General features: G+C 49.4%; 2 protein-coding genes across 8 annotated transcripts; both read left to right on the plus strand.

Annotated features, from left to right (window-relative positions):
• Positions 1 to 85,622: 85,622 nt before the first annotated feature.
• On the plus strand, positions 85,623 to 221,578 carry Chst8 (carbohydrate sulfotransferase 8). Of its 7 annotated transcripts, none has more exons than XM_075984525.1 (4): positions 85,623 to 86,202; positions 151,048 to 151,263; positions 219,557 to 219,585; positions 220,110 to 221,578. In XM_075984525.1, the coding sequence occupies exons 2-4, from the start codon at positions 151,134 to 151,136 to the stop codon at positions 221,199 to 221,201; spliced, it is 1,251 nt and encodes a 416-aa protein (XP_075840640.1). In that variant the 5' UTR covers positions 85,623 to 86,202; positions 151,048 to 151,133; the 3' UTR covers positions 221,202 to 221,578. The 7 variants fall into 7 exon arrangements, with proteins under 7 accessions (XP_075840640.1, XP_075840637.1, XP_075840645.1 ...); XM_075984522.1 differs by lacking the exon at positions 85,623 to 86,202 and adding an exon at positions 88,704 to 88,743; XM_075984530.1 differs by lacking the exon at positions 85,623 to 86,202 and adding an exon at positions 145,444 to 146,311.
• A 20,239-nt stretch (positions 221,579 to 241,817) lies between these two features.
• On the plus strand, positions 241,818 to 256,242 carry Kctd15 (potassium channel tetramerization domain containing 15). The gene is made up of 7 exons (XM_075984554.1): positions 241,818 to 241,906; positions 243,431 to 243,521; positions 245,072 to 245,170; positions 245,788 to 245,963; positions 250,549 to 250,693; positions 253,399 to 253,704; positions 254,827 to 256,242. Exons 3-7 carry the CDS (start codon positions 245,099 to 245,101, stop codon positions 254,983 to 254,985), a joined length of 858 nt encoding a protein of 285 aa, XP_075840669.1. The 5' UTR covers positions 241,818 to 241,906; positions 243,431 to 243,521; positions 245,072 to 245,098; the 3' UTR covers positions 254,986 to 256,242.
• The last annotated feature ends 32,116 nt before the right edge of the window (positions 256,243 to 288,358 follow it).

Consider the following 288,358-nt stretch of genomic DNA (forward strand, 5'->3'; position numbering starts at 1 on the left):
TTCTGTGGTTGCTGTTGAGGATTGAGGCCCTGCTGCCTACCCCAGCAATCCTGGGCACCTGGGTACTTAACCAGCACTATAGCTACCTGTGGCTTATGACCAGATTCTGGATGTGTTGTCTTGGCAGCTTCCCAAGGAAACTGTCCCTTCTTGTGCTTTGAGTCTATGTGGACACTATTATGCTGACTGTAAGTTCCTTCTCATTGGGAGAAGCATGGGCAATGGGCATCAATTCCAAGTTCATTGCTCCTTCTAATTAATTACTGATCTAGAAAGAACCCTTCAACACTACTCCTGTGCCCTACCAATAGCTCAGATAAGAAGGCCAGCCAGGACTGAGGGCGGGGAGATGGCTCAGTGGTTAAGAGCACTTGCTGTTCTTACAGTGGACCTGGGTTCAGTTCCCAGCACCTACATGATGGCTCACAACTGCCTGTACCTCCAGCTCCAGGGGATCCATCATCGTCTTCTGGCTTCCCAGGGCTCACATATGCACTCTGCGCACATAAACACACACATAAAATAAAATTAATTAATTAAAAAAAAGAAGGCCCTATCAAGACTATCTGGAGTATTTACATACGGCCTAGCCCCTGCTCAGTCTGGTGAGCTCACTAGACTGTCATTTCTACCCCAAGACCGGTACCAATTAGAAGCTCACTGAGATTGAATGTTGTGTCATGCCGTGGGGAAATCAGCGAGAGCAGCCACTTTGGATGAAGGGCATTTTGGAAATATGTATTGAAAGCAAAGTGGGTGTGGGGAAAGGAAGGAAGGGAGAGAGGGAGTAAGGAGGAAGGGACTAAGTCTTCTAACCTTGTGATTTCAGTTCTCAGTACACGGAGTAAAGAAATGCCTCTTCATGCAAGGAGATGGAAAGTACCAGCTTGGGGTTGTGGTGGAGGAAAATTAGAGGCCATGTGTGTCCCTGATAAGTGAACTCCTGTCTGCCACATGGGAGAGTGTGAGACCTGTTCAGAGGTCTGTCCTAGCTCTGCGGGTGCCCGAAGGGAGCTGTCCACATAGTGATGATGAGAGGCAGGAGCCCTTGAGAGAGAGAGAGAGTGTGTGTGTGTGTGTGTGTGTGTGTGTGTGTGTGCCAGGTCTTCAGAGCAAGAGGCGGGGCTGTGGATCCTCTAAAGACACAGGTTTATGTGCTTAAAGCACTTAAAGTCTAGGAGAAAATAAACAGAAAGGATTGTTTTCAGGGAGATGGGAGGGTACTGTGAAGGAGTCCGTGGGGTCCAGAATCTATGGGCGCTATTTCCAAACACCCCTATCCTACCCCCACACCAACCTGTCCTTTCTCAGTTCCTGGCTCAACAGTTATAGGTCCAAGTCTGTCCTGGGTGAGGAGGTCAGATTTGTATGTTGAAGACTTTTTATAGGGACCATAGACAAGGCTCTCTTGCCTGATGCCAAAGGGATGGTTTAAGTCCTGAGGAAGAGACCTCCCTTGTCTGATGGGCACTCACACCTTGTGTGCCCACGCCGACCTTCCACCTCTGTCCTCTACACCCCAGTCTTCCACACTCCTAGCTCCGTCTATTGAATTCTAACCAGCCTTCCCTACAGACCCTACCCAGGCCCAGAGCCCCTCCTCTAACTCCAGCTCTAATCTTCAAGCCTGACCTCTAATCTCTGACCTCTGACCCCCCACCTCCACTCTACTAACCATTACCTCTGACCCTCTGGTCTCTCAAGGGGTACCCTTCACACACACACTCCCGACCTTGCTATCCAACCAGGGCCTGCTAACAACCCAGGAGAGAAGCCAGCCTTTCGTGGGGTAACTGCCAACAGAAGAGAAAATGGTATTTTTGCCCTTTCTTCATGAGAAGGGAATATCCTCTCTGTCTTGCCCATTTGCAAGACAGCTCTCAATCCCTCCCCCTTCCTGGTTTCCTGCCTTCTCTTGGTTTCCATGGATTCAGATATTTGCTCCCAGCACCTGAGTCCCAAGAGAGGGGGAGGGGATGAGAGAGGGAGTAGCCCAGTGGCTGGAGGAGGGGAAGGAAGAGGCTTTGAATCAGTTCTGCATACATCCACTGACCCTGCCTCTGGAAACCCTCCCAGGAGGTGTTGGGGACTTGCTGGTACCCAACACTTCTCAATTTCCTTTTTTTGTAGGGGAGGGGTGTGAAGGAGCTCAAAAAAAAAAATCACTCCGTGTTAATACCCAGCATCAAAGAAACTCGCTGAGGGAATTCCATGACAGGCAGGGTATGCTGACTGTGACCACCACAAGAGGGGATACTGTCTAAACTGTATGTTGAGTGTCCTACAGTTGGCCGAAGGAGCTGCCTCAAATCCTGCCCATTGTCTTTAGTCTCTGACCCCATTATATCCAAATCCTAAGACCTGCGTCCAGACAGCTCTGTGTTCTGACATGCAGTAGACTGGAAGGCCTGGCAGTAGTGGTGTGGGCCTTTAGTCTCAGCACTCAGGAGGCGGGGCAGGTGTATCTCTATGAGTTCAAGGCCAGCCTGATCTACAGAGTGAGTTCTAAGAGAGCCAGAACACAGAGAAATCCTGGGGTGGGGGGTGTACAGAGAACATCAAGGACATCATTGGATCCTTCTCCATCCTGTCTGAAAACATGATGGGTCCTCTGTTTCTGAGGCTCTCGTGCTACCTGCAAAATTAACTGGTCTGCTGAAGAGAAGGAGGGAAGCAGATTATTGTCTACTTGGGAGCATCCAGCCTACACAAAGCAGCCCCAGTCCGAGTGTCTGCGAAGTATTACTGACTGCCCCACCTCACCAGAACCCATAGGATATGCATAGTGGCAAGAGAAAGGGTGGGTACTGTCACTATGGCTCTCTCTTTCACTGACAGGTGTTTGTGAGTATGATGCGCATAAATTAGTATGTGGGTATGTGGTGCTGTATGTGTGGGTGTACACGGACATGCCTGTGGGTGCACATGTAAATGCGTGTGGGCGCATGTTAGGGGTCTTCCACAGTTGCCCTCCATTATGGGATATTTGTACACCGTGTGAAGATGTATTGGTGTAATAAAGAGCTGAATGGCCAATACCTAGGCAGGATGTATAGGCAGGATTTCCAGTGAAAGAAAGGAAGAGGAGGTAGAATCTAGGATGGAGAAGGTGCCAGGAGACACAGAGAGGAAATAGGAGGTGCAAAATGGAAGAAAGGTACACATGATAGAATGTAGCTTAATATAAATGGGCTAATTTAAGTTATAAGAGCTAGTTAGTGTTGTGGCATAGATAGAATACTTGTTTAATTCTTTTTTCTGGGGGGTGGTTTTTCAAGACAGGGTTTCTCTGTGTATCTCTGCCTGTGCTGGAACTCATTCTGTAGACCAGGCTATCCTCGAAATCAGAGATCCTGCCTCTGCCTCCCTGAGTGCTGGGATTAAAGGTTTGCACCATCATCGCCCAGCATTTGCTTAACTATGTAAAGATGTGTTGCTTTAGTTTATGCTGCGTTATGTAATTATGTAAAGATGTGTTGCTGTTTTACCTTGCCTGCCTGATTGGTCTAATAAAAAGCTGAGTGGTCAATAGCTAGGCAGAGGAGGAAGAGGAGGAGTTGGCAGGCAGAGAGAATAAGTAGGAGGAGGAATCTAGTCTTCGGTGAGAAAGGAGAAAGAAAAAGGGAGACAGAGGGAGAGATGGAGATGCCAGGGACCAGACAGACAGACATGAAGGAAGCAGGAAAGCAGGACATACAGAATGAAAGCAAAAAGCCCCAAGGCAAAATGTAGATGAATAGAAACAGGTTAAATTAAGGTATGAGAGCTAAAGGTGTAGCTTTCATAATTAATAAAAAGTCTCTGTGTCATTATTTGGAAGTTGGCTGGAAAAACAGAGAAAGACTCCTTACATATAGCATCCAACATGGGAACACATATTTTCACATAGGACCTAAGAAAGCTTTAAAAACAATTCCAACATGCAAACATGAAGCCAAAGAGGCTTCCTAGTCCCACATTCCATCAGGCTGGCCACAGCATATAGAGACAAGGCTCCCCACTGCTCCCTGTAGGCTTAGTGGTCCAGACTGTGAAAACCTGTAAACAGATACAGTGAAAAATCAGCATAGACAATCATAAAAAAAAAGTTTAAAAAGAATAAAGTCTTTAAAGAGCAAGTAAAGTAATATAAAATAAAAAAGCCCACAAAGATGAGAAATATACAGGATATCTGGTTCCTGTATGGTGCTTTGTTGACTTTAAATTTTTTAAATGCTAATGAACAAAAACTAATAGCTGCTTGGAGACATGTTGTTACTGGTCATGGTCAGGAAAAAAATGAACAAAGAAGATGAGATTCAGGGATCTCTTTCTGAATGGAAAAAGGGGGGACATAGTATAGAAATGATGGGATAAAAGGGTAGATTGTTGAGTCTACTTTTGAATAACCAATAGTTTCAAATATCGTACATTGGTGTGGATTTTTTTACATTGATACAAATTTAAGATTATTTTCATTATGCTGTATATATGTTTCTACTCTTGTTTAAGGTATTATACCTATGCAGCTCATTTAAAAATGTAAAGTTTTAGTCCTTGAAAGCTATTTAGAATAATAAAAAAAGTCGGGTTTTTAGTTAGTCATCTATAACAATCAAATTTATAGTCAAGTTAGGTATGTTTTCAAGGTCAAACAGAGATATTTTAAATAGATAGATGGTCTTCAAACATTTCAAAGATCTGCAGAATATGGCATTTAAAAAGTTTTGATAATATAAGGCTTTTCATGACAGTGAGACACGTTTACTCCTGGCAGCACCAATTTACTTCAAAAACAGATGATGGACACCAAAGAACTTCCATATGGAGTTTGCTTTCAGTGTGGCAAAGCTAACTATTTGGGCAATAAATTGTCCTTTCCTCAACTGCTGACAGTATGCTGTCCAAACAGGACAAGCAGAATACAAAAAAAGTGATTGCTGCACTTTACCAAGACAAGGTAGGACAGTTCTTCAAAACTCCTGCTTCACAGAAAAGTCTGTCATATATTCTAGGCTGGTAGGTCGTAGATGGGCACGTGTCTTCTCTGCGCCCTCCACCTTCCGTATTAATGTGGACTCTCTTTCCTCCTCATCTGTCTCCTTTGAAGCTTCTCTGTTGCGTTGTCTTTTTATTATTTTCAAGAGAAACCAGAGGGAAGCTGCTTTAGAAGGAAAGGAGGTGGATTCAGCCCAAAGTTTTGGATGCTGAAGCTCAACCAACAGTGCGGGTTGTAGCAAGGCACTCCCCAGCTGCATTCTGTCATGGCAGTAATGCATCTGCCTGTGTGGCCCCTCTTCCTCTCTGTGGAAAGTCACCAGAATTCAGCCGCAAAAGCTTCACCCTAAAGATCTGAGTCACTTTTCAGAGGGGCCACCTCCGAACGCCATTAAGTAGCATGAGACACCGGCTAACACTAACGTCAGCCTTCATGCTTGTGAAGCTGTATAGGGAGACTAGGGGCATTAACAGCACACAGGAAGGGAAAGGACCCCTCAACCTCTGTCATTTGATTTGTATTTCTTACTGGCTCGGAATCATAATTTCCACATCACCGACAAAAATCAAAACCAATCGGAAGATCACCCACATAGAGACAACGCTCCCTTTTTCCAAGAAAGAACCCAAACAAGCCTGAGGTTTACAGCCAAAATGCAAGTGACCTTTGACCCCACGAGCCCTCCCCTTCTCATCCATAAACCTGAACGGTGAGTCTCATAAGCCACCGTACTGTTGCAGTTATGAAAAGAAATTCTTAACAGAAATATGGAAACCAGCTCATGTTGTTTTTACTTCATTTTAAACTCCTGACTGGAGTTCCATCCTTTGAGTAGTATAACTTCAAAAGCCACAAAACCATATCTACAGCTCTCATTGAGATTTTTGCACTTCTTTCTCACCCTCCACCCCCACTCCTCACACAGCAGTATGGGGAGAAAACGCAGGACCTGGAGGGAGGCAAGTGCTCTGCCCCTGGGCCAACCCACAGGCCTTTTTCCACTTAGTGGGATTTGGAGGACCCTGGACATTGCAGAGTCATGTTCTGGGATGGCTGTCAATGTGGCATTCAGAGACACCAGGGACCGAGTGATGCACAACACGGGGTGTGTCTGTGAGTGCGTTTCCAGAGACGGCGGATCCCAGGCTCTGGCCTCTGGAACAGATTAATGCCCTGAAAGTTTCAAAACATGATACTCTTACTGGGGAAAGGTGGGAGGTAGGCAGTGGAACCTAGCAGAAGGAAGGGGTCACTGGGGGGGGTGTGGCTTTGGGGGCTCCATCTTACCTAGACCTCTTCCTATATTCTTTCCCTTGGCTAACTGTCAGCCATGAAGTGTAGAAGAGTTGTCCTCTGCCAAAGTCTCCAGCAGCCATGATTTCCTACCCAAGTACATAGGGTGGAAAGAGTGTGGATAAGTCCTCTCAAACTATAAGCCAAGTGAAGCCTTCCTCCCTCCTTTCCCTCCCTCTCTTTGTTTCTCCCTCCCTCCCTTCCTTCCTAAGGCGCTTTGGTCACAGCAACAACAAGACTAATAAGCAAATGCCTCTGTGGATGAATGCAGATCTCTTCTATCAGCAGTAGGGTCCCTGGAGACAACGGGCAGCAAGTGTCACTAGACACCTTCAAATGCCAATCTGGTGAGTGACATCAGGAGGAGAGGGTCCAGGTGAAACCGGGAGGCTCATTCCCAAGATGCTTGCATTGGTCCCACATCCATCCTATGGGACACTGGGAGAGCACACAAGTGTCATTCTTCCCACTGAGCCCCATGGCCTTCCCTGCTTCCTCATTAACGGTCCACGGTTGAGACACCCATGGCTTGTGGCTGGAGGGGCATGAGATCAGTCAGGGTCAGGATCTACGTCTGTCACTGTTTAAATAAAATGTCCCTCATAAGTGCGTGGGGTTTTTTTGTTGTTGTTTGTTTGGGTTTTTCTGTCTTTTGTTTTTTTTCGAGACAGGATTTCTCTGTAGCTTTGGAGCCTGTCCTGGAACTAGCTCTTGTAGACCAGGCTGGCCTCGAACTCACAGAGATCCGCCTGTCTCTGCCTCCCAAGTGTTAGGACTAAAGGCATGCTCCACCACCGCCCAGCGAAGTGCATGTATTTGAATGGCTGGTGGCTCTGTTTTGGGAGGCTGAGAGAATTTGGAGCTTAGCTGATGGGGCGGGACACTGGGGCCAGGACTTGAAGACAGTATCTACTTCTCGCTGTGGCTGGGCGGTCTGCTTCCTGTCTAGCACTGTGATGTGAACAGTCAATACAGTCTTCCATGGCCCCAGGACGACCTGCTTCCCTGCCATGACAGACCATACCCTCTAAACTGTGAGCCAAGACAAAACTCTGCTAAGCCCCAGTCGCTGTGACCTTTTCAGTCTTGTCCCTTGCTGAGGATACAGGAGACATCTCCATCTTATAGCTGGAGAAGACAGGCTCAGAGAGGCCAAGCAACTTGCCCAAGATCACACAGTCCTTAAAAGAACGGGACGCTGATTTCCCTTGAGCACCTTTTCCTCACTTGTGAGGCCAGATCCGTGGTGAGCCAAGAACAGAGCAATGAGAACTTCACACAGGTCATCGTATAGAGACGGGAAAATTGTGTCTTTCAACAATGCTTATACAAGGTTCTGGGGATACAAGGGATGTTTTTTTCTCTTTTTTCCAAACATTTGTTAATGTGCTTTTGTTGTCTGCATTAGTATTTAAAAAAAAAAAAATTCAAACATTTAAAACATTTCTCTCCGGAATTGCTTCTGTCAAGAGCCGGGCTTGGATAATTGTCATTCAGGGGAGTATGCGCAGGGGACAAACCAGCCACTCACAGCCACACCAAGCACTGCATCTCCTGTTTCCACGCAGACTGCCAGGAAGGCATGCGCCTCTCAGCTTTCATGCAGAACCTGCTTTAAAAAAAAAAAAAAAAAAACAAAAAAAAAAAACAAGCCCCATCTTCTTCTCCCTCCCAGTTTGTGCCAAAGATCAATAGACAAAATGTTCAAATGAAGACTCTCTCTGCCTTTTTTCATAAAACTGCACTGGCAGACACCATCTGCTGTGTTCCTCACATCCCTTGCAAAGATCCAATTGACAAACTCCTGCTGGATTCGTAGCTGGGGTAGGGCGTTGCTCTCTTGATCAACCTGTGGGCTCCACCTGTGTTTAGCCACATCTGTCCCCCTCATGTTGTTTTCACAGGGTCCAGTAAATTCCCCAGCATTTAACAAGCACTCAAAAGATCGTTTGTTGAGTGAGAAGAGGGTTTATTGACTTGCACAACTGAGGAGTCCAAATGGGTTCCTGCTTCAGGAACAGACAGATCCGGGTCTGAACGGCACGCCACCAGGTTCCAAATGGCGCACCAGCAGGAGGACTCCTTTGGTTTCTGTTTTTGTGTATTTTTGGCTCCATTTTTAGGAAGACTGACTCTTGTGGTAGCAACAGTCACAGTCGTTCCCAAAGTCACTGTCCACCTAGCACCTCCTCAATCCAGATAAAAGACAGCTCAGCACCCCAGGCTCAGGCCCATCACACAACCAATCAAGTTGGCTACAGGAATGAGTTCGTCTCATTGGTCAGATATAGGTCAAGACCCACCCCAGAACTGAGGCTGGTATGAATGATTGGGGGGAGGGGGTCGTCCCTCAACATTTTGCCCATGCCAACCCCAGCAGTACCTGACTCTCAGCTGCTGAGATGCTGTCCCCCCTACCAGGCATGCCTGGTGGTGTTGTCCTTTATCTTCCAGGTGGAGCAATAAGTGGCTGTCTGAGACAGTGACCTGAAGGGTAACTATATCCACGCTGGTCTGGACTAAAACAGCCAGAACTACCATGTCTATCTATCCTCTCTCTCCATCTCTTTCCCCCCCTATCATCCCTCCCTCTCTCAGACAGGGGATTACTTTGTAACCCAGGGTTGTTCTTCAATTCATGATCCTCCTGCCTCAGCCTCTGGTGTACTGAGATTACAGACATCACACTTCGGTCTTCAGGACTATCGCAGAACTCTTATGCATCAAGAAGCCTATTGGATGTAGCAGCTCTAATTTGAACAGGGGTTCATAAAAACAAAAAACAAACAAAACATGACATTTCCATGTGTTCCCTTCTGTCATGGACAGGGTGTCCCTCCTCATTTCCACACTGCTTGGACCCCCCTGCCTTTGTTTCTTCAAGACAAGCTCAAGGGGTGACTTGGTGGCTGGGATTTCAACAACCTCTTCCTAACGGTCAGTCCTGTTATTTCCCAGGGAAAAAGATTCCGGTTTAGGTCTTAAGACTGAAGAGCCAGGGGTGATGGTACCAGCACCCAGGAGGCTATGACAGGAAGAGTGAACCAAAGATCAGTCAGAACTCAGTTGCAAGATCCCGCTAGAAAACAAGACACCCGGAGGAGCTGGAGGAGTTGGAGGAGCTGGAGGAGCTGGAGGAGCACAAATGCGTCCTACAAATAGAAAGTGAAAGGAGCCAAGGGCAGGCAGCTGACTCACCTGGGAAAGACGCTCTCCACTTGCCGGCAAGCTTGAAGGTCTGAGTGCAGCCTCCTGGGCAAACACAATGGTGAGAGAGAACTGACTCCCTCAGATTGCCCTTTGACCTCCATGTGTACGCATGTCTGCAGTGGCACGACTGTCCCCCTCCCTCCCTGTCCCTCTATTTCTCTCTCTCCCTCTCCATCTCTCTCAAACACAACAATTAATTAGTTAGTTAATTAATTAATTAATTAAAGTTTTGGGGTTTTTTTGAAGCCAATGTATCTGACAGGCCTGACTTACCAGCCCTGGCTGATTTTAGTGCCCTCCCTCTCTCTTGCCATTGCACCTTTCAGTTCTCAGAGATGGGTGCCAGTTTCTCTGCCTCTGTCCCCTCCCTTGTCCCATAGAATGCACCACTGATCCCTATACTTAACATAGAGCAGCCAGACAGCTCAGGGTCCCCGGCACCTCTGGGTAGCTTGCCTGCTAGGACTCAGTTATTATCTGTGTGGCCTCTCTCCACCAGAGAGCTGTAGTAATGGTTTCCATTTCCTCGTCTCCCCACCCCTATTCCCCAGCACTCACAAGGAGAACAGCCCAGCATCGCTGAGTCTCAACCTTGGCTGTATACTTTTTTATACATCATTTTAAATTTATTCTTTGAGGGGGCTGGAGAGATAGCTCAGCGGATAAGAGTACCAGAGACCCGAGCTCAATTCCCAGCACCCACATGGAGGCTCACAACTGTCTGTAACTACACTTCTAAGAATCCAACACCCTCACCCAAACATATATGCAGGCAAAACACCAATGTATATAATTTTTTTTAAAAAATTAAGGATTATTCTTTAAGAATTTCATACATGCATACAATGTATTTCAATTATATTTATCCCCTTCCCCCCAACTCTTCCCAGATTCTCCCTTCCAACTTCACATTCTACTTTTTAAAAATAACCTACTAACCTACTGAATTCAATTAGTGATATATATATATATATATATATATATATATATATATATATATATATTCTTGTATCAGTGTGGAATTACCCATTGGAGCATGGTCAAACTACCAGGGACCACACCCCTAAAGAAAGCAGGTTCTATCTCTCCTAGCAATGACGCATGCTTAAGCAAATTATAATGCCATAAACTCATTCTCAAGATTTGTGTGGCGTGGGCCTAGACATTGGGATTATTTTTTAAAGTCAGGGTCCCACTATGGGGCTCTGGCTAGCCTAGAACTCAGAGCGGGTTGGTCTCAAAGTTGTAGCCATCTTCCTACTTCTGCCTCGTGAGTGCCGGGATGGCGGCTGTGTGCCAGCTTTTCTTGGATAAGCAGATGCTTTAGGGCGACAACTTAACTGGGAACCTATGGAAGAGCAGCCCTCCAGTACATCAGCCTCTCTGAATTATGCTCACTTTCCCCTCGGGCCACATCGCCAGCACCTTGGCCATCTTCTGTCTCCACTGGTCCCTCTGCAATAGGAGCCTTGTGCCTGCTATTTCCTTCGTGTGGACCAAACTTTTCCAAACTGCCTCTGGTGGCTTATTCTGCGATCACCTCCAATGGCCCCTCTCAGAGTGGCCTCCTGATTTCCCTGCTTGAGCAGTCTATGGGATCAGCCATCCCCAAGGTTCCTGTGCTGCCTTCCACACCTCTCCTGTTGAAGGGACCCTTTCTGTTGATTCCATCATGGCCACTCTGCCTCTCCAAACTCCCTGCTGAGCAGCCTGCAGGGAGAGCACTTTCTGTCGTCTTAGGAGTGCCCACAGCAGAGCTTGCCATGGTTGGATCCAATCACTAGCCGGTGAAGAGCAAGCGTAGGTCAAATTTAACATATGGGTTGGGATTATGCCTATGGGATGACTTCCACGTATCCAGGTCCAAACCCGTGGGACGGGCCACAGTGGGATACAGTTGCAGAACTCATGTCACCTTCTCCACTGCAGCCTTGCATGCCGGTGTTCAAGGGGAACTTCAGATGCTGCAGAGTGAATGACTGGGAGGAGGTGAGGCGCCGGATCCGCTCAATTAGCACCCCAAAACCTATCATCACTCATAATCTGCCTGAGATAAATCACAGGTGGGTAATTATGATGTCAGGCCAGGTACCAGAGAGAAGTTTTAAAATAGCCATCAAAAAACTTCCTGGTTAATTCAAATACATCCTCGTCTCCCCCCGCCGCCCCCCCCCCCCCCTGCTCCGGTGGACCAAAGCTCTTGGGCTGGAGAGCTGACCAGGCGGAGAGAAATGTGATTGCTCCATGCAGAATGGGGACTACTGGATCTAATGTTTCTCTTTGTCAGGTTCCAGAATAGCACACCTGTCAGAAATGGAATCATTGGCCATCCATCTGCAGTAAATCATTTTGTATCCCCCTCTGTGGCACTAGAGATTGAACTCAGGGTCTTGCATTTGAAAGGCAAGCTTTATACAGCAGAGTCACACTGCCAGCCTCTCACCAGGGGGTCCTAGGCCAATGTCCTAGCCCTCAGCTATACCCTAAAGCCCTCACTGGTGGATTCTAGGCAAGAACTCGCCCACTGAGCTATATTACTGGCCCTCTTTTTACTTGCTGAGATAGGGCCTCCCTAAGTTTCCTCGGTTGGCTTTGAACTTGAAATCTTCCTGTCTCGGCCTTCAGAGTAGCTGGACTTATAGGGCTATGCTGCTAGGTTCCACTCCAAAGTAAATCTTATGGCAGGGATGTTCTACATCCTAGAGATCTAGTCCAAACTGCCCGGGCTGCTCGCAGGCTGTACCCCCTTCTACTCCAGGGTGTGACTAAGGATCTAAGTCTATCCTGCCTGGGTCCTTTGTTTTTCTATACCAGTATGTGACCTCTCATCCAAATGCCACCAAGACCCAATGCAAGCCACTTAGCCTTCCAGGTTTGTCCCAGAGTCCCCTTCAGGAAATACCCCTCCTGTCCCTTTCCTCAAAAGGCTAATGCCAGCCAGGCTTATCTCTTCCTGAACTTCCGGAACCTTCGGGTATGGCCAGCCCCAGATTGTGTCGAAGAGCTTTTCTCAACCTCTGGAACCTGTCATGCTCCTGTCTCAGACTTTCAAGTGACTGGGATTATAGACTATGTACCGCCAGGCTGCCTCATCTGCCAGGAAACGCAAACCACTTTGGACTGAGTCAGAGGAGGGGTCAGCATGTTGGGAAAATGATGTCCACAGGATAGTCTCCTTGGATGGCAGAGGCAGGAATGTTCAGGCCACCTTCCAATGATGGAGTGCCCCACACAGACTTGTGTGCCTCAATATTTGATCCCCAGTTGGATGCACTGGAAGATTGTGGGATTTCCAGGACACAGGGCCTGGCTGGCAGGAGCAGGCCACTGGGAGCATGCTTTTGAAGGTTAGATTCACTTATCATCGTCACCACTTACTCTATGTCTTGTCCACCTTGTTAAAATGATATAAGGAACCTCCATTGTCCCTACTAGGCCTCCTCCTTCTACATGGACAGAACTCTCTGAAACCATGAGCCAAAGCCACCCTTCCCCATCTCACATTGTGTCTGTTAGATATTTGGCCATGGAGAGACCAAGCCAATGCTGACTCTGAGCCAAGCAGATTCCACCCAGGGAAGCTTAGGCAATGGCTGGGCTAGGTGCAGCCACGATCTCCAGGTTCAGGCTGACTCTCACGGTGAGATACACCAAGTTATATACAATAGTGAGTTCATTGCAAACTGTCCAGTGCAGAATCTTTAGTATCTGTGGGCCCAGCTTTCAAGTTTCTCAGACAATGGCCCCAGGGCTAGTTCCAACAGGGTCTGATTATTTTTTTTTTTTTTCTTGCTTTTCGAGACAGGGTTTCTCTGTGGCTTTGGAGCCTGTCCTGGAACTCCCTTTGTAGACCAGGCTGGCCTCGAACAATTTTTTTTTAAATATTTATTTATTTATTCATTCATTCATTTATTTATTTATTATGTATACAATATTCTGTCTGTATGCCTGAAGGCCAGAAGAGGGCGCCAGACCTCTTTACAGGTGGTTGTGAGCCACCATGTGGTTGCTGGGAATTGAACTCAGGACCTTTGGAAGAGCAGGCAATGCTCTTAACCACTGAGCCATCTCTCCAGCCCCAGGGTCTGATTATTTAAGCAGAGCCACATAGCCCAAGTCTAATCACCATGGCCACAGGAGAGCCATGTTGTGATGGACATGGACCCTAGGTCATATGCCGCCCCTTCTAGGGTACAGCTCCATCTACAACATGGGGGTGGAGATACTCACCAGTGAGTCAGAACCTTAAGAATGAGGGATGAGTGCTGGGCATCCCCAAACCAACCCAAAGTGTGTTCTAATAAAGAGAACACTAACAATCTGGGTAGTTAAGAAGGCCTCGGGGATGGAGTTCTTCTCTTCCTCTCTCTGGCTCTGAGCATGAACAGGGCTCCCGGCCACCATCAGCTGTCATCCCTGAGACAATCCATCTGGCAGGGTCTCCACCCCAAGCATGGCAGCCAGGGCCTGGCCCTGGGTAAAGGACTTCCAAAACAGGCATGGTATTGGAAGCTGCTAGAATATAAACACTGGGGCAGTGAGATGGCTCAGTTGGTAAAGGTGCTTGCCACCAAGCATGGTGATCTAAGGTTGACCCTGGGTCCCACATGCTGGAAAGAGAGAACTCACCCCCACCAGTTATCTTCTGACCTATCGTGTGCTCTGTGGCACATACCCACCCCCCCCCAAAAAAAGTAACTAAGAGTTTTTAAGACGTGAATATTGTCCCTGCTATAAATCAGGCTTACTGTGTAGCCCAGGCTGGCTTCAACTTCCTGATCTTCAGTCTCCTGAGTGCTAGGATGACAGATATGTCCCACCACGCCATGCCAGAAGTGACCTTTCTTCCCTTTACTCTCAGCGTGAGAGCCTCCCTTTGGACTCTCTGATTCGAACCTTCCCTTCCTGCCCATTCTCCCAATGGCCACCACCATCGTAGCCCCTCCTTCTCAACCTTGAGCGTTCTCCCTCCGCTCAGATGCTCTCCTTTGAGCATTCTCTCTCCGCTCAGATGCTCTCCTTTGAGCGTTCTCCCTCCGCTCAGATGCTCTCCTTTGAGCGTTCTCCCTCCGCTCAGATGCTCTCCTTTGAGCGTTCTCCCTCCGCTCAGATGCTCTCCTTTGAGCGTTCTCCCTCCGCTCAGATGCTCTCCTTTGAGCGTTCTCCCTCCGCTCAGATGCTCTCCTTTGAGCGTTCTCCCTCCGCTCAGATGCTCTCCTTTGAGCGTTCTCCCTCCGCTCAGATGCTCTCCTTTGAGCGTTCTCCCTCCGCTCAGATGCTCTCCTTTGAGCGTTCTCCCTCCGCTCAGATGCTCTCCTTTGAGCGTTCTCCCTCCGCTCAGATGCTCTCCTTTGAGCATTCTCTCTCCGCTCAGATGCTCTCCTTTGAGAGTTCTCCCTCCGCTCAGATGCTCTCCTTTGAGAGTTCTCCCTCCGCTCAGATGCTCTCCTTTGAGCATTCTCTCTCCGCTCAGATGCTCTCCTTTGAGCATTCTCTCTCCGCTCAGATGCTCTCCTTTGAGCATTCTCCCTCCGCTCAGATGCTCTCCTTTGGCTCAGCGGCTGCACTGGGAGTGGCAGATGGTGAGCTCGTGATGAACGGAAGGCAAATGGAATCCACTGGAAAAGAGAACCACGGTGCCCCTCAGCCCTTGTTAGGCTCTTGCAACGGGTCCACGACTAACAATCAAGACACCCTCCCTCGACATACTCACAGACCAGTCTGATCAAAATGATCCTCCCTCAGACCATCTTCCTCAGTGATTCTAGGCTGTATCAACAGTTAAAACAATGTGAATGACAGGTTTCGTTTTGTTTTCATTATATCTAGAAACCAGCACTTCCATGGCACACGGGAAGCCATGAATCTTTCTGGGTTGTTTATTTATATTTGTTCATTTATTTTTAGGTATTTATTTCAAGCTGGCTTGAAATCCTCACACCTTGGTCTTCCTAAGTGCGGGTGTGAAGGCATGAGCTACCCCCCCCCCCCAGCCTATGGCTCCTTCTCTACCTGATCATTTTGCAATTAATCCTCTTGGATTTTCAAGATAAACATGAGCATATTATCTGCCAAGAATGATAATCTTGTCCTTTCCTTTTAAATCTTTGCACTGTGGTTTTTCTGTTTAATTTATCCTGTCTTGCTGGACCAGCCCCTTGCTCTGGGATGTGACAATCATCGGCAACTTCTCAGTGAGGCCTCAGAGAGGAGCCCCGAGGGCTCTGGACTGTCTTGCCCAAGACTTCCACTGTGGCAATCCTGAAGACGCCAGACGCTTCTGTCTGAAGCATGTGCACGATTCTAGAAGATATCTCAGGACTGTCTTCCATCTTGAGAAAATCCTCCAGGGCTTGGATCTTATTCAAGCTCAAGCTGGGCGGGCTGCGCTGCCAACTTGTGTTAAGTGACTCCTAGAACAGGTGTGGGGGGGGGGACGGCGGGGGAGGGCAGGTGCTGAGGGAGGTTTTCTTGGCTTTGTTCGCACTTTCTCCAGGTGCTGCACTTTTTTGTTTTGATCTTGTTTGTTCAGCACAGACACTGTGTAGCCGAAGCCGACCTTGAACCCCTCGGGTATGTTCCACCATGCTTAGCTCCCTCTTAAGGACTTCCATACAGTGGGTGATGCAGGGCTCGGGAGGCAGAGGCAGGCGGATCTCTGTGAGTTCGAGACCAGCCTGGTCTACAGAGCTAGTTCCAGGACAGGCTCCAAAGCCACAGAGAAACCCTGCCTCAAAAAAAAGATGATTCTATTTCCTGATGCAAGAGCCCAACAAGGGCCGAGAGGCATCATGGAATGGGCAAACAGGCATTGTGTCTCTCTGCTCTTGACAGTGACCCATGTGACCAGCCTGTCTCATGCTCCTGTCTCTGTGAATTCCCTGCCTTAGAACTAAAACCTGAAACCATAATCCACATAAACACTCTGACCCCTGGATTGCAGCTGGTTGGGGTGTTCTGTCACAGCATTGGAGAAGAAACCAGAACAAAGTTGTAAATGATACAGATGTAACAAAACCCACATAGAAAACAAACCAACAAAAACCATTTTCAAAGGACCAAAAGACAAGTCTCATGAAAGAGATCGTCCTTCCCAGATGGAAACGACTCCCTCTTAAAAAGATTCCAGTTTTTTTCTAAATTTATCTGTTGTCTATTTTTTTTAAATTGTCATTGCTAATTTTTTAAAGTCCAAAAAATATTTCTATGAGAGATTGATGGGAAACGCTAAAGTTCATCAGACAGAGCAGACTCCACTGGGCTGAGGGGTGTGTTCTGATGTGTGGGCCTCAGCCAGGGAATGAGAGTTCCACTCCAGAAGGATCCTGCCTCTGGAAGAACATGGAAGGCGTGCTTCCCTTCCAATCCTGGGGTTCTTTATTTGTCATCAGATGCTTGGCTAGTGGCCCCTACCATCTTGGAAGAGGGAACCTAGAGGCCCAGTTTCTCAGGAGGACTGTGTGGATCAGACCAGACACTGACAGCCCAAAAGGAAATAAAAAGTTCTGTTCCATATGGGTCTTTTCTATGTCCTGAGGGTGTCCAGCCACTGATTCCAACAGAAAAGCAAGGACACACAAATCCAAGTCCACACAACAAATGACTCAGTGAAATGTGCCCTCCTCGCTCCTCCCGCCCGCGGCTGCCTCCATGCCACTGGATCTGGATCCATTTTGCCCCAGAATTCATGGCAGGACCAGCAGGGAGCTGCAGGCTTTACCGCCTTGGTGCTGAGGTTACTCACAGATTCATGGGAGCCATAAACCCGCGCCCTATTTCTGCTCTAATTGAGGCTATTTGTATTGTGACTAAAATAATCAGAGACAATTTTATGGGTATATTTTTAAAAATAATTATGTCCCATATATTTAAGTTATATAACAGCGGTGGCAAATTTAGTTGGGCTCCCCAGGGTCCCTAGCTTAAAGGGCCTATGCTGGGGGACCCTCCTCTGGTCTCCTGTATCCTGCACCTCCCCAAATATCTCAAGCAGAAGTAATGTTGATTGATTCATTGGTACAGAGCCTTAAGACCTGAGGCCCAGTCACAGTCCTTCCCAGAAACACATAGGAAAAAAAGAAAGTGGGGGCAGCTACATCTGCTCATTGATCCTACCATGCTATAGAGTAGTGGACAAGAGGAGGCTTTGGGGGACATTCTTGGACCTCTGTCTGGCCTTTATGGTGGGCATGTATACTTTGCCACTCAACACGGAACCTTTTATTTTCTCTTCACCCCACGCACCGTCCCTCATTCTTTGGACTTTCTGCTTCTGCAGCTGCAGAAGGGCCTCAACACTGGAATAAGAGCATTGAATTCTCCACTTAAGGTGATTGGGTCAAGGCTAGCATGTGACTCAAGCCGAGCCAATGAAACATCGGTGTTCTCTCCATCCCTTTGACTTCTGAGTAGACGGCTGGTCTGGAACCGCTGGCGGCCATCTTTGTGCTCACGTGGAGCTGACGGGGAGAAGAGCTGGGCAGAGCGATGCCGCTCAGAAAAGCATCAGATTTCTCTCGCTGTAACTTGTGCCATCGTCCATTTCTCCAGCACTGCAGGGAGAGAGGATGAGCTCCTATGTGAAAGAGCTGGGGAAGGGGACCTCGCGAGGGCGGGTGCAGACCAGGCTCTCCTAGTGGCCTGACAGAAGTCTAAGCCTTAGTTTCGGTTCACTAAAATGGGACAGAGCTAAACAGACAGACCTCAGAAAAACCACAGCCTTGCGCTGGCTCAGCAGGCCCCGAAAGTCCCTTTGCTGGCTCAGCAGACGCGCCCCCTCCCCCCAGTCTCTTGATAACTAAAGATAGCTTTCCCTACCCTGCCGTTGGGAGGTCCCTAACCACTAGGACCTTCTACCAATCAGCCCCAGATTAATCCCTCCTCTCTGGAATTCCCGTAACTCTACTTAAAAGGAGTTTGTGACCATCTTTGGGAGTCTCCAGGTGCCACCCCAACGTTGGAATTAATAAAGCGCTTATGTGGCTGTTGGTCTTCTCTGGGAGCTTCTCTCGGCTCCTAACACTATGGAGGTTTGTAATGGCTACGCATGGGCTACCCGTGCACACCACCAAGGCCAGCATTGACCAGAGGAACCGTGCAATAAAGAGCGGCCCTGGCTTCCAGTAGAGGCTGGATGCTTGTCGAGAAATTATCACGTGGAAAGAGACACGAGGCGATATCACAGTCCAGGAAGAGGGCCTGCCCGCCAGACTCACAGTGTGCAGGAGCACTTTCCCTTCTGCTAGGAAGCACCCCTTGTCTTCTCCACAGGCCAAATCCTATTGATTGCGCTAGCCAGGGCCCCTTACCGTGCCCGCGTCAATTCTGCATTGATCCTCTGTACAAAGCACGGGCTAAAAGGAATGACTGGTGCGGTGGGGAGCGGGGTGTAGCACCGTGCGGTGAACCACACCCCACGGCATTGGACTCTCTGGGGCTTCGGTCACAGGGCGGAGGTGCTGCCTTACCTCCTGCGCCTCTTCAGCATTTACGCACTCTGTGCTCTGCTAGATGCCCTTGGATACCCGCAAGTCAAGCGGCAAACGCCCTGTGCTCCTGCACTCAGAGCCCAGTGGTGTCCAGCTCGTGTGCCCATCAGTCTCCCAGGACCACTGGGCACAGCAGGCCAGAAGGAAATCCAAATTCCCAGCTCTGAGCAGATGCCCTCTACCACGGCAGCCTTCACTGTGGAAGCCACAGCAGTCAAAACCACTAATGGGGCTGCCCCAAGAAAGCTTCCGTGCTGGTTTCAAATCCTTTTCTCAGCAATGAGGATGCAGAGACAGCCACCCCTGCCCACCTATGGGAATGACACCTCTATTCCCATTAGTTTTTCTCACACATCTCCTCTCTGGGCTGACACTGTAATTTGAGTCAACTCAGCATCCTAAGCCCTCCTGAATGCCTGGTTTAGTGGAGACACAGAAGCTTGTATACAAATATGCTACCACATAGGCATACATAGGACACACATATGCTTTTGCATGTACACATGAATAATTATGTATGCACACTAACATAGGTATATACATGTACACGCTCGTATGCATATATGCTTACTTGCATGCACATTCTTACAGATGCATACATAGCATGCATGCTCACACATACACTTGTATGTTCACTCACATTCTCACACATGTACATACATGTATGCATGTACAGCCTCGTGTTCACATATCAGCATGCTTGCATATCCAGGCACATTCATATAAATGCACATCCTCTCATGGCCACACATAGACACGCCATCACATAGGTACACTTCCGTACATGTATGTGTACCACATATATGCAGTTATGTGTATGCACACATGCATGAGCACATACAGAGGCACTCGTGCACACATACACTGATCACACATCCATACATGTCCACGCTCATCAATATACACACTTTCACATATATACCATCACACATGCACAAACACTCTCAATACACATGTGCACATGCATGCATACTGTTATATATGCACACAAGCAAGTGTACACACTTACACATACACACGAACATGCTCACATCTATATACACTTTCACACACCCATACACATGCACATACCAATACATATGTACCCATGCACATTCTCACTGGCACACATGTACACTCTCACGTGTGCACACTAGCACACTCATACGCATGCCAAAATGCTTGCTTTTCCTGCTGATAGCAGAAGCCTCTTCGTGGCATTCCACAGGATCCACACGCCCTGAGCACTGTTTGCTGTCAGCCTGGGAAACCATCTGTGGCTTGTGACTGTCCTCTTCACTCACCAAGGTCCCCAGCTACACGGATAGGTCATCTCCTGTATCCATTGATCCTTATAAATATTGACCCTCACCTATCCTACAGGAGAACAGTCTCCTGCCTCATTGCCCAGGAGCTTGATGAGAAGACCTCTCTCTGGTTTCCAGCATGCTGTCATCAGATCACAGATGGCCCAGCCACCCTCGCTGGCCTAGGCAAGATGACTTAGAGGACAGCAGACCCAGCAGGCCATAAAACTCTGTCACAGGAAGAAAACAGACCAAGGAGAGCCTCTGGTACAGCCTTGGGATGTGTGGTGATGGTGTGTGACAGACACACTGTGTGCCCTGGGTTTGGGTTACATATTTTCCCTATTGGAGTGGGGTCCTAAAGGGCACTGCCTGGCTGTGGGTACCCCCTACTCTCTTCTAGCAATGACCTGATTACCTCTTCCCCAGCAATGATGACCTCAGAGGTACCAGGCATAGCCCCCTCCCTCTGGGATGCTGCACTCTCAGCCTCCCTCAGAGCCAAACACTTGAGCACAGAGTGACTTACAGGCTCGTGTGTTTGAACACCTGTTCCTCACCTAGTGGAGCTGTTCGGGAGGTTGTGGAACCTTTAAAACAGCCTCTCTGCAGGAGTGGGGCCACGAGGTGAGGGCTACCTAAAAGGCTATCGCCAAGCCCCGAGTGTCTCCTGAGCGTACTCTCTCCTGATCCACCAAGATGCAAGGATTCCCAGCCCCAGGTTTGTGTCACTGTGAACTGCACCAGGCTTTCTCCACCGGGGTGGTCGTCAGTCAAAACAAATCCTTCCTGCCTCAAGTTTCTTCTGCTGGGGATTTTGCCACAGTGATGTGTGAAGCAAGGGACACGCCCACCGTCTGCACACCCAGGTCAGTCAGTGTCCCCTGTGGTGTTTCACAGGGTGCCCTCTCTTGTCACTGTGGATACATGGCATGTAGCTATCAGACCTCAGGACTACTTATAGTCAACACAAACCAGAACAAGACCTCTCCTTGCCACTCTGTTGACACTGAGCCAACACAGCCTCACTGCGGGGCCCCTGGGTCTGCCAACCTTAGCTGGGCTGGCCAGGTCTATTGTGCCCTTTCTGACAGGGTTCCAAAACAGGCAAGATATCTGGCGGGCTCAAACAAGTCAAGAAGCTTCCCAATAGGCCACTGCCCTGACCCTCAACGCGGCAGGAGACCTGAGTCAGGACAGAAGGTCCTCTAAGGGGATATTCTTGCATCATGGCCCTGAGAGCAGACACAGAGCCAGGCCTGCAGGAATGTAGAGCCCAAGGTATTACTTCTCATGATATGGGGCTTTGGGATACCTTGTCCTTGCCCCCTGCTGACGCTACTGGGCTGGTCCAGAGAGCCTAGAAAAGTCCAGATGAAAGAAGAAGGGAGGGGTTCCTGGGAGGTATGTGGCTAAGTTTTCTGCAGTCTGTGGCTGGGGATACAGGAGGGGAACCCAGCCAGCAGAGGCTGATAGACAAACAGGCAGCAAACAGTCAGGCATGTGGCCCACAGTCATGAATGGGTCAAGGCTGCCCCAGGACCTCTGGTTTGGCACTCCTAAAGACTCCCCTCCCGTACCCCTTTTTTGGAAGAGGCACTGAAGCCCAGAGGTCCGCTTGAGGTTCCACCATGGGAGTTCAGAACCCAGGCCTCTGGACATGCTAGCCTCTTGCTCACCATAGCTCCAAACCACTTCCTTCTTCAGCCCTCAGTTTTCCTCATTAGCAAAATAAGCCCTTGGGTCATGTGATGCTTGATGTTTATTGTCTGCTTGACAGGATCCAGAATCATCCAGAAGTCAAGCCTAAAGGCAACCCTGTGAGAGGTTACCTGGTTGATTGAGGTGGAATGAGTCGCCTTAATTGTAGGTAATACCTCTCTCCGGGCTGCCATCTTTGACTGAATAGAGAGAGTGAGCGAACCCAGGCTGTCATCACTTTTCCTGACTGTAGCTGCCTCAGGCTGCTGCTGCCATGACTCCTCACCCATGATGGACTGTACTCTCAAACTATGAACCAAAATAAACTGTTCCACCCTTCCTTTGCTTCTTGTTAGGCCTTTTGTCCCAGCAATGAGAAAGCTAACTAGATATGGGGCACAGGACCTCTGGGGCACACATATGCACATGGCTGGGGTATGCATGTTTAAGACCCTGCCCTCCAAACCCTGGAGTGAGCAGTACCTCCCCCTCCTCTCCTCGGCTCCTGCTGTTCAGTATGCAAACATTTAAAACAGTGGTTCTCAGTCTTCCTAATGCTGCGACCCTCATGTGCTGGTGACCCTCAACCAGACATTTATTTGCGCAGCCATTTTACAACTGCAATTTTGTTACTGTTATAAATCATTATGCAAATATCTGATACCCACTCCTGTGAAAGGGCCATTCGACCCCCCAAGGGGTTGTGACCCACAGGTTGAGAACCACGGTTTTAAAACATTAGCTCTGGGGTGGGTCAGTAAAAGGGCTCAACAGGTAAAGGTGCTTCCTGCCAAGCCTGAGGACCTGAGTTCAATCCCTGGGTCCCACATGATGGAAGGAGAGAACTGACACCTGCAAAACTGTCCTCTGGGCTCCACGCGTGCACCGTGGTGCATGTACCCTGCTCCACACAAATCCACACACACACAAATGTAAAAAAAAATGATGTTTAATTTAGTTCTATCGAGGTCTGGGGTATAGCTCCATAGCGGAGTGCTTGCCTAGCATATGCAAGGCTTTGAGTTCAGTCCCCAACATTGATTTTTAAAATAAATAATTAAGTCTTCTGAATTATAGAGGGAATGCCTACTTGCTTGTTAACACAATTCAACCAGGAAAAAAAGAAAAAAACAAGTAGAAGCCGGAAGTGTCCCCCAACCCATCCTCCCCGGCCTACCTCTCCCCATCCCACGTGGCCTCCAGGATGTGTGTTCCGACTGGAACAAACCCCTCTCTGCTCCCATCTCCCACTACACATTACCAGCTATTCTTCTACAGGATTAAGGAGGGGGCACAGATGAGGCAGGGACAGCCCTGAGCCCAGGCCTGGGAGTCCCTCACCTTGTCAGCCCCCACCCCCGCCAGCCTCTTCGAAGCACCATTTCCCCAGCCATGCCAGCCCCCGACCGCCGAGCCCATCGATACAGGCTCATTATTCCGTCCTGCCTGCCTAGGATGCCGCAGAGTGACAGCTGTTCCGTGTTTAATTACTGATGGGCTGAGGCGATGCCAACCCATGAATAAAATTACAGTTTTTCTGCAATGCAAATGCCGCAGCTCCTTGGTGGAGGGTCTGTGAGGTGCCTCTTGTGATTGGCTGGCTGTGTTTAATGAGAAAAGTTGTATTACATTTTAAAGACCATTAGTAATGATGCAATTCACACACCTAAAGATTTATATAGCGCCACAAACGAAGAGCAGGGAGGGCGCGAGTTATTTATAATCCAACTCCCTCCTGCTCTTTGATTACATTGTCTTAGGGAGCCAAGAACTCTTAGCTGATAATTGCTCTAATGATAAATGCGGAAACTTAGGCCCAAAAATACCTGAACTGTCCTTAAAAGGCAAACGTCTCAGGTTTGGATTGGAACGAGCGGACATGGTTGGGAGTAGGAAGGAAGGTTTGTTCTTTAAGGCTCCAGAGATGAGAACGAATGGCAGGCGGTTCATGTTGGCAGAGAGTTTGTCATGGGTGGGTGTCCCCTGAGCACCAGTTCAGCTTCTGGGGACCGACTCAGGGCTGTGACTCCACCCATGGGAACGCATCCTCTCCTGTTACCAGGCATTTATTTCCATGCCCCTGCAGCTGGAAGTCACAGCCAGGCCACAGCTGGACGATAACACAGTTTCGATTTGGCTCTCTGAGTTCCTCAGACTTGACAACAGACACCTGATTTGATTTCCCCCTTCGCTTAGAGGTGGAGCGTCCTGCTGAGGCACCTTGTGAGGAACAGGGGTGGGAGGTGCTTCTCCATTGCTGGGATCTCTAAGCAGATCCTGCTCCTGGGACATGGCTGAATTTGGAGAATGGTATAGCTGGCCCAGGTCCTCGTCTCCAAACAGAACAGAACTGACTTCAACTTAACACCGCTGGTGGATGTGTTTGCACCTTGGTTCTGCCAGCAAATATTCATAGAGGGCTTACTCCTGAAAGACCATACAGACCCCCTCCTCAAAACCCGCAGCTAGCATGCTCCCGGGGGAACGTCCTGTTTGCTTAAAAAAAATTCTCTGGATCAACAGCCAGCCTGCTCTCATAAGAACATCCCATGTGCTTGAGAGAGCAGGATGTCTATGAGATAGGAAGACTGCAAGGCAGGATATCGATAAGACAGGACATCAACAAAGCAGGTTGACTGCAAAACAGGATATCTATAAGATAGGAACAGGATGACTGTTGCCAGACATCCATGCTGAGAGAGGAAACCATTCATGCCCCCCCCCCCGCCTCATTCCGATAACCACGCTTTTGCTTCTGTAAACTTGCCTTTTGCTCTTCCTTTTAAAAAAAGCCCGCCCTCCAGTTGGCAGGCGCGCAAGTCTTCCAAGAGATCTTGCCACCCGCAGGTACCTGTGTCTACTCAATAAACCTCTTGCTAATTGCATCCTGTGGTTTGGTCTCAGAGTGTCCTGGTTCTGGGGTCTTCATCATCGGAGAAAAGGTCCTCTCTGAGGGTCTTTCATTCCGAGCCGGGTTCCCTGCACGTTCACGTGAAGAGGAAAGAGTCAAGACACTGGAGAAGCAATTGAGTCTCACTGATCTTCAGCGTGACAAAGACAGAATTATGGTTTAATCTGAAATGTCCCCCACTGGCTCCTGTTCTGAACACTTGACTCCCCAGCTTGTGGCGATCCTGAACTATACGGGAAAGGGGAAAGCTAGATGTTAGAACGTTGGCGGGAGGAGAGCAACTCTGGGTGCACGGAATACAAGCTGTGGATGCCTCTCAAGTCAGGATGCTTTCGGTTTGCAGGCTGGGGAGAGACGGGGTCAGACTGGGGTCACCTGTCTTCTTATTGAGGTACTTCTCCCAGCTCAGAGCACTGTGGGATGGTGGGGACAGGAAGAAGTCTGGAAGAAGGAGTGGCCAGCGGGAACCTGGAAGGTCGATTCTCACATCTGCTCCCCTTTCCTTGGGGGGGGGGCGTCTCTTGTCTGTTCAGCGAAAGGTCTGCACTGGCTAGTTTTGTGATGTCAGCTTGTCATGGCTGAAAACCATTTGGGAACTGATCCTGAATGAGGAATTGCCTAGCTCAGGTTGGCCTGTGGGCATGTCTGTGGGGGACTAACTTGACTGTTAATTAGTATACGGAGATCCATCCCACCATGGGTGGCACCATTCCCTATGGGGGGTGGGAGTGGGAGGAGGTATCCTGAGCTATATAGAAAGAGAAGCTAAAAGCAAGCAAGCAGGCCACATGGTTGCATTTGTTTCTCTCCGGTTTGACTGTGGATGTATGGTGTCCAGCTGTGTCAAACTCCCGCTGCAGTGACTTCTCTGCAACTATGGCCTGTAGTCTGGAATTGTAAGCCAAATAAATCATTTTCTTCCCTAAGTAGCTTTTGGTCGGGGTATTTAATCACAGCCACAGAAAGGAAATTATACCCAGTCTTTTCCTGCAGCAGGGGCTCAGAAGTAGATGGGATAGAAGGATTTTCAGTAAGCAGTGGGATGCTGGCAACATCTTTACCCCACTGTAGTATGGGTATACATGCATGATGGTTTTGCGGCAGGTGTATTACTCTGTATGTAAATAAGTGCACATGCACTTACTTTGTGTGCAAATGCCTGCCCACATGTATTTGTACTGTATTAGCATTCGTGGAAATGGGTATAGCATGGTTGTATTGTGAGCCTGTGGATATGTGTCTGTGTGTGGATCTTTCACACTTAAGCATGCATGCTGGGGTAGATATGTATGGCTCGAATTTAAGGACATGTGACTTTGCAGGTTTGTGTGTGTGCTCAGGCACCTGCATTTATCTGAGAGGCTATGCCAGACCAGACACTGTGGTCTTTTTTTTTTTGTTTTTCATTTTTTAATAAAGTCTGACACTCTGGAATTGACGCAGTCTGACACTACCGCTGGAGATTCTGAAATGAATCCCATGCAGCTCCACGCACAGCTCATGCCCTTAGGCGGCTCAGGTTTCCAGGTCTCCTTGGTGAAGGGAAGAAAATGGGAAATTAAACAGCAGCGTCTGCCTCATGGAACAGCAGAGGCCAGGCCAGGGGCACTGGGACATGCAGACATCTAATGATATCTAGCCTGCTGGGGCCATCTGGGCCCACCAGAGTCAGGGGGAGGGGTGCTAACCTGGCCAGGGGGTGACTTCAGGATGAGAAACGTATTTGAATGCTTATGGCATTTAAGGGGAGGTGCACACGGGTGTGTGTACAGGGTGCGTATATGCAATATGTGTCATCATGCAGGTATACATGTCTGGGTAAATGTGTATCGATGTGTGCAATGTATCCTATTTCCTTCTCCAGAGACAACTCTCTTCTTAACCAGTGTCACCCAAAAGAGCATTGAAGTTGGTTGGCACAGGGCAAGGGTCTGGGCATCTTGCTCTTGATATTCCTCATGCTGGCCCAGATCTTCCAGGGCTGGCACCATCAGGGTATAGACTGTGCTAATGGCTCCAGAGAATGCCCAGTTGTCATAGAATATACCCCAGGGCTCACTGCACTGTACCACAGTGGGGTAGGCATTTACTGTCAGCACGGTACCTGTTGTTCCCTTCTTAATGGCTTGCTTGGGGTCCGGCTGACAGTGGGCCTGAAGTACAGGCCTGCAGTTACACAGGTCATTATTGGTCATTCCAGAATATTCTCTGGCTTCTAAATGTACTGGAGCTCTGCTTCTGCTTCCCTCCTCCGGGCTGACGGGGTGGGGGTGGAGGAGGCTGGGACCCGGGTGGCAGCAGAGGGATGTAGTGATTAACTAAGGTGGAAACTGTCAGCTGTGATCAAACCACTGGGCTAGAATAGGCCTAGTGGAGAAGCCTGTCTGCACTGAACAGGGGCGTCTAGGATGACGGGTAAGTAAAGACATGCGATTTGACAGCTAGGCAAGCCACCGGGCAACAGGAAACGGGCAGGTAGTAAGTGGATTCTGAATGATGCCTTTCCCTACAGATACCCCCATTTTTCAGGCCCACAAACCGCAGCTCAGAGAACTTGAGAAGCTTCCTAGCCCATACTGAGGTCACCTGAGTCCACAGTGTTGACTCCTCAATGCAGCCTGCCTCTTCTACACCCCCCCCCCCAAAAAAAAACAAGGGCAGAAGTGCAGTGCAGTAGAGGATAGTCCCTGGCCAAGTTAAATGGTGTGACCTGTGGGCACCAGGCACACACATGGTGCGCACACATATACACAGGCAAACACCCATATGTCCTTAGAGAGTGAAGATGTGGGTATCAGACACACATGTGCTACATATACACACACATAGGCAAACACCCATATGTCCATAGAGAGGGAATGTGGGTACCAGGCACACACATGGTGCGCATACTACACGCATATAAACACCCATACATGCCTAGAGAGTGGGGATGTGGGTGTCAGGCACACATGTGGTGCACATACATATATGCAAGAAATCACCCATACACACACTGAGAGGGAATTGACAGGGACCACCTGCAGTGGGGCAGTAGCATCCTCAACACAGACACTGGACCCCCATGATGCTGTAGAACACATAAGGTCTCTTTTCCTATCATCTGCGGGATACAGAGCCACACTGGCAAAGTAGTGCCCTCTTGCCAATTGTCCTTGGAGGAGAAAAACTCCCTTCCTCTAAACTTTTGGAAAGAGCACCTATACATGGGTTGTGAGGCTATAATCCGGGGACTCAGGGGTCTGAGCAAGAGAAGAACCTCATTCTGACTCCCAAAAGAGCATCCTTTCTTGTTGGATGTTGTGAAAGTTACAGGTGAGCATTAACTCGGGGTACCACTATGAAGGCGACGGGAAGAGGCGGAGACTAGTTCTACAGGCATTCCTTCACGTGTGTGTGTGTCACAGACAGGCATCCTTTGAAGTCAGGGTCACATTCTGAGAAGCGTGTCCCTTGGTGACTTTGTGATACAAACACCGAGCCTACATGGTCTAGGTTCACCACTTGACAGTCCTCATTGTCCCAAGAGATGTGTGAACTGCTTCCGGCTTAGCCTGGCAGTGTACAATGTTTTCTAGTGCATACTTTGGGTTTGTTTGTTTTTTTTAATGAGTAGGATAGTATATTCTAAAATATAATACAAAAGAAGGGGCAGGAGAGATGGCTCAACAGTTAACACTGGCTGTTCTTGCACAGAACCTGGGGGGTTCCATCCCGAGTGAGTGAGACTCACAACTGTCTGTAACACCAGTGCTGGGGGATCTGACACCCTCTTCTGGCTTCCATGGGCACCAGACATGCATGGTGTGCATACACACATGTAGGCAAACACCCCGTGGATAGAATATAAATAAATAAACTTTAACGGTGCAGTTTGAAAACCACTGAGTAAACTGCAACCCCCCCCTCCCATTCAGAACACCAGGGGGCTGTGAAGGCAATCATCTCAAGATCCACTTACTAAGAAAGACTGAGATCCTATTGGTCATTGGAAAACGTGGCTTGCATAAATCCTCCTTTGATATACTACTCTTTCCTGTCAATAGGTATGTGCGAAAAACAGTATTTTCCCAATGTGGGCTTTCCAGAATGAACGGTTCTGAAAGTCTACAGCTCTGGGGGTTGATGCCAGGGCAGAGTAACATCTGGATTGAGCCATTTAAGAAGCAGGGTTTGGGGCTGCTGTTTGTTTATTTTATCCTGCCTCTGAGTTGCTTTTTGTTGTATCCAGGGCCTCATGCCTGGCGAGGTGTGTCTTTATCCCCCCCGCTGTGATTTCCCGTTTCTTAAAATGCCTTTGAGGGTTCCTGTTCGTGTTTCATTTTCTTGCTTCACCCCATCTCTCTCATTTGTTTTCCATTTTCCTAGTAAGTATTACTATTTCTGAGTGCTTTAAATGCTGATTTTTTTTAATGCAGTTGGTTTATGTTAAGCTTTTAACACTTGGGGTTGGACTTTCTTTTATAGAAATGCTTGTAATTTCCATTTTCCCCTAATGTATTTAAACTTCACTCTTATTTACTATAAATTGTTATAATTATTTGTGCTTGCAAAAAATAATCTTTAAAAAATAAGTATAAAATAAGCCAGGTGTGGAGGTGCACACCTGTAGTCTCAGAACTCTGGATGTGGCCCGAAGGTTGGTCTGGACCACACAGCAAGTGTCTCCGAAAGCAATAGCCAATTGCAATGGAGGATTGCGAGCAGTCAAGCGCAGTGGGGCCTGTGGGCTCAGCTACTGAAGACGCTGAGGCAGAAGGATAGCTGGAATTCAGGAGTTCATGGCCAGCCTAAACAACATAATGAGCCCCCTCCCCCGTCTCAGAGAAAAAGGGACAGCACCTCATGCGCATGTATGGGAATATCATGAAGGAACCCAATATTTTCACACTAATTAAAAATAACAAAGGACAGAATGGGGCTGGAGAGATGACTCAGCAGTTAAGAGCGCTAGCTGTTCTTCCAGAGAAGCCAGCTTTGAGTCCCAGCGCCCACATGGTAACTAATAACAGTCTGTGGGTCCCGGGCCCTCTGGCCTCCAGAAGCACTGTATGCAATGATACACAGAAGCAAACACAGGCAAAACACGCGTGCATGTAAGAATATTTTTTAAACTGGGCAGTGGTGGCACATGCCTTTAATCCCAGCACTCAGAGAGGCAGAGGCAGGTGAATCTCTGAGTTCGAGGCCAGCTTGGTCTACAGAGCGAGTTCCAGGACAACCAGGGCTGTTACATAGAGAAACTCTGTCTCGAAAAACAAAATAACAACATCAGAAAGTGTTCACACGGATGACCACAGATGACAGGGGCCCAGTGCATCTTGTTGTGGTGTGACAGTTACACCATCACTAGGTGGCAGAACAATCCCAGCTCCATTAAAATTTCCAGAGACCATTGTCACATTGTGGGAGGTCACCTGGGCGGAAGTATCGCTGTACAACACATTCACGAACATGTACGTTTTCTTTATTATTCTTAAAAGCGCCGGGGACAAGATTCATTCACTAGGATAAACCAAAATAGCTCGGCAGTCCCCTTTTCCCTTCAGCAGCGGCGTGCTTACCCACCTATGGTCTGTAGTCAAAGTTCTTTGGGCTTTGAACGGGAGGCAAGAGGGTAATCCCAACATTAGGTCCCCTCTGTATTTTAGAGATTTGCTGTGTGTGTGTCGCCGTAAACACAGAATGCAATTATACCATAGCATAGCAATTCAACCTGAGAGAGGTGTAACCAGAAGAGAAGCAACCTTTTTTTTTTTTTGAAGTCAATAACACACCCAAGAAGTGCTTACCCCTCCCCCCTGTGCAGGGCACAGAACTAAACTTTGCAGGCACGGGCTCTCCTAATGACTTTCAGCCAGAGAACCTAAAGTATGTCCTATTATTTCCCCATCTTCAGATCAAGCCGAGCTTTCTCCTCTCCGCAAACATGTCATCGGCCTTTTATCACACACACACAATATTTTTGTCTCTTCCGAAAGTCTCAGTGGGGAAAAATGACTCACTGGGGTTCTTAGCCGTGACTGACAGAGTGTGTCAATTACCAAGCGTGAGGGGTGTAAACGAAGACGGTGGGTGTCAGGAAAAGGCCTCGGCGCTCCTCTCTGAAATGAGAATAATTGGGGGAAAAAAAACAAAGTTAGAAGCTTAGCAGAAGCTCCAGCACCAACTCCAGTTCGCATACATATTACTTTTGTGAGAATTTGACCAAAATATCTGACGCAAACAACTTAAAAGAGGAGAAACTGGGACCTGGGGTGGGGGTGGGGACAGGGAAGATGTGTTTTTCTCCTAGAGACTCCCGTCTGTCACTGCTGACCATCATGCATTTGGACAGAACATTCTGGTGCTGGGAGTATGACAGAGAACCCTTGTTTTGTTTTCATTGGTTACTCTGTGCAGCCCTGGCTCTCCCGAAACTTGCTGTGTAGATGAGGCTAGATGCAACCTTACAAAGATCCACCTGCCTCTGGCGCCTGAGTGCTGGGAACAGAAGCAGATGTCCGGTAAGAGGAACATCTGTACCTCCTGACAAACAGGAACTGGAGCAGGAGAGCAAAGATACAGACAGAGATAAAAGATACAACTAAGTCCCGCCTCCTTCAGCAGGCCCAACTTTGCAAGATTTCAGGACCACCTCAGGCCAGTGCTATGAGCTGGGGACCTGAGCCTTTTGGGGGCACACTTCATTCAAACTGTAACAATAGAGTTTCAGTAGGTACTAGGCAGCAGACACCAGGGTGAAGTTGGTTAGTTGATGCTGTCTTACATCCCTCTCTGCGAAATGTCAGGGACAGGCAGACAGAAAATGCTGGAACTTGCACACATCCTCTCTTTTCTCGATGAGGCAGTGACCATGGTCATAGGGAGTATGTGGCCTCAAACTGCCATGTTTCAAGGACTTCAGAGGCTAATACCCCAGGATTATGGATGTAGTCTTGGCTAAACCAAGAAGACGTTGAGCATGTAGCATTTCCATGACCTGGCTATTTCCTTGGGTTGAGTAATTTGTGGGTAAGCCCTTCCTACCCTGGAGAGGCGGTCTGGATATAAAAAGTAATCTATAGTGGTGCCTAATGGGGAAGACTTGTATTTTCATGTTCTCAAGAGGCTGAGGCAGAATCACAAGTTCAACTCTATATAGGTTACATATTGAGCTCATGTCTAGGCAATTTAGTAAGCCCTGTATTTTATTAAAAAGAACTGGGTGGTTCAGTGAGAGAGCACTTGGCTAAAACCCCAAATGAGGGGCTGGGAGTGTGGCTTGGTGTTAGAGCACCTGCCTAGAATCCCCCAGCGAGGACTGGGGTGCTACTTAGCTTGCAAGAGCCTGGGTTCCATTCCCAGAAGACAGAGAGAGAGAGAGAGAGAGAGAGAGAGAGAGGAACCTGGGCATAATAAGAACTTCTTGCCCCAAGGAAACTGCCATCCTGAAAGACCTAGCATCCTCAGGCTGACTTCTTTGTGGCCAGGTTCTTCTTGGACTCCCCTCATCACCATGTTGAGCTTAGCCCGCCCTCAGGGACCCTTCCTGACAAAGAGGGCTTCTCCTTCACAAATGGCATAGACAAGTATTCACTTGGGCAGGCAGAAACCTGAGAGCAAGAGTGAACCCAGCCACCCAGCATCTGGAGAGAAGGCAGATGGAGCAGGAAACTGTGTTGTAATAATATTAAGAAAGGAGAAAGAACAGAATTCCAAAAATATTTACTCCACAAAACAGATTTTGTCGTTGTTGTTTTGAGACAACATTTCACTGGGTAGTTAAGGAATTCATCATCCTCCTGCCTCGGCCTGCTGTGTGCTGCCATTACAGGTGTGTTTCACCACACCTGGAAGGATGCAGAGTTTTCTTTGCTGTGTTGTAGACAGTATTCGACTCTGAAAACCAGAAAATAGGGAGGAGATGAAAGCAAGCTGTGACCAAAATGAAGCTGGAAGCCAGGTAAATAATCTGAAGAAAAAGAGCAGAATTTTGTTATGTTTGCTTTGATTTCTACTGTTTATGCTGAGAATCAAACTCAGGAACTTGAATGTACTAGATATGTGCTCTACTACTGAGCCACAGCCCAGCTCCTCACTGGGGGATTCTAGGCAGGGGCTCTACCACTGAATCACACCCCAGCCCCTCACTGGGGGATTCTAGGCAGGGGCTCTACCACTGAACCACACCCCAGCTCCTCAGTGGGGGATTCTAGGCAGGGGCTCTACCATTTAGCTAACCTCCCTCCACCCTAGCCACCCTGGGGGGATTCTATGCAAATGCTGTACTACTAAGTTATACTTGATCCTAAATGACAGAATTTTTAAACGACCACTGACGGAGAGTGAGCCTGTAGAGAAGCCCTCTGGACACTGACTTTTCAGAATCTCCAAGAAGATGAGAGAAGTGAAAAGTAAAGACAAGGCAGCACATCTGAAAGAAAGACATTGGAACCCAACTAAGAAAGGAGTTTTCATAATAATACAAGGGAAAAGTAAACACCAAAAGGAAAGAGAAGAAAACTTCGTTCAAATGAAGATAGAACCACATCTGTAGGCTGTCTCTGGATAACAGGCAGAATTAAACACACACACACACACACACACACACACACACACACACACACACACGAGTTTGGAGCTGCCATGAGTACTCTGCCTTATCATGTGATAGCCAGTGTAATGTTAAGATATAGACGCTGTTTCGGACAAGCAGTGCCAACACAGGGGTCTTGAACCTTCTGCAGCTCCAAAACCATAAGCCAAATGAACTTCTATTCTTTGTAAATTACCAAGCCTTAAGGAAACGGTGGGGCGTGCCTGTAATCCCAGTACTTAGGAAATTGAGGCAGGAGGACAGTGAATTTGTGGCCAGCATGGTCACAAATCCTGAAATCCTGAGAGACTCTGTCAGTGGGAGGAAGAGGAGGAAATGGGGAACAAGGAGGAGGAAGGGAGTAGGAGAAAGAAGAAGAGGAGAAGAGGAGGATGAAATAGCAACCCGGTCTCCACTAAGACAACCCACAAATGTTGAGAGATGGGTGATTAAGCAGTCAGACCTCTTAGACTAATGAGCAAAGAGCAGCTATGAAGGGATTAAGACAGGCTGGCTTTGGTTCCTCCTCCGCAGCTCTGTAAAACTGTTTGTCTTGGCATGGCCTCTCCTTTCCATTTCAGCAACTTCCTCTCTTTCTTGGTCTCTGTTCACAGCATTTGTTCCGCGTCTGTCATCAGGAAATCCAGGTCCATCTATCTGCCTCGGGGAGTGTGTCCTAGGGAACACAGCTGGCTGTACCTTTCCCGTAGAGGGTCCCTCTGTTGCAGGTGAGATGGGACAGAAAAGAGAGACCTGTCCTGCAGATTCAGATCAATGACGGGACAAGCCTCGAATAGCAGAAACCACACTGCTTCGGGGGCACATTCAGACTAAGTGGATGCCACACTCCCCTGAGCCAGATGGCACACTGAGAGCTCATCCAGGCTAAGCCAGATGCCACATGGTGGGGGTGAACTCCCTGACACAGGAAGGAGACAGCCCACTAACCAATCTCTTCTGCAGAAACATAATTAAAATCTCCAATGCCTTTTCCCAAGGGTCACTGCAGCTGAAGTGCCTAAATGTCATAAGGGGATGAATGTGTTGCATTTATTATCCTCACCATGGAGACGTCCAAGAAAGCTGACCTTTTCTGCCTCAATAAAAGCGGATTTTGCTGTAGGTCCTTTGACAGTGGCTGAGATCATAAGCTGGGCTGAAACACAATATTAAACACTACAGGACAGAAGAAGATGATGCCTTCCCCGGGTCTGGGAGAGTGATTGGCACCCGTTGGCAATCAGATAGAGACTCGGCCACTTTTGGACTCTTATTAAGGTTCAGGCTCCCCCTGCCCCACTCCACTCCCATCCATGGGACAGGACAGTCACATACATGGTTCAAGATCTTTTCTTGGAGAAAACACCCAGAAACAGACTGCTCTGGAGTTGTGTGTGACAGACAGCATTCCTGAAATACACCTGGGAGCCCAGGCCACCCCATCTTGACACAGTTTCCACACATGCAGCTCATAGCTGACCCTCCTCCTGCAATGACTTGGCTACAATGATGGGCAAAACCCTTCCAAACTCAGAACTCCACCCCTTCTGACTGCCAGAGCCAGTGTACAGAGGGACAAAATGACAGTCCACGATGACGGCTGCCACACATAAACATGAGACGGTCAGAAAACCCAGGTGGTCCTGCTAAAACAAGTGGGTAGATCTCAGATAGCTCGATCTTGTCACCGTGAAAGCGAAGTCATTTAGAAAAGCCTGAGCTAACAGGGACAGGACCAGTTGAGGCGGTAATGGCCATGAGAGACTCTGGTGGATTTGGAAGGTAGACAAAGAGGGAGGACGGCAGTCTGACTAAGTAGAGCAGAGAAAGTGTCAGTGGTGTGGCTCAGAGGAACCAAAGGCGTGAGCATATTGATCATAGATTCCTAGGCAGTGACGGCGGGCGAGGCAGCTGGAACTGGGAATAATGGTTAGAAGGATTATAAACAGAGAAAGGGAGTGGTGTTACAAAAGGTGACAGACAGGAGAAATGTGTGATGTCATAGATAATGACAATGTCAGAAGTCAGAGGAATCTTTCTCCACCCAAACATCTGTAGAGCTGGCAACAGCTGTCTGAAGCAACTGCATAGAACTCTGTCACCTTGTTGAACACTTGCAGGGTTCAGGTGTGATGTGTGACAAAGACGTTGATTTTTATTGGTTATTTTTCTCATGCCATGAGAACATAGCATAAACACCTTAATAAAAAAAAGATTCACTTATGCCTAGGTGTGTGTGTGTGTGTGTGTACACTCCATGTGTCCAGGTGCTCTCGGGGGCCAGAAGAGGGCATTAGATCCCTTGGAGATGAAGTTACAGGTGATGGTGAGCTGCCATGTAGGTCCTGGGAATTGAACCCAGGTCCTCTGGGTGACCAGCCGGTGCTCTTAGCCACTGAGCCATGTCTCAACAACTCTTGGTGCGATGTCAATCAATCAAAACCTCTTGTGTATCCCTAGGAGGAATATAAACTGGAAGGCAGTAGCATGAAGCCCAGGGGAGCCAGCCTGCAGCATCCTCAAAATTAACACAGGGTTGGGTTGGTTGAAGAGACTCTGTTTGGCATTCATGTGTCATTCATAACTGCTTTGAAGTCGCTGTGGAATACTTATTACAGGCTTTAAAGTGTCCTAGGTTATACTGTAAAATTGTGTTTCTTTAGTGATGTCATGAATCCTGCTAATACATACTCTTTTAAAATAGCTATTATTGTTGTTGCTGTTAGTAGTAGTAGTAGTAGTAGTGGGGGGATGCACATGGAGGGCAGAGGACAACTTTGTGGATTCCCTTTTTTTCTTCTACCTTTACTGGGGTTCTGGGAAGTGTATGAGGTAGCCAGGCTTGCATGGTCAGACAGTGAGCACCTTCACCCGCAGAGTTGTCTCACGGCAAACTCCACCGCCTTCTAAATAGAATGTAGCAATGTATCCTAGGCTGGCCTTGAACCTATAACTCTCCAGCCTGGACTTCTGTAGTACTATGGTTCCAGACATCCACCACCATGCCCAGATTTATTTCTATATTTTTTAAATTTGATTTTTTTCCTCTTCAAATTAAAATAAAACCAGAACTTTTTATCTTTCTCAAAAGAAAGTAGACAGGCTGTAGCGATGGTTCAGTGTGGTTAAGAGCACTGCCAGCTCTCACAGAGGACCTGGGTTCAATTCCCAGCACCCACATAGCATCTCACAACCATCTGTAACTCCCATCCCATGGGTTCCAACACCTCTTCCAGCAACCACATACACATGGTACACAGACATAGATGCAGAATAAACATTCATACACACAAATGACAAAAGCTTTTAAGTTCAACACAGAGTTGCCATGTCTTTAGCAACAATTCTGCTCTTGGGTATGTATCTAAAATATCTGAAAGTAGAGAAAAAAGTGAAAATTTTTGTATTAATTATTTGACAACAACCAAAATGGTAGAAGCAACCCAAGTCTCCATCAGTAGATGGATGGATAAAGAAAATGTAACCAGTGGTGTAACAAACTGAATTGAGAGGCATACTAAAGACAGGGACAAACCTCAGAAACACTGCACTGAGTGGAAGGAGCCAGGCCTGGAAGGGACAGTACTGAATGATGCTACTTACACAAAACATCTAGAGCAGGCAGATTTGCAGGACGGCAGAGGGTATTGGGGTAGGAGCAGATGCTGAAGGTGCACCCTCAGAGTGCTCAGGGGGTGCAGAGTTGCTGTGCGAGAGAACAGCATCCTCTGGAAATGGAAAGCAGTGGTGGCTATGGCCACTGTAAGCACGCCTAAGGCCACTATTGTATTGTTAAAATAGAAAATGAGCTGGACAGCGGTGGAGGACACCTTTCATTCCCACACTCAGGAAGCAGAGGCAGGTGGATCTCTGAGTTCGAGGTCAGCCTGGTCTACAGAGGGAGTTCCAAGACAGCTAGGTGTCAGGTCAAAACCAAAATGGGGACAAATGGCTATCTGTGGTGTCTATTAGCACACCAAAGTGCATGCTGGCCTCCAGCCTCCTTCAGCTTAGCAAGTACCTGCCATCTTGGCTCCTTAGCTCTTCTCACCTTGACCCCTATCCTAAACTCCAGGTCCTGGGCTTCCCTCCCCAGCTTCTCATTCCTACATAACCCTGCCATTCTGACCTTGTGTGCACTTAGCTCCTCTCTTACTCTCTTGCCTGCCCTGCCCCTCTCATGACCCGGTTCTGTCTACTGCCCATGTTCAGACCACTGTTTTCTCTCCCTGCTCTGGACTCTTCCAGATGCCTCCGGCTGCACTCTCCCTCATATCTACAACAAAAGCCTTCTCCTCAACCATACCTTGGAGCAGCCATGTTCTCACTTTATACATTTATGCCGAAACGCCCACTTTATACACTGAGGTTACACAGAGAAACCCTAGCTGGAAAAATCAAAATCAAAATGAGAAGGAGAAGAAGGAAGAAAGGAGAAGGAAGGAAGGAAAGAAGGAAGGAAAGAGAAAGAAAACAGTGAATTTTATGTTGGCATGCATTTAACCAAAATTTTAAAAAAAAAAAACAAATAGAAGAAGTTAAGAAACAAGAACTGACCAAGGCTGCAGCTAACGTGCTTAGGAAACCATCTCCCCTGGCACCAGAGACAGGAAACGGGACTTGGAGATTCACTTTGTGAAGAAGCTGAACCAAGGAGTTGAACTAACTTCCTGGTATCAGGCAGAGCAGAGGACTGTGGGTAGTGAGGATGCTCAGACTTCCACTGGCCAGAGACAGGATGTCTTCTGTCACACAGCCTCATACCCACCCACAAACATACACATGCCAGTCCGCTATGTCCATCTATACACCGTCCTGGCTAGTTTTATGTCAGCTTGACACAAGCTGTAGTCAAATGAGAGGAGGAAACCTCAGGTGAGAAAATGCCTCCATGAGATCAGACTGTAGACAAACCTGTAGGGCATTTTCTTAACTAATGGTTGATATAGGAAGGCCCAACCCAACCCATTGTGGATGGTGCCACTCCTGGGCCTGTGGTCCTAGATTCTATAAGAAAGCAGACAGAGCAAGCCAGTAAGCAGCACTCTGCCACAGCCTCCGCATCAGCTCCTGTCTCCAGGTTCCCACGCTCTCTCAGTTCCTGCCTTCACTGCTTTTGGTGATGAACTGTTATCTGGAACTGTCGGGGAAATAAACCCTTTCTTCAAGATGCTTTTAGTCATTAATTATCACAGTAATAACAACCCTAACTAAGACAATATATATATATATATATATATATATGTGTGTGTGTGTGTGTGTGTGTGTGTATATATATACACACACTGAATCCACATATGTACTGCACTGAATATACACTACACCCATATCCACATACTATATTTATACAAACACAATACATATGATCCATGCATGCCACCCCATGTCACATCAATACATACACACATGTAAATACACACTCCACTCCTCCACATGTATATACACATCATAGTCACATATACATACCACACATGTCCACACACAATACATCCGTACAAACACATCACACACGCCTATACACTGAACTCATACACACACATATACTTACTGAATCCATACACACATACTGCACTTGTACACATACACACACCCCACATGTACACACATGTTACGGGAGGTCCTCCCACTCCTCCAGCCTATTGCCGCTGAGATACCAGCCCCTTGGGGCGTGGTCTCTCTCCCTTTAAAAAAGCGGCCACTTCCCTCTCCTCTCTCTCTTCACTTCCTGCTCCGCCGGTGACTTGACTTCCTTCCTGGTTACGCAGAGGGCTGACAGTGATCTGTAAGTTTTTTCCCCTTTAAATAAATACCACCCTATTAATCATAATTCCAAACTGGTGTGGCATTGTTTGTGACTTACGCCTTCATTTGGCGCCCAACGTTTGGTTTTAGAACCTCTCCTGGCTCGCAGCCGCGAGTTCGGCTTGGCGGCCGGAAGTTCGGCTTGGCGGCCGGAAGTTCAGCTTGGCGGGCGCTTGTTCAGCTTGGCGGGCGCTTGTTCAGCTTGGCGGGAGCCCTTGCTTCCTCAGCCGCTGCCTGTGGATTTAAACTCCACAGGCCCGCGTAGTCTCTGCCCGCCTGGTTTGCTCTTTTCTGAGTCGTTTTTAAATCTCCCTTGCAAGCACAGCTCTTAAGTGACGCGAACCAGAGCACGCGGTTGCTGAAAGCTGCAACCCCTCAGGGTGACTCTGTCACGTGGAGGCATAAGCGGCTTCCAGGTTGCTCTTCTCTACCCCTGGATTCTGGTTTCTGGTTCCATCTCTGGAATTGATTTAATTACATTTACTTTGTTGAGCAACTTACATTTTCCAGTTTTTAACAAATACTAGGCGGACTCTGAAACAGGACCGTGTTTTCGTCGAGACTTGGCAACAGCGCCACCTGCTGGATAATAGGTAATATGGCAGTTCCCGTTTCCAACGCGAATTTTACTGTTCTGGTTACCAATACAATGGGTTATATCATGCAAGGTTTATATGACTATGGGGATAACTTAATTTACTGGTTACTAGGTTTTAGTATTTTTTTGCATATTCTATCATTTAGGAAGATCATGGCACTCCTAAGAACCATACAATCTTTACTAGAAACTCATGCAGGTCAGGAGATTAAGGATTCAAAAGAGACAATAATAAAAAGACTTGAAATGATTGAAGAAATGATTGGAGCTGGTGAACAGAGTAATAAGGCACAAGGACAGGATACAATGCCAACACCAGCTATTAGAACTGGCTTACCAAAGGTTTTAGCAGCATACCCTATACTTAATTCTGACAAAGCGTCAACTTCTAAAGGCTCAAAGGGAGTCAGAGAAGCTAGATGGACGCCAATAGCAATGAATGATCTAAAAGAAATTAAGCAAGCTATTGTTAATTTTGGCTTGCACTCTGCATACGTAAAGGAAATGATAAGGACTTGGGCTTCTAATGCTAGAGCTACCCCCCATGATTTCCATCAGTTAGTGTCTGCAGTTTTAGATAATGGACCTTCCTTGATGTTTGGAATTTATTTCAGAGAAGAATCCAAACATATGGAACAGCAAGGAAGAGCAAAAGGTATTGAGGTTTCCCAAGACCAAATTCTTGGTGCAGGAGAATATGCTGATCCACAGGTCCAAGCTCTTTATGATGATGAAGTACTGTGTCTATGTCACCAAGCAGCTTTAAATGCTTGGAATAGGATACAAGATCCAGCAAAAAGGGTTGAATCATATACCAGAATTAGGCAGGGACAGAGAGAACCCTTTATTGACTTTTTGCAAAGATTAATTAAGGCTCTGGACATAGGGGTAACAGACCCAGAAGCTAGACGAATACTTCTTGAATCTCTAGCTTTTGAGAATGCAAACATAGAATGCAAAAAGATAATTGGGCCTTTAAAGTCTAGATCAGCACCTATGGATGAATGGATTCAGCATACGATGAATGTTGAGACGTTTAGCTATAACGATGAATCTTGGGTAGGAGAAGCGATTTCCACAGCAATGAGGAGACATCAAACTGCCAGGTGTTTTAATTGTGGTAAATTAGGACATCTGAAAAGGGATTGCAGGCACAGAATTTCTAGGAATATTATCTCCTCTGGGAATGACAAAGATAGGAGACCTAGGCCTTCAGGTATATGTAGGAGATGCGGTAAAGGCCGACATTGGTCCAATGAATGCAGGTCAACAACAGACAAACAAGGCAACCCGATACCGTCGGGAAACTCCTTGAGGGGCCTCTCGCAGGCCCCCAAGCCAACAGTGGCCCAGTCATTCCCAGTCACAGTGGAGAACGTGCCTCACCAAGAAAATTAAAAGCTCCAATTTCTGCTGTAAAAAGTAATACTGGTCTAAATGATGAAATCCATGTGGAGGATGAGTCAAAAAACCCAGTTGGACAGAGTAAACGTATATTTTGGCAGACTTCTATTAATGATCAAAGACCAAAGCTAAGAGTCTGTATAAATGGCACTTTTATTGAAGGCTTATTAGACACAGGTGCGGATGTAAGTATCATTACCCCACAATCTTGGCATCCGAATTGGCCTCTTAAAGAGGTAGATGTTCAGTTCCTGGGAATTGGAACCCTATCTCGTGTAAAACAAAGCACAAGATGGGTTGAATGCATAGGGCCCGAAGGGCAAATAGGAAGACTAAGGCCATATATAGCCAATATTGCCATAAATTTATGGGGCCGTGACCTGCTACAGCAATGGAATACCCAGATTAACATTCCTGTAGTTCCAGGAACTCATAATTCTGGGAAGTATATGATGAGGTATTATGGAAAAAGGTCACTAGCCATTCAGGCTGTACAAGAACATACAGCAAATACCAAACCTTTAGAGGTACCAACAGCCCTACCTTTAAAATGGCTAACTGAGAAGCCAATATGGATCAAACAGTGGCCTCTAGCTGAAGATAAACTACAGGCATTGGAACAGCTGGTGCAGGAGCAACTAGATGCTCACCACATTGAAGAATCAACCAGCCCTTGGAATTCTCCTGTGTTTGTTGTAAAAAAGAAATCTGGTAAATGGAGAATGGTGACAGATCTAAGAGCTGTCAACAAAGTAATTCAACCTATGGGCTCACTACAATCTGGAATTCCTTTGCCTTCTCTGTTACCAAAAGGATGGCCTCTTATAGTTATTGATTTGAAAGATTGTTTTTTCACTATACCGTTACAAGAAAAGGATAGAGAAAAATTTGCCTTCACAGTGCCTACTTATAATAATTCTCAGCCCAATAGGAGATATCAATGGACTGTCCTCCCACAGGGTATGCTCAATAGTCCTACACTGTGCCAATATTTTGTAAGTAAGCCATTGGAAATAATTCGTAAACAATTCCCCAAGTCCATTATTTATCATTACATGGATGACATCTTGTTATCTGATTCAAATAAAGATACTTTAGAAAGGATGTTTGAAGAAGTAAAGAAAGTCTTGCCTAGGTGGGGATTACAAATTGCCCCTGAAAAGATTCAAAGAGGAAATTCTATTAATTACCTAGGTTACAGAATAGGGTTAGAGAAAATTAAAACGCAAAAGGCACAAATTAGGAGAGACCGGTTAAAGACTCTTAATGACTTCCAAAGATTGTTAGGAGACATTTCCAGTCTACGACCAGCTGTTGGGATAACACCTGATCTAATAGTTCATTTAAACAAAACCTTAGATGGTGATAAAGATTTGAATAGTCCAAGAAAACTGACAGCTGAAGCAGAAAAGGAACTGACAATGATTGAGGAAAAATTACAGGAGGCACATGTGGATAGGGTGAACCCAAATCTTAGCTGCATCCTAGTCATATTGCCTTCCAGAATTTCTCCTACAGGGATTCTAATGCAGAGGGAAGATATTATTTTAGAGTGGATATTTATACCTAATAAACCAAGTAAAAAATTAAAAACTTATGTGGAAAAAGTCTCTGAATTAATTATAAAAGGTAAGCTGAGACTTCGTCAACTAGCAGGTATAGACCCAGCAGAAATTATAGTGCCTTTTACTACTGAAGAAATAAGAAAGTTATGGGAAGACAATGAACCGTGGCAAAGAGCTTGTGCTAATTTTTTGGGAGAAATTAATAGCAACTATCCCAAAAGTGGTAGACTTAACCTCATAAAAAGAACTTCTTGGATTCTTCCTAGAATTGTACGTGATGCTCCAATAACTGGAGCCCGTACGTTCTATACTGATGCAAATAAATCAGGGAAAGCAGGTTACAAGTCAGATGAATTGAGTAAGGTGGAACAAAGCCCTTATAATTCTGTCCAGAAGGCAGAATTATATGCCATTCTTATGGTGCTAAGGGATTTTAAAGAACCTCTTAATATAGTTACAGATTCACAATATGCAGAAAGAGTTATCTTGCATATTGAGACAGCTGAATTTATACCAGATGACACAGAGTTGACTTCATTGTTTATCCAGGTACAAGACATAATCAGGAACAGGCTTTGTCCGATGTACATAACACACATCCGGTCCCATACAGGTCTGCCTGGTCCTCTAGCCCAAGGCAACGCTGAGATTGATCAATTATTGATTGGAAGTGTGTTGCAGGCCTCAGAATTTCATAAGAAGCATCATGTCAATAGTAAAGGCCTAAAGAAAGAATTTTCCATTACTTGGCAACAAGCTAAGGACATTATAAAGAGATGTCCTACTTGTTCTTTCTATAATCAAACACCGTTGCCTGCAGGGAGTAACCCAAAGGGCACTAAGAGAAATGAAATCTGGCAGATGGATGTGTTCCACTTTATAGAATTTGGTAAATTAAAATATGTACACCACACCATAGACACGTATTCAGGTTTTCAATGGGCTACTGCCCTGAGCTCAGAAAAGGCTGATTCAGTAATCACACATTTATTGGAAGTTATGGCCATCATGGGTATACCTGCGCAAATAAAGACAGATAATGGTCCAGCATATGTATCTAAGAAAATGAAACGCTTTTTTGATTATTATAATATAAAACACATTACAGGTATACCAAATAATCCTACAGGTCAGGCAGTTATAGAAAGATCAAATCGTACTATAAAGGATATGCTGAACAAACAGAAAGGGACCGAAAATACCCCCAGAAATAGATTACATAATGCTTTATTAACCTTGAATTTTCTTAACGCTAATGAGAAAGGAACGACAGCAGCAGAGAGACATTGGATAATGGAAAAGTCTGCTGAACTAAATCAACCGATTTATTTCAAAGATGTGCTGACCTCTCAGTGGAAGCCAGGAGATGTGCTACGTTGGGGAAGGGGTTTTGCTCTTGTTTCCACAGGAGAAGAAAAATTGTGGATACCATCAAAATTAATAAAGTTTCGATTTGAAGAAGAGAAACCTCTTGGAAAGGAGAAATGACAACTCATCCATAATGATGATATTCATACAGGTGGTAAGAAAAACATATAGAATGGGGGCAGGGTTCTGTTCTTATCTCCACAGGAAAACACTCATCTTTGAGAAATTCAAGGGACCCTGGATGTTTGGATACTGACAGATGGAAAAATACCTGCCCGATAGGAAATATCAAGAAAACTGAATGGGTTGTGTAAGTAATATTAAACCATATTTCTAAATTTATAAAGCTGGTTTTGAAGTTGGACTCTGGCTCAGTCCCTCTCCAATTCCAAGCCTGTTAGTAAGAGAAAAACCCAGAGTTTCTGGAGTTTCTGTCTCATGTCAAGAGCCATGATGTGGGACAGAAAGAAATATGAGTTTAGAAAACATCTTTGCTTTTCTTCATATCTATCATACTTTTCATTGAATATATCTATCATGTCTTTCATTGAATATATATATATATATGTCTATATGATTAATGCTTAAGTTTCTCATAATGAACAATGAGTTTTTCCTGAAGTGACATTTGAAGTTTCCAGGAAGAAGATGGGGCCCCATAACAACAACTCCACCTGGTTGATATGACGTCATGATACTGATAGCGCTACTACAAGACCTGCTTTGGGTACCAGCTGCACAAGACAGTTCCAACTTGGTTAGCTGAAATGGTGCACATCTTATACAACATTTTGGCCAGACCTGCACAAAATACTCAGAGACTATTGGCAATTTTAAAAGACATTGATCTTGAAATTTAACCATCATTTTACTTTCACAGGATCCCCCAGAAAGAACGTCGCCCCCATGACAGCTGGAAGTAATTCTAGAGGACGACGTCCCCTCTCCCAGTAAAGTTTGCCCTTGGGTTTAGGGACATCATTTAGGGGTTGATTATAATTAGTATACGATTGAGGGTTGGGGGAGGAATTTTATAAGCTCAGGGATCATTTTGAAAAAAAAAAAAAAAAAGAGGGATGATGGGATAATAGATTTGTAATTGTGAGTTACTGTTTTTAGACAAATATATTGGTATAGATTCTTGTATATTGATACAAAGTTAAATTATATTGACTATTGGATGCATGCATGTTTCTACCTTGTTTAAAACATTTTTATGTATTGACATATATTGTATTGTATATATTTACCATATTGCTGTGTACATTTCTACCTCTGATTAAGATACTTATATAATGTTTGTGTATTGATATATATTTACCTACTGCAATGTATATTTGTACATTGTTTATATTTGGAGGTCATTGTCCTCATTTGTTTCACAGTTGTTTATTGTCTTAATCTTTAAGTTAGATAGATATTGAGAATTATATAGACTAATAGTCATCTAAGTTTGTCATTTATAATTAGACTAATCAGGTTCTTTAGATATATAGAGATTATACTCAGTATAGATAGATAATCTTCAACTTCTTCAAAGAGCTGTAGAAAATGGCCTTTAATCTAACTCAGAGTTTTGTGGTAGTGAGACACAATTGCTCCTGGCAACACCACTCTATTCCCGAGAGAATGTTGAGCACCAAAGACACTCCACCTGGAGCCTTTCCTTTTGGCAGAACTGGCCTTGGGGCAAAGAAATGCCCATACCTCAACCACTGACAAAGATACAGAGCGTGCATCAATGGATAAAACAGGGCTGTCTTATCCTGCCAAGACAGGGTAAGATAGTTTTGAAAAGTTGCTTGCCTTTGAAAATGGTGTGTCAGTTATGTTAGGCCTTAGCCAAAGTTGGTTGCTTCAACGCTGCTAATGTGACTTTGGGTGATTGCCTAGGTAGCTAGTTGTCTCTGTGATTTGTTGCATGTTTTGGAAGTTGTTTTATTGAACTTCCTAATTAACCAAGTAACATTATTTCCCTTCTCAGATCTTTGATGGGGTTGAAGACTATATAGATGTAGTTACCTTTGTCTCATGACTTGGCCAAGTTATTTATTATACAAGACCTAAGCTAGTTAGAATAGGATATTTGTACTTATTGTATATAATTTCATAGTAGGTTTAGAACTCTCTTATTTAAACAAAAGGGGGAGGTGTTACGGGAGGTCCTCCCACTCCTCCAGCCTATTGCCGCTGAGATACCAGCCCCTTGGGGCGTGGTCTCTCTCCCTTTAAAAAAGCGGCCACTTCCCTCTCCTCTCTCTCTTCACTTCCTGCTCCGCCGGTGACTTGACTTCCTTCCTGGTTACGCAGAGGGCTGACAGTGATCTGTAAGTTTTTTCCCCTTTAAATAAATACCACCCTATTAATCATAATTCCAAACTGGTGTGGCATTGTTTGTGACTTACGCCTTCACACACATATACATCCATCCATACCCACTACACTCAAACACGCATACAACAGCCCTACACTCATGTGCATCTCTACAGACTTAGAACACCCAAACACCTACCATGTCCACATACTTACATCACACCATACACACACATGAATACACAGCACACTCAAAGACATAACACAATACTGAAAACATTCACTATACTATATGTACACCATATAGACACTGCACGCAATATACATGTGTCTGCATATACACGCATCATGCAGCATACTTATGTACTATATATCACACACACACACATGGAAATCACACACACTCTGGGCTAGAATCCTAGCTGGTTCTTCTGGTGTAAAAGAAAAGCCATGGAACCAGTTTCTGACTCAGACCCTCACTGGGCCAGAAAGATAAGAAATTTGGAAATCTCAGTCCAGCGTACCAACAGGAGTCCAGAAAAGAGTTGTCAGGAAGGAAGACTGGGGCCTACTCCTGTCCCCCATGGTCAGTCTTTTGCTCTTAGAGCTATGTGTATGCACGGCTTTGATAACGATATTAAAAGTCAGGCACTATCAAACCTCACAGCTATAACCCAGGTGGCCCTCGCAATCTAGATACTATTTCACATGCATGTGAAAGTCTAATAACTCACTTGAGAGTCCTGCAGAGCTGAAGCCGACAGAGGGCAATGAATTATTCTCTCCTGGCCCTTCTGGCCTGGCCACTGGCTCTGCTGAATTCCCATCCTCTTCGCTGTCTCACACCTCTGTGATTTATTTGGCATACCTTGCCCAGCCTCTCAAATCAACTAGGAAAAGAGGGTGCTATTGGTCTCTGCAGGGAGCTGTTTGCTGGGCACCTCTCTCCTCTACATTTGAGATGCCCCCCACCTGATGCCCGGGCCCCCTGAGTCCCTCCCCCATGTGGTGAAAGATGCCCCCAGGAGTGCACAGATCACACATGGTTGGCATACATCCATATGCATAAGGGTCAGTGAGGGCAAGAACAGAAAGGAGGTTTGTTGGGTGAGTGGGGCATGCTGGAGCCTCAGCACGGAAAGGGCTGAGGCATGCAGAGTTCGAGGCCAGACAGGACTACAGAGTGAGTTTCAGGCCAGCCAGATCTACACAGAGATTGTTTTGTTTCAAAAACAAAACGAAACAAACAAAAAACCAAAAACACTAGGCTGCAACTCAAATCAGCACTTCACCCAGTCCGCTTTAGAGAAGATTCCTGCAGTAGATGAGAATTAGCACGGGAATACAACTGGACCGTGTGCCGACCGTGAGGGACTTTGGAACTCTCAGCCACAAACCGGATGTGTTCATCCAAGTCCTCAGGAATGCATGTGGAGACTGCAAGAGTCAGGCGGATGGACGGCTCCAAGGAGAACAGCATCTTCCAGACGCAACAGGACTGTTGCCCACATGAACTCACGAGACTGTGGCAGCATGCACATGATCCACGCAGGTTCAAACCAGATAAAACCAGCACTGAGCAGGGGAGATGCACACAAAGTCCTGCTCCTAGCCAAGAAGCTCTTTGCAATTGACACCCGTGGAGAGGGAGGGAAATCAGTTTGATTTTTTTCCAATGGAGTGTCACCACGTGTACCAACCACACTTTGGGACAGGCCTGTATCCAGGCATAGTTGGCAAACACAAAATGTTCTCCATGGTTTTTTGGTGTGTACACAAAAACTTTTGCTTTGTTTGTGTATTTTCTTTTGTCTTTTGGGAGTTTTGTATGTTGTTTTGCTTGTTTCGGTTTCTTTTTGAGAGAGAGACAGAGAGGGAGAGAGAAAGAAAGAGAGAGAACATGAAGTTGGGTAGGTAGGGAGGTGTGGAGAATCTGGAAGGAACTGGGGAAGTGGGGTGAATATGATCAAATATGCTGTATGAAAAAAATTAAATTAAAAGCCTTTTCCTGTGTAAATGCAGCTGGTGTAGCAGAAACAAAAACCCAGTTGGCTCTCTGGGAACATCACACGAAAGTCCTTTTTTCACCAGGCTCCACCCCTCAGAAAGAGTGACCGTTAAGTCACGGTCCTTCCTTCCACTGCTCATTATTCTCTCCACACACTGATGACCACGAGAGCCACAGAGATGGGTCGTGGTGACAACCAGCCAGCAGTCTGCGCTTTGGCGACCAGAAATCTCTTCCCATAACTGACAGCGCCTGCCTCTATCTACTCAGAGAGCTGTGCGGTGTGCCGGACACCACACATCTCAGCGGGATGAAAGTGAAGCCCGGATGAGCTGCCTTGAGCTCCAGCGACCCCAAAGGACTCTGGGAAAGCTCCTGGCAGGAGCCCATGGCTAAAGGTTTTTAGGTGTGGAGCACCAATTCCCCTATCGGGATCTATCTGCAGCCCCTGAGGTCGGTTCTCGGAGTAGCTGGTTAATGCCATGACCACGATGTCTGAGAGAAGAGAGTAAAGATTCGTTTGGGCTCCTGGTTTTGGTTCATCTTGGTGCAGGAGGCATGGCAGAGCCCACGGTGCTGGGAACATGTAGCTTAGATTCCTCACTTCACGAATGACAGGGAAGGAGAGAGAGACCTGAACACGTAGTGAAGGGCAACAGTGTGGTATCACCTTCTGCAGGAGCCACAGCCTCCAGAGTGGCATCACCTCTGGGCAGCAAGGACTGAAACAAGAGCCTGGGAAGGGGCCGATTTTGGATTCACACTCCAAGCCCCTTCTCCATGGCAGTCCAAGGAGTCTAGTTTGCAGAAGCCTGTCTGGTCATGGCTGCATTAACCAAAGCAATAGTTAATTTTCTCATCACTGGAAAATACTGACAGAAACAATGTAGGGGACAGTGCCACGGTGGCCACAGAACTCCCAGCTGTGACAGCTTCTTCAAATCTCCATGGCCAACCCAAGAAGTAGGAACCTTGGGCCAGAAGAGGGTCAAAGTTGTCACCTATAAGTCTCCCACCCATGGTCCTATGTCATCCAGCTAGATCCCACATTCAAAAGCTTATACAATAAGGGCTGGAGAGGTGGCTCAGTGCCTCAGTGCCTGCTGCTCTTGCAGAGGTCCTTGGTTCAGTTCCTAGTATCCACATGGTGACCGACAACTGCCTGTAGCTCCAGTTCCAGGATCGCCAGCACCCTCTGCTGAGTTCCTCAGGCTCCTGCACTTACACGGTGCACATCAGCTCAAGCAGGTGCACACACATACAAATAAATAAATGGATATATTTTTGAAAACGGGGTTCACATGCATGTGGAGGACACTACACCCGCATGGCACACCACCTCAGGACTTCGGAGAAGAGCTTAGCCGAGCAGAAGCCAAGCATTCTGCATGGCGAGGACTCCTTCGCCTGGCCAGGAGAAACTGTTCTGTCGGTGCTCGGCCTACTTCTACACTCCTTACCATATTGGCCAGCCCCTGAAGGCCTCGGCTCAGGGCTGCTTACTTCTTTCTCCAGAGCTTGCCCTACCTGCTGCCTAGGCAAACATAACCTTCCCCACCTGCCTGGGTTTCTCGACAAACCCCTAAAAGTCATGGAAATATTAGGACGACCCTAACCCCCATTCCCAACAACCCACTTGATCAGGACTCCCTCTAGAAACCTTGCTACAAGTCATGGGCAGGGAAGGCACTGAGGGTGGACATGCCAAACGCCAATTGCATCTCTACTTTGAATGCCCTGGGGCACAGTAGGTTTGCATCCAGTATTAGGAACCAGGGGCATGTGGCTGGTGTCACATTCCCTGGTCCTCCCACCATCCAGTAGGACAGAACCCAGGATGTACCCACGCTGGCCAACAGGTCCTCTCCTAAACTGTAAATAATGGGTTGTTTTCTCCCAAGATCCTGAGTCCTTAGTGGAACCCCTTTGTCCTTGCAGGGCTGGACTTGAGCTCCAAGTGTATCATCTGTGGCTTTCTGAGCAGGGTGGAGCAATGGGGGCGCCGCGCCACCCTTGGGAAATGTTCCGTGTTTATTGAATTCGTTCCCAGCCCGCCAGTCAGGAAACTCTCACCTCCCGCCAGCACTTCTGGTTCTCTCTGGCCTCTAAGTCACTGCCAGGTCCGATCGATACCGTGTAAACAGCTTTGTCCTGAGTTGTAGGCTGTCCTTCCTGGTTTGGGACATAATCCATAATTCAGCTCCTGTTCTTTGGTTCCACAGGAGTGAAGGGCAGTGCTGGGAAGAGGGGCGTATGGTCAGGATCCAGTGCATGGTGTTCTAGGGATGGTTCTGGAAAAAAAAAAATAACAAGGACCTGTCCTGCTGGATGGCGGCTGCCCTGATCTTGACAGACGCACAGCTTCTTTCCCTGAGCCTCAGGTAGCTAAACCTTGCTGATCTCACAAGGCTCAGCTGCCCTCACGTCCCTGTCTGTCAAGCTTGCTGAAGACGATTTGTTAAGAACCATCAGCTCAGCCCATAATGAGGCTCGGCCCTTCCATTCCAATTCTGGTTGGGGGTGTTATAAGAAAGCTGGCTTTCCAGGGATGTTCAGGCAGGGCCGTGCTGTATCCTGGCAACCAGATCCAAAGCCAAGTCCTCCTGAGATCCCGGCTCGGGTCCAGCACTGGGCAGGGTAGGGGGAACCACACAGGTTGTTTTCATTGTTCTGTCTCTTCCTTGACTGGTTTGATTCTGCCAGACCCCGAGCTGTGGCTGTTCTTGGCATATGGAGGTGCCAGCTTCCCTGTTGTCTCCTTGGGGGGGGCGGGTCCCAGGACACTCCTCAGCTGTAGCCTTAGTTTCTCCGCTTGTAAAACGTGCACGGGATACTGTACCACGAGCATCTCCTGTGGATGTTCTCTGTAACAGGGACCTTACCTATCTTAAGGCAAACAAGCACTCTACCAGCGAGCTACATCCCCAGCCCCACCCCCCTTTTTGAAGTACACTCGTACTAGGTCAGGCTGACCTTGAACTTACAATCCTTCTCCCTCAGCCTTCCAAGTATCCATGATTACAGGCATGTGCTACCAGGCCTGGCTGCCTATAAAGTTATTTAAAAGCAATAGCTGTTGAGATGACAGATAGGGCTGGGGTATCATACAATGAACCTCCTTAGCCCCTCACCATATTTCCGGGCCCCTTTCTCTGCTCTTCTGATATAGGAGCTGGAAGAAATTCACAGCGCACTCCAAGCCAGGCCCTTCTGCCCCAAGTGGGTCCCTTCTGAGACAGACACGCGATCCAGGGTCTTCCTTTGCCAAGGAGTTCCAATGAAGAAATTCGCCAGCTCCCCACTTTACAGTCATGCTCCCAACAGACCAGCCCCAGGCGGCAGTCCTCAAGTACAGGCCCACAGTCTTCTTGTAGGAATCTTCTTGCCGTCTTCACCGGGAATTACCTTATCATACAGGGCGGGGTTTCAGGGTTACAACCTCTTTGAGGATGATCCCGGTTCCAAAGACTGCCCGAGGTGAGAATACAAAAGTCCTGCCTCTTGTCCCGATTTGGGGTAACTCCGAAGGGGGAATTCCAGTCTAGAGATACTTCCCCACCCCATCCCCCGCGCGTGCACAGGTACTGGCTGAAATCAAGCTCATGGTGGGGGAATCTCTTTTCCTAGTCTTGAGAGCAGACCTGCTCAGACCGAGCTGGAATGCAGGAAGCTAAGCCTCTGCTGCCTTTGGGCCCTGGGGTGAACTGTCTGGTTTTAGGTGTGAGGGACTTGCTGCGCTTGCTGGCTCAGGATTTCGCCTGTGAGCCCGGGCGCCTTTGTGAAGGAGTCCATCTCCAGTGAGCTCTATTTGGCGATTCCTTCTGTTAAACCTGAAAATTCCAAGGAGAAAACTCAAGTTCACGATTATTTGATTAAAGTAAGTTATATTTGGGGGGCTCACCGGGACTGGCCAGCCCTGTTGCATCTCTCTAAGGCGGGGTTTTAGAGAGCAGGTCCCTTTTATAGGAGAGATAAAGTTTACAGGGGCAAGAGAATAGGCTGTTATTCTAGGAAAAATACAACGAAAGGGGAGGAACAAGAATAAGGATATTCATCATGGGAATGGTGCCACAAGTTCAGTGCAAGCTGAAAAACAACGTGTTTTGCACTTTACATCAGATCTAAGGAACAAGAACTTATTCTTAATTAGATACAGAGGCTTTAACTTCCAGGATTTAACAGAGGACAAGCAGGAATTTATTCTTTAACCCCAAGCAGAAACTTGAACCTGAACAGATACATGGCTCCTGTGTAAGGGCTTACACTTCCTCCAATCCCACCCTCTGTTTTGAGATGGCGTCTTATTATGGAACCCAGACCGGTGGCCTCAAACTCTAATTCCTCCCACCTCTGACTCCCAGGCACTGGGGTTTCAGAAATAAGCCACCACCAGTGGTCACTGTGGCTTCTAGAATCCCTCTGATTCCCTGTGCCATGTAAAACTCTTTGCTCATCTTCTATTCTTGGGAGGACCACCCTGGAAAGGAAGTTGCCCTCCTCACTGGGCACAGGGAGTGAGCTTAGGAGCTCAGGTCCCCCTGGATACTTTTGGGGAAAACTTGATCAGTCCAGTGGGATGACAGCCGAATCCTTTGCCTTGTGGGGGCAGTGACAGCTTTGCATGGTCTCACTCTAGCTTGGCTCCTTGCCCTTTCCTGCCCAGCACACCCCTCCCCTGGCACATTTCCTGAGCATCTTCTTCCTAGTCACCTGTCTGTGGCTGCTCTGTCTGAGGCGCTGCCCCACTTAAGACCCCTCTCTCAATAGGAAAACAAACAAAAACCCAAGAGTCCAGAGAGCCCTGAGACGCACACACTCACACCTGTGAGTCTGGGGAGCTTTTAATTTGTTAGCCCAGAAGACATCCTCCCACCCGTGTGTGTGGCATGAGGATTGCACACCCACACGTCCCTGCGTTATTTCTCAGGTCTCCATTTGTTATCACGAGATCTTTAATCCACTACTTGAAATTCATTTTGGTACATAATATAAGGGAGAAAATCTATTTAATATTTTTTCATAAACAGTTAATTATCACAGCACCATTTATTTATCTGTGTGGTTTTTAAATTAAAAATAAATTAGTACATGAAATAATCCCCAAGATATTATTAAGTAAAGGGGAAACTAAAAGGGCAGAACAGTGGGCTTAATGAGCTGTTGTTTTTGTTTGTTTTCTTTTGGTTTGCTTGTTTAGCTGCTTGGTGTTTTGAGTCAGGATCCCACTCTTCAACCTAGGCTAGCCTGGAGCTCATTACAATTCCCAGGCTGACCTTGAACCTGTAATCCTCCTGCCTCAGCTTCCCAAGTGCTGAAATTATAGATGTGAGCCACCATGCCTGGTTCTTGTTTGTTTTCAAGAACTACATACAGAATAACCGGGGAGGTAGTTCAGGGGGAAAAGGCACCTGCCGCCCAGTCTGAGGACCCGGGTTCCAGCCCCACCGCCCAATCTCAGGACCTGAGCTCCATCCTAGGGATTTCCTTCCACGGTATGGAAGAGAGCCAAGTCCCATGAGTTTTCCTCTGACCTTCACACACGCACATACGGACACACACTGCATACATGCATGCATTCATGCATACAGAGATTCTAGGTACATGGGCAGTTTCTCAAAGGCTTTATAGAAGTTGTCAGCAGTGTCTTCTGCTGGATCATAGCTCAGGGGTCTGGTGTAGAGGGAAGGCCTACTTTTCATATAGAATCCTTAATTCATTATAGTGTTCAGTTATTACCTTTTAGTGAAAATAATTTAAAAATTCAAGACTCAGCTGGGCGTTATAGTACACACCTTTATCCCCAGCACTCTGGAGGCAGAGGCGGGTAGCTCTCTGAGTTCAAGACCAGCCTGGTTTACAAAGTGAGTTCCAGGGCAGCTGGGGTACGCAGAGAAAGACAAGGGTCTTTGATGGAGGAAGGTCATTGGTTAAAAAAATAAAGAAACTGCTTGGCTGGCCCTCATAGGTTAAAACATAGGTGGGAGGAGTAAACAGAACAGACTGCTGGGAGGAAGAGGAAGTGAGCTCAGACTCGACAGCTCTCCTCTGGGGGGGGGGGGGCAGACGCCTCAGAGAGAAGCCATGCTCCCGGCTCCTGGGCAGACAGACGCAATTCAGCTCCGACCCAGGATGGACGTAGGCTAGAATCTTCCTGGTAAGCGCACCTTGGGGTGCAACACAGATGATTAGAAATGGGCTAAATTAATACGTGAGAATTAGCCTAGAAGAGGCTAGATAGAAATGGGCCAAGCAGTGTTTAAAAGAATACAGTTTGTGTGTTGTTATTTCGGGCATAAACTAGCCGGTGGCAGGAGCTGGGTGGCAGAATGCAGCCCCACAGCTCCCACTTCAGGTCTTGAAAAACAAACAAACAAACAAAAAAACCAATGAACAAATCAAGACTCTGTAAGTTGCAAGGAACAATGGGTGGAGGTAGCTGACTTCAATATTAAGCATGCTGTTGTGTTGTGTGACCTTTGAATTTTCTATCCTCCTGCCTAAATCTCCAGAGTCCTGGGTAGGTGCCACCATGCCTAATTGGGGTGCTCTTTGGAAGGATTCTGAAGGCCACCCTGGAGCCCATGTCTAGAAGGACAGTCAGTGTTGGAATTCTAAGGACCAGAGATATAAAGTTCCCAGGATGCCCCCTCTGACCTAACCAACTGTTTTGGTTTGATGTCAGTGAAAAGTGCCTGAAACATGACATCCCTGACCACCCTACCGGGCAGTGACTAAACAAAGCTCATTACCTTCTTGGAGGGAAGAACACTCCCGCACCTCCTCTGAGCCTGGTCTCCATGGTGCCACAAGCAGGCTGAGTTCTAATGAAATCTTCCCGGCATACCCCATGAATGTATTGAATTTTATTATAAGAAAGGTCATGTTGGGCAGGAGAGATGACTCAGCGCTTAAGAGTGTGTAGTGCTCTTCCAGAGGACCTGACTTTGGTTTTTAACAGCCAGGGGGGGCCACCCACAACCTCCTGTTACTCTAGCTCTCAGGAATTCTAATGCTTTGGCTTCCACAGGCACCTCTACTTACATGCACGTAATTAAAAATGATAAAAGTACATCTTCAGAAAGAAAGACCATGTTAAGAGCCTTCTCGGATGGAGGTATAATTTGGTGGTAGCATGCTTTCCTAGAAATCTCACAGGTCTGTGTTTGATCCCCAGTACAGAGGAGAGAAAGGAGGAGGAAAGGAAGAGGAGGCATCTTCCAGCGCAGCCTGAGAAATAACTCGGTGGCCCAGCACTTGATTGACATGCTCAAGGCCCTGGGCTCAATCTCAAGCATCACAAGAATCTTCCCGAACAGAATTCCAGTCTGCTCTTCTCCCGAAGCTGGTGACATGGCTTCCTGCCCACAGAGAGTGAAGCAGTTTGAGAACAAACTGGCTTTTGCCTCCCCTGGTTCTTTTCTGGTGACCTGTTGACCATGGTGTTTTCTGCTGGACAGGGGAGCAAGAAAGAGTCCTGTGGGATCCCCCAGCAAAGGAGCTCTGGGGAGGGTTCCTGGAGGAAGCTGGATGTCCTGGGGACTCAGAATCACCAGTTCCTCTTGGCCAGATTTCTTTCTTTCTTTTTTTTTTCTGGCAACACATCTCTAATGAAAATCTGAGTCATCCAATTGTGAGGGCTTTCTCCAGCCTCATTCTCTCTTGGTTCCTACTCTTCGAGCCAAGAGCCAACAGGCATCATGGATTGCTTCTCTAATATGTCAAGCCAGTGGAGAGGTTTCTCGGTGTGGGCTGGGAAATCCTCATTACCAGCTTCTCACCCTCATACTTTCTCTGTCAGTCCATTGTCCTTCAGAGAGAGACTGCTCGCCTACAATCCCACTTCCGGTACCAAGTTTGATGCCTGTTAACATGCTTCTGATGACATCATGCAGCCAGGACAGGCTTAATCAGCTTGTTTATGTATTTGTTCATTCTCTTGCTTGCTTTCAGATGGTTGTATCTGTCATTATTACAGAACACCTCAGAGAGCCAACTTAAAGGTGAAAAAGATTTCTTTTAGCCTGTGGTTTTCAGAGGCCTCAGTGTGGAAGCAAGTGACTTTGTTGTTTCTGGGTTGTGGTAAGGCAGAACCATGGAGGAAGGGTGTGGATGTATAACCTTCCTTGCTCACCTTACAGTGACCAGGAAGTAGAGAGAGGGAGAGGATGCCACAGCTTCCCCCCCCCTCCCCGCTTTGTTCCCATGGGCACCAAACTTTATTGGACAGTTCTGCCTACATCCAGGTGGGTCTTGCTTGCTTGTTTAATCCTCCCTGGAAACGCCATCATCGACATACTGAGAAAAGCATGCCTTCTCATTTCCTGATGACTCTCAATCCAACTAGATGGACAGTCAAGGTTCCCTCGTGAAGTTGGTTTCAAACAGAAGAATTTGAACTGTCCTCCCACCTCCTCCTCACTGCTGGGGCTACTGGTTAAAAAGTGGGTGGGTTTTTCTTTGGTTTGTTTGTTGGCTGCTGTTTTCTAAGTTTGCAGAATCCAGGGAGAGAAACCCAGCCAGATTTCAGCCCAGCTCACTTCTCAGACCCTTCACACCACACAGCTGCGAGCAAATACTCCTCACCAGTTTGTCAGTGGGCATGACTGACAGCTTGATTCCAAACTTGTGGGTCTCTGTCTGTTCTCCCCATTACTGTTAACCCCTTACTCAGCTCTCTTGCTCCCTCCTTCCTCAGCTTCACTCTTGGAGGGGTGCCCTTCCAGCCACTTCCCCCTCTGTATTTACAATGAAGCTTATATTTCCCAGGTAGTGGAATATGTACGTCCAGCCTACTTAATAGAGACTCCCAAGTATTTGATTTTTCCTGCCCTCCCTGTTGCATCAGGAAGACAGAATGCAGAGCTCTTACATTCCCTCCTGGGAAGGTTTGCATTAGCAAGCCCTTCCCGCCCTTGAGGAAAGAAAGGGTAACCAGGTTTTTGGTTGCTAAACGATGGGCTTTAATGGTTCATCAAATCAGGCCTATTGTGAACGAACAAGAGAAGATGAGGGGTTTGTTGGCATTGAAGGTGTGCGATAAACAATGCCCTTTCTCTCCACCATGCTTTGAAATATAAAATACAGTAATCAGACAGATGGAGGGGAAATCAGCCTTGGGTTTGATGAAGCTGATGTGCACGGCTGGATCCTCAGCCCCTGGTGCCTGGTGGGATATCCTGATGCTATAGTCCACCCCGCGCCTTGCCAGATGAGGCATAACTATCTGTCAAAATGGATCCTATCAGAGCCATTATGCACTGAAACTTGCTTTAGTGTCTTTCTAATACCCATTACTTTATGAACCTACATTAATTGGCATCGGTGTTGTTTTAACAAGGGATGATCATGAAGAGAGCAACAGTGAACATCCTAAACCCATATCTTGTTCAGTAGCTGTTTGGTGTTTCCATTTTACAGATTTATTTTGTTTTAAATTATGTGTGTGTCTATATACAAGTATGTGCACATAGTGTAGTACCTTCAGAGGCCAGAAGAGGGTGCTAGACACAGAGATGCGGCAATGAGAGTACTAATAACTCTCCTAATAAACCCCACACCTCCAGCAACAGTACATCTCAGTGTCTCTCTTGCACCCCTATCTAAGAACTTTCACTTTCCCGGCAGTTTTGATGCACCCCAGGATAGGGACCACGGGCTAAAAGGGTCTTATGTAACTGTGACTTAGCTTAGTTTTAAAGTTTCTATAGTTAGATTTATCTTATTTCTGCATTGGGGGCAAAGGACCCCGGGAAGCCTAAATGTATCCGCTGCCTATTTCTACCCAACAGTTCTCTCTGGAAAGCACTGCAACTCACAATAATGACCACGCACTGTTTTTAGGATAATTATCTGGACGTCGGTTGGACCTAGTTCAGGTGGATGGTTTTTCTGTTGGTCTCACCTGACTGAGACTGGCAGGTGGTTGTGGGTCCCTCAACCTGCAAGACACCACACTGGCCTCTGCTAAGGACCAAAGTGGGTGGGCCTAGGGATCCAGGTTAGCAAAGCGAAAGTTGCAATTTTGCTTTTCATTCGTTTGTTTAAATGTTTCCTGCTTTGTTTTGAGAGGAGGGGCTTGGCTGTCGCTTAATCCTCTTGCCTCAGCCTCCTGAGATTACAGGCATGCCCTGAAGTGTGTGTCTTCTGCAGTGCCTGTTAAGGCTGAAGGTGCTACTTCCCTTAAGGTGGGAGACTTGAATCCTGTGGATTCTTTGCTCTTCATTAGTCAAGGCAAGTATGGAAGCAGTGTCGTTCGAGATGGAGGGATGCCCTCCACTCCGTGATGGAAGGGATAGCAAAGCCACACTGCAGACAGACACAGGGACAAGGAAGTGTGATTCATCGGATGCCACTGCTCCAATGACCAACTGCAGTAAAGTATTAGAATCAGTCGTTTACGGTGCCACCCAGTATTTCTCTTTTAGGTAAAATTTACATCACAAATTTACTTCAAGCATTCACTCTGTAAATGGTACAGCTCTGAGGGGAAAGGTTTCCCCAGTGCAAGGGTTGCAGCTCTGAGGGGAAAGGTATCCTGGCAGTTGAGACAAAGATTACCACAGTCATCCCACAAAACAAACCCCACACAAGAGATATACTGGGAAAGACACAAGAGGGTGCCTGTCTCTGCTCAGATGAGAAGCAGCAAATTACCAGAAGGCAGGTTTTACATAGGGTTTGCGGTTGGGCTCCAGGGTGTGTTCTGGGATTGGTGGGATTTTGGGGGCAAACTCTGGGATTGATGGGATCAACAGGATTATAGGCTCAGGGACTGGTAGACTTCTGTGCTTTATCTCGGACTTTCTTTTTTCTCTGTGGGGTGGAGCTTGGCTGCCTGGAAAGAGCCATTTTGACCTTTGGAGTAGTCTGGGGAGCAGGGCCTGGCTACTACTGTGGCTTGAGGGGCTTACACACACATGAATACATGCAGTGGCCTTTAGAATATTCATATCTTCTTTACCTACTTCTAAGACATTCTTATCAGTCCCAAAGGAAAACCTGGGCCTCTAAGGCAACCACTCTCCATTTTCCACCACAGCCTTTGCAGTTTGCATTGTGTCTTTGGAGAGTTACCTCTCAGGGAGGTTCGTGCAAATGGGATCATAAGACATATGCTTTCTTTGGCCTGGCTTTTTTCAGTTAACCTTTTCTTTTCTTTTCTTTTCTTTTTTTTTTTTTGAGACAGGGTTTCTCTGTGTAGCCCTCAATGTCCTGGAACTCACTTTCTAGACCAGGCTGACCTCGAACTCAGAGATCCGCCTGCCTCTGCCTCCTGAGTGCCAGGATTGAAGGTCTGTACCACCACAGTCCCCCATAATGTGCTGTTTTCAAGATCTGCTGTGTTGAAGCACAGATCAGAACTTCATTCCTTTTTCCGGGCTGAAAAAGATTCCCTGGTGTGGTTACACCACACTCGGGTCATTTACCAGGGGATGGTTATTTGCCCCGTGTCTGTGTTTGACTATTCTTAATAGAACTGCTATGAATACCTACTGCTTTTGGTTGAGGGAGGAGCTAGGGGATGCGGTACCAGGGACTGAACCCGGAGTCTCGCACATGCTAAGCAAGCACTCCACTATTGAGCCTTGGCTTTCCATTCGTTATTTTAAAACAAGATCTAACAAGGTAGCTCAGGCTAACTTTGAACTCTCAATCCTCCTGCCTCAAACTCCTGAGTATCAGGGATTGCAGGTATATGCCACCATGCCTGGCCTGGCTTCTTCTACCATGAAATGCTTCCCACATTTGGGGTTCAATTTTGTACACTGTGTGAGATTAGAAGCCTCCGAATGTCACACTCACCTCTACATAACGTCATCTCCCCTCTAATTCTGTAATGCTCTGTGTCTTTGGGCAAGTGAACTGATATCTTTGTGCCTTGGTTTCCTTGTTTGGGATCATAATATGGGTTACTGTCAAGATTTAAATGCAGTAATATGTAAAGTCCATAGCAGCAGGCCTGGCAGGTGGAAATCCTAGGCCAACTTCCATCATGACTGTTGGCAACGCCAGTTCCACACCAGAGAAGGGATCATCTTAGCTCTCCTTGGTTGTTTCTCCTCCTGTTCCAGTCTAGTGGCCACTAACACACGTCTATTTCACTATTCTTTTTTAAGTTAAAAAAAAGTTTTATGTGCATGTGTGTGTGTGTGTCTGGATATATGTCTGTGCACCAGGTGCATGCAGGAGTCCATGGAGGCTGGATGTGGGTGCTGGGCCCCAGGAAAACAGATTTACAGAAAGCTGTGATCCACCATGTGGGTGCTAAGAACCAAAGTCAGGTCCTCTGCAAGAACGATCAGTGCTCTTAACCACAGAGCCATCTCTCCAGCCCCTCATTATCCTTTGTTTTTAATTCTGAGCTCATCTTAGTCATTTGGCATCCTTCCCGTTGAATTTCACTATCTTCTTCCTTCTGAGTCCTGCTAGGATCTTTACTGAAATTACAGTTATAGATTGGTTGGGGGGGGTTGATATATTTTTATTATCGAGTCTCTGTAGGCTGTAACATGTCTCTCCATTTATGAAGCTCATATTTTGTATCCCACAGTCATTTTATAGATTTTTTTTAAAAAAAAATTCAGACGCTATAAATTTCTTTTGCTTAATCATTCCTAGATAGTTTGTATTTTTGTTGCTATGGTGAATGGGATATCCCTGCCCCCGTTATGTTTAATTGGTTATCATTTGCATTAGATAATGGTGGATCTTGGTTCTATTTCTGGTCTTGATACTCCGCTTTTTTATTTGGTGAGTGCTTTGAAATCCTTTCCCTCTTTTGCTCTTCCCTCTTCTTGTCGATACTTCTTTTCTTGACATATTGCACAGGCTAAAATGCATGGAAGGATACCAGACAAGAGATGCCAGCTGGGAGGCGAGGGAATGTGAGAGTAAGCGGTGGGGGACGTGTTTCAGAGAACCCCTGTGAGTGGGTGCTGTAGGAAGAAGGGTCACACTCAGAGAGGAGGAAGAGGCTGGCCTCAGATCCACAGTGAGGACTGTGTGCTTTATTTGGTGAGCTCTAGGTAGTTATCAGACTGCATAACATCAGACTTGTGTGGTCTGCTGTATCTCAGCAGCATTGATCAGACAGAGATGGAGGGCCCCCCGGGGGGGGGGGATTCAGTCAGGATGACCAAATAAATCCTCATGAATCACCAAGTGCAAGGTTGTGGGGACAGGAATGGTGTGGGGTGTGATGAGGACAGACTTATGTGCAATTTACCACCAGGGCCAGAGCAGCTCGGAGTGAAGTGAGTGTTTTCACTGAAGGGTTCATGTGAGCCAGGGACTAAGTTGTTCCCTGCCCAGATTGTTTTGGAAAAATTAAAAATGGTACAAGATCCCTGGTGGCAGTAGGCAGCAGAAATGCTGTAGGTCCCAGGCAGGGAGACATGTGGCAGGAGGGCAAGAGACAGAGACATGGATAGGCACGCCATGCAGAGTGAGGTTGGATATTTATTTAGGGGGTTATGGAGGGGGAAGGGAGAAGGGGAGAAGAGCAGAGAGAGAGAAAGAGAGAGAGAGGAGAGAGAGACAGAGAGACAGAAGGGAAGGGGAGAAGTGGGGAGAGAGGCAGAAGCTGCCTCTCCAAGAGAAAGATGGAAAAGAAAGCGAGCTCAGGCAGGAAGCTGAAGATCAGCCTGCCTCAGCGGATGGGGGAGGGAGTGGGCGTGGCTTGTCTCTTAAAGAGACGGAACAATCATTACACAGATGGCTGAGACCTTTCTGTTTCACCCTATAGAAGACATCCACACTCCACGTACTTCCCAGAAGCACATGGCCTTTTGCGTTCACTCTAGCTATTCTTTGTTCCTTGTAACAAAAATAATGATTCAGGGAAACCCAACTTTCACCAAACTCAAGGGACTGTGGCTTTGGCCTCCAGTATAATTTACCTCCCAGGTCAATGGTAGTAGCTCAGCCGTCTCCTTGGTGGTCAAGAGTCTCCCATCCGATGACCTCCACTGACTTAGATCCCTGTGGACTTGGGACAACAGTGTTTGTCCACAGGTTGGAGAGGGCTAGGTTTCCAGATCATGGTGTGAGTGTGGGAGGGCAGGGGAGGCAGTGAGTTCCACCTCTTATGCTGCCAAGGCAGACTCTCCCCCACTCTCCCCATTGCACCCCCAGAACAGCTACCAACACCTCTCTCCTGCCCATCACATCCACTCCACACAGAAGCAGAAGGGCAAGATCAGCAAGAGCCTGAGCCTCCACTTGGAGGAGAGAGAAGCTACCCAGGGAACATCCATTGCCCCCAGCGGGAGCCATGGATTACATTGGCAGTGAGCAAGCAGCTGGATCTGAGGGGCAGGACTGGGCCCTGGTGGATGAGAGCTACAGAGATTCTATGAGGGATCTGGGCAGAGGGGTGCATGTTTAATAGCAAAAATGTTCCTAGAATCTTAGTGAAAATCAACATCCTGGGATATGGCAATCCTTAATATAGACCCCTTTGTCCTCCTCATCCCCCACCCCAGACCCCAAGCTCTAAGAAGAAACCCAAGTTCAGGTAATGGATTCTCTCTGTGCCCTATTCCACGCCCCACACAGGTTCTGGCTTTCTGAGGGGTCTCACTCCCTCTTATATACGGACAGAGGCAATTCTGGGACATCAGGATCCATGAATGATGCTGTACAGAGCACAATTTCCTATACAAATCCAGCCCTGAGTTCCTGACTGAGGACTTGGACTCCGTGGATAACAAAAGGGAGATATGATAGAAGCAGCGGCCTGCCGGATGGCCTGGGCAGCTACCTGGTGATGGGCTCCGCCTTGCCTGGGGGTACACAGAGTTTCACCTACATAGTTCAGAAATTCCCATCTACCCCTAGAAAGAGAAGAGGTGGGCCCCAAATAAGGTGGAAGCTCAGAGCAGCAAGCTATTCCTTTTATTTGAATTGTAAAATGAGATATTTAAATTTTAAAAAAAGGAAGAATCAAGTTGGGTGTGGTGGCGAACACCTTTAATCCTATCACATGGGAGGCAGACAGGCAGGAGCTCAATGAATTCGAGGCCAGCGTGGTCTACAAAACAAGTTCCAGGATAGCCAGGGCTGTTACACAGAGAAACTCAGACTTGGGGAAAAAACAAGTTAGATCTATTTCAAAGTCCGTACAAACCGTGGTTGATGCAGCCTCACTCTGAGAAGTGAGCCTTCATTCCTCCACTTTCTCCCTGCATCGCACAGGTCCACGGGACCTTGTGTTATGTGATATCCATCACACCCCCACCCCGGTCCTATCGTCAGCTTCTCCCACTTGGCAACTTGTAAGAACTGACCTGACCATTCCGTCTGAGTTTCACATGACGTATTGGCATCCCCTGCCCTCTTCAGAGCCCAGCCTTTTGCCTGGCACTCATACTCAATAAACGTATTAACCCTATGGGATCTATACAGGAAAAACTCATTTCCCCTCAGAAGGCCACAACCGAACATTGTCCTCATTATAAAATTACACACACACACACACACACACACACACACACACACACACACACCTTTTCCTGTTACTGTGTCAAACTATCCAGACAAAAGCAGCTCATACCTCAGGAGGCAGAGGCAGTCAGATCTCTGAGTTCGAGGCTAGTCTGGTGCTAACTTCAGGACAGCTAGAGCTGTTACACAAAGAAATCCTGTCTCAAAAAACCAAAACCCAAACAAACAAACAAAAAGTGACTCGCAGGAGAAAAGATTTGGGCTCACAGCTCAAGGATGCAGTCAATCAGGCTGGGCAGGTCACGGCAGCAGGGGACTGGGACTAGGGGACATGTTGCATCTGCAGCTAGGGAACAGGGGCAATGAATCCCTCAAGTTTCTCGTTCTTTGTTTTTTCCAAAGATTTTATAATTATTTCTAATTATGAGTATTGGGGGGCAGAGTATACACACATGAGTGCAGTGCTCCTAGAGGCCAGAAGGGGGCGTCGAATCCACTGGAATTACAGGCAATTGTGAACCAGGGGCCACGCTCTTAACTACTGAACGACCAATCCTGCCCTATGCTGCTCATTTTTATTTTGATGTTATGAGCCGGCCTCCAAGGCAGAGCTTACATTTCCTCTTTCTATAATGTACCAGTGGGATGATGGAGTTGCGGGATCTTCAACTTGTCAGAACGGGGTAAATCGTGATGCTGGGGTTTGTGTGTGGTTATAGGACACTCAGTTCCCAGTGTGGTGATGTTGTGAGGAGCTGAGCCTTTAAGAGGCGGAGCCCCATGGGAGTTAGTTAGGCTACTGGGGACACCACCTTCGGATGCCTTTGAAAGTGACTGAGGTCGTTCTATGTGACCCTGCAGGTTCTCTGGTAGGCAGGGCTCCCACTCCGTCTCTGCTTGCCTTGTTCAGGGTTGCCCTGAAATTCGATTTTGGCTTGATGTTTGTGTGCTCCCATTTGCTGAGAGTCAAGCCCTGGGAAGCTAGCATGGGGGGATGGGAGGGCATTTTAATTAACGGAGATGCTCCGTACATTAGGCGGTCACAAGTTTGCTCAATGCTGAGGATGATTGTAGTTTAACATCAGGGGAAGAAAGCAATGAAGGAGATAGATCAGATGAAGCAATATTGGGAGCTTATGAAGTCTGTGCGTTTTCTTGAGGCCTCGCAGGGATCGCTTTTAAACTGGCTGTCACCCATGCATGAATTATCCCCTCCACCTGGGAGGACAGAGACCGACAAGACACACACCCACACTCGGGCCACGGGGCCCTCCGCAGCCTCATCGTTCTTTCTTAGGCTGCTAAAGTGGAGAGTGCTGTGATGGCAGAGAGAGACGTGACCCTGGTGATGTCTTCAGAATAAAAAAAAACAACCCTGGGGACAGAGGAGGAAAGAGGAGAGGCGAGAAATAAATAACAAGCTGGGATGCTATTTACATACAGAGGGGAGGCCTCTGAGACTCAGCTCGGGGCCTTCCATGTCAGTAATAACTCGGTGATGGAAATAAAGAGACTCTTCTGTAAGCCCACATCGCCAGAGATGCTATCAGCGCTGCTTCTCCTTTGTTTCCTCCCGGATGCTAACCCAGCCGAGGGAAGGCAGGGCTGTCAAACGCTACTGTGTGGTGGGGTGTAGGGGTGAGGCCGGTGGTCCCCGTGATGACTCAATTATGTTGGCTGTGAAGAGATTAATTAGAATTGAATGTTCTATTGATGTAAAACCGCCTTTTGCACCTGCTGTTGGCACCCTCATTACTGGTTTCCCATTATAGGGGATTATATGGTGCAATGAAATGAAGTTTATGCTTCCTGGGGGACACTCTTAAATAGGTTTACTGTACTTAACTGGCGGTGAAGGGGTTACTGGAGAGAAACATGACTCTCTCTCTCATAAAGGAACCTCCATCCCCTTCCATAAACTACAAAAATAGATATTCCCATGCCCATTGGCCAGGCTACGAGCCCTGAGGTAGGTCCCATCAAATCTCGCTCACTTTGTGACTGGTACTGTAGGAGTCAAAGGAATCCTTGTCAAGTCCCTGGACCAATCGCATTGCTTGGGTTTTCACACAGCTTCTCCTCACGTATCAGAAGCTTGGTCCCAGTGGGGGGCTTTTGGAAAGTGGGCACCTGATGCGACTTGGTTGGCTCACTGGGAGGTCTGCCCTCGGAAGAGGCTAAGGTAGCTTATGCGGGGCTGTCAGTCTCTCAAGCAGATCACCGTGTGAGAACAAGCTGGCTCCTTCCTGCCTGCTCTCTGGCTTCCTGTCTCATGGCACGTTCTGCCCATCTGCATGGTCCTCTTCCATGATGCCATCCGCCAGGATGTGGTGGAGACAAGGAAGCCCTCACCAGAGGCCAAACAGACCAATCTGCTCAATCGCAGACTTCCCCAAACTGTTTGGATTTAAAAAGAAAATATCAAGTATCTAGCCTGGGAGAGGGGGTCATGCTATAGCAAGATGAAACAGGCTAATATACACAGGGAACGGCTCTGGAAGAAGAGGGGTACAGAACTGGCATCCTTGGGATTTGTGGAGCTTGTCTTTGGGAAAAGGGGAGAGAGAAGCGTTATTTCCAGGGGTGAGCAGCGTCTGTGGACTTGGAAGAAAATTGTCAAACAAATGCCAGGTGAAAGAAACTGCTTCCAGGTCCAGTAACTCTCCTCTCTTAACCTCAGGTCAAGATCAGCACCACCCCAACCCTAATGGACTCAGCCAATGTTTGTTAAATGGGAAACAGAGACAAGACTCCATTAATGCTCTCCAGTTGGAATAATGACTCAGGCTTTGGTGCTCAGGTGTCCCACCTACTGACCAGTTTCAGGCAGGAAGGAGGGGGCATCACGAACCAATGAAATCTCAGCAACTGGACTTCCTCTAATTCAGTCCAGATGCTGCCTTTCCTATGTGTCCTGGGTCTGGATTCCCTAGGATGAAGGTGGTACCATATATTTGTTTGAAGGCATACCTAAAATCCCCATAGTGTTGGGGTCTGTCCTGGTCAGTTTGGTCAAGTTGACACAGCCTAGAGTCCTCTGAGAGGGAAGCCCCAGTTGAGGAATCGCCTAGATCGGAAGGACCTGGGAACATGTGTGGGGAGCAATGTTTGATCACTAATTGATGCAGGAAGGCAGAGCCCACTAAGGGCGGCACCATCCCTAAGTGGGTAGTCCTGGGCTTAAGCCAATGAGCAAGTGAGCCAGCCAGCAGCATCCTCCCCCACAGTTCCCATTTCCAGGTTCCTCCCTGTGTTCCTGCTCTGGATTCTCTCAATAACAGGCTACAAGTCAAATAAGGCCCTCCCTCCCCTACTTGCTTTTGGTCAGAGTGTTTTATTACAGCAAACAGAAAAACTAGGGTAGGATCCAAGGACCTAGAGTTGGGAGCCTGGAGATGGGAGGCAGAAATGGAAGACACCAATCATGCGCCCCCACACTAGACACAGCCGGCATGACTGACATCTTTCCCTGGTTGTGTTTGCAGGACTCCACCCAGGGCACGAAAGCTCACAGGTGTCCCTGGTTTCCTTGACTGTCTACAAAGGAAACACATCCCAGCATGCCACGTACCCTGCTTCATGGAAATGTCAACAGACTCTGGGTCAAATGACAGGTTGGTCCCACCTCTCCCCCGGGTCAACCAGTTCCTGTGTGGCCTCCTTTGTAGACTTCATAGTCTTTATAGATGGGACGGTGAACAACAGAGACGTTCTTGGGACTCTTCTGTCACCTGGCTCAGATGACGGGAGGCACGGTGGCCAAAGGAGACATGAAATGACCTTAGCTATAAATGTCATTGAGTCACAGACAACAGGGAGACAGAGCATCATGGTGGGGACAAACTGGCTTTCATAGTGTTGACACTACATGTTTCACAGAGTACAGGGAGTCCCGAGTCTGTTCTCTGCTGTATATCCACTCAGCTGACATTTACTGAGCTGCTAGGTTCATCTGGGAATACAGCAGTGAGCATGCAAGAGTGTTCTGTGGCCTCTAGACCTTCTGTTCTGGTGGAAGCTCCATGTCTCAAGTGGCCCAGTCCGGCTGGGACTTCAGTCATGACTACTACTGTCGCCTCTGGGGTGCAGAACAAGGCACAAGCTGTGAACTGAAGAACAAACGCTAAGAAGCACAGAAGGCTGCAGAGGTGGCTCACTGGGTAAGCATCTTGCAGAGAGTCCTGTTGCCAGCACCCATGTGGTGCCTTGCAACCATCTGTAACTCCAGTTCCAGGGGGTCTGACGTCCTCTCTGGCCTGCATGGGTACACAGTGTGCACAGACATACACACACAGGCAAACACTCATACACATAAAATAAAACTAAATCCTTCGATAATTTTACAGAAGAAATACATTTATCAGAAAGTCATCAGGAGTCATGACTTACCGCTATTCCCATAGGCCAGGGCTTCTCTCAGCTCTCAGCAAGCTTCCTTCTGTGCTAGATGGTGATTAACACAGAAACCCACACTTGGTCAAGGTGCCCACAGTAAGAGACTTGGGAAAGTTTAGCCCTTCATTAGGCATTGGTATCACACTGCCTCCTCCCAAGGCTCAAGGACCACTGCAGAAGACGGCAGGGAAGAGAGCCAGAGGCGACAGATGACGACAAGGAAAAATGATCAGCAGACACTGCAGGGCAGCTACACATAAGAATTCACAGCAGGGCCAGGAGTAGTGGCGCACGCCTTTAATCCCAGCACTGGGGAGGCAGAGGCAGGAGGATCACAGTAGGTTTGAAGCCAGGCCAGTCTACACAATGAGTTATCAGACAGCCAGCACTACATAGTGAGACCTTGTCTCAGAAACAACAAGCAAACATTCCCCAAAACAAACAGACAAAATTAATCATTCACAGAAGTTATAACAGCCTACAGTGAACAAGCTCAATCCAGACAAAAGTTCTGGCACAGGGAAGGAAGGTGGGCACCATGACCCATCTGTAGTCGGGGAGCTATTGGCCAACTGGCGGCTGGTGAGAGTCAGTTCTCTTTGAGAGTGGCACCCTTCATAATGACGGCCCCACACCCAAGAGTATAAGGGTAGCACAAACTGAACTTGATGGGTAAAAAAACAAAAACAAAATCAACCTTCAAGGACACAAAGTTTGGTGACTAAGGAAGGGGATGGGCAGGCCTGGGGGTTGTTGAAGGAGGACAATGGTATATGACCAAAATACACTGACTGGAATTCTCAACTAGGAAAACTGAGCGAAAAAGATGTACATCTATCATAGGATAGGACAGAAAAGCCAAGCAGAGGTATAACTTAAGCAATTATTATAATAACCATGTAGGTCAGGGATGAAACATCTCCCCCGTCCCCAGAAGTCCTCCTGTGACTGACTATTTCCAACCTCAACAGCCCCTCTCCTGGCCGAAGCAACCCTCTCCTGCTCTCCTGACTTTTTTGTTTTTGCTTCTGAGCCCAAGATGGCCTCAAACTCACACATGTCTTGGCTCTGCTGCCCAGGGACTGGGATGGTAGACGCACACCACCATTCTGGGCCCTCACCTGACTGTTCTGGGTGTCCGCTCTCTTCTGTTTTGATGGTTCTCTCTTTCCCACACACCTGAGCATGCCTCCGTAGACACAGTATGATGTCTCCTCCTTTTCAAGCATTCTCCATCTTTTGAGTCTCCTTTAGTTTGCAGGAATACCCTCACGCCTTTCTTATCTCACGGTTTGCAATGCTGAAGAATCTGAGCCGTGGACACCGCGTTTCTACTGTCTCCATTTCTCTGATTGACACCGTTGGGGGTGGTTCAAGATACACACCCGAATTTCCTGGCAAGTGGCAGCTGGATCCGGGGGTTGGATTAGAACCAGGGTCTCTCTTTTTGTCAAGTCCGTACAGGTGTGGGCTGTTCTTACAGGGAGGCAGGTGGATCTTGTAACCTCTCAGTGTGAGATGTATGTCCCTGTCGCCATATGATGCATTAATCCCCTGATGCACTGAGGAGATCTAAACGGTGATTTTCTACACACTCTCACGTGGTCACTTGAATACTCTGTTAAGAGATATTTCCACTCGGCTGTCTGCTGTGTGACCTGGCGGTAGAGTTTACATGTTAAAGGCAGTATAACCCCTTGCTGCTTTTCCTTTACAAACCAGTTTTGTTTTAGAGACAAGATCTCACTAGAAAGCACAGACTGGCCTTAAACTCATAATCTTCTGTCTCCGCATCCAGCATGCTGGGATTATAGGTATAGGTTGCTAAGCCTACCTATTTGTTTTTGAGAGAATGAGTTTGTTCGTCATCCTCTAAAAGGTGACAGTGATTTTGTTTTATTTTTGGTTTTTCTAGACAAAGTTTCTCTGTGTAGTCCTGGTGTCCTGAAACTCACTGTGTAGACCAGGCTGCTGCCCTGAATTCACAGAGATCTGCCTGTCTCTGCCTCCCGGGTGCTGGGATTAAAGGCATGCGTCATCACTGCCCAGCTGACAGTGTTTCTAAGAACTAAAGTCTCAACTACATCTGATGGGGCTTAATCCACTATGATTAAAATCTTTGCTGATGTACGATGGCTCTCAGGTTGGCCAGTGGGAACCTCCTACAAATGATTCTCACGTCCTTTGGACTCCGCCTTTTAGCCTCAGCTAGCACGTCTTCCAAACCTGAAGCAGCCCATCTCTGTAAGATGTCCTGCCTTGCACTGTTGCAGAATCTTCCAATGGTTTGTCTCTCCATCATCTTTTCGTCACAAATTGCTAAATGTCCAAATAATGAGAAGACAGCCACAGCCTGTGGGAAAATATCGACAAATCTGATAATAGATCGTTATCCAGAATATCTAATAACATACAAGTAAATAAGTCATCGAGCCGCAGAAAGTCTTGGAAGAAATCAAAATGCATATTGCAGATTGCAAAGAGGCCTTTTGGAGATTCAAGAAGGCAGCGGCCACCAGCACTTGAGGGACAACACTGAGGAGCCCGATAAACCCTCAGAGTCTTTTCAGGGAGATGCAGCAGCAGAGGATGAACCCGTAGGGTGAGCAGTATCTACAGACCAACTACAGCATAAGGCAGTTCTTATGGGAGGATGCTTTAAAAAAATGGTTTCATGGGATTGGAAAAAAAAAGATGGTGATACGGAACATCATGCTTGTGGTGAGAGGTGTGGAAATGTGGCTGTGGTAAACAAAGGAAAGGAGCAAGGCATTACCTAGTGGGGCCAGTCCTCAGAATACCGGGAGGCTCGGGCCACCATCTGACTCCCCTAGCTTCGTTGCTCCCCGCTCAGGTCGGTGTCACTGCTCAGCCCACAGGCCAAGTCTGAGACGTGGAACCATCACCACTACTACCTACCACACTGCTTGCCCTGCTGTGGGTAGGAGAGCATGGGGCTTGGCACTGCCCTCAGGCTGAAGCACGATGGTCATCCCCGAGGTGCCAGCAGGGCAGGGAGGTGTGCAGTCTCCTCAAGCCCTTGCAGGTCCTGCTGCATGATCCCCCTGATTCTGGGCAGCAGTGGGGATATCTGAGCCTAGTCTCAGAGATATTCCAGTATTGATGGTGCTTCGGAAACCTTGAAGCAGATCAACGATTCCTTGCAATAAGTATTTTCATGTAAAGCTGTTTGGGCAAAAGAATATACTGTGTGACATCCGGCAGTTGGCAACACCGCCTTAATAAATGAGTGTGCGTAGAGAGATGGGAAAGATGGCAGGGTGGAGCTGCGTGTGTGATGAGGAGAGGCAGAACTGGAGTCAGGGTGGCGGCTGCGGCGGCGGTGGCGGCGGGTATGGAACCACTGTGGGAATGGACAAAGGAGCAAGTCGTTACTGAGTGGGGCTAGTCTGTGCACTGCCGGGGCACTTCACCTGGGTGCCATGGGCCCTGCCCACAGCATGGAGCCGCTGCTGCCGCCGCTGCTGCTGCTGCTGTCGCTTGGGCTGTCTGCCCTTCTGAGGGGAGGAGAGCATGGGCTGAGGTGTCACAACCAATGGTTGTGCCCAGGGTACAGGCAGGGCAACTAGCGCCAAGGGAAGGGTGGTGTGCAGCAGCCCGGAGCCTGCACGGGTCCTGCCCTCAGATACACTGTTCAGCCCAATGATTGCCCTGACTGTGAGCGGCAGCAGGATGCTGCAGAGGAAGAACGGTTCATTGTCTGCACAGAGTCTCCTAGAGGGGTTCCGTAGTCTGTGCGGCCACCGGAGGTCATGTTTAAGTCTGTGGTCTGTGCTCTGGACAGAAACCATGTTAATGCCCTGATCCATGCTGCTACCGGGGACCAGATTGATGTCCACAATCCGTGTTGCTTCTAGAAACCACATGGAAGTCCATGATCCATGCTGCCGCTGCTATGGACAGGGAAGGTTCTTCTGTAGTAGTGTTGATGGCTGCAGACTCATAACTGAGAATGAGAGACACCAAAGGCTGCTGGGACAAACTCTTCCCCCCACCCCACCCCCATCCTTGAAAAAGAAGAAAAGAAAAAAGAGAAAGAAACAGTCCAGACAGGAAGCTCCTAAAGAGAGTCCTTTAAAACTGTGATACAGATGCTCAAGTGTAGCTCTTCACAGTTGATGGCTTCTAGCGGACGGGTGGGAAAGCATTCGGTTTTAAGGGACTGACCACTGGGAGTTTGGCCATGCTCCAATGAGTATATGGAAGACAAAAATTGGATTTGGTAGGGTTTTTTGGGGGGGGAGGGGGCATAAGGGTGGAAAGGGAGACCTGGAAGAAATGGGAAGCGGCTGTGATCAGGATGCATTGTACAAAATTCCCAAATCATTAGTAAGAATAGCATGTTGTGTGGGGGGGGGGGCGGGGAAGAAGAAGAAGAAAGAAAGAAAAGGAAAAGGGTATATACTCTAGGGTCCCCAGCTATATGATGTTCCAAACAGGCAGATGGGGGTTGCCAGTGTCTCTGGTGGTGGAGCGGATGAACAGGCAGACGGGGGTTGCCAGGGTCTCTGGTGGTGGAGCGGATGAACAGGCAGAGCAGGCAGGGATGGAAAACAGAACAACCCCTCTGAACAACACTATAAGAGCGAATACACATTCTTGTCTATGTTTCATAATCCACAAATACACAATCAGGTGTGACTCTCACTGTAAACCACAGGGTTTGGTTGATGGAAGTCAACGCTAGCACACTGGCTACAGCAAGCATTGATGGTGAGAGGGGCTGTGTGTATCTGTGGGAAAAGGCCCATGGAAACGATACTTCATTTCATTCAGACCCTAAGGCTGCTCTAAAAGCTCAATGCAATACAGTAAAAAACAAAATGTCTACTGCAAGGCTGGAGAGGTGGTTCAGGGTTAAGACCAGTGATTGCTCTTCAAGGCCTGAGTTTCTGATTCCCAGCCCCTTCGTGGTGACTCACAACCCCCTGAACCTGGAGTGTGGCTCCTTCTTCTGGCCTCCACAGGCACTGCGTGCAGGTGGTACATAGAACATACATGTAGACAAAATACCTATATATATATAATGAAGTTTAAATGACAGACAAACAAATGTCCAATAAAGGGCTAGAGAGATGGACCAGCAGTTAAGAGCTTTTGCCCTTCTTTCAGAGAACCTGAGTTTGATTCCCGGGGTCCATATCAGGCAGCTCACAACCACCTGTAATTCCAACTCCAGGGAATCTGACCCTTTCTTCTGGCTTCTGTGGAGGTCAGAGGACAACTTTTGGGAATCAGTTCTTCCCTTTCACCATGCGGATGCAGGGATTCGAACTTGGGTTATAAGTTTTGGTAGCAAGCACCTTTATCTGCTGAGCCATCTTGCTGGTCCCTTAGTCCTCATTTACTCTTAATTCTTTAACTATATATTTAATATTTATCTTCATATGTTGGTAACTGTTCTAATCATTTTTGGCTCTCTGAAATTCATTTTCTAGTAAATTCCTCAGGAAAGCCTCGTGGGAACACTCTTTTCAAAGTTCTTCCTTACATGCTGGTAAGAATTTATTTGTACCCTGGTGTTTAAAAATCAGTTTCCCGCTGGGCAGTGGTGGCACATGCCTTTAATCCCAGCACTTGGGAGGCAGAGGCAGGTGGATCTCTGTGAGTTCAGGCCAACCTGGTCTACAAGAGCTAGTTCCAGGACAGGCTTGAAAGCTACAGAGACCCCCCCACACACACACCAAATAAACAAAAAAAAATCAGTTTCCCCAGATATAAGATACTAGCTTGTGTGTTTTGATTCCTTGGGCTTCAGGAATATGTTCCTCTATTTTCTTCTGCTTTGCAACACAAAATCTCAGGGGGATTTTTCAGCTTCTAAGCCCTCCCCAGTTCATGCACTAGGTTTTTCGTTTTGTTTTGTTTTTTGCTTACTGAAAAGATTTTTCATTTTCCTTAAAGTTCCATCATTTTGCAAAATTATGCCCTGGTCTGGGCCACTCTTGGCCCGTGTTCTTGGGGCTAATGTAATGTAACCTTTCCACGTGTAGTTAGCTTCAAGCCTTCTTTTCTTGTTGTTTCTGGAAGGCTTTCTTGAGCTGCAGCCTTCAGGGTGCTCTCTCGGCTGCTGTGGTTTTTCATTTTCTTTCTTCCTAGCTTTCTCTCGTCTCTGTCTTGAATCCCTTTGACCTCCTTCAAGGTTTGCTGCTCCTCTCTTTCATCTCAGAGTCCTGTTTGTTTCTTTGATTTTTTGCACATTTCCATTTTTCTTTGTTTTCTTTTTTTAATTTCTTCCAAGGCATTATCTGCCGTGTTTATTCGTCTTTGTGTTCTCCCCAGGTTCATTTCTGAAAATACTTCTTTCATGCGGGCTGATCCCTCCCTGAATTTGTGATTCTGAATTCTTCTGTGTGTGGACTTGCTGTGTCTCCATCACTTCTGTCGCTGCCTCAGTCCCTTTGTGTTTGCTCTTGACACGGGAGGCGCTAGCCTTTGTTCGGCATGCGTGTTTCCTCGTGCAGATTTTCCGTGTCTCTGGGGGTATTACTTCACTCTTTATTATATCTCCTTTATTAAAATCACCTTGCATGGGAGGGAACCCGAGTTCTTTACTGTTATTCACTTCTGTAAAGGTGAAATTAATTTTTCTGAACTTCTACAAAGAGGGTGAACTCAATAGAGCTTTCTTAATTTCACAAAGAACCTGCTTGTTTATTTTTTGGTTTTTTTTTTTCCTTCTCTGGCAGTGTTGAAAAAAATATGGCAGCCTGTTTTCTGAGATTTGAGATCCCTGGCTGTTATAAAAAAAAAAAAATGTCTCCTGAACCTTCTTTCTCCCCCTCGGTTATTTTATTCACTTATCCATTTATTGCCTTGCCCAGGGGCAAGCTAGCTATGTCCTACCATTGGGTTACACCCGAAGCTCCCTTGATCTAGGTTAGATTCTTCATTTGGTGGTTTTGTCTTGCATCCGCAGAGGAAAACCCAGATGGCTTCCCGAGTGCTCATGAGTAGGGATGTTCCCGCCTCTTTCCATTTTCCCGCTGAAGACCCACCACACACAAATGCAGTGCTATGCTGAGCAGAGCCCCCCAGTGATTAGCCAGACCTGCCGGTACAAGCCTGCCATTCCAGGTACTGGGAGGCACAGACAGTGCTTGCCTTGTGGGAGACCTAGGTTCAAATCTCTAGTTCTAATAAACCAGAAACCAGCCAGGTGTGATGGGTCTCTGTGAGTTCAAGGCCAGACTGGTCTATAGTCTGAGTTTCAGGACAACCAGGGCTGTTACACAGAGAAACCACGTCTCAAAAAAAAAAAAAAACCAAAAAACAACCAAACGAACAAACAACAACAAAAAACCAAAGAAACCAAAAGCAAAAAACCCACCAGTTTTCAGCTACCATTTTCAGAGAAGGACTCTGCTTCTCAGCCAATATTTATTGTCTGTCCCAAGAAGAGACACCCTATTGACAAGGGTGGCAAGCACCTATGTGTTCCTATCTTCACACATGTCGTGTCTTAGGGTCACAACCGCTGTGATGAAACGCTATGACCAAAATGACTTGGGAGCAAAGACTTTATTATTTGGCTTACGCTTCCACATCCCAGTTCATCATCACAGGAAGCCAGGGTGGGGACTCACACAGGGCAGGAACCTGGAGGCGGGAGGTGATACAGAGACCATGGAGGGGTGCTGCTTTCTGGTTTGCTCCTCATCCTTGCTCAGCCTGCTTCCTTATAGAACCCAGGACCACCAGGCCAGGGATGGCACCACCCACAACGGGATGGGCCCTCCCCCGTCAGTCATTAAATAAGAAAAATGCTCTACAGGCTTGCCTACAGCCCAGACTTACGGAGGCATTTCTCAATTGGAGTTTCCTCTTCTCAGATGACTCCAACCTGTGCTTACTTGACCTCAAACGAGCCAACACAGTACCACACGGGCTTTGGTAATGACTATTCTTTGAATAATCACTATGCAGCTACGCAGCCCTGTCTGGTTTCCGGCTCCTGAGCCTCCTGCCTCAGCTTTCCGCATGCTGGAATGACGGGTGCGTGCCGCCGTGCCCACCAGTTTTGTTCAAGAGTTGCTGTAGGTTTTGGCTTCGTCGTCTAAGTTGGTCTGTCTGCACTCTGTTGCTGCGTGTTGAATATTGCACTGAGGTAGATGGTTCTGATGCCTGCCTGTAACCCTACAGTCAGCCCAAGTTCAACACCAGGGCACAGTTCTACCTGCCGGCTGGCACCTGCATCTCTTCCCTCCTGAAGGCTGTCCCTGCCTCTACCGAAGCTTGATGACCTGGCCTGTGCTTCTGAGGTTACTCTCAAAGCTTTGTCTCTGGTGTGCTTTCAGGGCGGGGCGGGGTAGGGTGTGGGGGAGACCACAGCCTAAGAGAGACACGGCCAGCTGTGTTCCTATAGCATCGGCCTATTACAACTACCCACTAAAGGCTTTTTAATATGGGATAATTTGGATGGCATTCGGTAAGAAATCTGTGTAGTCTACGTAAATGACATGATCCTCTATTCCTTGTTTACAACTTCCTTATTCTCTCAACCTCCGGATGACAAGCACTTTACCCCAGACCCGTCTCTCTTAATGCTAGGCTTCTTTTCCAGAATTCAAGCTATCTTTTCTGTCAACTCTGTGTTTTATTTTGTTTTGTTTGTTGTTCTTTTCCGAACACGAAGTGAGAATTCTTTGTCTATAGTTGCCAGGATATGCTTAGTGTTTCACAAAATGCACACCGCGTTATTATCTCTCTGCTCCTTTGGGAATATGAATGCAGACTCGCCAGGTCAAATGCCACACCGGATCCCTGATCCCAGGGAATGTAACTTAGCCATTACTAATGTAGCACTATCATGGTCTGCTTTGCCTTCTAGTTAGAAGTCTTGTCTGTCTGTCTGTCTTCCTAATTGTTAGTTTCTTATTGACCCAGCCTCCAGGAGATCCTCTAAGGCTTGGCTAGGCAGCCTGTGCCTGGGGACAGATGGCCCAGGCACCTGTCCAGGGAACTGAGCATCACCACAGAGTCTGTCTCTAGCTTGCACAGGAGCCTGGAGGGCATCTCAGTACACCTGCCCCCAGAGCTGAGTTGTGTCCATGCCCTGCCCTCTGAATCTTGGAACAGGGTATGAGTACAGAAACAGCAAGCGTTAAAGGTGGATTTGCAGGAGCCTGAGACACCTCTGCTAAGTCCTAGCAGGGAGGGAGTTCCATCTGAGTAAAGGACAGGGATGGGGGACAGAGTGTGACAGACTCCATGCTGGGATCTTATGGCCGCAGGGCTCTTTGCATAGTGTCAGAAGAGGAGATGCGCACTGCCTTGCTTTCTAAAGCTAACTTTAAACACCGCTGACAGCAAGATGTCTCCTGCAGGAAAGCAGACAGGAAGGCGACTGTCTCTCTGTTTCCATGGCTACAGACAGGACGCCACTGGGCAGTATGCTGAACTCCGGGCATCCTGGGCTTTGCCAGCAGGATGAAGTTACCTGAGCTTGGGGGAGAACTCGGCAGCAGCATTTTAGCTGCTTGTCTTGGGGCCAGCACTGTCTTCTTTTTCAATGGCAGGGATCTATTTTCCAAGAACACTCCTACACCCAAGAATCTTCAGAAACTGCAGACTACGACCTACCTGATGACCTTGACCCTTTCTTCACACCAGGGGGTGGTTTAGTAAAGCTCACAGGCCCCATGGGGAGGCGACAGGCTCTCAATTACTTGCTGGGCATGGGCTGGAACGGGCAGATGATAAGTTTCTGCATTACCCATTTTCAGTGCAAAACCCTTGGAGGATTTGAGGGAGCAAACCATGGAGACGTTCTTCTCACAGAGAACCTAGAGAACATAGGGTCCGGTATGGCTGCAAGATTTTCCCTGCCGAGTGGACAGAGGCTGCAGGACAGGACCCCTGCTTGCATGTCCCACTCGGGGCAAATGTTCCTGATCCGGTGCACTTAGATATCCCTATGCATGCACTCGGCCTGGCGGATGGCTTTCTCCGGGCCCTGTCGCCTTGGATGCATCCCTCCACCAGGCTTTTGTTTTCCGTTGCGGTGGAACGAATCGCGCCACCAGGTGTTGTGTGGGCTCTGAGAACAGTGTGAAAATACCACTCGCTCCGACCGCGTGGAGCACGGCCGTACCTGCCGCTGTGTTTCCATCCCGGCTGTGGCCGCCCACACTCTTTATGGCACAACCTGCCTTGTGCTCGCAGGATCCGAATAAACCTGGAGGCCAACCAACCCGCTGCACTGGGGAGAACTGTCGTCTTCAGGCAGGCAGAAGCCACTGCTGAGTTGGATGGCGGCTCTGTTCTCTGGCTCTGAGGGTGCAGGGTCTGAAGCACCTCCAATATGGGGTCTTTCTAGCCTTGCCTTGACATTGCCTCGTGCCCTCTGTCTTTACGGAGCAGTTCTAAGCCAATCCCATTACCCCCTTCCACCAAGGCAAGGACTTCTCACTGTGCACATCTTTACCCAGACGCATGTCCCCGCTGGCATCTGATACATGTTTCTGGAATTTTCCCCTGAAAATATTTTTATTCGGTTCAAAGCCATCTTTTCTTCTCAAAAACCTCCAAGGCTGATGCTTAATACTAAGCATTAAATTTAGACCAGCATTCAAGTTTGCATTGAAAAAAATTGCTTTCAGCTGTCTTGGGACTCAGAAAATACTTAAGCCTCATTCCTTTCCTGCTGCACAATGGAGAGGTCCTTGATAAGTGGGAGGAGGTGTGTACTGTGTGTATTTGAAACAAGGTCTCTGTGTGTAGCTGAGAGGCCTTGAATTCACGTCCTTCCTGCTTCTGCCTCCCGAGTGCTGGGATTACGGGCCCTATGCCATTGTGCCTGGAGTTTTGAAACCATTGTCTGAGCTGGATGTTCCTGTCCTAAGAGGCTCCACTGTCCCTCTCAAACCCCACAGAAGTCCAGGCAAAGCTGAACCCCTTACAACTTTTCTGCATTAAAGGTCTCTGAGTCCAGCCAATCCAGGCTAAGCCAGAAAGTGTTGCAGGGAATTAACAAGCTCTCCAAATCAGAGATCATTCAAAACCAAGTGCCACCTGCTTATGTTATATAATCATTCCCCCACCGTAATCCTCACCTTGGTTAGTGATCAGCAACATATAGCCAGGAGGGAGAGACAGCCAAACAAGCCTGGGTGAATAGAGCAAAGTGTTTGTGATGAGCTCATTCATAGCCCGCCACAGACATAACCCCCTGTTAAGAGGTGTCAAAACCCACTGGCTAGACTAAGCAAAGGAGGGCATCCTTCTTAAGCCTGTTCCCACTGTCTCTGACTGACAGTAAAGAAAGTAAACTCGAGCCCGGCCCTGCATGATACCAACACTGAATTAGTGTGGTCCAAATCAAACAGCATTTGTTGAGTTGTGACAGATCGGCATTCTCCAGTTTTAAACTATTTATCTCAGAGTAAAAGAAACTGAAGGCAGAAACTACCATTTAGATTGAAAGCATTTTAGACTCCCTCCTCCCCGCATCCTGGAGCTGTCTCCTCTTCCTGCAGTGGACAGATCTGGAGAAGGGGTCTCAGCTGTGCTCTTGGAACTTGAGGGGTGGTCAGGTGAGACATCCGGTAATTGTATTTGTTTGTCTACTTACTTATTTACGTGTGGGTTCACTCTCTCGTGTATGCCACACACGTAGAGGAGAGAGGACAGTTCTCTCTTCCCACTGTGGGGTACAGGGTGTTACACTGGTACTGCCCACATTTCTGCCAGCCGAGCCATCTCGCCAGCCCCAGCGGTGGGTTGGCTGGTTTATGTTTTTTGTAAGAGGCATTAAGTCAGGCATGGTGGCATACACCTATAATCTCAGCACTTGGCAGACTGGGGCAGGAAGACTGCAGGTACCAAACTATCCTAGGCCACATAACAGGACTTCACTTTGTTGCTGTTTTTAAATTTGAAATTGGTAAACCACTGGCTATCAATGGAGAGGCTAGATACGGGCTGGGGCCTAGATCCATCTTGGGTTAGAGGGTCAACAAACCCCCTTTGTCTGCTGGCTCACTTTAGATTGAGGAAGAAGGAGCCAAGGCCATCGGCCATCCTGACAGTAGTTTACCTTGTCCAAAGAGGCATTCTTTCCTAAAAACCCAAAGGGCTGCCCCTCAGCGTATTTGCTCCTCTTGCCTTCCCTCGGGCTCCAGAAACCTGCCCTGCAAGTTACGCTACTAAGAATGATGGAGACATTTCAGAAATCAGAACAGGTATATGGGGTGCTACAGTTGAATTTAAAATGACCCCCCACAGGCTCCTATGTGTAAGCAATTGGTCCCCAGCTAGTGGCACTGTTTTAGGCCTGTAGCCTAGCTAGCAGAAATGGAGGCAGGCCTTGAAGGTAGTCTCTGCTTCTGGGTCCAGCCTGAGCTCTCTGCTTACACGCAAAGGCTGCCACCCATGTCCTGCTGGAATGGATTGGGCTGCCCCGGCGACCATGTCTTTGCCACTGTAATGTCAGGTATCTGGTTAAAAAAATTAAGGAAAAAAGTAACTAACACATGGGGCATGGGAATACCCCCACACTGATGCTAATGCAGGGGCCTCAGGGGTGTGCTGACATTGGGAAATCCCAGGCAATGCCACAGTGAAGGGCACAACACAATTCTCCAACTCCTTGAATATCCAAGGGGTGACAGAAAATGAGGAATATCATGGGAAGTGGCAGAAAAGGACCTGGGAGAAATACACAGTAAGGTGGCTAAGAGAATTGGCCCTGAGTTTTCCTCCCAGCCAAGGAGCTTTCAAGAATCAAGGGTTCACAACTCAGGCCTGAAACAGGGGCCAAGAGCCTGGTGCCCAATCTCACTCTCATTTAGTGGGAAGGACAAGGCTTGCAAAGGAAAGACTGTGGCCATGTGACCGTACTACCCCTCAGCAGAGGCAGCTGGGGAAGGCAGCCCTGTTCCCACGGAAGAGCCACCTGGCTGGTTTTCCTACTCAACAGCATGTCATTGGCCCATCTGTCCATCGAGCTAACTTTGGGGGAACACAGAAGTCATCAGAGGCCACACCAGGACTGCATACAATGTCAGGTATTCTGGTGTCCAGAATGCATTCATACTCTCATGCTGCAGGGGAGTGTCTATTGCCTCCCCTCCCCTTTGAAAACAGGAAGCAGGATCTGAAGGCCTGAAAGACTTTAGAGACCACCTGGCTCACACTGGCACCAGGATAGCCATAATGACATTCTGGTTGGTTCCCATTTTTCTCTTCTTTCTTCTGTGGGCCACCAATCTTTTCTGCAATACAGTGCTCAGATTTATGATCATTTTCTGATTTGTTGTTATTTCTTGATTTCTAAAGCAAGACCTTATGAAGTAGCCCAGGCTGGCCCAGAACTGGATATATAGTCCAGGCTGGCCCAGAACTTCCACCCTCCTAAAGGCTGAGATGATATGCCTGTGCCACTATCTTAGTAAGGGTTTCCATCGTTGTGAAGAGACACCATGACCACAACAACGCTTATAAAGGAAACATTTAATTGGGTAACTCACAGTTCAGAGGTTTAGTCTATTATCATCATGGTGGGACACGGTAGCATGCAGGCACACATGGTGCTGGAGCTAAGAGTCCTAATAGGCAGGTAACAGGAAGTGAACTGTCTCACTGGGTATAGCCTGAGCATAGAAAACCTCCAAGTCCACCCCCACAGTGACACACTCCCTCTAACAAGGCCACTCCCTCTCCAACAACTTCTAATAGTGTCACTTCCTTTGAGCTTATGAAGACCAATTACATCTAAACTACCACAGCCACCAACCTCAACAGATAGTTATACTACAATTAATTTTAATAGGAACAATTATTATTAGCTATGCTGGAGATTTAACCCAGGGCCTTGTGCATGCATGCAAGTGCTCTAGACCCAGGCCATACCCCTAGCTCCCCACTGAGGAATTCTAGGCAGGGGCTCTATCACTGATCCACATCCCAGCCCCTCACTGGGGGATTCTAGGCAGGGGCTCTACCACTGGGCCACATGCCAGCCCCTCACTGGGGGATTCTAGGCAGGGACTCCACCACTGAGCCACATCCCAGCCCCTCACTGGGGGATTCTAGGCAGGGGCTCTCCCACTGGGCCATACCCTAGCCCCTCAGTGGGTGATTCTAGGCAGGGGCTCTACCCATCCCCAGCCCTTGCCCTGGCTCTTCTCACTGTTTTAGGACTCAACACTGTTACACCTAGGAGTTTCCAAACACAGCGAGAATCGTCAGTCTCAGCCTCCTTGCCATGTTACCTTCAGTTCTCAGCAAAGGAGGGCAGGACTCTCCACTGCAGGCAGGGTGGCTATGGAAAAATAAGATGTCAGCTAAGAATTGAAGCAAGGGGTTAGCCTGTAGTCTGTAGCTAAACATCCCTGCACTCCACACCATAGAGAGGTGTCTGAATTTCCTCCTCCTCTGCAGCTCCCGGGAGCTTAGGCTGTGAACTCACCAGGCCACCCAATGAAAGTGGCTTTTTCCTTAGTTGGGATGCAAAGAGATGTGTTTGCCACAAATCTTTTGGTGGAGACGCACATATCAAAACCCGCAAGCAGGCACAGGGCTTCATGCCTGAGCTTTGCAGCACGTCTCCACCTCCCTCGCTGCAGAGGCTGGGCCTGACTTTCACAAAAGGGCACTGCAGCCCTTAGCAAATCTCAGGAGGAAAACTCATTGCCTGTTCCTTCCAGGGGCCCCTGACCTCCTTCAGGGATTCCCCTCAAGGGAAGGACAAGTGAAAGGGACAAAAATGTGGAGAGTGTCAAAGGCATGCAGCATTGTTGATTCCTCCTGGTGTCTGCCTGAATATTAGATGCAAATAAGGGCTGGTAAGTACAGTTGGAGAAGCTAACGGAAAAACCGGCCTTCCCAGGAGGACTGTTGCACACAGGGCAGCTACCACGGCCTGACTAGCTGTGCTCACCAGTCATGGGGAAGCCTGTGTGGACTGGCTCTAGCGAAATAAAGCCTGTGTAAACTTGTTCTATGCAGGTGATTGCTGTCCAAAGGCTCCTCCCAGCTTTGAGGCTAGGCTGGGGATGGAAGTTCCCATTATCTCCCCACTGGCCAATGTGTGCAAACACGTGCTTGAGGGTAGGTGTGTAACTGGCATGTGTGTGTATTTACCCTCTAAAGGGTGCATGCTGCTGAAGAGGTTCCGGTGACCAGTGGGCTTCTGAGACCAAATTCCTGGGTTAGTTTAGGCTCAGATGTAGCCCTCACTGGCAACCATCTAGTGGAGATGTGGCCAGGACTCTGGGTGCAGTGACAGGCTGGAAGTAGAGGGGCCGTAAAGCCATGGGGGCTACAGCTTAGGCTGGCCGGACGGTAGTGGACAGTAGCTGGTTGTGGCTCACTGGTAGAGCACCTGCCTAGAGCTTTCTGCCCACTTACCTTCCTTGTGCCCACCTCTTCCACTCCGCTCTGATGGTGTCTGGATGTAGGTTGACGTTTTTTACTGCCCATTCTTCCTGACTTGTGAGTCCTGCCCCTCACATCCACCTCACTCAATCTGAACTTGACTGAGGGGACACATACTTGCACCTTCTTTCCTACAAGTAATCACTGCAGCCAAAGGAGCAGCACAGCCCCAAGACTTGGACCACCTTGTGCTCCAAACAGGGTACCCTGACGTGAGCCCATTCCACTTAGGCCCCATCCTAGTTCTACCACCATCCAGGTTTGTTGACAGTCACAACTTGGTTGCATCTTGTGCCTCAGTTTCCTCATGTGAAAGATAAGAATAACAGTGCATACTTTATTGATGCAAAAATAAAAGGGATAAAAGGAAGCTTGGGTGTGGTGGACGTAGATGGATTTTTCTCTGAGCAGCCAGCTCATAAATAATGACACAACAAATTATTATTAATTATGAAAGCTCAGTCTGTAGCTTAGGTTTGTTCCTAACTAGTTCTTATAACTTCTATTAACCCATTTCTATTAATCTACATTTTACCTTTTAAAATGCCCTTTACCTTCCTTTCATTCTGTATGTCCATCTACCACCTTGGTGTCTCTCTGCCTCTTGATTATCTCCTCCTACTTCCTCTCTCTGCCGGGAAGTCCTGCCTATACCTCCTGCCTAGCTATTGGCTGTTCAACCCTTTACTAAATCAATCAGAAGGCGCCTTGGCAAAAATGCATCTTCACAGTGTAAATAAATATTCCTCAAGAGTGGTACATGCCGGTAATCCCAGCACTTAGAGGTTGAGAAAAAAAAGATAGTGTGTTCGTGGCCAGCCTGAACTACACCGCAAGTGTGAGGCTAGCCTGGGCTAGTGAGAGAATCGACCTAAAAAACAGAAACAAAACAAAGACAATCTAAGGAAGGTCATCATAAGCTTGCTTGTCTTCTCACCTGCCCTGGTGATGATCCTCTGACACTCAGTTTAACTGAGGCCATTGAAGAGGCCCCAGGACCACTCAGGCTGTGCTCACGAGTGGCTCTGTTCCTTCCCAGGACTGCCACACCCTTATCAGGTCACTCAAAAGCGACAGGTCCATTTCAATCCCTAACTCATTACCCACATGGGTCATCTGGGTGGAGTCAGGCTAACCAACCAAACAACAAATCGTCTCAGGGAGGGAACCTCCATTCCTTCCATTACTGGAAGCTTCTAAGCGTTTTATTTTTAAATCTTGTTCTGTATGTCCCTCCAAGACAAGGCAGTGACGGACTTACAGGGCTTAGAAATGGTTGGTCTTTTTCTCCAGTGCTGCTCACCGGCTTTGCAGGTTGGGGCTCCTCTTCTCTGGAAAAACAAGGATTTGAATCCACAGCCCTGGGAACGAGTCCCCGTTCTACCCTGGACTGTGTGGCTGTGCACAGTGACTTTCCCATTCTTGCTCTGGGATGGATGGAGAAGGGTTGCTTGCTTCAGCTCTCAGGCAAGTGCCAGGCAGACTCTTAAGGATGAAGTTCTCAAGCGAGAATCCGGGTCATTGGGCACTTGTGGTTAAATACAGACTCAGAAATTTGGGGGTGAGTTCCAAGACACAAAGCCTTCATCGAATTCCACGCGGACTGTAGTCTGGGAACCTACTTGAATCTTCTGTGCATCAAACATTTTTCAAGCCCTGCACCCCCCACCCCTGCACCGTTGGGTATAGAGCACACGACCCTGTCTGCTAGCGCCTTTTCTTTTTTTCCCCCCAGGTCAGCGTGGGGTTACTCAGTGCCACCACCTGGGCAGTGGCAGCTAAGAAGCTGCGGAGTGGAGCCAAGCGGCAGACTAGAGTCCAGCAATGGGGATCCCCGAGCCCGGCGCTGCCCGCTCCAATACCACCCCACCCCCCGCAGCCGCCCGACCGCGCCCAGCGGCATCTCCTTCGGAGCGCGCGGCCACTGGGGCCGCGGGAGCCGCAGAGTGAGCGTGGGTGTGGCGCCCGTGAGCTCCCGGGAGGATTGAGAGATTCGGGATAAAATTCCCCCTTCTTTGCCCCGCCACCGCGGTAGCCGCTTTCCACCGTGGGGCGGGGCCCGAACTGGGGGCGGGGCGCCGGGCGGGCGCGGCGCTATTTCCAGCCTCGCCGGAGGCTTCGCTCGCACTTCGCTGGGAGCCTTCCTGGTGCTGGCTCTGGAGCAGGGTCTGGTGGCACCGTGAGGAGGAGACAGGACCGGGCGGTGGCAGAGACAGGGGACGCAACCAGTGCGGGGGACCCAATAGGAACACGCCGCCGCAACCTCCACCGCGCGCTCCGGCCGCCGACTCTACGCCAATCGCCCACTCCCGGCACCTAGGACTACAAGAAGAAAGAGACGCAGCCCGGCCCGGGCGGAGATCCTCCTTGCTTCCTAAGCGCCGCGAGGAGGATTCCCCCGCCGTCAAAAACCTCGCAGGACAGGAGAAACCCGTGGCCTGGAAAGCACCGGCCGCGCCAGGTAAGTGCCTGCGCCCCACATCATCCTGTTTTCTCCTTATGCCGGCTGCTTACCCTAAAGGATGCCCTCGGGAACCCTTGAATGAACCCGGGACCGCCCTGAGCGCAAATCTCGACGCTCGACATGGATCGGAATCTCAAGCTGCAGGTGCTAGAGGGGCGTGCGGTGCTTGGGTCTGGCGGTACTTTGGGGACCAGCCCCCGTGAGCGGGAACTTTAATTAGACTTTCGATCCTTGGTTTTCTCCGCGCCTGGGAACTGCCTTTCTCTTTCTTAGGGCTCTCCCCGAGGACCCTTCTTTCCTGCTCCTAGACCTGGATGCTGGGTGCTTGGAGGCAGCTTTGGGCTCTGAGCGGCGAGCGCCCCAGGGTCGGGCTGGGGCATCCAGGGCGCTGAGGCTTTGACGTGCGCTTGGAGCTGGGACTTAGGGATCAGTTGGGGCTGGCAAGGCGAAAGGGGAAGTTGTTGGCGACCTTAGCTTCCCACCGGGAGGCGTAAGGTATCTGAGCACTCCGTCGCGCGTCTCCTCCTCGCAACTCTCTAGGGCCCCGGCCTGTTTTGTGCTTCGGGCTAATGTGCATGCGTCAGTGATCGCAGGGAGGTGTGTGCATGCGTGTGTCCCGAAGTGCGGGAGTTAAAGCCTACGGCGGATGGGGGTAGCAGGCGGTGAGATGATCCTCTTTGTGGCGGGACTGAGCCCAGTCTAGCGGTGGCAGCAACTCCAGCTGCTGAGTAGGGCTGCTTTGCCAACTGCAGCTCTGGCTTCGCGGAAGGCCGGCCTGACCAGGCGAAGGTGCGTTCCCGGGTTTGGGCAGGGCCAGAGGTGGCGCTTGGGCATGCAGTGACCTCTCTCTATTTCCCGCGCAGGACTCCAAACCCTAACTTTACTTGTACATTTTGTCTCCGTGCCCTGCGGCCCTCGCCTGGAGCTGGAACAGTCGGGGGATTGAGTCCTGGGCTACAGGCATACAGATCCAATCTTGGAACACTGTCCGGCAGCCATTTCAGCGACTCGGCATCACCCATGTAGCGTCTCTGAGCCGCCTCCCACCAGGACCCTAAGCGTGATTGGCTATAAGGGGAATAGGCTTTTGGGGCTCTCTGTTTCTACGAAGTAGCCAGGCTGCAGGCCAAGTGGGAGACTCGGTTGGTGGGCAAGGACATAGCTCCAGGTGGTAGGAGTAAAGGGTAAAGGCAGACTAACTCTTTCCCCTACCTCCCTCCACAATCACAGGCCTGAACTTCCTCCACCAAGTCACTTTTTTGAAGGTTCACACTGACCTTTTACTGGTGGAGAGGGGGCCTTATCTTAAGTTCCGCCCTAGTGCAACCTTTGACACGCAGAACTCTTTTTAATAAATTTCCCATCACCACAGTGTCTCCTGACCCTGAAGCACTGTTGTAAAGTCAATGAGGGAGGAACTGTGGTTCTCATAGAAGTCCCTCTCTTTTCTTTTTTTTTTAGGCAGGGTCTCACCGTGTAGCCCAAACTGGTTTGGAACTCATGGCTTTAACCTGCTGAGTGCGGGGATTACCAGTGTGGGCCATTATACCCTACAGGACCTTTTCTTTTAATCAAACCACCCCACCTCCTGCAGGCAGACAGGGTCCAGGGCCTCTTGAGAGTGGAACCATGTTCCTTGTTATTCAGCCCCGAAAAGACCGAGTCAAAATGGGGGTGATCAATAATCCCATAGCGTTTGAACACAGAAAACCTCAAAGCCCCTCCCATCATTTGGTAGAGTCACCATGGGACACATGAATGGCCAACTTATTTATTCATTTACCCGGAATCCAACTTTGTGGGAGTGAATTATGTTCCTGGGGTATTGATTTTTTGCTTTTCTTGTTTTTTTTTTAAAGACCCCAAATTTAAAAAGTCAAAGCTGTCTCAAAGCAAGGTCAAGGATTAATTATTTATAGAGAAACATCAATCAGCCGGGGAGGGGGGGTGTACTCATTTATAAATTCCCTGAGTGGGCAAAATGAAATCTATTTTTCTCTGGCTCCAGCCAGGAAAGGAGAGCTGGCTTGTTCGATGGAGGACGCTGTGTAACTCAGCCTGCTGTTGGAGATGCCTTTTCCATCTTGTAGCTGGAATATCACTTGGGAAATTTTATGCATATTTGCTGTGTTTCCGTAATGAACATTTACTGATTACAGCGTATCAAGGGAATTTGATTTTTTAAACATTTATTCAAATCTCTGTTTATGTAAGCTAATAAGCCTGGGAAAGTTCAGTTAACTACCCTCCCCCCCCGCCCTCCCCTCCATGGTTGTTGGGCAAGTATGCTTGGCAGGCCCATCTCAGAATTTATCCTTCATTCATTTACAACGGGGAAAGTCGGATTTCTCTGATTGGAAATACCGTGCTGGCTGCTTCCCTGCACTTTGCTCGGAGTTCGTGCTAGCCGCTGCTTTTTGTGGCTCTGCTGATGGAGGAGAGGTTGGTGCTCAGAGCTGGGATGACTGCTTGGCTGGTGTGTGGGATCAGAGAAAGCTGCTGGGGCCCCTGGAGTGCTGAGGGGGACAGACGGAAAAGGTATGATCACCTGCTCACTTGTTCTCCTCTTGCCTACACCGACCTGGAGTCTGACCCCCCCCCCCCGTTTTAGCACACCCAGGTCCCCACCACTCTGATTTGTCCATGTACAACAGCTGCAACGGAACAAATTACAGTAGACAATTGCCAAGCCCCTATGTTAATCAGAAGGTAATGAGTCTTCTAAAAGGAGGTTTATATAATGCTGGCCTGGGGAGGTCAAGACGGCACTGCAGAGGGACAGCCAAAAATAAACTAGATGAGTAAAGACGCTGCGTGCGTATGTGGCATCAGTGTCAGCAGCAGGACACTTGCTGGAGGTGGGCAGCCTTCGTGTGACCCTCTAGTGACCAGAGGCTCCTGGGTGCTTTGTCCTTGGAGTCCCTCGCTAGATTTGTCTGACTTCAGAACAGCTGAGTCCTTCCCTCCCCAGAAAAAGCGGCCCCCAAAGAGAGAAGACTCACTGGCTCCGGTGACCTGGGGACAGCTTCCTGAGCTCAGGTGCAGAGGATAGGGAGCCGTGGGCTCACTTCTTATTGGCTGAAGGATAAGTGACCCTCCGGTCAGTAAATCACTGTGGCAGGGGATGTGACTGACACATCGCTAGTGTAAAGAAACTGTGACTTCTACCCTCTGGAAAACTACCTGTCATTTGTCATCTGCTGTTGCAGACAGGCTCGCCGGGACTTGATCGTGGGTGGTTAGGGAATCAGAGGAGTGGTTAATGCCCTCTGGAAGAAGCCGGGAAGGCTGTGTCCCCGTGGGCCAACAGCCAGTGGCAACCCCGGTCCTGTTCTCAGAGTACTCAAATCTAGGGCTGGGGATGTCAGGTGTAGCTGCCTCCCCAGGCTGGCAGGCTGGGGTTTGCATCCTCATTTCCCACCTGGAAGACCCTACCTCTGGGGCACTGATGCTTTGGTGGGGGGACATCTGGTGACAGTGAGGGTATGGTATCCTTTTCCTGTCAAACCCAGCTGGCTTTGGTGAGTGACATTTATTTGGACTAAACTACGGTTGTCAGCGTTGAAACTTGGAGTCGAATGACTCCCGTGTCACACTCCCAGGGCCAGCCCTCCCGTCACTCTCCTTCATTCTGCCATCAGTGAGTGTTTATTGAGTATGTGTATTTGATGTCTGTCGCTGTGTCAGACCCTGGATCCAAGGTGAGCAAAGGCGGTGCAGTCCCTGCCCTTGTGGGACAGAGACGGCTGTCACTCATCCATCCATTGCACCATTATATGCTAGGCAAAGGCATTATTAGAAATAACCAATGCCCATGGCGGTCTAGGCTTGAGAAAGGTATGGAGGGGATGTTTGGACCCGTGTGTGCCAAGCAAGTGCTGGGTTGTGACCCCAACAAGAATAGTTAGGTTGTTAGGAGCCCAACAAGCAAGCTACCGAGCTGACTTAGACTGGGGGGGGGGGAGGGTGGCTGGAGAGATGGCTCAGAAGTTAAGAGCACTGGCTGCTTTTCCAGAGGTCCTGAGTTCATGGTGGCTTAGACTTAGGGCCTGGGGTGGGAGAACTGAGATGATTCTCTGCTAATATCTAAAGGAGTGGCTGGTACGTACCAGGTGAGTGGGGGGGGGGAAGGGTGGCCTCAGGAAGGAATGGACCACGTTTGTGTGCTGCTGACAGATGCAAGAGAGGGCTAGAGGCGGCTGCATTCGAGACCAGGTGCTTATTCAGCTAGCTGCTGTGGGGTAGGGAGACCCATGAGAAGGGAGCTGCAGAGACAGTAAAAATACAGAACCGCAGTTCCAAAGGAACTGGTTTGGGAGGGGACATGGTGAGGTAGTTGAGATGAGGCTTGTGGGACACTGGTGAGAACTCGTGGTTCCTTGAGATAGAGGTCCTCCTGGAGTCCTGAGCTCCTGTCGGTTCCAGGACTAAGTGGTTCAATGGCTGGCCGTGCAGCCAAGTCTCTGTAGTACTCCCCAGCCCATCTCAGCTGCACCGAACTTGTCTGCTGCTGTGAGAAAGCACCAAGTCACGTGGAGAGGACAGGGTTTGTCTTACACCTTCACAGCACAGTTCGTTAGGGGGAGAAGTCCGGACAGGAACTCAAGCAGGAATCTGCACGCAGGAACTGAAATGAAGACCCCTACTTACTGACTCACCCTCTTGTCTCATGGTCAGCTACTTCTGCACAGGGTGGCCCCACCCACAGTGAGCTGGACTCTTCCACAACAACCTTACATATTTATTTATGCATATGAGTGCTCTATCTGCATGTATGCCAGCATGACAGAAGAGGGCATTTGTTCCCATGATAGATGGTTGTGAGCCACCATCTATATCAAGTTGCTGAGACTTGAACCCAGGTACTCTGGGAGAGCAGGCAGTGCTCTTAACCACTGAGCCATCTCAACAGCCCCTCATCAATCATTAATCAAGAGAATGCCCTTAGAAAACAAGCCCGCAGGCCAATCTGATGAAGGCATCCTCTTAATTAAGGTTCCCTCTTTCCAGATGCCTCCAAAAAACCAAACCAAAGCAAAGCTAATGAACACAGTGGACACCTCTTTGAACTAGCCGCACCCAGGACCCTCCTTCCCCCAGGGGAGTGGAGCAAGGCTTAGCCACCTGCTCATCCGCTGGCCCCTTGCAGGGCTCTGCTGCCCATCTTCCTCTGGAGCTGGTTGCCTGCTACTCCTGTTGTGCTGTATTTATTTAGCTTCCTGGTCCCCCCCCCCCCCATAGTTTCTTCACTTGCCATGTAGTGAATCTACCCTGGCAGTTGGCTGGCATCTGCTCAGAAAGAACTCCTTCGCGCGTCCCTCTGTTCCCTCCCTCCTAATGAACTGTACCTGCTTCTGTGCCTTTGAGGGGCACTGCCCGGAGTTGAGAGCTCCCCTACTCCCTCTGAAGTCGACATCTTCCCAGGCTGTCTGTGGCTCAGGGCCCTGGCTTCCATACAGAGAGCGTCCCTTTCCCCCAGGCTCCTTCGTCTTCCAGAGCTGGGGTGGGGGAAAGCAGGCCTGTGAGTCACCCGGCTTCCTGGTGTGTGCCCATGCTCCTGGCTGCAGGCCCTGAGCTGAGTGGCTGCCGAGCTGCAGGCAACAGCCCAGGTCGCTGTCACCTTGTCCTCACTGTGTCTGGGCCAGAGCCAGCTGCTTCCCAGCTGGGCCAGCCTTGGGGATGAGAGCGAAGGCAGGGAAGGAGAAGTTCTAGGTGGTACGGTTTTCTGCTTTGTGACCCTGGGCCTATCTAAGGCTCTTTGCCTGAGGATAGGCTGTTCTCCCTGCGCTCTCCTCTCCGGTGGAGTCCCCTGTGGCTGTCTGCCGCTTGCTCAAGGCTTTCTGTTCAGGCTGGCCCGGCCCTCTTCTGCTGTGACTGCTAGCTACCGGTGGGCCATTGGGCATGCCCACCCATGGGGAGGCGATACAGCAATGCCCCTCTGCCAGCATTCTATACCCTAGGCTCAGGCTGACTCATGCTTAACAGACAAGTCATACCCATCTTGGAAGCCATCTCTTTTCGGGGGGCTGACTCATCTGTCTGGACAAGATTCATCTGCCCAGTCTTGTGAACACTGAGACCTTCCTCTAGCCTTGTTGGTGGGCAGGGTGGGGTAAGGGAAGGAGGCAGTGTCTAATGGGAGCATCTCAGCCTCCAAGGTCCCCATACCTAGCCTTGGGGGAACCTGGGCTAACCTACTCAAGCCACAGGGCCACAGAGCTTGTACGAATGTTGTTCTTTCCCGCTGTGTCAGCCATGAAGAGTTTGGTCTGGAGGAGGCAAGCACAGCTCTGCTGACTGGCAGGCCTGGGGACCTAAACTTTCAGTCTGTCTATACTGGTGGAGTCGTCGTGTGACACAGTATGTCTACACCAGCTGAGCCAGTGCCTAATGCGGGCAGTCTCTTGACGCTCCTTGAATTAGGGTTTAGTGCAGTCTGTCTGTCCTGTGGAGCTGGCATGTGGTACATGTGGGAGGCATACGCTGGTTGAATCTTGGAAGTTAGCACTGGAACCCACCATTTAGTCTGTGTCTGCCCCACTCTCCAGGGCCTTTGAACACAGCTCAGAGAGCTCAGACTGCTTTCTTGGTGACTAGGCTCTGCCCAGGCCCAGGCGTCCCTTCAGACCCCAGCCTGACTTGTCAGCAGCCTTTGTCTTCCAGGGCTCAGGTGGTTAAACCCAGTGTGCAGCGCCGGCGTCTGTCTACACTGTTGGAAACCAGCAGGTGAGGCAGGTAGTCGTTCACACGGGTTGAGCCAGTATGCTTGGCAGGTGCTCTGTCTACCCGGGTTGAGCTTCTGTTATGGTACACCGCCTGTTTTACAGTGGTGAAACCCAGCTCGCGGTGAAGTCTGTCTGTACCGCTGTTTGAGTCAGTGTTCAGAGCACTGGTTGAGGTCAACATGAAATCCAGGTGGACTGCTACACTGTTAAGGCAGTGGGGCACATGGCTGGCCTCAGGCTTGCTAGGGCCAATGTTCTGGGTTTCTCTGGGAACACCTGCCCACTCCTAGGTGGCTCTCTCCCTCATAAGGATACCTCCCTACCTTGCCTCCAACAAATACCTGTGTCCAATGTGGGTCCCGTTCCCTAGCAACAGTTCCCATGGCCTTCCCATATCCGTATGTCCTTTCAGCAGAGGCTGCTGGCTGTCCGTGGTCAGTGCCACCTCTGCCATCCTTCATGGCAGCCACTCACATGTCTTCATCTCTGGAAAGTCATTTCGTGTGGATTACTGCCTTGGTGTGCGTAGTAAATTGAGTTTCCCCTGCTTGGGTCCGACTCTCTGTTTTCTGCTGAGATTTGGGGTCTCATGAGGTTTGTCTTCATCAGCAAATCTAATTTCACGACCGTTCATCCCTTGAAAGCGCACTCTGCCTGTCATTTAGCTCGTCTCCATCTTCTTTTCCATTAATTAAAATGTCAACAGACAACCATGGCGACCACATACACCCCCTCACTCCGCCCCAGGGGGCCACCTCCAGGTTGTAACTGAAGCTGGTGCACAGAGTCAAACTGGTTCGATTTAGCTTTGCCCCTTAGTCATTGTGTGGGCTTAGGACTTGGTTTCTTCATCTATAAAATGGGAATAATGAGAGCCCGCGCCTCCTCGAGGTGAGTCTACAGCTGCTGTTGTTACTGTCTTTCCTTTGGTCTCTTAGCTTAACAGTTGGTCAGGGATCTAAACTGACAAAGTGAGAAAGGTTTGGGGCGGGGCAAGCGGCTCCTCTGCCAAGGCCACCTCAAGTCTTTGTTTGAAAGGATTTGTGTGTGTGTGTGTGTGTAAGTGTCCCTAATGTGTGTGCAGATGCCCAAGGAAACTAAAAGGGCATGGGATTCCTTGGAGCTGCTATTGCAGGCAGTTGTGAGCTGCCTGTGTGGGTGCTCGGAACTGAATCTGGGTCTTCTGCACGAGCAGCCAGCACTCTCAACTGCCCAGTTCTCCCCATGCCCAAATCCTCTGAAAACGGTTTCCCGATGATATAGTATAATATAGTGATATGCTTCACAAGTGCACTTGAAAAGCTTTTATTCCACTTACAGCAAAGCATACACAAAAGTGAGTGGGGTGTGTGTGAGACATGTAGCGACTGTCTGAGAGCCGCTCAGGCCCGTGTTTCCCAGCACCAGAGCAGGCATCAGAATACGGCTAACACACACCCCCCCAGAGATCCCTTTTCCTGTTCCAGCCATCCCCCCTCCCCCTTCATGTAACTAATGCCATAGGTTTGTTTTCCTTGCTCTTGAACCTGAGAGATACGGAATTACAGCCTACGTGCCCGCGTCACTGGGTCAGCATCGTTTTTGAGGGATGCATCTGCCCTGTGTGTCACTGTTGGTTTTCTGTTCTGATTATTCTCCAGGGCTCCCATGCAGTTTGCATGCGTGTCCACCAGAAGCCCATGTTTGGAAAGCTTTGTCCCTAAGGTGGTACTAATTGGGAAGTATTGCAAACTGTTAAGAGGTGCGGTATTTTGGGTCATCATTCAGGGTGTGCCTGAAAGGGGATTATGGGATCATACAATGGTCTTTCTTTTTTCTTGTTGCTTCTTGACTTCATGAGGTGCCCCATCGTTGTCATTTGGCACTCTCATCAGAACCCCAAAGCATTTGGGACCTCCTAATCATGTACTGGAAACTCTAGGCCCATGAGCTAAACCCTCTTTTTCTTTTTACAAAGCAGTTGCCTCATCTGTTTCGCTATGGCAACAAGGAGCTGACTGGTACACTTCCCTTGTGTGCACACACTCTAACCTATTTACCCATCCTCCTGTGGGTTGACATTTAGGTTGCTCCGAGGTTTTTGACCATGACAAACCATGTTGTGTATGTTTCTGCATGTGTTTCTTGGGTTCATGATGGCTTTTGTCATTTTAGCCATCCTGTGACTCTGTAGAGCTATCACACTGTGCTTTTAATTTGATTTCTCAGATGACTAATAGAGTTTCTTTTCTGCTCCGAGGTTTTTGACCATGACAAACCATGTTGTGTATGTTTCTGCATGTGTTTCTTGGGTTCATATGAACATTTCTGAGAAGCAAGAACTTAGAGTCTCTAGGTTAGGGGGACGTAACTTTTATGGGAGCTGCAAACAGATTTATGCATGGAGGTGTACACCTGTAATTCCCATATGTGGGAAGCTAAGGCCAGAGGATCATGAACTCAAGACCTAAGCTTCCTATCGAGAATCCTGTGTGCGTATATGGATGTGTGCATGTGTGTGTGTTGGGGTGGGGGTGGGATTGCACCGCTATGGTCTCCTCAACAGTTATGTGTAAGGGTTCTGGTCATTCCACGTTCTTTCCAACTCTGTGTGGTTGGCTTTTGTCATTTTAGCCATCCTGTGACTCTGTAGAGCTATCACACTGTGCTTTTAATTTGATTTCTCAGATGACTAATAGAGTTTCTTTTCTGCTCAGGATATTTTGAACCTGAAAACATTCTTCAATATCTTAAAATTCACTTCCACCCCCAGATGACAGGATTCTGAAATGTCTCTATAGGTGTGTATAATTCCTTTCCGGGGTAAGTTTGAATCTGCTCTTCTAGAAGGCAGGAGATGGAGTAGTCTGGCACTTCTGTGTGAGGGTGGGAACCGCAACTGTCACTATGAACTTTGAGTCTGCCCTGTGGAAATCACATTCACTGCTGTCTCAGTGTCCAAGACTATCCATGTACAAAGCAAAGCACTGTGAAAGTCCAATGATTGAAAGCCCACGTGATAAAGAGCAGCTCATTGGTCCTCTTAGCCCCTTCTACCTACGTGACCCGACAGGGCTTTGTCAGTATACTGAGCTGCCCTGGTAAGGACTCTAGAAGTTGGGTTCTCAGTCCCTAAAGGCCATTCTGTACTGGGAATCTGTTCCCTCTAGTAGCCTTGCCTCTCCAAAGTCAGCTATGACGGAGCAGCAGACATGCAGCTATGGTGGAGCAACAGACATGCAGCTATGGTGGAGCAACAGACATGCAGCTATGAGGGAGCAGCAGACATGCAGCTATGAGGGAGCAGCAGACATGCAGCTATGAGGGAGCAGCAGACACGCAGCTATGGTGGAGCAGCAGACATGCAGCTATGGTGGAGCAACAGACACGCAGCTATAGTGGAGCGGCAGACACGCAACTATGGTGGAGCATCAGACACGCAGCTATGAAGGAGCAGCAGACATGCAGCTATGGTGGAGCAGCAGACATGCAGCTATGAGGGAGCAGCAGACATGCAGCTATAGTGGAGCAGCAGACACGTAGCTATGAAGGAGCAGCAGACATGCAGCTATGGTGGAGCAGCAGACATGCAGCTATAGTGAAGCAGCAGACACGTAGCTATGAAGGAGCAGCAGACATGCAGCTATGGTTGAGCGGCAGACACGCAGCTATAGTGAAGCAGCAGACACGCAGCTATGGTGGAGCAGCAGACACGCAGCTATGGTGGAGCAGCAGACATGCAGCTATGGTTGAGCGGCAGACACGCAGCTATAGTGAAGCAGCAGACACGCAGCTATGGTGGAGCAGCAGACACGCAGCTATAGTGGAGCAGCAGACATGCAGCTATGGTGGAGCAGCAGACATGCAGCTATGGTGGAGCAGCAGACACGCAGCTATAGTGGAGCAGCAGACACGCAGCTATGGTGGAGCAGCAGACATGCAGCTATGTTGGAGCAGCAGAATGCAGCTATAGTGAAGCAGCAGACACGCAGCTATGACGGAGCAGCAGACATGCAGCTATGAGGGAGCAGCAGACATGCAGCTATGGTGGAGCAGCAGACACGCAGCTATGAGGGAGCAGCAGACATGCAGCTATGGTGGAGCAACACACATGCAGCTATAGTGGAGCGGCAGACATGCAGCTATGGTGGAGCATCAGACACGCAGCTATGGTGGAGCAACAGACATGCAGCTATAGTGGAGCGGCAGACACGCAGCTATGGTGGAGCAGCAGACATGCAGCTATGGTGGAGCAACAGACATGCAGCTATGGTGGAGCGGCAGACATGCAGCTATGGTGGAGCAGCAGACATGCAGCTATAGTGGAGCGGCAGACATGCAACTATGGTGGAGCAACAGACATGCAGCTATGGTGGAGCAGCAGACACGCAGCTATAGTGAAGCAGCAGACACGTAGCTATAAGGGAGCAGCAGACATGCAGCTATGGTGGAGCAGCAGACATGCAGCTATGAGGGAGCAGCAGACACGCAGCTATGGTGGAGCAGCAGACACGCAGCTATAGTGAAGCAGCAGACACGTAGCTATGAGGGAGCAGCAGACATGCAGCTATGGTGGAGCAGCAGACACGCAGCTATGAGGGAGCAGCAGACATGCTTACCCAGGGCTATAAGCACCCGCCGTTAAAGAGCATCATTCCTTAGCTGAGCCTGGTGCATGGTTCTGTAATCCCAGCCATTCCAGAAGCTGAGGCAGGAGGATCACAAGTTCATGTCCTACTTGGGCTACAGAGTGAGTTCAACGCCAGCTTGGGGAAGGTCTGGGAATATAGCCCAGTGGTAGAGGCAGGAGGTAATTTCCCTTGCCTAGAATCTAGCAGTGAGAAACTCAGTGGTAGAGCACTTGTCTAGCATGTGTTAGGTTCCATTCCTTAGGTGCCTTCCTCTCCATCCTCCATGGGTGTCCCTGCTGTTGGATCCCTTTGCGGCATCTGGAAGTCCCCTGCCCCATCAAAAGCACTGTTTCTTTCGTGTGTCATAGGCTCCTTGGCTTTTAACGCTAGCTTTCTGTAGCTGTCCTGTTTTCCATCCGAGTGGAAGCAGAACTAATAAAACCATCTCAGCGGATCCTGCCATCGCTTGACCATAACAATACCTTCTGCCTTTGGCTGCGTCTGGTCCATTTCCTTCCAATCAAACAGAAGTCTGTGGAAAGCTATGTGGTTGGACAATGAGAACCCTGGTCAGAGAGTCCTTGGAAGGAATGAGCCATTCTTCATGTTCCTGTTATCCTTTGGGAAGGGAGTGGACCCACATTCAACTGGGGTGTGACAAGCACAGAATGATGGGGTGTCTAAGGTTTGACAGAGTGGGTAAAAGATTCTAACTGGGGCAGCTGGACTGACCCTAAAGATAGAGGGCCCACACCTCCCCAATGAATCAGTGTGAGCAACCCCTGTATACCCAGTATCAGCAATGAGAAGTTCACAGGGCAAAGACACTGGGTGCCCAAGAGACGCAAATGCATTAGATTCAGTAGAGGATTTTAGACGGCTTTCTGGAAGAAGCCAGCTCGAAACTGCTTACCTCCAAGGTTTGGGATCACAGGACACACGGTCTATGTGAACCAAATACAAGTCACTTTAAAATAGGACAACAAATGACTCCGTGACACACACATTGTTTGTGTGATGTGTAGGTGGGTGTGTGAAGATGAAAGAGCTAAAAGTGGTTTGCGAAAACAACACCTTTTTTTTCCCTCTGGTACGATGGCAGATTAGGGAGGTTTATGGTCTTCTGTGATAACTAATATGAAAGGTTTATCAATGTTTAAAAAAAAAGCCTGACGTTTTTTGCAAAATTGATTTGAAGACTTGGCAGATTTGAGGAATCATTCAGTAACATTTTTACGGGTCGATGCTAATTTGATTCTGCCGACCGGCGCGACGCGCCAATTTACTGCCAGACCAGCATTAAGCACGGACCTTCCGTGCGAGTTTTATAGGCGGACAGCTCATAAAGATGTGTGCTTGACAAGTATTCTGCCTCTCTTAGGATGTAGAGTATGAAGTGTTTATCAAAAACCACCTAAATCGACCCTGCTTTGGACTCGTAAACAACCTGGGGACTTGAGCCTCATACTTCATTCAGTATTTCATGTCTCCCCACTCCAGATTCTGGTATGTTTGTGCCGGGAGCCTTTGTCTCCAAAAGCCACCTCCAGACACATGACAAATTCCGGGGGAGAGGGAGTCCGAGGTTCTGAAGGATGGCTTTGGAAACAGTCCTGCGCATAACCACTCATGACCACGCATATGCTCAGGGCCCTCAGCGCGGCCCCTCTCAGGGGGCTGAAATGTCCCCTTCTTAAACAGCTCCCTATCTCCAAAGGTTCCCTGGAAGAAGTCAAGGGTTACCAGGTGTGGTGGCACGAGCCTGCAATCCTCACATTTGATATGCTAAGGCAGGAGGATTGCTAGTCTGATGCTAGCCTGGGCTACCTTGTGAGACACTGTTTTTTTTTTAATTGAAGAAAAGAGAGGGAGGGAAGAGAGAGAGAGAGAGAGAGAGAGAGAGAGAGAGAGAGAGAGAGAGAGAAGAGAGAGAGAGCAAGAGCGAGAGCGAGAGCGAGAGCGAGAGCGAGAGAGAGAGAGAGAGAGAGAGAGAAGAGAGAGAGCGTAGAGGCTGCACCTGAAATAAACCTTTGGCCCCAAGGACATACATTTTTGCTTTTATATTTATTTGCTGGGCTTTCCTGTGATAGATTATGGTCGCACCCTCTCTTTGCAACTGCTTGAGCCTCACCACAGAAGCTCTCTGGAGTTCTGCACATCACACCAGAAAAGTCTTCAACAGTAAAAATGATCAAAACTGCCCTTCTTTAATATCCGACTCCAGAGACAGGTAGGTGGATCTCTGTGAATGTTTGGGCCAGCCTGGTCTACATCGCAAGTTCCAGACCAGTCAAAGATATGTGGAGAGACCTGTCTTACCAAAAATCTCAATTGACCAACAAAACAAAACAGAACAGACCCATGTTTTACCGGTAAAAACCACTGCTAAGATTTCCCACAAATATGTGGCCGTGGACACTTAATCTTTCTTCCCTCATCCCAAACACACCTTCAGGAGTGTCTGCTGGCCCCAGTGCTAACTGCCCTTCGCTTAAATGAAGATTGCTGGAGGACGGGGAACATACAGACCTCCGTCAGCGCAAAGCCTCCTGGGCCTCTGGCAGGGAAAATCTGATCTTGGGCAAATGTCAGGGTGTCTTTTTGAAATCTGTGTTATGGTATCAGCTCATTGTGGGCATAGGACTTCATCTGGGTTTCATAAATATTGTATGGGATGCTCTCATTGCCACCTTGGTGAGCCTGAGAACACAACAACATCCCATCTCTTTCTACACACCACACACACGTATGCACACACACACAAGCACGCTAACACACGCACACACACACACACACACACACACACACGAGAGAGAGAGAGAGAGAGAGAGAGAGAGAGAGAGAGAGAGAGAGAGAGAGAGAGTTCCCCCATCGCCATTGCAATCTATTGCTGAGTTGTCATGAAAAGCCAATTGGTGATATTTCAATCACAACATCCCTGTAACAAATTCCATTCAAATTCCTCGGGAAGAGAGTTAAGGCTTCATCCTGCCGCTGGGAGAATGACACGCTAAATGTAGCTTCCTGGGGCCCTGGCAGCCGTCCAGGGCTTTGTAATTTATACTTCTCCTTCCTGGTTCTCCAAGTGACCTTGGAACCTCTGTGCTGCTAGATTTCTTAGGTTCACGAGGGGTAGGGAGCTGGGGGGGGGAGGCGCACAACGGGGGACACATGACACGGTACTAGGGGGGTGCTTGCCACCCCACACCTAAGTGAGCCCTCCCAGGCCCACCCATCCTGTGGGAGTTCAGAGGAAGGATGACAAGACACCCCCGAAAGCTTGTGGCTGGTGATGGGAAGATTGTTTGTGGCTGCTGACCTTTCTGCTAAAATTGATGTCAGCTGTGAAACAGTCAAACGTGGCGCCAAAAGGTGGCTTGCAGGTGACAGAGTCTCTCTCCTAGCCCCAGCAGCCCGCAGGTAATCCTGGAAGAGCAAGCTGCGGGGGAGGGGCGGTGGGCAATTACACTCAGCGGCTATTTTTGGTTGAGGAATAAACAAAGTGACCCCGGACTGCTGCCAGTACAGAATCTAGCATGGGAGTGGCGTGTAAGAAAGATTAATGTACAATTAAAACCCGTGTATGGGTAAATTACAGGGCGACAGCTATCTAATGCAAACACTGCAACCGTGTAATTAAGAGGAGCTACAGGCTCCCCAGGATCCGCTTGCTGGGGGGAGTGCTGGGGGCCTGCCTGAGGTGTGCAGGGGTGGCGTCCTCGCGCGCACACACACTTGGCACGGCATGGGGACTACGTGGAGGCAGCAGGAGGGGGCAGTCTGGGGTATATAAGGAATTAGTCCGCTCCTCTGGTCTCCAAGCATCTAGCTTTCTCCAAACTGCTCTGACCACTGTCTCCCTCTTCACCTTTGCCTCCAAGGCAGTGCGAGATCCCCTTGAATATCTTTCCTAAAACTGTTTTTAATTCCTCCTGCTTTGTCAGCTTTTTAAGAGATATGTTATATTATGTGGAAATTGGATGCTAACAAGATTTGTATGAATAAATTAGACTCTTAACTTTTTATGTTATTACAAAATTGAAATGGACTCTAATGACAGTCAGAATTAATGTTCTGTTTCAAATAAATGCTGGGATGTGACTGGGTTTCCAGTGCAGTCCTCCATAGCCCATCCTACATGGCCTCGCCTAGGAAGCCACCTCTGTCCTCCTCCCAGAGGGGTGACCCTCTCTCGGTTCCCTACGGAATTCCCTGCCCATCCAGTGGTTGGGACCATCTTATATTCTGTTTAGGTCATTAGGTACCAGGGGCTGCTGGGAATAGCTGCTAGTGAGGTTCCCAATGGCATCCGTAGGGAGAATTGTCCTGGGCCTTGGGTCAAAGCCTCACCTCTATGCAGTGACTGGCTTTGAAGGCAGATGCTCTCCATTGAGACGACCCTTCCAGCCACCAGTCGTAAAGTCTTGAATCGGCTCTCTTCTGTCTACAGCCTTCTCCCCAAGGCCCTCAACGGTCTTTGAGCTATATCTCAAAGTTTCCAGGGAACCCAACCTTCACCCTGGGCATGTTGGGGTTTCTCTTTCCCTAGTCCTCCTCGGCTGAGGTCAGCATCCCCAAGGACCTGTCAGTGACTGTGGTGTCACCGTGATGAGTCACCTGACATGGACAGAGAGGGAAAATGTTTGTCTCATGATGCAGTCCACGCTCACCTGCCCCAATGAGTTAGACAGAACACCATCCCAGTAGTGAGGATGCTTCATGGAGCAGAAGTGGGGCAGGGAGAATACAGGAAGGGGTCAGGGCAAGATATAGCCCCTAAGTCTATACTCCAGGAGTCCTGGGAGATGGCTCAATGGGTCAAGTTTTTGTTCAGGCCTAAGGACCTGAGTTCAAATCCTAGCATTCAGGTAAAAGCTGACCTATGACCCCACTGTCGGTAGGGGATGGGAAACAGGTAGGCCAAAGGGACTTGCTGGGGAGCCAGTCTAACTGACTTGGTGGTCTCTCGGTTAAGCCAGAGACCTTGGCTCAAAAAATAAGGTGGAGAGATCGGGAAATGTCACAGTGGATAAAACACCTCCTCTGTCAATGTGAGGACTGGAATTCAGAGTCCAGAACCCACATAAAACCCAGACTCACACAGTGGCCGCCTGTGATCCCAGCACTCATGAGGTAGAGACAGAAGATTCATGGGGTAAGCTGGATAACTAGACTGGCCCCCATCTGTGAGCCCTGGGTTCCGTGAGAGATTGCATCAGTATATAAGGTAAGGGAAAGAGTGATTGAGGAAGACACTTGATGCTAAGTTTAGGTCACTACACACATACCCACATGCATGAGCCCCCAAATATGCATGTGCACACATGTGTACACACACACGCACGCGCGCGCTCACACACACACACGTAGTGTGTTTGAATGAGCAGCAGTGGTTTGAATGAGAAATGCCTCCTATAGTGTTGGGCGTTTGAACCCTTGGTCCTCAGTTGGTGGTGCCGTTTGGGAAGGGTAAGGGAATGTGGCCTCATTGGAGGAAGTCCACCAGGGAGGCAGGATTTGAGAGTAGAAAGCCTCACCTACTTCCAGTTGGTTTGCTCAGCTTCCTGCTTCTGCCTCTATACCTGTGGATTCAGCCACGATGCCCCGCCACAATGGACTCTTATCCCTCTGGAATCATAAGCCAAAGCAAACCCTTTCTTCTCTAAGTTGCTTTTGGTCGTGGCATTGTATCATAGCAACCGGAAAGTAGCTAAAATAGATGATGGGCAATAAAGTAAGACATCCAGGGTCAGCTTCGGGCCTCCATACACACATGAATGGGTGAGCATACCCCTACACATAGGTTCTCTCTCTCTCTCTCTCTCTCTCTCTCTCTCTCTCTCTCTCTTTCTCTCCTACACACACACACACACAGATACACTCCAGTGACCTGTTTGTTACAGCTGCATCCCATCTTCTCCCTTTCCTCACCCTCTCAATAATGCCATCATATTATAAACCCAATATGAGACTATCCATTGATTAGGTCAGCACCCTCATTATCTATTGTCTCTGAAAAATGCCATTGCAGACAATTCAAAGATGGGCTTTGCTAATTGGCTATGTACTTTTTTTTAATTTATTTTTTATTCTGTTTTATTTTGGGGGTAGGTGTTTTTTAACGTGGTTGAGTCAACCGTTAAGATGAGCTATCGGTCCAGGATGTTGTTCTGCTCTGGGTCCCCTCTTTAGCTCAGTTCTGGTGTTAAGAAACTGACAGGCTCTGGGGCTCAGTTCGGGTTCCTCCTGCACAGGACTTGAGTAATGGCAGGGCCGCAGAGCTCCCACACGTCTAAGATGCCACAACACAGCTGGGAGTGGGTCAGGCCCCTGGATCTGAGAAAGGAAAAAGAGTCAGGGATTTTCCTGCAGAGGGGAAGGTCTGAGGGGTTGGCGGTGGTGTGGTTCGGGCTCTGTTTCCCACAGCTGAGGAGGAGGGGACGGAGGGAGGCTCCTGGCAAGGTGGGGAGAAGGAGCATGGGCAGCTCAGGCACTCAGAAGCTGGGACATTTCTAGTAGAATACTCAGCCCAGGGTGGGCGTGGTTAGCACAGGGACAGTTCAGCTTCCAATCAAAAGGGATGCAGAACCAGGGTAGACAGGTATTCAAACACTTAATATACAGAATGGGTGGGGTGAAGCTCAGTGGTAGATCTCTTGCCTAGTGGGCCAGCGGCTCTGGAATCAACCCCAAGGACTACCTACAATAAAACAATAAAAGAACATGTAGTTTTTGTGTGTGTGTGTGCCTGTGTGTGTGTGTGTGTGTGTGCCTGTGTGTGTGTGCCTGTGTGTGTGTGTGTGCATGTGTGTGTGTGCCTGTGTGTGTATGTGTGTGTGCCTGTGTGTGTGCCTGTGTGTGTGCCTGTGTGTGTGCCTGTGTGTGTGCCTGTGTGTGTGTGCCTGTGTGTGTGTGCGTGTGTGTGTGTGTGCCTGTGTGTGTATGCCTGTGTGTGTGCATGTGTGTGTGTGTGTGCCTGTGTGTGTGTGCCTGTGTGTGTGTGCGTGTGTGCCTGTATGTGTGTGTGTGTGCATGTGTGTGTGTGTGTGCCTGTGTGTGTGCCTGTGTGTGAAGGCCAGAGCCTGACACTAGTTGTCTTCCACTGCTCTCACCTTTTGAGACAGGGTGTCTGGCTGAACCCTGATTCAGGTAGACAGTCTGATCAATGAGCCCCCCGGGATCCTCCTGTCTTTGTCTCCCCATTGATGTGACATTGATTGAACCTCCACTTTGCCTGTTTTGTTTTGTTTTTTACATGGGTGTTGAGGACCGCACTCAAGTCCTCCCATGTTTGTAGCCAGCGCTTGACCCAGTGAGCCAAACTCTCAGCCTCTCATTTTGTTTGCTTTTGAGGAGGCATTTTGTCATCCATCGCAGGCTCGTCTCAAATGTGTGATCCTCCTGCCTCCATCTCCCAAGTGCTGGGATTACAGGTATGCCACCACCAACAGACTAGAATGAGATTTCTGTGCATTTCCTGTCTGTGAGAAGACGGGTCTGGAGATGGATAACCACCGAGTTTGTCGAGGGAGATAACTCCCTACCCAAAGTCAAGGGCCTGACATCTCATGTCTGGACGGAACAGCAGAAAGGGACCTGAATGGTGGCTAAGACTCCATGCGATGGCTCAGAGCTGCTCAGCCCAACACCTCTGGCCTCTGTCCCAGAGGCTGATGAAGTCTCAGTGTCCAGGCGTTTGGGCAGGTGGGCTGCTAGTTGGGCTCCAAGCCTTGACAACCCCAGCTTTCCAGGAGGACCCTTCCTTCCTGGGCTCTGGATGAGTGTGGAGCAGAAGGGTCTGTCAAAACACTCTAGCCCACTTCATAGGAGCCCCAGTCTGCACCCCGTCCCCACCTTCACAGGAGTGAAAAGGTTGCTTCTAGTGAGACTGGCGGATGGGCTTTGGCACCTGCGGAGAGCTAGAGAGAGACAATTAAAGTCTTTGCACCCAGCGCCTGTGTTCTCATATATTGTAACGGAGAGAGGGTCTCCTCCATCACTTTATATTTATAAATGTATAAGTCACATTCATTTTATAAAAATGCAATAATCTTTATGCCTGCCGCACATAACCTGGTTAATCACTTTATATATCACCAACACCTTTCTCTGGTAATGGATCTGTTTCTCTTCCGTTTTTGACATCTGCACCACGTTCCTTTGCATGAATTTATCATAATTTATATACCCAGTTCCCCGTTGGACATTTTGGTGGTTTTCATTTTTGTTTTTCAATTTTAGAGAACGTTGAAGTGAGCATTCTTTGCCGTATACCTTGGTGTCGTTACAGAATAGATTTCTGGTGATGGAGGGCGCCTCCTCGAAGGGTGGGCATGGTTTTAAGACTTGTAACAGTTCCCGGCAGATTGCTTTCCAGAAAGACCCAGCGGTGCGTGAGTGTGCCTATTTGTTCTCGTAATTGCACCAGCCCAGGGAATCTTTGCTTTTCTAAAATCCTTGTCAATTTGATAGGTTAAAGAGGGCCATAATTATTGCTTTTTAAAAGCATAACTTTGGGGGTCAGGTAGATGGTTCAGTGGTTAAAGCACTTGCCACACAATTGTGAGGACCTGAGTTCAGATCCCTAGAATGCAGGAAATGCCAGGTGGGCGTGGAGGCCTGCCTGCAATTCCAGTCTCAGTAGGTGTAGGCTGGGATCCCTGGGGCAAGCTGGCTAGCAAGGCTACCACGTGTGCAAACCCTGGGGTTCACAAGGGACACTGCCTTGATGAATAAGGTGGAAGAGTGATGAAGGCTGATTCTGGATGTCATCCTCAGGCGTGTGCACCTCCAAATACACAGACAGACAGACAGACAGACAGACAGAAAGAAAGAAAGAAAGAAAGAAAGAAAGAAAGAAAGAAAGAAAGAAAGAAAGAAAGAGTACATACATGAAAATGGAAAAGGGAAACAAATTTTTATATTAAATTTTATTTTAATTTTATATGTGTCAAAGTTTGCCTGCATGTATATGGGCACCACATGTGTGTAGTACCTTTGGAAGACAGAAGAGGGCAGTGTATCTCCTGGATCGGAGTTACAGCTGTTTTGAGCCACTCAATGCAGGCACTGGGGACCAAACTCAGGTCCTCTGGAAGAGCAGAAAGTGCTCTTAACCTCTGAGCCCCCTCTCCACCCCCAAATCCACTGTTTTAGTTATTGTGTCTTAAGAATACTTTCTTAAAATCTTGGAGGCAAGTTTTATCTTGTTCTTTATGGGATGGCGCATTTGATTTTCAAAGTCTTTTGGAAATATTTATTCCAGTTTCATTTAATATCCAACAGAGATTTATGGTGAGTTGTGTTTCATTTTTAGATGAACAAAGGATGAATTTACAAACATACAGGCCTCCAAATAGACTTACCATGTTGAGTTTTCTGATGTATTCAACAGATATTTATTGGGAATCAATGTGTGTGTTGTTGTCCTAGGCAACAAGGGCACACATATCAGAAAATAAATCCCAGGGACATCTCAGCCTCTGGGGACCATAGTCTGGCAGGAGAACAAGAACTTAGACAAGTCTCAGGAGAATGTTAATCCCCCCCTTAGGACTTTGCTCCTCAGACTAACCACTTCCAACTAAACACACCTCATTTATTATTATTATTATTATTATTATTATTACTATCTTGGTTTTTTGAGACAGAGTCTCTCTGTGTAGCCTTGGCCTTTCCGGAACTAGCTCTGCAGACCAGGCTGGCCTTGAACTCAGAGCCCCACCTGCCTCTGCCTTCCAGATCGTAGGATTAAAGGTGTGCGCTACCACTACCCAGCTTAAACCCACCTTTTAAAGCTTCCTCAGAGCTTCTGTCACGTCTCATTTGGCATACTAGGGTTCAAGCTTCTAACACATGACAAACTTCGGGGGTAAGTACTAAAACTTTATCCAAAGGATAACACAGCCCCGCTTAGGTCTTTGATCCACCTTCTCCCCTCTCCTTTATCCTACATGGCTGTTCAAAGCCACTACCATTTTCCCACACTATGTAACTTACTGGTGGCCTACAAGGAAGTCATCAGTGAGATGGGAAGTTACCAGCCCTGATGGGTCCCAGAGGACTTGCCTTCCATGATCTCTAGCTAAGCTCAACTTCCTCAACATCTCACAGAGACTCCAAATCTCCTCCCCTTGGGGATCAAGCACTCAAAGCATGAACCTGCTGGTGACATTTCATATTTAAGCCACAATAGGAAGCGTCTTCAGGGATTTAAATGGAGGACTGTTATTGAGACTTAGTCTGATGGGTCCGTTCGTTGGCAGCTGCCGTGAGGAGGAGCCATGAGCGCTGTCGCAATAGGAGACGATGGTCTATACCAGCATGGTGGCAGAGTGGGCATTTCCTAACGGAAACTGAGGAATGGAAGTTTAGAGTCTGAGAGTATCAAAGGATAGAATTGCCTACACTTTGGATAGGGAGGCCAACAAAGGGAACAGCCAAGAGAGGGCTTTGGACAAGAAGTTTGGGCAACCGTGTCTACTCTTTGAGAGGTCCAGCTCATCTCCAACTATATAGATCTGGGTGACTTGATGAACCTGGAATTACAGAGAGAAGGTAAAGCAGGAGACAGAAAGCTCAGGCACCATTCACTCAAAGATGGTTGCTAAAGCCCCGGACTGATGAAGGTCAGCCAAGGGCAGAATGTAGACGGAAGAGGTTGGTAACAGAACCAGAATGCTTCTGCGGGAAGCAGTCCGAGCAGCGAGGAGGAACTGAAGCAAAGAGGTAAGAAGAGACCTGCTAAGCAAGAAGAAACCAGAAGAGTGGCGTGACCTGGAACCCTGGGGAAGGAAGTCCATTGTGATGGCTCCCTATGTCAAAGGCTAGTGGAAGGAAGAGTAAGATGAGGCCAATGGGCGGAAGGAAGTCCATTGTGATGGCTCCCTATGTCAAAGGCTAGTGGAAGGAAGAGTAAGATGAAGGCCAATGGGTGGAAGGAAGTTCATTGTGATGGCTCCCTATGTCAAAGGCTAGTGGAAGGAAGAGTAAGATGAAGGCCAATGGGCGGAAGGAAGTTCATTGTGATGGCTCCCTATGTCAAAGGCTAGTGGAAGGAAGAGTAAGACGAAGGCCAATGGGCTGGAGACGTGGCACGGTGGTGAAGAGCCCTGGCTGCTCTTCCAGAGGACCTGAGTTTGGTTCCCATCATCCCACATGGGTGACTTACAATGCCCTGTAACTCCAGCTCCAGAGGATCCAGAACCCTCTTGTGGCCTTTATGGGACTGCCCTCGGGTGTGAGTTCGTGGGAGCACACAGGCGCGCGCACACACACACACACACACACACACACACACACACAGTTAAAAGATGAGCACCAAAAATTGACCAACGGATTCATCAATGTGCTCTAAGCAAGTGTGGGCTTTGGTGGGGTGGTGGGAAGAAGTGTCTAATTGAATGGCTCCAGGAGGGCATGAGGGGAGAGAAGCCAAAGCTCCTGTAACTCGAGATATTTAGAAAGGGAAGTGAAGGAATGCAGTGGCAGCAGCGGGAAGAGGGGCTGAGGCTTTTCTATGTCTTGGATAGAAGTCGCTCTGTTAGTTCTACATCTAGGTTCTGCATATAACAGAGAGTTTGCAGTATTTGTCTTACCAAGTGAGTGTGGCTTATTTCACTTAACACGATTTCCAGGTCCCATCCAGCTTTCTGTGAATGTCAGGATTTTGGTTTTCCAAATTTTCATAAAATTCCATTGTGTGTATATGCCGTATTTTCTGTTGATGGGCATCCAGGCTTGTTCCTCTTCCTGGCTATTGTGAAGAGCTCAGCTATGACACGGATATGCAAGCCTGTCTGTGATTACATTGATTAAAGGCCTTTGGGTAAATACTCAAGAGTGACAAGATTGGATTGTAAGTTAGTCTATGTGGGATGATATTTTTAAACTTAAAATAATAGTTTATATTACTAGTTTTATAGATAACCAAGGACACCCCCTACACATATGTCTTTAGTCTCTCTGTAGAAATCAACATGATCTTCTCTTTTGATCTATTGGTGCAATAAATTGTATTAATAGCTATTTTAATATTGAACCATTCTGCAATGCACTTCTGAATTAAATTGTAATTGGCTGGTGTACATCACTGCTGTGCTGTATTTCCTGTTCAATAACCATAAGGTTTATAATCTCCTTGTGATTCCTTCTCTTATGAATTATTTAGAATCTTAAACATTTCAAGGACATTTTCCCTTTTCTGTTTTTTAAAAAAATCAATTCCCAGTTTTGTTGTGCTGTACTGAGAGGTTGTGGCTTGTTTGATATTGATTATTTAATTTTAGTTGAGAATTGCTTTGTGTTTTGGCTGGGGTGTGGTCATTGTTGTTTCTTATGCTTGAAACAATGTGTACCTTTAATTATCAAGCGCAGAATTCCATGTGTACCCATCCATATACATTCTCTAACTTGGTCATGTTATGGTCATCTTCTTATAGTATCTTCTACAACTTTAATTTTTTTGGCCTATTTTTATTTATCTACACCAGCGTGTGATTCATTAAAAATCTCCCTAAGTGGTTATGAATTTGTTGATTCTACTTTACAATTTCATCAACTTTGACTCTGTTTTTGTAAAGCAATATTATTAGCTACATACAAGTTCAAGATTATTATATTTTCCTAGAGACTTGCCATATTCTTGATGTAATAACTCTTTAAATCCCTACCAATATTCTTTTGATCAAATAAACTGTAGCTTGACTTAATAGTTATACTGTAAAAATAACTTTGCCTTGGTTATTTGTCTGGTGTGTGTGTGTGTGTGTGTGTGTGTACACACGCGCGTATAGTTTACTGTCTCTTTACTTTTAACATTTCAGAATCATGCTTTGAAAGTTTCATTGCACTTTAATCTGTTTTCATGTTTACTAATGTATTCTATTCTTTTAGAAGAAGAAAATTTATAAAGACTCATTTTTGTGTGTGTGTGTGTGTGTGTGTGAGAGAGAGAGAGAGAGAGAGAGAGAGAGAGAGAGAGAGAGAGAGAGAGAGAGAGAGAGAGAGAGAGGGAGAGAGAGAGAGCAGTATCCAGAAGAGGGCACTGGATCCCCTGGAGCTGGGTTAGAAGAGGTTGTGAGCAGTCATGTGGGTGCTGGGAACTGAACTCTGGTTCTCTGCAAGAGCAGTATTTGATCTTAAGCATGAAATCACCTCTCCTGCCCTTCTGTATTCTTTCTTAAAGCTTTATTTTGTTCCACATAGATTGGATTTTCATCCTGGTTTCAAAGGACCAACTGCACCTTCTTCCGTCTCGTTTCCCTTTTCTTACTCTTTGGCTTGACACCTGCATCTTCTGTTTTGTTTTGTTTTATTCATCTAGTGTTTATCCATGGGCAGCAGAAACAACTGGTTCACACTGGGTGTAGTTTGAGCATATCTGAGACCTCAAAGCTTGCTTCTGTAGTGACACACTTCCTTTAACAAGGCCACACCTCCTAATAGTGCCACTCCCTATGAACTAAGCACCCAAACACATGAGTCTGTGGGGGCCATATCTATTCAAACCACCACACTTCTTCCTTCCTCCCTTCCCCCCTCTCCCTCCATTCTTCCATTTCTTCCTCTCTTCTGCCCTTCCTTCCATAGAGTCTCATTACAGCCCAGGCTAGCCTCCAGCTCCTGGTCCTCCGGCACTCTTCCTGGGTGCTAGCATTATAGGTGTGCACAGCAGGGCGAGGCCCTTTCCTAACTGCAAATCCGTTCACCATCTCTTCAATCGTTTCTTTCCTTGTGTGTCAGTCACTTTTCTGGTTGCTGTGACAATCTGCAAAAGCAACTTCGGCAAGAAAGGGTTTATTTGGCTTCTGGTTGGAGGGTACAGCCTGTCACAGAGGGGTGTGCAAATCAGTGCCAGCAGCTCCAGCCCTGAGGGCAGGAGCGTGAGGCAGCTGGACGCATTGTGCCTACAAGCTGGAAGAGAGAGAGATGCATGCTTATGATCCTCCAGCTTCCTCTTTGTATTCAGTCCGGGGCCCCAGACCAAAGAGCAGTGTCCTTCCTTCCCAACATGTCCAGGGTGGGCCTCCCCCTCCTCAGCTGAACGTTTCTGGAACAGACACGAATAAGTTCTGTCTCCTAGGTAATTCCAGTTCCTATCAAGTTTGCAATCGGGGTTAACCATTACACCCCTATTCTGAATGTCAGCCTTTGGACTGCCAGTCACATGGACAGAGTCGAGCATAAACCTGAATCCTGCAGAGGGCCGCTTAGATCTGACTTTTTCTCAGTCCCTCTGCTTAGCCATCTGCAGAATGTCGTATTAACAAACTCTTTGGTCATCGTGAGGATGGGATAAGTGTAAAGATGCAGCGTGCTGAAGAGAGCCTCTGGTCAGCCTTGCTTCTCGGTGTGCTGTGCAGCTCAGCAGAGACCCTGTGCTGACACTGGCTTGCTCGCCTCAAGCCCATTACGGCAAATCATCCGGAAGGCACTGAACTTTCTTTGGGTCCCCAGGTTGGCATTGCTGTCAGAGTCCCTGTGATTAATGGCGCTGTTTGGGACTTTTCTTATTCCAGTCTCTTAATACTTCACGGTCTCATGTTTCCCATATATGTTACCTGCGTGTTTATGTCGGATTCATCAGGATGCCAGCATTTTCTACTTCGATAATGAGTCTATTCTTAATCCCTGGAAATGTGCTTTTGAAATTCCAATCGCTATAGTTTTCATTTCTTGAAACTCTAAGGAGATATTGAAAATCTACATGCCTGATTTTTATGGTTTCCTGTTTTTTTTTCTTTATTGCTTGGATTCTTTAAAAAAAAAACATTCTTTTGAGACAGTGTCTCACTGTGCAACCCAGACAGGCCTTGAATTTGCTATGTAGCTCAGGCTGGCTTCAAATTCACAGCTATTCTCCTGCCTCGGCTTTACAGACACAAGCCACCTTCCCTAGCTTGATCCTATCTGTCCCTTCAGTGGTTTAAAATGGAAATGTTCACATAAACAATAAGTAAATTCATGCAAATTGGATTCTTCCCTCAGCTTAGGTTCTGATCTGTTTCCTCATCCCCCGACTACACCATGAGTCATTTCCATGTGTGGATTATGGCTTCTATGGAATATTCGACAGAAGCAAAAATTATCCAGACTAATTTAAGGTTGGTAGGGATTTTTTTTAATGCTATCCCTGTGCTTCTTGAGTTGTCAAAATCGGGAATTATCTGTGCTGGGAGCTTGCATGCATGCACAAACCCGGGAACTATTTGTCCTTTTATTTCTGTAGTGAGGGTGGGGAGTCCAGGATCACATAGGTAATAGAAGCGTGGATTCCACAGCCACAGAGTTGGGTGTGCGCTGACTTCCTTTCCTCAGAAAGCATTTCCCCTTTGTACAGGAATTTTAAAAAGTTTTGTTTTGCCTTTTATTTGCATTTATTGTAATAGTGTGTGTGTGTGTGCATGCACGTGCGTGCGTGTGCGCGTGTGTGTGTGTGCATGTGTGTGCGTGCGTGTGCGCGTGTGTGTGTGTGTGTGTGTTCCACAGCACATGTGTACAAGTCAGAGGAGGATAATTTTGGGTGTCAGTTCTCTCCTTCTCTCATGTGGGTTCCAGGCGTTGTAGCTGAAGACCTGGTCTCCGTGATTCTGCTTTCTCGGAGCTGGGATTTCAGGTCTTGAGACATGACGCCTAGTTTGAGTTTGAGGCTAGGTTTCACTACACTGAGATGGCAGCCCCTGAAAGTCCAGCTCAGTTCCTTGTCATACAGGGGTCCAGGCTGTATTGACTCTGTGTGTGAGCACCAAGGCCCCAGACCCTGACCTCTGGGGACTTTCATCCATCGTTTGGGACTTGTGGAAACATTAGTATCATTTCCACATCTCCTCCTCCCTCTTCCTTTTCTCCTCCTCCTCTTCCTCCTTTTTCCCCTCCTCCTCTTCCCCCTCCTTCTCTTCCTCCTCCTCTTCTCCCCCTCACTTCTTTCTCCTCCTTCTCCTCATACTTCGCCTTTCCCCCTTCCTCTCTCCCCCTCTCCATAGTAAAGGGATCTTGGAAGTATGTATTTAATTGTTTTATGTTCTGTTTTCTCCAGCAGTCCTGTGCATTTGTGCTGGGAGCTGGTGCCGAGGAGGCTGTGTATGTCTGCCGTGATCTTTTATTTAGACTTTCTGCATCTATAGTAACAAGCAAGATTAGTCTGTGATTTTATTTTTCTTTCATATTTGGCAGGTTTTAGTAGCAGGGTTATGCGTTATTCATAAAATTAATTAGGAAGTTTTCCTGCTTTCTTTATCCTCTGGAACATTTTAAATGGGAGAGAAAACGTCTTTTCCTCGAAGGTTGCAACTAGTGGAGGACAATGCTCTCCTGGGTGGGGATGCAAGTTTCACACATTTATTTTCTATCCAGATTCCCCACATTTTTAATCAGTTTGTATGACTTTTGCCTCCTAAGACTACTATACATTCTATCAAAAAGTTAAAATAGAATTCTTTGTAGTACTGTCGTATTGTAACAATGTTTTTTGCACAAATGCTACTATCTCTTTCTCATTAGTGCTTTTTCCTCTATTCCCCCCACACACTTTTTTCATTGCTGAGCATGAAACCTGGGGACTTAAGCAGGTAAGGTACTGGCTTCTCTGCTGAGCCACACCCTAGTCCCTCACTGGGGGATTCTAGGCAGGGGCTCTACCACTGAGCCACACCCCAGCCCCTCACTAGGGATTCTAGGCAGTGGCTCTGCCACTGAGCCACACCCTGGCCCCTCACTGGGGGATTCTAGGCAGGGGCTCCGCCACTGAGCCACACCCCGGCCCCTCACTGGGGGATTCTAGGCAGGGGCTCCGCCACTGAGCCACACCCCAGCCCCTCACTGGGGGTTTGTACGCTGGTGTGCCACCACTGAGCCACACCCCAGCCCCTCACTGGGGGATTCTAGGCAGGGGCTCCGCCACTGAGCCACACCCCAGCCCCTCACTGGGGGTTTGTAGGCAGGGGCTCTACCGCTGAGCCATACCCCAGCCCCTCACTGAGGGTTTGTACGCTGGTGTGCCACCACTGAACTATACAGCCTCATAGCCATCCATCCCAGTGCCAGGGATCTCTGCTTTCTCGGTTTGAATTTTCCTAGAGATGGATCTGTTCCATTTGCCTTCGTGACAAAGAGCTGCTGGATTCCTTCGTCCTCTGAACAGCACCTCTTTCTCTCCCTATCTTAAATACCGTCTGGACTTTTTTACTCCTTTCTCCGTTTCTAAAAGTTGAATGTCCAGGTCATTTATTATCTTTTTAAGAAAGGATTGTAACAGTCAAACCAGTAGTGTTCTCCAAGCACCGTTCTGGCTGCCTTCCATAAGTTTTGATTGGCACAAGTTGCCATTATCATAATTTTTCATCGTCTAAAATTGCTGTTTTTATTTCCTCCTTGATGTGAGAGAAATGTTCAGGAGAATACTTGAGAGCATCTACTTTTTCTTTTATTATTAATTTCAGGCTCAATAGTAATACATACTATCCATTTCTGAAGAATTGCCACGCTCTCACGAAATCTAAGATGCTGCTGGTTATAATGCACACCATTATTTTTGGTACCAGTGGAAAGGCTCTAACATCTCATCAGTTCTTAGAAGCATCCTCGTTTCAGAGCTGATATCAAAAGAGATTAAAAAAAAAACCACCTTAAACGTGCATCACGATGAGAGATGTGTTCTAAAGTACATTTCTTCACAACATACTGTAGCAGGGCATGTAGTCTGCCACCACTCAAAAAAATATTTTCCGTGTTTTGCCTGCAGGTGTGTTTGTGCACCATGTGTATGTGGTGCCCACAGAGTCCAGAAGAGGGCGCCAGATCCCCTGGTGCTGGAGTTCCGTGTGGTTGGGAGCTCCTGTGTGGGTGCTGGGAACCGAACCCAGGTCCTTTAGAAAAGCAGTCAGCTTTTAGAAGCCAGTGAGCCATCTCGCCAGTGAATACATACATATACATCATATACATATGCATACATATGTATTTCTACAAATGTGGGAACAAACTTACACACACATGTAAAAACAAGTGTGGACTGTGTGTCTCAAGTCTTCTATATCCTGTTGTTCTCTTTAAGCCCCATGATCATTCTGAGTTTGAATGAGACCTGTTGAAATGTTCTGCTCTGCTGATGGTATGTTAATTTTGCTTGTGATTGTGATATTGTGGCTTTCATCCCTGGCTCCTGGCCCTTAACCCCCTCCTCAAGCCTTTGAAACAGGAACTTCCCTTCCCCAGAAAAGGTCAAGTATAGATTTTCTATTTTCTTCTGTCAAAAACAATTTTGTAGTCAGTATGTTTCCTTCCTTTTTTTAATATTCTATTTTATTGCATTTTGGCTAGATAATGACTTCTGTGTAGATTTCTTTTTCTGTAGTCTAACATAAGCCAACTTTTCTGAACAATCTTTGATTGACTAAAGAAAACTGTATTCTGCCTGCTGAACACAAAAGTGTGTTGGAAAGCCAGATTTCATTAGTTAGATTCTTCGTAGCCCTTTAAAAAAAGATTTTTATTTTATTTTTAGTTGTGTATGTACATGTGTCTGTGTGTGGGTCAGTGCATGTGGGTGCAGTGTCCATGGAGGCCAGAAGAGGGCGTCAGATAACCTGGAGCTGGAGTTACACGGGGTTGTGAGCTGTATGACCTGGCGTGGATGCTGTGAATCCCATGCAAGAACAATGCTCACTTTTACCCTCTGAGCCACCTCTCCTGGTCCTAACCCTTAGTGTTCTTCACTTAATTTTATTTTGATTTGGTTTTATGAGAAAAGATCTCACCCTAGCTCAGGTTAGCCTTAAATTCCTTCCTACGTTAGCCTCTTCAGTGCTAGGATTACAGTCATAAGCAGTCACTTCCTAGCTTGTCCTCACTTAATTTAAAATTAATTTAAAATTAAATACTAATTAAATTTAATAATTTTCTCATTTAAAATGTGGTGTGCACCTTTAATCCCAGCACTTGGGAGATACAGGCAGGTGGATCTCTGTGAGTTTGAGGCCAGCCTGGTCTATATAACAAGGTCCAGGACAGCCACTGATACATAGTTAGACCCTGTCTCAAATAAACAACAACAAAAACAAAAAACAGGGGACTGGAGAGATGACTCAGCAGTTAAGAACACTGGCTGCTCTTTCAGAGGACCTAGGGTTCCATGCCCAGAACCCACACATTGACCCGCAATTGTCCTTAACTCAAGTCCCAGGGGATCTGATGCCCCATCTGGCCTCAATGGATACGAGGCATGCACACACACGGTGCACAGACACACATGTAGGTGAGATACACATACACATAAAACAAATTAAGTAAACCCTAAACAAATCAAGAAGTGTTAAAACCTTAAGCAGTAGTGGTTTGTGGTGCTTGACCTTCGCTCTATAGACCAGTGCTGTGCTGTGAAATGCAGGTGCCCTCTGTGGGGGTGATCCCCGGGCTCCTCTCAAAGCTGTCTTCTCTCTCAGAGTTGGGCTTTTATACTTTGCCCAGGCTCCTAACCTCTGTGCATCTGACCAGATCTCTGTTCTGTGGCTTTCAGGGACACCCCCCTGCCCCCACCTTTCTGACCGTGATCAGCCGCTATGATTTGAATACGTGTCTCCTAAAAGCTTATGACTTAAGTGCTTGGTACCCAGCCCTTGGTGCTACTGAGAGGTAGTGGAGTCTCTGGAAGGTGATGCCCAATAGAAGGAAGTAGATTTTTTTTGTTTTGTTTTTTGGGGTTTTTTTTGTTTGTTTGTTTTTCGAGACAGGGTTTCTCTGTAGTTCTGAGGTTGTCCTGGAACTAGCTCTTAGACCAGGCCAGCCTCAAACTCACAGAGTTCTGCCTGCCTCTGCCTCCCGAATGCTGGGGTTAAAGGCGTGCGCCACCACAACACGGCTAAAGGAAGTAGATTATTGAGGGTGTGCATGAAAAGGGATATTGGGATGTCAGTCCCCATCTTTTGTTCCCACTTCTTCCTGGATGCCAAGGGCAAACAGGTCACTCTACCACATGCTTCGGTTGTACCACACTCCATGGACCGAAGCAATCGTGCCAAATGATCATGGACTGGCACTGCTATGACTGTGAGCCAAAATGAACCTTTCTACTTTTTAAGTTGATTGCATCAGGCATTTTGTGACAGCAAAATGAACCTAACATGCCAGCTCTTGTCCGGCGATACAGGCCTACCTTTTCTCTGATTTTTGTGTTTCTTTGATCTTTTTGGTGGGAATTTGGAAAGAAGAGGAATTTAGCAAGCCATCTGTGGTATTAAGCAGCTCTGACTGCATTTGTAGTCTGGGGACACTGGACACTTTGGATGCTCCCCAACGCTATATATGTAATGCTTATTCCTATACATACATACCCATAATAAAGCGTAAGCTATAAATTGGCCACAGTAAGAGATTAATAACTAATAGTGACTACTGTCACATTATACTATACTATAAATCACTTGAAACCTAAGAATTGTTTGCAGAACTGTGCTATGTCCTGGGTGTTATTTGGTCACGACTAGCAGAAACCATGGCAAGTAGAGCCGCAGAACAGGGAGTGTGTGGGGGGGGGGGGAGCAGAGGGCACTGTGCTTCCCTCTTATCACTGGGCAAATGGGAAGGGCTCTTCTGCTGACTGGATGCTATCATGCGCCCACCCATCGGCACAGCAAACCCACTGACTGGAGTGCATTGATTGCTGTTACCTCATGAAGTTCTCACTGTGGACTCCCGACCTCTGACCCCCTCTCCCGGGAACAGTCAATGAGGCGAATCCCAAGATTAGTACCGTGCGTGTGGTCCTCAGCACAGTGGGACTATAGTTCACGTCTGTGCTCATAAGGTCCCCTCCAGGAGTGCAGCCCCTCCCCAAGCTCCAGGAGTGCATTCCCGCCCCCACCTCCAGGAGTGCAGCCCCTCCCCCAGCTCCAGGAGTGCAGCCCCTCCCCCAGCTCCAGGAGTGCAGTCCCGCCCCCACCTCCAGGAGAGTATTTTCGCCCCCACTTCCAGGAGTGCAGTCCCGCCCCCAGCTCCAGGAGTGCATTCCTGCCCCCACCTCCAGGAGTGCAGCCCCTCCCCCAGCTCCAGGAGTGCAGTCCCGCCCCCAGCTCCAGGAGTGCAGTCCCTCCCCCACCTGCAGGAATGCAGTCCCGCCCCCAGCTCCAGGAGTGCAGTCCCGCCCCCAACCTCCAGGAGTGCAGTCCTGCCCCCACCTCCAGGAGTGCAGCCCCTCCCCCAGCTCCAGGAGTGCAGTCCCTCCCCCAGCTCCAGGAGTGCAGTCCCGCCCCCACCTCCAGGAGTGCAGTCCCGCCCCGACAGGGGTCCTTGTCTTTCCCCCAAAGAGAATTGCACAGCAGGAACATCCAGACGTGCCTGTGCCAGGCCTGGTTCTTTCTGACAGCACCCACAGCCTCTGCTCCAGCTGTCTGAGCCCCCCTCCCCGCTATTTTATCTGCCCACCCCCACCCGGAGCACACGGAGAATAGGTGAGAGAGAGCTGACCCTCATGACTCTGTTCTCCACCTGCGGCAGAGCTGGTCTTGGAAAGGAAAATGTCCAATATCCCTCTCCCGGTTACAGGCTGCCCAACAGACCGACGTGAGGAACGCGCCTCACCGCGGCCCCTTTCCTGGCCCTGCCACCTCAGCAGGCCTCCCTTTGCATCAGGCGAGGTGGCTCGCTGGGGTCCCTTGCTCCGTAGCATCCCTGGGAACTCTGTAGGGCCCGCCAGGTCCAGGCACACCGACCAGCGCACAGTAGGTGCTCACTAAGGGTTTCTGAAACAGAGGTGATCTGAAGGTGCAGGGGTGGGAGGGAGAGAATGGAGGAGGCGGCCATGCGAAGTGGGGAGGAAAGGCTGCTGGTGAGCCAGGCCCCAGGCTCAGCTCGGCTGTTCCAGCTCCAGAGTTTGCCGCACTGTTCCCAGCGGGTGCCAACTCTGAATGCCTGCTTAAGTCACTCCACGAAGCTCAGCTTCTCAATCTGTTTTTTATTTGCAAGGGCCAGATCCGTCTTCCTTTTTTAAAAGTCAAGCTTCTGAGAAAGTCATTTATATTCACAGTGATTCTCCTTTCAAATAGCGTCTTTGAATGGGGTGTTTGGAGTTGTGGATCATAGGGGCTGAACCAGCAGAGGCCGCGGGGCACGCAGAATCTCCTTGACAGGATTCCTGGATAGGTGGATGGAGGGGACAATCTCAAGGAGATGAGCTCTGACACAGGGACCTTCAGTCCATCTACTGAGGGGTCAATTTCTAAAATGACCTGTGGGCCACTTTCCTGTGTTTAGGGTGCAACATGTCCCCAACAGGGTCATATATTTGAACTCTTGGTCCCCCAGCTGGTGGAGTTGTTGCGGTTCCTGTGGAACCTTCAGGAGGCAGGGCTGAGTCATGGGGGTTGGGGGAGCTCTGGTTCCCTGCGGAGGTGTGCTCCCCAGCCTGCCAAGACTCCTGGGGTCTGAACTGCTCACACCTGAACTCCAGTGTGCTTTCCCCACCCCACCGGTAACTCTCAGAAACTGAACAAACAAATCTCTTCCCTTGAGCTGCTGGCGTTAGGTATTTTCTCATGGAGATCATAAGCAAAGTGGGTGCTATTTGGGGAAAGGGGGGGCTATGTATGCTAAGCATAGTGACTGATTCTGGTGTTTGTGCAGGGAATTGGATTCTGTACCCACACCTTGGAAAATTCCAGCCGGCTAGGAAGCATACAGTAAGTCTGTTTATGCTACCTGGTTAAGATATTCAAAGCCATTCTTTAAAAAGAAATGTATTTTTAAAAATTATTTTTTTTATGTGTCTGAGTGTTTTGCTTGCAATGTATGTCTGTGCACCGCATGTGTCCTTGGAGCTGTAGTGAAGGACAGTTGTGAGTCACCTGATGTGATGCTGGAAACTGAACCTAAGACCTCTGCAAGAACAGTGTTCTTAACCACTGAGCCATCTCTCCAGCCCCAAGATTTATGTGTGTGTGTGTGTGTATTGGTGGTATGTGCACATATGAGTGCAGTTGCTTACAGAGACCAGAAGAGGGCATCACATCTCCTGGCACTGGAATTCAACCTGATGTGGTGCTGGGAACCAAACTGGTCCTCTGGAAGAGCAGCGAGCACTTCCCCTCTGAACTGTCTCTTCAGCCCCGTGTATGTATAATTTGTGGCTAAAGCCGCCATGTGCTAAAGGCTGCAGCTGTATGGCCTCTGCTTCCCTCTGTAAGTATCCATCAAGAGCAAGTTCGGGAAGGATTCTGCCAGTGGCCCCGGTGTGGCGTGACCTGAAGTGGGTGCAACCTTCAGAGGAATCTTTGCTTTAATCGCATTGCTTGAAAGTTCTCCTTGTGAGACTGTTTTCCTGTGTGCTCATGTATGGATTTAGAATCGGGAATCAATATGGCTTACCCTCAGCTTCCGGCATCTTCACTTTTCTTTCTTTGAGTGAAGGTGTTGAATGGCTAGCCCGAAGTTTAATGGACAATCCTAAAAGTTAATTGGCAGGTAATTTATGAAGGAACTGTTTGTATAGTTTAGGCTGTAGGTCAGAAAGTTTTCTTGGGAAGGTGGCGGATGTTTCGGTCTTTGGGCTGAATATACTTAGCTGTGATACCACAAGGGATAACAGCCACAGACGAAGAGGAAAAATGGGTGTGGCTGTGTTCCAGTAAAAGTTTATTTGCGAGGCTGGGGATGTGGCTCCATGGTAGAGCACTTGTCTAGCATATATACAAGGTCCTAGGTTCACTCCGAAGCCCATGCAGAAAGCAAAAAACAAAAAAATTAAATTAAAAAAAAAGATGTAAAGCTTTATTAAGGAAACAGGTGGCAGGCCTGTTTGGTCCCTGGGCCATCATTTGTGCATTCTTTTTTTTTTTAAATATTTATTTATTTATTATGTATACAACATTTCTTCCATGCCTGCCTGCATGCCAGAAGAGGGCACCAGATCTCATTATAGATGGTTGTTAGCCACCATGTGGTTGCTGGGGATTGAACTCAGGACCTTTGGAAGAACAGTCAATGCTCTTAACCACTGAGCCATCTCTCCAGCCCCATTTGTGCATTCTTGACTGATGTGTGCACAGAAGGCTATGAAGCCAGAGGGGCAGGGTTGGGTTCTAAACAGAACAGTTATGCTGAAGAACTGGAGAACTTTATTTTTAGAACATTTTTTTTCTTTTTGGTTTTTGTTTGAGACAGGGTTTTGCTGTAGCTTTGTAGACCAGGCTGGACTCAAACTCATAGACATCCACCTGCCTCTGCTTCCTGAGTGCTGGGATTAAAGGCGTGCGCCACCACCGCCCAGCCAGAATATCATTATTTATTAGATCCTTATTATGTATTGTTATTAGATTTACTTATTTTATATGTATGAGTGTTATGCCTTCTTGTGTATCTGTATCGCATGTGTGCCTGGTTCCCTCAGAGGCTGGAAGAGGGTTTGGGATCCCCTTGAATTGAAGTTCCAGATGGTTGTGAGCCGTATAGGTGCTGGAACTGAATCCGGGTCCTCTAGAAGAACGGCCAGCTCTCTTAACCATTGGGCCATGTCTGTTGGTCATCACTGGGCCATCTCTCCAGGTCTGTGCATGTGTGAGTACAGGCACCCATAGAGACCAGAGGTGTCGGAATCCCTGGAGCTAAAGTTCTGGGCAGTTGTGAGCCATCAGGTGTGGGTGCCAGGAATTGAACTCAGGTCCTCTCTAAGAGCAGTATATGTGCTTTTAACCCCTGAGCCATCTCTCCTGCTGCCAGAGATGCTTGGCTGAAACATAGTCCTGTAGTCTCTTCCACTGGGGCCAGGGCTTCCAGAGGTCAGGAGTGGGACCGATTCCTCTGTGACTCTTGTGGGAGGGGTCTCTGGAAGGTAGCTTAGCAACTCTCGATTCTGGGAAAGTTTGAGGAGCTTACAGGGGACTGGCTGACACTCAGGACACAATCAGAGAGATGAACAAGGCTCTCCTTGAGTGACTCGCAGAGCCCAAGGGAAAGCCCATAAGTCAGGATAGAGCAGGATAAAGCCTGTGGCATCCCACGCTGGGTGCTAAAAGGCAGCCCTGGCCGCCTTGGTGGCACTAGGAACTGCTCTGCTTCTTTCATTTTTCCTGAGGCTCAAGCATGAGCTGGTGGCTCAGAGCACTGACAGGAAGTGGGCGGGGTGGGGGGTGCGGGCAGGAAGAGTCCATTAGTGTGGGGCTGTGTAGGCCATGTTGATTAGTCACGTGACTGTAGATAGGCCATGCTTGTCTGGGATGGAGAACTTTCCATAACCTATTACTAGCAAACTCAGGGAGTTCCTTCCTCCATGCCCACCGAAGCCCACCTGGCTGCGTTTGAACGTGCACGAGTGTGCACCTGCAGATGTGTGAACATATTGGTTAGCATCTCACTGTGGTGACCAAAACTCTCGACGGAGGAGACGATTTGCAGGAGAGATTTTATTCAGGTTCACAATTCAGAGTTCAGTCTGTCACAACAGGAAAGCCTGGCAGAGCAACTCAGTTGACATTATGTGGCTCGGGGTGCCAAGAGTGGCCAGCAATAATGTGTCCCCAAGGACCTACTTCCTCCAGGTAGTACCCATCTTGCAAAGCTCTGCAACCTCCCACAAGGGGACCGGCTTTCAAAACATGAGCCTGGTGGAGATGTTTCATATTTGAACCCTTAACAGTGAGCCAACACAGAGGACTCCAGCATCTAACCCCATTGTCCCAGACACAATCCTGTCTGCCTAGGAGGAAAGGGATGGGGAAGAGCAGGATCACCTCAGCTGAGAGAAGTGGAGTCTCTAGAAAGTGGGAGGGGCTGAGGGGGAAGCTGCAAGCTGTGCACAGCAGGGGTCATGGGCCGGGGTGAGGAAAGGAAGTTAACAGTCTAGACAGAGGGAGAAAGTGAGGGCTCCACACTTGGTGAGGTTTAAAGACTTAATTAGAAGTCAGTTGTTACGTGATATTGTTATGCAAATTCTCACGGAAGCCGCCAAGAGCCAGCCTGATAGGCCAGATCTTAGGTGTTCTTGGCTATGGGTGTGGGCAGTGTGAACCTGTGTTTGGGCATACCGAGACCGGCACAGATCGGTACAGCAAGCACCATGTGGTCTTGAATAGTGGTGTTTGTGGATGGAGGTGCGAAGAGAGGTGTATGCCTTTGTTCCCCAGCAGACCAATGGTCCGGCCCCAAGAAGATGTCACCTGTCACCACCCAGTGCTTTCATTACTTTTCTTGTTCATGATAAACAAACAAACACACAAAAACACACCTGGGAGAAGGAGGAAGGGTTTGTTTTGGGTTCATGGTTGGCGTGGATGTGGTACATTGTGTTGGGGAACATGCTCATGGCTGGACTAGCAGCCCTGGGAGGCTGTTGTTTACATTGTGTCTGCCAGGGAGAAGGGAGCTCTGGCTTGGCTAATTAATTAGAAGCACTGTGACCCTGTGTCCAAAGCTCCTACCTCTAGTCCAGTTGCCACCAGCTGGAAACGGTTCCAACACTCGAGGGTCTGGGGGATGTTCTCCACTCGAACCCTAATACCCAGGGACTCCGTTCCTGGATCCAAGTCTGACTGTTATAGAAAGGATGCCGGGAAGAGCAGCAGAGGAGAAAGGCTTAATGCCTCCCCTGAGCAAGATTCCTCCCCGGCAGGAAATCGGATCCAATTCACACCCTCGCCCAGCCCCACAAGAACGGGCTGGCTCTGGCTGTGTTTGGTAACATCGCAACAAACGGCCACCTTGTCTCTATTTTGGTTCCTGCCAGTGCGTCTACTTTCTGCACCTTTTCCAAAGTGTTCTTTCCTTCTGGAAGGCTCCGGTGCCAAGCACCCCCAGCTCCTTCCCGTTTTGGTAAATTAGGGAACAAATGGTGCCAAGTTGTTCTCGGCTCTTTCGCGAGATGATTCGTAACCAGCTTATTTTCTTTTCCTCCATTGAGTGAACGCATTAAAGCTAAAATTAAATCATTACCCGCAGCACACACGACAATCCCCTTCATAATTACATCCTCTTAATTGGCATCCAAGAGCCCGGCTCATTTATAGTTCTCACTGCAAAATGTCTCCGACACGTTGGTTTATTTTTTAATTAATTTATTTTTTTTAAGGTTTAAAGGTCAACAAGAATATCTCACCTTAATTTGACAAGTGTGCAAGGAATGATGCTAGGCTCATTTGTGTTCAGGTAATGTACAAAGAGATCTATAAATCAAGTGGGGGTGGGATAGTAGATGATGCCGTACTGGAGCCATCTGCCTCCATTCTCAGAAAGAAATCGATACCACAACGAAAGCGCCGAAGATGGGCTGATTTATGCCCCTGTGTCAGGCGCGAGATGTTGGCCATTTTTAGCATCACTTCATATCCTAAAACAACAGGGTCTGCTGGCGGATGGATGAGAATGACACCGCAACCTTACTTTATGTTTGTCAAAGAGTAAGTCGTGTGTGTGTGTGTGTGTGTGTGTGTGCGCGCGCGCGCGCGCGCGCGCGCCTGTGTGTCTTCAAGAACCCTAAGGTGCCCTCATCCCCGTGACTTTGCCTCTTCTGACACTGCCTTTGCAAAAGCTGCCGCACATGCCTCGATGGTGTGGAAGAGAATTAACTAGACTGCATTGTGGTGATTGTTGCCAGGGGACAGAGGCTTCCGCTTGGGAATCCTGGATTTTCCATACTGCGCATGCTGTTCCAAACCTTGCCTTCCTTTTGTGGGGGCCTACCTTGACCTTCACGGCTCAAGTTAGGCTCCACCATGCTGGATGTTGGGGCTTGGTCCACCGTTGTCTGAAACAGGAGGAGGCAAGGTAAGGGGCTTCGCGAGGCTGGAAGGAAAGCGTTGGTGCAAGTAGACTTTGGAAAACCAAGCTGAATTATCGCATCATAATTCATGTGGGGTGTTGCACAGTTTTGCGGGGAAATGGAAGAGATGAGGGCCAGATCAGAGGACCCCATGGGACAGTGTATCAGGATTACTGGGGAATGGGGAGTAGCTGAGGAAGAAATTCAATAAGCGGGGGAGATTTTGTTGCAGGGATTCAGCATATAAAATTCTAGTTTTTGTAGGGAAATGATGGTAGGACAAAGCTTCTCATCAGCTCCCATGTGTGTAAGACTCTGATTTGGGGATCTGGAGGCTTTGCCTGTGCCGCTCATGTTATAGCTGTCACCATGCATTCTTGTTGCCGTATATGTCATGGTCCGTGCCCCGTGTCACATGAAGACATGCTTTGAGGAGAAGTTTGGTGCTTTGGTTTGACAGCAGAGGACAAGTTTGGGAAACTTGTTTGTGTGATCCCTTCCATGACCTTAAGGTGGTCTGAGGTTACAATTGGGGATGCCAAGGGCCCCTGAGGCTGCGCGGGCAGCCGTGCACACCCTGTTGACGGCATGCCAGACAAACCCACAGACACATTTGGCTGTTTGGAACCCAATATAGATAAATACGTGGCCTGCCGCAGGCCCCTCTGGCTCGCCACCAAGGTCTCCAGTGGTATCTTCAAATCACACATGAGCATCAGCTCTCTTGTCGTTTGATTCTTTGTCCCTTTTGGGAGTACCTGAAGACAATGCAGGAGGCTCCTCTTCAGAAGGGCAAGACAAAGTCCTTGCAACCCTTAGAGACACAGATCCTCACCTTTGGGGAGGGGAGAATCCCATGAAACCCACACCAAGAACTTACAAATCCTTGACTTCATAAAAAAAAAAGAAATAGAAAAGATAGCCCAGCGGACTTCAAGATTATTATTACTACTCTACTATTATTATTATTACATGTGATCATATTTTGTTTGTGTTTTAACAAATAAAGCTTGCCTGAAGATCAGAGTGCGAAGCTAGCCACATCAGATAGCCATAGAGGCCAGGCAGTGGTGGCACACACCTTTAATCCCAGCACTCAGGAGACAGAGGCAGACATCTCTGAGAGTTCAAGGCCACCTGGGGCTACACAAGATTGAATCAGTCTGAAAGAGAAACAAAGCCAAGATGTGGTGGTGCACACTTTAATCCCAGCACTAGGGAGGTGGAGACAGGAAGTGATATGGCTGGGCGGAGAGAGGAATACAAGGCGGGAGAAGACAGGAGCTCTTTAGTCTGAGGACTTGTAGAGAAAGGATACCCCATTCAGTCTGAGGATTTCATAGAGGTAAGAACTAGTGACTGGCTGCTCTGCTTCTCTGATCTTTCAGCTTTCACTCCCTAATATCTGACTCTGGGTTTTTATTATTAAGACCAATTAGATTCACCTTGTAATTACATTTAGGTTTTTGAAAGGGATTGTGTGCCATTGTGTATGTGGAGGTCAGAGGACAACTTGTCGGTTTTATCCTTCTCCCATGTGGGTCCTGCCACGCTGAACTCATAACATCAGGCAAATATGGTACCTGATGAGCTGGGTATGGTGCATGCCTTTACTACCAGCACTCAGGAGGCAGAAGCAGGCAGATCTCTGAGTTCAAGGCCAGCCTGATCTACATACATAGTGAATTACAGACCAGTTAGAGCTACATAATCAAAAATAAAGAGATAGATAGATAAATAAATAGAAAAAGAAAAATGGTACCACACTCAGAGGCCTTTTTATTTTTTGTGCCCAGCTACCACTTTAATGGAAGTGGCTGGTTTTGAGTTTTTTAAAAGGTCAGATCTATTTCTTGGCTATTAATTGGGATGGCTGGATGAGACGATAAAGCACACGCAAGCTCCTTGGGATGGCTGGATGAGACGATAAAGCACACGCAAGCTCCTGGTGGTGTGGCGTATCGTTAAAGATGGCACCTACTAGGAAGGTTGAGGGGCGAACTCGCAGGTAGAGGAATGACCGTTGGATTGTTCAGGACAGCAGTTAAGCTATGTCCTCAAAGCCTCTATTAGACAGGAGTTTGAGTATTCCCAGCACAAGCAACAAAAACATGAGGTGATGGATATGGTAATTGCCCGGGTTTGATCATTACACAGTGTGTATATGTATTTAAATGTCACACTGGACCCCTGTAAACGTGTACAAGGACTACGAGTCAATTCAAAACCGCAAAGGAACAGGCGCTGGAGGGAAGACTCAGTTAGTGAAGCGCTGGCCCTGCAATCGTACAATCGTGAGGACCTGAGTTTGACCCCCACTCGTGTAAAAACTGCTGGGTGGGTGGCGTGTGCTTGTAAGCACATTGCTGGGCAGGCGGATCTCTGGGGCTTACTAGCCGGCTGGGCTAGCCTCAGTTAAGAGCTCCAAACCAATGGGAGAACCTGTTTCAGTGAAGATGGACACCACCTGAGGGTGCCACCTGAGTTTACCCTTTAGCCTCCACATGCGTGCGTAGGCACACACACATATACTCACATGCATACCCGTTTGCATGAGAGCACATCTGCGCACGCTCACATGCACACACTCATAAAAAAATCTTATTTTCAAGACTGGGTTTCTCTGTGTAGCCCTGGTTGTCCTGGAATTCACTTTGTAGACCAGGCTGGCCTCGAACTCAGGGATCTTCCTGCCTCTGTGTTGTGGTGAGGGTGCTGGGTTCATACGGGTCCGTGGACATAAGACCCAGAGGTACCGGTACCATAAGAATGAAATCAGCAGGGGCTGGAGAGATGGCTCAGAGGTTAAGAGCATTGCCTGCTCTTCCAAAGGTCCTGAGTTCAATTTCTAGCAACCACATGGTGGCTCACAACCATCTGTAATGGGTTTTGGTGCCCTCTTCTGGCCTGCATACACACAGAAAGAATATTGTATACATAATAAATAAATAAATATTTTTTTTTAAAAAAAGAATGAAATCAGCACTGGGCAGAGGTGGCACATGCCTTAAATCCCAGCACTCAGGAGGCAGAGGCAGGCAGTTCTCTGTGAGTTCGAGGGCAGCCTGGGCTATGGAGTGAGTTTCAGGACAGCCAGGGCTATTACACAGAGAAACCCTCTCTGGGGTTGGGGGTGGGGCGGAGAATGAATTTAGCCTTTCTCAGTGGATCCATCCTAAAGACTGAACCAATTTCCTTTTGCTCAGGGCTTTATTGTCCTCCAGTTTACACCTTAGTCAGTTGATTTCCATATCCTCAAAACAACCTGTCTAAGCTTCCCAAGGTACAATGCCAAGTGCAAATTCTCCATAAAGGGAGTGTCAAGGTTTTCGGGTTTCCCTCCAACCAAGTTTTGCATAGGCTTTGTACTCTTGGGAAACTCAGGCAAGATCTGCAAAGCAATGGATGGATTAGGGCTAGGTGCTGGTACTCTGGAGCAGGCTAGCGGTAGCTCAGTGTTCCCATTGAACACATTGAAACTGTGTGCCACCACTGCCCAACAAAATCAAATCTTTAACAGAAGAAAAGTTTGTTTTCTTAGGTCTTAGAGATTCCCTTTTTGTGTATGAACTGGAGTCAAATTTCTTCAAGTTGGATTGGAAAACAATATCAGGTTTCCATTATGGGTATTGCAACAATGCCAAGTTCCAGACAAGGCTGGTGTGTGTGTGTGTGTGTGTGTGTGTGTGTGTGTGTGTGTGTGTGTGTGTGTGTAAGAAAACCTACAAATATTTTGAAAACACACTCTATCATTCTCTGCCAAGCATCAACTTTTAGCATTTTGCCAGAATTTTTAGGAGACTTCAACCTTACAAGCCAAGTAATTAATTATGTAAAAAGAGGGGAGAAACACTCCACAAGGCAACAAAACCCAACTCTACAGGACAAATTAAATGCCACCCTGTTTCCACGATCCCGTGGAATTTACCGTGGGTCATTTCTAATGGTCCACTCGGCGTGGTGGCACACGCCTGTGAAGACAGACCCTTGTGAGCCAGGAGAATCGGGGTTTCAGAGCCATGCCAGTCAGTGTGTTGAAATCTAATTTGTGCACTGGATCCTTCTGAGCCGATTTGAAGCCATCAGAGGTGTGATACCTTACACTTAGCTATCAGGGAAGAGACCCAACCACCTCGCACCCTGCAAATAGATGTTCTGCACGGAGCTTGGCATCTCCAGCAGCCACGGTTCAGAAAGCACTTCGAACACAAACTGTACAGATGAATACCATCCCTGCTGCTCTTCGGGACACCAGCCAGTGGAGGTAGCCCAAGGCCAGCACTGGCTGCAGATATCCGGCCAAAAATGCGGCTTCACTCTCTCCCTTCTTGATAAAGTGCTCACAGGCAGTTTCCTGGAAGCCCTTTCCAGGAACACACATTTCTCTGTGCTCGGGAGACGCTTCCCGGGGACCTTGTTGGAAGCTTCTACAGCTCTCATTTCTTGCAGGCATTCAGATCTTGCTAGCTGTAGGATGATGGACTTGCCTCAGAGAGGAGCACGGGTGGGCAGGAGGGGCTTCGTCTATCTTTCCAAACTAGCAGCTAACTTGAATGAGGGGTTCCTTAAATGCCAGGTACCGTTTCAACAAAAATCGCCCTGATTGCCCATCTAGTGCTTATATTAACCTCGTATGGTAGCCTCATTTTAAATTGGAAAACAAGACCGAAGCACAGAGAGGTTAAGTAACTTGCCCCCGGTGGTACAGCCAGCAAGCAGTTGCCTAAGCTTTTCATTGCTCTGGCAATTACCTGAGGATGGATTTATGCCAGCTTGTAGAGTTTCAGATGGCCATGGTGTAGTGGGCGTGGCTGAGAACATGCCTGAATTCTCCTTAGCCTCCTCCTTCCCCTCTCCAGGGACACAGTCCGCGAGGTGGCGCCCCCCACATCCTTAGCTGTTCCGCTCTGGAAATGCCATCATGGACACTCCCAAAATGTGCACGACCAGTCTTCTAGATGCTTCTACATCGAGACTGACTGTCGCAGAAGGGATGCCAGAGTACGCTGCAGGCAGCTGGCTGTTGTTCCAGGGCCCTCCTCCATGTCGTCGCTGCATGTACCGTAGCTCTGGTCTGGCTCTGAACACAGGCGCCTTCTTGGCTCCTAAGCATCCCCATTGGACACAGGTAGGAAGGACCAGGGCCGAGAAGAGACATGAACAGTTTGTTTCTAGGATCCACAATACCCATGACCTTCATCTGTATCACAGACCAGAGTTAACTGTTATGGCCAAATCTGTGGGGTCCCCACAAAAGCCAACAAGGAGACCAAGTTTCATATGTAAAAGCAAAGAGCCTTTATTTTAATCAAGTTTGCAAACTCGGTGTCTCCGCATGTCAAACTTATTAGACTAACTGGAGAGCCCTGAGCTCAATTAGAATTTGGTTTTTATAGTAGTAAAGGTGGGGGTGAGGGGTCTCTGAGGTTCAGGACCCCTGATTGGCTGACATTTGTCTAGGGGTGTCCTGGTGAGGTGTGCTGGCAGGCGACCTTGTCTACAGCGGTTGGAATGTCAGGCATTTCCTTTGAATGGTCTGCCCTTGGGTGGGGGTCGGGTTATCTCAGCTTGTGGTTCTTTTCTGCTACCAGGTATTGCTTCAGGGTAAAGTACTGGGACTCAGGCCTCTTATTTAAATTTATCAATGGCCAGAGTCCCAGGTGATAATGGTTGGAAGTAAAGAACTTCCTTTGGGTGACCGATTATCATGGCTGGCCCTCACATTAACAATGCAGGCGACCATCACCATCTAAGCACAGCCGGCTTCTAAAGCACCAGTTCTCGGTAACAAGAGCACACCAGGGTTATGACCTCTCTCACCTGGCTCCTAACAGTGGCTTCTTCCCTGGTCTCTGCCATTGCTCTCTGCAGCCTAGGAGAGCTCTGCTGAGTCCCAATCAAATCAAGCCGCCTCTCTGATCTCACCTCCTTTCTTCCTTCTGGGTGTACATCTTTCTTAGGACACACTTCAGAAAAATCCTCACTCCGGGGCATTTGCACAAGCCACCCCGTATGTCTCCGTGGCTCCAAGGCACCTTCCCTGTGAAGATATCTTCCATGTACTGATACTAAGGGGCTGAGACCAATTTCCAGGCTCAAGCGCTCCATGGTTCCTTCCCCTTACTCGTTTTGTTTTTCTTCTGCCTTCATTGTATTGAGCACTTTCCAATGTTCCATATAATTTACTATGTTCATTATATAATTCTGTTTTTTGTTCTGTTGACTAATGGGTGTCAGTTGTCTAGAATAGTTCCAGGCCTGCAATATATGCTTATTAAATATTTACCACATGGATGAGTTACCTCTAAGGGGAAAATGGGGGAAGCAATAGGTGAGATTCAAGGGGAACCCAAATCACTACTCTTTGTGTGGGCGCATAAATAATTTTTAGAATTAAACTGAGTCAGAGAGGCTGGCAGTGTGGCTCAGTGGTAGAGCACTTGCCCAGAATACAGCAGTGAGGGGCTGAGGGTGTGGCTAAATGGCAATGGCATGAAGGTAGCCTGCATGTGTTCTCTCTCTCTCTCTCTCTCTCTCTCTCTCTCTCTGTCTCTCTCTCTCTCTGTGTGTGTGTGTGTGTGTGTGTGTGTGTGTGTGAGATAGAGAGAGAGAGAGAGAGAGAGAGAGAGAGAGAGAGAGAGAGAGAGAGAGAGAGAAAGAGAGAGAGAATTTGTAATGTTTTGGTAGTTTGTATAAATAGGATGGTCCATTTCTCCACCCAAACGTGCACCCCAAGTGGATCCTTCCTCATACAAACTGCTTGAGTCCAGAGCTCTCCTGTGTTCCTGCACTGTTCAGGTTTGGGAACATTTGTGTATAATGATACAGTATCTTAAAGGGTGAGACCCAAGTCTAAGCGCAAAATTCTTGGGTGCTTCCTATGCACGTGATGCCTGAAGCCTGAAATTGATTTTATACAATATTGATATTTTGTATGGAAAAATCATGTTTCCGAGGGTGGAGTTTCCTACCTCTGGATCACATCAGCAGCAGCGGGGAAGTTTTAGGTTTCTGAAGTGTTTTGAATTTGGACGTCAGGAGTGCTTGGCCTACAGTCAGGTGTTTTTGTGATGCAGAAGATGCATGGGGCAGGAAGAGGAGGCAGGCATCTGACCTGCAGGGAAGCTTTGTAAATGAAGGACAAGAGGAACGAAGAGGAGGTGCAGGAGAAGGAAACACACCACACAGGTGGCTGTCCACCACTGCCCTAGGCTGGATTACTGCTGTGGTTTGAATGAGAATGGCCCCATAAACTCTTATATTGGAATGTTTGCTTTCCAGTTGGTGAAGTGTTTAGGAAGGATTAGGAGGTGTGGCCTTGCTGGAGGAGGTGTGTTACTAGGGCTTTCAAAGCACACTCCAGGCCCAGTCTTGTTCTCTGCCCGCTGCCTGTGGATCAGATGTGGGTCCTTAGCTATTGCTCCAAGATCAGGCCAGCCTGCCTGCTGCCTGTGGATCAGATGTGGGTCCTTAGCTATTGCTCCAGGACCTGGCCTGCCTGCCTGCTGCCTGTGGATCAGATGTGAGTTCTTAGCTATTGCTCCAGGACCTGGCATGCCTGCCTGCTGCCTGTGGATCAGATGTGAGTTCTTAGCTACTGCTCCAAGATTAGGCCAGCCTGCCCGCTGCCACGCTCCCTGCCCTGATGGTCATGGAGTAACTCTCGGAAACTATAAGCCCCCAGTTAAATGTTTCCTTTCAGAAGTTACCTAAGTCCTGGTGAATCATCATAGCACTAGAACAGTGACTAAGACAATTATTGTTTTATTTTTCTCTTCTGAGACAGGGTCTTGCTATATAGTCTAGGCTTACCTTGAACTCATAATTTTTCTGCCTCAGCCTTCCAAGTGCTGCAATTTACAGCCTGGCTCACCACCTAGCTCTGGATGTTTCTGAGACTCCTGGCACGGTGTCTGGTCACCTTTGGCTGAGTAGCCTGCATCCTCTCTATGTGAAAGAAGAGAAAGAGAAATGACTTTTTTTTGAGCCACCAGGAAAGCAATGTCTGAATTATAAAAGGCTTAGTCCAGAAATGTGGATAAAGATAGAGAGATCTTCTAGGTAAAGAGGTGGCCAAGCAGGACACTCTCAGTTCTGAGGTCCTAAAGCACCTAAGATCTGCTTCTGCAGCTGAGTGTGATGTGTGGACCTGGAATCTCAGCATCTGGACAGCTGAGGCAGATGGGTCCTCATTTCAAGTTGGGTTGCACAGTGAGTTCAAGGCCAGCCTGGGCTACACAGTGCGTTCAGACTGGGCTACGTACGAAGACCTGCAGGTCTGCTTTCTGGGCTGATTGCACTCACTTCCAGCAAGAGGGGTGACTCTCGACTGTGGGCTGTTTGGAAGCTTTGGTCCAGTCCAGGACAGGACAGCCTGCAGGCGAGACAAGCAAGCCAGCATCCTAGTCTCTTAGCTGGGAGATCGCATCTGGTCCTGTTGTATTCCGGGCAGCTTCCTGACCATCAATCAATGTCTCCAGTGAGCACGGTGCCTTCCGAGGAATACCATTGATCAGAGGAGACAGAAAACAAGTGGCCACAATTGGGCCAAGTGAATATTCATTTGGAAATGTCAATGAGCAAGTAAAGATTAGGCCTGTGGTGACTCGCCTGGCAAGATCAATCCCCATCATGAGGTGACCCAGGTGTCTGTAGATGCTGAGAGCTGTAGCCAGGGTCCCCCAGTGTGATGGGGGGAGAGAAACCAAAGGGAGCCTGGAATAGTAATGTCAGACACACCCTCCTGGCACCCCACCCTCCCCATTACCAGAGATGCTGATCAAAGCCAGGACTGGGTGAGCGCTCTCTGGGTTTTGGGTACCCCGCCCAAGGCCTTTGTGTTGATGTGGATCACAACACAGTGGTTACAAGGTCCAGAGAGTATGCTTGCCTGGAAGGGATTGAAAGACTCTAGGAAATCGAGAAGAATGAGGGCTTCAGCCTTGTTCAGATGGAGGGGGTCTTTAGGCTCCAATGGGACCCTTCTTTCCCATTCTGCCAGTGAGTCCTAGCTATATACATGTCGGGACTGCATCCAGGCGAGGCAGTGAAATTTGGGACTGGGGCCCCTGTTATATCCTGAGAGACAGAGGGACCAAGCTGTCTGTCTGCTTTGTCCTAGAAAATGTCCTAGGAGCCCTGCAGGGACATTGCAGGTGCATTGTCCCCTAGGTGTGGCCCGCCACTCCCTCCCCCACCCCAATTAACAATCTGCAGGAACTGCCACGGGTGTGGGGGAGGCCCTCAGTCCAGCTTTTCCATGCAGCCTGCTCAGCTAATGAGGGGTTTGTGAAATTTTTAATTATGGCTTCCATGCCTTGCTTAATTATTTGCATATGGCTTTTACAAGCGAGACAGGGACGTCTGCGTGCGGCGCTTCTCCTAAGCCCCACATTTGACTTTAATTAAAGGCAGAACCTGAGGTCTTCCCATCACTAATGATGGTGGAAAATTAGCTTCCAGTTCCCAGGGGTCACCGGAGCGATGCACCCTGAGGCGGAGAGGGGACGGAGAGGACAACAGAGCAGTATCGCAGATGGCAGATGGCCCTGCTAGGCTGCCGCTCCTAAGCTCCCCCCACTCTGCCAGCCCAGGCCACCCTCCTACTGTCCTTCCTCCAGGCCCAGAGATGAGACAGAGCTTTGCTGGCCTCTACCAGGAGAGAGTTGATTCTCCCACCCTTGTGAAGAACGGAAGGAACAGGGGCAAGCATTACTTGGGGATCATTCCCAGAGCAGGAGGTGGCCTGGTCGCAGCTGGACTGTCCTAGCTAGTGGCAGCTGACAACAGAATGAGGAGTTTGGAAACATACATGTGTGCACTTGGCACATGCTCATTAGCGCACAGTACACAGACAGAGCCGTGGAGCCGTATTTTCACATGTGCAAGTCACAGACATGTTCACATCCTCAACCTCACATGGATAAACGGCATGAGTCTGTGTCTGTTGGTCCCCTTCTCTAAGGACACACTAGTCCTTTCTTTCTTAGAAAAAGCTCTCACTATGTAGCTTTGGTTGGTCATGAACTCACTTCTGTGGACCATCTTTTAGGGCCAGGGCACCTGCTATTTTATCATGGCTTCATCCTGATTGATTAGTCTGCAATAATCCTAATCCCAGATAAAGTCACATTCTGAGTGCCGGGGTTAGGATGTGAGATTATAAATGGAAGAAGAATATCATCCAAACTGTAAAGTGGTGGTGGTGGTGGTGGTGGTGGTGTGTGTGTATAGCATCAATGGGGCAGAGAAGGAGAGGATGGGGCTGAGGGTGGCATACCATATATCCTGTCCTGCCTCACCACACTGACCATCCTCCAGACAGAAGCAGAAGCCTCATGCTGAAAGCCCATCAGGTTCCAGAGCAGCAGAGCCAGCTCCTAACCAGGGAGACCATGGCAGATTGGTACACCAACGACTCGAGCCTTTTCCCTGCTCACTCAGCTGATTTTATGTGAGTCTCTGCAACATTAGGCATCTCTTCTATCCAGGGATCTTGTGCCTCCTTACACCCGAGGCTGAGCTTTTCATGACGGAGTGGACCCCAGGGCTGAGTGGCTTTAGACACAGGGCCTTTATGTTTTTGTTTTGTTTCTTGAGACAAGGCCTCACTACATAGACCTGGTTGGCCTTGAACTCACAGAGCTTCACCTGCCTCTTCCTCTGAGTGCTGGGTTTAAGTGCGTGTGCTATCATACCTAGTCCTTCCATTCCTCCCCTCACTCCCTGGTGCTTGAACCTGGGATCCCACTATCACAGTGTGCTGTACCGCCAAGGTACACCCCAGCCTGTTGAGTAGTCTTGAAAAACTTCATTGCTTGCCAATTTGAGAATTGGAAGACTTGATGGTAGAAATCCAGGCCTCCAGATTGGCAGATCTGAGGGCTGGGATCTGCTCCTGGGGGGGGGGGGCATTGGCTACGTCACTCGAAGAACAACTTTCATTATACAAAGGAATGCATGATTATTACTGGAAATGAGCTGCTTCTGACAGGGACTCACTAAAGACCAATGATTGGCCACTTTGGGTCTCTTCGTAAGATGCTTGTTTCTTCTTGTCTTCCTTTTTCTCTTCAGCACCCTATAAGAAGTTGGGGCTTAATAAACTCCACTGTGTTCAGCTGACAGAGACATTTACAGGCACAAGGGTGGGACCTTGCGGATGCCTTTCCACTTTGAGATGGTACCAGTTGGCTAATGGTTTTCTATAGCTGCAACCCACTCCATCTGACCCAAATGCCTTGGAGCACCACCATGTCTTGGGAGCATCAAGGTTTTCTTTTCTTCTTGCGTCATTGAGGCTGAGTAGTGAGACTGTAGGATTTGAGATAGTAAGAAAGAGGCTGTGGGCTCAGCAGGAGAGAAAACAGACATCTCTGCATGTTGTTTAACATAAACACAGTCAGCCAAGCCATTGCAAAGAATGGGACCATGGGACTGGAGAGGAGGCTCAGCAGTTAAGAGCACTTGTTGCTCTTGCAGAGGACTCAGGTTAGATTCTATCATCCACATGGTGGCTCACAACCATCTATAACTCCAGTTCCAGGGAATCTAACCCCTGTTTCTGATCTCCACAGGCAGCAGGTATACCTATGGTTCACATACATCTATGTAGGCAAAACACTCAATACATGTACATTTTATTAAAAAGATAGGGGGATGATCTGTGAGGTACATGCACTGTGGAGAGAGGACTGGGTCCTTCACCCCAGACATCAGCCCATCACAGCAGGAATCTCCATAAGTAACCCTGTGGGATGGGGTCCATGAGGGACCTCCTTACTGCACAGGAAATATGACATGGTGTTGCCACCCAATGAGAAACACTGTGCTAGACATCTGACACTTGGAACACTTTGCTCTCTCCTGGTTTCTGTGTTGGAGAAATGACCTGGGGACTTAGGACACGGTAAAGAATAGCAGGCTTCCATATGCATCATCTGTGAATGATGAAGGAGGAGGGTGGGGCTTGAGTGTTACTAGAGATGGGCTCTTCCAAGTTCGTGGGTCACATTGAGATGTATGGATGTGAGTTGTATAGGTGTTTTTTCCCCACTCTTTGGGGGCCCACCACCCAGCTCCCAAATAAATACATGCAAACTTATTCTTACTTATGAATGCCCGGTTTAGCTTGGCTTGTTTCTATCCGGTTTTTCTAACTTAAATTAAATTATCCCATTTCTCTTTTATGTTTTGTCTCTGGACTTTTTTCCTTTATTTCTTCTCTATGTCTTTCTTCCTTTCTTACTCTGTGATTGATTGGTTGTATGGCTGTGTGGCTGGCCTCCCTTTCTCCTTTTCTTGTTCCTCCTTCTTCTAGTTCTTCCTCAGATTTCTTCTCCTATTTATTTTCTCTGCCTATTGCTTTCTCCTGCCTAGCTATTGGCCATTCAGCTCTTTATGAGACCAATCAGACGTTTTAGGCAGGCAAAATAACACAGCTTTACAAAGTTAAACAAATGCAACAGAAAAGAATGCAACACATCTTTGCATCATTAAATAAATGTTCCACAGCATAAACAAATGTAACACATCTTCAACTAGTGTTCTGCAACAGAACTGGGCAGTTCTGAGCCTTGGGTGCTTTTTGAACAGGGACTTAGTGACTGAAAACAGTACAGTTGTTTGGAGACCGGGAGCTGTCCAGGACCCCGGGTGCTGAACCGGCTTAGCACCAACAGACAGGACAAGATGCTCAGAGGACTTGGTCTGCAGCTTAGTGTGGTAGAAGGGAGGAAGAGGTTTGGGAGGAGTGGATGTAAATACTGGCTTTCCAAAATCCTGTAGGGGGAAAGAAGGAGCCATCAAGAGATCAATGAAATGGAGGAGACTCAGACATGTTAGTAAGATGAAGATGTGGGGCAGAACTCATGAGGAGTTGGGCCCCTGACTCATGCATTAGAACTTCCAGGTCACTGAAACCCGGACTCCTTCATGCTGGCCTACTCATGGGACAGAAGGAGGGGGCCAGGACACTTGACTGTTTCGCCCTGCTGCCAGTCCTAGAGACCTTAGACTGTAGGAGACCAGCCTGCTCAGCAGTTAGCTCTATAATGGGGAGTGTGCTGCTCAGTCCCCCTTCAGCCTGACTGGATTTAGAATGGCCTAGGAGATAGGGGAGGCTCACCTGTGGCTGTGGCTGTGAGGATGATCCCAGAGAGGATAACTCACGGGAAGGTCTCTCCTGAATGTACGCAGCACCGTCACCTGGGTTGCAAGTCCTAGAAGAAAGGGGTCAAGAGAGAACCTTGATCAAGAGGATTGCCATTCCCTCTCTCTGCCTCCCGCTACGATGGGAGCTGCTTTGTTCATGTATACCTTCCGCACCACGATGGTCTGAAATCCATCCACCCACGAGCCAAATAAAAGCCATATCCTTTGAGTTGTTCCTGCCAGCACTTGGTGGTGCTGAGAAGAGTAACTTGTGTCTAGTCAGGAAAGGAATGGTTGAGCTGGAGAGACGGCTCAGGGTTAAGAGCCCTTAACTCACAGAGGTCCTGAGTTTATCCTCAACACCCATATTAGGGGGCTCTAAACTACTTTTAACTCCAGTTCCAGGGGGTCTGGCCTTTCTGGTTTTCTTAGGCACCTGTACCTCACATGCACATGTACACACACACACACACACACACACACACACACACACACACACACACTAAAACTTACTGAAAAACAAATCTTTAAAAAAGAAATAAGAAAGGGGCAATTGCTCTGCATCCACCTGCTGCATCTACACTTGCCTCAGTCACATGACTTTAGCAGAAAGAACCCGTTGCTCTAGCGTGTGAGTACCTTCACCCTCTCCTCCTCGCAGAAGGATGCTCTGCTCACCACACAGTGCCCAAGCACCCACCGACTCTCTCCCAGTCAGTGCTGGCGGCCGAGTGCCTAAAAGCAAGTCCATGGAGGCTGCCCTGTGCCAGCCACAGGGAGGGGGATTCCCTAAGAGGAAGCCAAGCCCCCCAGCCCGTCTCTCTTTCTCCAGAGCCTCTGGATTGCCTTTGGCAGCTTGGAGGCAGCTGCGCCCTGCCAGGGGCCAGGGCGCTCCAGTTGTACACACGCGCTCCTTCCTGCCCATATCATACCCCAACTTTCAATTTGGAGAAGTAAATATGCAATTTTTTCCCTTCCCTGTAATTTTCCCTGCTGTGGATGTCAGAGCAGCTGGGAAATGTGAATGGCTTAGTGCTTGCTAAAAGTAAAAGGAAGTTGGCCGTGCAGCGCTGTGCATTCTTGGCTGCTCTTGGCAAGACCCAGTGGATCTACTAGGAAAAAATGGTCTCTAAGCTATAAGTCAGGGGAGCGCTTCACTGGAATAACCCATGTCTTCCCCTTCTATTAGCAAAGCAATGAGGGAAGGGGGAGGACGCATGCGTAAATGTAGCACAGATGTTAGTGAGGGGAGTGTATTTGCTTACACAGCCAAACTTTCTGCATTTTCCTCTGGAGGCTTCCAAACCTTCCTGTCTCCGTGGCTGAAGGTCAGGACAGTCTGTGATGTAAGCTTTGTTGGAGAAAAACTGGGGCTGGCAGGGAGTGAGACAGGTTTAGAATCAGACGGATCTGGGATGGCTGTAATTTATGGTGTAACCTTGACATGTTTGGTCTCCCTGAGCCTTTGTTTTGTCCACTGGGAAATAGAGAGGCAGACTGAGAGATGTACACCTATCTTTCCAAGGAGGGCTCGCTGACCTCACACTGAACAAGCAGTCAACACCCGGACTCAGCTGCCAGTTCCTTCGGGATCTGCCTCAGCTGCAGCAGGCCGCCTCACCTGAGGGCACACCCTTCCCTGGGTGACCCACACCCAGTCACAGAGAATGCTGGATGTAGAAAAGTCAGCCATTGCTGTCTGGCATTGCAGGATGCATCCACAAACTGTGCCTGCTGCAGGGTGCTCCCACAGGCTGGACCCACTGCAGGGTGCTCCCACAGGCTGTGTCTACTACAGGCTGCTCCTGCAAGCTGTGCCTGCTGCAGGGTGCTCCCAGAGGCTGTACCCACTTCAGGGTGCACCCACAGGCTGTATCCGCTGCAGGGTGCTCCTGCAGGCTGTACCCACTGCAGAGTGCTTCCACGGGCTGGACCCACTGCAGGGTGCTCTCACAGACTGTGTCTACTGTAAGGTGTTCCTGCAAGCTGTGTCTACTACAGGGTGTTCCTGCAAGCTGTGCCTGCTGCAAAGGTGTCCTGCCCACTTCAGTTTCCGGCCTCTCCCCTTCACAGTGTTGGTCCTTAATAAACACTTACACCTCTGAACGGTGTCTCAGCTCCTTCTCACGGAGAACCAGATCTGTGACAAATAAGGGTAATGATTTTCACTTCAAGAAGTGATTGTGAAGCAAGCTAAGTGGGCTACTTCTATAGTGTCCTGAGTAGTCTCTGAAACATTACCAAAGCAAGATAAATATCTGTTCCGTTTTTCTTTCCTTCCTCTAAAAAACCACGCAAGTCTATTCTGGGATTCGAGCATGTGTTCCTAACCTGTGCTTTGTAAGATGGGCTGTGGAAACGTCCAGTGAGACAAGTAGCCCTGGGCTCACTCAGAGGCCTGTGCTGGGGGGGGGGGGGGAATGTGTGATTATAGCCAAGGACGCTGGTGCTAGTCTCACATCTGTGAAGTTCACTATCCGTGCATCCCGTCAGCCCTTCTCAAGGATGCTCACTGAAAAGAGATTGAGCGTGCTGATGCTCTTCTGTCATAATCGCCGTGTGTCCACGGGGTAATTCATAAAGGAGTTGGAGATATATTGAAATTCAATATTGTTTTAGTCCAAATCAATATTAATAATTGTTTGCATGTTTAAAGCGCAATTTGCAATTGAAAAAACGCACAGAGATCGGCCGGTAGCTGCTAACACATCAAATTTTCCTATTAAAGGAATAGTCTCCTAACTTTAAGATGTTTCATATACACAATAAGGGCTGACGCTGGCCCATGACAAGAGCTTTCTGTTATTTATGGGCGCAGTGTTACAGTTCATTTCCACTAGGCATGAACTGAAAGGCCAGAAATTTTTAGGATTTATTTTATGTGCATGAGTGTCTGCCTGCACGTGTAGAGGCACTTACAGTGCCCACAGAGGCCAGAAGAGGGCATTGGATCCTCTAGAACTGGAGTTAGAGATGGTTGTGAGCCACCATGTAGGCGCTAAGAATCGAACCCAGGTCCTCTGCAAGAGTGGCCTGTGTTCTTAACCATGGAGCCATCTCTCTGGCCCCAAGGACTTTTAATTTTAAGTTCATGATTTCTTAATTAAAAAAAACATTTTTAGGATATTATACATTGGTGCAGTTGCCCAGAACAACCTCCGCAAGTCCCGTGTGTTTCTCCTCCCGTTAGCACTATACACAGTTGTGTTGTATGACGGTACAGCATCACCGCCAAGGTATCCATGACGAGATGGCAAAATAGAGTTCGCTTCATCACCGAATGCAGTCCCAGGTTGCCCTTTAAAGTTCTTTAAAAATTAAAGATTTTTAAATGAAAAAGCTGGCCGTAGCTACATTATGATCCAAACCATTAGCCCGGTTTAAATGTCGGCTTTAACGCGATTTCCATCAGGAACCGTGTGGCCATGCACTTGGGAGGGGGACGGAGGAAGATCTCAGCTCCCAAACCATCCTGGATTCCATCACACGTTCTAGACCAGACTGAGCTACAGTGTGAGTCCCGGGCTCATTGTCCAGGTCCCAGAGATTTCTAGTTAACAGAGCGCAGCCCTGCCTGGGCTCCATGTAGTGCACGCATAAAACAATGGTCCCCTGGTACACAGCAGACCCAGGTGGCCTCGTGGCAGCCAGAGAGCCCTCTGGTAGAAAAATCTGGTTTTGCAGAATGCAAGAATATAGTGCACAGCTTAACACCACAGCTTGATACTACAGTGGTTGTCACGGACACCTGTGTCAAAGACCGAGCCGTCATGAAAGCAGATAGCTTGGCAGGACTTACTTGGTCCACGGGGATCCAGCTGCCTCTGCAACAGTGCTTTTTAGTAATGTTGAACTTTAGGGCGCAACCCTAGCAGCCTTGCAGGAGGTTTTGTATGGAAGTGGCTGAGAATCATGGTGAAGGACAGGCCTCAGACATGAGTGATGGACACCCTCTCCAGATGGCCGCTCATCCACCCGAAAATGGCAGTGTGGGCGTGGAAGCCACAAGATGCCTTTCTGTGTTCCCAGGCATTTGTCTCACCCGCAGAGCTGCTAGGGAGTTGGGTACTCATCCAGTTGATGGTTTGTCTGACGACAGATTGTGAGATGAGGAAATTTGAATCTTGAGGGTCTCACAGCTGGTTGGAGGGGAAGCCAGGCCCAGAACGTGAACTCCCTATCTGAGCTCAATAAAAACATAAATATATAAAACACGCATCCATAAAATGGACGGCTTTAACCTTTTTTTTCCCCCCGAGACAGGGTTTCTCTGTGGCTTTGGAACCTGTCCTGGAACTAGCTCTGTAGACCAGGCTGGTCTCAAACTCACAGAGATCTGCCTCCTCTGCCTCCCAAGTGCTGGGATTAAAGGCATGCGCCACCACCGCCCCGCTTTAACCGTTTTTTGAAAGCTTTATTTTCTGTGTATGTGTTTCCCTTGTCTTCATGACTTTCCTGCTCCTGTCATGAAGCACCTGACCAAGGCAACTCCAGAGGGTCAGAGTCCATGATGGCAGCAGGAACAGTTTGGAGCTCACATCTCAAACTGCAAGCAGGAAACAGAGTGGGCTGGGGTATCCTAGGGCTTTTGAAGTCTCAAAGACTGCCCTGTGACACACCTCCACCAACAAGGCCACACCTCCTAATCCTTCCCAAATAGTTCCACCAACTGGGCACCAAGCATTCAAGCATAAGAGCCTGGGTGGGGGCGCTGTTCTTATTCAAGCTACCATAGTCTGCATGTATGTGTGTGCATCACGTGTGTGCCTGGTGCCCAGGGAGTCCAGAGAAGGGTGTCAGATCCCCTGGAACTGGAGTCACAGGCTGTTGTGAGTCTTCCTACATGAGTGCTGGGACCTGGGTCCTTCTGCAGGAGCAGCAGGCACTCTGCTGAACCATGCTTCCAGTCCTATTGTTGCCATTTTCAAGTGTGCAGATCAGTGGCGTTAACTAAATTCACACTGGTTTGCCGCCATCACCATCATCTCCCTCCCAACCTTTTCATCTTCGCAGACTGGAGCTCTGTAGCCACTGTCCCCTCCCGGACCCAGGCAATCTCTGTCTCACCTGCTCTCCCTGAATTGACAATTCAGTATTTTGTGACTGGTCTAGCTCACTTTACATACATCTTCAGAGATCCCCTGGTGTTGATTTCAATTGTATGTGTATTTGGTGTGTGCTCACACGCCGACGCACGCATGTAAAGAAATTGTATGTGTATTTGGTGTGCGCTCACACGCCCACACACGCATGTAAAGAAATTGTATGTGTATTTGGTGTGTGCTCACACGCCCACACACGCATGTAAAGAAATTGTATGTGTATTTGGTGTGTGCTCACACGCCCACACACGCATGTAAAGAAATTGTATGTGTATTTGTTGTGTGCTCACACGCCCACACACACGTAAAGAAATTGTATGTGTATTTGGTGTGTGTTCACACGCCCACACACGCATGTAAAGGAGGTCAGAGGACAACTTTGAGGAGTTCCTCCTTTTCTTCGATTGCTTGGGTCCTAGGGCTCAAACTCCTGGAGTCGTGCTTGGGTCTCCACCCACTAAGCCATCTCACCAGCCCCTTTAGAGACATTTGATTGACATACATGAGCTCTACGTCTGTCTGTCCAGGGGTTTTCTAACGTTATCTTACAGTTGGGATGTTCGGTGGTTTGGCTTCATCAGCATGAAAGCACACCTCTGGGAGTGCTAAAGGAAGAATTTAGAGGCTGAGCTGAGCAGGGCAACAGATCCACCCTGAATGTGGGCAGCACCGTCCGTTCCTCGGCTAAGCTTCCAGATTGAACAAAAAGGGAGGGAAGCCGACTGAGCATCGACACCGAGGCTCTTGGCTACCCGACTGCCAAGGTACTGCAGCCAGCTGCTTCACGCTCTTCCATGGCTCTCCCGTGTTCACCTTCCACTGTGAGACAAAACCCTTCCTTCTCCACATCGCTCCTGTCAGGTCCTTTGTCATAACAATGAGAACAGTAACTAATACAAAGGGGTTGGAGGCCATCCATTTTATGATGTCTCTTTATGTAAATGTCTTCATGTACATTTGCATAACGACAAGAGAGAGGTCCTACATTTACCTTTGAAAACCTGATGTCTTCAAGCCCCATGTTGTGCCATCTTGAATGGATGAAAGAATTCCAGGTGATATCCTGATGGGCAGTGAGCCTTAGGCGTTTTTTTGAGGTAACCAACTCCATGGGGTTCGTTGGTGGCGTCCTGACTTCCAGACTTTTCTGCTGCCTTCGCTGGACTTGATTCCAGCCCAGACCCACTCAAAACAAACCCATAGCTCCCTGAAATGACCTTTTAAAATTCCAGGTTCGTGGTGTGCCTCTCTCCCGATGGCCCCCAACACTTCCATTTATTAACTCATGCGCATTCCGCTTGCGCTGCTGCTATTGATCACTTCTCTGGTGCCACGCTCGGTGCTCAGCCCTGGGAATGCAGAGATGGGTAGTGGGCAGGAGCGTCCCACCCAGAACCCATGGCTCCATGGAGCCCAGTGGGCTGCAACAGAAGCTCAGAGCTTCAGGGTTTGGGGGTGCTGGGATCTGCCAGGGTTGGGGTAAGGAGGGACTCGGTTGCTCTATCTTTAGAATTCCTGCTCTCTGCCCAATGGGTGTGGATTGCCCAGAGCAGGTGAGAAGTACTAGGCGGAACGTGTACCTGTGGTGTACCTTGTGACTGCTGCTTCTTTGACCAGGTCCATGGCAGTCATGAGTTTTCCGAAATCCTTCAGCCTTTAGGGAGACTCTGTGTTTATCCTGGGAGGGGATGGTGAGTCTGGACTGCGGTGCTCACAGGGGCTTCAGAGACAAAGTTCGGGGATCTACAAACCCGATTTACAGTGTAACCTCCACAATAGGGAGCCATTTCTCTGACCTGCAGAAGCTTCTGCATGGGGTAGATCGGAGGGAACCTGACCTTATAACAGACCTAGGACGGTGAGTAATTCGAAACCTCCCCACCTATCCAACCGTGGTGCAGATGAGCTGTGCTGGGTTCCACGCATCTTGGCCTTGGGAATTTCAGGACTGCATCCAACACCCCTGAGGCCCAGTTGGTAGAGGAGGGCTGGAGCATTTTGGAGCCTGCAGTCCTGCCTCAGAGTCTTCTTCAAGCCATCCCGTCTTCGTCACCGAGCGCTGCAACTTTATGCCTATGCATAGAACTGGAGAAACGAGTCCCAGAGTTTGGAGCCGCTACCGCCGCTGCTGCCGCTGTTAGAGCAGGTTTTAATTAGCTGCCGGATTTTAATGAGCTGAAATCAAGGAAGAGCCCCATCTCAGAAGTAAGCGGGAGCCACGCACACAAGGAAAAACTAGTCAGACAAAAAACAAACGGAGGTGGTGCTCTCAGGGGACTGGGCCGTGGGCTCCCTCCGATCGAGGAGCATCCAAGGCCAGGAGGCCGAGGAGGGTAACCGAGGGGCAGCTACCTGTGCCCAGCTGCAGGAGTGGGAAGAGCCAGGTGCCAGGTCCGCTCTGCCACTGCCGCAGAAGGCACGGTGCCGGATTCAAGGTGACGGCAGTGCCTGGCTCCATTCTCCTCAAGTTGCCATAGCAGCCTGTCTCCCGACGATCAGCATCTCCCGAAGCCCTCAGCTGGGAGGGACCGCATTGTTCGCTCCTGCCCGTGTGAGAAGGACACACTGGGACAGAGAACTTTCCTGGGCCTGGGGCCCGCTGACCACGTGGGTGTCCCCAAGCTGTCTGGAGTGAGATGTACGGGTGGGTCTCAACAGCCAGAGGACCCAACAGCGAGAGGGGGGTCCTCTGAGTGGCTGAGAACAGCATCCCGGCCGCGGAACAGCCACAGCCAGACGTGTCCTTGGAGTCTTCCATGTGTCCAGCTGTCGCCACTGGAGGTGCGTGTGTTTTGGCTGAATTCTCAAGTCCTTGATTATACCCTGAAGTCAATTTCCCCAAAGAGACATTTTTTTAAAAAAAAATCAAATAAATAAGGAGATGGGAGAAATCTTCAGCCTTGCCCCTGGATCCCAGGAGGTGTAACATTAATTGGATCTTTTCTTTCTTAAAGTAAAAGTCGGTGACGCCATTTAGGCCTTGGGGAAAGAAACCACTAGAAGGCTTTGTAATTTTGAGCAGGGCCAAATACTCAACCAGGCTGTGTATTTTTCATGCCTTAACCAAGCCCCCTGCAACCTCTTCTTCATTGCCAATAATCTGAATTTTCTTCTTGTCTGTTGGTTTTGGAAAAGGATGCAGGGAGATGAGGGATCCTTGCACTTGTCACCAAGGCAGAGTGTAATGTATGTGGTGAGGACAGGGCAGTCCCAGGTGGCAGCCGAGGTCTTGCAAATGTATTTTCATGGCCCAGGGCAGCCAGGCCATGGCCTGTGACACATTGTTATATGGAGGCCCAAGGCAACAGCTGGACTCAAAGAAAGGGGAGACAAATGACCTCTGGGCCAGCATCTCCCCGTTGTCTTGAAAATAAGTGTGACTAAAGAACCCTGGGGGGGGGGGCTATGGGGGAGGGCTCAGAGATGTGTCCTCTGGAACATGCATTCTTGGGGCTTTGTAGGAAGAGGGGCCTTGTAGATTCCAGGATGCTGGTCCCCTCCTAGGACATTACTGATCTAGTCAGATTGCAAGCCACTTCCTCCGGAAGCTAGGCAGCTGGCCTTCTGATTCTCATTTGCATGGAGCCAGGAGTTGGCTGACCCTATAGTCCCTAGTGAGGGCAAACATGGAGAACAGGATCCCAGGAGGAAAGGCTGGGGATGGGGCTCAGAAGCTGGGTGGGAAGCCACGTGATGCTGGTAGGTGTTTGTGTGCTCTCCAGGGTCTTTGAAATGGCAAATGTACAGCTGAGTCTCCTGCCTCCTCTCCTGGTCCCAAGGCCATGAGCAGCCACATCCTGTCTCCATGAGTAGATTTAGTGTGAACAGATTCGGGGTACAATGGCAGAACCCATTTAGTTGTTGACAGAAGCTTGCAGTGGCTGTAATGGTGGCCATGTGACAGATGGGGGAAGAGAGGGGATAAAGCCACTTTCTGGAGTCACATCTAACAGCGCCAGACTGGAACCAAGCAAGGCAGCGATCACAGGGGATTCCGAATCCCCTTCTTTGTCTATCAGATAGCCTTGGCGGTGACCCCGTGGGACCTTATTAGCCGTCTTCACAGGTGTCTCGGTGCACTGAGCGTAATTTGTCCTTTCTCTCTTCTTTTCTTCCTCTGTATTGGTTAGGTTGTTGTTGTCACCTGACAATGCCCAACAGACAGTGTAAAGGTGGACAAGTTTGTCTTGGCTGCTGTTTCAGAGAGTTCAGTCTCTAGTGGCTTTGTCCTGTGAGCTGGGATAGACATCGTGGCAATGAGTACAGTGGTGGAGGAGGGTCTTGACCTGTTGACAAACAGGAAGGGGATAGAAAGAAAGGTGGAAAAGAAAAGGAGGTGGCAGCCAAGGACCAGGCATTCCTAAAGGCCCACTCCCCACTTCCTTCAGCTAGGTCTCCTCTTCTAATGTGTCTACAATGCCCCACCACCAGGGACCAAGCCCAAAGACTTGAGCCTTTGGGAGCCTTATCCTCTGTAAGAATTATTTTCCTGTCAGAGACCACCAACTTTCCTTCTGGTTGTCCTCAGTTGTCCTCCTCGGGAGGCTGGCGTGATCGTAGGAAGCATGCCGACATCATAGACGGTGAGCCATTGATGTAGATACCAGAAGGAGTGAGGGCATGTATGCCTCCTTAGGGCACCTGCTCCAGTCTACAGTTGGGGTGAGGGTGTCAGCTTGCCTAGAGAGCTGTCAACTGCCTCCTCTACCTCCCCTGCGGGAGTCCGTCCTCTGCTGTGCTGCTGCAGAAAGTCATTTCTACCCAATCAGCTGCTTTCTAGGACCATTTGGTTTCATCAGGGGCTGTGGCAACTGCTGCTCCTGGGGGGGGGGGGTAGTGCCCAAGGATACAAAGATGAAGACAGGATACTAGCATCCCTGTGAGAGGGAATAGCCCCACCCATCCATTCTGGGTCGCTTACACTCTCCCTGCATCCGGAGACCGACAGCGATGAGCCTGGCTCTTCGCACCCTTCTTAGAGAAAGGAAACCAGGGCATGCTCTAGGCGTCTATGTGGAAGGTGACTTCATCTTTTAGGAAGTTGTGAAATTTAAAAGATGCGTCTCTGGCTCTGTAAGACACTGATTAGACACTCAGGACAGTTCTACTACAGGGAGCCCCAGCTGTACCCAGGTCTGAGGCTTGGGGATCTATGATTCTCCATCTGGGCATACTGTGAGCAAGGCAGGATTCCTTATGCCACATCTCAGAGATGATAGGCAGCAGAAGTCCTTTTTTTTTTTAGGGCAAGGTTGTTGCACAGAGGTCGGGGCCTGCTCAAAAACCCCAGAGCAGGCTCTACCGATAAACTAAGCCCTGCTTGTTTCTGCTTCCTAAACATAAAAGCTGGGAGGTCGTGGGAACCACCTGCTCCGCACAGTGCAGGGAGCCCGGCGCCAGGCGCATAGAGGCCTGCGGCAGGTTAATTAAAGTTAACTGAGTGAAAAAATAATTACAGAGACCGCAGAGTGGAGAAACCCGAGCCTGGAATTTATACTCCTCGGTTCCTAAGCTTTTCTGAAAATCAATCTAGTCCTTGGGAATTCTTTTCTGGGCACAGAGAACGGCAGAGACGGACTTTATAAGTTTTGCTTTCCGCTTAAGGGTCTGTAGGCTGTACACAGAGAGACAGCGTTGTGTGCTGGGTCCTGTGGCCTTGGGTGGCATCAGCTTCCTTTGGTACTGCCCTGTGCTGGGGTGGGAAGATCTTTGCAGACTCCTTAGGTGGAAATAAAGGGTATCCTTTGGTTTGTGGACAGGCCATTAATATAACCTAGCTCTGTTTCAGGCTTCCTGCCTGGCCAATGTATGAGGCCAGCATCTTGCCATACCCTAATAGACCCGTAGGGAAGGTCCACCACACCTTCCTTACAGTGCTCTATCAAACCCTCTGAAATGAAGAGCCAACATAAAACTTCCTCCCTATGTCCTCTGTCCTTCTAATTACCTCTTATGTGTGTGGGTGTTTTGCCTGCGTGTGTCTGTGCACCATGTGCATGCAGTACCTATAGAGGCCAGAAGAGGGCACCAGGTCCCTTGGAAATGGAGTTAAAGATGGTTGTGAACTGCCACGTGGGTTCTGGGCTCAAACTCAGGTTCTCTGAAAGAGCAGCCAGCGCTCTTAACCACTGAGCCATCTCTCCAGCCCCAAGCTCTTCTCTTTTGAGTTTGCTTCTCTGAAGTATTTTATCACAGCAATGGTAAAAGTGATTAGCACTCTGAGGCCATTTGTCCAAATACCTGGTGGGATATGAGTCCCTGCAGTTGTGTGGATGTGGGTAGAATATTGTGTGTGTCAGAGATCTACCTGCCTACGCCTGCAGCAGGCGTCTTGGGAACTTCCCCTCTTCTTACTTCCGCCTGGCCCACACAGTCTTGGCTTAGGCTCCACAACCTTCTGAAATAGCACCGATATTTGGGGAGTAGGTGTTCAAAGGCATGAATCTGTTGGGGACATCTCAGACTGAAACCATGGTGAGGTGTACCTGTCTGTTAAAGAAAATGTTGTGTAGGGTGGTGGTGGTGTGCACCTTTAATCCCAGCACTTGGGAAGCAGAGGCAGGTGGATCTCTGTGAGTTCGAGGCCAGCCTGGTCTACAAAGTGAGTCCCAGGACAGCAAGGGTACATAGAGAAATCCTGTCTCAAAAAAATAAAAAAAAGAAAAGATAAGAAAAGAAAAAATAAACCCCAAAATTGTTTTATTATTTTATGGGTATGAATGTTTAGCTTTTGTGTATGTCTGTGTATCATGTGCATGCAATGCCTGTATATGCCAGAAGAGGGCATCATAACTCCTGGAATGGATGGTTGGGAGCTGCCACGCGGATACTGGGAACTGAACCCGGATCCTCTGGGAAAATAGCCAATGTTCTTAAACACTGAGCCATCTCTCCAGCCCTGGGGTGTGCCTGTCTTGATCCGCAATCTGGTCCAATTCAGGGCCATTTACTTGTACTCAGTGGAGGGCCTTCCTTCTGCTCTTCTGGTAGACCCAAGGTGAACAACTCACTTGTGCTTGCCCTGAGTCTGCAGGTGCCAGAGGAGCAAGCAGGGATGGAGGGCTGTGAGCCACCTCTGATGGGAACAGGTATTTCCTGAGGAGCTCACAGCTGGGCAGGGCAGGTGGTTGTCACTGGTTACCACCTGTGACTGTCAAAGTTCTCACCACGAGAGATTGTGTGTGTCTCTGTGGCTCTATGGCAGGTTCAGACAGGAGACCCTTGGAGGGTGCAGGACCCCATTCAGCCTCCGGGGGCTTCAAGAGGTGGGCAGGCATGGTGGTGCATGTCTGTAATCCCAACACCCAGGAGATTGGGGGGAGGGGATTATTAGTCTGGGACCACTCTGGGCTGCATAATATGTCCCTGTCCAAAGGGAGGGAGAGAGGGAAGGAGACAGAGAGCTCCAGGGCAGGTTGGAGAATCCAGCGGCTGCCCTATTGTCGCTACAGTGATAGGGGCCGCAACCTGCCCAGGTATCCTCCACTGAAACAGACTTCTTCCCTTCCGTCTCATAGACCTCAGCCTGATGGATGTCTGGTGCAGATAATGAGGAAAGAACGTGCCTTTTACACCCAAGAGGTGACCCCGGAGCGTGCCCCGGATGACTGCGCGACCTGGAACAATGCGGCTAGCCTGCATGTTCTCATCCATCCTGCTCTTTGGAGCTGCGGGCCTCCTCCTCTTCATCAGCCTACAGGACCCTGTAGAGCTCACCCCGCAGCAGGTTCCAGGTAAGCCCTGAGGCTGCTGGCTACGGTCCAGGCCTCGTGCAGACCTTCATGGTGGCCCTGGTGTGTTGGCACTGGGGGACAACGGTCCTGGTAAACAGAGAAGGGGCCCTGTATTTCCCCTAATGGTGTTGGTGTCCGTGTGGGAGTGGCTTTCTGAAGGCTGATCACCAGTTTCAAAGTTATGGCTTCCTTAGCTGTTGAGCTGCAGTCGGGGATGGAGAGGCTGCCCACCTGGTTTGCGGTCTTCAGTGAATCTCTGATGCACAGAAAATTCTGCCAACTCTTGGGGCATCTAACGCATTGCTCGGGATATCAGGGGATAAATATCTAATTTTCTAAGATGTTCCTGGGAATTGAACCCAGGGCCTTGTGCCCTGATCATTTTGTATTGTTTTTATTTTTGAGACAAAGTCTGGCCTCGAACTTGTGAACCTACGTCATCCTCTTGAGTAGCTAGGCTTATGGGTCTCTACCACCAGTCTTCTTTTGAAATTTTTTATTGTAGCAGGGCGTGTTGGAGCACACCTTTGGTCCCAGCTCTTGAGAGGCAGAGGCAGGTAGATCTCTGTTGAGTCTGAGCCAGCTTGGTCTATATAGCAAGTTCCAGGTCAGCTAGGGCTATGTAGTAAAGTTTCCATGGCAAAAATAAATAAATAAATAAAAAGTTACATCAATGAATTAATTTGTTTATTGGCCTACGGGCATGCTGTGGAGGTCTGAGGACAGACAACCTTTCGGAGCTGATTCTTTCCTTCCTTCATGTAGTTTCTGGGGATTGAACTCAAGCTTGGGGGCAAACACCTGTCCGGCTGAGCCACCCATCTTCCCAGCCATCCCCAGCCATTGTCATCTTCTTGAACTCACAAATCCAGAGTGTGACTCAGTTTCGCTATCTAGCCCTGGGATCCCCTTTGAATCTGACCCCTCTGGCTTGGAACAGAAACTCAAGGGCATCCTGGCTTTGTGAGTCTGAGACCCGCTCCTACCACACCCCCATCTCTCTGTGCCCTGTGACCCATTAGAGCAGCCACTGTCTGTCTGCTGGGGGTGGTGGGGCACAGTGAGAGCAAGGTGTGGAGCAGAACACTTAGGGCAGACGGAACATGGGAAGAGGAGGTCTCCGGGGCTCCTGGTGCTAGATATGACGGAGCTGGGAGTCACAGGCGTGGGGCTGAGGCCGGAGGTTAATCTGCTTTGAAGGAAAAGGAAGCCTGGGCTTCCAGACCACAGCACTCTCAGAGGTCCCTTGTGAAGACTCCCAGAGATGTGTTTTCTCCCCCGGGACACACTACTTGCAGGGACAGGATAAAGAGATGCAGAGGTCAGAGGTTTCAGCAGATGGCTTCCTGTGACACTCCCGCCTGCAGCCTCACACAGGACGGATGCATGCCTGCTCCAGCCGGGAGCTCTCCCCAGCTCTGGCCCCCTTTCTTTGTACCACCTCATTGTTTTGCTTCTGTAAACTGGAGCCTTGAACCACTATACAGTGGCCTTGAGCCCACATTGAAGGCTAGGGGCGGGGCGTCAAGATGGAAGGAAGAAACACACTTAGAGGCCAGAGCCGATCTGGACCTGGCAGCGGCTGCCAGAAGCCCTGCGTGGGGGAGGCTCATCAATTATGCCTTTCATCACAGGCGGGGAGCGAGAAACAGGTTCAGTTGCAGGCCCTGGAAACAGCGGGCAAGCCACTGTGCTGATGCTTGCCTGGGTCAACCCCTCCAGCTGGCGGCTGTCAAAAAGTGGGTCTGGCTGCTCCCCAGCCTGAGGAAGCAAGTGTGCGTGACTGAGCTGGCTCCTTTGGGGACTTTGTAGCCTCTCAGGAGCCCTAGGATAGCAAGAGACACTGAGTGAGCACAGCTGGGTCCCGCAGGACAGTGCCATCGCAGAGCAGGAAATTGGTCCCTGCGACTGTTTGTAGTCCTTTGCGAAAGGAAACCAGGGAGCTTGAAGACTCTTGGACGAATGATGCTATAGGCTTCCGGGGAACGCCTTTGTGTGTGCTTACAGTGCACATGCAGGCAGGATGTTCAGGTATCTGGTGTCTGCACTGTGTGGGAGGGACCAAAGAGGAAAGGTGGAAGTGTATGTATGGTCTCTATCTGGGCCAGGGTATGGGTCCCTCTGCGGTTCATTCCTGGGACAGGTGAACCTCGCCAGGTGAACGTCTGCTTGGCTGGTCCTAGGGTATGCCCTGCCATGCCAATAATCAGGTGGCAGAGCGGAACCCTTAATTTCACAGGCACTGGATTCCCGCCCCTCCTTCCAGCTTGCTTTGCTCTGAAACAGTGCACAGATGTGTGGATTACAGGTGGGTGGGAACCACAGTACAGCTGGGAGCTCTGGGACAGAACGGCATGGCACGGTGGAGGGGGGCATGGCACTGTGGAAGGGCGCTTGAGCCTCACACCGGCAGGTTGTGAAGGGTCACGTGACGCTCGGGATGCGCATCTGCTGTGGTGCACAGAGCCAGGTGAGGAGCATGGGCGGGTCTTCACTGTGACATCCTTCCTATTGGCAGATGCAGGCTGGCCGCCCTCACGACGTGCTATGTGCTGGGCAGCCCTGGCGGTCTGCGGAAATCACACCAAGCGCAGTCATAAAACTTTAAGTAATGCTTACGTTACTTTCCCTGAGCGAAGTGGTCCTGACACGAGCTGTTTGTGTTGATTTGTTACTATTCATTTATTCCTTCCCTGTACTTCTCACAGCAGCCTAATTGTGATTCGGTACCAAGAAAGCAATATCAAAGTAATTTTCCACAACATTAGTTACAATTTTCTTCTGATCCTTCAAGTGAAACAACCCCATCCTGTTGGCGTCTCTGAGCATATAAACCTTGATTACATTTATCTGTTGGAAACCAGTGCTTACCACGTGTATGCGCCCAGTCACGTGGCGGGTGGCCCCCAGGGGCCCCTGACGCAGCCTGGGAGTTTCCAGGCACTGCAGGCTAGCAGGCTATCCTGTCGGCAGGAACACCAGAGGGACTAGAACACAGTTCCGCACCGTGGCAGAAGCTTCGCTGAGACTTAAGGCGTGAGTTCTGTGGATTCAAGCATCAGGAACCCAGCTTGAGAAAGGGAAGTGGAGTTCTTATGTGTGTGTGGTTCCTGGGATCCGACACAGATCTGATATCATGAGCACAGTTACTAGATGTTAAAAGCATGTTGTTGTGGGTTGCTTTCTGTTGCTGTGATGAGCACAATGTCGGGGTGCAAAGGGAGCAATGTTGGGGTGCAAAGGGTTGATTTCATCTTATAGCTCCCAGGTCACATCTGTCTCTGAGGGAAGGTAAGCAAGAATTTCAAGGCAGAAACCATGGAGGAATGCTGCTTGCTGGCACTCTCTCCCTCTTACTTTAGCTGACTTTCTCTATGGCCCCCTGCGCAGAGATGGCTCCCCCATAGTGGGCTGGACCTGCCTACATCGATTAACATTTAAGAAAACGCCTTATAGACCATGGTCACAGGCTAATCTGGTGGAACGAGTCTTCCGGTAGGGTTCTCTCTTGCCAGGTGACTAGGTTTGTATCAAGTTGACAGATACAGTTAGCTACGACACATCTTCTGGGGCCAGCTCGCCCGCCTCAACTTAACGAGGGCATTTAAAAGAATCTTACAGAATTACCAGCTTTGGTTAAGGTGTTTTCTTTTTTTAAGAGTGTTCTGTTTTACGTTAGCCCCTTTGAAACAGAACTAAATACATGACAGAAACAACTGCTTCAGCTCCTGTTTTCAGTCCATCACGGGTGGGGTGGGAAAACATTGCAGCCAGAGCTCAAGGCAGAGACCCTTCATATGCTGAGAGACAGGAAGCTGAGAACAGGGACTGAAACTGGACGGGGGTGTTCGTGCTAAAATTCCATCCCCGGTGGCACACTTCCTCTAGCCACACTGTCTACAGCCCTCTCAAGACCTTCAAAATGGACCATAACCTGGGGACCCAGCATTCAAGATGCGCCTGTGGGTAACATCGTAGATCCAAACTATAATAGATAGGCACCCACTAGCCAACCTGCATTCTAAGATTAGATTTTCTTGTTTACTGGAGAATTCTACCTATCTAATTATAATTATTATCCAGTCTGCAAAATTGCCAGTCCTGAGGCCAGAGCTTCTGCCCCCAGTATGCTCATTTTTGTGGGGTTTATTGCTGCTGTTTGGCTTCCTTTATTTTTGTGATTATGTTTGCCATGGCTGGCCTTACATTCACAGCCCCCTTCTGTAACTTCTCCAATGCTTGCCGAAATTACCCAGCTAGCTAGGGAGGGTTATAACAACTTCTTCTTCTTCTTCTTCTTCTTCTTCTTCTTCTTCTTCTTCTTCTTCTTCTTCTTCTTCTTCTTCTTCTTCTTCTTCTTCTTCTTCTCATTATTATTATTATTGTTATTGTTATTATTGCAGTGCTAGGGTTCGAACCCAGGACCTAAAGCATGCTAGGCAAGCGCTCTACCACTGAGCCACACAACCTGCTCAGAAACTCACTTCTTGACACAGGACCAACCTTTATCTTCATAAAAGGCCAGAACTGGGGATAAAAGACTCAGCATAGGGGCTCTGGGGTCTTCAGAAGGCAGCATCTGCATTCACTTGGGCAGACAATTTCAGTAGCTGCCTTTCTCTGTGAACTGAGTGTTATAGGGAATGGAGATTAGAATGGTAGAATGGCCCCGGGAGCCTCCCCCACCCCAGCACTCCAGCCTGACCAGCTTGGCCCTATCCCTCCCTCCAGGCTTCTCTCCCCAGGTCTGACTTTTAAAATCCACACCATATATTGAACCAATTCACACATAAATATTTCAGTGTTTCTCGGTTCAAATGATAAGAAATTGATGTTTTTAACATTACTTCCAACCATCTTAGATTTCCTTAAAATTGTCCCACAGCTAAAGTAGGCAATCCATAAGAATCTGAGGCTGGAAAATCCAAAGTTTGGGGTGAGCCTGGACTATGTCCCTGCATCAAAACAAACAAGGACTTGTATGTCTAGTCAGTGTTGAGACTTAGTTGTCTCATAAATATAGACATGTGTATCTCTAGTGTCTCATCCAATATCCAGCTGCAGTCACACGTCATAATTGCCTTATGAACACTTTAAATCTCTCTCCACATCTAAGTTTCTTTCTTTTCCTATTTTTTTCAGGATGTTGGGTCATGGGTCGTTTAGAATGTACCCATTTCAATTGCTTGCACCTATTTCTCCTTTATTCCTTGTACTCTGCACACAGTTAGGAAAACCTTGTGCAGCGAGCACATGTAGATTCAGTCTGGCCCCGCTTTGCTTTTTATCAAAAAAGACAGGAATTCACACGTGGCTCGGTGATCTGTCAGGCAGCTCACGTCCTCCGGCTCTCTTGTGATGTCCATGCCAGTGGTCATGCCTCCATCTGCCCCTTTTTCAGGGGTCACACCGGGACCTCTCACCCTCATCCCGTCATTCCTTTTCCTTCGCTTATATGGGGTGGAGACCGTCTTCATGGGGCCAGGTGAGTTGTTGCCGGCCACCCATGAAGCTGAACTGAATGTTGGATCGATGGCTTGATTGATGTAATAAAAAAGCAAATAGTGTTAGACTTGGCAGTGCATGGCTGACATTCCAGCACTAGGGAGACTGAGGCAAGAAAATAGAGAGTTCTGAGTTCAAGACCAGCCTAAGGTACAGAACAAGACCTTGTCTCAAAAAAGAAGGGAGAGAGGGGAAACTGATCTTCTCAGACAGAGTCTGTTTATGTACTTTATCATATCTTTAAAAATCTTTTAAACTACATCTATCTATCTATCTATCTATCTATCTATCTATCATCTATCTATCTATCTACTTGTGGGGACATTATGACATGGGGTCCCTCTAGAGGTTTGAGGACAACCTTCAGGAGTCACTTCTCTCCTTCCACCATGTAGGTTCCGGGGATTGAACTCCGGTCATTAGACTTAGCAGCAGTCACCTTTACCCACTGAGCCATCTTGCCAGCCCATGTTCTTTACTATTTGACTTCTGCACAGTGGCTTTCGCTAAAGTAGGCTCTCCCTACATTTCAGGGCTCTCTGCTCTTTCCCAGAGTGGAGTAGCCGTGATTGAGGTAGCATAGTGATAGCCCTGTTCTTTTTCCTAGGATCCCTGGTTTAGACAAAGGGATAGCCACTGATGGCTTCTCGGTCTGTGTGATACCCTTAGACCGCGGTACTGAGAAAAAGCATTTTAGAGCAAACATTGCCAACATCGACAGGGCATTCACCATGTGCAAAGTATCATGCTAAGCAAATACTTAGTTTTGTTTTGTTTTGAGAATGGGTCTCTCTGTGTAGCCAAGGCTAGTTGTTCTAGAGCTTGCTAATAACCCAGGCTGGCCTTGAACTAGATCCTGCTGTCTCAGTCTCCCAAGTGCTGAGATTTTAGGTATCCACCGCCACACCACAGTATGGTTCTTATAACCATGGTTTCTGTTGCCGTGCGCTGAATGCTTGCTAAGTAGCTCAGACACAGGAACAATGACCAAACACTGCCAGGCTCTGGCCATGTGGCGGACACTATCACAGGCGTCTTAGATGCCTATGACTCTATAGAAGCCCTTGGTGAGACCAGTGAGGTCAGAGAGGTGAAGAACCATGCCCAAGGCCACACAGTTTCCAGGCCTCAGCTGGCCTGTGCCTCTAAGCATCTGCCCCACCCCCCATCCCTTTCCCAATCCCCTTGACCCCTCTTCCTCACACGCAGGCCACTGGCATCACCAAGGCCCAGGCCCATAGCACTGCCCAGTGTTGATAAAGATTTGGAGGCCAGAGAGAGTGTGGCACGTGGCTGGGGGGCAAGGGAGAACATCACCTATGCCTGAAGAATCATCCCAGCCCAGCAACCCCCTTGGGACATGATGGGGAGGAGCCAGCCTTTGCCTCAGGGTATGGGAAACTGGAGACTCTGGAACAAAGTGTGGAACATTCAAAAATTCACTCTAGGATTGCACAGATGACTCAGTGGTTAAGGGTGCCTGTTGCTCTTGCAGAGGACCCGAGTTCAGTTACCAGTATCCATGTCAGGCCACTTACACCTGACTGTAATGCCTGCTCCAGGGGATCCAGTGCTCTCCAGCCTCTGGGGAGACCTTTATGTATGTGTGCGTGTGCGCTCTCTCTCTCTCTCTCTCTCTCTCTCTCTCTCTCTCTCTCTCTCTCTCTCTCTCTCTCACACACACACACACACACACACACACACACACAAATACAAATAGGTCTTTTACTTTAAAAATAAAGCTCATTCTAGTGGCTTCGTGAGATCGGGAGTATGGGGTGACAAGGCATACTTACGCAGGACAGCTGAGGATGGCAGATTCAGCAGATGGGAGAGCACAGGCCTGGGGAAGGCAATGGGAGAAGAAGAGATTCAGGGGTACAAAGTAGTTTCTTGTGTCATTGTTGAGCCTTACTTAGTCCAGGATGGTGGTTTTTACCAGTGTTGGGTGAAACAGGAAACAAAGGCTGATTTTTGTTTTGTTTTGTGTTTTTATTTTTTGAGACACAGGGTCTTCCTATGTAGCTCTGGCTGTCCTGGAACTCACTCTGTAGACCAGGCTGACTTTGAACTCACAGAGAGCAGCCTGCTACTGAGTGCTAGCATTAAAGACATGTGCCACCATGTCTGCCTTGAGAAAGGCTAGTTTTTAAAATATTTTTAGTGTGTGTGTGTGTGTGTGCGCGCGCGTGCGCACGCATGCACCTGGTCATCTGTACACACACCAAGTGCGTGCAGATGCCAGATCCTTTAGCACTGGAGTTGCAGCTGGTTGTGAGCTGCCCAGCACGGGTGCTGAGAAGGGACCTCTGGTCCTCTGCTCCGGCAGCCAGCGCCCTCAAACTGAGACATCTCTCCAATCCCTGTGTTAGTTATGCCTGTGTTGCTGCTGCAAATGCCTGGCAGATACAATTTAAGGAGGGAGGGCTTGTTTGGGCTCATGGTGTCAGTGAGTTTCAAATCATGATTGAGGGCGGAGCACTAGAATGTTTCTGTCCGCAGCAGTGGGACGTCCAAGCAGTAACTACTCATCTCATAGTAGACCAGGAGTAAGAGAGAAGCATGTTTCCTCCAAAGCTCTCCCCTCAGGACCTGCATCCAAACCCAGACCCACCTCTTAAAAGCTCGACAGCCTTCAAAACAGTGCTGCTAACTGGGGATAGTGTGTTCAAAACATGAGCCAGCAGCGGAGGGCTTTTCAGGTTAAACTGTAACAGAGACCGGATACAGTTCCCAGTTGTTGTGCATGTGCAGAGCTGGTGGCCTGATGTGTGGGAGGATGAGGAGAATGTGGAGAGCGGTGTCTGGGATTTCCAACCGTGGTGGATGCATATGGAGGGTACCGTTTTCCAGGGTAACTCCAACAGGAAAGGGCAGGGGCCATGGCTTCTGTTGCAGGCGTAGGGAATCTGAGATTCTGGGTATAGTTAAGTGTTTTTGTTGGGACCACAGGCTCCCTAGTAATAACACAGAGACTTATTAATTTTAAAAGCTTGGCCATAACTTAGGCTTGTTACTAACTTACAACTTAAATTAACCCATTTCTTTCAATCTACATTCTTTTACGTGGCTACGGTTACCTTTATTCTGGTACTTCCTCTAAAGTGCCTGGTGTCTCCTCTCGACCCCGCTCTTCTTCTTCCTGGCATGAACTTGACCCTGAAAATCCTGCCTAGCTATTGGCTGGTTAGCTTTTTATTAAGCTAATCACAGTGACTACCTCACACAGTGTACAGGAATATTCCATAACATCGGGGCAGCGTATGAGGAGGTGTCCTGTAACCTCTCTGATAAGGGCCTGAACACCCACAGGCTGTTGGGGGTTCCTTCTGCCTCCATACCCTCTTTATCGCTCGAGGTTGGGGTCCTGGGGCCAGTGAGGGTGTACCGGGCTGTCGGGGAGCCCTGTCCTGGAAGATGAGCTGCTGTCTCTGTAGACACAGGCCTGTACTGGACGCTGCCCGTATTCCTTGTTGCCAAGGTTAGGATTAGGCTTCTATTCTGTCCTGGGACATAATCACCCCATCTGGGTTGCCGGGCTATGCAGCTGGGGAAAGAGACCCATGCGTGGCTGTCTGTACAGGGACCCCACAAGGTCCAGCATTCTGAGGAGGGTGAGGGATACAAGGAAACGTGCCTGAAGGAGACTGGATAGGCTCTGCTTCCAGGAGCATACAATCTGGGGATCAAGACAGAGTCTTGAGCATTTCCCTAGAGGGCCCCTAGGGCATGTGGGAGAAGCATAGCCCTGTCCCGGAGGGGGCTAGTAGAGAAATAAACTGGTGTCACTGGAGCCACAGTGGTAGCACCCCGGAAACTCACAGCCAGTCCATCAAAGTGCAGTGACCCCCTACACCTGTGCCCCAGCACTGACCCTGTGAACCCTGTCCTCTCAGAGCTGGGGTATTGAAATCCACAATCCTCCCAGGACTGAGGAGCCAGCCCCCTCCTGTTTCCATGGAGCTGCTGCTCTCCTCAAACAGGTGGATTTTACTGGAATCCTCCGGAGTCTGTTTCCCTGAAGCCGTTTTCTAACGGCATTGCGGAACATCGTATATATTTCCTCTAAACCTTGTGAGGCTGACACATCCTTGTTGTGACTGTGAATATCAGAAGTGACATGTAATTGCAGTGATCCATCCTGTTAAGTAGCTGGCAATATATCATTGCAAAATCAGCCGGGCTGGGACTCTCAGATCCCAGTGTTTCTAAACAATAGACCTGTACCATCTTCAGACTCACTGAGCACCGCCCACAGCTCAGCAGGCACACCTCGCCCTCCCTTGTCTCACCTTCCTGGGACCTCAGAGACGCATTTTCACTCTGGGGCAATTTACACACTTGGTCTTCAGTTCTCCCGGGACATCCCCCATGCATCGTATAAAAATAACGCAGCCAGGCTCTCCCAGCCAGGGCTGTGGGAGGGGAAACCAGGCCAGCTGTTCCGTCTAGGTTCATGAGGCCTTACCATTCCCGACCCTTCGAATCAAGGAATCCTTGTATAGATTCTTCCTGGGCCAGCTCAGTCCTCACTGTTCAGCGGAAGGAAAAGGAAGGAAGGAAGGAAAAAGAAGGAAGGAAGGAAGGAAGGAAGGAAGGAAGGAAGGAAGGAAGGAAAGAAAAAGAAGGAAGGAAGGAAGGAGGGAAGGAAGGCAGGCTCGTTGTCCCCGGTGGTGGCACGTACTTGGGCGAGACTAGAAACACCAGTTTTTTGCACAAGGCAGGCTCCATTCACGCTGTATTCAATTCTAATTTAGACTGTGGTGTGAGGGGCAACCCTACAGCTGGGCAGAGGCCAGAAGTGAAGGCGATGTGGACACAGAGCCCTCTGTGGCCATCAGTTAGTGCTAGAAAGAGACAGTCTTCAAGTCTTCCAGGCTGGCAGAGTTGGGGGCTTTCCATGGTGCTGGTGTTGGAGCCTGTGTTAGTCGGGTTGTTTTGTTTGTTTTTTGTTTTTCAAGACAGGTTCTCTCTGTGTAGCCCTAGCTGTCCTGGAACTCACTCTGTAGACCAGGCTGACCTCAAGCTGGCAGAGATCTGCCTGCCTCTGCCTCCCTCCCGAGTGCTGGGATTAAAGGCGTGTACAACCACACCTGACATTAGTCGGTTATTTGTCACTGTGACCAAAATGCCCAGTAAAGCAGAAGAGGAAGGATTATGTGGACAAGTTTTCAGAGATTTTAACACATCAAGGTGGAAAGGTGTGGGCAGGACTGCTTACCTCATGGAGGCTGGGAGGGAGGAGAGAGCCTGGCTTAGCTGGTACATGCTCTTGTTGTACCCGAATCTCCTGCTTATGAGGTGGGCTTCCCTGTGCAGAATGGGGATTCCCTCCTTGGTCCATTCAATCAGCCTGTCAATCAAAATCAACCATCAGGGGCTAGAGATGGCTAACAGTGCTTAGGGCTCTTGCAGAGGAACTGGGCTCAGTTTACAGTGCCCGCAGAGCAGTTCGCAACTGCTTCTGGCCTCTGGGGATACCTGGGCACATAAACTTACCCAGGGATACACACTTTATATATGCATATGTATTAATATGTTTGTATTATAGATTATGTTAACTATATATACCATTGTAACTGGGCCTACTGGCATAGGTTTGTTGCAAGGAGGCCATTTATTTGTCCTGGCCGCCCAGAACTGAAATAACTACACAGAAATTGTATTAATTAAATCACTGCTTAGTCCATTAGCTCTAACATCTTATTGGCTAACTCTTACATCTTAATTTAACCCATTTCTGTTAATCTGTATCACCACGTAACAGTGGCTTATCTGCAAAGATTCTTTTTTTAAAAAATATTTATTTATTTATTATGTATACAATATTCTGTCTACATGTATGCCTGCAGGCCAGAAGAGGGCAACAGACCTTATTACAGATGGTTGTGAGTCACCATGTGGTTTCTGGGTATTGAACTCAGGACCTTTGGAAGAGCAGGCAGTGCTCTTAACCACTGAGTCGTCTCTCCAGTCCCTGGCAAAGATTCTAACTGGCATCTGTCTCAGACAGAGGGTCCATGGCTTCTTCCTCTGCCTGTTCTTCACAGCATTTTGTTTAGTTTTCCCCACCTAGTTCTGTTCCCCTATAGCTCTGCTATAGGCCCAAAGCAGTTCTTTTATTAACCAAAGAAAGCAACACATAGACAGAAGGACCTCCTACACCATGGGTTTATAATTCTAACTACTAGAAAGGCTGAAGCAGGCAAACTGCAAGGTCTGGATTACAGAGTGAGTTCAAGGCTATCTTGGACAATTTAATGAGATGTCAATTCAAAGTCAAGGGTAGCTGGGCAATAGCTTAGTGGTAGAACCCTTGTCTAGCATACATGAAGGCATGAAGCTCTAGGTTCAATCCTCAATACCAAGGTGGGAAAAAATCTGTTTTAACAAATCAACTGTGGAGAAGGCTCAATGGTAAGAGTGATTCTGCTCTCGTTAGAGGACCTCAGTTCAGTTCCCAGTACCTAGGTCTGGTGGGTCACAACCACCTGTAACACCAGTTTCCGGAGATCTGACACCCTTGTCTGGCCTCCACACACATTAGCAGAAATAAATCTTTAAAAGTAATTAGCCATTGCACCCCATCCTTGAATTCTCCTGTGTATCCATGGAAATCCTGGTGGGCCTGCCTTCTCATACTTCCTGGGAGGCCCTGACTTTGGGGGACCCACTGTGTCTACAGCTAGTCATTCTGTCCCATACTCTCTCCCCTGAGCCTAGACCATTCCTGTAACAGCTTTGGCTTCCCAACACCTCCTTCCTTCATGATGTCCCCATGTCCTGGGTCCCCCATCCCCCTGCAGGTGGGAATGTTCGAGTCATCCTGCAGAAGACACCCCCGGGTCTTCAGCCAGCGCCTCACTTTCCTTCGGTGCCTTGGAATATGCTAAATGAAAAATAATGAGCGTGTAGGAACTAATAACAGGAATCACCTAATTAAATTAGGAAACAGACATCATATTACTGTAATCTGAAAATTGATATTAATAGAAAACGGTCCCAGCATTGTTATGCTAAAGGTTCCTAGGGGTGGGGAAATTAGAAGAGAAAACAGAAGAGACGAGTGGGACAGTCGTGGCTGATAGACGTGTGACTTATGTTTGCAGGGAGCTACGGCAAAACGCTAAAAATAGAAGCCGTGTCATTGTGTGGGTTTCATGAACTAATGGACAGAACTGGCTTTGAGAAACCGCACAGCTACACATAGGTACAGGATGATAATTCATAAAAAAAAAAATACGGTGTAATTAAGCCTCAGGATGTGTGACAGTCTTGTTTTGGGGGTGCCAGGCTCTGACTTGGGCACCCTTGCCCTATGTGCCTTCACTCTGTGAGTTGCTAACCTCCACGTAGGCTTTTTTTTTTTTTTTTTGGTTTTTTGAGACAGGGTTTCTCTGTAGCTTTGGTGCCTGTCCCAGAACTAGCTCTTGTAGACCAAGCTGGCCTCGAACTCCCAGAGATCCGCCTGCCTCTGCCTCCCGAGTGCTGGGATTAAAGGCGTGCGCCACCACCGCCCGGCCAACGTAGGCTTTTTTAAGTAGCTGCATAACATAGGAATTGACAGGCCTAGATTCTGACTCAAATCTGGGCATGGCCCATTCTGTCCCTGCCTGTTGCCTTAATGTTAGGGTCTGGGTCTTCTATTTTTTTATGGTAATCTATTTTTTCCCCAAGGACCTTTCTTGACAGAACCCTACAGATTTTGGCAGCATCTCAACTCCCTAATTGCAGGACCCACTGCTCTGGTAATGAGACCCAGGCCAAAGACACCTTCTGAAATTACAGTCCAGCCAGGACTCTGGTCCCCATTGTGTGCCGGCCCGGGCACAGACCCATCGGGGCTGATGGTTCCAATGCCCGCCCTGTCCCCAGGTGGCCTGGTTTTAGATTCTTTCTCTCACAGTGCCTCATTGTCCCCTCCTATGCAAGGATGAATCAGACTGTTCTCATATAACACCAGTCACATGTCCAGAGGGGGTTCTTAGGTGTGGGGTGCCCTCTTTCCCACTCTGCCTGGGACAGAATGAATTAGAGAGTTGGAGAAGGAGGCAGAGGCTAGGACTGTGTGTGAGATGCCCCAAAATGACATCTAGTAGAATTGCCATGTCTGCACCAAGGCCTGGTGAGGAGCCCCATAAAGACAGAAGGCGGGGTGAATGTCCTACCTCACCTCCTGGACCCCACACCTATGCCTGTCCTCACCTGCTGACCGGGCACCTTCATGAACATCACCTGGCAGCTGAGACTCCAATCTCAAAGTGACATGAGGTTCCAAGAGAGGCAAAGGGAATACCCCCATGTTTGTCTTCCTTATCTGTCCCCTGTCCTCAACTTACCTGTCCTCAGTTCTCAGGCCCCAAACAGTGAGTGAGCCCTTTGAACACACAACAAACAGAACAAGACACCCTGTGGGAGGGTTATGCACCAGCCCCTCTCATTCCTGGGAACCCCATTCCTACGCTCAGGGTCCATGCAGATCTCTCTCCCTGACACTGTTTGCAGAATGCCTGGGGCCTCTAGGAGGACCTCGTTTAGGCCCAAAGCCCACTGTTACATGCCTGCTGATGTCCTCATTAGGGAGCTTACTTCCCGGATTCGGGGCTTGGCTGTTTTAACTCAAATCACCGTAGAGCTCTGCAGAAGATTCTCTCATTTAAATTTTTTATTTATATGGGCAAATAGGGGAGCGTGTTTGCACCCATTCTGTGGTCCCCAAATTCTGTGGTCCCCAACAGCAGCGGTCCGGGCCGCCCAAGACCGCTGGGACTCCAGGTTTCAGAGGGAAGTTGGGGCTGCCTTTCCTCCTGCTCTCAGGCCTGCTTGAGGAATTTCTCAGGCATCCTCAAAGGCCTGAAGCTCATTAGTAGAGTGGTCTGGCCTTGTCCAGGCTGTCCACCGAGCTCTGCTTGGTTGTCTGCAAGGCCAGCGAGTCCGGGTCCCTGCCAGTGGTTCTCTACCTGGATCAATGATCTGTGTGCCTTACAGCTTTTTCTCTTCCCCTCCTCTCCGCCTCTGCTTCTCTCTCCACCTCCTCCTCTTCTTTGAGACGAAGTTTCACCATGTAGCCGGGGCTGTTCTGCAGCTCTCTTTGTAACCTAGAAAGGCCTCAAATTTGACTCAGCTGCCCAAGTGCTGGGATTACAGGTATGTCCCACTATACCTGGACCTGACTGTATTTTACAGGATATTTACAGCTAAGACTGTAACACGTTTACCTGGATTCCCAAGGTCTCAACCATAGCTAGGAGGTGTTTGGCTAAGCCCATGAATCTGTGCGCTTGATATCTCCTGTTGACTGCTGGGGACTATGGCCTTGACAACCTATGTGCTGAGCTGACCCCTCTCATCCTACTAGACTTAATAGCTATTTTTCCCTGTACCCCTGAGAGGACAAGAGAGATAGGGTCGGGTACCTAGAAAGAGTAGGTTCCCTAGGGCTAGGGATATTGGTCAATGGGTAGAGCCCCTGCCTAGAATCCCCCAGTGAGGGGCTGGGGTGTGGCTCAGTGGTAGAGCACCTGCCTAGAATCCCCCAGTGAGGGGCTGGGATGTGGCTCAGTGATAGAGCCCCTGCCTAGAATCCCCCAGTGAGGGGCTGGGGTGTGACTCAGTGGTAGAGCCCCTGCCTAGAATCCCCCAGTGAGGGGTTGGGGTGTGGCTCAGTGGTAGAGCCCCTGCCTAGAATCCCCCAGTGAGGGGCTTGGAGCGTGGCTCAGTGGTAGAACAACTGTCTAGGTTATTCTAATGAAGGCTTGGAAGGATGAATCAGTGTTACAGTGCTTGTGTACCAGTAATGAGCTTGGTGGTGTGGTTCAGTGGTCCAGCCCTTGCAAAGAATCTGCCACTGAGGGGCTAGGGACGTGGCTCATCAGTAGAACACTTGCCTAGAGTACACCAGTGAAGGAGACCGTAGTAGTGGAACCAACAGTCCTGACGGCCATTAGGGAGGTGGCCCCTGGGAACGTGGTGTGAGCAAGTGTGACGTGATGATGTCGAGACAGAGCAAGTATTGAGTGCTTTCTGTATACCAGAAACTGGGCTCTATATTCTTCAATGGGTCCCCCTGTCCCCTCTCCATCTCAGAGAGATAGAGTCCCTGGGCCAAAGTCACACAGCCCTAGTTTCCAGAGCCATAAAAATCTGTGAGTTCTTACCTGTGACTCTTGGCAGCCACTAGGGGCTGTGGACAGTCCTCTGCAAGATGCATGGCTTTGGAGGGCTAGCCCCGAAGTCCTGTCCTTTGGAATCTGATTTGTTTCTGGACTTTGCAGACTCTCTCCGATCCTTGCGACTTCTCATCTTCAATCCGGTCTAGGTCCAAGTGTGTCTATGCCCCGACACAACACCGCCGTAGGATGCGCACCTGCCGGCGACTCCTGCAGGAAACAGTTTACACCTGAACTCGGGGCTGGACGCTCTCTGTGTATCCCAAAATTTCCTCTTGCCACAGGCAGGCGGAAAGCCACACCGTCATAGCCAAGCAGAGGCCGGCAGCTTGGAACACGAATCCTCTGTACAGCCTCAGCCACGGAAGCAAATGGAGAATTCTCACTGCAGAGGGACGTCAGCAAAAGTGGGGACTGTAACCACTGCTCACACCCCAGACAGACTAGATAATGAAATTACATTCATAAAATTTCAGGTCGAGTGGTCACTGCTCGAATTAGTCCTTTCAAAGAGCCTAGCCAGAAGTGGCAGCAGCAATTAAAGGGTTGGCCGGGCTCAAATCAGGCCTGAGCTTGGGGCATGTGCAGTGCCCACGGCAGAGGACTTGACTTGCCGCTGTGCTGGTGTGGGTTTCAGCCCCTTCCCTCAGCAAAGGGTGGGCAACCTGAAAGAACAGAAAGACCGCAGCTGCCGGGAGCTATCCTGCTTTCACTCATTCACTTCCGGCAGGGACTTGTTATGTAGCCCAGGCTCTTCTCAAACCTATCATGCAAACCAGGTTGGCCTTGAACTCACTGGGTAGCTCAGGCTAGCCTATTTGGGGATTATTTTATACTATATATTCATTGTGTAAGGTGATAGATTACATTATGATGCTCATATATATATATATATATATATATATATATATATATATATTTCAGTTACTTTATGTTAATAACACCACCTTCTGTTTCTCCCACCTGGTAGTTTCTTTCCCTATCCCATGGTAGAGCCCCTTCCTAGAATTACCCAGTGAGGGGCTGGGGTGTGGCTCAGTGGTAGAGCCCCTTCCTAGAATCCCCCAGTGAGGGGCTGGGGTGTGGCTCACTTGTTTGAAATATACAAAACCCTGGGTTCTATTCCCACTCCCTACCTCCCCTACTTTAAGCATTTAGATTGCATATGTGAACAAAAACAAGTAATCTTTGTCTTTTCTGAGATTGAATTGTTTTCCACATAATGTAATATCCTGACTTCCATCCATTTTCTTGCAAATGACATAATTTTTTCTTCTTATTGGCAGAATGCTATACATATATATTTGTGAAATATATGTATATATACATATATAAAACATTTTTCTATCTGTTGATGGACAACCAGGCTGATTCCATAACTGGCTCTTATGAAAAGCGCTGGATTGATACACACTGAAAGGTGTTCACTGTGGATAAGGAGAGAGAGAATTCCTGGCCCCTGCTTCTCCCCAAGCAGACATCTCAGCAGTGTCCCAGTGGTAAGAACCAGCATTGCCTCTTCCTACTTACAGCCTAGGACCTCTGCTGTGCTGTGACACCCCCACGGAGCAGGGACGAAGAAAGGAAGGGCCACTAGCAAAGTGTGGCTCCCACCTATCAGGTCTGCTTTCTGTTGCTGTAAAACTAAGCAAGACCAGGTCATTTACAAAGAGAAGAAATTTAATGGTCACTGTTCTGGAGGCTGGGACATCCAAGAGCGTGGCAAGGGTCCTCTTGCAATGTCAAAGAATGACTGTGTGCATGGCGGTATCACACGACAAGACAGAGCAAGCGTAAGCTGCCTGTATTCCAAACCCACCAGTATTGCTATGGAGTCCCAAACCACTCTCCCCAGAGTGCCACTCTACATAAGATAGACAGAGCTAACGAAGGAATTACATTTCCAACTAGTTTGGGGAACACATTGAGAGTGAAGCAGTGCCCATCTGATCAGCCTACCCCAGCCCCTCACTGGGGGATTCTAGGCAGGGGCTCTACCACTGAGCCACACCCCAGCCCCTCACTGGGGGATTCTAGGCAGGGGCTCTACCACTGAGCCACACCCCAGCCCCTCACTGGGGGATTCTAGGCAGGGGCTCTACCACTGAGCCACACCCCAGCCCCTCACTGGGGGATTCTAGGCAGGGGCTCTACCACTGACCCATGCTTTTTTCAGGTACATATCTTTTGTGGTTGGTTCCAGAACATCCTTCCCTAGATACCCAAGTTCTGTAGTATATAAAATGATGCAGCATTTGCATCTACAACCTATGTATATCCCGTGTATTTTTTTTTTGTCAAGTCTGGCTTATTTACGGTATAACACAATGTAAACGCTATGTAAATAGTCATTTGCACTGAATTGTTTAGGGGATAATGACAAGAAAAAATCGTACGTGTTCAGCACAAATGTAATCTCCCCCAAATATTTTCAGTCCATGGTTCATTGAATCAGAGATTGTGGAACTCGCAGCTATCGAGAGCCAACTGTATAATTTACATACCATAAAACTCACCTATTTCACACGCACACTTCACTGATTTTTAGTAAATTTACAGAGCTGCACAACCATTACTTCAATCCGATTTTAGGATATTTCCATTGCTCTCCCCAAATCCCTTGTGCCCCTTCTGAGTCACTACCCACCTCCCCCATCCCACCCCCATTTCCACCCCAGCCCACGTAACCACAAGTCCACAGTCATTCTTTGCAGGTTCCCATCTTCAAGACACTTCCTTGTAGTGTGATCATGTCGGGTCTGGCCTTTCCCATCTGGCTTCTTTTTCTATTGCATGATATTTTTTTTAAGATGTGTTCTTATTCTATGCCCCACCTCTCTCTCTTTGTGTGTGTGTGCATGTGTGTGTATGTTCATGGGTATATACGTATGTATGTGAGTTCGTGTGTGCATGTGTGTATGCATACACACATGTATATGCAAGTGCCCACAGAGCTAGAAGAAGGCATCGACGTCCAAAGCTTGAGTTACAGGGCAGTTGTAAGCTGCCCCATCTGGATGCTGGGAACTGAACCTGGGTCCTTGAGAAGAGCAGTACGAACTCTTAGCCACTGAGCATCATGTTCTTTTGTTTGCTTGCATTTCTGGGCATTTAATCCAGGATCTTGTGTGTGTTGTGCAGCTGCTTTGCCGCTAAGCTGGGTCCCCATACCTTTAGCATATTGTTTTCGAGGCTTAACTCTTCACAGCCCGTGTCAGCACTGTCTTAGTAACAGTTCCTGTTGCTGTGATAAAACACCATGACCAAAAGCAACTTGGGGAGGAAGGAGTTTATATTAGCTTACAACGCTCAGTTCATAGCCAATCGCTGATGGAAGTCAGGGCAGAAACTCAAAGCAGGAACCTGGAGGCAGGAGCTGATGCAAAGACCAGGGAGGGGTGCTACTTATTGGCTTGTGCCCCATGACTTGCTCAGTCAGCTTTCTTATAGAAGTCAGGACCACTTATCCTACATGGCACCCGCTCAGTGGCCTGGACCCTCTCATATTAATCATTAATCAATCAAGAAAGTACACTATACGCTTGCCTACAAATGACTCTAGCTGGTGTCAAGTCAACATAGACCTGCCCAGGACGAGCACGCTGTTTTCTCTGAATATCAATTATTATTGCATTCTGTAGCATTTTGGCTCACTGACCCACAAGTTGATGACCATTTAGATGATCCGTGCCCTTTTGTCTCTTATGTGTGGTGCTGTTGGGTATCTTTCCACACACGCCCTTGTGTGAACGTGTGTTTTCATTTCTTCCGGGGAGGTGCTTAGGAGTAGAATTGCTGGTCTGTATAGTAAAAGTCTGTTGACTTTCAAAGAAATCAGCAACCAGACTCAACCAGCTGCATCCACAAACGATGGGCGTGGCCCAGTGTCTCCATTTCCATCAGCATTTGATATTGTCCGCCTTTTTAATCACAGCATGTCAGTCAGTGTGAAGTAAGGAGGCATTTCAGTCTTAATTTGCATTTCTGCACAGACTAATGATATTGCACAGATTCGCTTGTGTTTATTGTCATCTGAATGTCTCCGTTAGTGAACTGTCTGTACAGTCTTACACCCGTGCGAAAAATGGATTGTCTTTTTACTAAGTTGAAGTTCTTTCTTTATACAGGCCGTATCATTAGGTCTGCAAGTGGCCTCCCAACTGCAGCTCATCCTTGTGGTTTCTTTTTTTTTTTTTAAATTACTTATTATATATATATATGAGTGCTCTGTCTTCATGCACACCAGAAGAGGGAATCATATCTCATTACAGGTGGTTGTGAGCCACCACGTGGTTGCTGGGAATTGAACTCAGGACCTCCAGAAGAGCAGCCAGTGCCCTTAACACTGAGCCATTTCTTCAGCCCCATCTTTGTGGTTTCTTTGTGGCATCTTTTGAAATCCATTTTTTTTTTATTTGAAGAGGTGTGATTCTTTTGCAGATCATGTTTGTGGTGCTATGTCTATGACATCTTTGCCTAGCCTATGATAAAAAATATTCACTTATATTTTCTTCCAAAACTTTTATGAGTTTTCTTGTGTATCTTTGTGATCTGTTTCAAATTATCTGTGTGTGTACATGTGTGTTTCATATGAACAAATGGCCTGACTTCATCTTTTTCTTTTTAAATTACATCTATTTAGTTAGTGTGTGTGCGCACATACACATGCGCACACACCCACACCCACATGCACTCATACACACACATATGTACACATGCACACACATACACACACATGCACACACATACGCACACATGCACACACACGCACACATGCACACACGCGCACACACATGCACACATACACACTCTACAGCACAAGTATAGAGGTCAGGTGGTAATTTGCAGGAGTCAGTTCTCTTCTTCCACCATATGGATTCCAGGCATCAAACTGCTCCTCAGCCTTGACAGCAGCGCCTTTACCCAGTGAGCCGTCTTCCTGGCCCCTGACTTCATCTTTCTGAATGTAGCTAGCCTGTTGTCTCAGCCCCCCCCCCCTTTTCCTCCAGAAATCTGATTTGGGCCATGGTTACCTTTTCTTCCTTCACTTCCTTTCTAGGTGACTTTCCCAGGACACTGGCCCTGCACTTAACTGTCCATCCACCCATCCATCATCCTTCTACCCATCTATCATCCAGCCATCTAGTCAGCATCTACCTATCTGTTACCCATGCATGCAGGAATCAATCCATCCATATCCGTCTATCCACCCATCCATCCATCCATCCATCCATCCATCCATCCATCCATCCATTCCTCCATCTACCATCCATCCATCTACGATCCATCCATCCATCCATCCATCATCCATTCACCCCCTATCCATCCATCCACCTATCCATCTATTATGCATACATACATGTATACATCCATCCATCAGGGTCTTCCTTGTTGCCCTCTGAGCTGTCCCCCTTCTGGACATAAACAAATCACTTTCACACTTCCCTTCTGAGACTGCCGTTTGGTCAAGGTCATTGTGGAGTGCCTTGTGCTCCCCTAATACACTCTCTGGCTATGGTGTCACCTGACTCATCCTGCTGTCTCCAGCGTGATCTCAGCCACTGCTGGCATTGGGAACTACGTGTGGGTAGCACGGAGCTCTTGGCAAGGCTGCAGCGGTTTCCTCCCAGAGACGGGGTCAGGAAAGAATGCACTGACTTGTGACCAGCTATTGAAATGATAGGATCAGTCCTCGGGGGAGTGTTGATGGACTATAATTTAGCAAATAGAAGACAAGACTTCCCTGGGACTGTCAGCTCTGCATTCTAGCATGCTTCTCGTTGCCTTGGCAACTCAACAGGTTAAACTTCTTCTGGGGCATCAGTGACTGCTCAGGCAGAAGGTGATAGGAGCCGTGAAGTGTGCAGATCAGCAGGCAGACAACAGCACTCAGGGTGACCTTCACTTGGTTTAGCTGGCTCTGTCTCTCCACCCATCTGTTATGGGTCCCCTCATCCCCCCACCATCCATCCACCAACCCTCACCCCAATCCACCACCCATCCACCCATCCATCTTTCATCCATCCTAATATATATATGTCCATCTTCTTCCCATCCGTCCGTCCATCCATCCATCCATCCATCCATCCATCCATCCATCCATCCATGTCATTGAACACCTGCTGTGTGCCTTGCCTCCTTCCGCCTTCTGTAGCAAATGTGTAAGTTCCTAGCCCTGAAGACCCACTGGGAATAACTCTATGTGGGTCCAGAGGCACCTGGGAAATCGTAGGGCCCAGGAAATCCATAGAGCCTTTATTTGGCACATGAGTGGATTCATTTAGAAAATAACCTTTACCTGCAAGAATTGTAATTGTATAGACTTTCTCTCTGCAGATTCTTCTTTTTAAGATTTAATTATTAGTTTATATTATTCTATTTATTTTTCATTTTGTGTCTGGTTGTAGGTATGTACATGTGCATACAGGAGCCTGTAAAGGCCAGAGGTATCAGATCCCAGGGGGTTAGAGTTACAGGCAATTGTGAGTGGCATTGTGTGGGCGCTGGGAACTAAACTCAGGTCCTCTACAGGATCAGCAAGTGATCTTAACTGCTCAGCCACCTCCCCAACCCCAAGGCTTTTCTTACGTGGCTATCACTCACATAAACAAATCACACTCCGTAAACTGTCCTTAGTTTTTAGTTTTCTGTCAGTGCACTACAGCAGACCTCTTTCTAATCAGCGTATGTAGATGGTCATTGCCTTCCAAACTTACGTGGTGTATTGTAACTGCGCACCTTTGGTTTTGTTTTGTCCTATGGGGTCCCAGTATATAGCCTGGTCTGGCTTTGAACCTGTAATTCTCCAGCTTCCACCTTAATGATTTATATTAAGTTGTTCTAGGTGTGTGTTTTTTGTTTTGACCTACTGCACGAATTATTTCTATTTCCTTCCAGTCATCTTATTCGGTTTGCCCCTTTTGATTACTGTTATGATGGAGGCTTTCCAGATGTTTCGTGACCCTTAGTGACACTTTCGTAGTCACGAGTAGGACACCAAATGCCTGATGTAACATAGGGAGACACAAGTCCTTAACTCAAGGTATTGATGCTGAAGAAGGTGTATTAGTTAGCTACAGCTGCTGTAACAAAAGCACCATGGACCAGGTGGCTTAAACAACGGTCCTGGGTTCCAGAAATCCCAGATCAAGGGGTTAGCTGGGCTGTTTTCTTCTGAGGTCTCCCTTCGGCTTATAGATACTATCTTCTTGTGCCTTTCTGTCTATCTGTCTGTCTCTCTTTCTTTCTTTGTGTGTGTGTGTGTCTGTCTGTCTGTGTGTATGTCTGTGGGTATGTGTACTTGAGTGCAGGTGCCGCCAGAGCCAGAGGTGTCAGATACCTAGAACTGGAGTTGTATATGGTTGTGAGCCACCAGTGTGTGTGCTGGGATCAAACTGGAGTCCTTTGAAGGAGCAATGCCTGCTCTTAATCCCTGAGCCATCTTTCCAGCCCCTCCCAATGTCTTATACGGTCTTTATTATATGTTTAAAGCCTATCTTTCTCTTTTCATATCTTCCTCTTCTCAGTCATAGGAGACCCACTATCATGGCTCCATCTTAACCAATCTCTTTAAAGGCCCTATCTTCAAATATAGTTGTAGTGTCAAGTCTGGGGGTAGGATCAGGACACGGTGGGTTGGGGGCACACAACTGAGTTTGTAGCAGGCTTACAATCCCCAACCTTGGGAAAGACCCCCCCCCACTCCATGTGTGCATGCTGGGGAGGGAGCCTGGGGTTCTGACTGTTCTGTCTAAAGGCTTCTAGTTAATGCTCTGATTTCAGTGTACCCCCAATCCCAACCTGAAGTCTGCTTTTGTCTTCTGTAGGTCCTTCTGAGGCAGATCTGGCTAGAGGGCAAAACTGCCTGGAGCTTCAAACCCCGCCTTTCTTCCAGTTAGCTCCCTACCCTGCTACTACCACGTCTGCCTCCCTGTACACTGTGGGTTTAATCCCGCATTCACACGCAGCCCATAGGCTGGGCCAATGTGTCCCCTTCACCCGTGGAAGCTGTTACCACCCTTGATCCACATTCCGCTTTCCAGAAATGTGTTGGAATCTGTCATCTGCTGCCGTCCCCCACCAGTGCTGTTTGTCATCGTGGGCCGCTATCTGTTTTATTCTTTGCTGTCGTTATGCTGTGATCTTGGAGGGAAGCTGAGATAAATGTGTGTGTTCAGTCCTCTGTGTTTACCCGGAAGCCTTCTCGAGAAGAGGTAAAGCTGCAGGCTGCAGCCCAGCCACCAGCTCTTGAGTCAGTGAGGCCTGGGAGGCTTAGTGGAGAGAGGCAGGAGCTGGTCAGGGCCTGGGTACCACTCTCTGTCTCCTGAATCCCAGATGCTACCTGCCCCCAGTTCTTGCTTTTCAGGTGCGAGCTCTTCTGAACTTATTTGGGTGTCTATTTACCTAGGACTCTATAGCTCGCCCCTTCCCCCCCACTCCTCAGCCTCAAGTTTCTAAGACAAGCCCAGTCTCCTTTCCCCATTCCCACCAGTGATGTCATAGGTGTGGTTTTCTACAGACCAGGCAGTGTCTGACACCTCCCAAATGAATGTGTTTTCCCAACTATGGCTGACAATGATACATTTTTTAAAAAGCCATTTACACTTCTCCTGATGTAAGATGAATTCCTTTTGTCAGATAGGGAACTCCTGATTCTGCGGAGCCATATCACAGGATTGTCCCCAGGCCAAAAGAGGATGCCCAGGTGGGGATGAGTCTTGTCCATCTAGTCACCTGTCCATAAGGAACAGGGCACCGGCGACATAGGAAGGGGCTGCGTGGCTAAGGCAAGATAATGTGTGTTGATACTCATTCAGGCTTCCCTCTGTCTCTCTCTTCCAAGGCCTTGGTGCCCTTGCTAGGGAAGGGTGCATTATGTCTAAGGATCCACCCCCACTTGAGGCTCCTGCTCCAGTGGCTGGAGCTCCCTGGCAATTGTTCTCTCAGGAAAGAGTGGGAGAGGAGAGCTTTGGAGAGAGCATTACAGCCAGGCATGGTGACACGTGCCTGTCATTCCAGTACTCGAGGCTGAGGGTGGAGGATGGGGAAGCCAGCCTAAGCTACATTAACAAGTTCAAAGTCAGCCTGGGCTGTCCCAGAAAAGTGAAAGAGTGTGCATGCGCGCGCGCGTGTGTGTGTGTGTGTGTGTGTGTGTGTGTGCGCGCGCGCGTGCACAGGCGTCACAGTGAGGGGAAGGAGATGGGGTACAATGCCTCCAACTCAGAGAACACGGAATTTTTATAAGGCTCAATTAGCTAGCTATTCCTTGTGCTGTGTGATGGGTCCAGGAATGTAGCAGGACTGTGGGGGTGACCTGCCAGTGGTGACCGAGGAGGATGGAAGTGCCCAGCCCCAGACGGGTCAAGCCTGCAGAACTGCCTAGCACTCTGGGGGGAGGTCAAGAGTGGATGAACCCGGTAGCAGAATAGGCAAGAGTGGATTACCTCATAGGGCAGGACGGGTCTGGAGCGACTTGCTGTGGCTGCCAAAGGAAAGGGGCACAACGAGCCTAGGCTTCCCATTCCAATGGAGGGCTTCATTTAATGGCCACTGTCCCCTGTGTGCTGCTCCAGTCCGAGAAGCTAGATGTCCTGTCTTGTGACTGTGCCACCGTGATGGCCACACGTCCTTCCATCAGTTGCCATATGGACATGGGGGTTGGTGTTCAGGCCATGGAGGAGACCCCTGGCTTAACACCCATGTGAGTATGACAGTCGTTCTTATCGCAGATGGTTCTGCTATCACTGTAGTAGTTGGCTCTGTGGAAAGCATGGAAGTCACTCCTGTGGACCCCTGAAACTCCACAGCCAGACCCTACCTAGAGAACCCCCTGTCCTTCAGAAGAAGCAGGAGGGCACAGGCAGTTTCTAGTGCCCAGGGAGGGAACTAGAAGGACTGTCTGGACCTGATCATGCACATGCTGCCCATTCGTGTGCATACAAACTCATGTCATACATTTATACACTGCAGACATACATAGTACATGTATACATACTGCCCATATACACGCAGTCCACAAATAACACATACATCTCACAATGCACTATACATTACATATCACACAAATACATATACACCACATACACACCATCTACACACAATGAACAAACTCACATATAGATATGTGTGTATATATATATATATGCATTGCATGTATATACACACCACACACCATTCATTCCACAAATACACATATACAACACAACACATTTGGGGCCCATTGAGGACTAGAGCCCTGACTCCACCACCCTGAATGGTCATGGTCTGATCAGAGACTCCACACTTGTAGCCATCTCCAGGTTCAAGGCAAGTTGATCCTTGAACCTTTGAGGGAAATGACAGGGCTCAATGGAAAGGCTGCCAGTTTCTGACACCCTTTCTTAGGTTGGGGTTAAAGTCAGTGATGTGTCCAGTGTGTGTGTGTGTGTGTGTGTGTGTGTGTGTGTGTGTGTGTGTGTGTGTGTTTGCCTTAATACCAGCAGAGGGCGCCCTGAGCCAGCTCATAACGTTTTTGTTGCCCTAGCCTCTGACTTTGGACACTTCCTGGGACAGGATCAAAGGTCTCTTCTGTCATTTCACTGCAAGCTTCCATCCCGTCCCTATCACCACACTGAGTGCAGGGCCTAGCATATGACAGGTGATTGATAAATGCTTGTTGAGTGCACAGAAGGATGGATTGAGGGGTGGATGGAGAGATGCATGATGGGTAAGTTAGTGGATGGATGGATGAATGGATGGATAGATGGATGTAGTGTGGATGAATGAGTGGGAGAATAGGTAAGTGAGCAGATAGATGGGTGGGTGGATAGATGGATGGATGGATGGGTGGGTGGCTGGTTGGATGGATGGATGGGCAGATGGATGGGTGGATGGATAGATGGGTGGGTGGCTGGCTGGTTGGCTGGGTGGATGGATGGGTGGATGAATGAGTGTAAGTAGTATAAAGAATAAATGAAGGGAAGTTCTGCAAATATTTATTAAGCTGGGAAGCAGTGTGAGGAGCTTAGCATTTCCAGATCTGATGGTTTCCTGTGGCTCTTACCCCAGTGCTCCTGGGTCCTGTCTTCAGCTTGGCTTTGCTTCTGACCTGCTCATCTTATTCCCCCATGTCACCCCTCCCTCTTCAGCTGGGCCTGAGGATTCGTGTTCGGTACCATGATCCCAGAAGGGATCTGATGGGACACAAAGTTTCTAGAAGAAATAAGTACCGGGCATCCTAGCATAAGTAACTCAATCAGACCTACAGGGGTCTGGGGTGATCTGAGGAAGCACCCCTGCAGTCTTCACCCCACCCCTGCTTCCATGTTCTTTAGCTAATCATGGTTCAGCCTTTATGTGACTGCCGATCTGAATACGCTAAGTAGATCAATAATGCGTCAGCCTTTTGCCGAGAGCAAGAGGAAGAGGGCGGGCTGCATCCATCAAGCCCTGAGTGACAGCTAATCATTTTTCACCTGGTGTTCACCTTGCCTAATACCAGCATGGCTCTTCTCCCAGAAGACACCAGCAAAGTTTCCTCAGCCACCCTCCCCTGCCAAGCCCAGGCTGCTGAGCTGGCTCACATCTCCTAAACATGAACCTCACGTGACTATGGGGACTCAGAGTCTGCAGGTGTGAACAGATCTCTCTGTATGTCTCTCTGACTCTCTCTGTGTCTCTGTGTGTGTGCACGCACACTTCTGGAAGCTGAATGCCTGGCCTTTGGCGCATGCCATGATCCATGATCCCTTCTGTGTTCCTGTGTGGTCGTCCGAATGTTTCCTTGAGAATGGCACACGTGCAAGCTTGGAAAAGCACGTGTCTGTTCACTTTGCATGTGTGTATGTGGCGTAATAACCAGGCTAGCTTAATATGAAACAGCAACTTTTAATGAAGGGATAGCTTACAACACCAGGGATCCAGCGATGGGCAGGAAATACAAAAAGGACAGGCGGGGGCTCATGCCCGTCAGATTTATATGTAAACATTAGCCCGAGGCGAACACGCCCCCCATTGGGCTGGGACTCCCCTACACATGTGTGCGTGTGCACATAGGGGACCTGGGTTTGTCATATGTGTGACTGTATGTCAGACACTGCCACAGCCCTGGGGGACCCCAAGTCATCTCTCTAGGAGATGGCATGCCTTATAGACTGCCCCAATCTGGAACATTCCCCTGTTGCTCTCACCTGGGTACACACTTGGGATGGGTGGTCCTGCACCTGCTGTCCTTCCTGCTGGAGAAAGTAGGTGGCCTGAGGGGCAGGGACCTGGGCTGGGTGGGAGCATTTCTTTACACAGGATGGCATCAAGGAGAGCCACATTCAGGTGCCATCTCAGTGTCACTGGAACTGGACTGCTTTAAACTCAAATGTCCTTTCCCTAACAGTGGCCCTGGAATTGCCAAGACTTCTCCAGTTCTCACCCATAGGAGTATGTTTGATCTAAATCTTCGGACACAGACCGAGCAAGTTGTCCAGCTGGTTCCTGCGTCCCATGACCCTCTTAGTGTGTGGTGCCACCTGGTTCAGATGGTAGGGGTCTTGGGGAAGTAAATGCTGGTGTGCGTGGAGGTGGGCAAGCCAGGAACAGAAGCAGGAGGTGGGTACCTCCCTCCCTGGTGTTGTGCTTGGTTTACTGGGCACTGTGCCTGGACCTGGGTGCCCCCAACTCCGCATGGATGCTGGCAGCAGCCTTGTGTGGGTGAGGCGAACCGGTCTTGCCTCAGGCCGCCTTCTTCTTGGCTGGGCTTTGCCTGCTAACTCTAGGAATCAGACCCTTCCTAGACTCTCTGGCCAAATCCAGTCCACCTACTCCGTGTTGGTCATGCCTCTTCCTGACAGCCACTGCCCTGGGGTGTAGCTGTGCCCTGTTCCTCTTTCTATTTATTTTAACTTTATTTTGTTTTTTTGAGACAGGGTTTCTCTTTGAGCCTGTCCTGGAACTAGCTCTTGTAGACCAGGCTTGTCTCGAACTCACAAAGATCCGCCTGCCTCTGCCTGGGATTAAAGGCGTGCACCACCACTGCCCAGTTCCTTAATCCTCTGCGCAGTTCTCAGAAGAAAGGGAAGATACTAAGAGACACGAGACATCCAGTTCCCCACCCTCACTCCCCACTGGGGTACCTTGCTTTCCCAGTGGCTCCTTTATTCCTAGAGGACACCAGTGTCTTCCATGGGGAACAGACAGAGGAGGAGCGAGCTTCCTTCCTGCAAAGTGAGGCTGCAGGGTTGCTCCAGGCAGGCAGACAGCTCTTCCAAATCTCCATGAATAATTGAAGACACCTTAAAATGTGCAGCCGCAGCTTCCAGGATGCCCTTCCCCCACGGTGTGCCTCTGCAAGTCTGGCTGCTGCCAGTGGGTGGGCTCCACCCTGCCAGGGGCAGCTCTAAAGCCAGGCAGAGGTCAGATTCGGACGGATCAGCTGAGCCCTGACTCCTGTTCTTTCTTCTTCCCCGTCTCACTTTTCTCTCCCTGTCCCAAGAGCATCTGCGACAGGGTAGGCTCAGCCAGGAAGACCTGCCACAGGTAGCAGGTGAAAGGCTCCCAAGAGACCTGCTTTGAGGGGATGGGGCAGAGGCGGGGCTGGGGAGCCTGCCTTTCTGCCCAGGTAGAGGCCAGGTGCAGAGAAGCAGGGGTTCCTGCAGCCCTCCAGCTCTCTGGAGACGTGCCTCAGGGCATGATGGGAACTACAGGAGGTGGTGGTTTCCAGTTCTCCAGGAGAGCATCTGCAGGGCACAGCTCCCATCAGGTGACCCGCTAGGCTCTGGTTACAGCTAGGGTATTGTCATGAAGGTGTGTGCATGTGGTGTGAGTATGTGGGAAAGGGGAGGCGTAAGAGCTGTGTGTGACGGTGGAACCCAAGTCTTTGAAGCTGATCAGGGAACGGCCTCTGTTTCCCTTTGGTTCCTGACTGACATCCCCCCCCACACACACACTCAGCTTCTGGGGTACCCTGTACCTGAGTCTGCCCACATACAACTGTTGAGAGCTCTTTTGATATGGACTGAGTCAAAAGTTCTAATCCTTCAAATATGAAATTTTCAGTAATTAAATTTGCAAAAACAAAAACTGAAATACGGTGGTTATGTATGCAATGTGGTGACCCATGCCTGTAATCCCAGCACTTGGAAGGTGGGGGCTAGCCTGGGCCACACAGTGAGGCCTTGTCTCCAGATCCCCACCCCCCCTCCGTCTCCGCGTCACTTCCTTTCTCTATCTCTGTCTCTCTGTCATGTGGCGTGCACGTGTGTGTGTATCTTGGTCACTGGTGTGGCCCAGGGTCCCTGCTGTGTCATTGGGGCTGAGGAACAGTACCCCTGGAGTTTCTGCCCAGTGCTATACCACTAGCCTAGGGAGCCCCTATCTCCCTGTCGTCTCTTCCAGATGTCAGTAAGATGATGATTTTAGTTCTCCCTTGACTCCTCAGCACCCCCTCTAGGAGTCTCCCAAACCAGAACTCTAGGGAGCTCAACTCCGAGGTGACAAGGGGTGAACCGGGAGAATGGGGCTGCAGTGTTCAGCTTCATCTCTGTCCCGCTCTTCCCTGGCCCCTCTTGTCTGATTATGACTGATGCTTTGGGAAGGCTCGGGTCAGAGCAGCTGGTCCAGGATCTGTGCATGGGGAGTAATGATGCCCAGGCAAAGTCAGTTTGAGCACAGGGAACCCTATGACACCCTGGACAGGTGGTCCTTTCTCTTCTGGCCCAGTGGGAAGCAGCCCGGATGGAACATGAAGGCCATTTGCTTAGCTGGGCCTTTCTTGCCTTATTGGTGGGAAGCAGAGATCTACGTTGGCCTTGTTATGCCCTGAGGCATGAGCACACGGCTCTGGTTCTGAGCCTTTTCAGTGTGAAGCATTAGCCTCAAGGTAGAGCAAGCCTTTGGACCCTGGAGAGTCTTTCTAGGTAGGAAGCAGGATGGAGCTGGGTCTAACCCATCCTGGTCCCTTCCTTTACTTCCTCTGCAGTCACAGGGAGCCACTTCTGGTCCCTGGATGCATCCTGCTGTTGGGATCTTCTCCCAATACTTCATGTTCTTCAAACCACCGCCTGTAGGCTGACTTTATGTTCCTGATGTGGGAAAAACTAGGTACCCCAAACATTCCCTTTGAGAAGTTGTCCATCTGCTGGGTCCCAAACCAGCTAGTGCTAACATGATAGGCTAGCCCAGGTTCCCATGGTGCCCTCTGCCAAGCCACGCCTATCAGGGAACAGGGACGGCAGCCCGTGTTTATGTTCAGAATGTACATGTTTCTGGCCTTTCCCAGACTGTGAGTAACGTGAGTGTCGGCAAATGTTTGCGCCATGGAGACCCAGAGTGGGCTTCCATGGCAACCAGAGGACACTGAGGGCTGGGCCTCGAAGCTTCCTGAAGCACCGTGGCTCCCACTGGAACAGACTTGGGAGTTCATGTTGTGAATCTGGCCATTTGCTCCCGTTTCCTCTGGGAGGCCCCTGGGGAGGAGAAGCACACGTTAAATATTTGTGGTTTTGCTGCGTTTGGTTTTAAAGTTCAGCAGTAATTACCGTGACCAGGTGCCAAGTGGATCTGCTCCCAGGGGAGCCTCCTGCAGGAGCAGGCTGGTGGCTGCCTTCCAGCTGTATTGTTTGTGTAACCTGTGTGCCTTCCTCCTGGTGACCATTTTTCCTAGACTCTACTACTTTGCCGAGCCCCAGACTCAATCAGACTGCACTCTTTGGGGATGGAGAGAGAGGCCATGCCTCTGCCTGCTTGGTACTCTCCTCCAGCCCAGCCAGATGGGATGGCTGAGCCACGGGCAGGCTGTGGACAATCAGAACACCAACATGTGGTTGTTATAAATGGAGCCTGGAGACCCCAGCAAGTGCCTTGAGCTCGTGGTACACTCACAACCACACTCGTGGCAACTCACGTGGGTTCTGGTATGGCAGATAGAGCACTCTTTATTTCTAATACAGATTTTACATTTTTAGCTCCAGACCCCAACCTGCCTCATTTCAGTCTATTGATCTGCTTTTTCAGGTAAGCACAACCAACTCAGGATGTCTTGGCAAATTCTGGATGATGCACAGTCTTGTCTAGTTCAGCTTCCCCTTGTCCTTAGCTGGTACGGATGCTGTTTTAGAATGGCACCGATAGCTTAGAGGAGGCATCTTTTAGCCTCCTGGGGAATGGCTGGGTTTTTTTTCTACGGCCACATCTGCTGTGGTTTGGATATGGCTCCCATGTGTCCCCAGTTCACAGTCCAGAGGCTTGGTCCTTGGCTCCCGTGTGTCCCCGGCTTGTGATCTAGAGACTTGGTCCTTGGCTCCCATATATCCCCGGCTTGTGATCTAGAGACTTGGTCCTTGGCTCCCTTGTATCCCCGGCTTGTGATCTAGAGACTTGGTCCTTGGCTCCAGTGTATCCCCGGCTTGTGATCTAGAGACTTGATCCTTGGCTCCCTTGTATCCCCGGCTTGCGATCTAGAGGCTTGGTCCTTGGCTCCCGTGTGTCCCCAGGCTTGCAGTCTAGAGGACTGGTCCTTTGAATGGGTGATGGATAGCCCTCTAAAAGGCTGGGGCTCTTTTTCCTTTTTGTATTGGGGCATCACGGGAGAAATAAAAAGACTTCTACTTGGTGGCCTCTCAAACAGATGAGGTGACCCTGGCTGCTGTGCAGAGAAACAGGGAGTTTTAGCAAGGACAATGTTGAGAGAGCACTTGAGAGAAATTTTCTGAAAACAGTGCCTAGGGAAGGGGCGTAGGGGTAACCCCGATCCTCCTCACCTTACAATGACGAGTGTCACACTGAATACACCACCAATGGAAAGAATCTGAAGTCACCTGCCTTTGCAGGTCCAGGACAGAGCGTGTGGGTTTCATTTCCCCCATCCAGATCAGGACTTGCTGCCACACAATGCTCCTAGACCAAGTCTGTCTGCTGTCTGCTCGAAAGTTAGCAGGCACAGATGGTAGGGGAAGAAATCAGGCTTCAAGGGCTGGGATCTGAGAAGATGATCACCCCCAGAAACATCCACTGGAGGGAACTCAGTGTTGCTGTTGAAAGATCCGATGCTATCAGAATCCTTTAATCTTTTAAGAGATTATTTACTTGTATTTTGGGTATTGGTGTTTTAACTGCATGGCTGTGCGCCATTTGCACGCAGTACCTGCAGAGACCAGAAGAGGGAGTCAGATCCACTGGGACTGGAGTTGATGGCCTCTGGGTAGGTACTGGGAATCAAATCTAGATCCTCTGGAAGAGCAGCCAGTGCTTTTAACCACCAAACTATCTCTGGCTTTTCTTCAGTTTGTTTTTGTTGTTGTTGTTGTTGTTGTGTGTGTGTATGTAGACTTATTGGATACATCTAATATATCTCTTTCATCTCTAGCTTTTTGAAATTTTAAGATATTTGTGCCTTGATTCTGCATATGAGAGAAAACATGATTTTTGTCTGAAGTTAACTTGTATTAACAAAACTGCCTCCAGTTCTATCCAGTTTTTTTTTAAAAACTACATGATATTTTTTTTATGGCTAAATAAAATCCCATGTGTATATGAAGTGATCTTAAGTTACAATTGTGTTCAGTGTACGCAGCCTACCAAGCATGCTGTCTTAGGAGCACAGCCCGCCATTGATGGCCACTTATGTCCCCTAATGACCATGTGGCCAAATCTGTAGATTGCTACCATTGCCCAGCACAAGTAATTCAAACTTTATAGAATACATATTGCTTTCTCTCCTTCATAAAGTTGAAAAGGGGGCTGCAGAGATGGCTCAGCAGTTAAGAGCACACCTTGCTCTTGCAGACAACTTGCATTTTGGCTCCTAACACTCACATCAGGCAGCTCACAGCCTCCTGTAATTCCAGTTCCAGAGGTGTGATGCCATCTTCTGGCCTCTATGGGTCCTGCACTCCTGTGTGCATACACACAGACACATATGCATTCATATTGTTAAGAATAAAGAATAAATGTTTTGTGTTAAAAGCGGGTATTTGAGGAGAGAATGTGGAAACCTCAGTCAGTGCGCGGCCAAGCAAATGCTTGGTCTTTCTTCCATCCCGTCCGGGCCCCAGGTTAGTCTCTGGAGTGTGGTGCTTCCAGACAAGGTTCAGGTTCTCCACAAGGCGCTCACGGTGGGGCTAGGGCTGGATTCTCTAGTTTGCTGTGCTATGGTTTGAGTGAAAAATATCTTCACTAGCTTTTGTATTTGAACACTTGGTTACCAACGTTAGCATGGTTTTGAGAAATGAGTGACAGAGGTCTGTCATGGGGGCGAGCCTTTGGATGGCTGTAGCCCACCTAAAATTCTGGTCTGGCTTCCCGTTTTCTAGTCCAGAATGCTGGGAACAGCCTCTGACACGGGCTTCTGCTGCCGTGACCTCCCCCACACCTTCCTCGCTGTACTGAGTCAAAACTGTGAGCCCAGACAAAACCTTCCCAATGTCGGTTGTCCCGTCACAGCTAAGTGACAAGTATTGATACATCCCCGCAACTGGCACAGACCTGGCATGGGAGGCTGCCACAGCCTTAGGGGCGTCGAGACTGAAGTGTGGGAATGAGGGGCTCTCCGCAGCTGGGTGTCTCCTTTACCCAGCCAGGTTTCTGCCACTACGTGCAGTTTGCATGGGAGTTAGTGAGTTAGTCTCTGGACTGGGATCCACTCTAATGGAGTCTTTCTTTGCAAAGCCTGGAAACCAGCCCCCCCATACCCTCCCTGGAAACCAGCCCCCCCACCCTCCCTGGAAACCAGCCCCCCCACCCTCCCTGGAAACCAGCCCCCCATACCCTCCCTGGAAACCAGCCCCCCCATACCCTCCCTGGAAATCAGCCCCCCCACCCTCCCTGGAAATCAGCTTCCCCCACGCACACACCATCCCTGGAAACCAGCCCCCCACACCCTCCCTGGAAATCAGCCCCCCCACCCACACACCCTCCCTGGAAACCAGCACCCCCCACCCACACACCCTCCCTGGAAACCAACCCCCCCCCTTCCTGGGAACTAGCCCCCCACACACACCATCCCTGGAAACCAGCCCCCCACACCCTCCGTGGAAATTAGTCCCCCCACACACACACCCTCCCTGGAAACCAGCCCCCCCCACTCACACACCCTCCCTGGAAACCAGCACCCCACACACACACCCTCCCTGGAAACCAGCCCCCCCACACCCTCCCTGGAAATCAGCCCCCCCACTCACACACCCTCCCTGGAAACCAGCACCCCACACACACACCCTCCCCGCAGCTGCTCACAGCTGTCTTTGCTGTAAGGATGAGGTCCAGGACAGTTGTTCTTCACTCTGAGGCCCTGTTGTCTAGTCCTTGTATCAGGAATCATTGTTCTCCATTGGAAGCTTGCTGCTCCTGCTGAGCTCCTGTTCTGGGCCACCCCCAGCTGGTCTGGGCTGCAATAAAACCATGACATTGGCCATGTGAGTTAACATCAAACCCCACAAGTTAAGGACAGAGTCTTCCATGAGACGGGCTTTTCTTTACACCTCAGCTTCATGAAAGGTCTCCAGGCTACCAGCTGCTGGCCCAGGCCGGGGAGTTAGCATGACTACTTCATGTTCAAGGGTTTGTTAGAAAGGTCCAAAGAATTTTGTGCTGACAGTGACAGTCTGTAGAAAGGACCCTCCAGAGGCAGAGGCTAGCGGAGTCCTAAACAGAAGCTGCCCTCTTTTCCTGTGGATTCTAGACTCATGATCCTCCCAGCACCTCAGCCTGTTCACCGCAAGGTCCTCTGAACTTTGTCTGGAATTTCACTTTTTAATTATTATTTTATGCATGTGGGTATTTTGCCTGCATGTGTCTATATGCATCACATGTGTGCAGTGCTCACAGGAGCCAGAAGGGGGCGTCGGATCCCTTGGTCTTGGAGTTACAGGCAGATATGAGTCACCATTGGGTCCTCTGGAAGAGCAGTCAGTGCTCTTAACCACTGACCCATCTCTCCATTTTCCAGAGTGTTAAGTGGGTTTTGTTTGATTATGAATAGTCTGGATTTATTGGCCGCATGATTGACCTTAGTCCCCAGTCACCACCATCCTCTCCTCAGACATCAGGCACCCTCCATTTCAAGTGGTTGATATTTCCGATGACTGGCCTCCATCTTGGGGCTCTCTAAGAGTTCCCTACAGTTGGTGACCTCATTACATAATGAGCTATCTCATCAGGCGGGAAATTATGGGAGTTTTTACAGCTATAGCTCAGGAACCCGGGGGCCAACTCCAGAGAAGTTCTTAATTATACTACAACCCATTACCAAGTATGTTAGTCAGCTCTCCATGATGGTAACAAAATATCAGAGACAATCCGCTGATAATGAGAAAAGGTTTCAGACCAGGGTTGCTTGTGGAACCATGGCTTCTGTGCCTATGGTGAGGCTGAGTAGCAGTGTGTGCTTGAACACATTGCTCACCAGGAAGCCTGGGTCCAGCAGAGCCTCATGGAGGTGAGTCCCTAGAGAACCTAGCTTTCTCCTACTAGGCACCACCTCTTAAAAGTCCCATAGCTTCCCAGTAGCGCCCTGTGCTGGAGGCTGAGCCCCTAACACCCGGCCTTCAGGGAACGATTGTCTAAATGGCTGCTCCGAAGTTGGGAACTGCAGCTTCCACTGACCCCAGATTCACCTCCATGGCTCCTGTGTTTCTTCCTTCTGTGAATCCCACCCGTAATTTATGCTTCAGGCTTCCCTCCTCGCCCTCCTCTTTCTACAATCAATTTTTATTTATTGTCTGACAGTTCCGTACATGTTTATTATATATTTTAATCTTATTCATCCCCCACCCCCCGCCACCCACAATGAACCTCTTCTTCCCGTCAAGTCCCTTCCCTGAATTCTTGTGTGTGTCAGTGTGTGTGTGTGTGTGTGTGTGTGTGTGTGAATGTGAGGGTTGTGTGTGTGAGTGTTGTGAGTGAGCGTGTGAGGGTAAGGGGTTGTGCATGTGTGAATGTGGGGACTGTGAGTATGCGTGAGTGTGTAAGTGTGGGGGAGTATGTGAATGGGGGGGTTGTGTGTGTGAGTGAGTAGGTGTGTAAGTATGTGTGCGTGAATATGTGTGAGTGTGTGTGTGTATGTGTGTGAGTGTGTGGGTGTGTGCAAGTATGTGTGTGTGGGGTCCCACTGAGTTGAATTAGAATTTTTTTGCGAAGAGAGCTATTTACTAGCATGCACACAGGCACACACAGTGGACAGATACGCCACTGTAGAAGCGACTCTTCCCCTCCTAGCAACCACTAACTGCCAGGAGCTTCTCAGGGAGAGGTGGACCCTGTGGGGCCCTCTCACGCCCCTGATGAAATATTGAAGGGCCCAACAGTCGCAGTGCATTCATGAGTGTGACAGCCATGTTGTGTAGAGAAGACAGTCTCACAGGGTTCCTCCCGTGCTCCAGCTCTTACACTTCCACCCCCTCCTCCATGTTCCTGGGTGCCGGGACCACAGACAAGTGCAGCCGTACCAGACTTATGCACAAAGTGGCCATAGCTTCAGAGCCGAAGGAACACATTACAAAGAGCCCAAATACCCTCTGACTATCCCAGTTTATGTTTGGGAGCCCCGTCCAGGACCCTCATGTCGCTCTAGCCTCCCAAGAGGCAGACATTTGTGAGCCTCGGTCGATAATCAAATGAACTCTCCAAGCCCAGGCTCCTATCAGCGTGAGAAGATGGTGGCTTGGACCCACAGAGTACAACACAGCGCTGCACCTCAAGTGGAATGGAGATGAGGGCGTGAGGGTGGCTACAGGCCAGGCTTGTGACTCCCAGGGGAATGTTCCTCCGTGTGGTTGATGGGAAGGCGTTTGGTGCTGAGCAGAGGGTATCAACAGCTGTCTGCTGTCATGCTTTAGCATTCTTAGGGCTGTCCCCAACCCCTCCTGCCCATTACAGCTCCCCAGGCAGGGAAGTCCCCAGCCCAGAAGAGAAAAGACATTCTCTTAAAGGCATGTGCTTTCTGGCAAGCCGCAGTGCCAGGCCTGGCTTTGGATCAGAAAATCCTAGCTGCCAAACTATTCCTGCCAGCAGCTTGGCTGTGAGGGTGTGGAAGAGAAAGGGACAGGGCAGCTACAGGTCCCCCTGTCCCCTGCCTAGAGCCTTCTCACCGTGGAGGCCTGACCTAGCTCACAGTAGAGAATTAAAGACATATCCAGAAGACAGGGCTTCGAACACCTCACTGTCAGAGCAACTGAACTGGAAGGGAGGCAGAGCAAAGGGACAAAGGAGCAAATGGCCCCCCGTGTGGATGGGCGAGGGAGGAGGCAGAGTGCAGACCACCAGCCAAGACATCCCACCACACTGCACACAGAGCACACACACACGTGCGCGCACACACACACACACACACACACACACACACACACCACAACACTTCATTCTCAGACCCATCCAGAAAATCACAGTCCCCTAACCACTGTCTGTAGTGGAGTGCAGAGTCTCTTACATGTGCTGCTAATTAGGGATGCTTATTTTCTGTGATACCCATTCATCCACGGGGCAGTGTCCTTGACTGCTTCCTGCTGAGAGAGGCCATAGGTGACCACCATCCAACAAAGCCAACAATTTGTGGTGACTGAGACAGACACCTAGAGGCGGGCTTGGAGCCCATCGCTAATTCTCTATAGCAAGCGCGTTTTGCATCGCCCCCGCTGCTGTGGATGCTAAGCCTAGAGACCGTCCAGATGGATGCCCCCTGTCCTTAGAGAACACCCCAGTGGAGACAGTGTCTGGAATCCACTGCGGTTGGACTGTACTCCAAACTCCACTACCAGGCTGAGCAACTTGTTTTCTTTGTCTGTGTTGGCCATGTTTTCTGAGCTGAGATGTAGATCATTGGAGGGCAAGGGGACTGGAGAGGACTTCATGGTCAGGTGTGGTTTGGGAAGTCAGCAGTGGAGTACCAACCAGGGGTCGGTCATGCCAGACCTGCTGCTGGATCTGTATAGTTCCCATTGCACCCCAACTCCTGAGCACCTTCACCTCACTTAGTCAACTATGAATATTGATGGGTAATGGGCAAGCCTGAGTCTAACCAGATGTGTTAATTACTTTTCTTTTGCTGTGGAAAAAAAACCCACCATGAGCAAGGCAACTTACAAAAAAAATTATTTGGGGTTCACTATTCCAGATGGTGAGAGTCCATGACCATCACGGAGGGGAGCATGACAGGCAGGCACGGCACTGGAGCAGTAACTGAGAACTCACATCTCATCCACAAGCAGGAGACAGAGAGAGCCCCCTGACAATGGTGTGAGCTTTTGACCCCTCAAAGCCCATTCCCTGTGACCCACCTCCTCCAACAAGGTCACACCTCCTAATCCTTCCTAAACAGTTCCACCAACTGCAGACCAAGCACTCAAATGTCTGAGCCTATGGGGGTCATTCTCTTTCAGACCACCACGCCAGGGTCACCATGGCTGTGTGTCAGGGTCATACAGCATCCCCACTCCCATCCAATCAGAATGGTCGCAGAGTGTGGAGTGGTGATACTTCAGTAGCTGTTCAGAAAGGCTCCTGGTTGGTTCCGCTAACAGTCTATGACGTATTCCTCACTGTTCTGCCCTCCTGTGGGATGATGGCCTCGCTTTCACTGAGAAAGGATCCTCTTAAGGCACTTAGGTGCTGTGCACAGCTGCCAGGTCACATGGGGTGATTGCCCACTGTGGTCATCTGACCCGGGACAGCTGGGAAGGGCCAGTCCAGACCTTTGTCCCATCTTTGCAGAAAGTAGCAACCTGGCTACTTCCCTCATGTCCTTACCCCAGACTTTGAAAATTGGGGGTCTGTGGTCATGTAGAATGTAGCCCGTGAAATAATGCGTGGGTCACAGCCAGGAATGGGGACACTGAGTTTTACATTTACAACTGTCCTCAGAAGTTGAGTGCCCTGGACTGGAAGGGGACATGGTTACAGCCGAAACAAAGGTGACACGGGTCGCCTCCCATGCTGTTAGCTCCTTATGTTAACTTTTCATCCTGTCGGTGACCAGAAAATGAGGAAGAAGCAACTGGAAGGAGGACAAGTTTATTTTGGCTCAGGGTTCAGGGGACGTAAATTCATCATGGTAAGGAAGGCATGAGAGCTAGAATGTCTGTGTCCACGGCAGTGGCACCTAGCACATCTTAGTAGAACAGGAAGAAGAGAAAATGAGACGGGAAGTGGAGCTAGTCATTGGTGGTACCCCCCTCACACACACTTCCAGCAACTACATCCCCCAAATCCCAAAGATTCCACAACCATCCAAAACAGCCTTATCTGCTAGAGAATGAGTGTTTAAATACAGGAGCATTTCAATGCCCTAATAGCGGTTTCAAAATCTTGTTTGCAAAAATGGCTGGAGAGATGGTTACTCAGAGGTTTAGAGGGTGGGTTGCTCTTGCAGAGGACCAGAGTTCAGTTGCCAGCATCCATGTCAAGTGGCTCAGAACAGCCTGTAACTCCAGCTCCAGGGGATCTGATGCCCCCTTCTGGCCTCTGTGGGCACCTGCATGCATATGTGCAACTCTACACCCAGACACATACATATACCCGTGATTTTAAAATACAAGACGATCTTTAAAAATAAAAAAAGCCACAAGACAGAGTTTCCAGAAAAGAATTGTTCTTGTGGCCCATATAGCTTGATGTACTCCTTTCTGAAGTGTGGCCATCTTCCCAGGGTTGATGTCCTAGACATCTCTTCCTTTGGGCTCTCCCTGGGCCCTCTCCAGAATGTCCTCTGCCCAGCTGAGTCTTGCCAAGTCTTCTCATTCTTCCTTTTGTCCCTTGTTACTCCCCCCCCCCCCATCTGATAGTCATTCGCCTGCCCTCTGGCTGTTACTTCAGCATTTTTCTTCAAGTCCGAACGAATGTGCTCCCATCTTCCCTCAACAAGTGGCTGCAGTTTTCATTACCATAAAACCAAAAAAAAAAATGTAGCCAAGAAAATAGATATGTGTCTTCCACCCTACACTTGGAACATCTTGACATTTAAATCCAATTACCCTTTTCCCCATTCTTGATGAGGAAGTGACATGAAGCTAGGCCTCCATGCTAGATAAATACACCACGACTCTGGCTGCTTCGAACTTCCTAGGGCTGATTTAGGGATTCCATGACGGCCCACGCACCGTGGGGGTGTAGGATTTTACACCGATCGGGTTAGGCGCCCCTGCCAGTGTTTGCCTGGAAATTTTTCACAGCGTTTGGTCTCTGCATTGATTAGGAAGATGGAAGAGATGCAGAGAGATAAGGATTCAGGAATCATCTGTCACTTAGGGCCCCCTTCCCAGGAATTTTGGCAAGATGCCACTAAACAGATGGCCCCAGGTTGGGCAGGATTAAGTACGTTCTCATATCGCTTCAAAGCCACGGTCCTCTTAGAGGCAATGAGGAATTGACTCTCAATGAAGCAGACCCAGCAAGGAGTCCTCGCGCTATTATTCTGCTATAGGTATTAGTTCTCCTCCGACATCTGCAGAGTTGATGCCTGAGTTCTTTAACAAGTGAGCAGATTGTTTCCTAGAGGAGGAGAGAGAGGATGGGGAGGTGGAGAAATCACGCTGACTCCTTAAGGCTCTGGGGTCCCATTTCCTTGGCCTTCTGGAAGGGCTTCCTAGTGACGACTGTGTCTACGGAAATCAGGCAGTATCCAGGGACAGCCTCTCCCTCCTTCAGAAACTCATTGACCGTGAGAAGCTGTGGGCTTGCCTTCACACATCACTTCCTTCTCATCTGCAGAGGGAGGTAGAGTGAGCAAGAAAAATGTACGTTCGTGGAGATATAGAGACTCATTTTAGCTTTTAGTTCAAACCACTCCACCTCTGCCTCTCCCCGCACTCAGTCATGACCGCTTCTGGCCCCGGATGACTCTCCCTGCTCCCAGGGAATGGAGTGTTTACCAGTAAGACACTTTACCATGACTCTGTAGTCCCTCCTGGACTCCACTCATCCCCTGGAAGTCACAGAAGCAAGAATCTTGTCCCTCCCTCCCTCCCTCTTTTCCTCCCATCATGGCTGAGTAGTTGTTTATCTTGCCTTTCAGACAATCCGATCAGCCCCAATACCCACTGTTTGCAGTTCCTTCACCCCTACTGCACCAGTTTTATCCTGTGTGCTTGGAGTTAGTGAATAACTAGACAACAATTCATTTGTTTACTTTGAGGGTCCAGTCACAGCGGAAGGCCTGAGTGGTGCTCAGGCTGGGAGTGCTTGGGTGTGTAACTATGTATCTGTTCTTGTGTTGCATGGGATTCAGATTTATTCATGCACCCAGGACATTCCCTCCAGTTCACACGTGCTCACTGACTTTTAAACATCACCTTGGTTCTTCTGACATCCCCTGACACGGAAATCAAGTCGCCTCTGTGATGTCTAGTCTCAGGGTGTCTCTCAAAAGAGATAACCAAAGGCTCTGGTGGGGTCTCGGCTGACAAACAAGGGCATCATGAAGAATCAGACAAGCCCCACTCTGTCTCCAGGAACCACACTGCAGGAGAGACCTGAGTCTGTAGGTTAACCCTTTGGCTGCCACTGGGTGCTGCAGCACATGCACGTGCTTGCACACATGTGTGCCCCCACACACAGAGTAATCAAATAAACATGTAAAATAAGTTATTTTAGAGTGGAGAGTTAGCTTAGCTGGCAAAATGCCTGCCACACAAGCATAGAACGTGAGTTTGGTCTCCAGATCTCACGCTGAAAAGCATTGATCATAATGGCATGGACTTGTAACCTCAACCTGGGGAAGGTGGAGACAGACAAGTTTCCCTGGCTCTTTGGCCAGCCAGCCTAACCTATTCAGTGAGCTTCAAGTCAATGAGACACACTGTCTTGAAAGAGAGAGGCGGGGGGGGGGGGGGTAGGGCGGGGGAGAAAGGAAGGCATCAAGTAGGACAGACTTCCTGACAAACTACATGCAAGGTTGACCTCTGACCTCCACATGAATTTGCACACACAAGGACACACATTAAATCATTTCAAAGTCAGTTTGCTGTGGTGGCTGTAATTTACCCTGGGATTAGATGGGAACATGAGCCTGGGCGGGGACCTTCCAGAAACCCTTAAGAGATTGAAGTAGAAAACCTCATGACAAGCAAATCTCACGCATCTCTGCCCTCACTGTGGGCCGTGAGATTCCCTAGCAGAAATTCCCAATCCCTATAGGTGAGAAGACTTCTTCAGACTCTAACTGGCAGGCTCCTGGTGTTATTTCTTAAATATGAAGCATCCATCCCAAACTCATGCGTTCAACACATGGTTCCTAACTAGTGGCATTATATTGAAAGATTCTAGAAACCTTAGAAAGTGGGGCCTTGATGGAAGAAGTCGGTTTCTGAGGTTGGGTCTTTGTCTAGTCTCTTCCTCAGTCTCCACTTGCACTGCCCACTGCCCACAGCCCACACTCCCTCCATTGCCAACTCTGCCTCAGCACCGGCTCAGAGGTGGAGAGCCGAGTCACCACGGGCTGAGTAGTCCGAAACCACGAGCTGAAATAAATCTCCCGTTTAAATTGTTTTTGTGGGTATTTCATCACAGCCGTACACAATTGACTGATAGACCTGGGACTAGAGCCCAGCAAGGAGTCTCTGTGTGTGTGTGTGTCTGTTGTTTGTTCTCTCTCTCTCTCTCTCTCTCTCTCTCTCTCTCTCTCTCTCTCACCATAAGTCTAGGGCCCCTGGAGTCTGTCCCTTGTCCATCCATCTGTCTTCCTCACTAGAGACTGAAGATCCCTAGAGACAAATTATTTTTACATCAGCCCCCAGAACTGGCACTGCACAGCATGACGTATGATATATCTTGGCTTCTGAACAGAAAGGACCACAAGGAACTGCCCCCACTGTCGAGGCAGTCGTAGGCCCATCAGTTACTAATGGTGAAAGGTAGGACAGACTTCGCATCTTCCACTTCCATAGGCTTGCTATGCCAGAGCTAAGGACCTGGGATCAGCCATACGTGAGTAGCTGTCTGTGGTCCTGAAAACAGCCTCCTCCTTCCAGTAGCTGAGCTGTGATGCAGGGATCTGCGGTGCCCGCCGAAGCCTGGGTTGGACTGCCTCGTTGTCGGTTACTTCTGACCTCTGCCAGAGTGTTCCCTTGTGCTGCCAATCATGATCCTCAGTCATTTCTGCTTCCAACCCCAGCTCCTGCACTAGGCGTGGTGATCATTCCACCTGTGTGTGTGGCGTGTCAGGCTTTATAGTAGACTGCAGCTGAGAATGTTCACTAAGGAGATGGTTAGAGACTGCAGATGTGGGTCAGTGTGCAGAAGGCTTGCCTCTTATGCACTATGCCCCGGGTTCGATCCCCAGTACCACATAAACTGGATGGTATATACCTGAAATCCAACAGTCAGTAGGTGGAGGAAGGAGGATTAAGAGTTCAAGGGCATTCTCAGCTGCATAGTAAGTCTGACACCAGTATGGGCTATAGAAGACCCCATATCAAAGGGGGAGGCTTACTAAAGCAGTAACCTTAGCAATTGAGCAGGCATGGTAGCCCATGCCTGTAGGCTACCAGCTGCAAACCTAAGAAAGGAGGATTAAGGGTTCAAGGCAAGTCTGACCTAACTGGACAGATCCTGCCTCAAAACACCAAAACCGGTAAAGTAACTCTAGGGCAAAATATAAAGGTTTTCTGGCTAGTCCCACCAAATAAATAAATAAATGTAAAAAAAAAAAAAGACAAAACACAAAGGGACATTTCTTTTTTTTTTTTTTTTTTTGGTTTTTCAAGACAGGGTTTCTCTGTAGCTTTGGTGCCCATTCCGGAACTAACTCTTGTAGACCAGGCTGGCTTCGAACTCCCAGAGATCCACCTGCCTCTGCCTCCCAAGTGCCGGGACTAAAGGCGTGCGCCACCACCGCCCGGCACAAAGGGACATTTCTAAGCTTTCATTAGACATGCCCTACTATGATTGTTTTCATCCACAGGCCAAGGGCATGGAGGCCCTGCCAGTTATCACAGACATCCATTGTCCACTTCCAGGGACAGAGGAGAAGTGACCACAGTGAGCCCAGCTTGAGCCACACAGGGACCACTTGTCACCTGCTCAGCCAAGGGCTCCCAGGGGCCAAATAACCAGGTATAAATCCCAATTTGGACCAAAAGTCTAGGGATGGTTGTGTGCTCCCTTTTCCCCAGTATCTAGGTATCCCAGCTGTGACAGTGGGTTCCCAGGGAGGAACTGGGGAGCATTGCTCTGCCTGTTTCCCGTGACACCATGGAGTGCTTCCTAACGGGGAACTGCCATCACTCTGACTGTTGAGTTCTGGATCTGCGATGTGGCTTGTGTCCTTTTACTGGGAGGCCTGCCCTCTGCCTCCCAGCATGCCTCCTTGATTTCTTTCTGGTGTGTATATTGGCAGTACCCTCCCTGCTGGTGCCCGTCTCTCTCATCCTTGGAGATGCTGTGTTCTATGACCGTCTGTAGGTGAGCCTCTGGGACTGACACTGGGATGAGTGTGCACATTGGTTATCATGGCCAGGCATCGCAATTTGGCTTTGATTGTTCCAAGATCCTGTCCTGCATCCATCAGGGAGTCCGAGTCACTGATGGCGTCTTCCACATTCAGCCTTGAAGCTCTATTAGATGTTAGCACTTCACTAAAAGGGGGGTGCTGCTGGGCGGTGGTGGCACACGCCTTTAATCCCAGGACTTGGGAGGCAGAGGCAGGTGGATCTCTGTGAGTTCGAGACCAGCCTGGTCTACAAGAGCTAGTTCCAGGACAGGCTCCAAAACCACAGAGAAACCCTGTCTCGAAAAACAAAAAAAAAAAACATAAAAGGGGGGTGCTGCCAGGTCTCCCACGAACACACCCAGCAGAGTCTTTCACCGATGTGGAAGGGTCATCTCTGGCAACCTGTGCTTCTCATCTGGCATCTGTACCAGCAGTTGCGTCATCGCTGCTGGCTTGCTCCCTCCCGGCTTTTTACAGCCACCCTAGCAGCATCTTTCCCAGGATCCATTCCACATGCTTGACGCCCGCCCGTCTCCCAGGGGAGCGCTCCTCTCTGAATGGTTTTCCCGTTCTTCCATCGCCAGCTTCACAGTCTGTCCTCTCACTGAGCACCCTCAGCAGTGAGTCCTACTCTCCTGGGTCCTGACGCTGTCTGTTTCCTGGACCTCTCTCTTCTCTCTCCTGGGATGTCACCCCTAACTTCCTTTAGCAAACCCAGCAATTCTCCGGCAAGGGTGCAGCCGCTGGTTCTGTGGGGGTGTGCGGGCCGATCTTAAGGAGGACATGTGTTCTTGACCAGCTTATACTGCAGGAGGCCGGGAGGCCCAGAGGACTCTGGGACGTCTGGGAACTTGTCCAAGTCTCAGTCCTGATGTCCCAGTTCGTTTTTTCAGGTCTCATTCAGGTGCCAGACCTAGAGTAAGTTTGGGGAAACATTCTAATTTTCTCTCTTTCTCCCCCCCCCCCGTCTCCATTTCCCTCTTTCCCTTTCTCTCTATCCTCTCTCCCTCCTTCCCTCCCTCCCCTCTGTGTCTACTTCTTTCTGTTTCTCTTTCTCTCCCTCTTCCTCTCCTAAGTATTAGGCCACGAGTGCTCTGCTGCTGAGTTTTATTACCAGCCCCTCACTGGGGGATTCTAGGCAGGGGCTCTACCACTGAACCCAGTGGAGAATTTCTTTATAGGCTACCAAAGAGGCAGTTGGTAGTCAACTCAATGTCCCCAAGTTACCACTGGACCCACACTCTGTAACTTCCAGATGCACTTTTGTACACACCAGAGTATTTCCTCCACTGGTGTGTGAGCTTCATTCACCAAAAGTACACATTTTAACAGCCACGTTGCTGTGTCTTACCCGCCCATTCTGGCTGGTTGCTGTTGTCCTCTGACCTTTCACCTTGGCATGTGCACTCTCAGACTGCTGAGGGAAGACCTCAAGGACATCAGAAACTGTGCCAGGCAGGCAGAGTAGGAAGAGTGACCTTGGAGCACATGCCTCTGTGGTAGAGAAGGCAGTAAGAATTGAAGGAGGCACAATTCGGGCTGTGATTTAGTCAGCCAAGCCCACAAGGAGCTCTGGAGCCCACATCGCTGTGTCCCAGCTGCTGGGAAAGAAGCAGGACCCACAAACTCCACTTGAATCAACTCTGGATGCAGGCAGCCCCAGGGAGGGAGGTGTGACCTTGGGCTAGGTTACTTTCTGTAGCTGAGAGCAGTCTCTGTAGGGAGACTCAGCTTTGAGTGTCCTGGCTGGGCTGTCAGTCTTGTCTGGGCTCAGCCTCTCCCCCGACCCCGCAAGCTCACCATGTCCCCTCGCCCCATCCCCAGCTCCCGGCTCCAATGCCGGCCCCAATTCAGACTTCCCAGGCAGAGAACAAAAACTGCCTGGCGATTACTTTTCAGGAAAGCAAATTCCCAGTGTTTCCATATTGCCTGGCTTATTCAAAGATGGTTGAAAGTGAACGGTAGCTGACATTATTGGAAACACTTCCCCTTTCCGATTCATGAAAGCCTTCCAAGGGCTGCCATTTGGTTCTGAGATACAAGCAAGATTTCTGCAAAACCAAAATAGCATTAAAAAAAAAATAAGACAACCTGGCACTTTAACACTCTAAAATATGTTCATACCATTTTCTGTCGATTTAATTAAGATATAATGTGTAAACAAGAAAACACATGCACTGTAAGCGAGCTCTGACAAAGAGGGACCATCATCTTAGTGGAGACACACGGTATGGCCCTCACTCCAGAATATTCCCCCATGTCTCTGGTCACTCAGAACCCCCACCTCTACCCCCAGGGCAGCCGCCGATCTGATCCTGCCACCTGAAATTACTTTGGCCTCTTGTGGAATTTCATGTCAGTAAGATCTTTGACCGTGTTCTCTTTTGTGCTGGGCTCCTTTAATGTTTGGCCAGAGAGAGCTTCCATCTGGCCTACATCTTGGCCTTTTACTCTCACAGGTAAGGAGTCGTCGTACGGATGTGCCCTTGGTCCTGTATCCACACACCCGTGGGTGTTCCTCTGTCAGCTTATCCGCACCGCGTACAGGGACCCAGACAGTGTTGGACCAGTGAGGCTCAGGCAGGAAGTGTAAGTGGGTGCCATGAACCAGGACGACGAGCTTCACACTACCCCAGCGTCGCATAGCTCCCAAGAAACTCCAAGAAAACAATCCCACCGGATGACCGGTGCGTTGCGCGGTTTCTTCTTCCGTTAAATGCTTCGAGCTGTTTCTTTGGCTGCATCCACCGAGCTACATTCATTCCCCCTTTTTAATTTGGGGTCCTGGTCGCCGAGAGACAGGCCCACACGGCAATCTGTTTGGGCACATGCATGTCAGACGGACTATATATCATGACATCAGACATTCTGAGAAAATTGCTTTTCCACCCTGAATGCCAAGTCATAAATAATTTCAGGCTAGGAAGAGTTCTGGTAAGCATGTGTTTGACTCCAAGGAATGGTCTGTAAATACTGCAAGCCATCGAATAAAAATGAGGGGGCGGGCAGATTTGTGGGGGGCCCTTCCAATCTGGACCTGGCTATAACTTATTCTAGCAGGCACTTCGGAAGCTTCACCCAGATCGACTTTAGCAGGGGTGTGCGCCCCTCCCCCACCACTAGGAGTATGGCTAGAGGAGGGGTACCCAGCTGTATCCTTAATCCCAGACTTGACCTCCTTGGACAGCAGCCTCTTCTTTTGAAAGGTGACACTTCCCCCTGGAAATGGCCTGACACTATTCATACCCCTTCTGTGGGGTGGGAGTGGAGAAATGAAGGCTGCTTTTGTAGTGTTTGCCAATTTCTGTGGTGTGAATATTTCTCCTGAATCCAATTCTAAGTTTCCATGTTTAAAAAAAAATTCTTTTTTACCTGCTCAGAAGTGAAAAAAAAAAAAAGCTCAGAAAGAAAGCAAGAAATGGGGCCTGGTGGTGTGCTTGCCTGGCATGTACAAAACCCTGGGTTCACCCCACAAACCTGGCATGTTGGCATACCCTGTAATCCCAGCCCTCAGGAGGTGGAGACTGGAGGGTCAGAAGTTCAAGGTCATCCTCAGCCACACAGCAAGTTTGAAGGCAGCCAGGCTATGTCTTGAGGAAAATGAAAGGGAGGTGGTGCTGGCAGGTCCAGGAGGACACAGGAGGGACTTCACAAACATTAGTAGATTTTGGCATCTTCTTCTGGGTGGTGAATCCCTGGGTGTTGGTGCCATTGTGGTTATTTCATTATTTGCAGTGCTGAGCCTGCAAGGCTTCATGCATGCTAGACAGGGACTCGATCCCTGGCTGCATCCTCACCCGGCTCTTATTCTTCATAGTGTCAGTATTATATGTTACATGTTTTTTCTTGCATAAATGAAATATTTCTTGTTGAAAAACCTTCTGAGGGAGTCTTGGGAGCTTTGAAGCTGCTTTCACAGCACGCTTGGGTCGGATTTTGCTGCAGGCTGTGGAAGCATCCCTTTTCCTCTTGCATGCCGTTGCCTCGCAACAGACTCTGCTGCAGAAAACGGAAAGGAAGTGGAAAAGCCCTTTAACCTGTCCATGAATTCCAGGACCTGAGTTCTGCAAGGGACAAAGCCCTCTGTAAAGACGGGGACAATGAGAGAGCCAGTTCAGGAAGTGGTATGGTTGGGGACTGAGATGCTCAAAGGTGGGCCTTAGGTCTGAGAGGGCCCTGAGAAAGCAGGGACTCTCTCCAACCAGGGACATTCTGGAACTTGAAAGAGTTGGGGAGGGTAGGAGGATGGGGGCCCCAGGGGTCACTGAGTATGGGGGAGAGCCACTAGGAATGGGAGGGTGTGTTCTTGGGCACGGCCTACCTCTTGCCCTAATAGGTTTATAGCTGAGTTCAGTTTCTCTGGGGCTCAAACTTCCCTTTCGCAGCAACACTGCTCACTGAGATGGACTGTAAGTTTTTCTGCTCATCCCTCATCGGGTCAAGTTCTTTCCCAGGACCACGAGGCCCAGACCCAAGGAGGATCCACACAAGTGAGCCCTTCCCAGTGTCCCAGGCACTGCCCACCCTCAGGCTGCAGTCCAGGCTCATCCCGAGGGCTACCAAAACAGACACCTATATCCCACAGCCAGCAGCAGCCAAGCCCCTGGGGCCACCTTATCATCCTCGCCAGTGGGTCAGCTTCAGTCTCTCTCTAAACGGGCCCAAATTTGGCAGAAGTCAAAATGTCCCATAATTGTGTTCACCGAAACCTCAGGGGTCTCCCAGGAGACGCCATGAATCAAGACTCAGGAGAGACACCGGAGGGAATTGGCTAGAGCATCAGGATGTCAGATGCCCCTTAGACAGAGCCCCCCTCCTCCAGACTGGCACCTGCGTTCTCCGCCAGCCAGGCGGGGAGTGTCTGAGGATTTCATTAGGAGCTCAGATTACTATCAAGTTCAAGGGGATGCGATGAAGTTATGAGCTCTCCCTTAATAAGGAATCCCATTTCCTCTCGCCGTTGGTCTTTGTATAACAGACGCGTTACTGAAAATGGAAGAAGGACAAAACAGTAAGTCATTACCTCGGCCAGCAAGCCTCCCCCAGCAGATGTTAGGGACAGCGATGGGGCAGGGTGCCCAAGGCCCTCCCTCCCCACCCACCACACCCTCCCCAGAGCCAGCTGCTGTAGCCGGGCCCATCTGCTCCCACTCCGATGCAGCTCTGCCCCTCTCTGCTGAGGAAGCATGGAGCCTCCCTCCTGCTGTGTAATAACTGATGACCATTTTTCTCCAATTAAACTGAAATTGAAGGATCCTCAGACTTCGACGCCCAAGTAAAATAATTAGTGCTCAAAATGTTAATTGTGCTCAGATGTGCATATGCCTGCGGAAGCAATCTACAAGCCAGCAGGCAGGTAGGTGTCCCCCTATACCCTGCACCCACCCAAGCAAACCGGCCTCCCCCAGGGATCCCAGAGTGGGCTGCCCAGGGCAGGACCCTGAACTCATTCTGACAGCGTGACTTTGGGGTAATGTTGAGAGACCTACAGTGGCCCTCTCTTGTCCCTAAACTCCCGTTCAACCCTCTTGGTGGCCACTCTTCCCAGGACACTGAGAGATACTGGTGGCTAAATGGCTAAACCCAAAACACCAATCAGGTGTGGTCCTCAGCTCTGCAACCCACCAGGCCAGCAATGTGGATAATAGTAAGACATCCAGCACCCTCCAAACGGGGACTGTAAAAGCAAATCATTAACAAATCTAGCGAACACCATGCTTTCTCCTACCCCATGTCTCTCTGTCTCAGAGCTTGGCACACATGCGGTCCCAAAACAGTAATTACAGAATTGTTGTTGCCCTCCACTATGACTGAGGATGGTGAGTGGAAGCAGGAGCATCCTTCTTTACTGTGGGCAGTGAAGGGTTCCCGCCTAGCTAGTTTGTGCCTGCTCACCCTGTCTCCTACTTGGGTGGGATACACTACAGGCAACGTGAGTCCCAGGCTAACCCCAGTCCCTGCAACCGGCCCACTGCTGGCTGTGTGGAAAGGAATCCGCTTCCACTGGGAATCTGCATGTGTGTTGTGTTGCCCACGCGTGAGCCCCAGCTTCCAGCTCCACAGAGATCACAGGTCTAAGAGGTTTAGCGTTCTTTCTGCTGTGCGTCCCAAGGAAATCCACTTGGGGATTCTGTGTTCCCTGATCGGCCACATAATAAGATTCCTTCATCTCTTGTTGTCATGGGAAATATATATTAACTGATTAATATTAATGTGGTGGCTGATTAATATTAATATCAGAGGCGATCCATACTTCACAAGCACCGATGTTGATGAGCGCGACCGAGCCCAGACAGCTGTCGAGCTGATGGTTCTCAAGGGAGAGCAGAGAAGCCACGAATGACCCTTTCCTCCACTGTCATTCCTTACGGACACCCTGTCATTAGCCGCGTCTGTCAGGGCCAGCGAGGAAGTGTGTTTGGACTCTGATTGTGGCAATTAAAATCCTCGCCGTTCAAGACAGCGCGTTTTATCACTTAAATAGCATTTTACATTCTCCTAACATATTTCCCTGGCAACATTGTTAAATTCGGTGATAAAAGGTTATTTTTTGCTTTTGAAGTTGAAATACGTTACCATTATCCCTTATCTGCCTGAAATTAGGAAGGTTTTCCCGAACTTGATGTTTGGAAGGTTTCATTATCAAAATTTGCCAGACTTTGTAAAGCAAACAGTCTTTCTCCTTTTTCCACCTGTTTTAATCAAAGATGGACGGAAGCATTGTTCTGACACTGGTGGTTGTTTGCAGACGGGAAAGAACAGCAGTGTCCTTCCCAGGAGCCAGTTCTATCCTGAGAGCTTACACAGGTCAGTGGTGAACCCACACTCTCCTCTCATAGGCACCACTGCTGCCAAAGTCCCATGTGCTGACCCTGAGTGTCCTGGAGGGTGAAAAGGAGATAGGGGGCGGTTCTTCTTGTATTTAATTCTATGGTGACATCACAGTCAGAGGCAGTACCTTCAGCCAGTAGAAGGAAGCCAAAGCCCGCCTGTGACTGTATGACAACTATACATGCTGCCCTGGCTGTCTGGCCTTCTGCTACCCGCCCTTGCTGGAACTCCATCTTAAATATTTTTCTTAAAACTTTGAACACCACTCACCACCATCCATCTCTATCCCTCACCACTGCCATCAACATACCATCCACATACTAACACACGCACACACACACACGCTCCATGGATCTCCATGCAGCATCCTCACCATTGCCCACTTGCCATCAATATACCATCCACATACTAACACACACACACACACACACACACGCTCCATGGACCCCATGCACCACCCTCCCATCACCCACCTGCCATTAACATGCCGTCATGGGCTTCTCCCCATCATCCATGCTTCCCTGAGTCTGACATGGGTGATCTGAGCTCTGATCCAGGGCCAGCACCTTATAGTTTGCAGCAGGAACAAAAGCGGAAAGATTGCCTTCAGTTCACAGTTGCAGGAGAGTGGAGAAGGCAAAGCACATCACAGCAACCCTGTCCGTGGCAGCAGGCGTGTGAGGCAGTGACTGTTCACATCATGAGAGACCAGGAAACAGAGAAAGCAGGTCAGAACTGGGGCGGGTGTAGCATCCAAAACTTGCATCCACCAGCCATGACCTCCTCCCTAAATCCTGAAAAATATAGCATTACCTACTAAGGAACAAGTACCACAAACACGAGCCTGGAAGAGACATTTCAGATTCACAGCACAGCACACTCTCTCCCCAGTGCCAACGCCCCCGGTCATCCTGGACTGTGGCCTCTTATGGGCAACCTGCCCTTGCTTTGCTATTCCAGGTCATGGTAGTCTCCTGAGGATGAATCCCAGCAATCTGCTGTGCATGCATGAGTCAGTTTTGGCCTGCAACTGGACCCCAATTTTCCCTCCTACTTTCCTTCTATTTTGGTGCCAGGATGAGGATTAGTTAGTTCTGCCCACGAGGAGGTACACGCTCTCCCAGACTTCTGGCCAGAGGCGGCTGGGTTCTATGCAGATCTGTCACGAAGTGAGCCTTGAAGTTGACCTCGGTTCCTCTGAGCTCTCTCTCTCTCTCAGCAGGGCAAGGGCCTGCTTTCCAAAGAGCGCTCTCTGCCCATCATTTGAGACAGAAGCCAGCCCAGGGCCACTCTGTCTCCAGCCTGTCTTTCTTCCAGGGAGCTCAGCCCTGCAGAGCCATCTAGCCTGACCCATCTCTGCATCTCTCACTCAGGGATACAGGAGGGCATATGGCTGAAAGCTCGGGATGCCGTCATCAGGACCATCCATCACCATAAGCTACTTCTCTCACTCAGGGGATTTCTGGCTTCTCTGAATCCTTCTCTAAAATCCTTTCTCCCTGAAGACTCAGGCATCAGAAGCCCTCTGGTGGCCCAGCGAACTCGCGGCTACCTGATACCAACTGTGTCCTGTGCTCACCCTGCACCCCGTGTGTATATTGCTACCCAGCAGCTCCCACTCCCACCCTTGGTACCCCAATCTGCTCCCAAACAAACAGTAAACATGCTAGTCACAGACGGAAAGCATCCTTGGCATGATTTATTGCCGTCGTTCCAATATTTTGTTTGGAGCAGTAAACGTATGGATATAAATCAAGTCATTAGAAGGAATGACATTTAATCCTGCAGAAGGTACCTCGATGGCCAGAGCAGCTCAAAAGTCATTAATTCTTGAGAGGATGGCCTGCCCACCCGCCCACTCCTCAACCCTCATCACACACAGGCGTGGGAGGCCAAAGACACAGACTGCTTTTGTTTCTTTGAGTGGCATGCGTCACGACCCAAAAAGGACCCCAATATCTGTTTGGTGAACCCTCCTCTGGGGGGTGTCTTCCTTTCTTCAGAAACACGCACAGCCAGGAGTGACCACCTTCAGCCTCAGGACAGCTGTGATGGTTGGATTTCAAAGGAGGCAGAGAACAGCTCAGAATATCTTTGTCTTTTCATGGTGACCCCAGCCACCCGCTGGGTGCACATTACGTGAGGGCCAAGTTCTGTCTGCAGAGGCAAAACAGGTGTCGACGTCCAGCCTCAGCGCACTCAAGGCATAGAAAGGCTGAGCCTTGGGAAGAATACTCCATTGCCCCTCCACCCCAACCCAGCTAAATACTGGGATCAAAGTCTCTGCCCACCTTGTCTCTCCCAGATGCAACTGGGGGTACAGCTGGGAGCGTCTTCCTTGAGGGAGTTCCTGAGAAGACTGCCAGATTCTAAGTGTGAGCTTTCTGGGTGACAGTCTGATATGCGTGTGCTGGGTCAGTGCTAACAAGGGTGGTGTCACATGTGGCAATGGTGTTGTCATGGGACTGGACTGTGTGGTTTCTCTGCTGCCTCCAAAGCTGAGGTGGGAGGTGGGCATGGTGGCTCACGTCTGTCATCCCAGCACTCAGGAGGCTGATCCGTAAGTTTGAAGCTAGCCTGGACTACAGCGTGAGAGTCTGCCTGCCCCTTCCCAAAGCAGATAGATAGATGGATGGATGGATGGACAGATTAGATAGATAGATAGATAGATAGATAGATAGATAGATAGATAGATAGATAGATAGATAGATAGATAGATAGATAGACAGACGGGTGGATGGATGGATGGATGGATGGATGGATGAATGAAATCAAGCCAGGGTGTACAGCCATACACTGGCTAATGGGCACTATTTGCACCTAGTTTCTACTGTTTATAATAGAGTCTGCCTTCAGGTTTGGGATAACCCAACATCAGTCTTCAGGCCTACAGGTTCCTTCGTCCCTGACAGAATTCGCTCTGTGGAGGATCGGACTGTTTGTCGGAGGCTCCCCTCCGCCTACTCATGCTTGCCCCAACTCCATTAGTCAACGAAATCACCCCTCCCCAAGTCCTCTCCTGAGTTCCTGACCTGTCATTTCCCATCCACACTATGGCGTCGATCCTAATCCATTTCCCCATCTCCTTCCCTCACTCACTTCTGGCTGTTTCTGAGGTGCCCCAGGAATGACCTTTGAGAAAGTAACCCTTAGAAACTCATCCCTCGCTTTCTCAGCCTTGTAGTCTGGGTCCTAGGAACCATCAGCTGTCTTGGCCCAGGTCTGACAGTGCACAGGGCCTGTGGGGCTAAACGTGAGTGTATTGTGTGTAGAACACTCAGCCCTGTGGGGAAGGTGGCTGTTCCCTGCCTGGGATGGTCTGGGGCTAGTATGCTTGGTCCTCTTCTTCTCACAGGCCAGACGAGGTCTCCTAGGGAGAGGACTCCAGGGAACTTTGTACCGTGAGCTGGGCTGGGCAGAGCAAAAGACTGGCTCTCACAAAACCAGACACACAGGGAAGTTGGCATCTCCACAGGCAGCCACTGGCAGGTCCATTGTTCATATCTGTATTCTGGGATCTTATGGCTTTTCTACACATTCAGCCCAGAGGCCTCCAGGGTGACTCATGTCCCGTCCTTGGCTGCACCTGACTCCAAAAAGGTCTTTCCCTTACAAAAGTGAACTGTAACTATTATCAGAGAACAGGTATGCTGGCCTCTCCCTGCCTCCCTCTTCCTCCTGGAGTGAGTGGGCCAGGCAGTTCTCAGCCTCGCCTCTGAAACCCAGTCTGTCGCTGGGCACACAGAATGACCCCTGGGAGACAGAGGCTCCAGTGTTCAAACGCTGGATGGATGAGAGGACCCTGTTAGTGTAGTCAGGACTGGGAGACGAGGGGATGCCTCTGGGTGCAACCAGTGGTCAGCGTTGGCCACCAGTGCACAGCCACCAAGGATCAGAGCACCCACCCCTAAGCCCCTGGGTAGGCCTTAGGCCATTCTGCGAGTGGCGTTGAGTGGGGTGCCTCCCTCAGGACAAAGGTGGCATGTAAGGGAAGAGGCCCACTTTAGAGAAGCATCCAATAAGATGGATTTGCTCTGTGGCTCTACAGGGTATCACAGCCAGCGGCAGTGACAAGTCTGACAGCCACAGGCCAGCTCAGTAATTGACACTGCTGCCCAGGCGGACAAGGCGTCCGAGGCCAGGCGGAGCTGGAGCGATCATTATCTTTAGGTCAGGCCACTACAGTAATGAGCCTTCCCTACTGACAGCCTCTGCAGGCCAGTAAGGGAGACAGTGAACACATCCGTCCTTGGAGTGGCCAGCACAGGGCTGCCTCTCCGTGGAGCCCCCTCCAGCTCCAGTTCCTAGGCGATTCCCTTGTTTTTATTCCCTGGAACTCTAGAGTTCACTATTATTTAAACCGAATTTACCCCCTTCTTTCTGAGGTGATAGGAAGGCGTCACCCACGAGGTATGCTTGTCCTATAAGCAGCCACATTCACCCTCTTTTGTTTATTTTAAGTTTGGGTTCTTTTACACAAAGTCTCATGTAGCCTAAGCTGGCCTGGGACTCACTATGTAGTTGAGATTGTTCTGTTGCCCTGTAGGTAGAGTTTTCCTGTCCTGGCAGCCTCTCTCAGATAATTACTCAGCGGCTTAATATTAATTACAAATGCCCAGCCAATAGCTCAGGCTTATCACTAACTAGCTGTTACATTTTAAGTTATTTTAACCCATATTCCTTATTTACGCTTCACCAGGTGGCAGTACCTTTATGAACATGGCACGTTCATCTCCTGCTCCCTCGCCTCTGCCTGGTGACTCTTGACTCGGCCCTCCCTCACCCCTTCATTCTCAGTTTGGTTTTCCCCCCCTGACTTCCTGCCAGCCTTTTATTAACCACTGAGAGTAATATATATTCATAGTGTAGAAAGGGACTGTTCCACAGCATTGCCCCTGTCCCATTTCTCAAGTGCTAGGATGATAGGCATGTGAACCCAGCTCCATCCATCCCATTTGATCCACTGGGCACAGCCCCGCGCAGCTGTGAATCCCAGGCCCAGTGCCTCCATCCTGTTTCCTGGCCCTCCTGTCACTCTGGCACACACACACACACACACACACACACACACACACACACATGCACACACAGCACCAGTGAGAAATGGGCTCCTGGATGTGTATGTCTATCCAGCCTCAGCTCATCCCCTCTTTCTCCTCCTGCCCTTACACTTGGGGAGCCCCTAAGCACCCCAAACTCTACTTTGACTTGTTTCCGAATTTCAACAAAAACACACCAGAGTCCCATTTAACACCCAAGCCAGAAACGGGAAGCTGCCTCTCTCCACTCCCAGCCAGCCCCCAGGTCCTGCTGGTACCCATGTGATTTGGAGCTGCCTTTCTATGAGTCCAGGAGGGTCTTGCTCAAAGTTCACAGCAGCTGTGTGAAATCCGCTGAGGTGGGAATATTTACACCTTGGTAGTTAGCTCAGAAGGTCAGACTCCTCCCTACCCAGCTGCTCAGGGAGGAAGCTGTGGAACGCTTACCCCCTCTCCACTAAACTGAAGTATTAGGTCTTGTCCTTTTCCAGTTCCGTTTACTAGCATCTAGGCCAGGCCTCGGGGGCCTCTCGCTGGTCAGGGCAACTTTGCCCGATGGATTTTGCCATTCTATCTTCACCTCCTCACCACACAGTGGTGCTTGAGTTCACAAGCCTAGAGCTGAGGTCTTGCACCCTCCGGGGTAAAGTCTGGTGCCTTTAAGATCATAAAGCCCCTTGCTGGCTGGACCCTTCCAGTCTTTTCAGTCTCTGCCTCTCTGCCTTCACCCTGTGAGCCTGGCCCCCTACACCCTGTGAGCCTGGCTCCCTTCACCCTGTGAGCCTGTTTCTCTTCACCCCTCAGCCTGTCTCCCTTCATGCCCTGGGCCTGGCTTCCTTCACCCTGTGAGCCTGATTTCCTTCAGGTGCCAACGGCTGTCACCTTATTTCTTGACTGACTGGCCCTACCTGCTACAGCCCCCAATCCTACAAGCACATGGAGAGTCACTTAAAAGTCCTGCCTTTCCTCCTAACTGGACTGAGAACTCCATGAGTTTGGGACTAAACTGTCCCTTTCCTGGCTGAGACACTGTCCCCAATGGCAGCACACAGCCTGGCCTGTCTAGGTACTCGCCCCCTGTTGAGTGGGTTGGGGGCGAGCACATGGTGGAGAATAGCACAGCATTCTGATGTCGTGCACAGCAGGCCAGCTGCCTGAGGTGCTGCCAGTGCAAGAAGTAGAAATAGGAGCTCCGGGGGCCACAGGGTGTCGCCCGTGGGCGTCATGAAGTTTGTTCCTGCTGCTTTCTACACCGCTCACTAGCTCCCACCTGTCCTTCCAGGTTCACATTTAAGAGCCCCTGAAGGAACATCAGGCACATCTTTTGCTAAGTCCTATATGGAGTCCCCGAGACTAGCAGGGATGCCAACTCAAGTGCCCCCTACCCTGCGCATGCCACATCACATGGCAGAAAGCTCACTGGGTGGAGAATATGTGTACGCCGTGACAACTCTCTTTGCCATGTGTGCTGTATTGGATTATAAGACATGTCAATCAAATCCCAGCAGTACACACGCTCAAGTACAGTGATCATGTGTGTGACGCCTCACCTACCCCAGACACAGTGGGAATCTCCCAGACCATACACAGCTTCAGCTGGAGTTCCTCTACAGCTCTCTCCCTGCAGATGGGTAGGGCATCTGGAGGACTGACATGTTTAGGGCTTCCTTCCCCCACCAAGTGACGGGCAGGTGGCTGGTGGTGGGTCCGGCGGGGCAGCTGCTGGCTTCGCAGGCTAGCCAAGCGGCTCGCTGGTTGACTGACAGATAGCTTTTACAGGCCGGTCTTTGACAGTTTCCAGGGAATTCACAACTCAGGCTGAGCTGACAGGGAACTACCCAGTTGAATCGAGAATCCTAATCACAGAGGCAGAGAGCGGAATTATTAAACAAAACAAGAAGCAGCTAGATCCACCGGGCCAGTGCCCACCATTCAGAGATGGGGAGATTCCTACTTCCTTCCTCTCCTGGTCCTTTCCAGAGCCCCTGCACCGCTGCAGCAGTTGTGCCTGGGAACACGGCTGCTGGGAAAGGGACCAGGACATCCCAGCACCGGGAGCTGGCAGCTCCAAATGTCCCATGGCACCTGCGCCTTTGTGGACTTGCACCGTGAGTGCTTTTAGCTCATTGTATAGATGAGATCACAGAAATGGTGAGGCCTGAGTTCAATGAGTTCAAGGTCGCACAGCACTGTCTGTCTGTCTGTCTCCCACCCACCTTATAGTCCCTCGCCCTCATTCTCCCTTTTTGATATACTGATCCCTCATCAAATGATGTGACTCATACTCAGACACCCAGGCCTGATGTCACATACCTGTTATCCCACCACTCAGGAGGCTGAAGCGGGAAGATCATGAGTTTAGGGCCAGCCTGGGCTACATGGTGAGATCCTGACTCCGACAACTAAGAACAAACTCTCCAGACAACTTTTCTAAGCCATGTCCTGGAATGATTCCAAGATCACGGTACCCTCTGCCGCGGATTCATGGATTCCCCAAATTTTGTTCGCCAACTTAATCGACTCAACAGAGTCACACGATGATGATACTTGGGAGGGAATTAGAGTTGGTGAGGTCTCATGGCTAGCTCCATCCCTAGATAGGATTGGGGCCTTAGTGAAAACAGAAGGAATGAATTAGACAGCTCATGGGTAGAACACTTGAATGGAAACCACCAGCAAGAGACCGTGGGCGTGGCTCAGTAGCAGAGTGCCCGGTGGTGTGGGACAAGCCCCAGGGTTCAGTCCCTAGAACTGCAAAACGAAGAGGAGGAGTTAAGAAGAGGGGAAAGCAACCTGAGCTTGCAAGCTTGTGCCCTCCCGCATGAGCTGCCCTCTGCCATGCTCTCGGGCTGGCGGCCATTAGGACCGTGGGCCAACTGAACTGTGTTTTATCTGTTACCGAGTCTGGTAATTCAGAAAATGAACCAATGCAAACCCTCATCTGACTGAATTCACTTAGAGTCAGGACACCTGGACGACATCAACCCAGAGAAGCCAAGGCTCCGGGTTGGAGGACAGAGGCCACCGCATAGATGTTGCTGCTGTGCCACCTGGGAATGACGGACTGGTCCGAATCCCACCTCCCACAAGGTGTCCGTGCCAACCACAGAGCCAGGGTCCAAGGACAGCTGACATCTGTATCGGGAACAGCGCCACTGGCCGGAACACCCCCACAAACACACACACACACACGTGCACGCACACACACAAACACACGTGCACGCACACACACACACACACACGTGCACGCACACACACATACACACACGTGCACACACACACACACACACGTGCACACACACACACACACGTGCACACACACACACACACGTGCACACACACACACACACACACACACGTGCACGCACAACACACAAACACACACACACACACACACACACGCACGCACGCACGCACGCACACACACACACACACACACACACACACACGCCTTGTGCAGCCATGTGGGCATGCCCCGCGCCCAGTTCAGGCAATCAGGCAATGCCCTGTAATCTAGCAATTTAGTAAATTGAATTTTCCTGTGAACACACGTGAGGATTTAAAGCCTTTCTGTGAGGTTTCTTTCATCCAAATTTGGTGCCTAAAGCCCAGGCTGCTCTCTAATTGCCGAGCACTTGGGTCTTTCATTTTGCATCTAATCTGCATACATTAACGGTCTCCCCATGCAGAGGTGCTTGTTCACCGGGAGTCAGGCAGAGGTCCCTGGGAGCAGCTCAACCCTCAGCCCTGGGCCTGCAGAGGCCTCAAGGTCGGAGTGACCTGGGCCCTTGGGAAGAGAGCCACAGAAAGAGTGTCCACAGCAGCAGGACCCCAGCCTGATGTGCCACAGATGCTGCGGATACAGCCAGCCAGGGGTGTCTGTGTCAAGGGGAGGCAGGGCTTCGTCGCCATCCAGCCGTGAGTGGCAGCAGATCCTTCTGCTTGGGCTGCCCCATCCACCTGACCACCCAGCTGGCACCTGTCAGTCTGACGTGTGGGTGCTCCCAGGCCACGGAACTGCGCTAGAGAAACACTTGGGAAGAGTTGGTGACTCTGGCCAGAACCCCAGCCGCCGTCTCTGCAAGAAGAGGCCCAGCTCCCATCCCATATCTGGTACCAACACAGTCTGTGAGCATCAGCTTTACCACACGCATTTATTGAGCCCCTATACAAGGCATTGCTCCAGTCTAACAAAGGCAAACAAGACAAAGCCCCTCCCCTATGGACATCAAATTCCAACACAGTTCTTCAAAAACCCAAAGATCACCACCCACCCCACCCTGCTCCACCTCTGCAGCCAAGATCTAGTCTGCTCCCGCCCTGCCCTTAGGACACTCTACAGACCCATAAAACATTTCTCCTGATTCAGATTGAATTGCATGTTCTCCCCCTGATGCTAACGTCTTCACCCCCAGTACCCATAACTGTGACCACACAGGCTCTCTGCATACATACCAAGTGAAGGCAATTTGGGGGGGGGAAGACAGCCATGGAAAGAAAGTAGTCTGAAACTGAACTTACATTGCCCAAAGCCAAGGAACACCCCAGAAGTGTCAGAGGCTGGCAGAGACAGAAGGCTCCTCTCCACAGGCTTTGTGGGGTGGGGAGGCCCTGGCAACAACCTTATTTCCTTAATTTATTTTATGGATATTGAATGGTTTGCTTGCGTGTATGTATGTGTACTACATGAGTGCCCAGTGACCTCAGAGATCAAAGGGCATCAGATCCCATAGAACTGAAGTCACAGAACTGCCATATGTATGCTGGGACCTCTGCAAGAACAGCAAGTGCTCTTCACCACTGAGCCAGCTCTCCAGCCCCCAACCCCTTCTTTCCCCGACTTTCATCCTTCCAAAGGGACGGAATTGCTTTTGTTATTCTCCTCAGCCCCATGTGTAGATACTTAACTGCAGTGGCCACAGAGGAAAGGAAGCCAGCTTATCCAGCTCAAGGGACACCAGCCAGGGACAGCAGCCTGCATCTTCCTGTTGCTGTGAATACATACACTAGGTGCAGTTAGCATAGAGAAGGTTAGATGGTAAGAATACCAAGGACCTGCCTAGCAGTGTGGGCGGGCCTTACCCAGTCAGTTAAAGTCCTTGAAAAGAAAGATTCACCTTCTCAAAGAAGGAATTCTGCCTTCAAATAGCCCTTTGACTTGACCTGCTCTGCCTGTCAGATTGTCTGTGTAAGCTGTCATCCATGATGAACTCCTTAAAACCGCTTTCTCCTTTCCCCTCACCTGTTTCTCTTCTCCCCATCCTCTCTCACGCGCGCTCTCTCTGCCCTCTCTTTCCTTCCTCCTTCCCTTTCTTGTTCCTTCTTTTCCATGTATGTACATCTTGCTGGGTGTGTTTTTTTCCTCAGACTCCCAGAGAGCAACCTCTCACTCAGGATACTGCTCGCTCAGCACTGGTCACGTACAGGGCTGCCCTGTGTCACTGGGTCCTGTCCAGAGCCTCTGTCGGGTGTGACCTTCTCATCAAGAAGTGGAAGCCGTGGTGCAGACTCTGAAACCTGAGTTGCCCAGGACACAGGTGGCTTTGCTAGTCCTGGGGGAATGTGGGGAGTGGTGAGTTTAAGCTCAGTGTGTGTAGCGAGGCTCCCAGGACCCAGACAGAACCAAGGGGAGTCGCCTGGGAAGCCCCAGAACAGCTATGAGGCGTCTTCAGCTAGAAGTTTCAGGAGGTGGAAAAGGGAATTCCAGAAGATCAAAGAATCAGTGGTGGACTTGAATGTGGAACACACCCTCTGCCTCTCCTGGCCCTAGACTTCTCCCGCCCCCACCCTTCTAGTTCTGACTCCTTCGCAGTGGCTCTTCCTCTGTGGACCCCCGAGTCCAGAGTGGCAGGACTATCTTGTCACTGCCCCCCAGGACCGTGACCTGGGTAGTCCACACGGCTGTCACCTCAAGTGTGCCATCCCTGGGAACATGAGGCATTTTCAGCCTTTCTAGGTACTCTGTTCCTTTCCCACCCTGTTAGTGGCGGTGTCAACACAATCTCAACACAGGGCTAGGCCCAGTAGCCTCCCCCAGTTTTTGCTGACCATTAGGGATTGGGCTTTCAGTATGGACCCCAACTGATCTCCTTATATCTCTGCAGAGGGCTACACATAAGATCCTTTTACCCGGAAACCCCACATGCTAGTGAAGCCACTTTCCGACCTGGTCACAGACTCAGACTGTCCCTCCTGATTGTTAGCTGCGCATGCCAAATATGCCGGCACACGCCTTTAATCCCAGAATTTGGGAGGCCAAGACAGAAAGATTGCAGGTTTGAGGTCAGCCCGGGTTGTCTAGTGAGACTGTCTCAAAAATAAAATAGAGGATGGAAAAGAGGAAAAGGTGGAGGAAAGAAGAGAAAAGAAACCTGACTTTGTGGGGCTGGGGTGTGCCTCAGTGGTAGAGCCCCTGCCTAGAATCCCCCAGTGAGGGGCTGGGGTGTGGCTCAGTGGTAGAGCCCCTGCCTAGAATCCCCCAGTGAGGGGCTGGGGTGTGGCTCAGTGGTGGAGCCCTGCCTAGAATTCCCAGTGAGGGGTTTATTAGTAGAACACTTATACATGAAGTCCTGAGTTCCATCCAGAGAGAAAGAGAGAACAGAAGAAAAAAGATAAATGATGAATAAGGCTTTGCTTCCCCTTTGCAAGTAACCAGAAAGGTTCTCAGCCAAAATACTGAGGAGAAAAAATTTCAGGCAATGAAGAGTTGGGAGCACGGAGCGCATTTGGCAGTCCCCATAACTCACGCCTTGTTTTTTCTCACTGATGCTCACTCTTCTCACGTTGTGTGTGTTTCTTTGAATGTCATCTGTCCAGAAGGAGGAAGAAACAGTTTGTTTCCTGCTGTGCAGAGGGTTGTAGTGCCCTTGCAGATTTTAACATTGTGCCAAGAGTAGCAAGTAGGCGACCCAGACACCAAGAGCAGAGAGAGGGGTGGGTGACATCCACGTCATTGGAAGAAAGCGGGTGCTGGGGATCATAGCTGATGTTCCCAGCAGGCTCACTTCATTGCTTCTCTGGGAGTGAAATCTAGGACAGGCACCCTACCACTGAGCCACACTCCAGCCCCTCACTGGGGGATTCTGGGCAGGGGCTCTACCCACTGAGCCACACCCCAGCCCCTCACTGGGGGATTCTAGGCAGGGGCTCTACCACTGAGTCACAACCCCAGCCCCTCACTGGGGGATTCTAGGCAGGGGCTCTACCACTGAGCCACACTCCCAACCCCTCACTGGGGGATTCTAGGCAAGGGCTCTACTGCTGAGCCACATCCCCAGCCACTGGTTTTTCTAAGCCGATTCAGGCTGAGCTTGGGCTTGTTCATTGCTCAGGCCAACCTTGGACTAGCGCTCCTACTTCCTCAGCCTCTTGAGGGCTAGGATTACCACGTCTCACTGTGCCCTGCTAAGTTCTGTTTTTGTCTAGATGCTGTTTATTTAGAGCCTAGGAGGCGGGGACTGGAGGTGGCTATATTGAAACCGTAGCCTCTCTCTTCTTCAGAGTCCCATGCTACTGATACCAGTCCTGAGGACAGTCAGAAGTGATGGTTAACTGACCTTTCTTGGGTACTCCGTAGAGTTGTCAGTGGTTCTGAAGTACAGTGTTTGGGGCATGCACTTCATGCTCCAGTCTTACATTACAGTTCTGTTTATTCAGAAGTAGCTGTGTGAGAATCAAATCAGTCACCTAACGAGCTGCCCTGAATTTCAGGGTTGGGATTGGGCAGCCTCAGGCCCACTCACAGCCCCATGTGAGCTCCTTCCTTTTATCTGTTATTAACCCCAAGGTAAAATTTCTTTTCCTAGGGGGCCCATTTCAGCCAACTTGACTTGGTGGGCAAATGTGTTTGGGGTTGTGTCCTGGTGATTGGGAGGCACCATGCATAAGACAGGGTCTTCCTGTCCCCTCTGCACAGGTGAAAAGGGACAGGGCCCCCAGCCCTAGCGGCCACAGCCTGGCTTTGCTGAGTGATGGGAAAGCCTCAGCAAGCGGCTCATCAGCCCCACTCCTGGCCAGGTTTAGCATGACTCATTGGCTCCAGAAAAGGAATATAAATAAGTACCGTCACACCTTGACACGTTGACAGGAGTGACAACCGGAGTAAATCCCCGTATCCGAGACTCCGAGGGGGAGAGGTGATTTAGCAGAACCCGCTGCCGTCACCAGAAAAAAATAATTAAGGAACACCGTGGTGGAGAGGGAGACGGAGCGGCTGCAGCGGGTCCCTTCTGCTGAAGAGATCTGTCATCATTGGCAGCAGGAGAGAACCCCGCTCACCAAGGAGAAATGAGCTCTGGAAGCTCGTGCTGAAGACAGGCAATGGGATGAGGGGGGAGGCCCGTGAAGATGGAATAAACTCAGCTATTGTGAAGGGACACTGGACAAGGGCTTCACCTCTAAGCCAGCACCCGCTGCTCACCCCACTTCTGCACAGAGCTCCCCCCACTAGGAGGATTGTTCGGCAGGAGGATTGTTCGGAAGCTTTCCCATGTGTATATGCATGTGCTCACACACACATAGATTTGGGGATACCCAGAAAAGCGGGCATGCCCTCCTTTGTTCCAAAAGGGCATCACTTGTACCAACCCAGCAGAAGAAAGTGAGAGAGAGTCCAAGGTCTGCCTCTGCTTCCCTCGGTTAAGGTTTGGGTATGAAACGCCCCCCACACGGGCTTATATTTTGAACACTTGGGTACCAGCTTGTTGTACGGTTTTGAAGGCTATGGTGCTTTAGGTGATGGGGTCCAGCAGGGAGAAGTGGGTCACTAATGGTAGAATTTGAAGTTTATACCCACATCTCGTTTTGCTGAGTCCACCACTGTGGGAGGAGTCTGCCTGATGCTGCTATTACCATGACTACCACACTGCTCCCCCCCCCCCCCGCCGTGGTGGACTAAAATCTCTGAGGCTGTGCACCAAGATAAAACCTCCCTCTGACTTCAGTCACAGCAGTGAGAAGGTTCCCAATACATTCCCTCACTTAGGAGCTGAAGAAGGTTCTAGAAGATATGTATGGTAGCCCACACCTATGGGCCTAGCAAGGAGATAAAAGCAGGCGGTTTGTGAATGGGAGGCCAACTTGGTGTAAAAGTGAGACCCTGTCTTGGAAAAGAAGGTTCTGGCATCTGCGGAACTGGCTTAGTTAGCTCAATATTTGTCGTGCCAGCATCAGAACTGGGGTTCGGCTCACAAGCATCGAAGAAAGAAAGCCAGGCCTGGCGGTGCTGGGATGTAGGATCCCAAGGGCCCAATGGCCAGTAAATCTAGATGAAGTAATGAGCACCAGGGTCAGTGAGAGATGCCATGAATAAGGTCAGTGATGAAGACTATGCCCTCACAAGCACACACATACACACACACACACACAGATACACACACACACAGATAGACATAAGTGCACTCACACACACATGACAAAGTAAGGTAGAGAATAGTTGAGAAAAACACCAAATGCGTTGACTATACATACGTGGCCACACAGTGATGGTTCCAACACTTCAGGGCATTTAGGCCTTCCATCCCAGAAGGAGCGTTGGTTGGCCTCCTTGCTTGCTAGTGAGGGAAGGAGATGTGGAGCAAAGCCTCAGACTGGACACCACAAGATCAGGGTCACAGCACTGAAGCCAAGAAACTGGATCCCACAGCGAAATTCAGAGAGTCAGGGTCAGCGATGACTTGGGTGTCCCCCTGTCCGCTTACTATAGCCACTGTCCTCTACCCAATACACAGAGACATCAGGGAGAGTGCTGACCTCTCACACCTACTCCTTCCCTGCCGGGAACCAGTCAGGTATGGCTGAGCACAGTCCTCCAAAATGCTAGCCCTCCCTCCGACTCTTTGCTTGTGTGAGAGGCAGCTGTTTCTCTGGTTGTGACCAGATTGCAGCAAAGTTTCAGGGCACAAATGGCCACTTCAGGACCCAGGACCAGAGACCGTGACATCTCAGTGAAGTAGGAGATCCCTCAACAGAAGATCTGCCTTCTCAACCGCGGATTGCCCCCTGGCACACCGAATGACTAGAAGCAGAATTCCACGTCCTGCCCAAAGACTCACTTTCTGAGAACACGTTGCCCTGGGTGACCCCTGCCCAACCCAATGGGACCTCTCTGGTGGGCAGAGGGAGCATTACCAGAGCTTGACCAATGTCAGGGTTTGGATGTGAAGTGTCCTCCAATAGCCTTTTTTTGGTTTGAATGTGAAAGGTCCTTCACAGGCTTGGGTTGTTGAACACTTGGCCACCTGGTGGCGCTGTTTGAGGCTGTGAAACCTTGGGGATGTGTGACCCAGACGGCAAATACAGGGGCTGGCTAGAGGGTTATACCCAGCCTCGGTTTGGACCTGCAGTCTCTGGTTTCTAGTCAGCTGAGAGAGAACAGATTTCTTCTCAAGCACACAGAGAAGACAAGTAGCAGTGCCTCACCCCCCCATGCATTTGTGAGTCAAAACTAAATCCTCCTGTGGTTTGTGTCAGTAACAACAAAAGTGTTAGTACCAGGTTCGTGTGTTAGAGGCTTGGTCCTCAGCTCTTGTTCCTATTTAGGAAGTTCTGAGAACTATGGATGGTGAGGCCTAGCTTGACAGAGTGGGTCACTGGAAGTAGGTCTTTGAAGGGATCTTGTCCCAGGCCCTTTCCTGTGTTGCTCTCTCTGTTTCATGGTCAGCTGTGAGATGACCGACTCTCCTCTACCCCCAGGACACTCTGTCCAAGCCCATGAAGCCAAGCAACCATGGACTGGTCCCTCTAAAACAGTGGTCGTGATTAAATCTTACCTTTTTAAGAAAAAAAAAGATTTATTTAAATTTTCTGTGTAGGGGTATATGCTGTATGTATATGTACCACATATGTGCAGTACCCACAGAGGCCATAAGAGGGCGATAGAGTCTATGGAGCTGTAGTGCTGGGAATTGAACCCAGGTCCTTTGGGAGAACATATTTCCCCTTTTAATTGGTATATACCAGGCATTTTGTTATAGCAACCAGAAAAGTAACAAACACAGTCAGCGACATGGAGATCTCTCTCCATCTTCCCATCACCAATCAGCATTGCTCATGCCTCGGCTCTGCTCACACCTTTAGGGAACACCAGGATGAGTCAGACATGGACATCATACCCCTGACTGTACCAAGAAGGCCATAGCTAAGACGGGGATGTCAAGGCAAGGGAACCTCCCGGTATGGAGTAGGCTGTGGTGACAGGCATGGAGAGAGACTGGACAGAGCCTTGTATTAAGAACTCTGAGACTTGATGACAGGGTGGGATGGAGGGTGGCTTTAAGGGGTCCTGCATGTTGGGCTGCACAGGTAGGTGGTACTTCCACACTTAACTTCCATGGTGTGACACGTCTCTCTCCTCCTTTGCTTTCCAGGCATGAAGTTCAGCATCAGGCCCCAGCATGTAAGTTCCGAGAACCCCATAAATCGCAGGTGCCTGGGGGAAAGTAGGAGAGAGGACGGGAAAGACAGTTCAGAGCTTACGGCAAATCCATTCATAGGAAGAAGAATGTGCTGGGTCCTTTCCAGGAGCCTCGGGAACAAAACCTGGGGCTTTGGGTCCATGAATTTCCCTTCTCCTTTGGACTGAGCTAACAGACACAGGCAATCCGAGCAAGCCTCCTGCAGGCCACCATCTCCCTCCGCCCACCCTAGCCAAGCCGAGGGACTTTTTGGAGGGACTGCACCACCTTGTGGTAGAAATTATATTTGCCATTCAGGTCCCACATTTTCGCAATTTTGTGTGGCTGGCAGGTCTTAGACCAGAGAGGCTCACACCAGCAACACCAGCCTGTCCTCACTTCCCTTTCCTGGAGAGAAATTTAAGCCAGAGTGGTTAGAAGCCCCTGCCACGTGGAGGGCCAGGGTATGTGACCCTCCATGCCCAGGTGTCCTAAACATCCCTAATCACTTCTCTCCTTGTCCCAGGATGGCCACTTGAGGATACCCACAGAAAGTGTCACACACAATTTACCGAGCGGATCCCCAAGAGGCCTCCAACTGCAGGTGCCCGACCAGCCTCGACCTCACCGGAAGGCCAAGGCGGCTGGGTCTCCTTCGCGACTCCGGCAGCGCAGGCGGAGACTGCTCATCAAAAAGATGCCAGTTGCAGGGACCATCCGAGGCAACAACTCTTCTGAGACCTTTGTCCAGCCGAGACCCCACACCATGGACAGTCGCTGGATCAGCCTGCACCAGAGCCAGCAGGAGCGCAAACGTGTGATGCGAGAAGCCTGTGCCAAGTACAGGGCCAGCAGCAGCCGCAGAGCAGTCACTCCGCGCCACGTGTCCCGCATCTTCGTGGAGGACCGCCACCGCGTGCTGTACTGCGAGGTGCCCAAGGCAGGATGCTCCAACTGGAAGCGAGTGCTTATGGTTCTTGCAGGGTTGGCCTCATCCACCGCCGATATACAACACAACACTGTTCACTATGGTAGCGCCCTCAAGCGCCTGGATACTTTCGACCGTCAGGGCATCATACACCGTCTCAGTACCTACACCAAGATGCTCTTTGTCCGGGAACCCTTTGAGAGGCTGGTCTCTGCCTTTCGAGACAAGTTTGAGCATCCCAACAGCTACTATCACCCTGTCTTTGGCAAGGCTATCCTGGCCCGATATCGGGCCAATGCCTCGCGGGAGGCACTGCGGACTGGCTCCGGCGTGCAGTTCCCGGAGTTCATCCAGTACCTGCTGGATGTCCACCGGCCCGTGGGCATGGACATCCACTGGGACCACGTTAGCCGGCTGTGCAGCCCCTGCCTCATTGACTATGACTTCGTGGGCAAGTTCGAGAGCATGGAGGACGATGCCAACTTCTTCCTACATCTCATTCAGGCACCTGGAAACCTGACCTTCCCGAGGTTCAAGGATAGGCACTCTCAGGAGGCTCGGACCACGGCGAGAATCACCCATCAGTACTTTGCTCAGCTCTCCTCCCTACAGCGACAGCGCACCTACGACTTCTACTACATGGATTACCTGATGTTCAACTACTCCAAGCCTTTCTCGGACCTGTATTGAAGGGTGAGGCCTGCTGGTCAGGGGAGGGCTTTGCCTTCCCACTCACCCGTGCGTAGGCACGCCCTAGTCTCTAGGAGCTGAGCTAGACTGTGGGTCTCAGAGGATGTGAGGTATGGTGACCGGCCCTAGGTGGGGAGACAGAGGCCCAGACATTGGACCTTGACTCTTGTCCCACACCCATTTCCTTATTGAGTTGGCTGAGCTTGATAACATGGATGCTCCAAGAGCTCAGCCAAGATGCTGACCAGGGAAACCCGAGGGCCCCAGTGGTAAGGGATGTCCTGCCTTCCCTTAGCCTTTGCCTTGTACCAAACCATGTGATTTGCTGCTTTTCTATGACCCAGGGGGAGGCCGGAATAAAGCACATGGTTTTCAGAGCAGTGGTGTCTACTCATGTCACGCCGTGAGGTCCTACACTCTGGGGAGTTTCAGAATTTTATTTTTCAGATTTGATTCACTTTTGAGTCTATGTGAATATGTGCACGTGAGTGCAGGTGTCTGTGGAGGCCGGAGGCATCAGATTCCCCCAAAGCCAGAGTTACAGGCAGTTGTGAGCCCCTGAAGGTGCTGGTAACCAAACTCTAGTCTGAACTAGGAGAGCAGCATGAGCTCTTGGCCGCTGAGCCACGACCCCACCACCTGTTCTGTGAAAACAGGATCTTTCTGTGTAGCTCTGGTTTGGGGGCTGGGGGCGGGGTTTCAGCCAAACCACCTGCAGGCCCTCCTAGAGGGAAATCCCTGTGGAAGAGACAGATCTGTTCCCACTGAGGGAGGTGTGTCACACCTTACAGGAGGCCCTCTGAGGACTGCAGGACAGGGGCGCACACTCTGCCAGCTGCTTACTAGGGATGCTACTGAGGCCCATTTGGCACTGAGAACAACGGTCAGTTCCTGTGGTTTTCTCAATAGGGAGTAATGTCCTCCGCTTCCTGGACATCTGACCTAAGCTGACTAAAGCTATAATCTGCACAGCCTTCACCCTGGCCATAACCCAGCCCTATCTATTCACCTGACCGAACACTTCAAGACTGGCGGTTATCCATCCTTTGAGGGAGGGGAAGGCAAAGCTGCAGGTGAAGCCACTCCTAAAGTGTATAGTTCTGTGCCAGAACCGATTCTGTAACTGTCACCAACCAAAGTGACACCAGAAAGGTCCCAGTGTGGGTAATGTTGGTGCTTAGCTTGTGAGTGTGATGGGGGCTGTGTGGACCGTCTGTAGAGAAGTGGGTGCACTTTGTATTGGGGGCAGATGTTTTTGCCTGTCTCCTCAGGACTGCTGGGATCTACCGGTCCTCCTGGGAGACCACTCCCAAAGTTGTTCCCACTGATGAGGGAGCTGCTGTTGGGTCCCTAAGAAGAGACAACACTGAGTCCCCGGGACAGTAGATGCTACGAAACCAGTTGGCCTTCCACACTGGCTGGAGCTAGTCCATCTCCATTTTGCCTCCACTGTGGACTCTGGAATCTTCCATTGATTGGAACAAGTAGCGGAGGCCACATTCTATCCAGGAGCCTTGAGCAAGTGTGAGGCTGTCCTCTGGTTCCAGCTGGAGGTGACCATCTGATGGCGAGGGACCCAGATGGACAGGGAAGCAGCTAAAATCACAGCCGGAGGGACTTGAGATTCATTTAAGGCAGATGTCGAAAGGCCCAGAAAGCCGAGAAGGCCATTCTTCTACCTGAGCCAGAACCGGCTCCAGATCCAAGTAAGAGATGGCAAGAGGGGCCTGGCTCACTGTGCCCAGAAACAGCAGGCCCGGGGCTCCAGCACTCACAGAGGGGAACTAGATTCACAATGCAGAAAGTGTCCCTTGTCATGGGGGCATTTGGCAGAGCCTGGGGCAGGGAGTCAAGTATCTACTACTCAGCAAAAGGACACCTGAAGGCCCAGCTGAGCAGCCTGCACTGTGACTTGGTCTGCTACTGCACAAGAGTAGGAGAGAGAGAGAGAGAGAGAGAGAGAGAGAGAGAGAGAGAGAGAGAGTCAAGGACAGGTTAAAGATAGGACACGCCACATTTTTCAGAGGCACCCAGGCCTGAGCTGGGCATGCCTACATGCAATGTATCTATGTATCTATGATGGGTTATATTATAAGGGAGGGGGAGCAGGACACAGGCCTCCGATAATCATAATCATCACCTTGATGGCCCCCAGCATGGCCACCAACTGAAGGCCACAGGTCCAGCCCTGAGGCCCTACCCAGAATTCATAGTGGTATCTCCAGCCTCCAGCTTCATGGGCTTGGGGCAGACTGTGTAACATAGGAAAGAATTGCATGCGTGCATGTGTGTTGTCTGTCTGTCTGTCTGTCTGTCTATATGTCCTCTGTATGACTCCCTATGCCTGGGTGCCTGTGTGGGTGGGATCATGGACAATCCTGCCCCCCTCTTCTCTCTGGCAGCATCTTGTGTTCACTACTCAGTCCTGTCCCATGTGCCCACCATGCTCCCTGAAAGGGGACCACATGATCAGAGACTAGGAAGGGTCATGGGTGTCAAGAAAGTTCATCAAGTTTGGAGACTAACTGCCCTGTCTCAGGTGTCCTCCTCGAGTGTGATCTATCACACTAGGAACACACACACGTACAAGTACATGCACGTGCATACACACGATACCCACCAGGTCTTTGAGTGGCTGAGCTTCCCTGGATATAGAAATCAACAATGTCACTAGGAAACACACACACACACCACACAATCTATCATTGTCTGGATAGAATCAACAACCAGAATTGCAGAGCCCAGGGTTGCTCCTGGGTTCTGAAAGTAGAATCCATCTAAGGCCTTCAAAAATCCAAACAGGTAGACCCAGTGAGCCAAGCAGGTAGGACAAGCCACTTGTCTCTCCCAAGCGGTTTGACTGGGGCCAACACAGGGACTTCATAAGTACAGTACCACTCTTGACCAGCAGGAGGGGCTAAGTCCTTACTCCTAAACAGACGCCTGTGTCTCCCAAGCTGAGCCACCAGGTGGCAGCAACATTCCAGAGTCAGGTGGGTGACGGGTACAGACTGAAAGAATTGCAACCCCAGCCTCTCTACAGTGAAATTTCAGCCTCCGCAGAGCCCCTGGAAAGACCCCGGAGGCAACTTTCTTTTTCTTTTTTTTTTTTTTTTTTTTTGGTTTTTCGAGTCAGGGTTTCTCTGTGGTTTTGGAGCCTATCCTGGCAACTTTCAAACACACCAGTTCCAAAAGACCCTATCTCTCCCGATACCACGCTCCCCAGCACCTCGACTTCTCCCACCCCTCATACCGGCCCAAGATCAGGGTCACCAACACCGGGCAGGCAATCGTTTCCATCCATCCAGGAGGTACGAGGTATAATTCTTTGACCTCATTGGCAGCATGTATTAATCACACACGCACGGGCACGCACTCAAGTGCTACCTCCTCTCACATTGACACGCACCTGTCCTCTCAAACACAGCCAGAATAGACACACGGACACAAACACACACACTCATGAGCTTCACCTCTCCCCGTATTTAAATACATGGGAAAGCTCGGATAGCCCCTCCATCTCGCCAAGCATAGGCGTCCTCTCTGCTGGGTCCTGTTCTCCTCCCAGCTCCCAGTGTTCTCTCCCATTCGCCCCATCTCTCTGCCTCCTCCTCCTCCAAAACATAAGAACCCAAGCACAGTCCTTATGCTTTCCCATGCACAGAGCACAAAACCAGTCACTCCATCAAATCCAGAAACCTCGAGGCATGGTGGTGCACACCAGGCAATCCCAGCGCCCAAGAGGCCGAGGCTGGGACAAGCTTGGTCGTGTGAGACCAGCCAGGGCTGCACAGTGCGACCTCATCTCAAAAATAAAGAAATAAGCTGGGCAGTGGTGGCTCAGGCCTTTAATCCCTAAGAGTCAAAGGCAGGAGGATCTCTGTGAGTTCGAGGCCAGTCTGGTCTACAGAGCGAGTTCCAGGACACCCAGGGCTACACAGAGAAACCTTGTCTCAAAAAAATCAAAATAAATTAAAAAAAAAAACCAAATCTTCCTCCAGGGCTTGGCTCAACCCTGCTCTATCTTCCCAACAAAACTCTGACTCCCCTCCTCTACCTGCTCTTTCTCAGGAAACACCCTCCCACCTCCACCTTATCACCCCGCTCCCATCTCTTTCTGGATGAATGATTCGGTTTCTTCAGCTGCCTCCAGTATTCTGAGTTCAGCAGTCACTCACCTGCATGCCACGCCCCACCCCCAGAATAGAGCTCCGCACTTCCCCTATACTGTGTTCCCAGTTATATCACCCCCTGACCTCCAGCGGCTCTCCACCCGCCCTGGCTAACTGCCTGCCCCACGTCTGCATCAGCACACAGAGAGACTGTCTCAGATCCCCTGCCCCACCCAAGCCTCACCTCCTCCATCCCAGTGCCTCCACTCTCAGGACCCTGCCTCCTAAGGGAATCTGGATGGCATTACCTTTCTCCCTTCTGTCTTTTTTCTTTGCTTTCTTCTTCCTGTTACGGTAGCACCTTGCTACCCTAGGCTAAGCTGGCTCTGGATGCACTTAGTAGCCCAGGCTGGCCATGCTCACCACCCTCCTGCCGCCACCTCTGCAGTGCTGGAATCAGAACTGTGCACCCTCATGGGCTAGCCAAGTTCTTTTCCCTGCTTGGAGCTGTAATCTACACCACGCCATTGTCCTCTCCAGCCAGGGCTCTTGAAGTAGTAAAAAGGATGGCCAGGTGTGTTGGTTCACATGTGAGGTCTTGCCTCAGCCTGGCCTACGAAGTGAGTTAAAGACCAGTCAGGGCAACAGAGTGAAGTGCTGTCTCAGAAAATAGCAATGGGGCTGGCAAAATGGCTCAAAAGGTAGCGGCGCTTGCCACTAACTCTGACAGTTTAAGTTCAATACCCAGGACCCACATGGTGGAAGGAGAGAGCTGACTCTTAGAAGTTGTCTTCTGATCTCCACACACACATAAAACAAACAAATAAATGTAATAGATTAAAAAGAGAACTGGGATATTGGTCGTGCTTTGGTCTATTTCCTTCTTAGACTCCCCAGTGAGAGGCTGGGGATGTGGGTGCCTGTTAAAGCGTTTGTCAACATGCTGAGGCCGTAGGTTCAAGCCACAGAAGATGCACGAAATCATGCTTACCCCATACCGCTCTGCATATTTCATGAATATATTATCTTATTTACTTGCTATTACCACCCTGTAAGATAGATACAGTGCAATTACATCCTCCCCAGATTTTGAGATAAGGACCTTGAGACACAGAAAGGTTAAACAATTTGCCTGAGGCCGCATAGCTACACGAGGCGTTCTCAGCGCCAGGCAGTTTGGTCTGCTGTCCAGTCCTCACCTACTTGAATACTTCGCTGCTCTTGTGGAGGATGGTTTGTGAGAGCAAATTAGGAATCCAGCGGTCTCCGGAGCAAGGAAAAGACAAGACCTGCTGGAAACAGAGATTCCAGACACTGGGGAGTAGCTGCCGGGATCTCTGATGAATGGCCTGCCTCCCCCACTATTGCTGGAAGGTAGCATGGGGAGACAAGAACTCACCAGCAAGTGTGACGGGAAAGAAGGGGACAGATCCTGAGTGGGCTAGTGCATGCCTGGAATCTGAGTAATCTGGAAGCTGAGGCAGGATGATCCACCAAGAGCCCATAGCCTTCCTTGGCTACGCAGCAAGTTCTGAGCCAGCGTGGCTCTATGAGAGACCCTGCCTCAAAAAGTAAGGGAGTGAGAGCAGGAGCCACAAGAACAGGAGGAGGAAGGGGAGGGGGAGGAAGAGGAAGAGCAGAAGGAGGAAGAAGAGAAGGAGGAAGAAGAAGAGAAGGAGGAGGAAGAAGAGAAGGAGAAGAGATCAACCCTAACCAGCCTGGTCTAGGAGGGAGGGCAGAGGAGTAGAGAGAAATGGATGGAAGCTGAGAATCTGGAACCTTCTATTGGATTGATAGGGAAGGGTGACACAGGGTGAGCAGAAATGACCACAATTCAGGGGCAGTGGGCAGGTCCCCATCCCATAAATCTCCCCTCTGGGGCATCTCACACAATTCCATGAGACCCAGTCTACTGCCCATCCATTACCCACCAGCCTGCAACTTCCTGTCATCCACGGCTTAAGGCTGCCCAGGAATGTCTGTGTCTGTCCAAGCATCTGCCCAGCCTTGCACCCTGGCCAGACAGTAGCTAAAAGGTACAAATTAAGTCTTCTCCTTGGGGTGCGGAGCCCCCCAAAAAGGGGCACAGGGGATGGAACGAGTTCATCTGGTATCTGGAAGAGAGCCCCAGCTGCTTCCAGGGATGTGTGTGGGTAGCACCCACTGCCCCAAAGACCTGCTTGTCCCACCGCCATGGGAAGTAACGGGGTGCTCAAATCCAGGCCAAGAGCAGAAGGAACAGAAACTGGGAGATGAGAGTTACTCTCTAAACCCATGCTCAGATTTTTACTTTGCCTTTTATTTATTTCTTCTTAAATCCTGTTTCTCTCCCCGAGGCATCTAATCTATTATTTAACATCGGATTGTACGATTGAAACTCCCAGGCAAATTGAAAATTATTTGTGTTGGAGGTTTCAGGCAAGATGCCGAGACTACCATTTCTGGGGGACTCTGAGATCCAAGCAAAGGCAAAGACAGGGCGTGCAGCTCTGATCCAGGAAGGGGTCGGGAGGAGCAGGGCGGTGGGCAGATCCAAGGGTCTCGGGCACCTGGGGCCGCCGCACTCAAGCCTAGCACACCCAAAGCTTCACACAGCTCAGGGCCATTAATCTCCACGCAGCATTTCACCCGGGAAAATTCTACTGATGCCTCCCACTGGTCAAAGTCCTCAAGAGGCCAAGCAGGTGCGATCAGTCACCTGGCCCCGCACCCACCCCGGGGAAAAGCCTCAGTCGCAGGAGAATTAATGACACGGGGACAAGGGCTCACCATCATTTGTCAGAGGTTAGCTCTCCATGGATTGGCAGCCAGGTTGGCTAGCCTTAGGGAGTGGGCATAAAATGAACAGGATCACTGGGAAGTGACTGAGGAACAGGGCTTGGGATGATCTGGGGAAGCTAGTGATTAGGGTTACTGCACCCCAAAGATGGACAAGTTATGTGACATCATAGTGCCCTGTTCAAAACCAAGCACCAAGGGGCTAGGGATAAAGTCAGTCAGTAAAACGCTTGCTGAGTAAGCCCAAGGACCTGAGTTCAGACCCCCAGCTCCATGTGCAAAGCCAGGCACAGGGAAGGGTGTCTGTCATCCCCACACTGGGGAGGTAGAGATAAGCAGACGCCTAGAGCTGGCCAGCCAGCAGCCAGCCTAGGTGCAGTCTCTCCGTGAGAGGAGAGAAGACTGGAGAGGAAGACCCTAGACGTCAACTCTAACCTCCATACATACATGAGCACTTGTACCTGCAACACTTACACACACACACACACACACGGCTCAGGACAACCCTGTGTGGGTGGCTTTGGGCCCATGGGAACAAGCACAATCGCTGTGGGTTCCCTTGCTGGCAATGGTACAGTGTATATAGGGAAGGAGGGAGGCTGCCTGTGAGGGCTGATACCAGCTCCACAGTGACTGTTAGGTCCCAATAAGGAGATTAGAGTCTGTGCTGCCACTTGGAGGCGGTAAAGAGTTTTACGAAGTGCCACGGGCCAGCTTCTGTATTCCGGAGGGTCATAAGGGAACCTGAGCCTGGCCTGGTAATGCAGGCTTAGCGTCCAGCTACCCCGGGGACTTGAAACGCCTGCCTGAGCAAAATAAGAGACCCTGTCTTTAGGGGCAGACGGACTTGCCTGGAATGTTAACATACTCTGGACTCCATCTGCAGAATCTCAAGGTTCTAGAATCCAAGATCAAGATGGCAATAGCTGGAGTCTGCCAGGAGTGCACTTCCTGGTTTACACAGAGTCGTCTCCCTGGTGCAGCCTCACAGAATGCTGGCAGCAGGAGAGCAGCCTTGGGAGACTGTCGTAGGGATAGCCATGCCGTCTGTGAGAGCTCCACCCTCATGACCCTCATGACCTGGGAGAGCAGCCTTGGGAGACTGTCATAGGGATAGCCATGCCGTCTGTGAGAGCTCCACCCTCATGACCCTCATGACCTGGGAGAGCAGCCTTGGGAGACTGTCATAGGGATAGCCATGCCGTCTGTGAGAGCTCCACCCTCATGACCTCGGCCCCCTCAGAGGCCTCATCATGGGAGTAAGGCTTTTACCATAGCTGGGGGGGGGCGAGTATTCAGCCCATAATATCTACTTGCACAGTGGTCACTGTGCTAAGCATTGCACTCACGAGGTGACAGCATCCAGGTTGGGACCCAGGGCATCCAGATCACACTGAGGCATAGAGATCACTCACATGGCCCTTGGTCGCCCACATGGCCACTGGAGACTTCCCTTTAGAACATGGATCTGCTGCCTGCCTGTGGTGGGTTGAAAGGAAACAGCCCCCACAGGCTTATTTGTTGAATTTGCTGGACTGGTTGGTGCCCATTGGTGGAACTGGTTAGGAAGGATTAGGAAGCATGACCTTGTTGGAGGAGGTATGTTGCAGGGAGTGGCTTCAAGGTTTCAAAGTCCAGACCATTCCCAGCCAGCACCCTCTCTGCCTACTGCCTGTGGTCAAATGAAAGCTCTCAGCTACTGCTCCAGTGCCGCGCCTGCCTGTTGCCATATTCGCTACCACAACGGTGGACCCTAGCTTCTGAAACTGTAAGCAAACCCCCAACAAACTTCTAAAAGTAGCCTTGGTCGTGATGCGTCTTCACAGCAATTGGAACGTAGCTAAGACACTGCTGCCTCAGCCTCACGTCCAGCGACTGTGCAGACCCTGAAGCCAGGACGCCCACTCCTTTTCTGCAATTTACACCCTACCCTACCCTAGCGGGGCTAGCCTGCTGTGCACACCAACCTCCGGGGCTCTGCCCTACCCTAGCGGGGCTAGCCTGCTGTGCACACCAGCCTCCGGGGCTCTACCCCACCCTAGTGGGGCTAGCCTGCTGTGCACACCAGCCTCCGGGGCTCTGCACACCTTGTTTGGTCCCAGGATGCAGCCTTTAGGCATATTCACCCCCTGAGGGCACCCCCTGCAGGGGGCTGGATAGAATCAGAGAGAGACCCAGTCTGTCTCACGGCCAAGACCAGCATTCAAACCTCTGCAAGTGCATTGAGCGAGCATGTGTGCCCACGTAAGCGAGCGCGTTCACGCTCACACACACACAGAACTTGACCTCCTACGGAGACAATGTCACTATTCAGAGTCCTCAAGAATACATGTGATTTTGTCACAGACCACAGACTTACAATATGTGCACACACTTCGGTGGAAATGATAGTCCTGTCTTTAGATAACAGTGGTGAGAATTAGACAGCGTTCCAGCCAGCACCATTCAGTAGCGAACAATAGGCGCATAAGGCCACCAACTTCACATGGAAATGACCTGCCCAAGGGCTCAGATGAGGTCTGGAACCCAGGGTCTGGGACCTTGCATACTAGGGGCTCTGTCTCCAGGAGGCCCCTCTGTCTGTCTGAGGGCTGTTTTGTGTCTCTCTCCCTTTGTGGAGCTACTTCCTCTACTATTTCCACAGAGTAGCCGCGGGAGCTGGGCCCTGGGCCTTCTGCTCAGGGAAGAGGTGGTCTTACCATCATTCTTTGTCCCAGCCTTAGAGAGACTCATGAGCCCAGATGGTCCAGATCTAGAAATCAGTCCTACAGAGGTTACCAGCAGGGGACCAAGCTGAGCTTTGTGTGCGCTAGTCTCTGAAAGGATCAGAAACAGCGGGCGATGGCAAATGTTGGCACTAGCCTTTCAGACCCAAAGAACCCAGGCAGACAGCTTGATTTATATCTTCATTGAATTGACTGGTTTGCACCTTCAAAAGCCAGGCAGATCCCAGTTAATAATGGGGAACTTCTGAACCACACAACCTGTTCAGGAGAATGTAACCAACCTTCCACCCAGAACAAGAAATGCCTTTGCAGGGCTTTAAGCAAGCACTTCCCCTGACCTCTTGCCCGCTGGTTTCACGGAGGGCATCTAAAGAGGGAAACTGAGGCAACGAACACAGAAAGATTACCTCACCATTGCGGGTACCCTGGTGAGGGGTGGTGGCACCTGGCTCAGCGTGAGGTATTGATGGAGTCACGCAGGGGTTTGAGGAGTGCTTATCTGATCTTAGTGACGGACTGGGGATGAGATGAGGGTAAAAAAGCAGGCTTTCAAATGACCTCCAGCTTCCAGAGCTGAGTAACAGGTGAGATGTGGTGGGGACCAGGTTAGGAGTACAGCAAGACTGGGTTCTGAGTCTGTATCGGGGTCTTGAGTCTAAGGAATTTTGGATATCCCAGACGAAGCCACATCTGCTGGTGGGAAGAAGCATGAACCTGTGCGGGGGACAGACAGACCCAGAGTGGGCAAAGGGACCATGCACGACCCTGTGTGGGGGACAGACAGACCCAGAGTGGGCAAAGAGACCGTGCGTAAATCTGTGTGGGGGACAGACAGACCCAGACTGGGCAAACAGGCTGGGCATGTGTGTACACAAGACCGACTCTCCCCACATACATCTCCACGGGGGCTGATGGAGCCAGGTGTAGTGACAGAGAGGGGCTGGCCAGAAACAGCTAGCTGATCCTAGGTCATCACAGTCAGGCATACAGGACCTGGAATGGAGAATTCCGGAGTGAACTGGATGTTCCTGGTCATTATGTCCAGGTGACAGAATGTTTGTGCTTAGCTCTGTTCACAACTTTTAAATAATTAGAATCTGGTGGTGCACTCATATAACCTAGCACTGGGGAGGATGAAGTAGGAGGGTCACAAGTTCAAGGCCTGCCTAGGCTACAGAGACAGGCGTCTCAATAACAGAACTAAACAATTACAATAAAAGCTTAAAGCTCGGAGGTGGTGGTGCATGCCTTTGGTCTCAGCACTCAAGAGGCAGAGACAGGCAGATTTCTATGAGTTCCAGGCCAGCCTGGTCTAGTGAATGAGTTCCATGATAGCCAGGGCTACCCAGAGAAATCCTGTCCCAGAGGAGGAGAAGGAAGAGGAGGAGGAGGAGGAGGAGGAGGAGGAGGAGGAGGAGGAGGAGGAGGAGGAGGAAGAGGAGAGGAAGAGGAAGAAGAGAAGGAAGGAAGGAAGGAAGGAAGGAAGGAAGGAAGGAAGGAAGGAAGGAAGGAAGGAAGGAAGGAAGGAAAAGGAGAAGAAAAAGAAAAAGCCTCTCAGTCTGGCCTGGACCAGATGGTTCTGCTGTAAGGGCACTTGCCACCCGGCCTGAACATCTAAGTGCAGTCCCAGGCCCCACATGGTGGTGGAAGGAGAGAACTGGCTCTCAGAAGTTGTCCTCTGACCTTTCTTTACACGTGTACCCTGGCACACATTAAAAAAAAAAAAAGTCAAACGTAGTGATGCACGCCTTTAATCCCAGCACTCTGGAGACAGAGGCAGGCAGATTTCTGTGAGTTTGAGGTCAGCCTGGTCTACAGAGCTAGCTCCAGGACAGCCAGAGAAACATACTGAGAACCCATCTCTAAAACAAAAAATAAAAAACAAATTAATTAACTCAACAAATTTAAAAAGTTTGGGTAGAGCCAAGGCATGAATCAGCACTCATAATTTTACATAATATTATGGTGTGTATAATTAATTATATTCAGCACATTATATAATTATCAATTATAGACTAGCATGTATACTATTCTCATGGAATATGTATACGTTTGTGAGTATGCACAGACACACACACACACAGGGCGAAGTTTAGAGTCCTCCACTGGTGACACATGATAAACAAAATTGCCTTCATTTCTCTTGCGGGTGCTGATGGCGTGCCCAGCCCCACCCTAGACTGTTCATTCCTGGGCTTGGCCTGCAGCTGCCGCCTGCAGCATTCTTGTCTGTTAGCTGCGAAGCACCAGGAACAAGCCCTGCAGCAGGATGACACATCCCCCATTTCCAGGCTCTGTTGGCGCCCAGTCCTGTAGACTGCACTTGGGTGATACTGGTTACTGGGTCTGAAGTCCTTTCTGCCCACCATCAAGCCAATGGCATGGCCGCGGCCACAGACAGGGCAGGGGACATCGGAATCAATATTTAACCTCCTACGCATCTGAACCCAGCTTCCCTACGAAGAAGAAAATGAGATTGCCAGGGTGTGGGGGATTCATTTGTAATTAGTTCTAATTACTAAAGGAATCGATGTTTTAATTTTTTACAACGTATCCGAACTCTCCAGCTCCTTCTGTGATAAAGCAAAACCCAAAGAGTTTCCATTCCCCTGGTTCAGGCAAATATCTCGTGTGTGTGTGTGTGTGTGTGTGTGTGTGTGTGTGTGTGTGTGTGTGTGTATCTTTTATCAGTTAGTCTACAAGACTGGCTAGCTGTTTTGAAAATTCCTTTTTTTTTTTTTTTAGCTCAAGGCCTCAAACCATAGGCAAAAGTTAATTCTAAAAAGGATGAGAGCCTTAAATGTAAAAACAAAGGCTTAGGAAAATGTAGCCAGCAATAACAGCGGTGAGGTGCGTCCAGACGCCTTTTCTGTTTATACTTCCTTGGGTGACCTTCCAGGTTTTCTGCCTGAGGCTTGAATGCCCTACAGGTAAAGAAGAAGGAAGAAGGAGAGAGAGAGAGAGAGAGAGAGAGAGAGAGAGAGAGAGAGAGAGAGAGAGAGAGAGACAGAACCTGCTGGGAGGCGAAGGCACCATTTGAGGGAGGGGGCTCAAGGCAGGAGCTACAGAATCCCTGTGGATCAAGGAAAGGACAAGGGAGGGGCCTGCCATGACCAACTATGTAAGCAAAGCTCTCTCTCTCTCTCTCTCTCTCTCTCTCTCTCACACACACACACACACACACACACACACACACACATACGATGCCAGAGGAGGCACATTTCCACACCATTTCGATAAAATCTAAAACAAGCAGCTAGCCCTTGCTCCTGAATCTCGCTACCCGCAGAGGAATCCAACTTAAATTGCGCAGAAGGGATGGGCTTTAACTGATTTGTATTATTTCCTTTGTTTTGTCGACTATCAGTTACATTTCAGTGGGGGCTGTCTGCCTATCTGTGACATCATTTTCTATAGTTTGAAACATACAATATGGGGGACACAGGGGTCTAGCTCAGGAGCAGAACCAAGGGCGCTGAGTTGCATGCTCAACACTGCAAGGAACGACAAGAAAACAATACGCAGTGGGGCGGAAAAGTAGTCTGCGGGTAGACAAATAGGTTAATCCCTTATCTGTTTTTTTTTTTTTTTTTTGCAGGCTGGGCTTCCAACCCAGCGCCTCACAAGTGCTAGTTAGTTCTGCCACTGAGCCATGCCTCCTGCCTTCAATTCCATATTTGAAAATCACAAGTGTGTGTCTCTCTGTGTGTGCATGGTACACGCTCACAAATGTTTGTGCCACGTGGGAACACATGGGCGTCTATAGGTACATGGACGGCTGGAGTCACATATGGCATTCTGTGTTCACTACTGTTTATATCCGTGTCTGTCCGTGGCACTGTGCCTAGAGTCTTAATTCTCTGTGCCTTTGAGCACATGTATTCATGTGTGTGTATCTATGTGAGTCTGAGCGATGGCGTGTCCAGGAGCACGTGGTGTGTATGTGAATAGGAAGCGGTTGGGTAGACAAACTGACGTGTTGGCACCATCCCTGTAGGAAGAAGAACCAGGCCGTGTTTCCTTTCTGTGCATTTTGTTGAGGTTTATTGTATTTGCTTATAATAATAATCTATAAAAAAGGCTTTTGCTAAGCTGGTGGTAGTGGTGCACACCTTTAATTCCAGAACTTAGGAGGCAGAGGTAGGTAGTAGATCTCAGTGAATTTGAGGCCAGCTTAATCTTCAGAGAGAGTTCCAGGATAGCCAGGGCTACACGGAGAAACCCTGTCTGGAAAAACAAAACAACATAAAACAAAACACACACACACACACACACAACCAATTTTGTTAAATCTAAGACCTGTACAATGGAATTCCCAGTGAAACTTCAGCACCTGTGCCCACCAGGTAGTGGTCAAACCCTCCTGCTACCCGCCCTCACCCCTTCCAATATTTTTAAAGACAGAGAAGTATTTCCCGGTTTGAAGGAGAACTTCCCAGAAGACCCTTACGCCTTACAGATTGCTCCCTGGGCTAGGCTGCCCTTTGTCTCCTGGGCCCTGAGGACAGAAAACCCCGGGACACTTCTTAATCTTGCCTCAAAGCAAATAGGACATTTTTCTGAAGTCCTGTATTTTATCTTTAATCCTCAGGCAAATTTGACAGCCTCACCCCCCCCCCAAGGTGTATACATTTCTCTTAATTACACAGTCATGGGGGCTTTAAGCCCCAACTCTAGAATCCAGGGGCTGCTCTAGAGATAGCCGCCCAGCCTTCCCATGATCCACTGTGTCTCCTACGGGTGGTCAGGAGGGGTGAGGGTACAAAGGTCGTTTGGAAAGGGTTGCAGCCACCTTCGCAACCACGTCATCGTCATCACCTCTTTTGAGCTTTGCCCATGCTGGGTAAGCGCTCCACCACGAGCCACACATCCCAGCACACCACCTACTTTAAGAACCACACACTCTAAGCATTTAGCCTGGGCCTGGCCAAGTTCTTTGCCATCTGTCCTTACCTTTCATTTTCTCAGCATTCCCATCAGCTAAGGTCTTTCTCCGCTCCCACATCACAACTGAAGGCAGACAGGAGATGGCATGCCCAAGGCTACTCAGGTAGACACGCAGTCCCCACGCAGGCTCCAAAACAACCCCAAGGAGAAGGGATTGCCTGAGAAGGGACAGAGGGCCATCCTGGGAGGCTTTTGTCCTGGAAAAAGAGCCCCAGGACTGGACTGAGAGACCAAAGGTCACTTTCCTCGTGGCCTATAATTATTCCTGGGGAAAAAATTCCCTGGGACTCTTGCAAAAGCGTCTATGGAGCCCTTTGTCTTATGAGACCAGATAGTCACCTGAAGCCATACAAAGTCACTTAGCAACAAGACCCAAGTGTTGGGCCTATGTTCTCCTAACAGGAGGACCCCAGAAAGAGCCTCACTACACACACACACAAACACACACACGCACACTCTTTGCTGGATAGAACATGCTTGACTCCGGAGCTGGCACCTGGGTTTCCTACCATTACCAGTCCTGAGTGTAAGTGGAAATCCACTAGCCTATTTTCCCAGTTAACAGAGAGTAGCCCCATCCCCCATGCCTGGAGGGATTGCTGGGGGCTACTCAAGGGTCCGCTGAAGCAGCTCCCTAGAATGGAATGAGCCTTGAGAGGAACCCAGGTGGAGAGCCTGGGGCCAGTGGCCTGGTTTGGTTGCCTGGAAGTAGCCACATTCTGCTTGTCCACCCCCACCTCGGAGCTTGTCTCCTGAGGGTGTAGGTGAAAGGCAGATCAAACCATCTCTGTCTTGGACTCGAGGAACTTCTTTAAGATTAAATATTATGCTGGGTGTGGTGGCTCATGCCCTTAACCCCAGCACACAGGAGGCAGAGGCAGGTGAATCTCTGTAGCTTGGTCTACTAAGGGAGTTCCAGGCCTGTCAGAGCTACATTAAGAGACCCTGCCCCCCCCCCCAACACACACACAAAGATTTTCAAATTATAGGTATAGACACACATCCAACTTACTTTAAGTTTTTGTTTCCTGCGCATTTGTTTGCCTGCACGCATATCTGTGTGAGAGTGGATCCCATGGAACTGGAGTTACAGACAGTTGTGAACTGCCATGGGGGTGCTGGGACTTGAACCTGGGTCCTCTGGAAGAGTAGCCAATGCTCTTAACTGCTGAGTCATCTCTCCAGCCCCTGACTTACTTTTAGTATTTTTAAATTATGTGTATATGTGTATGTGGGACCAGAACATACATTTGAGTGCCAGTGGCTCAAAGAGTCCAGAAGAAGGTATCGATTTCCTTGGGTACTAGGAATCAAACTCCCGAGCCTTCCCTCCAGCCCTAGAGTTTTAAATACTTATGCAGCCTAAGCTGGCTTTGGCCTCTCAGAGTCCTGGTAGTTCAGGCATGTGCCACTGTGCTCGGTGTTGGCAAGAGTCCTAGGAAACACCTCGCAAACTCTTATGCGTTCTAAGCCTGAGAGCAAAACCCATTTCCCGAGGCAGAGCCCAATTTTGCCCAATATTCATTTCACTCCCAAGGAAGGGACTCCAAGGCAGGAGGTAAGTCTGATTGTTCAAAATTTGTTGGCATGAAACCCAGTTTGGGGCAGTTGGGTGTGGTGGGGAGGGCTGTGGGATTCATTGGGATAATTTCCCTTTTGTCTAAGGGTATCTAAGTAGGTGTAAGCTTTTTTTATATTGATATTTTGCTTTGTTGTTTTTGAGATCAGGTCTCATGTAGCCCAGGCTAGCCTTAAATCCACGATGTAGCCAAGGCTGGCCTTGATCATCCTACCTCTCCCTCTGAAGTGCTGAAATTACGAACATTGGGTCATTACACCTAGCATACTGGAGACAGGGTGACACTCTGTAGCCCAGGTTAGCCTTAACTTTTTGTTCCTTCTGCCTCTACTTCCCCAGTGCTAGGGTTATAGACATGGGCTAGCAGATCATTATCTCAGTCTCCATTTTCATTGCTCACGTTGGTCTCCAAGTTCTCTAGAATCATCTAAGGAAAATTCAAGCCAGGTGGTAGTGGCACACACTTTTAATCCCAGCACTCAGGAGGCAGAGACAGGTGGATCTCTGAGTTTAAGGGAGCCCTGGTCTATATAGTGAGTTCCAGGACAACCAGGGCTGCAGAGAAAAACCCTGTCTGGAAAAAAAAAGTTTAAAAACTTCAGGGGGCAGGGGTCTATAAGGTGGTGGAGGCGGGGCCAAGTGAAGCTCAATCTGTAAGCTCTGGGCCAGCCTGGCTTCATCCAGCATGAAGAGGCGCCCTCTCTTAGTCTTGAGGTGGACACAGATGTAGGTAGGTCTGGCTTTGACCCCAGGAAGCCTCCAGTTGGGAGAAAAGACATCTGGACATCTCTACCTAGGTCCCCTGCACACATATCCCTCCTTCCCCCAAGATGAAGGACCCTTGCTCCGCCTGTTGGTCCAGTCCTAAGAATGTTGAAGTAGGCTAAGGCACCTAATTTAAGGTTCATTTCCTCTCTCTAATTAAGGGCCTGTTGAGGGTTGTTGTTCTCCAAGGGGTCTCGGTCTGGCCTGGAGCTCAGGCTCCACTTCTCTCAGTCCCCCACCCCCCAGGGCTAGGATTCCAGGCCTGCAGCACCACCCTTCACTAGCAGCACTGCTAACAGGACTGCCCTGGCCTGTGCTTCCTGCGGAAAGTTAAATGGGGCAATCTGAACGGAGCCCAGATCTGGCTTGCTTTGCAGACTATAAAGACTTCGGCGCTAGTCAAATCTAAATGACACAAGTTCTGTCTGGATTCATCCAGCTTCATCTCTCGGACTGTAGTAATGAAATATAGAGACCATAAGATGGTCCAGTGTGTTTCCAGTCCTAATTATACATGTTCAGTTTGCAAATGTATCCCCACTGGACTAAACACCACAGATCGCTAAACAGCTTTCATGGCTATGCCGGCATCTCTCGGTGTAAGAGGAGGTTGACATTTAGCTAGCAACTAAATTAAATTTGTTTATTTAATTTTAAATTATGTATGTAAAGTGCAGGTGAGGGCAGGTGCCAGAAGAAGGGTACGGGATCCCCTGGAGCTGGAGTCACAAGCAGTTGTAAGCTGCCATGTGGGCGCTGAGAGCTGAACTCCTGTCCTCTACGCGGACGGCCTATGGACACGCCGCAGAGTCGTCTCTCCTCCAGCCGCGTCACCCAGGAACTTCAAAACACCCAGGAAAAAACTAAGACCTAAGTTACTGCTTCTGAATGACACACACCCAGAGTTCAGCATTTCAATAAAAGGACTGGAGAACACAGACACCAAGATTGGTTGCATCGAGGAAATAAGGGTCCTTCAAAATGGTCAGCCCTTGCTCTGATAAATTGTGCATTTTTAATATAGTTGGTATCAAGTGAAACTAAAAAAAAAAAAAGACCTGTGGGGATTTAAAGTAAAGAGAAACCTGCTATTTTTCAGGGTCAGCAGTACCGCGGTGAGATTTGTCTCCGAAACAATGACACTTGCTATCTCTGGAGTTCTGTGAACACTTTTGAAGTGCCATATTAAAACCAATCTCGTGGCCTTGAGGCAAAGGGAAGCAATTAGTCGTGGAGTTGTGAATAAATAAAAATCCATTTATACACCCGTCCTTGACATGTGCCTTGTGAATCTCAGGAACTTCATCTAGAGGGAAAAGAAACATTAAATCATGAATACCAGTCCCGATCACACTGCCATGTGGCTTCCTAAAACCGCTGAGGTTCAGGCCAATCTTTCAAGTTTGAATTTGTATGTATGTATTCACCCGCACTGAACACAAAACAAAGACTCAGGTGAGGAGACGTGAGGGGTGCTGGGGGCCACTAGGGCCATGACAAGTAGTTTTCAGAGGGTCCCTGGTCCTCAAGTGAATCTAGCATACTTCCCTCGCCCTCCCCTTTTCAAGTTGGGAAAGTTGTACTCCTGAAGCTGAGGGCACCATTGTCAGTCAGGGAGGAATTCAGTCCTTGCAAAGCTGTTTTCCCTTTGTTCTGAGGGTCAGCTTCTTCAATACTAAGGGACTCGACTGTTTCTAGGTTCCACTAAGGTAGACTGTCCAGACTGGGGAAGCCAGCCACAGAACTGAGTTGACTATCCAGCTGGGGAAGTGGATCTGACCTTACGCTAGCCAGAAGAGGAGCACCTTTTAAGCCACCTTGGGAAGCTAGAAGCCCAGGGGGTTCCGGACCGTGGGAAGCAAACGTGGGCAGCCATGGCCCCCACAGCTCAAATCCCTTGACCTACTTCCCGGGCCCCTTTCTGTTCTTGGAGCCGCTTAAAATCCATAAATTAAGGAAATTAACTGATGGGGCCTGCGGCATCTTTGTAAGCTATTTAAATCTATAAATTTACAACATCTTCTGCATATATCAAGTAATTGAACTAACTGCAGGGATGTAACTTTAATGAGAAAATTTCCCCCTTCTCCAGGAGTTTGAGATAATAAATAAATAAATAAATAAATCCCTCAGGAGGAAAGTTTCTTATTCCCGCGTGAAGTTACAGACGCGCGGCTGGGATGCTTTCTTGGCACTAGAGGTCCCCTGAATCAGGGGAGAATCCCCCCACGATCTTTCTACAAGTGCGCGGCTCTGGCCCCGAGAGCACCCCCAGGAGTTTGGCCGGTAGAGGGCGCCCAGGCCCGGTCGGTGGCAGTGAAGGGGACCGGGGCGCCGCTCCCAGCCGGAGTGCACCCGCCTTTCTAGCCGAAAGCCTGGCTGTGGCCCTGGTGTCCCGGGAACCAGGCGGGGGCGCAGTATGGGCAAAGCGCACCGGCCACGACCCGTTTCTTAGGAGCCGGGAAAGGGTCGAGAAAGGAGGGACGGGCGGGGCGCAAGGGAAGGAGGAAGGGGTAGCGGGGAGCAGTTAGGGGCGTCCTGGGCGCAGGCACCGCGCTGCAGGGACCTTTGGCAGCCGCCGTCTCCAGCGCTCCGCGTTCGTTCAGGAAATGGCGCGAGTGGCCCCGGGCGATCGGCTGGGTGCCCCCCACGTCCCTCCCCCGTGGTGGTCACCGCGTGTCCGCAGACGTCACGGGCGGCGCTGCTCCCCAGAAGAGGGGCAGCCGGGGCCGAGACCCCGGGAAAGAGGGGGGGTGAGAGAGGGAGGTAAGCCGCCTGGCAGCTTCTCTCCCCTCCCCACACCAAGTCCCGCCCTCAGCCCTGGGGCGCCGCGGCGGCGGCTGCTTCTCTCCTCTTTGTAACCGAGGAGTCGAGAAATGTGAGAAACGTGCCCTGTGTTACTTATTTGGGAGTCGAAAATTTATGCCCAGCTGAAAGCGCCCGGGGAAATATTACATCAGATGAAATGACAATGATTAAAATCAGCCTCTCCTCCGCCCCCTCCCCGAGCCCGGAGGAGGCCCGGGCGCCGCGTGGCCGGACGGCGGGGGGCTGGGGCGCAGAGGGCGCGGGGCCCGGGCGCAGTGCTCCCGGAAGGGTCCTGGCCGAGCCCCCCGGCACCCAGGCATCGGGCTCCAGGAACCACGGGTGGGGATCGTGAGGTGGAAAGGAAGTGGTGGTGGTGGGGGGAACGGTGCATTTTTGTCGCCGAGCGCGGCAGGCGCGGGCGCGCGGAGCTAATTGCGACTCTAATCCTCTGCCCCGAGGCGCAGCTGAGCCCCGAGCCAGGAGTCGCCCGCGCGCGCCCGCTCGCGCTCGCCGCGCCGGGGTAATTTGGAACCGGATCGCTGCCCTTTGCAATCCGGGCTGGGCCGCAGCGAGGCGCACAGGCTGCCGGCTGGGTTTGGGGGGCTTTTTTTTCTTTTCCCCCAGCCATCGGGGGAGGAGGCCGTTGGAGAGAGGGAGGAGAGGAGGTGGGAGCGGCGGGAGGGCAGCCGAAGAGCGGCGCGAAGAGGAGGCGGCGGCGGCGGCCGCGGCGAGGAGGGAGGAGGCGAGGGGAGGGCGGGAAGGGGAGGCCCCGGCGCGGTGCGCCGCGAGGGGCCGCGCGGAGCGGGGGCCGGGGCGGGAGGGGTGGGTGGGGGGAGGGTTGGGGGCGAGAGAGAAAGTAACTCCAGGACGAGACCGGAGCGACCCGCGCGCATCGAGCACTAGGCGACGAGGCTGCGCCGGGCGCCCGACACCGGCGGCTGCAGGGGGCGGGGGCTGCGCCGGAGCCCGATCCGCCGCTCCGGCTCCGAGGTAAGCTCAGCGCGGGCGGCCACCGCTCAGCGCCGCACACCCCTGCTTCCCAAAGTGGCGGCAATGCCGAGAAAGTCACTCGGCCCGGGGCCGGGACCTGGGCTAGGGGTTGGGGGGGGCGGGCTGCTTTGTCCCTTTGCTGAGCTCTGGGGCTGGCGGCGTGGGGGCGCCCAGCACAAAGGCCTGGCGCGCACCGGGCGGGGGGTGCCCACGTGGGCTGGTCTTGGCCGCGGGTGGACCCTCCCCGCTCGGCCCGGCTCTAATCTTCCTGCCGCGCGGTGTATGCGTCCAGGTCCTCGGCACTCTGGTTCCAGTACCGGCTCGAGTGCCCTGCAGAGTCGGTGACTTTATGAAACCGGTTCCTTGCAGTTGGGGTTTCGGGGCGCACCCCAAAACCGGGTTGGCGCCCAAATCAGAGAAAAGGGGGAAAAGTCTCTAACGGGACAGATGTGCGTCCTCTGTCACCCACCCCCACGAGTCACATGCTAGACGCACTGGTGGTGGTCTCAAGACCGGACCTCGGTCTCCATATCTCCGCTGCCCACACGCACCCCTTGACCTGGATGCGGACACCCTCGTTATCCCACTCCGCGCCACCGTAGCGCCTCTCTGCCCTCCCTCAAGAAACCTCCGACTGCAGAAAGATAAAACCTTGAAGTTTTCACTTCGTGTCTCAAATGTGCATGAAGGAATTTAACTGCACGAGTGAATAACAGTATTAGTTTCAATTAATTTTTTTAAATCCCGGCAACAATAAACTTTGAGAACAAAAGCGCTTTTACGTCCTTAATTAGGCGAGCTTCCCATCTGTGGTCTTGAAGTGTCTGCCTCTTGATTTAACTTTGTCTCCGCCCCCACCGCACTCCCACCCCTTCCTCGCTGGGCCCTTAGGGTACCTTGGCCACCCCGCCCCGCGGGGCCGGAGGTTCGGCCCAGCCGGCTCCTGGAGCCCCGAAGTTCACACGGGCTGGCGGGCTCTACGGCTGGGCTGTAGCGCACCAGGTGGCCCGCTGCGTCCCTCCCAGTCCACCCCCTGGACAGTCCTGCAGGCCCCTGGCACTGTCGCTCCGGGCAGGAGCCCAGGGCGTAGAGCTGAAGGGAACTCAGAGGCGCCTTCTGTTTACCTTTTATGGTTAAAATAACAGCTTAGCAAAGAAGCGACTTCACGAAGAAGCGATTTAGTGAAATCGTCTCAAGCTGCCGCAGCTCAGCCAGTTTAATCACCCCCAGAGAGCTGAACAACTGCGAGCACAATGGGACACAAAATCATTTTGTGTGTAAATGAGCGTGGCATTCTGCTCACTTCCCTCTGCTCAGGCGGGCGGGGCTCGGCTGCGGGTGGGCGCGGGACCTGGGTCTCCCACCACAGCTTGGAGAAGCGGGTCAGTGCTGGGCCAGTTTGCAAACCCGCTGGGGTCCCTGCAACAGGCGGCTTGGCCAAGCCTCAGCCGCTTCTGGGCTGTAGTGTTTGGTGCAGTGAACTTGTGTCTCTTATCAAATGCACTTTTATGCTTGTGATCTTAGCAGGGAGAAGGGTTGTGGTCCACCACAGATGCGTTTGTTGGAGGGAGCAGTGGAGATTCGGGTCAAGGCGTAAGGCCTGGGGCTTCCAATGGTGAGTTTCTGGTTTGTGCTGTGGGAAGCACACTCGGCCAGCTTGGGAGATGGGTGCTTGATGCGATGCTACTTGTCACTTCTGAGTTGGGCCCTGGAGGGGGGGCATGGTGCTTTGGTAGAATTTGGGAAGGAATTCTTTCTAGCTCTGCTGACCCTTGGTAGATCTTATCTTCCGACTCCCTCATCCCCACCCCCTCCCAGGGCTGGGTAATCCATCCGCTCTGTTTTGGTTTCTCAAAACTTCCTTGAATGACCTGGAATGTCCAAAACAGGGAACTGGACAACCCCCCCCCCATGGGGGTAAAACACCATCCCTTCACCCCAAACAGTTCAGCTCAAAGAACTTTGCAGAGCAGGGGGGGGGGTACATAACATCATAGGGGAGGAACCTTTCTTGTATTTGAGGGATTGAGTCCATGTGCCTCTGACCACATTTTATGATTGAATGCTGAATTTTAAGGCGTAGATCTAGAGGAGAGAGTTTAGTAGGAAAAAGCTTCATGTGGGCACCAGGATATTGTGTAGTTGGCCCATAAGGATTACACGTATGTCAGAGAAGTCCAGGTTATGTGGAATCCCCACCACCACTGTGTGTGTGTGTGTGTGTGTGTGTGTGTGTGTGTGTGTGTGTGTGTCCCTGTCCTTTCTATCTCCCTTTGAGACAGTCCCAAGCCAGTAGAAGTGGTAGCCAGAAGCCTACCCTTTTGAGTTCAGTAAAAGTCCCCGTCGTCGTCGTCCCCCCCCCCCCCCACCAGGGGAGCTTTCTGGAGCTCTGAGGCACAATTTTATTTCAGGTGTCTGTGGCACATAGGAAAGTCCCTGAGTTGCTCTGGGGAGGAGGGGAGAAAGCCCATTTGCTGATTGCTGTCTGGCCAGCTCTCAGTGCCTCAAGGGCCTATGATCCTGAGGGGGTCTGGAATACATTAGGCTCCGGCAGCACCATTTTAGGGGTCTGTGGAGAAGCAGGGAGGTGCAGAGTAGGCAAACAAAGACAGGTTTTGTCTGCTTTGGGAGTCTGGGTGATTGGTGCCTTCCCCAGTGACACTTCTTCATCTCTGTGCCCAGGCTTCTTAGGAGAGAGGTGTCCTATACAAACTGTCTCTTAACTGGGTTGTGAGAGGTCCTGGGCTCCCCAGTCAGTTGAGGGGAGCCGCACTCCCCCAAGGTTCTCTCCACTGATGCAAGAGGAGACACGCTTGGTAACACAGCTCTAACTCAAAATACCAAAGAAATCAGATTTGTTCTGAAACATTGCAGGGCAATAATGGCGAGCATATGTTTTAGGCTGTCATTAGCCGAATTAGCAGACATGGAGCTGCTTAGAAAACGTGTGTGTGTGTGTGTGTGTGTGTGTGTGTGTGTGTGAGGGGGGGGGGTGCGGTGGATGCTATGGCCTGGAGGTGTGCTTTGGGGTGTTGGGTGGAATCTGGGAGGGCTTCCTGGTGTGTATGGTGTCCCAGACAGCATCTTTGTAAAAATCATTGACCCCGGGGAAGATGAGTGCCCATGGCTACTGAGGAATAAGCCCCCTGTCACTGCTTCCCACAGATACTCTGGGCAGGGATGGAAGCCTAGATGCCTCACCGCAAGGAGCGGCCGAGCGGGTCCTCGCTTAACGCACACGGCAGCAGCGGCAGCACCACCGCGGTAAGCTTGCAGGGTGGGCTGGGTTGGCCCCTCGGCCCCTCTGCTCTTTTGAGGAACCTGCTTATGAGCTGCAGGTCTTCCGGGACCCAGCACTTAGGAGATAGATAGCGACTGACTGTACGATTATGTACATTTTTTTTTAAACAAAAATGCTCTTAATTTGATGTGAAATTTACTACATGTATAAAGCTCCGGCGCCTTAGGTGCTGAGGAAGTCACTAATTTAGAGGTGTCTCGTTACTGAGACAAACTTGCAAAAACCCCCTGAATCCCAATTCACAAATTGGTGATTCGTTTGTCAGGGGATGTTTCACATCTAACACATAAGCCTGCGACCTTTAATTAGAATTTTGCAGTTTGTTTTATGCCCCTGGAGGCTGACACCTTGAAAAAAAATTTTTTTTCTTGATTTCTTATTGCTAATAAGCATCTTTCTCCCCACCCCCAGTACTTTGAAGAAAATGATGCAAATACACTTAATTACAGTGGTGGCCGTAATTTGTCAGCTGAATATGTGATCAGGCACAAAGCAGAAATGATCTGATTAAATCTGTGATCACATTCGAAATAAAGGGAGATTTAGGAACCCTTGTTTTTCAATTTATTTCTGTCTCTAGGAGGGAGGAAATATGTCCCGGCTGTCACTCACCCGGTCGCCTGTGTCTCCCCTGGCTGCCCAGGGGATCCCCCTGCCAGCTCAGCTCACCAAAGCCAACGCACCTGTGCACATAGATGTGGGCGGTCACATGTACACCAGCAGCCTGGCCACGCTCACCAAGTACCCCGACTCCAGGTAAGCGCTCTGCTCCCGGTGTCAGTGCTCCTGAGGGTGCGAGAGATGGCTTGCTTGTCGAAGACCACTTCAGACTGGGGCTTTTGACCCGGCCCTAGTAACCATTGTGGTATGACACCGAGTTCCTGACCTTAGAGATCCAGTCCAGCAGCTGGCTGGGGACTCTCACAGAGTGACACTCGGGAGTCAGGTGTGGTGGACATGGTCAATGCTGTTTCCTATCCTTACCCTTGGGAAAAGGCACAGACTGCCAGCTGCCGTTGTCCCCTCCTTTGTTTAGGTGGCCACCGTTTGACCCAAAGTGCTAAGAACGAGCTTTCCTTTGGAGGTGGAGGGTGTAGAGCGAGCCAGCAATTAGAGGACAGCTGGGGACATTTTTGACAGTGGCTGAGCATGAGTTTGATGCCTTGTAATGTATGGGACTATCTATGACCAGGACCCTGACAGGGAACTTTCAGACTTGTCCCAGGAGGGACCCTTAGCATGGTGCTGAGTGCTGCCAAGCCAGCTTGCTTCTGGATCTACTTCCCAAGGACACACCTTGGCCTGGCAGCTGGCGGCAAGACTACTGGGGGTGGGCTATGTCTCTGAACACCTCCTACAGGTGACACTGCATGCAGCTTGCTCCTGGCATGGCAGAACAGCAAGCAGCGTTAGCCAGCAGGAGGGCAGGCCTGTCAGACATCACCTCTCTTTTATACATTTAAAATAAGAAGAGAAATTAATTAATCCCCTAGACACCGAGGGCTCATCACCAGGGTGGAGGCTCAGAGCCTAGAGGACTTCGGTGTGCAGAAGTATCTGGCAGAGCCCTCGTCGTTACAGGACTGCCCCCGGAGAAGGGGATGCTGGAAGTAGGTTGTGCGTCTGTTGCAGACAGTGGCCACACAGAAATGAGGCACGGGGTCCTCATGAACGCGGAGCATTGGCAGGGCGGGAATATTGAGGCTGTGTACCGCAGTGGTGGCATGCTCGCTTGCAGAGCCTTGTCTAGGCTAGGAGATGGATTCTATTCATTTAATTTCAGTTTTGCCTTCTGCGGCGTGCCGGAGTTGTGTGAGATAGATCAACCCTTAATCGGCTGACGGTGTTTGTGAGTGAGATTCATAAAAATCTTCGCCCACCACTGTCTTGGAAGAGTGTTTCCTGAGATCTGACAGTCCTCAGCACCCAGGCTGGGTGGGCGGGGAGAGGGCCCTCCCTTCACACGTTTGCCCCTGGTGGCTTTTGGGGACTGAGAACATTTTCCCTCCCTGTTCCACAGTGTAGCTTACCCTTGCTTATCGACTTGCTGTGCAGTGGGCCGTGCTCTTTCTCTGGGGAGCTGAGGGCTTGGACCTATGCTGTGGCCATGTGGGACCCTCCACTGCCCAAGCATGCCCACAGGGGCTCTCAGTCTGTGGTCTTTACCAGAGCTGGGCTCAGGGTGAATCGCTGTTCTGCCCAGATGGTTCTGGTCCAGCAGAGCTATTTGCTGGGCCTGAAGCTGAGGCCTAGAGCAAGGGCTCGTATGACCTATGAGACAGTAGAGGCAAGGGGTCATAGGGAGCCACAGAGCTATTATGTGTGGAAGAAGCCCTTCACGTTCCCTCGCTTTTCTAAAGTGGATTATTGCAATCCCGGAAAAGATGTGTGTCACCGATGGACAGGTGGAGACGGAGAATTAAGAGTGCGGAAGTTGCCCTTGGAGACCGCTCCTGATGCCAACAGTGTCCCACCCTTGACCTTGCTTCTGAACTCATAGCATTGTACCCCAATCTCTGGCTGTTGGTTGATCAGGGTGACCTAGACCCTGTGGACCTGGTGATGGGTGCCTCCTCTGGTTCACCCCGAGCATATGGCCTGAGGCCGAGAGTGGACTCATGGTCTGCCTCTCCGTGTCATACCCACTGGGTGTCGCATTGCTGCAGCTGACACAGGAGCGGCACATGAAGGTGGCCAGGTGTACTAAACCTTCCAGGAAGTCAGGGTCAGCACGCTAAAAGGAAGGAAGATGATGGCCATGCGATGGCACCCTGTATAGTCAGGGCTAGTGGTTAGATAGCTCAAGTCCCAGCTGCCAGAGCAAATTCACCACCCTCAGAGGGCTAGTCTAGGGATGGTTCCTACCCCAGACATAAGAAGCCACCAACAGAACTCAGGAGGTCACGTGGGAGCTTGCTCATGAGACCCTGTGAAATGCTAAGGGTTTCCTTGTGGTAACTGTCCAAAATTTCCCTCTGGCCTGCCCCACATCCAGTGTAAACCTTGTTTGCTGGGGCCATGAAGGGCCTCTGTCCTAAGAGGAGGACATTAGTCCCGGAACAGACACCGAACCATGGAAAGATCTAGATCCTGCTTGTCCTGGCTCAGTAGACAGCCTAGAACCCTGCCAGCCCCGGACTGTGGGTGGACTGGGAATCCTCTAGACCTACAGGCCGCTCGGGAGCCTCCGCCAACTCCGACGTCAGAGCAGCTTGGAACCCAGCCAGAGCCAGCATTTTGCTTGCTACACAGAACAACGTTTGAGCTCCACCGGGGGAGGGTGGAAAGAGTTCCCAGGAAAGCTGAGGTGTCGAATCTGCTGACTCACCTGTGCACATGGTTCTGCCCTCTTCCTTGCCAGAGCATGGTGTAGAGACCCTTAGTTGTCTGCCCTGGCATGTGATACCGTGGCTTAGCTACATCTCTGTCCAGGGTTTCTGGGTGTCCCCCATACCCCTACAGCGAAATGTTCAACTTTTGCAGGTCCATGTCTCAAATGAGCTATGGAACTCACAAGGGTCACCAGGCAGTGAAATCCTGAGTTCTCCCTGACCGGTCAGGGTGGCCCGTATACAGTAGAACCCCTGTCAGGAGCCCTCTCCAGAGAGACAGAGAGAGAGCAAACACACAGTGGTCCCGGGGTGTCTGCCCTTCCCTGTGTCCTGGGGAGGACATTGTCACTGGCAGCCTGTGTAGCCCTAAGGATTTATATTTGTCAGTGGTAGCTCTGGTTCTTCAGGCTCGGGCCTCCACACCCCTAACCCACAGGTTCTGACCTGCTCACTCCCACCTGCCAGGCAACCTTGTCCCTTTATACTGCCCCCATGGGACAGGCCGGGCCGTGTTCCGTCCCCACAATGACATGGGATATGGACTGCGTGGATTGGGAGTACTTGAGAAGGGCACTGGGGGCTCTGAGCTCTCAGCTCTGGGTACACATGGCTGTGATTGGGCGTGGCTGACTTGGACTGTGTAGAGAGTGGGTGGATGTGGGAACAGGACAGAGAGAGGATTCTTGGAAGGGGCAGGGTGGTTGGTTCAGGCAGTGAAGGGCCCTAGCTTGTACAGGCCAGACCAATGAGTCCTTATCCCCTAATTCCCTGGTTCTACAAGGCTATTTGGTGGAGTTGACAGCCCTGGCTGTTATAGACCAGGCTGGCTTTGAACTCACATAGACCCACCTGCCTTTGTCCGTCTCCACCCTGCACCCCGCCCCCGCCCCGAGTGCTGGGATTAAAGGCATGTGCCACCACTGCCCAGCCTCCAAGGCTTTCCTAGGAACAGTTCTCCCAGACTCAGTCAACTGACCACTAAGGGACACTGCCCACCTCCCTCTGCTCCCATGCGAAGTTCTTAGCGCCCTTCAACCCACTCTGGGGTTCCTGATTATCTCACTTAGGCTTTGAGATCTGCAGAGCAGTTAGCCAAACCCGACCCTGCCACTGTGTGCATTAGGGAGGCCCTAACGCCGGGGGTTTCTGCCATGAATTGGACAGGGAGAAGTATCAGGGCTCCCCCGAGGCTTGCCTCCCTCGGGCCCTGTGCCTTAGCATTGTCTTTTTAGGCACTAGAGTCCTTTCCAACCCCGGCCTTGCACCAGACTGGCACATGCTGTGGTGTGTATGAGTACCTATCCAGGGTTGGACCTCACTGTCGCATGCTTTGGGGGGGTGGGCTGGCTGGAGCCCACATGCAAGCACATGCTCCCTCTTGCCTGGCTCTCCCCTGTGGCTCCTTCAGTGAGCAGCTGTGGGGAACTTGTGACTTCCTGTGTTAGCTGGTGAGCATCACTACCTGAGGCTGCGATCCTGTGCCTATTGGCTGAGGGAATGTGTTCTATTACCTGATGTTGGTTCAAGTGGCTTGGGTGAGAGAGTGTGTGTCCCCAGAGACTGGGCTGGTTGACATACATTTATCAGGTGCGTGACTGGGAACCAGAGTGCTGGGTGCTCAACTCACGTTTTCTGGGCACGCCTTTCTGGCATGGGTGTGTATTTAACCCGGGCCGGACAGTTTATGTGGCTGCCTGTGCCTTGCCGTGGTTTTCCAGGCCTGTAATGTGTGTCAGTGGGCCATCCGCCATAGCTGGGTATGTCCCTTGGCTGGCTCTAGCTGGTGGCTGTGGTTGGAGAGTGTGACGTGGCTGCCCTAGTGTCGTATGTGTGTGTGTGTGTGTGTAGGTGTAGGCAGTCTGTCTGCCTCACGTGTGTGCAGTCAAGATTGTCAAGGTCTCTAGGTCACCCCTCTTGCCTCCAGCTGAATGACCTCTAAGAAGTGGGGGGATGAGGCGGGTGAATGCAGCCCCACCCTGCCTATATCCCATCTTTCCTGTCTCTCCCAGAATAAGCCGCCTCTTCAACGGCACAGAGCCCATTGTCCTGGACAGTCTCAAGCAGCACTATTTCATCGACCGGGATGGGGAGATTTTCCGCTACATCCTGAGTTTCCTGCGGACGTCAAAACTGCTGCTTCCGGATGACTTCAAGGTAAGTCCGCAGCCAGCGGCACCCCCTGCGCTGCCAGTGTCACGGCATTACACAGGGGACCCTGTGGCTTAATAAATGGACCCGCGGTTGTCATGGCAACCACGAAAAGTTAGCCGATGAAGCCGAGGGCTAGATCAGTTTTCCTAAACTCATTCTGCTTTCTCACATCCTCCGCGTATTTATCAGGGTGTGGCAACAGTGAAGCATTGGCGCTCACCCCAGGTTGGTGCTAGTTGTGTTTAAGGACCGCTGTGCGCTGGAATAGAGGAGTCGGAGGTCTGTGTGTCTGTCCCTTGGTGTCAGTTTGCAGTGGGGAAAATCCCTAAGAGCTAGGTGGTCCCCCCTTTAAACCAACATTACTCCCAGCACTTGGGATGAGCTTGTCTTAGGTGGCTGGTCTGGTTCCCCGTGGTCCTGCCTCAGCGCCAAGCCCCTCTGAAGTCCTGGGGAATCGTGGGAGGAGGGAAGCTAGGGCCTGGCTCTAGCTGGCAAATGTCTTTCTGTCTTTGTGTTTCCTTGCTTTGAGGCTTCCTGCAGCGACCACTGCGCCAGCTGCCCTGGGGCCCTTTTTCATCCAACCTAGTTACAAAATGGCAGCAACTGGATTTGGTCTGAAAATAGAGCTATGGGAGGAAGCTGGAGGCTTTGCCCTTCCCAGTCTAGAAAGTAGAGGTTAGGTCTCAATTGCATGGAGCCAGTGCTTCAGAAATCGTCAGTGGTATGGCGAATCCCACGAGACAGGCACTTCATCCCAGGCCTTCCAGGATTGAGGCAGGAGGATTGCTGAGTGTTCTAGGCTAGCCTGGCCTACAAAATAAGACACTATCTTTAAAGAAAAAAAAAAAGAAAGAAAAAGAAAAAAAGTCAGCAGGAATCATGGCGTACGCCTTTAGTCCCAGCACTTAGGAGGTAAAGTCTGGTTAGTCTTTTTGAATTGGAGGCCAGCGTGGTCTATAGAGGGAGTTCCAGGCTAGCCAGGGCTATATAGTGAGACCATGTCTCAAAACAAAGAAACAAAACCAAATAAACAAAATAAGAGTGCTAGCCAGATGATGAGGAAACCTGGCCTGGGTGGGTTTGAAAGTGTTGAGTTAGGTGGTGAGGGAAGAGCGGAGCAGTCGGGTGGGAGGGCCGTGCTGGGGGTGTGGAGAGCACTGGAGAGACAGTCTGGGGCGATGTGAACTGGGAAGGGAGGGGGAGGCTGCTGGTGATAGCTGGATCTTGGTGGGTGGCTCAGCAGTTGGCTCAGCTGAGAGTGGTCCGGTCTGCAACTCTCACGCGGGCTCTGCTGTGAGATGCAGGGAACGGGAGTGGGGACGGGCTAGTTACTTATGTCACTGGGTTCTGTGCGTGCTGGGAGTAGGGAGAGGGTGACATTGAGGGGAAGGCTGTGAAGGCTGTGAGTGTGGGTTATTGGGTCAGGAGGTTCTGGAGGGCATGCCCAGTTCATAGCTTCAGCCCTGAGTCAGTGAACGAAAGTCTAGGCATGGAACATTCTGGGCTTGGGGAGAAAGTTGGCATAGAGGTATCATATAAAACTCCAGGGAGTGGTGAGAGCTGGGAGAACAGACCTGGGATGGGGCTCCAAGGAGTCTGTTATGGAAAGCAGGCAGGGTCGCAGCTTGAGGTGAGTCCAGATGATGGGCCTTTGGGGCCAACAGAAGCACGCTAGGCATTCAGGATGAACTGTGTCGTGAGAGTTGATCTCCCTTGCTATGCCCCGAACCCCGCTGAGTGGCATGAGTCAGTGGGCATAGGCCACTCAAGAATTGGTGGACACAAGGCTAGTGTCAGGGTCTGTGGGGACAGTTTTTGTGAATGGGCTGTTCGATGAGGACCTTGTCATATTCTCTCCCTGCTTGGGCGGGGACAGGCACTCGGCAGATCTGTCCTTTGATCGTCACGTCTCTCAGGGCCCAGTGTTGATACTCATTGTAAAGAGGGGAAGCTGCATCAGGGAAGGTCAGCATCAGATCTGTAGCCTTGTGGCTGATGGGTGACCAGGCTAAAATGCTTTCCATGAAGGTCTGCATGGGAGCTGGGCCAGGGCGCAATGCCCTAGATCCTGTGTAATTGTCTTCTGGGTGGATTTCCAGGAAGGCAGTATACACCCAGCTCCCACTCCTCTGGATTAGCTCCTAGCTCACTCGCTCTTCCTTCCTTCCCTCCTTCCCTCCTTCCCTCCTTCCCTCCTTCCCTCCTTCCCTCCCTCCCTCCCTCCCTCCCTCCTTCCATCCTTCCTTCCTTCCTTCTGTCCTTCCATCTTTCCTTCTCTTCTTCCCTCTTCTCCTCCTTCCTTGACGGTTTCTCTGTGTGGTCCTGGCTGTCCTAAAACTCACTCTGTAGACCAGGTTGGCCTCAAACTTGTAGATCCGCCCGCCTCTGCCTCCCAAGTGCTGGGATTAAAGGTGTGTGCCACCAGTAGCTTCCAGCTCTTTCTATGACACTTCTGTTTGCCATCCAGCTGTTGGACCAGGAAGAGAATCTCAACAGAAGCATACCAGCCTGCTCTTAGTTTCTTGACATCCAGGGCACACTTATTGGACTCTTCGCTCATCTCTACAATGGAAATGATCATCCTAGTCCACATTGTGTCCTGGGAGTTAAGACATCTGTGAAAAGGGAAAGGGGACGCACTGCGGATAGGATGAGCGGCCCAGATGGGACTGCCTACTGCTTCCCTGACACTGTGTGTTTGTCCACAGGACTTTAACCTGCTGTATGAGGAGGCGCGATACTACCAGCTGCAGCCCATGGTTCGGGAGCTGGAACGCTGGCAGCAAGAACAAGAGCAGCGACGTCGTAGCCGGGCCTGTGACTGCCTGGTGGTACGAGTCACCCCCGACTTGGGTGAACGCATCGCACTCAGTGGCGAGAAAGCCCTCATCGAGGAGGTCTTCCCTGAGACCGGGGATGTCATGTGCAACTCTGTCAACGCTGGCTGGAACCAGGACCCCACGCACGTCATCCGTTTCCCCCTCAATGGCTACTGTCGACTCAACTCTGTACAGGTGAGGGCCTTGGGTGCCTCCCCAGAAGCCCCAGGATGCAGAGAGGGAGGGAGGGGGGACGCAGTCCCGGAATGGGATGGACGAGACCCACGCAGAAAAGGCAACAATGTGCCAATGCATAATTTATGCCTCGCTCATAATTAAATGATGGTGCCTGGGGGATGGACTTAAAAAAATTGATCTGTACTTTTCTTTCTCCCCTAAAAGGATGTTCTTAAAAAAAAAAAATTGGCCCAGAGTATTTTTGACGGAACATGCTTCATTTAACATGCAGAGGCTGACTTCGGATTCAAATTAAACCCAGGCACCAGGAAAGGCAGGGAGCCTTCCCGTGAGGCCGGCCCTGAGGCCACTGGCAGGCAGCAGCTGCCTGGAGCTCTTCTTTCTTTCTGAGACAGGATCTTATGTGTAACCCAGGCCAGATGCAAACTTCAGCTCTTCTTGCCTCGGCTCCCTGTTTCTGGAAGCTTTTTCCTGACTCAGAGACACTTCTATTTTGGGGTTAGGACAGAAAGGACCCTTTGTGGGGAAGCCCCCCCCCCCACGTCCTGTAGGCTCTTGAGTAAGAGGCTACTACTTGCTGGACACGGATGTAAGACCAGCCCTCACCTTCCTAGAGACATAAACCCAGGAGGGCATGTAGGCCTACAAAGACCCACCCACCGAAAGGACTCCCCCTCTTCCCTCCACCTAGAACTCTTTGAGCTGATGAGCCCCCAGGCCTCAAACCATCTGGGACTCAGCTCCAGGAAGCAGGTGGCTGCCCTGAGGCTAGGGGGCAGGGGCTTTCCATTATTGGAGCAGGAGATTGAGAGAGGGGGTGCCTAGAGCCATGTGTATGTAGGGATGGGTTAGGCCACACCCTAGATAACAGGGAAGGTACCCAAAAGCCCCTTTTGCTTTCCTAGTTCCTAGATGGGCGCCCCTGAGAATTGGAATAGCCTGGGTGGAATAGCAGAGGCCTACCCTGGTTGGCTAAGTTGAGGGGCCCCCAGGCCTGACTGCACCCCTCCGTCCTCAGTCCCATCAGAAGGTAGTTGCTTTGCCTGGTACCCAGCTGTCCACCAGGCCAGGTAAACTCTGGAAGCTGGGCACTCCTGACCCCTTTTTCTTCCCCTGCAGGTCCTAGAAAGGCTGTTTCAGAGGGGGTTCAGCGTGGCTGCATCCTGTGGGGGTGGTGTGGACTCCTCCCAGTTCAGTGAGTATGTGCTTTGCCGGGAGGAGAGGCGGCCGCAGCCTACCCCAACTGCCGTCCGGATAAAGCAAGAACCCCTGGACTAGGCCCTGCGTCGGGGCCCACCTGAGACCCCCTCAGTCCTGAGTCAACCCCAGGGACATGGAAATAGTGCTGAGGAGTCCTTCCTGTTTGTGCTTCACAGTGGGCACAAGACTGAGCTCATCCATGGGAGTGCTAAGTGTCATGGCAACAGAACGAGGGACGCCGGAGGCATGCCCGTGGAAGGACTGTCCATGTGACCCAGAGATGTTGTGGCAGCAGCGACGCTGCCAGCTGCCAGCCCTTCTGCTCCTCAGCCTGGTTCAGCGTCCTCTGCTGGGCCAGACACTCGAGAGCAGCTGTGTATCCTCCTCCTCGCTTGGTGGACGTCGGTTGGAGACGGCTTATTTTTCTACAATATTTAAAAGACAACTAACTGTCGCCACATACGGCGGCAAGGCCAACAAGACCATCGCTGCTTTTACCAGGTGCTTAGTTCTCAGTCCATTGTTCAGCAAGCCTAGCAAAGGATGGGCTGCCGGCACTCGGGCCCAGGTGCCTGCTGAGCTGGGGCAGTGGGGACAGATGTGGCAGGTGATGGTGCTGCCAGAGATGGCATGGGACCCCCTAGAGGCAGGGCTGTGGGGGGCTAAGTGACTCCGTGACTGTTATCTGAGACACTCTGCTGCCACCTGTGTCCCAGGCCATCCTTGGTGCACACCTGACCCGCTAATGCCCAGGAGCTTCCAGTCCCAACTGACTGCTCACGTCTGGGTTCCCGGAGAAGTCTCCACGCATCCAGTCAGCGTGGGGCCATGGCTTATCTCAGGAATGGGCCCGTCTACCCAGGGACCCATCTGTCACCATCCATCTCTGGGTCCCCTGCTCAGGAAGCCACTGTTGGCCCCAGCTCCAATTTTCCCATACTCACACACACTGAGTTTTAACTAAATGTACTGAACTAGCCTGTCAGTAAGGCACAGACCCAAGCTTACCCAGTGCTCTTAACCCCAAATCCCAACAAGGACTGGTTCTGAGAGGTCCTCACAGACCCACTGTCTCCTAGACGATAGGCCCAAAAGATGGACACCCTGGCCTTGTCACATCTTCCCTAGCTCCTCCCACATGGAGGGACTGCAGAGAACTGATGGAGGGGGTGCCCTGGCAGGCACCCCCTTGTGTATAATGCCTGTAGACTTGTATATGACTCCTTTAATATTGTAAAGATGCTGATGTACAATTGTTTTGTGTTTGTGTAAACACGTTGCGTTCTTGGTTCATGCCATAAAGGACGCTGTAAAGTAAAAAGACTGAGCCTCCAATCCTGTTCAAAGGCCGCAGCTTGATTCCCACATTTGACTCACTTGGCTTTGGCAGTGAGGATTGCAGGGGGCAAGGAGGGCGTTTCCTTCCTGGGTTCAAATTGAGTAAGGAGTGGTGGTCAGTGGGAGGCGCATGGTTACAAGCTTGCTGTTGTTCACTGCATCTGGGTGTTTTAGTGACTTCTGTGGGTTCCCTCTGGGCCGCACAGATTTCTGCTTTCTGATTCTTATCCTCCAACCAGATGCAAAACAGGTAGGCAGGTTTCTAAGGGGTGAGACCACGCTTAAATGTTTGGGATTTTTCTCATGGTATTTTAGCTGGAGCTAGGTTGATGTTCTTCCTCCTCCCCTCTTTTTTTCTGGCTTGGAACTCACTGTGTACTCCAGACCGGCCTGAGAGTCCCAGATCCTGGGACTGCAGCTTTTTTGCTACGTCTAATTTGTTCTCTTTAAACCCCAACACACAATGGTGTGAGAAGGTGACGCAGAATGGTCTTGGACCAGCCAAGGGACAGAGGCTACGCAGCCAGCATGCAAACTGGGTCCCATTATGTCCCTTTCCAGGGAAAGTGTCTGAACATGTCATATAGGCCTCTAATTTTAATGAGCTTTTAAAAGTTTTTACTCAAAGCCCTATGTGCTGAAGCCCACAAGGACCCATTTTATATGCCTGCCCGGGGCCACCAGCCTCCATCTGCCTCGGAGCTTGGGAATACAGGCCAGCACCTTCAGTCTGAGGCCACAGAGACGCCATCCCAGCATACGATCTAATTTGCCGGACAAACTTGTTAGACTTCTCTGCTGAGCAGCATGCCTGCAGCTGGCACATCTGCATTTTGGCATCAGGCAGGCATCTGAGGAGGAAAAGGGTATTTCTTGCAAGGAAGTCATGTGGAAACACCTAAATACTGTTTGCATTTGTGGATTTTTTTCCAGCATAATAGCTGGCGTGGAGATCCTCTAGTACTTTCAAGCCATCTTTTTTTTTTTTTTTTTTTTTTATGTGCTGGAAGCCACAGCTGGGCATGGTAGGCTTCCTGAAATCCTAGCATTTGGGAGGTGGAGGCTGGAAGATCAGGAGTTCAAGACCATCCTCTGCCACCTAGTCAAGAAATGTAATTTTACACAGTCCTGTAACTCTAACTACTTAGAGACAGGAGACTGGGACAGGAGGATTACAAGTTCAAGGCCAAACTAGGCAACTTGTGAGACCCTGTCTTAAAAGGTAAAAGAGGGCCAGGCAGTGGTGGCACACACCTTAAATCCCAGGACTTGGGAGGCAGAGTCAGGCAGGTCTCTGTGAGTTCAAGGCCAGCCTGGTCTACAGAGGAAGTTCAAGCAGTCGGGACTGTTCTATAGAACCAAAAAAAGAAAAAAAAATTCATCTTCCTAATGATTAATATGCACCCTTTCCTTAAAGCACAGAGAGTGAATAGCATATCATTTCCATGAAATACCAGCACTTTTCTACCTCTCTGGAAACCTTATTACTAATCATTCTTTATAAGCAACTGGACAGAGAGAGCTGGGACAACGCTATCTCCCAAACCTCTGCCGGTCTGGTGCTAGGGAAAGCTGTAGCAGGTGGGCCCCACACCGTCCCATTCACGAACTCAAAGCCAGTTCACAATGTTAGTAATTCTTTTGGAAACTGAGTTTTTTTTTTTTTTAAAGCTCTTACTTGATTGTGTTCTCCAGAAACAGTAAAGGCTTATTTCATAAGTGACAACTCTAGTGTGTTTTCAGTGCTCTGAGGCAGCCGCTAGAAGGCTTGGGTTCTACAGAACCTTGAATATGGATTCCATGTTCAAATGCCAGGACTCCTGACCTGAGGATCCTGGTGAGCTTTTTTTTTTTTTCCTGTGGCTTTGGAGCCTGACCTGGAACTAGCTCTGTAGAACAGGCTGATCTCGAACTCACAGAGAGCCACCTGCCTCTGCCTCCGAGTGCTGGGATTAAAGGTGTGCACCACCATCGCCCGGCTCCTGGTGAGCTTTGTAGGCTGCCAACACCCCGTGTGTGTCCTGCTGGCAGATGTCACTGAATGAACGTGAGTCTCTGGGACCTTTCCCAGATCCTGGGCCTGCTCTCAGGGCACTGGGACTGGTGAGAATTTTTATGCCTGTTATGGTGAGGAATGAAGTGTGAAGGGTCTCCCACAAACAAAATTGAATGTTTGATCTCACCCAACTGGTTGCAGCTTTAGAAGGCCAGCGGAATTTTAAGGACACGGTGACTAGCCACCGTGTAGATTCCCGCTGCCCCAGCTGCCGTCCTGTTCTGGCCATGATAAACTGTACCCACTGGGAGCCCAAACAAGTCCTTCATCCTTGAAGTTGCATCTGTCAGGTCACGGTGATGAGGCATGTGTGAGCTAAGCCAAAAAGGGACAGAGAACAAGCCTTTGAGAACCAGGGATCCAGACCCCACTAAACCTTCAATCAACTTGGCCTCCATCCTTGCCCTGTGTTTCTTTGGGGATGTCTGCCCAGAGAGTCCCAACTCATCACACTCTGTCCCTCCTGACTCTGGAGACGGGTAAACAGTGATCCAGAAGGATACTCCAGGCCACACAGGATGTCTGTGGCTCCTCCCAGCACTCCTCGCCCCTCCCCCTACCCTAAACCTCTCCTTCCCAGGGGCTTTCTCTTCCCCTTGATCCCTGCATAAGGCAGCCATTTTGGCTACAGCAGTCTCTTGGTCAGTGGCTCCTCTCTTCCTCTCCCTCCTCTCGTGGTCTGGTTTTGTCTGCCAGCCATGTTCCCTCCGCCTGCTTTCTCCCTATCTCTACAGTAAGAATCCCCGCTGTGCTTTAGAAATAGTCACGTTCTCCTTTTATTTTACTTTGATCCATTAAACGACAAGGTGGGACATACAGACAGGCATCATCAGGACACTGGAAACCAAGTACTACCAGGCTCTGGACAGAGCCAGAGGTCCAGCTGATGGCCAGAGAGGACAGCTGTGGGTCTGGAGTGTGCCATGTGGGCTGGCACAGGTGTTGAGCACAGTGTGGTGGTCACACACTGAGCTGATGTTCAAGTAGATGGGCAAAGCTGTTTGGCTCCCAAGCTCCAGCAACCCCATGATATCAGTTGTCTGGTGTGCTTTCTTGTTACTCCTGACGAAGGCAACTTAAGAGAGAAGCCATTTAGTTGGCTCACAGTTCAAGGTTACAATGCAGTGTGGTGGGGAAGCCAAGGCAGCCAGAACTTAGGTGTGTGTGGGGGGGGGGGGCGCTAGTTAAATCAAATCCATAATCACAAAGATATCTGTGAATGTGTGCATGGCCACTCTCAGCTTACTCTTCCCTTAAGACCAGGGCCTGGCTTTAGAAGTAATGCCTCCCCCCCTATACACACAGAACCTGGGTCTCCCCACTTCAGTTAGCCTAGTTAAGAAAGTCCTTCACAGTCACGCCCGCAGGACAACGCAGCCTAGAATAGTCCTCATCGAGAGCCCCTTCCCGCGTGATTCTGGCCTGTGTCAAGTTGACAATTCAAATGACAATCACACCAGTCTTGTGTGATGAGGACATGACAGCCTTTCCTTCTGTCCCTCAACCTGCAAAGCAAATGATTCCTAGTAGAGAGAGGGCTTGCACCCCCCCCAAGCCCCTCTGAAGATAGGCAGAGGTTCAGTGACACTGAACAATCTGGGTTACGGCACAGGGGCAAAGCTGAGACTGTCCCCTGCCACGAGCTACCTGCAAATGGAGGTCCTTAAAAATAACTGTAATAGGGCTAGGTATGGTGGCTCACGCCTTTTGTCCCAGAGGCAGAGGCAGAGGCAGAGGCAGGCGGATCTTTATGAGTCCCTGGCCAGTCTGGTCTACATATCAAGTTCTAGGCTGGCTGGGGACCTATAGAAAGACTTGCTTGGAGAGACATGGTGAGGGGGTGGGGAGGAACTGTAACAACTGCTAGCAACAGAGGGATGAACTCGGTGTCCTTAATCTCAGTCTTCAGAGGGAAAGACAAGCAGATCTCTGAGTTCGAAGCCAGCCTGGTCTACATTAAAAAAAAATAAAAATAAATTAAAAAAAAAAGATTTTCCCTTTGAGACAGGGTCTCTCTCAGTAGCCTGGTTAGCCTCAAACTCTTTAGCATCTTCTCTCCTTAGCTCCTAGGTGATGGGATTATAGGTGTGTGCCACCACTTCTGGTAAGGAATGGTTTTAATGTCTCTTCATCAAAGGTAGTTCTTGCCTTTATAGAGGCAAGGTTTCTCACTAGCCAGCGGAGGCTTGTTGTGATTATCCAAGGAAACCTTCAAAGATAAAGCCTTGGCGTCCAGTGGGAAACCCAAGACAATTTCCCTGCTACATTTCATAACTTCACCTGGATCTGAGGAAGGGAGTCAAGGGCACCTACTCACAGAAAGCTATACGGTATCGGCTGCATTTAGATTAAAATCGTTAAGCTCACCGGCTGGGGCAGAGAGGCCTAGAGAGCTGCTCCCGCCAGAATCCCTTTCTGCTAGAAGGACGTCCCGACGATGCACTGTGGTGACCGGGGTGTTCTCTGGAGGACTCAGGAGATGCCCTGTGTGGAACAAGACAAAGACAAAGGTGGTGTTGACATCTCGGGGTAGCTTCCTGCCAGGAGCAAGGCTGGCACAGCTGTTCTCTAGGAAGAACCAGCGTTTGCGACGTTGGCCCTAAAGGAACACAAACCCCAAGGGTTTCAGGCGAACGAGAGCTGACTGAGCATTTCATCTCTCTGTCTCTCAGATCTTAGAGTCTGTTGGCTCCATCATCACCCTCATGACCCTGTGACCTTTAGGCAAAAGTGAGGCTCAACTCCAGCACGCCCGTGTGTTCCCTGTTATAGCATTTGGATGTGGAATGGCTCTCACAGTCTCATGCATTTGAACACTTGGTAATGACATTTGGGGAGGTTGCGAAACTTTCAGGAGGCGGGGGTGGAAGAAGAGGTCACTGGAGAGGGAGTGATGGGACTTGGTGGTTAGAGGCACACTCTCTGCTTCCTGATGCACCTACAGGTGAGAAGCAGCTATGCCACGCCCACTCCTGCTGCCATGCCGTTCTTGCCGTGATGGGGACCTTTCTCCTTTTTAGGTCACAGCCACGACCCCCACCCCTACCCCAGCTACAAACTAACCCCTAGATTCGGAAGATGTGGGTAGAGGCTCTTTTCTGACAAACCCCAAAGCTTAGCATGTGTGTCACCTGTCTGCTCCACGGTGAGCCCACCAAACCTCCCTGCTAGGAAAGGACTGCTCTGGGGATGTGAGCCCAGGCCTGGCTGTCCATCAGTCACTGTTTATCCACTGAAAACAGAGGCCTCCTGTCTGCCTATCCTAGCCCCTCCCCCAGAGTAAGGACTGCTAGGTTTATGCTGTTTGAGAGTTAGCCATTCAAGCATAACTTGAAATGCCAGTGTTGGACATTAGTTAGCAGAGGGAGCTCTGCTCCAACACCCCCCCCCTTAACTTCTGTTATGGGTCAGATATGAAGTTCCCCCAAAAGGTTCATGTGTCAAAGTCTGATAGCACTGTACTCAGAAAATGTCAACAGGTCAGCCCACTGATGGGTTCCCAGATGGATAGGCAGGGCTTAGGGGAAATGGGTCCCTGTAGACATGACTTTGAAGGTTGTATCTTGCCCCTGGACTCTGCCTCGCCCCCTCTCTCTGCTCCATCATGATGATGCCTCACCATGAGGCTAAGGGAAGACACCTGTTTATCCACATGAATTATTTACTTTCCAGCATTCATCAGAGGTGCTGTCAAGCTATGCAGAAGAGAAACCATATTGTAGTTTCTAAGTTCGTCACGTCACCAAACACAGATAATCCCAGATTATGTGTGTGTGTGTGTGTGTGTGTGTGTGTGTGTAGAATGAACCATCTCACAGGCTGAACTGGGATGTAACGCATAAGAAGAGGGACTCCAGACGGGCTTCATTTTGGAATTTTGTCTTTATTTCCGTCAGAACAGCCAGATGTGACGACCACCCTTTGTGATCCATGGGGTTGTGGAGGCAACGTTTCTTGACCCAAAGCCATGGCTGAAGAATAATAGTTGCCCACCCTCCTAGGATCCACCTTAAACAAAAATTGCCGACCAGGCCGGAGTGGCAGTTCACACCTGCGGTCCTCGCACGTGGAAAGGTGAGGCGGGGTTGCCATGAGTTTGAGCCCAGCCTGGACAACATAGTGAATTTCAGGCTACAGAGTGAGACGAAGCCCCCTCCCCAGTTCCACTAAAGAAAGCATGCCAAAACAAAACAAAAATCACAAACCAGGACAAAAACTTCAGGACAGAGTCAGAGCCTGCACGGGCAAAGACCTGCACGCCAGGATGAGGCGCCTGAGGATGCCGATCCTGCCCACAGGGGGACACAGGCCATATATGTTGAAGCCTGTGTCTAAGATGTCACTAGTGCTTCCTCCTCTGGGTCCTGGATGGGGTCCAGGGCTCCCGAAGTGGCTGTGGTTTGGGACGGAATAGGCTGAGCTGGGCGCTGCCCCCGCGGCGGACGCGGGCCACGCCCTCTTGGACGCGAACACACCCCCATTTCCCCGGGCCCAAGGAGACACGCCTGGCCCTGCAGACAAACAGGAGGCAGATTTGTACGAGTAAGTACAAGGTCCTGGAATGCTCGCCCTGTTACCACACACTATACAGAGAATAATTGGGAGAAGATTGTGCAAGAAGCTGGGGCGTGCAGCGAGATCTCCAAGTTCCCATCCCCAGGATGGGGTTTGGGGGGTGGACAGGACAGGAAGGGGGCAGCTTGGAACAGAGGAGGGCGCCACCTTTGGGTGGCACGGATGCCTCGCTCTAGCAGGGGTGCAGTGTGGCTCTGCAGAGGGCTATAGAACTCTGGTCCCTGCTGAGGGTTGGTGGAGGGGACCACGCCCACAGCCTCCAGGGAGCTGCAGCTTCAGTAGTGGCATCGGGGCCCCGCCTGGCTGTGCCTAATGAGGCACAAAACCGTCGCCAAGGCCCCCAGGCTGGACGCACACCAGGTCCTGGGGGTGGCGGGGAGAGCTGGGGAAAACCCCACCCAACAAACTCCAAAGACAACCCCTGCCGCACCCCAGGGTCTGTGCCTGGCCAGCTGGGCTGCATTTTCAGTCCCACGGAGCCCCCAGAGGTGGGTCCAACCCGGAGGCCCAGTGACTCACTTCCCCAGGCCCTGAGGCCTCAGTGGAAGGTGCCTCCCTCTCTTCTCAGGCAAAGCCTCCTTTGTTCTCTTGCTGGCTTCCCTTCACAACCCCTCTCCCTGCTCGGCCTTGCAAGCTTTAGTCCTGCGGTGTTTCAGTGGTACCAGCTGTGATCAGGGTAGAGCGGGCACAGGCAGGCACCTCCAGAGTGAGTCGGGTTTGCAGAAGGCTGGCCTATTCCCTCGGTCACTTTGGCTCTCCCACCGCCCCAAACACTCGGGAAAGCCCCCACCTCCATGCTCAGGTTGTGGGCGTGCAGCTTGCTGGGGTGCAGGGCTCCTGGGTGGGGACCAGGAGGAGGGTGGTTTTGGATAGCTCATCCTGATGGGCACCACCCCGAGCCACTGAACTGGCCTTGGCACTAATCTTACATCAGGGAGAAGTTTCGAGCGACACCTCATTCTCCTGCCGCCACCCCCCCTTCCCCACCTCCCGTGAGCCTCCCCTAGTTCTCATGCCCTGGTTGAGGGACCATGTGGAAAGTCAGGCCCCAGAGAGGAATTCATTAAGCCACCTCCAGACACAGCCTCTCTTTCGGTTAAGGCCTAAGTTGCCTCCACTCTCACCTTCCAGCGGCCCCTCCCCTTCCAGTTATGTGGGAGGTTCGCGTCCACGGGGTGGTGCCCAACTGTGGTGAGCTGACCACCTCTGCATTGAGAAGCTGCCAGGGCCTTGAAGCCTGCCTGGTCTGTTTTGAAGACTTATAAGACTTCTTCTTCTTCTTCTTCTTCTTCTTCTTCTTCTTCTTCTTCTTCTTCTTATTATTATTATTATTATTATTATTATTATTATTATTATTACTATTATTATTTTCTTAGGATTTTATACTTGGTATTTACATCATTTCTACCCTCCATCTCTCTCTCCAACTTCTTCCATGTTTCTCCCCCACACTCAAAATCATTACCTCGTTTTTTTAAATCTTATTTTATTTTATGTGCAATCATGTTCTGCCTGCATGGATGTGCGTCACGTGTGTGCAGGGTTCATGGAAGCCAGAAAAAATGATGAACCCCTGTGGGACTGGAATTACAGACAGTTGTGAGCCAAAATGTGAGTGCTGGGAATCGAACCTAGGTCCTCTGGAAGAGCAGCTGTGCTCTTGACCACTGAGCCATCTCTCCAACTCTCATAACCTCTTCTTTAATCATTACTGTTACTTATATAGACACAGCCCACCAAGTCCGTTCCTACAAGGGTTTGGGGCTCGCCACTTGGGGCTTCATAACCTACGGCTGCTCATCCTTAGAGGAAATGGATTCTTCCTCTCTCGGAAGCCTTTCCTCTCCTGTAGCTTCTCCTCTAGGAGTGGGGTCTGTGACATTTCCCTCTTCACCATCAGCCTGTGGAGTGGCTGCCATGACACAGGTCTTGTTTGGGCAGCCAAATTATTGTTGAGACCCTGTGGGTGCAGCTTCCCTGTCGTGTCCAGAAGACGCTGTCTTGCAGCAGGCCTATCGGGCCTCTGGCTCTTACAGTTAGGCCTTCCCTTTCTCTTCGATTTTCTTTGAGCCTTAGGTGTGGGGTTTGTGATGCAGAGGACTAATTGTTTTTTAAAAAAGAAATCCCTTTGAACATAAAGAAATTCTCAGTTTTATTTATAAAAGTCAAAAATGGGGGCGGGAGTCCCTGATGTCCTATAAACAGGAGAGACAAAACATTATGAATTCGTAGTTGCCCGGGAAATGTTCACTCTTCAGGTATATTTAGTGTCTGCATCAGCCAGGCAGGCACATGGCCAGTGGCCTAGAAGAGACCCTGCTGGAGGCTAGGATCTGAGCCATCTGGATGACACGAATGGCTGGCTTATTCAGTCTATACACCTACCCAGCCTCTCCCCACCCTTGCGGAAAGAGCGTTTAATAGCTTCATTTGGCTGGGCATGGTGGGGCACACCTGTATCTCAGAACTCAAAAGGATGAGGCTGGGTAGGAGGAGGACAAGTTTAAGGTTGGCCTGGGCTACAGAGGGAGTCTGAGGCTAGCCTAGACTACAGAGGGAGTTCGAGAACAGTCTGAGCTACACAATATGACTCTGTCTCAAAATCAAACAACAAAAGCAAAGCCAGAAAAGAAAAGTCCCATTTACTCAGGAAAGGTGGATATGGAACAGTGTAGTAGGGGCCTGTGGGATGGCTCAGTAGGTAAAGGTGCTTGCAGCTAACTCTGACAACCTGAGTTCAATCCCCAGCATCTATCCAGCAGGAGAAGAGAACCAACTCCTGCAACTTGTCCTCTGACTTCTCTATGTATGCCATGACACCTGTACAAACTCACCCACCTACGCACCCCACACAAAATAATTGTCATTTTTCAAATGGCTGCACCAAGCTCCAGAGCCTGGTTTTGCAAAAGCCAAGTACATCGCTTTCCTGTGTCGCCTGTGACAGACTGCCACAGACCCAGTGGTAAACTCGAGATGATATATTTTTTGTCTTTTTCTAGAGGCCAAAGTGTGAAATGGGACTCGGGATTGTGAACTGAGCTCTCTAGTGACCCGAGGGCAGAAGCCCTTATTTCTAGCTCCTGGAGGCAGCCTGCAGTCCTTGGCTAGTGGTTTCCTGCTCCAGTCTCAACGTCACAGCCCAGTATCCTTCAATCTCTCTGGTTCTCTCTTTCTCTGAACTCCTGTAATTACACTGGATGTACAGATAATCTAAGCTAACATCCCTACTCTAAGGTCAATGGATCAACCTTGATTCCATTTGGAAACTTGATTGTTCTGTACCAAATAGCCTTACCTGTATGCAGATACCTGTGGAGGGCCTTTGGATATTTGGGAGGATTCCTGTGCTTATCACAACTGGGTAGTAACTTTACTCATGAGATCTCAGCTGTGGGCTTGTAGCTCAGCGTTTGAGTGCTTATACATGCAAGGTCCTAGGTACCTTCCCAGGATCACAAAATAGTGACGGTGATGGTAATGATGGTGATGGTGGTGATGATGATGATGGTGGTGGTAATGATGATGATGGTGTTGGTGGTGGTGTTGGTGGTGATGATGGTGTTGGTGTTGGTGATGGTGATGGTGGTGATGGTGGTGGTGGTAATGATGATGATGGTGTTGGTGGTGGTGTTGGTGGTGATGATGGTGGTGGTGGTGATGATGGTGGTGGTTGGTGGTGATGGTGGTGGTGGTAATGATGATGATGGTGTTGGTGGTGGTGGTAATGGTGGTGATGATGATGGTGGTGGTGTTGGTGGTGGTGTTGGTGGTGATGGTGGTGGTGGTAATGATGATGATGGTGTTGGTGGTGATGGTGATGGTGGTGGTGATGGTGATGGTGATGGTGGTGGTGGTGATGGTGGTGATGATGATGGTGGTGGTGTTGGTGGTGGTGGTGGTGGTGATGACAATGATGATGGTGGTGGTGGTAGCTGGGATTTTGGCTCAGTGGTAGAGGATTTGGCTGCTACATGAAAGCTCCTAGGTTCCATCCCCAGTACTGAAAAGAAAAAGAAAGCAGGGCAAGAAAACCTTTTTGAGATTTATTTTTATGTGTGTCTGTGTATGTCACATGCATGCGGTTCCCACAGAGGTCAGAAGATAGCATTGGCTGCCCCAGAGCTGGAGTTACAGGCAGTTGTGAGCCCACTGACATGGGTGCTGGTAACCAAACTCAGATTATTTATTGTGCACCCTTAACCACTGAATTATTCTTCCATCCCCCAGCGGAAATGTTAAAGTGTAGTTGCCTTTTTTTTTAAAAAAAACTCTTTGGGGGCCCACCACCCAGCTCCCAAATAAACACACAGAGAGGTATTCTTACTTAGGAATGCCTGGGCTTAGCTTGCCTTGTTTCTAGCCAGCTTTTCTAACATATTATCCTGTTTCTCTTTAACTACATTTTGCCTCTGGGCTTTTTAACCTTTCTTTATTCTAAATGTCTTTCTTTCCTTCTTACACTGCCATGGCTGGCTGGCTGGCCCCTGGCATCCTCCTCTCCTTTTCTTCCTCCTCCCCCCTCACTCCTGATCCTAGATTCTTTCTTCTCCTATTTATTCTCTCTGCCTAGCAACCCTGCCTGTTTCTCTCTCCTGCCTTCCGGCTCTCTATTACACCAATCAGGTGGTTTAGACAGGCAAAGTAACACAGCTTTACAGAGTTAAACAAATGCAGCAAAGAGAATGCGACACATCTTTGCACCACTAAGCAAATATTCCACAGCATGAATGTAGCACATCTTCACCTAGTATTCCATAACATTAAGGGGCTAGAGAGAAGGCTCAGCAGGAAAGAGCACCCACCACTCTTGGAAAGGACCAGAGTTCGGTTCCCAGTACCCACATATCAGCTACAACCACCTGTAACTTTAATTCCATAGGCTCTAATATCCTCTTCTGGCTTCTCTGGGCACCCACACGAATGTGGTGCATATAGATGCACATAGGCCTGCAGGCATAGGCGTCAATTTTAAAATAAATAAATATTTTTAAAAAAAGAACAAAATCTTAGTTGTGCATATGCTGAGTTCAGAGTCCTCATTTAGGTCTCCTAGGATACAATAGTGAATGAAAACAAGACAAACAAACAAAAATATCCCCAACCTTGCAGCATTTACACCTTGTGAGTCCAGATGGGAATTAAACAAAAGAAGTCAAGTGAACCATAGGCTCCATCATGCTAAGTGCTACGGGGTAAAGATGAAGCAGGAAGGTGGATAGGAGTGTGTGTGTGTGTGTGTGTGTGTGTGTATTACTATTTTTGTGTGTGTGTGGGGGGAACATCCATCACTGGCTCTTGCTTCCTGCCTTGTGCCTGGAGGCTGACAGCACAAACAGGGTAAAGGGGCTTCCTTACCCTCTGGCTTCTTGCTTCCTTGCCTTCTGGCTGCTCGTTGGCTGTGGCTGTTGAGCAGCACACTTGGGAGACTGGAGGGCAGAAGACAATGAGGTCAGCATCTCTCATCCCTCCTCCAAAGGCCTCAGCTCCAGCAGGAGGCTTTTCCGTGGGGCTGGGGCTGAGAGCGCATCTCTTTCTTCCACTCTTAGGGGCTGAAGGTGTGAACTATGGCTGGCTGTATACACCTCTCTGGCTGCCCGTGCCTTTGCAGATACTCCTATATCCTTAAAAAAGCATTTTTATCTTGTATGTGTATATGGTGTACATGTGGCGGTATATACGTGTTTATGTTCATGTGTGCAAGTGCTGGTATGTACGCAGAGGTCAACAGACAGCTCGTGTACTGGTCTTTGCATCTTGTATGAGACGTGGTCTCCTTATTGTTCCCTGCTTTATTCTCAGGCCAGTCGGTCTCTAGTCTCAAGGGAGTCTCCCATCTCCACCTTTCATCTTGCTATAGGGACACTCAGGATGCAGACACATGCTACCACGCTAAACTTTGTGTAGGTTCTGGGGATTCGAACTCAAAACTTCATGCTTGCATCGCAAGCCCTTTACCCGCTAAGCCATCTCCCCAGCCTGCAAATAGGACCTTACTAAAGTGTCTTTAGAATGTCCTTACTGGAAGGAGTCAGGTTTCTTTTACCAAGAAGGCCTTACTGAAATGGTAACATCTAAACAAAGATCCAAAGAACCTGAGGCTGCTGCATTGGTTACACCTTGTGTTTCTGTGACCGAAATACTTGAGAGGACGACTTGAAGAAGAGAAGATTTTGGAGTTTTGTGGTTTTGGGGGCGGCAGAGGAATTTGGTCTGTGGTCACTCAGCCCTGTGTGTTTAGGCAGAATATCACTGAGGAAGGATAGACCCTGAACTTGGGGCAGGGGAGGGACTTAAAGTCCCTGGAATTCATACTCAGCCAATTCATCCTCAACCAATGTGGAGTTAGGGTAGGGTAGAAAGGCCTAGACATCACCTTGCCTTTTGCATCTGACAGTGGGAGGCATGTTCTCAGCATCTCCCAATCAGCCCCAGTGGGGAACTCAAGTTCCAGTGACCTCACTTAAATATGCCTTGTGTTGGCTCCCCTGGTTTGTATTTCACAGCATGTACCTAGGAAACATCTCAAATGAACTGCTTGCATCTAAGGGCTTGGCTAAGCTCTGGCCTTTGACTCCTGCAGATTCCCAATCTGTGATACCACTTTGAGCTGCTGCTGAGTGACAGACAGGGGAATGACAGACAGGACAAGGGGAGAGACGGGGCACAGCTGACTGCTGCTATGTGGGCCTGGAGAAGAGCTGAAGGCGGCTTGGAGGAGAGTAGAGGCTGGAGAGCTGGTGAGAGGAGGTTTCTGTCTGGATATATACTCCAGAGAAAGAAGCCAACATGTCCAGATGTGAGGACCACAGAGGTGGCTATGGGGACGTCAAGATTTTAGCTGGAGCAAAGCAAGGATGGAGTTGCCTTTGCCTGGGCTGAGAGGACTGTGGAGGAAGAGCAAGATGGGGTGGGCTGGGGGCTCAGTTGGGGAATGTTGTTTTGAAATGCCTGTTAGACACAAGAGTGAAAACACTGGGAGCGGTGTACACCCAGGGAGGATGCCAGGAGACAAGATGGAACTTCTTTAGCAAATCAGTGACATTTCAAGCCAAGACTGATGAAGCTATCAAAGGAATGAGTGCTGGGGGGGGGGGGTAGGGAGGAGGAGAAGAGGAGAGGAGAGGGGAAGGGAGGGGAGGGGAGGGAAGGGGAAGGGAGGCTCTCTGGGCACTCGGTACTGAGATGTCAGGGAAGCAAGGGTTGGGGAAGGTGTCCAGTTGGTAAAATGCTTGAGTAGCAGGCATGAAGCTCTGGGTTCTGTTCCAAGCATCCTATAAAACTAGATATAGTGATACAAATTTGTAACCCCAGAACTCAGGAGGTAAAATCAGAAGTTCAAGACCATCCTCTGCTACACAGTGAGTTCACAGACAGCCTGGGCTCCAGGGAGATGTCCCAGCAATAAATAAATAACAAATAAATGTCAGTGGAGCCCAGAAGGACCAATGAAAATGTCCCTGAAGGAACCATCAGTGAGGCGGGGAACAAGTAGATAGGACAGGAAAGGACTGGAAACAAACATGGCCCACAATGATGGCAAATAATCTGATGAACTATTCTAACAAATTTTTAATTTTCATTTTAATAGGAACATAAAACATAAAAAAGTTATACAAATTAGTGAGGAGTGATTTTGAATTCATTTTTGTTCGTATGTTTCTTGTGTGTGAAGGCGGGTGGGCATGAACCGCGGTACAGCTGCGGAGGTCAGGGGACGACCCTTCCCCCTCGTTTTGTTTTGAGATAGTTGATGTTTCTGTTGTTCTACATGCTGTAGGCTGGCCCACAGACTTCCCACTGACTGTCCTGTCTCTCCATGGGAGGGCTGGGTTTCAGAGGCAGCCACTGCGTCTGGGTTTTCAGCTGGGTTCTGGGAACTGAATTCAGTCATGAGTGCTTTACCCACTGAGTCATCTCTCCAGGCCCTGGCTTGGGTTTTCTGGTTTTTTGAGACAGGGTTTCTCTGTGTGTCCGTGGCTGTCCTGGAGCTCACTCTGTAGAGTAGGTTGGCCTTGAACTCAGAGATCTGCTTGCCTCTGCCTCCCAAGTGCTGGGATTAAAGGTGTGTGCCACTGCCCAGCTGGTTTGGGTTATTTTTTTGTTTGGGTTTTTGTTTGTTTTGTTTGGCTTGGAGCTAGGCCCCTGCTATGTACCCCAGGATAGGCCCCTGCTATGTACCCCAGGATAGGCCCCTGCTATGTACCCCAGAATAGGCCCCTGCTATGTACCCCAGGCTGCCCTTCTGTTGTTGTTGTTGGTGGTGTTTTGAAACAACCAGATCTCACTCTGTAGTCAAAGCAGACTGAGAACTCACTACACAACCAAGACCGGCCTTGAACATGTGTCTATTCTCCTGCCTCAGCTTTCTAGTATTTCTCGTATAAGCCACCATATCCAGCTGTGTCTCGTAACTGATGTCTCCTGCTGGATGTTGTCTAACTGTGATCCCTCCCAAGAGCTCACTGGGCTGCAGTCCTGAGGTGGATGGACTCTTTTAAGAGATGGTGACTAGGGGATTGGGGAGATGGCTCAGCAATTAAGAGGTCTGGCTGCTCTTCCAGAGGTCCTGAGTTCACATGGCAGCTCACACCTGTCTATAACTCCGTTTCCAGGGGATCCAACTCCCTCACACAGACATATATGCAGGCAGAACACCAAAACACCAATGCACATAAAGATGGAGAGAAAGAGAGGGACACGGTCACTAGTGAGTGACCCTGGGGTCACTGATGACGTGTTCTGGGAGGGGTTTAGGTACCGATCATGAGATCCTGGAGTCAGGAGAGGGCGGCGACAAAAGGAACATTACCTGTGCCACAAGATGACGCAGCACACACTGCGCCATCTGGTGCATTCCGAGATGATCTAAGCAAACCCTGTTGTCTTCAGGAGTGGCCCATGCCAGGTCTTCTGTCACAGAGAGCCGACTAACGCAGTCACTGTGTCTGATTTGATGGCAAGACTGAGATGCTGTGTGCGGGGCTAGTCCTCCGAGAAGCGACTCCCTTCCTCTCTGTGAGTCCTAAGAACACGGTGGGTGGCTACGTAGAAACTAAATCAAGACCCCACTCCTCAAATTTCCCATCTGTTCATTTATTGTTGATATTCTGTTCTTCCATTCAGTTATTTTCTTTTACTACTCATTAATGTTCATTCACTCCAATAGGGGATAATCTGCTTCTTTCATGGTTTATTTTGAGGCCTCTCTTGCCCCATTATTGCTGGTAATAATGCCTCTTTTGATTAAAAACATTTTTTAAAGAAGAGGTCTTAAGCACCTTAGGCTAGCCTTGAACTCACTCCGTAGATGAAGATGACTTTGAGCGTCTGATCCTGCATCCCCCAACCCTGTAGTTATCACACCTGGCTTTACTTTGACATCCTTTGGGCATGCCTCCACTCTGTTTTTTTAAAAAGGATTTAATTTAATTTTTTTATTTGTATGTCTGTAAATGCATATGCTCATCCCTACCATCGTCAGAGAGGGTACTGGATTCCCTGGAGCTGGAGGTAGAGGTGGTTGTGAGCTACCTGATGTGTGGGCTGGGAACCAAACTGTGTCATCTGTAGCAGCATGTGCCCTTAACCATGGATAGAGCCTCCTCGCCAGTCCCGTTCCCCATTGTGACCACCTCCCTGCTTCCTGGCACACACCATTTGTATCTCAGTTTGTATTGTCTTGACCAGTCTCACACATAAGCTGTGATTTTGAACGGATTTCTTGCTGGTTTTGTTGATGTTGGTTTTGGTAGGTTTTGTTTTTGTTTTTGACTTTTTAAGACAGGGTTTCTTTGTGTAGCCCTGACTGACCTGGACCTCGCTCTGTAGACCAGGCTGGCCTAGAACTCAGAGATCTGCCTACCTCTGCCTCCGGAGGGCTGGGATTAACATCGTGCTGCGTTTTGACCTTTACAGAAAATGACAGAACTCTAATAGTGCTTCCGATTCTAATCTGACATCTTGCGGCCCAGTCCACTGTCCTTCCTTCCTAGTTGTGTCTCTGCAGCCTGTGAGAAACACAACTCCCGAGTCCTCAAAATAGCTGCGCAGCCCCCTTCTCTAAGAGCCTCAGGCACCTCCCTTACCCTCTGGGCTCTGATAGAGACTCAGTCAGCACCCTGGGTACTAGCTCCCCCTCCCTCCTCTGCCACCCTGGTCTAGTCTCCCCTACCCTGTGCTCCATCTTCTTAGAGCGCAAGCTCTACTCTGGACCAACCCTGTGCTGCTCCACCCTCAGCACCATAACCAAGCCTGCCCTGACATGTTCAGGAGGGAGAGTAAGAACCCTGAGAAGACAGCAAGCATAAGTTGGACCTGGCTTATCATCCATCTACTTGGGACACTGAAGTAGGTGGAACTCAAGTCCTGGACTGCCTGGACTACAGAGTTAGTTCAAGGGCAGCCTGAGCAACCGAGTGAGTCCTTATCTCAAAATCAAAAGCATAAAGAAGGCCAGTGATATAGGTTACCACTAGAGTTCCTGCCTCAAATCCCTCAGTAAGGGAGTGGGGGTGTGACTCAGTGGTAGAGCCCCTGCCTAGAATCCCCCAGTGAGGGGCTGGGGTGTGGCTCAGTGGTAGAGCCCCTGCCTAGAATCCCCCAGTGAGGGGCTGGGGTGTGGCTCAGTGGTAGAGCTCCTGCCTAGAATACCCCAGTGAGGGGCTGGGGTGTGGCTCAGTGGTAGAGCCCCTGCCTAGAATCCCCCAGTGAGGGGCTGGGGTGTGGCTCAGTGGTAGAGCTCCTGCCTAGAATACCCCAGTGAGGGGCTGGGGTGTGGCTCAGTGGTAGAGCCCCTGCCTAGAATCCTCAAGTGAGGGGCTGGGGTGTGGCTCAGTGGTAGAGCCCCTGCCTAGAATCCCTAGTGAGGGCAAAGAGTTGGCTCAGCAGTACAGCTTCTGCCTAAGATGTATACAGTGCTGGGTTCGAGCCCCAGCACTACCACTACCAACAACACCCCCACACCTCCAGTACATGGAGGGAGGGCTTAGGATCAGAAAGCTACAGTACTAGCAATGTGGAGGTCAGGTGAGGCTGAAACAAATGCACAGAGAGTTTGATGGGGAAGGGTGAGGTCAGGCAGGTGGTCCTGGGAGGCAAGGGCTGTTCATAGTCTTTAGCATCACCGCAGTGCCACTAGGAGGACACTATCCCCAGGAGGGCAGCTTTCTGGCCACCCCCATGCTTCCAGGGGCTTTCACAAGAAGACAGAGATGGTAGCATATGCCTATTGTCCCAGGTATTGGGAGACTGAGGCAGAAGAATAGCTTGAGTCCAGGGGATACAGAAAAAAAGCAAGGGAGGGATATTTTTCTCAAGAAATATCAATTCAGATCTTCCCTGAGCTGATGGCAAATTTCCACTCACAGTCCAAAGACTCTTAGCAATCTGAGAGCAGAACAAACATTGAGTCAAAACCAACCAACCAAACAACAACAACAACAAAAACCAAAAAACACCAAGAGTCTTTGATGAGATAGATGGCTGGAAGATTCTAAGGAGATGTTAAAATTGAGGTTAATATGCAAGTGAGTTTATTGTCTAAATAACATAACCTAATGTGTCTCAAGTCTTTTTATCATTTTACTTTATTTTTCCAGACAAGGTTTCTCTGTGTAGCCCTTATAGCCCTGGTCATCCTGGAACTCACTATGTAGACCAGGCTGAGCTTGAACTCAGAGATCCACCTGCTTCTGCCTCTTGAACGATGGGATTAAAGGTATGGTGCCACCGCCAGGCAGTGGTGGCACACGCCTCTAATCCCAGCCCTCAGGAGGCAGAGGTAGGCAAATCTCTGTAAATTTGAGACCAGCCTGGTGTAAAAGAGCTAGTTCCAGGTCAGGCTCCAAAGCTACAGAGAAACCCTGTCTCAAAAAAACAAAAACAAAACAAACAAACAAAAAAAGGTATGTGCCATCATGCCTGGCTTCATTTTCCTTTTCCTTTTATGTATTTATTTTTATTTTCTGTGCATTGGTGTTTTACCTGCATGTATGTCTGTATGAGGTGTCATATCCCCTGGAACCGGAGTTATAGACAATTATGAGCTGCTATGTGGGTGCTGGGAATTGAACCCAAGTCCTCTGGAAAAGCTGGCAGGGCTCTTAACCACTGAGCCATCATTTCCAGTCCCATTTTAATTTTCATATGCATCGTAATATAACCAGTTGATGAGGTTAGGGTGACGGCTCAGTGGTTAAGAACATAGCTGCCCTGATGGAGGACCTAAGTTTGATTCTCAGCACCCACATTGGTTGGCTCACAACCACCTGTAACTCCAGCTTCAGGGGATCTGGTGCTGTCTTCTGGTCAATGCCAGGACCTTCAGTCATGTACACACACACATATGCACATATACATAACTAAAATAAAACAAATCTTTAAACTATTCTGGTTATTGTTTTTATTTATATCCCACTAAGGATGGAACCCAGGACCTCTTACTTGCTAGGAAGGTGCTCTGCCACTAGCATGTGTCCCCAACAAATCAGTCCATCTTTTCTAAATCACTGAACAGGTAAGTCCTCAGAAAAGGACTTATAGCATGTCACCACCCCAACACTATAACCAACCGTATTTTAAAGGCACATTGTGTAACAGGGATTATAGAGACAAGAGTTAATGCCGACTTGCCATGGATAATGTAATCAAGAAGAGTGGGGGCTGGAGAGAGCATTCAGTAGTTGAGAGTGTAGCTCTGGTGGGAAACCCACGTTTGAGAGTCAACACCCCACTGGGTGGCTCACAGCCAGCTGTAACTCCAACTCCAGGGGATCTACCATCCTCCAACTCCCCAGTACACGTGCAAACACACACACACACACACACACACACACACACACACACACACACACACACACGTACACACACGTGTGCACACACTAAAAAAAATTAACAAGAAGAAAAACACAATCTTTAAGCTCTGTCCAAAGGAAAACAAGGTTACCGTTGCTGGGTATAGAACTATGGGGTGTTCTTCACCTTGAGAAATGGTGGAAAAAGAAACAAGAAAGAAAGACACGGTAGAGGGATCAAGGCGAGTCCATGACAGCCTACAGCATGGATTCCTTTCTCCTGTGTAGTTTCTATCAAAGAAACTCAGTCGCCCTGCCTCAGCTTCCTGTGACAGGCAAGATCTGGTGCAGTAGTGCTCCCTGGCCATAGGGTTGCACGGAGACAAACCAGGAAGCAGAGGGAGAAGCAGGAACCAGGGCCTCAGGGAGCATTCAAAGGCCCACTCCCAGTGACCTACTTTCGCCAGCCAGCTCCCACTCCCATCCCTAACAAAGATTCCTCAACCTTCAAAACCAGCACAAACTAGCTGGAGACCAGGAGTTCCAAACAAGAACTTGTGAGGGATAACGCGAGATTCCATTCATATTCATTCCTGCGTACGTTTACACGCACGTGTAATACATATACAGTTGATTTTCCGTATTCACTCTGTATACATTCCTTCAACCTACTCCTTACCGACAGTATTTGTAAAGCACTGTACTGACTTTTATCTTTTTCCCCTAATCAGTCCAACGGACCAGTTATGAGCAAGGCATTGTGTTAGAGACACAAATTATTTAGAGATAGTTCAAAGCATCTGGGAACGCATGGATGCTTTACATGCAAATATTATTCCATTGCATATGAAAGACTTGCGCATCCTCAGATTTCAGCATCCACAGGGGTTCTGGAACCAATCCCCCCGTAGATACTGTAAGACTACTACTTGTATGTGGGCGGGAAGAAAGAGGAGGAGTGAGAGGAGAGGGAAGGATGAAGGGAAGAGAGGAGGAGGTACTGGGATGGAGAGAAGGGGGAGGGAGTTCTAAAATGGGTATTTAAGGTCCAAAAAGGAAAGCGTGGCACAGTACCCAAGGAGAGGTTCCGCCCTCTGCAGATCCTGGAAGCTCAAGCATGCAGCACTGGAGAAGGGGGTCTGCTAAGAACTCCCTGCGGAGACGGGGTCTCTCAGCCCTAGGGCGTCCCCACAGACACCCCCCTCTCCAGCTCTCCATCAGTCAGACAGCTCTTTGGACTGTATGGGTTGCAGGCAGTCAGTGCTTCACCTGTGGAAATAAACTAGGAAGAAGCCCTGCACTCGGACACACCTGAGAATTGTGGAAGGCAGAATGAAGGAGCCTCCGGGACCTCCTGCAGTTTTCTTCCTGCCAGCCATCTTGCTTACTTGGGCTCCACGTACTGCCTTAGAGGTTAGTCAATGTCGCATTTTAAAATATAAAACAGCAGCAGCAAATCCCAATATAAACAAATAATCCCAACCAAATAATCCGACTGTCTAGCTCTCCACTTGTGCAGGTGGTTTATAGATGGACACTTTTTCCTCCTGAGAAAAATGAAGCCGGCTTCTCCATTTCTGCGCAGTCTATCTAACCTGTCATTACAGACCAGGTCAGGGATGCGACCAACTGTGGCATTACACTCCTGCCTTCTGATGCCCCTCTCAGGCTGGGTTGTAGGATAGAGACATGCAGATTTGAAGGTGGCCACTGGCCAATCACCTCTTGGTGGCCTTTGCTTGTCTCCTGAGCGGAAGTTGAAAAGCCTCAGTTGAGCTGAGTTGTGGAGGTGTACACTGGTGGTTCAGCACTCAGAAGATCCCCTGGAACTTGAGTTAGAGATGGTTGGGAGCAACCATGTAGGTGCTGGGAAGCAAATCCTGGTCCTCGGCAAGAGAAACAAGTGCACTCAACTGTTGCGAGATATTTGATTACACTGTGTATAGATGTCTCTGTGAATGGTTTAATAAAAAGCTAAACAGCCAATAGCTAAGCAGGAGATACAGGCAGGACTTTGAGACAGAGAGAGCTATGGGAAGAAGAGAGGGGGAGTTACCATTCAGATGTGGAGGAAGCAGGAGGGGCAGTTTGGAGATGAGGTAATGACCCACATGCCGGAATGTAGATTTAAAAATATGGGTTAATTTAAGTTATAAGAACTACTTAGGAACAAGCCTAAACTAAGGCCAAGCATTCATAAATAATAAAAATTCTCCATGTCATTATTTGGGAGCTGGTGGCCCAAAGAAAATTTGACTACATATGGCATCCAATGTGGAGGCTCAAATATCCAAACCTAGGGCCTGAGAAAGCTATGAAAAGTTCTGGATGAGGAGCTGACCATGGCTTCCTAGTGCTGCAGTCTCTCAGGCACAGTGACTGACACAGTAGTTTAAGATTTGTCTCCCGCAGGTGCTTAGTAAAGCCATGTCCAGACATAGAGACCCTCTAAAAAGGTACAGTATGTTTGAAAATGTGCTTAAATGCTGAAGAAAGAAAAAGAATGGGTATAGACAGTCATAGAAAATGAATAATTAGTTTAAAAATGATAAAGTCAAGTCTTTAAAGAGAGAAGTAAAGTAGTATTAAAAAAACAAGCCACACAAAGATGGGAAATACACAGTGTATCTGGATCCTGTTTGGCTTTTTATTAACTTGGAATTTTTTGAATGTTGGTGAGGAAATGACAGCTGCTGAGCGACATTGGATTATGGAAAGGACTGCTGAATTAAACCAGCCTGGGTGGTTTAAAGGTGTCGTGGCTTCAGAATGGAATTCAAAAAATGTGTTGCCTTAGGGGAGAGGAAACAAAAAGCTACAGATTCGTCAAAGTTAATAAAGACCAGATTTGACCAGAAGAGACCTCCTGAGGATCTGGACTATAAACATAAAACAAAGAAACAAAAGAAAAACTACAGAACATGGGATGTCTAAGCTGATCCTTTGTGAACAGCTCTGAGACTGGATGAGTCATGACATATGATTACATGTCATCCTTTCATATGACATGGATAGAGGTTTGGTTATGCACTCCAAACAAACTTATAAAGTTGACAGATACATTTTACCTGCTCAGACATAAACATATAATCATCTTTAGCTGACCTGGGCACACCTGACATTCCATACTTGAGCTAGTGCAGATATCTATGTTACCTTTAAAAGTTTGGATGTTTTCAGAAAAAAAGGATCAGACATCAACGAAGACAACAAGGCCCAGGTGATCCAGCTTCTCAGAATGCCTCTGTACAGTTTCTTCAAAATTCTACAGCCAAAACAACTTCAAAGCTGCTAGCTGAGATGGTCCAGCCTCACAGACTACTCCAGCTAGGACTTCAGATAAACCCTACACTTTCCCATTGCTCAGAGGACAGGACAACAAATGTTAGAGTAGCTCTTTCGGGACTTGACCATTATCTAAATTTTCTCAGGGCCCCCTGGAGTTGCCATTGCTGCCAGACAACAGGAAACAGTCTAGAAAACACAACATCAACATTCCCAAGAGGTGGGATAAGTGGTCTTTGGTGATTCTGTGGATAATGCATGTTTGTCATAGTTTAGGGATTTGGTTACAAGTTGTTACTGGTCATAGTCAGAAAAAAAGCTGAGCAAAGGAGATTAGATTCAGAAATCTCATTCTGAAAAGAAAATGGGGGCTATAGAAATGATAAGATACAAGGTAGATTATTGAATCTACTTTCAAACAAACAACTACTAGTCTCAAATATTTTACATTGGTATAGATTTTTATATATTGATACAAATTTAAGGTTATTTTGTTATACTGTATATATGTTTCTAATTTTGTTTGAGATATTGTACCTATGTAGCTAATTTTAAAATGTAATATAAAATGTTAGTTCTTGAAAGCTATTTAGGATAATGAAGAAAGACAGATTAGTAGTTAGTCATTTATAACAATTAAACTTATAGTCATGTAAGCTATATTTTCAAGGTCAAAAAGATATATTCTAACTAAATAGATGGTCTTCAAACACTTTAAAGACCTACAGAATATGACATTTAAAATGTTAGTAACATAGGTTTTTCATGACAGTGAGACATATCTCCTTCTGGCAGTATCAATTTACTTCAAAAAAGGACAATGAGGGGGCTGGAGAGATGGCTCAGTGGTTAAGAGCATTGCCTGCTCTTCCAAAGGTCCTGAGTTCAATTCCCGGCAACCACATGGTGGCTCACAACCATCTGTAATGAGGTCTGGTGCCCTCTTCTGGCCTGCACACACACACACACAGACACAATATTGTATACATAATAAATAAATAAACATTTTTTTTAAAAAAGGACAAGGAGTATCGAAGAACTTCCATGTGGGGTTTGTTTTTATTGTGACAAAGTTAGTCATTTGGGTTAAGAAACTGCCCTTGCCATGACTACTGACAGTATGCTGTCTAAATTGGATAAGCAGGACGCAAAAGAAAATGATTGCTGAACTTTGCCAAGACAAAGTAGGATAGTCCTTCAAAATTGCTGCTTTATAGAAAAGTTGTCAGATATTCTAAGCCTGTAGGTTAAACATGGATGCTCCAACATTGCAGAGGACCCTTGGTTAATTGTCCAGGCAGCCAGATGTTTCTATCTTTTCTATAGTTTTAGAAGTTGTTCATTCTATGCTTCCTATTTATTCAGATAAATTTATATCCTTCTCTGGTATATGATAGAGTTGAAGATGAGATAGTTATAGTTTTCCTTGTTACCAAATTCAGAAAAGAAATTCACAAAAGCGATACAAAGTGTATAAGGTTGAGAGACATAAAAGCTTAAATTGTTTAGCTTAGAAAATGTTTTGAGGTCTAAAAAGATAGTTTTGGGTTGGTAATGATACAAGTTATGATAAAAATGGTTTAGATATAAAACTTTGGACTCATCAAGATAGGAAACATTTTCTCTGAAAATGCTAAATAAATAAAATGAAAAGGCGTGGTGGTGCACGCCTTTAATCCCAGCACTCGGGAGGCAGAGGCAGGCAGATCTCTGTGAGTTCTAGGCCAGCCTGGTCTACAAGAGCTAGTTCCAGGACAGGAACCTAAAAGCTACGGAGAAACCCCGTCTCGAAAAATAAAAAAAAAAGTGCTAAATACAAATGGACTTGACATTATAAATGTAAGTATTACCTGATAATTGTTCTTATTGTATATCATGTTAGAGTTAAAAAAAAACTTTCCTTTTTATTTGGACAAATGTTGTAAGATATTTGATTACACTGTGCAAAGATATATTACTGTGATTAGTTTAGTAAAAAAGCTAAACAATAGCTAGGCAGGAGGTATAGGTGGGACTTGTAGACAGAGAGAGCTCTGGGAAGAAGAAAGGGAGAGTTGCAAGCCAGACACAGAGGAAGCGGGATGGGCAGAATGGAGATGAGGTAACAAGCCACGTGCCACAACATAGATTAAGAAATATGGGTTAATTTAAGCTATAAGAACTAGTTAGGAACAACTAGTTCCTAACTAAGAAACTAGTTAAGCCTAGACTAAGACCAAGCATTCATAATTAATAGTAAATCTCCATGTTATTATTAGGGAACTGATGGTCCTGAAGAGAAAGTTTGTCTACACTTAACCACCGAGCCCTGATGACTGCTACTTTGTTTACGAATTAAAAATAACAAGAAGGGAGGGAGGGGAGAAGCCTCAGTGGATAAAGGCAGCTGGAGAAGGTGGTGGAAGGAGAGAGCCAGCTACTGTAAGTTGTTTTCTGATCTGCACATATGTGCTGTGGCATGCACACGTGTACATGCAGAGATACCCCCCAAATATATAAATACGTGCATGAATACCCCCCGCAAATATATAAACTAATGTAAAATAATACTTTTTAAAAGATATTAATATGAAAAAGTAAAATGATAAAGAGAAAGCACAGTTAACAGACTCCTAAGATTGGGTGGGGGAGTCCTTAAGGTACACTCAGATACCCAGTAACCAGGACTAATGAAGAACAGATAAAGTAAGATCCCTGGGCTAGTTCAGTTATGTCAATTTGACACAAACTGGAGTTATCTGAAAGGAGGAGCCTCTGCCGAGAAAACACCTCTGTAAGATCAATTTGTAAGGCATTTTCTTAATTAGTGATAAGTAGAGGAGGGCCCAGCCCATCGTGGGTGGTGCCATCCCTCAGCTGGAGGTCCTGGGTTCTATAAGAAATCAGGTTGAGCAAGCCAGTAAGCAGCATCCTCCCTGGCCTCTGCATCAGCTCGGGCTTCCAGGATCCTGCCCTGTTTGAGTTCCTGCCCTGACTGCCTTCAGTGATGTGGAAGTATAAGCCAAACAAACCCTTTCCTCCCCAACTTGCTTTTGGTTCTGGTGTTTCATAGAACAGTAGTGACCTGTTTTTTTTGTTTGTTTGGTTGGTTTTGTTTTTCGAGACAGGGTTTCTCTGTGTAGCCCTGGGTGTCCTGGAACTCACTCCGTAGACCACACTGGCCTTGAACTCACAGAGATCCACCTACCTCTCTGCCTCCCAAATTCTGGGGTTAAAAGTGTGTGCCACCCCCAGCCGGTTTGCCCTTCTTTGTGCTCACATGACCAGTTTCCTATGACAATAGCCTACAAGGAAAACGAACCCATGTTGCCATTTTCTTAGCAATCTCCAGCTTCTTGCTTGCTTTACGGATTCATTCCCAGCATCTGCCTATGCAGCAGGCTGCTGTGCTCTGGGTCCAGGCGGGTGAGGAAAGAGACTCTGCCTTTGAGGGGATCTTCAAGTCCACGGCTGCGAGAGGACAGCTTCAGACACTGGGGCATTTGAAAGGTGGCCGCTCGGGCTTCCTCTGTACAAAGAGAAGAAGGAATCAAATGTGGAGAACAAATCTGCCTTCCCAAATAAGACAAGACACCCCAAAGAGAGCGCCTGTTCGCACGAGGTCCAGATTATGCACTGGAGGTTGAGGCCAGCACATGTGCTGGGACAAGGCCTTCTCCCTTCAGAGTGTCTAATCTCTTGGAGGAGGTTGTGTCAGTAGATGGTCAAGCTGTTGAAGGGTTTTGCAGGGAGGAAGCAACCACTGCGCGCTGGCAAATGCGGGAAGGTTCTGGAAGAGATGGATTCCGGTGAGACTCTTCTCACACATTTAACAAAGTCCAGAAAAGTATTTGCAAAACAAAGTGGTATAATCTTGAGCCATCTAATGACTAATTGGTTTCTGACCAAGAATGCGTAGTAAGTACTAGGAAGTTCTCAGCTATGGGAGCCCCAGAACAGTTGTCTTTATTTTCCCAGGGGACCGTGGGAGCAGGTCAGCACAGAGAGTAGCCAAGCAGTGCTTTTCATCCTTTAAAAAGTGATTTTCCTTTTCCTTTTTTAAAAAAGATTATTAGTTTTTAAAGATTTCTCTCTCTCTCTCTCTCTCTCTCTCTCTCTCTCTCTCTCTGTGTGTGTGTGTGTGTGTGTGTGTGAATGCAAGTGCCCATGGAGGCTAGAAAAGCATGTCTGATCCCTGGGAGCTGGTGTTACACAGTCAGCTGTGAGCTACCTGATGTGGGTGCAGGGAACTAAACTCAAGACCTTTGGAAGAGCTGCTGAACCATCTTTCAAACCCAGGATTTTTCTCTTATATTGTTGGGGACTGTGGACCCCCAGACCCTGAATTTCCTGTGACTCCCTGCCTGCCGGAGTAAACAACTTGTTTTCCTATGCTTGCAGCTGCTCTGAGCAAACAAGAGACCCTCAGGAGTTCCTGATGGCAGGGGAGTGGTTTCTGGTGGGATTGCAGCTGAGTTAGGGCGTGGCTATTAGTCAAGGAGACCCTATATAAGCTGCCCTGGAACATAATAAAGAGGGCATTCTTGGGGTTACCTTTGCCTCTCCTCACTCTCCTCTCTCTGTTTGTTTCAATCTCCAGGCCCTTGCCTGACTAGCAAACCTTGGTAGCGCATAACGTATAGAACAAGTATTGCGCTACATTATATCACAACTATATACAATTTTAATCTGTCAATGATATCTTGATACATCTGGGAATTACTTCAGGGGGTCAACATGGATAGTGTTCTATGACCCCAGGAGCCCACTTCCAGCATTTTCTTAGCAGTACCATTTGGTCTTGCAGCTCAGGAGTGATGAACACAGGCTGCCTTTGTTGGGGGGGAGGGGCTTGCCCTGCTTCTATTAAAACAGCAACAGTTTCAGGCATCTCTGCCAGTCTGCTGGCAATCATCCGCCAACCACCTGCTGGCTCTGACTCCGTGGACGTGGAGCCCCCAGGCCAGGTGGAACTTGGAGGGGTCATAAGGGATAATAATAACAACGATAAGGAGAAGGTACAAGCCAGTCTAGAAGCATCCTATGTCTGGGACAGGTCATACACAGTGCTGGGCTGAGCCCCCCGAGGTAGCCTCCCAATGGCTTCCCTACCCAATGGGTGATGAGTGGGGGGTGGAAATAGCGGAGTGATAGGCGTGTTGTGACTCTAGGATACGTGTTCTTCACCAGGCCTGGGCACATGTACGGTACTATGTGCCACAACCAGCTGGGAGGCACAGGAGGCCTATCAGGAGAAGCTGTGAGAGGCAGGTGGAGGGAGAGGGGGTGGGGAGAGCCGGAGAGAAACCTCACCAGAGCAGCCCTTCAGGCAGAAGCTGCCCTCCCACCAGCCACCTTTCATTCACATAAAGCTGGGTTTGTTTTCATTTATCTGCTTGGCTTTTCAGCCAAGATGCTGTTAGAAAAACATATTGCTCTAATGTAAGCCAGATGCGCATGCCCTGGACAGAGTCTAAACGGAAATGTCAGGACCTGAGCTCCAGACTCTAGGGTCTGGGACTGGTGGACAGAGAAGGACTCTGGCCTCAGGGGTGACCCGAACACCTTTCAAGGCCCTTCCTTGGAATCAGTGCCCTGGCTTTGGGTTAGGGCGTGTAGACCGCAAAGTGGATGTGCCTATTGGCATCTGTGGACAATCCCCAACACCTGCTCACTGCCAGGACAGGAATAAAGGAGGATATGGGGCGGAGTCCTCCCTGTGGCTCATCTTCTAATCAGCTCGGTCTATTCTATTGCTCAAAGTCTCCACTCTGAGTCTTGCGTCAGTGACACAATGTGTCCCATGGGGGTGGGTGCTTCTGTCTACACAGCTGAGGCACAGGTGACCCAATATCAGGTCCCATCCAATCTCACCCTGACGCTTGGCCATGCATGGAATGAGGTTAGGGAACTGCGACCACATCCCACTGATCCAAACGTGACATAGAACGACAGTGTGCTTGTCCCAAGATTGTTTTTAGGGCTGGAGAGATGACCCAGCAGTTAAGAGCACATGCTGCTCTTCCAGAGGACCCAAGTTCAGTTCCTAGTGTTAGGTTGCTCACAATCGCCAGTAACACCAGCTCCAGGGGATACAATACCCTCTTCTTGCCTCTGAAGACATCTATACCCACATGCACACACCCACACATAAATGTACCCAGTTGAAAATAAAAAAACAAGGGCTGGAAAGATGGCTCAGCAGCTAGGAGCATCGGCTTCTTTTCCAGAGGACTCGGGTTTGCTTCCCAGCTTACACAGGGCTGCTCAAAGCCATCTGTAATTCCAGTTCCAGAGGATCCGACGCCCCCTTCTGGCCCCTGTGAGCACTGCACACATGTGGTGCACAAACACACATGCAGACAAAACACCCATATTCATAAAATGAAAAAGAATTAAATAGATTGGTTTCAATTTTTGCCTCTGTAATAATTTATTTTGAATAAAACTGTATTATAGGAATAAATTGTTTGGTGTGTGAAAAAAACTGCAAAGGCCCACCTCATTGGTGTATTGGTTATTCAGGACAAATCCTGACTGACAGAATCAAAGAGTGTATTTTTTTTAAATATTTATTTATTATGTATACAATATTTTGTCTGTGTGTATGCCTGCAGGCCAGAAGAGGGCACCAGACCCCATTACAGATGGATGTGAGCCACCATGTGGTTGCTGGGAATTGAACTCAGGACCTTTGGAAGAGCAAGCAATGCTCTTAACCTCTGAGCCATCTCTCCAGCCCCAAAGAGTGTATTTTTGATTCAAGATCCAAGACCCTTTTAATGGGTTAGAACCCTAATCCTGGCAAGGGAGCCCACACAAAAACAATCCTCCATCCTCAGGTTTGTCACACCTAGAGTTACCGTCCACTTGGCCTGGACTACATTCTCACGGAAACACATATTAAACTTCCAGTAAATTGAGCGATTGATATTTGGGCCCTAGGAGGGCTCACACCTGTAGCTTACACCCAGGACCCTCCAGGACCCGTTGTCCCTCGTGGCATCCAGGAGTTGAGCCCACACATCTTTCAGCTAGTGAGGACCAGAGAATGGCTATCAGACCCGGCATAGGTGGGTTCAAAGGATGCTTTAGGGGTAAAATTTGGGGCGATTGTGAAGTTCATTTATATGTTGCTGTTTTTGAGACAAGGTCTTTTGTAGCCCAGGATAACCTCCAGCTTGCTGTGAAGCCAAGGATGACCTTAAGTTTCAGTTCCTCTTGTCTGTAGCTCCCGAATGCTGGGGTTCCAGGTGGGAGTCTCTATGCTCACCACTGTGCCTAGCAGATTTTAGGGGTTTGGGCTTGTTTGTTTGTTTTTAAAAATATGGTGAGTGGAGAGAGACAAAGAGACTGATAAAGAGAGATCATAAAGTTGGGTGGGGAGGGAGGTGGGGAGGGAAGGGGAAACATGGTCAACATATATTTTATAAAAAAATTAAAAAGACTTATAAAACTAAAAAGTTTATTGTATCTGTGTAGCATGTGTCACATGTGTGCGGGTGCCTAAGGAGGCCAGAGGCACTGGATCCCCTGGAGCTGAAGTGACAGGTGCTTGGGAGCCATCTGCTCTGCCTGCTGAGTATCGAACTCGGAGCCTTTGGAATGTGTGCTCCTAACCACTGAGTCAGCTCTCCAGAACCAGGTTTTTCAGTTTGTTTTTTAAGATTTTATTTTTGAAGTGAGTGCGTGTGTCTTTGCATGTGTTTGTGTGTGTGTGTCTGTGTGTACACGCATGTGTCTGTGTGCTTTTGTGTGCGTATGTGTGCGTGTCTGTGTGCATGTGTGTCTGTGTGTATGTGTGTCTGTGTGTGTGTGTTCTGTGAGTACGTGTGTCTCTCTGTGTGTTTTGTGAGTGTGTGTCTCTGTGAGTGTGTGTCTCTGTGTGTGTGTCTGGGCGCGCGCATGTGTCTGTGTGCTTTTGTGTGTGCATGTGTGCGTGTCTGTGTGCATGTGTGTCTCTGCGTGTCTGTGTGTGTGTGTGTATGCTATATGCATGCAGTACCTGAAGAGGCAGAAGAGGGCGTCAGCTCCCCTGGGTGCTGGGGTTTCTGGTGCCTGACGTGGGTACTGGGAACTGAAGTCCAGTTCTCTGCTGCAGCAGCAGCAGCAGCAGCAGCAGCAGCAGCAGCAGCAGCAGCAGCAGCAGCAGCAGCAGCAGCAGCAGCAGCAGCAGTCTCTTTAACCCCTGGGCCATCTCAGCTGGCCCAGATTATAGGGGTTTGAAATGGTACTAAAACAGAGTTCTATCCAATGAATCCAACTAACATTCACAGTTAGTGCTACAGAACTTGCCTAGGACGTACAAGGTCCAGGGCTTGCTCCCTTGCACTGAGAAGGAAGGAAGGGAGGGAGGGAGGAAGGGAGGGAAGGAGGGAGAGAAAGAGGAAGGAAGGGAGGGAGAGAGGGAGGGGGGAGGGAGAGAGGCGGAAGGGAGGGAGAGAGGGAGGAGGGGAGGGAGAGAGGAAGAAGGAAAGAAGAAGGAAAGACTGGTGAAGGAAATGAAAACACTGTGGAGAATGCTGGAGCGCAATAGGTCTCCATTTGCTGCCAGAATCAAAAAGCTCTCCTCGCTCACATCTGTGATATGGCAGCATCCTTCAGCTTGCTCCATCAAGGGCAAAGGAAGGCTTTGGAGTCTCCCAGGCGGCCAGGAACTATGCTGGCTCAACTTTATAGCCAGGATGTAGCTACCTGGATTTTCCTCCAGGCTAGCAATGGCCTGGAAGGCTCTCCTGGGGCATGTCACATGTCTCTCTAGGTCCTCTCCCTCCAGATGGGCCAAGGTAGGGAAGCTGTGCTTGCTCTTGCAAGGTCAAGCATCCAGGCGGGTTTTGGGGGTGGGGTGAGGGTGGGGCTCTAGTTCTGTGGGAATAAGTTAGCTACATTGCCAAAGCTTTGGGGAATCCCAGCAGGCAATCACATAGCTGAGACACTTGGTTTGAACCCAGGCTGAGCAAACAGCCTGAGAACCGAGTGAGTCCTGAAACACCAGATCACAGATGTTCAGCCCTGACCTATGGATTCCAGCATGATTGGAACTCTGCAGCTGAGGCAGGGATGGGAGGCAGGGAGAAGGAAGTATCACCCCCGCACCACCACCACCACCACCATCAATGTGGCAGCCAGGCCAGTGGTGGATATTAGCTGCTACACACAGATGCCAGCAAGGAAGTCTGGTCCAATGCAAAAGCAGTGTGTCCTCAGCTGGGGCTGGTCCTAAATCTGGGTTTATCAGATTGGTCACCTCAAGTTCCAGCAACCAATTACGATGAGACTGCCCACCATTAACCAGGTTGGTAATGGCTGGACAGATGTGTGCCTGATTCTAAGTTCATAGGCACCAAGGGTATTCTTGGCGGCCTCTTTTCCTCTGATGGAAAATTTCTTAGGGTTTAACAAGAATTTGATGTGACTTTTTTTC

The sequence above is a fragment of the Microtus pennsylvanicus genome, chromosome 1 (assembly GCF_037038515.1).
Source record: "Microtus pennsylvanicus isolate mMicPen1 chromosome 1, mMicPen1.hap1, whole genome shotgun sequence".
Taxonomy (NCBI): Eukaryota; Metazoa; Chordata; class Mammalia; order Rodentia; family Cricetidae; genus Microtus; species Microtus pennsylvanicus.

What these genes read in the sequence shown, in the direction of transcription:
- Chst8 (XM_075984525.1), top strand. Translation starts at nt 151,134, where the DNA reads ATGACTGCGCGACCTGGAACAATGCGGCTAGCCTGCATGTTCTCATCC. An exon ending in CACCCCGCAGCAGGTTCCAG is followed by an intron (nt 151,264 to 219,556) that starts GTAAGCCCTGAG and finishes TTTGCTTTCCAG; the next exon opens with GCATGAAGTTCAGCATCAGG. An exon ending in TCAGCATCAGGCCCCAGCAT is followed by an intron (nt 219,586 to 220,109) that starts GTAAGTTCCGAG and finishes TCCTTGTCCCAG; the next exon opens with GATGGCCACTTGAGGATACC.
- Kctd15 (XM_075984554.1), top strand. Translation starts at nt 245,099, where the DNA reads ATGCCTCACCGCAAGGAGCGGCCGAGCGGGTCCTCGCTTAACGCACAC. An exon ending in GCAGCGGCAGCACCACCGCG is followed by an intron (nt 245,171 to 245,787) that starts GTAAGCTTGCAG and finishes TTCTGTCTCTAG; the next exon opens with GAGGGAGGAAATATGTCCCG. An exon ending in GTCGACTCAACTCTGTACAG is followed by an intron (nt 253,705 to 254,826) that starts GTGAGGGCCTTG and finishes CTTCCCCTGCAG; the next exon opens with GTCCTAGAAAGGCTGTTTCA.